This window comes from Schistocerca gregaria, chromosome 4, assembly GCF_023897955.1.
Source record: "Schistocerca gregaria isolate iqSchGreg1 chromosome 4, iqSchGreg1.2, whole genome shotgun sequence".
In the NCBI taxonomy this organism is placed as follows: Eukaryota; Metazoa; Arthropoda; class Insecta; order Orthoptera; family Acrididae; genus Schistocerca; species Schistocerca gregaria.
In genome coordinates this window covers 615,714,230-616,002,587 of record NC_064923.1, presented here as the reverse complement: position 1 = coordinate 616,002,587, position 288,358 = coordinate 615,714,230, and the positions used below count along the sequence as shown (strand labels likewise).

Sequence of the window (288,358 nt, the reverse complement as noted above, 5' to 3'; positions counted from 1 at the left end):
CAGTGGAGTGTGCGCTGATATCAAACTTCATGGCAGATTAAAACTGTGTGCCCGACCAAGACTCGAACTCGGGACCTTTGCCTTTCGCGGGCAAGTGCTCTACCAACTGAGCTACCGAAGCACGACTCACGACCGGTACTCACAGCTTTACTTCTGCCAGTATCCGTCTCCTACATTCCAAACTTTACAGAAGCTCTTCTGTGAAACATGCAGACCTAGCACCCCTGAAAGAAAGGATACTGTGGAGACATGTCTTAGCCACAGCCTGGAGGATGTTTCCAGAATGAGATTTTCACTCTGCAGCGGAGTGTACGCTGATATGAAACTTCATGGCAGATTAAAACTGTGTGCCTGACCAGGACTCGAACTGGGGACCTTTGCCTTTTGCGGGCAAGTGCTCTACCAACTGAGATACTGAAGCACGACTCACGACCGGTACTCACAGCTTTACTTCTGCCAGTAACCGTCTCCTACCTTCCAAACTTTACAGAAGCTCTTCCGCGAAACATGCAGAACTAGCACTCCTGAAAGAAAAGGTACTGTGGAGACATGGCTTAGCCACAGCCTGGGGGATGTTTCCAGAATGAAATTTTCACTCTGCAGCGGAGTGTGCGCTTATATGAAACTTCCTGGCAGATTAAACCGTGTCCCCGACCGAGACTCGAACTCGGGACCTTTGCCTTACGCGAACATGTGCTCCACAAACTGAGCTACCGAAGCACGACTCACGACCGGTACTCACAGCTTTACTTCTGCCAGTATCCGTCTCCTACCTTCCAAACTTTACAGAAGCTCTTCTATGAAACATGCAGACCTAGAACTCCTGAAAGAAAGGATACTGTGGAGACATGGCTTAGCCACAGACTGGAGGATGTTTCCAGAATGAGATTTTCACTCTGCAGCGGAGTGTGCGCTGATATGAAATATTCATGGCAGATTAAAACTGTGTGCCTGACCAGGACTCGAACTCGGGACCTTTGCCTTTCGCGGGCAAGTGCTCTACCAACGGAGCTACCGAAGCACGACTCACAACCGGTACTCACAGCTTTACTTCTGCCAGTATCCGTCTCCTACCTTCCAAACTTTACAAAAGCACTTCTGCAAAACATGTAGAACTAGCACTACTGAAAGAAAGGATACTGTGGAGACATGGCTTAGCCACAGCCTGGGGGATGTTCCCAGAATGAGATTTTCACTCTGCAGCGGAGTGTGCGCTGATATGAAACTTCATGGCAGATCAAAACTCTGTGCCCGACCAAGACTCGAACTCGGGACCTTTGCCTTTCGCGGGCAAGTGCTCTACCAACTGAGCTACCGAAGCACGACTCACGACCGGTACTCACAGCTTTACTTCTGCCAATATCTGTCTCCTACCTTCCAAACTTTACAGAAGCTCTTCTGCGAAACATGGAGAACTAGCAATCCTGAAAGAAAGGATACTGTGGAGACATGGCTTAGCCACAGCCTGGGGGATGTTTCCAGAATGAGATTTTCACTCTGCAGCGGAGTGTGCGCTGATATCAAACTTCATGGCAGATTTAAACTGTGTGCCCGACCAAGACTCGAACTCGGGACCTTTGCCTTTCGCGGGCAAGTCCTCTACCAACTGAGCTACCGAAGCACGACTCACAACCGGTACTCACAGCTTTACTTCTGCCAGTATCCGTCTCCTACCTTCCAAACTTTACAGAAGCTCTTCTGCGAAACATGGAGAACTAGCACTCCTGAAAGAAAGGATACTGTGGAGACATGGCTTAGCCACAGCCTGGGGGATGTTTCCAGAATGAGATTTTCACTCTGCAGTGGAGTGTGCGCTGATATCAAACTTCATGGCAGATTAAAACTGTGTGCCCGACCAAGACTCGAACTCGGGACCTTTGCCTTTCGCGGGCAAGTGCTCTACCAACTGAGCTACCGAAGCACGACTCACGACCGGTACTCACAGCTTTACTTCTGCCAGTATCCGTCTCCTACATTCCAAACTTTACAGAAGCTCTTCTGTGAAACATGCAGACCTAGCACTCCTGAAAGAAAGGATACTGTGGAGACATGTCTTAGCCACAGCCTGGAGGATGTTTCCAGAATGAGATTTTCACTCTGCAGCGGTGTGTACGCTGATATGAAACTTCATGGCAGATTAAAACTGTGTGCCTGACCAGGACTCGAACTGGGGACCTTTGCCTTTTGTGGGCAAGTGCTCTACCAACTGAGATACTGAAGCACGACTCACGACCGGTACTCACAGCTTTACTTCTGCCAGTAACCGTCTCCTACCTTCCAAACTTTACAGAAGCTCTTCCGCGAAACATGCAGAACTAGCACTCCTGAAAGAAAAGGTACTGTGGAGACATGGCTTAGCCACAGCCTGGGGGATGTTTCCAGAATGAAATTTTCACTCTGCAGCGGAGTGTGCGCTTATATGAAACTTCCTGGCAGATTAAACCGTGTCCCCGACCGAGACTCGAACTCGGGACCTTTGCCTTACGCGGACATGTGCTCCACAAACTGAGCTACCGAAGCACGACTCACGACCGGTACTCACAGCTTTACTTCTGCCAGTATCCGTCTCCTACCTTCCAAACTTTACAGAAGCTCTTCTATGAAACATGCAGACCTAGCACTCCTGAAAGAAAGGGTACTGTGGAGACATGTCTTAGCCACAGCCTGGAGGATGTTTCCAGAATGAGATTTTTACTCTGCAGCGGAGTGTGCGCTGATATGAAATATTCATGGCAGATTAAAACTGTGTGCCTGACCAGGACTCGAACTCGGGACCTTTGCCTTTCGCGGGCAAGTGCTCTACCAACGGAGCTACCGAATCACGACTCACAACCGGTACTCACAGCTTTACTTCTGCCAGTATCCGTCTCCTACCTTCCAAACTTTACAGAAGCACTTCTGCAAAACATGTAGAACTAGCACTACTGAAAGAAAGGATACTGTGGAGACATGGCTTAGCCACAGCCTGGGGGATGTTCCCAGAATGAGATTTTCACTCTGCAGCGGAGTGTGCGCTGATATGAAACTTCATGGCAGATCAAAACTCTGTGCCCGACCAAGACTCGAACTCGGGACCTTTGCCTTTCGCGGGCAAGTGCTCTACCAACTGAGCTACCGAAGCACGACTCACGACCGGTACTCACAGCTTTACTTCTGCCAATATCTGTCTCCTACCTTCCAAACTTTACAGAAGCCCTTCTGTGAAACATGCAGAACTAGCACTCCTGAAAAAAGGATACTGTTGAGACATGGCTTAGCCACAGCCTGGGGGATGTTTCCTGAATAAGATTTTCAAGCTGCAGCGGAGTTTACGCTGATATGAAACTACATGGCAGATTAAAACTGTGTGCCCGACCAAGACTCGAACTCGGGACCTTTGCCTTTTGCGGGCAAGTGCTCTACAAACTGAGCTACTGAAGCACGACTCACGACCGGTACTCACAGCTTTACTTCTGCCAGTATCCATCTCCTACCTTCCAAACTTTTACAGAAGCTCTTCTGCAAAACATGCAGTACTAGCTCTCCTGAAAGAAAGGATACTGTGGAGACATGTCTTATCCACAGCCTGGGGGATGTTTCCAGAATGAGATTTTCTCTCTGCAGCGGAGTTTACGCTGATATGAAACTTCATGGCAGATTAAAACTGTGTGCCCGACCAAGACTCGAACTCGGGCCTTTGCCTTTTGCGGGCAAGTGCTCTACCAACTGAGATACTGAAGCACGACTCACGACTGGTACTCACAGCTTTACTTCTGCCAGTAACCGTCTCCTACCTTCCAAACTTTACAGAAGCTCTTCTGCGAAACATGCAGAACTAGCACTCCTGAAAGAAAAGGTACTGTGGAGACATGGCTTAGCCACAGCCTGGTGGATGTTTCCAGAATGAGATTTTCACTCTGCAGCGGAGTGTGCGCTTACATGAAACTTCCTGGCAGATTAAACCGTGTCCCCGACCGAGACTCGAACTCGGGACCTTTGCCATTCGCGGACATGTGCTCTACAAACTGAGCTACCAAAGCACGACTCACGACCGGTACTCACAGCTTTACTTCTGCCAGTATCCGTCTCCTACCTTCCAAACTTTACAGAAGCTCTTCTGTGAAACATGCAGACCTAGCACTCCTGAAAGAAAGGATACTGTGGAGACATGTCTTAGCCACAGCCTGGAGGATGTTTCCAGAATGAGATTTTCACTCTGCAGCGGAGTGTGCGCTGATATGAAATATTCATGGCAGATTAAAACTGTGTGCCCAACCAGGACTCGAACTCGGGACCTTTGCCTTTTGCGGGCAAGTGCTCTACAAACTGAGCTACTGAAGCACGACTCACGACCGGTACTCACAGCTTTACTTCTGCCAGTATCCATCTCCTACCTTCCAAACTTTACAGAAGCTCTTCTGCAAAACATGCAGTACTAGCACTCCTGAAAGAAAGGATACTGTGGAGACATGTCTTAGCCACAGCCTGGGGGATGTTTCCAGAATGAGATTTTCTCTCTGCAGCGGAGTTTACGCTGATATGAAACTTCATGGCAGATTAAAACTGTGTGCCCGACCAAGACTCGAACTCGGGACCTTTGCCTTTTGCGGGCAAGTGCTCTACCAACTGAGATACTGAAGCACGACTCACAACTGGTACTCACAGCTTTACTTCTGCCAGTAACCGTCTCCTACCTTCCAAACTTTACAGAAGCTCTTCCGCGAAACATGCAGAACTAGCACTCCTGAAAGAAAAGGTACTGTGGAGACATGGCTTAGCCACAGCCTGGTGGATGTTTCCAGTATGAGATTTTCACTCTGCAGCGGAGTGTGCGCTGATATGAAACTTCCTGGCAGATTAAAACAGTATGCCCGACCGAGACTCGAACTCGGGACCTTTGCCTTTCGCAGACAAGTGCTCTACAAACTGAGCTACCGAAGCACGACTCACGACCGGTACTCACAGCTTTACTTCTGCCAGTATCCGTCTCCTACCTTCCAAACTTTACAGAAGCTCTTCTGTGAAACATGCAGACCTAGCACTCCTGAAAGAAAGGATACTGTGGAGACATGGCTTAGCCACAGCCTGGGGGATGTTTCCAGAATGAGATTTTCACTCTGCAGCGGAGTGTACGCTGATATGAAACTTCATGGCAGATTAAAACTGTGTGCCCGACCAAGACTCGAACTCGGGACCTTTGCCTTTTGCGGGCAAGTGCTCTACCAACTGAGATACTGAAGCACGACTCACGACCGGTACTCACAGCTTTACTTCTGCCAGTATCCATCTCCTACCTTCCAAACTTTACAGAAGCTCTTCTGCGAAACATGCAGAACTAGCACTCCTGAAAGAAAGGATACTGTGGAGACATGGCTTACCCACAGCCTGGGGGATGTTTCCAGAGTGAGATTTTCACTCTGCAGCGGAGAGTGCGCTGATATGAAACTTCCTTGCAGATTAAAACTGTGTGCCCGACCAAGACTCGAACTCGGGACCTTTCCCTTTCGTGGGCAAGTGCTCTACCAACTGAGCTATCGAAGCACGACTCACGACCGGTACTCACAGCTTTACTTCTGCAAGTATCCGTCTCCTACCTTCCAAACTTTACAGAAGATCTTCTGCGAAACATGTAGAACTAGCACTCCTGAAAGAAAGGATACTGTGGGGACATGTCTTAGCCACAGACTGGGGGATGTTTCCAGAATGAGATTTTCACTCTGCAGCGGAGAGTGCGCTGATATGAAACTTCCTGCCAGATTAAAATTGTGTGCGCGACCAAGACTCGAACTCGGGAACTTTGCCTTTCGCGGGCAAGTGCTCTACCAACTGAGCTACCGAAGCACGACTCACGACCGGTTCTCACAGCTTTACTTCTGCCAGTATCAGTCTCCTACCTTCCAAACTTTACAGAAGCTCTTCTGTGAAACATGCAGAACTAGCACTCCTGAAAGAAAGGATACTGTGGAGACGTGGCGTAGCTACATCCTGGGGGATGTTTCCAGAATGAGATTTGCACTCTGCAGCGGAGTGTGCGCTGATATGAAACTTCATGGCAGATTGAAACTGTGTGCCCGTCCGAGACTCGAACTCGGGACCTTTGCCTTTCGCGGGCAAGTGCTCTACCAACTAAGCTACCGGAGCACGACTCAGGACCTTTACTCACAGCTTTACTTCTGCCAGTAACCGTCTCCTACTTTCCAAACTTTACAGAAGCTCTTCTGCGGAACAGAAATCTCGGTCGGGCACACAGTTTTAATCTACCAGGAAGTTTCATATCAGGGCACATTCCGCTGCAGAGTGAAAATCTCATTCTGGAAACATCCCCCAGGCTGTGGCTAAGCCATGTCTCCACAGTATCCTTTCTTTCAGGAGTGCTAGTTCTGCATGTTTCGCAGAAGAGCTTCTGTAAAGTCAGGAAGGTAGGAGACGGATACTGGCAGAAGTAAAGCTGTGAGTACCAATCGTGAGTCGTGCTTCGGTAGCTCAGTTGGTAGAGCAATTGCCCGCGAAAGGCAAAGGTCCCGAGTTCGAATCTCGGTCAGGTACACAGTTTTAATCTGCCATGAAGTTTCAGATGTAAATTTGTTATTCTGAAATGTAATGTTATTAAATTATTGCACAAACTTTTTCGATTGTTAGGATGTATTATACTGTGTACGAATATTAAATGTATTAGATTTAATAAAAAAAATTATAAAATCTCTCATAAAGACTGTTTAAGGTATACAAATAGACCACTTGCTTTGTGGATGACACCTGTGATCCTTGTGAATGACTATGCCTCAAATTTTCCATGCGAGTAACATAGGGGTTGAGCACTGTTCACAATGCAGTCGAAGGAAATGGCCTTTGTTGAAAATTCATTAAAAACCGCAGTATGCCAAGATGGCAGATATCCAAGCTTGGCAAGAGTTGAAAGTAAGACGCCAAATCGTGAACTGTCCTATGGCTTCCAAAATAACCAGGTTGGCGTCACACAATGAAGAATTTATGACACTGGTGTTATAACTAAACATAATGTCAGTTTCATGACACTCGATGAGACAATTTCCCAGTTCTCACTGGGAAATGTTTTTCTTAATAGTGAAACTGAAGCATGCGACAACGAAACTTCCTCAGTCTATTTGCAAACTTCGTCGCGAATGCAGGAGCTGGAAATGGTTCAAAAAAGCAATGTAATTGCTAGTGACACAATTTGACACAACCCATGCAACTAATAACACAACAGCTTACAAAACAACAGGACTTTCAGGAAAATATAGGACAACTGTTTGCACAGCAACATCGGGCATTTAACGATTTCAAGAATAGTATTAGTCAGCAATTCATAGAGGTGAGCAAAACTATACGCACTGAATTATATGACGAATTATCCGGTAAGTTTACAGAGCTCGGTAAAAAATTAAAACAAGAAATAATTACCGACATGTCCCGCAGTATAAATACATTAATAGAAAAAGTAACATCCATAGACTATAAACAGGAACAACCTGCAGGTGAGCTATAAATTCTTTGTGAAGATTCAGGAGACGCAATCTCAAGTGGATGCGTCGGAAAAAAGTCACAAACGCAGTCAGCAAGCTGCAATACGTATGTAAAAACCTACCTACAGAAACACAAGTTGAGTCTAAGAGTAGACCTGTTAAACTGAGAGTCAGAATTTGCAAAAAGACAGAAAAATAAGTTATGTACAGATGTAAAGCAAATTACTGAAAAACCTGAAGCTCGGATGCTGGATAAGGGCAGCACCCTTGCTGAAAAGGTAGTGTCAGAATGCAGAATTTATGTAGATACTGTAGAAGCAGCTCTAAAAGAGAAGGAATGTCAACTTCTAGCTAAAATAGACTCGGGTTTAGAGGAAAGGTTACGATTCAGTGTTGCCAAAACTGCTGACTTTCCAAAGCAACATGTGACAGAAAACAAACGTACACCTTTAGAGAAGTTAGATGTCTTCACAGGTTACCCACAACACGGGGTTAGCCCGTCGAAGGAAAATAGCGAATGCCCCACAATGCACCAACACTTGCCCGCAGTTGCACCTGTCGATCAAGCACAGTTGCCATGCGCTATCACTCGAGCGAACATAAACACGCCTAACACTGACAGTGCAGTGTGTTTCTCAACATTACTTGCAGATGAAGAATTACTAAGGCGTCGACAATTTCCGATATTTACTTCTCAAGGAAAAGAACACACCCTGTGGTCTTTACCAGAGAATTTCGAAATGTTTTACCTCGTACCTGGACTGAAGCCCAGAAAATTATGTTTGTTGTTAAATACACACAGGGCGACGTTCTGCTATGGGCTATGGACTTGGCAGAACGCTGCACTATTACGAACAGTTTGAGAGAGCGATTCTGGATAAGTATTGCTCTGAGGCGGTACAACAGAGGCTCAGACGTGAAGCATTCAACCCAGCTCCGTTCAATAGCAAGTAGGGAAGCTTAAGGGCTATCTTAGAAAATATTTGAATAAAACCAGATACTGGACGAACCCAGTAGCTCAAGTAGATGTGCTGAAAATTTTAAAGAGCCGTCTTCCTGACCACATTAGGGAAAAACTCGTTACCTTCCTGGAACAGGACACCGAATACTTTCTATCTATACTGGACTCAGTAGATTTAATATACAAAGAGAGACCAGTACAACCAAAGCCCATTAATATGCCGATAGCGATAGATGGATTTGCGAACCAATAAGTAAACAACACTTTCTTAATACACATCTTACCCCACAAAGACCTATGGTAATGGTAATCACAACAGCAATGGAGAAAGCCGTAAATACAAAGATGGATATAAAAGAAATGGACAAAGATTTAGCAAAAACAATTACAATGGATGAGTAGCATATGCCCAGCCTGTACAATATGAGCAGATACAAGCTACTGGTAATAATCAGTTGATCGCTTGGCAAACGCCAAACAGTAACAGGCAACAAAATAATCCACAGACAGCGGAATTTGGCCAGGAAAGTAACATATATATGACGAATAACGCGCAGAGAGCAAAGAGAATTTCAGCCGAGGGCCTCCCGTGAAACTAATTGATGTAACCAACCACCAATGGTCAACATAGTGAAAGTTACGCCTAATCCAGAGATCAATCCCACCGAGACGCCAGAACACTTGAACCAGTCACGGTAGGCCCCCATCCTGTGAATTTGGAGGGGAGTGGGGGCATGAGCTAGATCGACACATGCTTTATTAGATATGATCAAGGTATGTTTACCCCATAAGTTGTACATATGTATAATAATACTAGATTTAGGGTGCTGGAAAATCACATTCCAGAATTTATGTTGTTAGCTGGCAAGGAAAATTTTTATTTTCTTTTTTCCCTGTATGTGAAATGTGTAAACGATTAGGTGAGTGGATCTAACAAGGAAAAATTTTACTTTACGTATCTAGAGATGACGATATTTTGAACACAACACTTCGCCTTGCACTAACCCAGCTGTAAATGAATAAACGAACTTGTGAAATGCACGGTAGCGCGCACTGCAATACACAACTCGCCGCGAAGTTAGTGGTTACCACATGTTAGACTGTGGTGGTAACAGAGACTAGACTCTAGCGACAGCGAAACACGGGAAGTGACGTAATTCATAGAAGTTACCATATCCAGTTGAAGGAGTTGCGATTATTATCTTTGAAGACGAAATTTTTGGCGAGCAGAAATATCTGTGTTTGTTATTGTTTTCGTCAAGGTGGTAGATGCCGCGTGGAACTTTTGTAGTAACTAAAGCTGGGTTCACACACACAACGAAAGTATCGCCACAAGTCAAGTCATTCTGAAGTTGCGCTGTGAGCTACCGTACACACAGGATGCCACAAATTCTTCGTAATTGTGCAGTTTGCAAAATAGCGTCACCTGTATCAGCTGTTAAACGGCTGTACATATTACTGAATAAGATGTTTTGGAAACATAATAAATGTAAAATATTACTTACGTGTTTCTCGTCTCGACTACATGTTTTAAGAACCGGTCTTCAGCTTCAAACCAGGCAAGGCTGGGTTTATAAATACTGTCTGTAGACGCACCACTTTTAAGTGATTTCAGTACTTTTTTATGTTCATTCATGTAAGCATTTCGAATGCTTCGAACTTTTAACTTTGTTGTAGCTACATCAATTCCAGGTACATATTCATGCGTACTGTTTACTATTTCAATTAATGCAGCATCTCTCAAATTTCTGTCTTTGTATGTTTCGCTTTTGTGGTTCCAAAGCCATTCTCGTTCTTGATACACCTCCAAGAATCTCATAATTATCGCTGTTGACCTCTTTTTCGACATATTAATAGCAAACGCACAAACAAAGGCACTATCTGCGAACGAATACGCACCAAAAAGGTTTGAATCCAGCCGCGAGGTAGCAATCGAATGACGTTATTCGATTGTGGAGAAGGCAAAATGGCGCAACAAAGTAGAACCAAGTTCAACTTTTTGTGGGGGTAGCATTCATCTCTCGCTAGGTGAGGAGAACCCTACGTCATAGCGACGTAGCACTACGTCATAGTGACGTAAATAAACTAAATCGACTACATGAGTGCGAATATCGAACTTTGCATTTTTACCGATAACTTCAACGCTAAATGTAAATACATGTGTACAAACGAAGTGACAGGAGTTATCTGTTATGCACATCTCAGTTGAATTAATTTTTTAATCAGATGAAGCGTGCATAAATCGTGTGGATAGAAACGTGAAATAATTAATTATTAAGCTGCAATCCAAAGAATGTGGGATGTTACTGTTTGTTTCATGAACATAACAAATATCTGAATGAAGCAATCATAACCATAACGAAAGTGTCTTGTTATTTTTCTAGCCTGAAATGAATGCCACCCCCATTTTTTAAAATAAAAATCCGATGAATCGTGTGTAAATCCTGTGGATAGAAACATGAAATAATTAATTATCAAACTGCAATCCAAAGAATGTGGGATGCTATTGTGTGTTTCATGAACATTACGAATATCTCAAAGAAGAAATCATAACTACACTCCTGGAAACGGAAAAAAGAACACATTGACACCGGTGTGTCAGACCCACCATACTTGCTCCGAACGCTGCGAGAGTGCTGTACAAGCAATGATCACACGCACGGCACAGCGGACACACCACGAACCGCGGTGTTGGCCGTCGAATGGCGCTAGCTGCGCAGCATTTGTGCACCGCCGCCGTCAGTGTCAGCCAGTTTGCCGTGGCATACGGAGCTCCATCGCAGTCTTTAACACTGGTAGCATGCCGCGACAGCGTGGACGTGAACCGTATGTGCAGTTGACGGACTTTGAGCGAGAGCGTATAGTGGGCATGCGGGAGGCCGGGTGGACGTACCGCCGAATTGCTCAACACGTGGGGCGTGAGGTCTCCACAGTACATCGATGTTGTCGCCAGTGGTCGGCGGAAGGTGCACGTGCCCGTCGACCTGGGACCGGACCGCAGCGACGCACGGATGCACGCCAAGACCGTAGGATCCTACGCAGTGCCGTAGGGGACCGCACCGCCACTTCCCAACAAATTAGGGACACTGTTGCTCCTGGGGTATTGGCGAGGACCATTCGCAACCGTCTCCATGAAGCTGGGCTATGGTCCCGCACACCGTTAGGCCATCTTCCGCTCACGCCCCAACATTGTGCAGCCCGCCTCCAGTGGTGTCGCGACAGGCGTGAATGGAGGGACGAATAGAGACGTGTCGTCTTCAGCGATGAGAGTCACTTCTGCCTTGGTGCCAATGATGGTCGTATGCGTGTTTGGCACCGTGCAGGTGAGCGCCACAATCACGACTGCATACGACCGAGGCACACAGGGCCAACACCCGGCATCATGGTGTGGGGAGCGATCTCCTACACTGGCCGTACACCTCTGGTGGTCGTTGAGGATACACTGAATAGTGCACGGTACATCCAAACCGTCATCAAACCCATCGTTCTACCATTCCTAGACCGGCAAGGGAACTTGCTGTTCCAACAGGACAATGCACGTCCGCATGTATCCCGTGCCACCCAACATGCTCTAGAAGGTGTAAGTCAACTACCCTGGCCAGCAAGATCTCTGGATCTGTCCCCCATTGAGCATGTTTGGGACTGGATGAAGCGTCGTCTCACGCGGTCTGCATGTCCAGCACGAATGCTGGTCCAACTGAGGCGGCAGGTGGAAATGGCATGGCAAGCCGTTCCACAGGACTACATCCAGCATCTCTACGATCGTCTTCATGGGAGAATAGCAGCTTGCATTGCTGCGAAAGGTGGATATACACTGTACTAGTGCCGACATTGTGCATGCTCTGTTGCCTGTGTCTATGTGCCTGTGGTTCTGTCAGTGTGATCAAGTGATGTATCTGACCCCAGGAATGTGTCAATAAAGTTTCCCCTTCCTGGGACAATGAATTCACGGTGTTCTTATTTCAATTTCCAGGAGTGTATAACGAAAGTGTCTAGGCATTTTAGTCCGATTAATCGTGCATAAATCATGTGGATAAAAACGTGAAATAGGGAGAAATTAAAGTCTTTCGTATTTTTATAAAAGCCAATGCATTGTACATAACTCATGTGGGCACAAACGTTAAACTGAGAAACTGAAATTGGAAGTAATTCCGAATGTTGCTGGAAATATTAAACCATCTAGTTCCATTTAATTTTGCCTTCATCTAAGAACAAAGAACAGTGCAGACTCAAGACGCACACAACAGTCGATGTATACAGAATGAACTCAACAGTCGATAGGACAACTCGTGAAACTTATGATGATGCATGCCTACGTCACGTTGACGTAGGGCCTTCGACCATAGATGGTCGAAGCGTAGGGCTCTCCTCACCTAGCATGAAATGAATGCTACCCTTTTTGAGGCGCGACAAAAGTTGCGCTTCTTAAATGGCGCCACCGAAAACTAGGAGTTCACACATGCAACTACAAAGTACAAAGCAACTGCAGTCGCCATTCGTAGTGGCGATACTTTTGTTGCCTGTGTGAACCCGGCTTAAGGTAATAGGCTTTGTGGTATCGTGATTTCTAAGAGACGAAAAGCGGAACGCAAAATTCTTGGACAGGAAACGTAATATACATTCGCATTATGGGAGACAGACAGGCTGATCGGTTAAAATGATTGTGGTTAGAATATCGTATTTTCCCACAAAATATAAATGTGTAGAAGTTATTTAATACAGAGATGTATGTACTCAAGCTGCACGCATAGTGTTGTGCTTATGAACGGTATAAACGGCATATTTAGCTGTATAGCTGTGGTATGAAACGTAGTACGTTTGTAGCGGCTGTTGGAAGACTTCTTCAAAGGTAACTCTCGTTTAAACATGTTGAGATATTCAGTAATGGAGTTGTTGAACTTTATTTTTAGTCGCAGAAGTATACAGCGATGAGCCTCCGCTTAAAACAGGAAGAGAAATGCAGCAAAACTGGAGATACTGTGGGAAATTCGCATTTGCGAAACAAGATGATGAAATAACCGGTAAGGATTCATATGAAAGTCTCGTTTAACATCCAGAAAATTCGCAAATCTTATCAGTGTGTAGTAAATTCACTCTTCATTACTAATCATAAGTACCACTAGGGAGTAAATGGTTTAGGATGTAAGTATTAGAATTTCAATGTTAGAGTGGACAGTTTTTAGATCTACCTGCGCTGCTTAGAAAGAAAATGCTGTAGGACAGATTAAATAAAAGAATTCTGTTTGTGTGCCAGTACAGTGATAACATCTCTTAAGTGCAAAGTAGGCAGTACTGGTGTTCTTGGGTTGAAGCAAAAACATGCAAACTCTGAGCAAATGTTCCAACAGTAATTTTCATTCTTGATAATTTAGGCCTGTTTTCTTGCCAATTGGCAGTCATTGCCTCATCACTATTTCCTACCTGAGGCTAACTTGAGGTTATTTGCACAAGGTCAGGTGCTGATGCTACACCCATCTGCTTTGACCCATAATGTCATGGTTAGCATTGATGTTTTTGAGTCTTTGTGTTTGTTGATTGTGTGTTGTAGTATTTGGTGGCTCTGTGTTGTGTTGTATGTTTGTTAGTGAGTAGTTTGACATGAATTGAATTTTTCATGTTGCTATTGAAAGAATTAGTGCTGGCCCTCTGGCGAGATACTTTGAATCTGCATATTTTGGCTGATGGATTCATTTTTTTTTGTCTGGAAATATTAGTGTGGTGTGTTTCTTGTCATCGGAGATTTAATATTTTCCTTTTTTCTGTGGTGAAGAAGATATAGATATTTATGAGTACCTCTTTGCTTGTTGCAATGAGTGAAGTTGTTTGCGTATATTGAGATTGGTGGTGGTGAAAGTTTTCATGAATTTTTGGGATTTCCTTGTCACTGTTTGGCAATTGTTTGAGTGTTATTGGTAGGTATCTTGGGTACTGATGTACCATTGTTGTTTACGATACATTTCTGATATTAGTCATGTGAACATGGTTTGGTTTGTTGTACTGAGAACTTTGGTTTAGATAGAGTAAGTGGAAGTATCTAGGGCTTTGCTTGAGCTTTGTGGGTGATGTGAAATTTGCAACACCATGTTTTAGAGTGGTTGGTTCCTGGTACTGAGGGCTTTGTTGGAGCTTTGTAGCTCAAGTGAAAATTGTGTTGAGTTTCTGAGTTCTGTATGGGTTACTGGTATCGAGGTCTTCATTTGACATATATAGGTCACGTGAAATTTAGAACACCAATAGTTTTCATTTTTGTAATTTTTTTTGTGAAGTTTTGAGTATTTTGTTTGCTTAATTTTTGGGTGGATATTTGTTTTGCAGTGATGTCATTATATTTGAAATAATGTACCCCATGTTGATTGCATTACTGGTCAGAACAGGCAGGTGTAATCATGACTTTACACCAATCACCTTTTGTAATTGAGAAGTAGATCACTTTATATAAACTGATTTTGTTCTTCGGATATAGTTTGTGTGTGTGTTTTGATTAGTTAAAAATAATGCTCTATTCCAACGACCATTGGTCTGTTTCTATAAAAATGGTGTAAAATAGTTTCAATTTACACTCTGTGTCTTTGTTTATGGCTACTTACTGCCTATTTACAGATTTCCAGCTTGCTTAATGGCTGAAAAGTAATGATAATGTACATATTGGTCTCTGTCACTGCTCATTACATTACAGAATGTTTACATCTACTTTTAACTAGCGCAAGCAATCATTATAGTCTTTTTATACCACGAGGTTTTTGTTAAATATCCATCTTTAGAGCAGAAGTTGTCAGAAGAAGCATTTTCAGTTCAGATTTAAAGTTTTGTAAAGGTTTACAGTAGCCAGTTGCCTTTGGTTTTATTCTTCAGTTTCTATTTACCATGACTGGTTTCAAATTAACAAACGATTTATCATCAGATGGTACATATTTATTGCATATCTGCGGCATTCTTGTGGCTTATGTAGTTGTGGCTAGAGAATGAAACACATACGCACCGAATGTGGTTAGAAGTATGTATAGTTCACACCCGGCCACAGCTGCACAACTCCAACAGAGGTGCAAACATGCAATAAATATGTACCATCTTGTGATAGTGATTCAAAAATAATACAAAATGTGACTGACAGTAATTTCTGGAAAGTTTTTTCTCCTTCCTCCCACCTCTCAGATTATATTTGTGGAACAGTAATATAAAGATTTTGCAGCTATTGTTGAACACTTGTGTGAACCTTTGGCAGGCTTAGTGATAAACAATTATTATGTTTTCTTCTAAATTTTGATTAAAATAACCTCTTGGTTGACAGACAGCTATGGTGGCGCAGGGTCATTCATTATATACATCATACCACATACTTAGAACAAGCAAGAGCTGCACATACAATTCAAATAGAGCAAAACGTACATTCAGATTACTTTTATTGTTGTCATTGCCAGCAGCAGTGGGAAGCACATCAGTGGGAATGGTGGATAGGGCAACAGTTGGCTCTCGGCATCCTGTGCATTGTACTACAGCTAAGTAAGCTGTGTGGTGCCTAAAAATTCAGTCATTGTAGCAGGCACATAGATGTCAAGAAAGAACGGCCGTTGGCTGGCTCTTAGTCACTGCCACAATCAGTTATTTTAATCAAGGCGTAGTGTGATTGTGAAAAAATCAGTTCAAGCTGAAATTTTATCTGTTCTATCAATAAAAGGCAGAAATATAACTTTTGTGTAAACTTTGCATCCTTATCTAGGATTTAACAATGTTATGTACTACGGTATGAAGATATTTGAGAAGCTCCCATCTAACATACAACAAGTAATAAGTTATCTCAGCAAATTCGAAGGAAAATTTAAAACATATCTCATTAGTAACTCCTTCTGCTGATTATCTTAGTGCCAGGATTTGATTCCTTCTTTAGATGCATGGGAGGTAATGTGTTTTAAACTGCCCTATGTAATTACTTATTTAGGTTACTGTTTTCTTTGAAAAAATACTTGATTAATGAAGTAAATATTAATTTTCTTTTAAGACATCCTGCAGCTACCTAATATAATTGTAGCATCAGTTTTCTTTCTAATTCACTATAACACATTTAACTGGCATAAACAGAACTAGCATTGAGCAGTTATGTGATAGTTTCTTGTTAATATAGTGTACATCTTAAGCAATGTTTGGTTGTCTTTTGTTAATGTTTATCTTCACTTGCTCCCTATTGGTTCACCTTCTTGGTGGTAGAGTAGAAGAAATTTCCATTCTTGTTCACCTTGGTGGGATGTACAAAATATGATGAATGAGTAGAATAAATTTCTATTCTTTTGAAATTGTGATGGTTTATTTATGTCAAGCCACGTTAGTAAATGTATATAATGTGAAGGTGCTATTAGAATGCTTAATGACCTGAACACACACCTACATAATGACTGTCTGTAAATCCATAGCATCACTATCTACAGCTGCCCAGTTGCAATGTGAATGCAATACATAATTAGATTAGCTGATTATATGTGCCACCATTTAACAACTTAATATGTGCTCAAATGTAGGAGCTTTTACTCCTAGGTACTTCATTTGAGATTGATTTGCACCTTATTGGTGACAGAGTGGGGTATTCTACATACAAAATTCATCTTACTGATCAGTACATACTTAATTCTTTTATTATTTAACAAGTAATTATGTTATTCTAATTTGACATCTAGTGATGTTACTCTGCTTATGTTTGTTCTTTCCATTACTGTTAGGCTCTATCAAAAAAATCCAATTATTCATTCAATATATCTTTGATTTATTTTCAGAAGCACATTGCAAATCCAGTACCACAACAGATTGACTACAGGATTGTGCTACCAAACGTTCTCTGCCACCACCCTATATTTTCTGGGATGGTTACCAGGGATAGGCAACAGCCAGTACCCAAGATCATTATTTTTATTTTACCACCTGTGCCAAATTAATGTGTTTGGTAATATATTAATGTTATGTCACTTTCTGTAGTAGTATCATAGATACACTTTAAGAAAATGAAATGGTTTACATTCCACTGTGAAAACCCACTGTCATAAAATGTTTATTGACGTGGATGACACTTGTATCTCTTGTGTTGGAGTTTCTGTTGCAATGAATGTGATTTTTTAGTATGACATGTTAAAAACAACTGCAGTAAAATAAATTTGTTTATTGCGAAAGGAGTTATGTCTTTTACATATCTTGCATTTTCCCATTTTATATGTGCGTTGTTCACAATCCCTGCTCCCATCCCCACCCAGAGAAAGTAATTACAGTCTCAAGAATCCTTGCATAATGTGTGCCGTGTGTGTCTTGGAAAAGCGGGAGGGGGGGGGGGGGGGGGGAAAGCATGCACTTTTGAGAAGAGTTCAATGGTCCATCCTTTAATGATTGTACGTCCAAGGATAATATTTTTTGGCAGAGTTGCTTACATTTAAACTGTGAAAAGTATGAAATTAAAATATTTTGTGATTGGTTCTGCACCGAATGTTGAATGTTTTGTTATAATGTATTCAATTATTCAAAATTTATTCGCTTACTGTGAACTATTAAGACATCAGCTGTATTATGTATATTAGCGACATCTGAAAATTTCTGCCAGACTGCAACTTGAGCCACATCAAAGATTCACTGTGTATATGTTTAGAATAAGGTATAATGAGCAAATTGTAGCACATTCAGCCAGTGATACACAGCTTCTTATTTGGCATGTGTTCAGTTCTTTATTATTATTATTATTATTATTATTATTATTATTTCCCCACATCACCTCTCCTCTGCTTGTAACTTCAGATTGATCAGTCTGTGAGAGTACATAATGGGCTATGAAAATGAACAATTATTTACAACAGTTTCTTCTAGATATGTACAGTTTGGTTTGGCCTTTTGGATGTGACATGATCTTGAAGAAATAAAAAAGCAGAAGTAGTAACAGTTATGACCAGTGCTTGATTTATAAAAAAGAGGAGGTACCAGTACTGTGACTTGTAAGAGGTTTCGGTATGGCATACCATCACAAAGTGAGCACTGGTTATAACAACAAAAGCAGTTGTTTGGTTTAAAATAGTGATGCTAGTAATTGTACCTGGATTGCCTTGTCTTCTCACAGCAATGAGAAATGAATATTTATGTTTGGCAGTATTACAAAAAGGATAGTTGCTACCCACCATATAGTGGAGTCACTGATTTGCAGAGAGCCACAACAAAAAGACTGTCAAACACAGCTTTTGGCTAAACAGGTCTTCATCAGATTTAGACAGCACACAACCCAACACACAAATGCAACATGCGCAGACTTGGCCACAGTCTCTGGCTGCCAAGGCAAGACTTTAAGCATCTTGCACCGCTGCTAACATTCTGGCCTTGGCAGCCAGAGACTGTGGTAAGGTATGTGTGTTTGAGTTGTGTTTACGCACACTGCCACTGACACTGCCACCCAAAGAAACTGATAAACAAAATTGGTCTTATGAATTTGTGCGTGTGTGTGTGTGGGCGGGGGGGGGGGGGGGGGGGGCTGTTGTTGTAGGCAGAGGGGAAGGTTTGCACTGCTCACATGGAAAAATCTATCTTAGTATGTGTTAATTAAGAAATCCCAACCTAATCATGGATGTGCCATCGTAGATTCATCATTGAGCCAACATAGCAGAATTAAAAAATAATTTGAAAATGATGAATGAAATCAAAATATTCTGTGATTGGCTCTGTATGGAATCTGAACCTTGTTGTAATATATTTGGTTACACTGATGCAAAACTTTGGAAAGAGTACACAAGATGGAAGCTCCATGAAAACAAGACTGATGGAAAAAAATTAGGTTAACTGTTTAGTTTTTCAAAAGTAATCACCATAGCTGTGAATACATTTATACCCCTGTGAGACAAGATGGTCAATGGCTTCATGGAAAAATGTTTGCAGTGTTCTAGAAAACCATGACTGTACCCATGTGTGCACCTCTTGGTGTGAACCAAATGAATGGCTAAGAATGTTTCTTTAGGGCTCCAGAAATATGGAAATCACATGAGGAGAGATTGGGATTGTATGGAGGTTGTGTGAAGCTTCCCAGACAAAACTCTGCAACATAGTTTAAGCAACCTGCCAATAAAACACCTGAAAAGGCTGTATAGAGTACGTTGTAGAAGTTTTGCTGAGAAACATATTTTCCATGAAGTCCCAATCTCTCCCCATGTAATTTCCATATTTTTAAAGTGCTGAAGAAAGACATTCATGGCTGTCCCTTTGCTTCAGATAAAGAAGTGTGTGCCTGGCAACATTTTTCCACGAAGGCCTTGACCATTTTAAGGCAATTACAGTGGAATAAATGTGTCAACAACTATGACAAGTACCTCAGTATTAATGAATAGTTTACTTATTTTTTTGCACCTTTTTCATATTAATTTGACTGCCCTTGTATGCCACTCTCTTAAGTTCGCTTTTCTAGATCTATGTACTATGCACACAAGTGCTCTATTATTACTTTAGAGCGGGTCTTTTTTTTTTTTTTTTTTTTTTTTTTTTTTTTTTTTTTTTTTTTTTTTAAATACCATCTTCCCCTCATAAACTTGCAGCTGTTTGCTGGGTTTAGATTTTCGTAATCCAGCTAGATTATCTGCAGTGCTAAAGCAATCAACAGTAGCTTCATAAACACTGACTGACATGCACCATTTTGGATTTGAGAAGTGTATACTCACTTTTTTAAGGTGGGGACAGTAGAATACATACTTCTATTGTACAGATGAGGAACTTGAAACTTAGCAACTTGGAGTAACTCCATTTTCTATAGGTCTACTCCTTAGATAACTTTCTTATTTCATTTTTATATTTTGCTGGTGGTAGATGTACCAAGTTTACATAAAGCACCAAAATTCCTAGTTAGGTGATGTTTCAGTAAAACTCATTATCTATCAGTTCAACTGAGTTCTGCTACTGCCAACACTGTATGTGTTCTTTTAAGAGAAATATGTAATTTACTTTATTCAGAAGCTATATGCTCAGGAACATATTGTGAGCTTGCAATTGTTTATTTCCAGAATGACAAAAATATTTGAAAGCCCTCATCAGTATACATTTTATTATTTGTGAAAAATCATTAACTAAAATGGTATTCATTGTTAAAGTTTCCATATCCAGAAAGTAATATTATTATATGGACCTTTAAGTATGTTTATAAAATCATAGGTGAGTTATAATTTTCTTGCTGTAATTTTTCTGAACTAGAAAATAGCTTTGATTATCAGAGTAATTTGACAATTAAGAAATGGAGACAACTACTATCCTGTTAAATTTGCAAGAGGCTTGGTAAATTCCCATGGCAGTGTGCATGATATATAAAATAATCCACCCAACTTTTTTATTTCCCAATCATCTATCACATAGATAAACCAAGTTATTAGTTGCCTCCCTATAATGTCATTGCCCCTAATTTCAAAACTGTTCTCTTTATATAGCAAATAGGAATTATCTCCTAGTAATTGTTAGCGTAACTTCTCCGCAGGAGAGTCATGATTAGATATTTTCATCTGAATATCTCAATGAAAAAAACCATACAGTTACCTCATCCATTCCACATTTCAATGTCAATGTAACTAATATGAGCAGATCTTACCGTTACAGTCACTCAGTATAATTATTTAACGAACTTGTTTGGAAAATATGTCTGTAGTCAACCACATAACTCCTCTGTGTTAAGGTGTTAGTAAAGCTTCAATGACTGAGTTCTTTCAAATGCTATTTTCTGAAGATTTACTTTTTTGTAGACTTGGATGATGATTTCGCCATGGCAAGAACCTGCAACTGTTTAAGAGTTTATCAAGTTTAGTAGCTGACTTGGTCTACTTGAACGATAAAAATAGTTATTGCAGAAGTTAATCTTCATCATTGTGTGATTTGGCACTAAGAAATGTGAAGTAATCTCAAGTTTAAATCAGTGATGTCATGTCCATCACTGACCTAGACTACATCTTCAGCCAATTTCAGAGAATGAGACTTCAAAAGTTTAACATTACAAAAGAATATCAGCAATATAACCAGGTCAGTAATGTTACATAGTGTGGTTAGCTTTTCACTGGGCAACTGTAGAATCCCTAATGATGATGAAAAGTTTCCTAATTATGCACTAAACATAAAATGTGGCTACCCATACAACTAAGTATGAGAGGAGTGCATATTAAAAAAAGCATTTTGTGAGCAACTTCCTTACCAACTGGAAAAACAGGTTGCCCAAAACTTCAATATTAAATGCTATACTGTACAGTGCACTCATTGACACTTGAAGTGTTTGTTTCTATTTTGTGAAGTAAACAAATCATATGAGGAATGAGTCCATTTTGTAAAGATTTATATTCTTCATACACAAGATATGCCTGTAAGAGTTACTGTTAAGTCAATTATAAGTTTATCAGGCAAATTTAGGGAAACTAAAATTACAAATGGGGGCTAGATACCTATACAAATGAAATTATGGAGTAGTCTACATACTAGTGCAATGAGTTTGTTGGGCAATGAATCCATAAACAATAAACACATTCAAAGTACAGGAAACCTTGGCTAAATAGTGTTATACTGCTGAAGGCTAGATAGAATAAATGAAAAAGTACATGAAACCTTTCATTGGATTTGCATAACTTTCTGGATTAAAATTATCTTTCACAGATGAATGATACTGAATTCAGTTTGTGTTAATCACCAAAATTTTAATTAATTCAGGGATAAGCATTATAACTCTTGGATTGAAAATAATTCCTTCCTTTTGACTAAATGGTAACATGTTCTAATAATAGTATTTCTTTGGGTTAGTACACACATTAACAGAACACTGCTGTTGTAAATGAGAGCAGTAACGCTTGCACCAGATCTATATCCACCAAGGTGCTATCCAGCATAAATATTTTGTGATATGTACCTAAGACAAAGAGCTACAGAAAAGGATTCTGGGTTAAGTAGGTATAATCTTGTGTATGAAGGACCTCATGTCAGGACATGATACAATTAAACACATAAAAAAGGTATTTACTTTCACAGTTACTTTTTGTTTTCCATGTACCATTAAGATTAATCAAATATGTGTAATAAGATACCTGATCACAGCACCATTACTAAAGACAAACACAAATTTATGAATAAACACAAGTGGTAGATCAGCCTGCCAACATGAGCAGTAACTGAAATTTATACAGGTATTGTAAGCAACATGGATTGTGAACTTCTCAGTACTTTATGGCATAGTCCAAAATAAAACAACTGTGATTGTACAATTGAGAGATAGCAGAATCCAAAAACTGAATCTTACAATTCTGCAAGTGGCATCAGTTGCACACCTATTGCAGTAAACTATACATTAAATCATGATCTCAGTTTCAGATATCACTATGAGTGATTGACACTTACAATGAAAATCAAATTATGTACATTTTATGTACTCATGTAGACTGACAAAAATTGTTTGCATAAACATTTTGAAATCCCACTTGTGAAATGTGAACAACAATATTTAGAGTCATTGGCGAATCTAGAAAATGGAAACTGAGCAGGTGTGTGTGTGTGTGTGTGTGTGTGTGTGTGTGTGTGAGAGAGAGAGTGAGAGAGAGAGAGAGAGAGAGAGAGAGACGGGGACATAGTAGAGAGAGGATAATGAGCTGCTAGTTGCAGCATCTGCAGGCTATGCTGGGGCTCTGGGGAAAGTAGAGAAGGTAAAAGGATTCTGCCAGGGTGCCAGGGTAGAAGATTGTTTAGTGCTGGGGTGGGAGCAGGGAAGGTTGAGATCAGGGTGGGGTGTGGGTGGAAAGTATCCAGTCAGTGAAGCAGTCATTGAATTCAAGCATATCATATTGGGTGTCATGCTCAGCAAATGGGTCATCCAGCTGTCTCTTGGCCAGTTTGGCACTGGCCATTCATGTGGAAACACAACTTGACAGTGGTCATGACCAAGTAACATGACAGAAAGTGGTTGCAGATAACTTGATAGATCACATGACTGCTTTCACATTTGGCCTTGCCCCTTTCATGGAATGGGAGATGCCAGGGACAGGACTGGAGCCTGTTGTAGTATGGGTCAGGTTTTACATCTATTACAGGATAGGCTCCATGGGACAACTGGTTTGGAGCAGGGGTGGAATGGGGCCAGACAAGGATATCGCATAAGTTGGATAGGCAGCGGAATACCTCTGTTGTGTGTTTGTAGGGGGGATATTTTTCATTTCAGGACTTGATAGGAGGTAGACGAAACCCTGCCATTCACTGAAGCATCAGTAATGAACCCTGATGATGACAGAACAATTGTTATGAACTATCATTAAGGCAGTGCAATTCATCCAATCTTAACATTTTAAGAAAACTAAATTGTGTGGTTGCCTTAGTCTTAAATCAGTATTTACATTTCCAAGAATATATACCCTTCCCTTAGACCATTTTACAAAAAATAAGTTAATTTTCTCCAAGGACTGCCCAAATGCTTTAGTACAGTTATGATTTTTGACATGGACTACAACAGTGCAGCTGCTTCCATTGAATTTTATAGGCTTGTATCATCCACACTAAGGACACTGTGTTACACGAGTACTGTAAGCCTACCAACCTGATTTATGTAGTCTCTTCTATTATGCCTCTTCAGTAGCACATCATTCTGAAGTCATAAAGTGGAAAATCTTTAATGAGTTCAGGATGGTGTTTCTGAAAAATGCACACACCACCACAATTTTGGTTTCACGTTTTCATATATTGTCTTCAAGGTCCCATTGTTGGGTGATGACCAATTTCTTAATGTCATATGACAAAATAACAAACCACTCAGGATAGACTATAATTATTAATAATAATTTGGTTAATAAAATGGGTAGTGATCTAGGACTTTGGAATAGTATATGGAATCATTTTACGCATCTGCATTGGCACTAATCTGTTTATGGGTACAAGTGCCATACTGAACATCATGGAAGATTACACAATTTTCACAACTAATGGCTCAATCAGTTAATGAAGTAAGCCACCATGTGCATAAAAATTGGAGCAACAGAAGTACAGCACTCAGAGGTGAAATCTAATAAGCACAGAGTCAAAATTTGCGATGTAAAATGTGTCTACATCTGAACTTTAATGATAATTATCTTGTAAGTTAATTTTTTCTACAAAATTTTAACTATGTTAATGAAAATTAGTGAGTGGTGTCGTCCTTACCAAATCTATTTATTAGCTCAAAATATTTTAACTGCTATTTAGTATAGCAAAATTTTTAATCAGACATAGCTTTTAATTAACATGGTTTTAAACAAAACTAGTCATATTTTTGCTGTTGGATACTGAGACTACAACTGTAACAATGAAACCTGAACTAAATAACAAATGGGCAGATTTATGCCTACATCACATACAAATATTACTGAAAATCAGAACCAAAAGACACTCAAAGACAGAAAAGAGAGAAAAAGTTATTGGTAGTAGTAGGAGTGTAATTAGAGCAGGTGATGGATGCCAGCTTGATATGCCACAGTATTCAAGGACCATCCGCCATGATATGTACAGTTGTAGTTTAGCTTCACTGAGCCAGTGTTTATTAACACATAATGTAGTCTTCTTGTTTATACCTATCAGAATACTAACAATACCAATTTCATTTTTTAATGACCTGACATTTATATATAAGGGTAATCATGAGTCATCACCACAAAGGGATAAAGATTGATTCTTAGGCAGCAGCACATCATTGTCTTCACTTTGTACACAGTCTTCTGTTATAAGGACAGTGAGTACATACAACAGCAGCTGGCTCCTTGATTGCATTTAATTCAGATGCTCCCAGCAAAGTTATTTGCTCAGAACCACCCATAAAAAAATCACTGTTCCTTTCTTGTTCTGGCAGACTCTCATACAATGACTTCTTTTTTTCATCGAAATTCTGTGTATTTGTTTTTTGCAATGTCCTACTACTATAATTGAACATTTGTAATACTGTCCTATGAAAGAAATGTAATTGATTCCTTTTTCATGGATTTGTCTATGCATTTGTAGCAGTAACAGTAAATATGAAAACATGGCCAAAGAATGTAATATTTAAATTTTTAGTCATTGCATGGAATATAAACAAACAGTAGTTAGATCTTCTCAACTATTTATCATGATATAAACTAGAACTATTTATTGTTTGTGGTTAAAAGACAGTATGACATTCCCCCATTGCTTTTTTTTTGTAGATTACATACAATGAATGTTCTTCACTCATGAGATACTTGTTTCTTATCCCGTATGTGCTTTCTGAATTTACCGTGCGGTTCATTTTTATAACAAAAAGTGCACTAAATATGGCATGAACATAGACATCATGCTGCTGTACAGATCAATATGTTACATCTAGCTCCAAATAGCTTGGCAGCCACACAGCCCCAGGTGTGTCTACCTTTTTGTTACGAAGGAGTGACCATCTTAGTATGCAGTAATCTGCTGGGCAGTGTCCTTAGTACACTATCAGCACTTGCATTAAGTGTTAATGGGGTGATTTTCTTATTATCCACTTCAGTCAGTTATATTATTAGTCATACTGGGATGAGCTGTCCTTATGATCTTTTGCATACTCACTAACTGTAGCTTAGGAGTTCTGCTTTTGAGTAAGACTCATTCATTGAACTGAATCCCCCCTACCAGATAGTGCTCACACACAATGAAACCCCCACTACTTCCACTGTACCCACCCATATAATACTATCTGCACAGGCATGGGGCAATACTTTACTCTTAACACTCTGCTTTCACATTCAACTTAGCCACAAGTAACGAAACTGTCACCCAGTAACCCTAACGTAATCCTCTGGTTGCATTACAGATCAGTCATCACAACAAAATGCCTATTCAGTCTTGTTATGTCAGTGTTCATTTAGGGTTATGAAATAGGTGTTTACACAACATGAAAATTAATTTGCATAAGAATAAAGCGTCTGTGATGTAGTGATACAGAAGAATGGTGAAGATTATATGGGTATACTGGATTATTAAATAAGTGGTACTGTACAAATTTGGTAAGAAGAAAAATTAATGGCACAACTAAAAAATGGGACTGACTGTTAGGACACATCCCAAGGCATCAAGGAATCATCAAGTCAATCTGGTACTGGAGGGAAGTGGGTGGGATATAAATTACAGAGGTGCACCTAGGTTTGACTACTGTAAGCAGGTTCAAATGGATGGAAGTTGTGCCTTATGACAAAAGGTAATGGAAGCTGTGCCTTATAACAAAATGTATGAAAGTTTCCTGAATAAATTAATTACAGTTACAGCCAATGCTTTTAAGTGTGATATCCTCACAGATTTGTGCTTCAGTACAAATTGTCAGGAATGCTTCTAAAGGGTATCAAATATACATTTGTATCATGATTATTTTCAATTAACTATTCTCAGTTCCAGTATTTACTATCAACAAACATTTGATATAATAGATAGTGGATGTAGACCCATTTATAACATGGTTCCAGCATGTTCAAGAAAGTATTAAAAAAAAGAAGCTGTGGATACAGAAGGGCATGTGGTCAGCACAAACTCTCCCAGTTGTCGTCAGCTTTTGTGACCAGTGTCGCTACTTCTCAGTCAAGCAGCTTCTCAGTAGGCCTCACAAGGGCTGAATGCACCTCGTTTGCCAACAGCACTTGACAAATCCGGATGGTGACCCATCCAAGTACTAGCTGAGCCCAACAGCTCTTAACATTGGTGATCTAACGGGAACTGTGGCAAGGCAACTGGTCAAGAAAAATATTGGTTTCATTTTTTATTGTGTTCTGACCAAAGGAAACTAGGTCCCAATTGTCTTCCATGCGTTCCTTGGTGTATTACATAACTCACAGACTTCAGAATCTTTACACAAAAAACATTAAATACAAAATAATCTTTAATCATTATGGTCTCCGAATATTTATGTTTTCTGTGTAGTATTATCATTCCTAGCAGATTTGTATGTTTGTGATATTTTTTATTTTAGTGTTACAAAATCACCTATTAAAAAATTGGCTATTTAGAAAACACTTTCCAACAAATAAAGAGTATTAGATATGTATTTCAACACAGTGAGCAAGCTGTACAGATTACTCCCTCAAGGCAAAATTCACATCCTTTGTCAGTGGTGTTACTAATGCAATATACCTTATGCCCTTGGTCCCTCCAAACCAAATTGAACCTGGAATATTAGACAATGAATGCCAGTGTAATAAAATCTCAGTCAACACTGTAATGTTTAAAATAATTATAATTCCACATTTTGCTCATCTTTACTCTCGGTACACTTCCTTTGCCACAACTGAATAATAAATCTGTAAAAATGTAATTGTAACAATCACATTACAGGGTGTAGATATGCTATCAATAGTGTACAAATTACAGTGAGTACTGTTGTTAGCAAACAAAAACAGACACTACAGTAACCATTGTTGATTAGCGAGTTTATGATTTTAATGTAGAATAGAAGCAAATTCTTTGGAAAATGAGGCATTAATACAAAGAAAAATCTTTATACACACATCAAAATAAGACTTTAAAACTGCATCAGAATGATGGCCACAAAGTATGAAACTCAAGAAACGTACCAAGAACTGTTCTTCACTTGTTGATAGGAAAAATAAACTACCATAAATGTGCACATTGTAAGCTATTCATTTTTACAAATATATTTTACTTACTATAGCATGATTGGAATACAGTAATTTTTTGAGCACTGCCGTAATGTACTCTTCCTGCCCATGTATCTTAAATAAACCAAAAATCTGCAGCCATTCTTAAAGCACTTAACAATGTCTTCTTCTGTGTTTTATGCACATTCCTCAAGCATGCTACATCAGTATTTGGGCATAGTCTGACTGCATTGAGACAATACTCAGTAGTTGAAGTGTATGGGGTAACTTCTGTGAATGATGTTACTTCCCATGTTTTGGTGTGAGAACAGTTTTTTGTTGATTTTATAAAGTTCTGTCTAATCTTATTTAAAATAAGACACATCTTTTAAATTACATATTTCTAGTTTGTTAATGAAGTTACTAAAGGTGAACATGGATTTGACATATTTACAACAAGAATCACATTCGTTGGCGTACTTCATTGGGAATCCTTTACAGTTTCATTGTGAGGAACATATGATCTGCTGAGTTGGAAGCAGCCTAGCCCCTACTGAAGGAGGCTTGCCACCTACTGATCAGCCCACCACTGGCGAGCACAAGCGGAATAGTGATTGGTGCAGGTCAGTGCACAAATGGATGTCACAACAGCCTCCCAAATTGAAGATCACTCTCAACAACACAAGAGACACTGACACCCCAGGGGACATCCACAATGATCACTCTGATGTGAAAGGCAAAAAGGTGATGTCCACCAACTGCACAACATAAATGATGGAGGCTACCTGAGAAGATACAGTCAGATCAACTTGAACAGCGAAGATTGACGAAACAGTGATAACTGATGAAGTAATGCACTACAAAGGGTAGCTGGCACAGCAGGAAGAACTGAATCATAACATTAGCAACTTCAAAGAAGATAAAAGATACCAAAGACTGAGTCATCTGTGAGACTCCATGGCAGACCATTTTGGCTACCATTCTGGAAAGGAAAAGATTAGTCCCAGCTAAGGCTGAAACCCGAGAAAAAAACCCCAAGGTGTAACATTATTTACTTGCCATTTTCTTATAATATTTTCTTTAGCTATACATGTACTACATACAAATTCATTGTTCTTGTCTTTTCTTTAGCTATATGTATTATTTGTGTGGCAATAAAAATAAAAGTTGTTAAAACCTGTGGCTGGAAAGGGTAGTTAGCAAGCTCTCCAACAGCTTGTTCCTCCCCCTGAATGGAGGAGACTGGGAGAGGGGGTAAGGACGATAATGTTCTTACCTTGAATTTTGGGGGGGGGGGGGGGGGCTTAGATAGCAATGGAGTGATTTGTGTTTGCTAATATCAATAATATACGATGCAGTCTTAAGCCATGTTGTTAATGACATACCATACCCATGGTTCTAAATTTGTGTTACTCAGGGAATATAGTTGATAGTTATTTATCTGTGTTATTTCTTTGAGATAACACTATTTTTTTTAAAAAACTTAAGAATAATCAATGGACAACCTGTAGCTTGATGCCTTTCTTATACCCCAGGCAAATTAAGAAAAATAGGGGTAATAATTTAGAAGCTTTTGAAACTTTAGGAAAATAGTCATACTGGATGTAGTAGTGAGAAACAGAAAAGTTCCCTCCCCTAATGGATGAGCGTCTACCTCTGCCACCACTTAATTCAATTTGTTTATCTTTATTTTTCTGTTTTTACGAAAAAAGTTCGTCTTTTGAAGACATCTATTATGACAAAAAATATTTGTAGTGAAATTCTGCTCAAAAGAAGTTCATATGTATGTTTTAACCAAGATAAACACGTTAGGATTACAGGAGACCACTCACTGCAAAACAGAAGCATTGAGTTGTTGATAGGCACAAACAAAAGAAAGAAAACTTGTTATCCTTTGATGAGCTAGTCTAACAAAAACAAATTATCTCCTCCCCCCCCCCCCCTCTCCATGCTGCCAGCTAGGCTGACAGTGTCAGTGCTATTTTGTGGCAGGTGGGCTAATTGTGGATGGAGATGAGCTGGTAATAGGTAGCTAGTGGCTCAGATGGAGATGGCCAGCTAGAAATGTGTGAGGGAGGGGTGGCAGGTATATGAGCTAGCACAACTGTAGTGGCCTGTGGGAAGGGGCACATGCTGAAAGCAATTTAACTTGGGAGGGATGACAGGATGGAGGGGACAGAAATTGTTGGGTGTAGGATGGGATAATTTCAGAAATAGAGAATATGTTGTAAGGATAGCTCTGGTCTGTGTGGTTCAGAAGAGCTAGTGGTGGAGGGGAGGATCTATATAATCTGGGTTGTGAACCAGCCATTAAAATCGATCATTGTATGTTCAGCTGCACGTTGTGCCACAAGTACAGTCTACTTTCCTTTCAGCCATAGTTTGGGGGTGGCCATTCATCCTGGTGGACAGCTGGTTGATAGTTATACAATACAGAAAGCTGTGCAGTGATTGCACCAGAGCTGGTATATGATGGCTGCTTTCATAGGTGGCCCAACCTCTGATGGGGTAGGATAAGCCAGTGACATGACAAGAGTAGTAGGTGCTGGGTGTGTGGATTAGGCGGATCTTGTACTACGGTCTGCCACATGTATCACGTATATGATCTCTGTAATAAGCAGATGAGAGTGGGAGTGGCACAGAGATTCACTAGGATGATGTGCAGGTTGAGTGGGCAATGGAACACCACTTTAGGATAAGTGCGAAGGATCTTGGGTAGGGTGTCCCTCTTTCAGGGCAAGAAGAGAGATAAAGCCCTGGTGACATTATGATTCACTTGTTCCAGTCCAGAGTGACATTGGATGATGAGGGGGTGCTCCTTTTAACTGATTCTTGGGGATGGTGAGAGGATTGGTGGTGTGAGGATACAGCTTTGGAAATTTGTTTGTGGGCTAGATTGGGGGAATGTTGCTGTCTGCAAAGGCCTTTGTGGGCCCTACGGCATACAGAGCAAGAGAGTTCTCCTCAGAGCAGATATGTCATCCACAGGTGGCTAAGCTATATGTGGGGGAGTTTTGTGTGTGTGTGGGGGGGGGGGGGGGTGGAAGGGATGGCAGCTGTCAAAATGTAGGTGCTGTTGGTGGTTAATGTGTTTGATGTTAAATAAGGTGTTGATGGAACCAATCAGAGAGGTGGAGATCAACTTCAAGGAAGGTGGCACATTATATAGAGGAGGAGCAGATAGGAGAAACAGTGTTGAGGTTCTGAATGTGGGTAGGTTACCTCGGCCCTGAGTTCAGATATATCATCAATGAACCTTAACCAAACTGGGAATTTTGGAGATGGATCATCGAATATTTGTGGAATGACTCCATAACTGTAATGTTCCGTCAAATTGTATTCTAAGCATTTGTAGAGTAATTTAATCTCAGTCTGCAACAAATCCTAAAGTGAAAATTGGGATTTCTCTGAAGAATCTAAAAAATTGCATACTTCTTGCAAAGTGACATCAAACTTGGTACCAAGAGTGTGGCCCCCGTTTCAAACAGTGGAGGGATTTGACACTAATTTCTCACAGCAGTCTTTATGATAACAGTCTTCTGCAGCTACTGATTGTTGATATGTCCAGCAACTTTTCTGGAAAAATCATAATTACATTTCTCTGCTTTCTCAGGCAGTGTGTGTTTCAATGTTAATTGTACCACTGCCATCAATATCTTAGTGAAACTCTTGTGAATGGGGTTCAGTGATCAGAAAAGTGCCTGACACCGGCAGCTAGATGCATGTCAAAAGACGTTGCTGAAGTCTCCCATCACAGCACTGCATAGCAGGAGAGCTATCAGGCATACATTGAAACCTTGTGGCTACATCATGTACACTGCAACAAATAAACAGTGGTGCTATCTTATTGTTTGGTCATGAGCCCACTCAGTTACAGGTATGAGATGACAGTGTAAACTCACATGAGACCCCCCCCCCCCCTTTTCACAAAAGTCTAGACATGGCACTCACCAGCCATACACCATGAAGTGAACTGCTAAAACCATCTCTCAATCATATCACTTACATTTACAATAGCCATGGCTTAAGTTACACAATCAATTCAGTGCCCCCAACTAGACATTTCCATTCCAATCACAGAAATTTTGTCATTAATATTACGTTGTTAAATACAAAGAAGCAGCGTCTCTATTAAGAAGTCATTTTTCCCAAACATGTGTGCAGAAATAAGTAAATTATTGCCCAGATCATACTAAAATGATGGATTTATTGCACCAGAAGACCTAAAATTCTCACAATCTTTGCTCCTGAAGCATAAACCATGTAAGTAACATAGCTGTATAATATGTTAAATTATTTTAAACTATATTCATCCAAGACAAAGAAGTGACTTCATTCTTGTAGGTTTATGTCCAAATCAGTTGATGGCCTCTGATAAAGAAATTACATTGTTGTACTATGCATCTGATAAACAAACAAATTCACAGTTTAAGCAACAACCCATCTCACTGTAATGTCACTGGAAACTTATTACCTATAGACGTACTGCCACTGAAGAAACAAATACAACATACCTGACTTTGCTTTTGCATAAATGTGCACAGGTACAGGTCATTGATGCGTGGAGAGCAGTTCTTATACCAAGGCTTCAGCTGATGGAAATTGCAATGATCTCTTCAATGACAAACTGTTGGTCACTAGAAAGTGGTGCATCAACATGGAGATCTGTCTTGACAGTTATTCACAGTGCAAGACACTCCACCAATTCTTGATTCTCTGCAAGCCTTCCTGCACTATGTTGCAGTCTTTCAGCTTCTCAGCATCCATACAGATAAATAACTAGTGAAGCTCCAGTTACGCAGTATTTCATTCTTTTGCAGTTACATGGAATTTCCATTTTTTACCTTGTTTGACTTAAGCAGTATATTTTCCACCTTCATTTGCATTGTAAGGAAATGAAAATCCATCATTCAGGCAGAAACGCTGTGCCACATATGGCAGCTGAAGAAAATGAGGAAAGGAAAGCAGATAAATGGAAATAAATAATACACATGAAATCAAACTTACTATACTTCAGTTGCCACTAAAATCTTTTTTATATATACATTTAGTTTGGGAATAATTCTCAAACATACTGATGAACACAAACTGTCATGAGTTTCAATTAAGAAGAAAACTTCTACTGCGAAAACACTTTGTGTAGTGTAAGCCAACTTTTTGTAAAAGAATCTGTCAATTTAATATCAGTTTTAAGTTTTTGCACTGAACAAATTTTCTCTCTGTTTGTTTTCTTTACTTATCATTATTTCAGTTTGACACAACATTCAGTTGGCTGATACTCAGCCACAGATCTGACACGAAAAGCCTTGAGAAAGATTGTGTCCATCTTGATGGAGACCACATAGTAAGAGATAAGCTCTGTCTGTTGGTAGAAACCTGATAGTATGTCCTTACTACTTTGGTCAGTGGTACATTAAACACTAATCTTCACACAATGGAAAATCCATTTGTAATAATGACAATGTTACGAAAAGGGTAGTTTCTACTCACCACATAGTGGAGATACTGAATATATGTTGTCTAATTGTGATGAATGCCTGTTTGGCTGAAAGATTTGTTTGACAATCTTTCTGTTGTGCCTAACTGTGAATCAGCATCTCCACTATATAATGAGTAGCACCTATCCCTTTTATAATATTGTCAAACAATTTTCCTTTTTTATTGCTGTGAGATGACAAAGCAATCCATGTACAGTCAGTGTGACTATTTTAAACCAGACAATTGCTTATGTTCTTATAACCAGTGCTTGATTTGTAATGGTATATCATACTGATTCCTCTGATACAAAACCATTAAAATAATGTTTTAAGCCAATAAAAAAACAGTCCATGGTAGGTCACAGTACTGGTACTACTACTTTTTTACAAATCAAGCACTGGTTGTAACGGTTGCTACTTCTCCTTGTTCTATTTCTTCAAGATCATGTCATATCCAAAATGACAAACCAAACAACATATGCAGAAGAACTAAGTGTTCATTTTCAGAGCCCATTATGTACTCTCACAGGCTGATCAATCTGAAGTTAGAGGAGAGGTGATGTGTGGAAAGAATCAGAGGAAAAGAACTGAAAACATGCCAAATAAGAAGCTGTATATCACTGGCTGAATGTGTTAAAATTGGCTCATTATACCTTATTCTAAACATATGCACAGTGAATCTTTGATGAGGTTTCTAGGACAGATGAATATTCAGTATTTCTTCATCCCATTCACATTGCTGGAAGTTATGCACTCAAAAGACTGGTTCAGTAACATCTGACTGCAAACCCAGAACTTCATGGAATATTTCCTCACAACAAGAGAGAAATGTAGTTTCAAGTCATAGTCTGGCATAAATTTTCATATCAGTAATAGGTATTACAATTGTGCCCAATACTGCTGCTGTCTAACAGTTCACAGTAAGCAAATAAATGTTGAGTAATTGAATATATTATAACAAAGTATTCAACATTCCATGTAGAGCCAATCACAAAATATTTTAATTTCATACTTTTCACAGCTTTACTTTCAAAGAAATGTAAGCAACTCAGTCAAAAATATTATCCTTGGACCTACAATCATTAGTGGATATCAATAAACTCTTCTCAAAAGTATGTGCACCCCCCCCTTCCAAGACACACACACACACACACACACACACACACACACACACACACACACACACACACACACAGACATGATGTAACATTATGCAATAATTCTATAATTACTTTCTATGGGTGCGGATGGGAGCAGGGATTGTGAACAACACACATACAAAATACATACGTAAATACATATGTAAAAGACATAACTCCTTTTGCAATAAACAAAATTATTTTATTGCAGTTGTTTTTCAGATGTCATCCAAAAAATCACATTCATTGCAACAGTAACTGCAACACAAGATATACAATCGTCATCCACTTTGATAAACATTATACACTCCTGGAAATTGAAATAAGAACACCGTTAATTCATTGTCCCAGGAAGGGGAAACTTTATTGACACATTCCTGGGGTCAGATACATCACATGATCACACTGACAGAACCACAGGCTCATAGACACAGGCAACAGAGCATGCACAATGTCGGCACTAGTACAGTGTATATCCACCTTTCGCAGCAATGCAGGCTGCTATTCTCCCATGGAGACGATCGTAGAGATGCTGGATGTAGTCCTGTGGAACGGCTTGCCATGCCATTTCCAACTGGCGCCTCAGTTGGACCAGCGTTCGTGCTGGATGTGCAAACCGCATGAGACGACGCTTCATCCAGTCCCAAACATGCTCAATGGGGGACAGATCCGGAGATCTTGCTGGCCAGCGTAGTTGACTTACACCTGCTAGAGCACGTTGGGTGGCACGGGATACATGCGGACGTGCATTGTCCTGTTGGAACAGCAAGTTCCCTTGCCGGTCTAGGAATGGTAGAACAATGGGTTCGAAGACGGTTTGGATGTACCGTGCACTATTCAGTGTCCCCTCGACGATCACCAGAGGTGTACGGCCAGTGTAGGAGATCGCTCCCCACACCATGATGCTGGGTGTTGGCCCTGTGTGCCTCGGTCGTATGCAGTCCTGATTGTGGCACTCACTTGCACGGCGCCAAACACGCATATGACCATCATTGGCACCAAGGCAGAAGCGCCTCTCATCGCTGAAGACAACACGTCTCCATTCGTTCCTCCATTCACACCTGTCGCGACACCACTGGAGGCGGGCTGCACGATGTTGGGGCGTGAGCGGAAGACGGCCTAACGGTGTGCGGGACCGTAGCCCAGCTTCATGGAGACAGTTGCGAATGGTCCTCGCCGGTACCCCAGGAGCAACAGTGTCCCTAATTTGCTGGGAAGTGGTGGTGCGGTCCCCTATGGCACTGTGTAGGATCCTACGGTCTTGGCGTGCATCCGTGCGTCGCTGCGGTCCGGTCCCAGGTCGACGGGCACGTGCACCTTCCGCCGACCACTGGCGACAACATCGATGTACTGTGGAGACCTCACGCCCCACGTGTTGAGCAATTCGGCGGTACGTCCACCCGGTCTCCCGCATGCCCACTATACGCCCTCGCTCAAAGTCCGTCAACTGCACATACGGTTCACGTCCACGCTGTCGCGGCATGCTACCAGTGTTAAAGACTGCAATGGAGCTCCATATGCCATGGCAAACTGGCTTACACTGACGGCGGCGGTGTACAAATGCTGCGCAGCTAGCGCCATTCGACGGCCAACACCGCGGTTCGTGGTGTGTCCGCTGTGCCGTGCGTGTGATCATTGCTTGTACAGCCCTCCCGCAGTGTCCGGAGCAAGTATGGTGGGTCTGACACACCGGTGTCAATGTGTTCTTTTTTCCATTACCAGGAGTGTATGACAGTGGGTTTTCACAGTGCAATGTAAACTGTTTGATTTTCTTAAAGTGTATCTGTGATACTACTATTGACAGTGCCACAACATTAATATATTAACAGAAACATTAATTTGGCACAGATGGTAAAATATAAAGTAACGATCTTCGGTATGCACCGTGGCCTATCCTCAGTAACCATCCCAAAAAATATAGGGTGGTGGCAGGAACATTTGGTTGTACAAACCTGTAGGTCTGACGTGGTACTGGATTTGTGATGTGTTTCTGAAAATAAATCAAAGGCATACTTAATGGATTATCAAATACTTTTTGATAGAACCTGGCAGCATAGAAAAAATCAAACATAAGTAGAATATCATCACTACATGTCAAATTAGGAAAGTATTAAGTATGTACTTATTAGTAACATGAATTGGGTCGATCAAAGTGTCCGATCCCACCCGTCGGCTTTGACCCGTGACATAAGGCTGTTAAGGTGTGTGACATCATGATGGTGCGGAATTTAGTTTTTGAGAGTGGTTTGTTTGTAGGTGTCGTTTTGATGCGATCGGTGGTGCTCTCTGGTGGTGTGTCAGGTGATGTTTTTGGTTTCATTTGCGAGTGCGGCGTCGTGTGTGAATTTTGGGACATTGATTTTCTTATTTCTTTGGTAGGTATAGATATGACTGACAGGGGGCAGTGCGTTGTCTCTAATAAAATTTCTTCAACTATTCATATTTTTTGATGAAGTCATGAACTGTTCAGTATGTCACGAAGAAATGAGGCTTACTTAAAGTTCCGGTGTCTCGGACCAGGGACAGCTGTATGTGGAAATGTCGTAAGGGAAAGAGGTCAAGGGAAGTGTTCGATCCCAATGTGTGGCTGCTTATAATGGTATCTGGAGATGGTTTTGAGCTATATAGGTCAAGGGAAGATGGGTAGATCACATAACTAATGAGGAGGTATTGAACAGAAATGGGGAGAAGAGGAGTTTGTGGCACAACTTGACAAGAAGAAGGGACTGGTTGGTAGGACATGTTCTGAGGTATCAAGGGATCACAAATTTAGCATTGGAGGGCACAGTGGAGGGTAAAAATAGTACAGGGAGACCAAGAGATGAATAGACTAAGCAGATTCAGAAGGATGTAGGTTGCAGTAAGTACTGGGAGATGAAGAAACTTGCACAGGATAGGGTAGCATGGAGAGCTGCATCAAACCAGTCTCAGTACTGAAGACCACAACAACAACAACAGATCAAGGGAAGTGTTAGGTCCTAATTTATAGGATCGGGAGCTGCCGTTGAGCTATATAGGTCAAGGGAAGTGTTCGATCCCAATTTATTGGATCATGAGCTGCTGTTGAGCTATATAGGTCAAGGGAAGTGTCCGGTTCCAGATGATATTGTGTTTAGTGGTATTTGGGGAGTTTTGTTACGTCGGTTTTTTTCGTCGTTTTGGGTGGTTTTGTATGGGGGTGAGTGTCTAAATTTGTTTATATTTGGTTTGTCCCCACCCAAAAACCTCCTATTTCCCACACTTGCCCCGTTAGTGTCATTAGGCTTTTTGTAGAATGTGTGTCTTTGGTTTTCGATGTATTTTCGAACTCATAATGTGTACGTAACGACTTTATATGCACCATATTGGAATCATGGTTTATGGTCATTTCCGCCATATTTGTGATATCATGGGTCAAAGCAGACGGGTGGGATCTGACGCTTCCGTACTTCCCATGAATTTTGTATGTAGAGTACACCACTGTCACCAATGAGATACAAATCAACATCCAATGAAGTACCAGTGAGTAAAATCTTCTACACCTGAACAAATATTAAGTTTTCAAATGCTGAAGCACATATCCAGCTAATCTGATCACATATTGCATCAAATTGTAAGTGAGAAGCTTGATATAGACACTAGTATTTAAAACTGTCATTTTGTGGGTGCATCTTCAAGACATTAAGCATTCACACAGCACCTTCTCAATATATAAATTTACTAATGTTGAATTATATAAATAAAGTTACAATTTAAAAGAATAGTGATTTCTTCAACTCACCAGCAATAATGATGTCCCTGCAAAACAAGTATTCACCTAAACATCAAGCACAAAAAAAAAGAAATTACAAAAATGAAAACTATTGGTGTTGTAATTTCACTTGACCTATATATGTCAAATGAAGACCTCAATACCAGTAACCCACACAGAATTCAATAACTCACCACAATTTTCACTTGAGCTACACAGCTCCAACAAAGCCCTCGATACCAAGAACCAACTACTCTAAAACATGGTGTTGCAAATTTCACTTCACCCACATAGCTCAAGCAAAGCTGTAGATACAACACTTTCACTTGCTCTAGCTAAACCAAAGTTCTCAGTACAACAAACCAAACCATGTTCACATGACTAATATCAGAAATGTATCCTAAACAACGATGGTACATCAGTACCCAAGAAACCTACCAATAACACTCCAACAATTGCCAAACACTAACAAGGAAATCCCGAAAATTCATGAAAACTTTCACCACCACCAATCTCAATATACACAAACTTGACCCATTGGAACAAGCAATGAGCTACTCACAAATAGCTATATCTTCTTCAACTAATAATAAAAAATAAAAATATTAGATCTCTGACCACAAGAAACACACCACACTAATATATATAGACATAAAAATGAATCCATCAGCCAAAATAGGCAAATTCAAAGTAGCTCACCAGAAATCCAGCACTAATTCTTTCAATACCAACATGAAACATTCAATTCATGTCAAACTACTTACTAAAAAACATATAGCACAACAGGAGCCACCAAATACTACAACACAAAGACTCAAAAACATCAATGCTAACCATGACATTATGGGTCAAAGCAGATGAGTGTAGCATCAACACCTGACCTTGTGCGAATAACAACAAGCTGGCCTCAGGTAGGAAATAGTGATGAGGTAATGACTGCCAATTGGCAAGAAAACAGGCCTAAATTATCAAGAATGAAACTTAATTACTGTTGGAACATTTGTTCAGAGTTTGCATCTTTTTGGTACAACCCAAAAAAGCCAGTACTGCCTGCTTGCACTTAGGAGATGTTTCTCATTGTACTGGCTCACAAATAGAATTCTTTTATTCAATCCGTCCTACAGTATTTTCTTTCTAAGCAATGCAGCTATATCTAAAAATTGTCCATTCTAACATTGAAATTTTAATACTTACATCCTAAACCATTTACTCACTAATGGTCCTGATGATTAATAATGAAGAGTGAATTACTAGACACTAATTTGATTTACGAATTTTCTGAATGTCAGGCGAGTCATGCATATGAACCCTTACCTGCTACTTCAGCATCTTATTTTGCAAATGCGAATTTCCCACAGTATCTCCAGTTTTGCTGCATTTCTCTTCCTGTTTTTGGCGAGTTTCATCTACTTCAGTGACTGAAAATAAAGTCCGACAATTCCATTAACATCTCAACATGTTTAAACGAGAGATACATTTGAAGAAGCCTTCCAACAGCCACCACAACAGTATAAGTTGCATGCAACACAGCTATGAAACTAAATCTGCAGTTTATAACGTTCATGAGTACAACACTACACGTGCAGCTTGAGTACATACGCCACAGTATTAAATAAATCCTATACATTTATATTCTATGGGAAAATACGATATTCTAACCACAATCATTTTAACCGATCAGCTTGTTTGCCTTCCAGAATCCGAATGTGTATTACATTTTGTTTTCTGTCCAACAATTTTGCATTTCGCTTTTCGTCTCTTAGAAATCACAATACCACAAAGCCAATTACATTAGTTATTACGAAAGTTCCACGCGGCATATACCACCTTGATGAAAACAATAACAAACACAGATCTTTCTGCCCGCCAAACAATTTCGTCTTCATAGATAATACTCGCAACTCCTTCAACTGGATATATTAACTTCTGTGAACTATGTCACTTCCCGTATTTCGCTGTTGCTAGAGTCTAGTGTAACAGAGCGACGCAGTGTATACTCACTGGGGAGAAAGTTAGTCAACAAACCGGAAACGCGTGCGTGCCAGTCAGACAGAGCTGAAAGTGGTGGAGCACCCAAAACAAACAAACCCTATGATCTACGGCCTGCACTAGCATTTTTAGATCCTACTGCATAAACTGAGGCATAGAAAATTAAGGGAGAGTCTATACTACAACTACGACTATCTATACAATACACTCAAACAAAAGTAAGCTTAGGGGTTATATACATCGAAAGGGATCCTAAACTAAAAGATATTTACTGAAGTTATGCTACTATGTACATTATATCTAAATATTTACAAATTTTAGTATTGAAAGTACACACATTAATTATAATGAAGGCTCCAGAAAACCCTTGCTGCAGGTAAACAAGCGAGTACAATATGAGTGGCGAACAGAAAAAGAGGTCACACAACACTGATAACACACTTTATCTTTTAGATTTACAAGGTAAGTATAAGCGCACACATGAAATTAAATGAGTTTGTGATAGCACGACTGCACATTGAAGTAAATGAATACATGGGTGAATATATGAAACAGGTATTAGTGACCATCGAGCCATTGTACATTTACCTATGAAGATTTAGTTTTAAATTAGTATTAATTTTTTTCTTCCAGGGAATGATGCATTGACATATCCTAAAGTGAAGAAAGATAAGTGCTTGAAGCGTGTTAGGTATCATATAAACATAAGGAAGGACCACACTGCAAGTGAATATAGCTGTAAGTTCATGATATGTTTGAATGTGATAGTGTGAAAATAATGTGTAGAAGAATACAGTTGCAGTGCCAGTACGTCACATATCGCGATGCTAAACTGAAGTTGAGCACTACAAAATAATCAAGGGGGTCGAAACATAACTACTGTGCCCGTCAACTACTCATGAAACCGTCAAACACCTGATTTACATTGAACTTTCTCTGCTCGTTTCTTACTTGTTGTTTGTTGATGTGGTCTTCAGTCCTGAGACTGGTTTGATGCAGCTCTCCATGCTACTCTATCCTGTGCAAGCACCTCATCTCCCAGTACCTAGTGCAACATACATCCTTCTGAATCTGCTTAGTATATTCATCTCTTGGTCCTCCTCTACGATTTTTACCCTCCACACTGCCCTCCAATACTAAATTGGTGATCCCTTGATGCCTCAGACCATGTCCTACCAACCGATCCCTTCTTCTGGTTAAGTTGTGCCACAAACTTCTCTTCTACCCAATCCTATTCAATACTTCCTCATTAGCTATGTGATCTACTCATCTAATCTTCAGCATTCTTCTGTAGCACCACATTTCGAAAGCTTCTATTCTCTTCTTGTCCAAACTATTTATCGTCCATGTTTCACTTCCATACATGGCTACACTCCATACAAATACTTTCAGAAATGACTTCCTGACACTTAAATCTATACTCGATGTTAACAAATTTCTCTTCTTCAGAAACGCTTTCCTTCCCATTGCCAGTCTACATTTTATATCCTCTCTACTTCGACCATCATCAGTTATTTTGCTCCCCAAATAGCAAAACTCCTTTACTACTTTAATTGTCTCATTTCCTAATCTAATTCCCTCAGCATCACCCGATTTAATTTGACTACATTCCATTAACCTCGTTTTGCTTTTGTTTATGTTCATCTTATATCCTCCTTTTAAGACACTGTCCATTCCATTCAACTGCTCTTCCAAGTCCTTTGCTGTCTCTGACAGAATTACAATGTCATCGGCGAACCTCAAAGTTTTTATTTCTTCTCCATGGATTTTAAAACCTACCCCGAATTTTTCTTTTGTTTCCTTTACTGCTTGCTCAATATACAGATTGAATAACATCGGGGAGAGGCTACAACCCTGTCTTACTCCCTTCCCAACCACTGCTTCCCTTTCATGTCCCTCGACTCTTATAACTGCCATCTGGTTTCTGTACAAATTGTAAATAGCCTTTCGCTCCCTGTATTTTACCTCTGCCACCTTTAGAATTTGAAAGAGAGTATTCCAGTCAACATTGTCAAAAGCTTTCTCTAAGTCTACAAATGCTAGAAACGTAGGTTTGCCTTTCTTTAATCTTTCTTCTAAGATAAGTCGTACGGTCAGTATTGCCTCACGTGTTCCAGTATTTCTACGGAATCCAAACTGATCTTCCCCGAGGTTGGCTTCTACTAGTTTTTCCATTCGTCTGTAAATAATTCATGTTAGTATTTTGCAGCTGTGGCTTATTAAACTGATTGTTCGGTAATTTTCACATCTGTCAACACCTGCTTTCTTTGGGATTGGAATTATTATATTCTTCTTGAAGTCTGCGGGTATTTCGCCTGTTTCATACATCTTGTTCACCAGATGGTGGAGTTTTGTCAGGACTGGCTCTCCCAACGCCGTCAGTAGTTCCAATGGAATGTTGTCTACTCCGGGGGCCTTGTTTCGACTCAGGTCTTTCAGTGCTCTGTCAAATTCTTCACGCAGTATCGTATCTCCCATTTCATCTTCATCTACATCTATCCGCACTCCTATTTTTCTATTCATTATTAAACATACTTCTGCATTAGCCCTATTTGATTTTGTATTTATAGCTCTGTATTTACCTGACCAGAAGTCTTGTTCCTCCTGCCACCAAACTTCACTAATTCCCACTATATCTAACTTAAACCTATCCATTTCCCTATTTAAATTTTCTAACCTACCTGCCCGATTAAGGGATCTGACATTCCACACTCCGATCCGTAGAACGCCAGTTTTGTTTCTCCTGATAACGACATCCTCTTGAGTAGTCCCCGCCCGGAGATCCGAATGGGGGACTATTTTACCTCCAGAATATTTTACCCAAGAGGACGCCATCATCATTTAATCATACAGTAAAGCTGCATGCTCTTGGGAAAAATTACGGCCGTAGCTTCCCCTTGCTTTCAGCCGTTCGCAGTACCAGCACAGCAAGGCCGTTTTGGTTATTGTTACAAGGCCAGATCAGTCAATCATCCAGACTGTTGCCCTTGCAACTACTGAAAAGGCTGCTGCACCTCTTCAGGAACCACACGTTTGTCTGGCCTCTCAACAGATACCCCTCCTTTGTGGTTGCACCTACGGTAGGGCTATCTGTATCGCTGAGGCACGCAAGCCTCCCCACCAACGGCAAGGTCCATGGTTCATGGGGGGAGGGTTACTTATATAAACACCATTTGAAGCTCACTGTACATGACATATAGTACTGACAATACAGCTCTGTGTACCTCAGCATATGAAATATCCTTTATACAATGAACTTACATAAATATTGAGGTATGTTGATAAACAACAAAACCATTTTTTTCTTGGGAACACAGTTAAGACCAGCAATGGGACATAACTAAGGACATAAATGCCTTTCCATGAAATTTCCTCAACTCTGTTGTGTGTAGATCCTTTCTGGAGAATGCTAGAGAGGCGTGGTCATGCGTAGTTAAGCATCGCATAGAATCCGTTGTAGTGACTATTGTTTACTTTTTTAATTCTTTAGACTTGATAAATATGCTCCTGCACGATGTCACTATAAATTGGAATGACATGTATGTCAATTGATGCCATACAGGAAAAAGGCATCTACTATTGTATGAATGTCATGTGAAGAATGTAAAACTAAACGAGAGTAAAAAGTGTACTCATATAATTGAAACTGAACGATACATGTCAGCAAATGAATAGGATAAGTTTTTTTTAGTTGTATTTTTATTTATTTTTGTCATGTGTGTAGTATGTGGAAAGGACACTACAGAAATTTTGTGTAATGCAACGGTATGAAAGACACTCAAAAACAAAGCACAAAAACATAGGAAACCTGCCTGCGAAGTGTTAAGTGTGCATGTGAGATATATGGGTGTGTGCGTGATGAACTAAAAAAATGACAATACTTCATGTAACATGAATTTTCTGTGCTCGACAACGTCGTAAAAACATGATTTTTCTGTGCTCGACAACGTCATAGAAGTAGCCCATAAACTAACCTTGTTGGCAGATGTTGGATTTACGACTGGTGTCCCCACTGAATAAGTGTGATAAACGAGTTGAAATATATTCCTTGGGCCGCTGGTATGGAAACCAGTTGTCACCGCATCGAAAATTTCACAAAGGATCACGCTGCTGAACACAAGGTTCACGAATTTGTGCAGTGAAGACTATGTGAACATACGTCATGGGCACTCTGGATTTGTGTTAGACTCATGAAAACTAGCAGGGTCAGTAACACACGTCGAGCTGCCCACGTGTGCCCTGCGCCTGCTACACGGACGTCTGAGTCACAGCTCTTGTACAAGATAAGTAATTTAAGTAGTAATAAACTGTTTTTTAACACTTTAAACTAATTTATTACGTTAATTATAGTGCTCTGCAAGCATACCATTAAAGGTTTTTGTCTTACTCGCGTATTTTCACAGTAATCACGTAAAGTTCATTTTGTTTACATATCGCGGCCAGGCCGAACTTTTGAGTTTTCAGATTAAACTTCATACCGCAATCTTAAGTGCATTTACTGATAGTTTAGTGTGCTAAATACGTTTGCTGCCCCTTTATATCTGTAGAGTATCGTCATCTCTTAAGTAATTTCCAGTAAAAAACTTCTGAACCACTGTTTACATAGTCGCGAGTAGGCCTAATTTTTCGTACACGTATTTTCATTGTTTTCCGGTAACTTAATTGTCTTTCTGTCACTAAAATAGATTTGTACCATGAGTGTAAAGTGCCTGACGTGCCGTAGGATCGTTAGCTCCGGGGTCTGGTGTGATGGATGTAGTAACTTTTTTCATTGGGGCGACTGTAGTGGCGTGGGAATTGGGAAAATGAGCGAGACTCATCAGTGGTTCTGTAGGCTATGCAGTAGAGATAGGAAGATTGTGGAACAGGAGGGGAAAATTGCTGCCCTTCAGGCTGAGTTAGATGAGGCTAGGCGAGAACTGGGCAGGTTAAGGGGGGAGAAGGGTAAACAGGGGTGGGAAGTGGCAACAGGCACGAGGAACAGGCCAAGAAATTCTTCTGACCGCTTTGTTATTAATGTACAAAATAGGTTTGACCTGTTGCCTCAGTCAGAAACTGATGAGCCTCTCACAGAAGTAGATGTACACAGGGCTCAACAAGCTTTCAGCAGCAAATTGATTAAGAATGTAGGGAAGTCTGCAAAGAGAAAGAAAGTCTTGTTGCTAGGTAGTTCGCATGCTAGGGGTGTGGGCCAACTTCTGCAGGATGAATTAGGGTTGGATTACCAGGTCACAAGTTTTTTCAAACCTAGTGCTGAACTTGGGCAGGTTACAGAGGATTTAGGTTCACTATGTAAAGGTTTTACTAAGGAAGACACCGTGGTTATTGTGGGTGGGCCGGGCAACAGTATTGACAGAGATCCGGGGTACAGCATAGAGTGTGACCTGGCAAAGACTGCATCGGCATCGAATCATACCAGTGTTGGGTTTGTGTCGGTTCTGGAACGCCACGACCGACCTCATTTGACCTCTTCTGTCAGGAGAGTTAATTTGGAGTTGGAACGGCTACTTGGATCTGGTGCGGGGTCACACATTGGTGTGGTTCGTGTTGATTCACTCTGTAGGTGGGACTATACTAGACATGGCCTACACCTCAACAGGAAAGGGAAGGGTAAACTGGCTGGGCTGATAGCAGGAAATTTAAAGGGGGGAGGAACTACATCTCATGGTGGAAACTCTTTTTTAGTGTAAGATCAGTGTCCAGTGGGAAACTCAGCCATGCAAGTACTAAAGATGTCAAAAAAGTTCAAGATAGTTGCAAAAGTAAAATGAAAAATGTTAGTATATTTCATCAAAATATTGGGGGATTGAACAATAAAATTGATGAGCTTCTGCTTTGTTTAGAAGATATAGAAACTGAGAATGTAATAGATGTACTATGCCTGTCTGAGCATCACATTGTCACTGATATGCAAAAGGTTAGCATCAATGGGTACAAATTAGCTGCACATGTAAGTAGAGATAATATGATGAGAGGAGGAGTTGCCATATATGTCAAAAGCTTCCACAGTGCAAAAAATTTAGAAACTAAAAAATTTTGTGTAGAGCAACATATGGAAGCATGTGCCACTGAACTTAAACTAAAGGATGGCACTTTCATAATTGTAACAGTGTATAGGTCCCCCTCAGGGAATTTCCAGCTATTTCTGGAAAACTTGGATGCTTTGTTGTGCTATCTGTCAGACAGGGGGAAGCAAATTATCATTTGTGGGGATTTCAATGTTGATTCCCTGAAAGAGTGTAATAGGAAGAATGACCTTTTAGTATTACTCAGTTCTTTCAATTTGAGCTCCGTCATTGATTTTCCTACTCGGATAACAAAGAACAGCAGTACATTGATAGATAACTTTTTTATAGACCAAGATAAGTTTAAGGACATAAATGCTTATCCTGTTGAGAATGGTCTTTCAGATCATAGTGCACAGCTTGTTACAGTACATGACATAGCTCCATGCAGTATAATAAATCAGACTTTCAAAGCAGTGCGTTCAATTAACAATATAAATGTTGCAAACTTTAGGGAAAGCCTACAGCAGCTAGACTGGGATGAAGTGTATAAGGAACCCGATGCAAACTTGAAATATAACTTATTTCACAATACATTTTTAAGGGTATTTGAAAATTGTTTTCCCAAGAAAATAGTTAAACATAATTCCAAGAAAACATATAATAAACCTTGGCTAACTAAAGGAATAAGAATATCTTGCAACCGCAAAAGAGAACTGTATCTAACAGCAAGATGGAGTACTGACCCCGAAATTGTTCAATATCATAAAAACTATTGTGCGGTACTAAGAAAAGTTATTAAAAAGTCCAGAAGCATGTGTATCATGTCTGAGATCAGTAACTCTGATAATAAAATTAAAGCAATTTGGAATATTATTGAAAGGGAAACAGGGCAACCAAGAGCACAGGAAGACTTTAGTGCAATAAAATTGAATGACAAGTGCACTAACAAACAATCAGAAATTGAAAATATTTTGAATAATCATTTTTTAAATGTTGTGGAGAAAATAGGATCTAGATCTTCACTAGAAGAGGCAAGGCTATTAATAGAAGAGGCGATACCTGCACAGTTTGAAACAGCTGTAATTCCACCAACCTCTCCCTCTGAAATCAGTAAAATAATAAACTCACTGAAAAGTAAAAGCTCTTACGGAATTGATGGCATTTCCAGCAAAGTACTTAAAGCTTGTTCCCCACAGATAAGTAGAATTCTCAGCCACGTATGTAATAGCTCTTTGGAGCAGGGTGTTTTCCCTGATAGACTGAAATATGCCATTGTAAAACCATTGCATAAAAATGGGGATATGTCGGATGTCAACAACTACCGCCCAATCTCTCTTCTGACAGCTCTATCAAAAATTTTTGAGAAAGTAATGTATTCAAGAGTAGCCTCCCATATTTGTAAAAATAAAGTACTAACAAAATGTCAGTTTGGTTTTCAGAAAGGCTTTTCAACAGAAAATGCTATATATGCTTTCACTGATCAAATATTAAATGCTCTGAATAACCGGACATCACCCATTGGTATTTTTTGTGATCTCTCAAAGGCCTTTGATTGTGTAAATCATGGAATTCTTTTAGATAAGCTAAATCATTATGGTTTGAGTGGGGCAGTGCACAAATGGTTTAATTCATACTTAACTGGAAGAATGCAGAAAGTTGAAATAAGTGGTTCGTGTAATGTTAAAACAGCTGATTCCTCAAACTGGGGTGCTATCAAGCACGGGGTCCCACAGGGTTCGGTCTTAGGTCCTTTACTGTTCTTGATATACATTAATGACTTACCATTCCACATTGATGAAGATGCAAAGTTAGTTCTTTTTGCTGATGATACAAGTATAGTAATAACATCCAAAAACCAAGAACTAAGTGATGTAATTGTAAATGATGTTTTTCACAAAATTATTAAGTGGTTCTCAGCAAACGGACTCTCTTTAAATTTTGATAAAACACAGTATATACAGTTCCGTACAGTAAATGGCAAAACTCCAGTAATAAATATAGAATTTGAACAGAAGTCTGTAGCTAAGGTAGAATTTTCAAAATTTTTAGGTGTGTCCATTGATGAGAGGTTAAACTGGAAGCAACACATTGATGGTCTGCTGAAACGTCTGAGTTCAGCTACGTATGCTATTAGGGTTATTGCAAATTTTGGTGATAAGAATCTCAGTAAATTAGCTTACTATGCCTACTTTCATTCACTGCTTTCGTATGGCATCATATTCTGGGGTAATTCATCGTTGAGTAGAAAAGTATTCATTGCACAAAAACGTGTAAACAGAATAATTGCTGGAGCCCACCCACGGTCATCCTGCAGACATCTATTTAAGGATCTAGGGATCCTCACAGTAACCTCACAGTATATATATTCCCTTATGAAATTTGTTGATAATAATCCAACCCAATTCAAAAGTAATAGCAGTGTGCATACCTATAACACCAGGAGAAAGGATGATCTTCACTATGCAGGGTTAAATCTGACTTTGGCACAGAAAGGGGTAAATTATGCTGCCACAAAAGTCTTTGGGCACCTACCAAACAGCATCAAAAGCCTGACAGATAGCCAACTAACATTTAAAAATAAATTAAAAGAATTTCTAGATGACAACTCCTTCTACTCATTGGCTGAATTTTTAGATATAAAGTAAAAAAAAAAAAAAAACTTAATCATTAGTGTCATGCAATATTTTGTGTAATGTAATTTCTTGTACAGACATCTTTTATTAACCTGACACGTTCCACATCATTACGAAGTGTCGTATTCATGATCTATGGAACAAGTATTAATCTAATCTAATCTAATCTAAACACTGGGCAGACAGTGTCTGACAGTAATTGGACTATGCGCTTAGCAAGCACTTTGTTATGAAGGAAAACTTATGTATGTATGTATGTGTTAAGGGAGCTGGCATGCCTATATAAATTTGTAATCATATAGGCTAACTCAAATGGGCGAAAAATAAAGGCTATTCCATACTGGCTAGAATTGTCAACCCATATAAAGGGAAATATGCCCAGACACTGTGCACCTCAGTACGACATCAGTGCACAGTCGCGGACAATTGTGAAGAATCATATTATTATTATTATTATTTTTCTTCGTCCTTTCACTCTTTCGTTTTTATTTGCATATATAAAATAATAAGATATTTTGTACCAGCGATAATATTGGGTCACAAACAAAACAAGTAGAGATACACTCAACTGATAAATTTGTATATATTAATCCGTTTGTCTCTATAAGTGATTGTGGGCAGGAGGACACACTTCAGCTCTGTCAAATTAATATTGTTAAAAAATCAGTCTGTCTCTAGAAGTGGTAGCAGGTGGACATATGACGAGTTCCACCAAGGTAATAGTGTTAAAAAATGAGTATTCCAAGTGTACATTAAAAGGTCTTACAGAAAGTTATCGAGATGGATAAATATATTTGTACATTCATAACGACCTACCTGTCTGTTCATCTCTCTCTGACGTGCCGAGAATCCTACATGAAGAGGATCGAACCAGACAAGAATAATTTGCGTGAGGAGAAGAGAGCGATCCGGAACAAGGATTGTCATACCAAGCTTTATGTACAATTGCAGTGACAAGAAAAAGATGTACATAAAGTTAAGTGCTGAATATATGAATTGAATATTGAGGACCTGTTGGTATTAATGCCAGTTAAAGTTCACTAAGGATACGTCTACCTTCCAAGTTCTTTAAATTATTCTTTCAGGATTTCTCTTTTATCTATTTAAGCAGCAATTTTTAATCAGTTTCCATTATATAATTCATTTTTATTGCCCCCGACACCATTCAATGGCGACCGTTCAAAGGACGAAGGCGAGCCACTCTTGAACATGACAGACTTTCTAGCGGATGTTAAATGAACATACGCAAAAATTTTGTTGTTATTGTGTAGAAGAAAAACTAGTTTTTGTCTGTTTTCTTATTGCATGAATATGAGTGCAACAAAAGCCATATAATATGAAAACGAGGAGCATAATATAAAAAAACGAGGATCCAATTAATCCATTAATTGGAGACGTAAGTGAGCAGAACGTAGGAAATTTGCATGATTACCCTTATTAGCCCCTCTCTTGTCATAGTTAGTTTACTTTCCTTTTCCCTCACTATTTCCCTAGTAGAAAATTTATCAATCGAAAGGACTCAAAAATCAAACCACACTTTGACTCATCATTACAGCATAAATTATTACGAAAATTTAAATCATTTGTGTCGTAGCATTTTTCGACAAATTGACAGGAATTTACCGAAACGCGATTTCACAGGAAATTGCAGGTTTCAGATGCACAATTTATTTGCATAAAATTTTTTTACTGAATTTTATTAATTTTTTGGTAATTGTTAGCACGATCAAAATGGTTGACCGAATATTACTCATTGTTGATCGTAATACAGTAGGTACAACCGGCCAAGATGGCGGCGAATTGCACGAAGAGATAAATGAAAACGATGCGCCAACCCTGTGTACAGCAGAAAGCAGACATAAATCAGAGATATGTATCACAGATGTAACAAATTACAGCACAGATACACAGGCAAACTATGACGATACTATGATGATTATCGACGAGACTGTTTCACGCATCTCCCGAAGCGATATATCGTTGCTGAACGAAACAGAGGAACATGAAACAGAAATGTATTTTGACAACATAGGAACATAGGACGGACACCAATTACCTGCTATCCAAATATTAACATGCAAAGCACAGCTCACAGAAACGATAATAGTACCACCGACGCAGCAATTACAGACAGGGGCGCCGACGTATAAAAAATAAAGGGGAGGGGCATATTGGGCGTCTTGACCAGGGAAATTTTCTAAATTTTAGATGAAAAATAGTTAATTTTTAAAGTTTTTAAGAATTTTGGAGTCATATGATCAAGATTAGAACCCTGAAAACTGGACTCTTGATAACTCGACACTCAGGGAAAGTCGACAAGTCCGACACATTTTTTGCTTTGAAAAAAGGAACGAAACATAAACATGCATGGCATTTTCGTCAAAAGCTAATGTAATTAACGGTAATAATCATGCTTATAGATTATTACAGAGCAGTGAATATATAGCTCTGAAAAGAGTGAAATTATATTTAAATAAATCTAAAATTACCATTAAAAGAATAAAACATACAACATTGCTAACGCACAGTAATAGCGCTTTGCTTAATAAGAGAAATAGCTCATTTAAGCTTACTGTGAATAAGGCTCAGGGTTCATTAAATAAAAACAATATTGGAAAGTTAATGCTGTAATACAGTTGATAAAGTTAATACTTTATGCATAATACTTTCAGTCAAACAGTATGTAAACAGCAAGTTTTAATTGGGTCTTATGCCCTAAAAATATTTAAGTATTTGAAAATAACTAACACAGTACTATAGTAATATAGTTACACAGTACTAAACTAGTACTAATATTTCTAAACTGAAAATTTAACATTATGAATATATTTAATTCTCTATTTTACAACGGTTTTTCATATTACCCTAAATTCCATTATTAGGGCTACAGTGTGTTAAGAATGGTGCAAATGTCGACCATCTGACTGGATTACTGTACATGAATTTGTTGATGACTGGCCGGATATCCAATACATCCAAAATATCTCGGTGGGTATGAAGAACAGCCAAGTTGTTCAATCGCTTCTTTTCTAATGTTGACTGGAGATATGACTCCAGACATCTAAGGACGATAATGACCATTCTGCTGTTGCTGTTGTGATTGTAACTGCTTGGATAAGCTTAATGCACTTCACTACTTCACTCAACATTTCTCCAACTGCAGGCTCTTGTGTAATGTACTTTCTTACATCACGCATGTTTTTTAAGACCAGTTGCTTTTTTTATTAGCGAAATAGGCTAACATATTTAAGTGTAAGCACAGTCTTTCAATGTCTAAGTCATTTTTGAAAAACTCAATTCATTTTTCCAAATTTGTTCCACCTCTCTTTACTAAAAGCAAGCACTCTTGTTCAACTGCAATGACCTGCATGAGTCCAGTTGAAGCAAACCACCCAGTAATCCAAGATTGCACCATTTCACGAACTTCAATGTAAATCGCTTCATTGTATTCCTTTGGTATTTTGAAAGTGTGCAGTGAGCTGGCTTCATTGTTTCCATATTTCTTTGGTGCAGTATACTTCAATTCCAAAGAAGCAAAGGATCATCAACATGTGAAGGATTTCCTTTTAAACACAATCCCCAAATGTGTTCAAAACTATCATGCCTTCCATTCAATGTACAAATCAAGCTCTCATATATTTTTCCAGATCAGCAACACTTAGATGAGGGCATTGAATTTTTTCATTGACATCCTCTATTGGGTCCATTGCATGGCAATAAAGATGTAAAAAGAAATAAATCTTTAATTGTAACATTGACTCAAGGTGTCCGCCTCGAAAGCTGAGTGATCAGCAAGACGGATTGTGATCCTATGGGCCCGGGTTCGATTCCCTGCTGGGTCGGGGATTTTCTCCACTTAGGGACTGGATGTTGTGTTCTCTTCATCATCATTTCATCACCATCCGACGTGTAGGTCCAACACCACCTAAAGTACAGGCCAGCATGCACACTTGTGACATCACATACTGATGGCCGGGTCTGTATCGGAACGCTGCTGTTAAGCACTCTGCAGCTATATGAAAGAGTTTTAGAGCTGAAACTGCATAGGGATTCTTGTGCTTTCCTATTCTACCTGGCCTTGTAGTGAAAGTACGAAAATTTACATCATTGCGTAAAGTAACTGAACAAAACTGCTCTATGTTATTTCAATATATAAAATTATTTTGACGATTTGCCTTCAATGCGCATTTGTAGGCTTGAATACAAACTGTAATATAGACTCTTATCTTTTGCCTCAGGAGCTACGTTTTTTTGCAGTAAAAATCGGCAGTATGCAACAACAAGCGGAAGTTTCCAGTTCTAAATAAAGCAGCTGGAGCTCCTACAGAATTTAAGAATTTGTTTCACTGGTTATTTTTGTAAATTTTCTTCTCCACTTCAAAATTTGCTCACCCCACACAAAACTTAAATCATTCGAAGAATAGGAGCACCTCCTGACATAATGTTTAATAAATCAAGAAACCCGAAAAAATATTTTATTTCCTTGTTTATTTAAGAAGACGAACTGCTCATCTGTGTCTGAATTAGTCAAACGTTCCTGCATTTGATCCCTCTTCAATAAACCTTTGTGAGGAGTCTTAACATTCAAAATTTTCCATCACAAAGAAATAATCCTGATCAACTCAGCTGTACATGTGTTCAGGTTATTACATGGACCCAATGTCTTTAATGCTTCCACAGTGCAGTCATTGAAAACTTGGACAACTAATTTCACATTTTGCTTTTCTAGGGAAGAAGGATAGAGTGCTTTCAGTGACAACCCATAACCATATTTCAATAATTTGTCAGATTCCAAACTGTACAGTTTTCATACATCTGAGAATGAAGCATCCAAAAGTGAACTTCCATCAAATGGAGGAAATTTGAAAGTATACCCATCGGTTTTCTGGTTAAGCCAGTTACACTCCTGGAAATGGAAAAAAGAACACATTGACACCGGTGTGTCAGACCCACCATACTTGCTCCGGACACTGTGAGAGGGCTGTACAAGCAATGATCACAAGCACGGCTCAGCGGACACACCACGAACCGCGGTGTTGGCCGTCGAATGGCGCTAGCTCCGCAGCATTTGTGCACCGACGCCGTCAGTGTCAGCCAGTTTGCCGTGGCATATGGAGCTCCACCACAGTCTTTAACACTAGTAGTATGCCGCGACAACGTGGACGTGAACCGTATGTGCAATTGACGGACTTTGAGCGAGGGCGTATAGTGGGCATGCGGGAGGCCGGGTGGATGTACCGCCGAATTGCTCAACACGTGGGGCATGAGGTCTCCACAGTACATCGATGTTGTCGCCAGTGGTCGGCGGAAAGTGCACGTGCCCGTCGACCTGGGACCGGACCGCAGCGACGCACGGATGCATGCCAAGATCGTAGGATCCTACACAGTGCCATAGGGGACCGCACCACCACTTCCCAGCAAATTAGGGACACTGTTGCTCCTGGGGTATCGGCGAGGACCATTCGCAACCGTCTCCATGAAGCTGGGCTATGGTCCCGCACACCGTTAGGCCGTCTTCCACTCACGCCCCAACATCGTGCAGCCCGCCTCCAGTGGTGTTGCGACAGGCGTGAATGGAGGGACGAATGGAGACGTGTCGTCTTCAGCGATGAGAGTCGCTTCTGCCTTGGTGCCAATGATGGTCGTATGCGTGTTTGGCACCGTGCAGGTGAGTGCCACAATCAGGACTGCATACGACCGAGGCACACAGGGCCAACACCCAGCATCATGGTGTGGGGAACGATCTCCTACACTGGCCGTACACCTCTGGTGATCGTCGAGGGGACACTGAATAGTGCACGCACATCCAAACCATCATCGAACCCATTGTTCTACCATTCCTAGACCAGCAAGGGAACTAGCTGTTCCAACAGGACAATGCACGTCCGCATGTATCCCGTGCCACCCAACGCACTCTAGAAGATGTAAGTCAACTACCCTGGCTAGCAAGATCTCCGGATCTGTCCCCCATTGAGCATGTTTGGGACTGGATGAAGCGTCGTCTCACGTGGTCTGCACGTCCAGCACGAACGCTGGTCCAACTGAGGCGCCAGGTGAAAATGGCATGGCAAGCCGTTCCACAGGACTACATCCAGCATCTCTACGATCGTCTCCATGGGAGAATAGCAGCCTGCATTGCTGCGAAAGGTGGATATACACTGTACTAGTGCCGACATTGTGCATGCTCTGTTGCCTGTGTCTATGTGCCTGTGGTTCTGTCAGTGTGATCATGTGATGTATCTGACCCCAGGAATGTGTCAATAAAGTTTCCCCTTCCTGGGACAATGAATTCACGGTGTTCTTATTTCAATTTCCAGGAGTGTATTTCTAGCACACTTCAATAAGTGCACAGGATCGATTACAAAAAAAAGAGGGGCCTTGTGCTGTCTGCAGGATGTGTTTGAGAAATTTGTCATAACCTTCCTGTTTACAGATTTATTATCACTTACTACTCCAAGCACTTTGAACCCTATGTGTTCCAAACCAAGAACTATCTTCTTCAAAACAGTGTGGAATGTTTCAGCAGTTATAGTCTGGACAGGCAAAATTTGTACAACATCTTTGACTGGAGATATAATACTACTTATCATAAATGTGTGTACACAAGTAGCTACTTCTTGGGAATCAAAAGCACTTCCAACAACATTACCACCTTTATAATCAAGATACTGCTTAATTTGAATCTAATCAACCATTAAAGTTACAATCATATCCTGACACTGCAAAAGAGGAACTTTACACTTTGTGTAAAATAAGAAATTTCTACCAAGTTTTTCTAATTCAGGATCAACATTAAGTGCAGAACAAAGTCTCCTTATCGTGCTTTGATGGGGCATTACCAGGTTTCCAGATTCCCTCATGAAACTATAGACAGCTAGAGAAATAATTTGTAGAAGAGAAAAGCAATAAGTCTTCTGCTTTGTATCTTTGTCTGTGCGTGCTACTCTCAAGTCGTAGTTGAGATTTCAAAAACTGAAAAAAAGCCTTTATCATCAGAGTGTACAATAAGCTGATCTAAAATACTTTGGATTATATTTAATAATGATCTTTATCTTCATACTCTAGAGATGCACTGTTTTCAACAGACTTCAGTATATTTTCAATATCAAATATCATGAAAATAATTTATTTTCATACGATACTGGTATCTGTTATGAGAGATATTCACTGATACTCCTTTATAAAAAACCTGAAACTTCCAACTATTCATTAATAACTACAGAGTAACATAAATTAGGGGAAATACGGAAGTGTCCGATCCCACCCATCTGCTTTGACCCATGACGTCACAAATATAGCGGAAACGACCATAAACCACAATTCCAATATGACACATATAAAGTCGTTATGTACTCATTGTGAGGACGAAAATAAATGGAAAAACAAAAACACACTCTTTCCACAAAGAGCCTAATGACACTAACAGGACAAGTGCAGGAAATGGGGTTTTTTTGGGTGGGGACAAACTAAATATAAGCAAATTTAGACACCCACCTCCATACAAAGCCACACAAAACGATGAAAAAAACGGACTTCACAAAACTTCCCAAATACCACTAAATACAATAGCATCTGGAATCGGACACTTCCCTTGACCTATATAGTTCTACAGCAGCTCACAATCCTGTAAATTGGGATCAAATACTTCCCCTGACCTGTATAGATCAACAGTGGCCATCGATCTCATAAATTAGGATCAAACACTTCCCTTGGCCTATATAGCTCAAAAACATCTCCCGATACCAATACCAACATACACCGCCACACATTGGGATCGAACACTTCCCTTGACCTATATAGCTTAACAGAAGATCCCAATCCCATAAATTAGGATTAAACACTTCCCTTGGCCTATATGGCTAAAAAACAACTCCCGATACCAATACCAACATTCACAGCCATACATTTCAATAAAATACTTCTCTAGACCCCAACACACAACACACACACTGAAAACAAAACAATAAAAACTTACCACAAAAAAGTTCCGGCACCACAAACTAGTTTGGCCACCACAATCACACACAGCCACAGGCACACGCACGCATGCACACACACGAGCGCGCGCGCGCGCGCGCACACACACACACACACACACACACACACAACACACACACACACACACACACACACACCAACGAAAAAATACTCAACCAAAAGAAAGAATCGACCCACCCACACCTCAAACCCCCTCCCCAACCTACCCAAACTCCCCCCTCTCTCCAAAATAAAAAACTCACATACAAAAACCAAATGCAACATTAAAATATCTCAATCACGCACTACAACTCAACAAAAACTTCAACAAAATAGATCCTCCACAACTAAAACACAAACCAACACACTCCCCTCCTCACAAACACTCTAACACGAAATAAACACACACCCCACCCTGAGCCGCAACCACGCACCCACCTACCCCAACCACCATAATCAACCACTTTCGGCCTATACATTTTACTGACAGCCCTTAAGAAAACCCTGAAAAACACAATAGCCCTCAGGGACACTCTTCCACCAACAGTGCTCATCTAAATGAGACTTAAGAGCACCCCACATCCCCTCTATTGTATTGTGCAAGCCCCGTCTCATAATTTTTGAACTCTAATCTATGGGTAACGACTAAATGATGGAATCCCCTCTCAACCAACCCCCTATACAAATAAAATGCATCTGAAACTGCTGTGGACCCCAGTTATATGTACTCCTCAATTAACCCCACTAATTCAGCCCTAGACCTCCCTTCCTCAACCCTAAAAACACGTTCAGAACACCCACCTCCTGGAACAACAGCCCCCCACACTGAGGGACCAACCACAGACTTACCCCTCCAAACTGCGAATCGTCCACCTCCACAACAACCCCATGCCCCCCCCCCCCCCCAACTTACTACTGTACTTAATGAACTCGGAACACACTTCATGGAAAAAAGAAAACCAATCAAGCACACTCCTCTCACTCACACCACTCTCATGCGCGCAAAAACTCTGTGGATATCTTCGATACCTATAACAAAAATAATAAGTCACAGTATAATCTCGCGCGTACCCAATCTAGACTTCTCGAACCAGGTACCACGCCGTATGGAACGCTAAATGTTGGTGTAGGGGAGCAGCCTACTCATGCAGTATAAAATTCACATCAGTCTTTCCACTGTGTGCCAGCCAGTCCACTGTAACTAGCTCTGACGTCATAGATGTTGCGCAATACTTCAAAAATCAAGTAAATAACCTGAAACGTTTCTAGTATGTCAGGAGTAATACTAAATCAGTATGTGTTGAATATCAGTTCAATAACTTTAAGCACTTTCGAAATTTGCACGTTTTTCTGTAAAAATCATTGGCGCAACAGAAAAGAGCTAGAAACTTAAAAATTTATATTTAGATTCCTTTTGCATAATAATTTAGTAGAAACAGTATTCTGGATCTCATAAATTAAAATTAATTAAAAGTTTAGTTAATTTTCTGGTTTTTGTCTTAGAAATTAAGGAAGCAAGAGAGATTAAGTAGGCGAATAAATAAAGCTAGGATGTTTAAATATAAGTAGAAGGGAGATCCGCTATAATCATAAGATGTGAGAAGTTTCAACAGAACAACTATAAAACTATAGTGATAGCGTATCTCCAAAGGGTAAGTTCAGAGCTCGTCCACTGCATATAGTGTAATTAAATTAATTCTCTCGCCCAAAATATTTGACTGAGCCCTTTCAGACTTTTATTATGATTACTTACTTGTGTGCTTATTGCACATTTAAATTGAGAGCTGCATTGGCCATCAGCAAAGGAAGCAATGATTTATTCGATAACTTAAAGTGGTGCATTACTAGCCCAGCGGCTAGTCAGGAGAGCGGATTTAATTAGGTGTTCCATTAGCTGTCCACACCGCTTTTATACTTCGACCACGGCCTATCAGCTCGGAAGTTTTAAGTGAAGACATCGAAAGTGAATTAAAGAAAATCACGGACGCGAATAATAGTATAAGACTAAATCAAAATCAAATGTGTAAAGAAAGTGACTGCTACTGTCAACAAGCTACACAAGGACAATGAAAGTGTACTACTGTTGGTAGAGGAGCTAACAGTAAGAGTAGAAAGCTTGGAATTAGAGTCTGAATGTGTCAAAAGAGAAAGAACTCAGACAGGGAAAAATTTAGACGATATAACCAAAAGAGCAGAAGCAGATATCTTAGATCAAAGTAGTACATTAGCGCAGAAAGTAGTATTTGAATGCAAAGAATATGTAGACATTGAAGAAGAGGCCATAAAAAAACGGGAAACTGAATCATCAAATGAAGGAGGTCAAGTTGCTAATATTCAACTACCTGTGCCCTAGACAGATGCATGTAATAGTTATCCACATAATGTCACAAGACCAATAACAAGCATAAGTGAATATTACAAAAATCATAATGTACCTACAGCAGTACTTACAACACATGTGCAGTTGCCACACAGTGCGCCGCACGCTGTTAACAACACACCAATGTCAGATAATGCCACATGTTTAAACATCCATCTTCGTTGATGAAGGAGATGAACCCAAAAGTTTTTAACTGTGCGTTCCACAATGTATTCCCATGTAACTCGACAGAGGCTCAGAAGATAAGATTTGTTGTTGGTTGCATCCAAGGTGAGTTTCCGTTGTGGGCCACTGAGATGGCAGAACGTTGTTACAGTTACGAGCAATTTGAAAGTGTTTTCTTAGACAAGTACTGGTCAGAAGGCGTTCAAGAGAGATTAAGACGTGAAGTCTTTAACCCAGCTCCATTTAATACTGAAACGTCCCCTTTGAAAAATCATACACGACTGTGATTAAACTGACACACAATATTTTTTAGCGCAATGCAATCTGACTTTCAAAAATCCCTACAAAAGAATGGCCCTGACTAAATTAATCTATACATTTCACAAATCACTCACTTCACAAAAATCTTCGTTACTCAAACTACTGCAATACAGAGAACGCCAATGTTCCTAGCTAAATAAAAGATTCAAACTACAGAAGGCACTAACTACTGATAGGTATAGTTACCAAATGAAAGATTTTAATACAGAATAAACAATGTATTTACCTTAGTAGTCATAATATATATATAGCAGTTCATGACATCCAGTCTTACAAATTTCAAAACTCCGCCATCTCTCTCCCCACATCCACCACTGCTGGCGGCTCACCTCCAACTGCGCAATACTACGCGCTGTAAACATCCAGCTGCCAAACACTACAATGGCAGACAACAATGCAAACTAGCCACAGACTGCACACAACACAGCCAGTGATTTTCATACAGAGCGCTACGTGGCGTTACCAATAAAAAACGTAAATAGCCTACTTACATAGCCCCCATGCTCCCCACAAAAAATTTTAGAAAATTGTTTTGGGCACTGGCCAATAATGATTTGATAAAATTTTTCATAATTACAATAACAAAGATATCAAATGCTCACACTTATTGATGCAATGTTGGTCAAAAGCTAAAATTTTCTCACAGTCCATAAAGACAGTCCTGATCGTTCATCACAGTAAAATTGCAGTTTTTCTCAAAGTCTGAGCAATAAAAGTAATTGCACTTGAAAGTAGTGGATTTCTAAGCAGTCTTGAAGAAGTAGTGTTGTCCTTCCAACGGAAAGACAGTGCTGACTCTTGGTATGCAGACAGGTAATGGGCCACAGCAGAGTCAGTCGACGTTGAAGACTATCGGTAGGTAGGTCATCACAGAGCAGATCCACTGTAGTCCTGGTAGATATTACTATTGGTGGGTCACCAGAGGTGTAGACCCACTGCAGTCCTTGTAGAAATAATGGTATTGGTGGGTCATCAAAGGTGCTGACCCACTGCAGTCCTTGTATAAACAATGGTATTGGTGGGTCATCAAAGGTGCAGACCCACTGTAGTCCTTGTAGAGACGGCCAGCAGCCATCTGTTGCAACTGTGCAGGTGTACAATCACCATTGAAGAGTCTTGCAGAAAATACAGCAAGTCCATAAACCACCACTTGCCCACTCACAAAGAATTTGTTTGAAATGTCCTTAGAACCAACAATGCTGTTATCCAGTCCCTTGCTGAATTATTAACACACATGCAAACACTATCAGTCCCTGCTTCTCACATATTGTCCATATACTATGGCCAACAGAAACGTGTGCATTGAAATGTAACTTACAAGTTACTTAATTTGATGAACTGGTGTCAATTACAATTTTATAACATAAGAATACAATAACAAAGGTACAAAATACATCATTAAAAACATAATAATACAGATAAAGTTTGTAGTAAAACAGGCTTTACAAAAGAATAGAAATAAACATGCACATCAGTGTTACAAAAATTATGACATAAGTAGATACATAAAAATCAGAATAAGTTTTGAAACATCAACTTGACATATGAGCAACAAAACAAAACAGATAAATAATGTCTAAACATGTTTACAAAGTAAATAACATATTATGAGAAAAATTCTACAATGTAACTCGTATCAGCTAAACACACAAAGACAGGAAAAAAAAACAAATTCACAAAGCTTAATAACACAAAATACGGGACCTCGTTTGTTTTCAGTGTGACATTTGGTACTGCAGTCCAACCCAAAATTTCATTCTGTAGATCTTTCGTCATCTCTCACATTTGTTTCCACCAAAAATATGCTATCCAATCATGCTTTCTCTATTTTGTCCACATCCTCTTTCAAAAATAGTTTTTCTCCACTGTACACTACTTTTTGGCCAAATCATTTTCTTATAACTTCTCAATGCATTTCTTTCCATTCCTCATAGCTAGTTTCTTATATAGTCTACCCCCTCTTGAGCTACCTTAAATCTACTGAGCTCAGATGCTAAACTAAGGGACGAGGCAATGCAGCAGCACAAAATAATTAACACAAACAGCAATGATAAAAAAATGGAAATTGGCAAAAAAGGCAGCAATATTACAACTAATATAAGGCAATGCGCAGCAAACAAGAAAAATAAATCAGTAATAAAATTGGCTTAACCTAGTAATACAAAGTGACATTCAGTAGCACTATGGATGGCAAACAGCAGCAGCAAATGCTATAACTTATATCTAAACATGACAAATCTCAAGCAGAAAAAATATTACAGTAAAGACAACAATGCTGATAAGGGAAATGTATATTCACATCTTAATGTCTATGTCATTAAAGTGGTGCACCACAAAACTAATTCTATGAAATAAATTACCAAGTACTTGAAAAGAAAATTATGTATGCAGTTACTGTTACTAGTACCTTCTTATTGTTCTTTCCTTTTTTTGAAGAATGTGGATCATAAAATTGTTATTTAAGTGATCTGTTTACAGAAAGTTTTCACATTAGCAAATGCATTTAATTTTATTTTATAAAACCAATACTGTAACACAGCTGGAAAACAGATACCAAATGAAATAAGCAATTATGCAAATTGAAGAATAAAAACATCATTCAATAGCTATGTGGCATTTCATAAGTCAGTAGAAGTGCTTTCAACTCTCGCAGAAAGACACTTGTCATAATCAGGTGCACAGATGTAAGAATGTTTCCAAATAACGAGCGTGTCGTATTTGCGGTGCTTTCTACAAAGGAATGTCAATAGCGAGGATAATGGCTTCTTTTTTTTTCTCCACCTGTGCCTCTGAAAGGCAGACACTAATGGCTAGTTTCCAGGTGGTTGTCGCCCAGCTGGGTGCCCACGACGCATTAGGTGCAGGTGGTCACTTAACTTTCTTACCGAAATATTTACGACACCAGCTTCTGCTACAGTGGCAGTCTCATATAAAAAATTCCACAGGCCAAGAATTTGCGTTATAAATCTGTAGAAACAAAATCCGATTGATATAACAGTGTCCAAAAAAGTTCTGTCGGCATTGTAATACATTCAAGCATTTACATACATTTCATAACTCTTAAAGTACGATTCTTGGTTTCCAACAGCCTTTTTCACAAACCAGAGTCTCTAAGCACTACTCATTATTCCTTGCTTTATTACACATATACATATTCGTAGACACTTCTTCAATATTTCATCATAATACATATGTAGCATAATCAAATTCCTCATATAGCATCAGCTTATTGACCATAAACATACCGCAACAGCATAATAAACATAGTCATCGTAATAATTACATCATAACACTTCAGTCAACTCTCAAAATCGTCGTAGCTTCCTCCAAAAATTTCAAAACCTAAAAAAAATATACTGGAGTTTTTCTCAAGGTTATCGCCTATGTTATTTTTCTCTGACCCAGCCGGCGCACGTGGCTGCCTGCGGTGCGAGTCATTGTCTGCTATCTCTTTGTTGTCGCACGTCGTTATTGGGATTTGGAGACCTAACTTCTACAAATTCACCTTGCCGAGAGGGCCCAGCTCTGTTGAATCCCAACAGTTCTGATGAAATTTCGGTCTGTAGTTATGATCATATCGTCTGTCGTCATGTCGGTAGATTCCATAGTTTCTGTCTTGTCGGTCACGTGGCGGTGAATTTCTCCCTGAATCGTAACTGCGCACTGGACCGTTGCGTCTAAAGTTATTCTGTCTCCCTTGATGATAATTATTTTGGTTCCCATATTGTCTGTTTCTCTGATTGTCTCTGTGATAGTCACTACTGCGGAGAGGTGATCTTTCCCTGTAATTATTACTACTCTGCCAACGGTTGTCATACGGTTGGTGTCTGTTTCGGTCACGATTTACGTTGTACGAATAGCCTTGTCGTGTCCATTTATTACTTCTGTCATCGTGGAATTGTGACAGGTGTGACTCGTAATTGTTGTGCTCCTGTTTTCGAGTTCCGCGATTGTCAGTGTCAATTTCCAATTCTTGTAACAGTCCCTGAAAAGCTTCAATGTCCTCTTTGCAACGACCTGCCAAAATAATATGTCGTAAATGTTCAGGCAATTTGATTAAGCAAATGTGGATGAGTTCTGAGGGGCTGTTTGGGTTTGAAAGATACTGATTCTTATGTAACATGTCTTCAAAAATTTCACAAGACTGGAAAATTCCGATTGTTCGAAATGTTTCATCATAATGATGCTATGTTTTACTCGGTCTTGTGTAGCTTGAGACCAATATGCAGAGAGGAAGGCATGATAAAATTCTCCTTCACTGTGACAATCGTGAATGACCGATCGCATTCTTACAGCTGGTTCATTCTCCAAGTAGCCACACATAAATTCTAATCTGTGCTCTAATGACCAGTTGGGAGGAAAACAATGAGAGAATTGATGGAGCCACGGTTGTGGATGAATGTCGTTGCCAGAATTCTTAAATGTTTTGAATTTACGTGTAGTAATGAACAGCTTATAGTCAAAATCATCGTGTCGGTGGGTGGCATATCAGTCATTGTTACGTCGTGTCGGCGGTTCCATCTCAAAATTCGGTGCACCTTGCCAATTTCTTTCATGATTTCCGAAATGCCCTGTGTTATTATTTTGTGGCTTTTTCGTATTTCTAAGTACGTCTTCCCGTATTGGAGCGCGAGTGTCCTCTGAAATATGTAATTTTTGTATTACCTGCGTCAACTGAACTTGTACTTCCCGAATTTCTCTTTTGTATTGCGTATTAATTTGATTCTGATTTTGTTTGAATTTCTTAATTTGTTCATACTCTTCTATGTCAGTGATGGCTACATGTCTTCTGTCATTCAGATCATCATCTACCTTTGCAGATAAATTAGTGAACTGATCCGACAGTTCGGCTACTTTCTCCGATAGTGAACACATTTCCTCAGTGTGTTTTTCTGAACCAAGTTCCAGAGTGTCCATTTGTGTTGAAATAGAATCTACTGTGCCCTTTAAGTTTTCCTGAGTTATTTAAGTTGCGTAACCGAATCGGTGGATGCAACTGAGTCAATTTTAGCTTGCAAGGTCTTATGATTTTCATGAACAGTAGTTTGCAGTTCTTTTATGGCTGCTTCGTGAATCTGTAATGCATTTTCATGCCGCCAAAAATTAGGTTGAGAATGCTGACAAACCTGTGTTTTTACGTCATTACAGACTTTTTGACATTTCGATTCAATGTTATGTAACTCAGTAGTTAAATCTTCACGTGTTTGTTCAAGTGTGGTGTCTAACTTTTGAAGCTTTTGCTGTGTTTGTCTCTGATTTTGTTCCATTTGTTGCATTAATTGCAATAATAATGTATTAGTGTCGGGAATCTGTTCCTCTATGCTTTTCAGCAGTGCATTTGCACCGGCAACATTCACATTTTGACAAGCAGAAAATGTGTCTTGACTTATTTGAGAAAACGGTGAAGACGCAAAACCTGAATGTACAGTATTTGCAAGATTGTGTCCTATCATTTCGAATTCCTGACGCGAGCTGTTGCCAACCGATTGATCGATAATGCTTCCCTGTTCACTAATTGTTTCACTGCCTACACCATTATTTGCAGCCCGCTCCATTTCCCTATGCACTATTACCAAATTACTACTTTGAACATTAGTTAATTCATTACATGGTGGCGCTAACACACTGCTTTCGTCTTCACTGTCATTTCTCAGTTTAATTTGGAGCCTAGTATTACGTTTTTCACACGCCATTATTGTCACAATATTTCACATGATAACACAGAAAAACACAATTTGAAGAGCAAAAATAAGAGAACACATTGACATACCAAATAATATCTAGTTAATTGCAAGCGCAGCTGCGAAATACTTGGTGCAACTCTACATGCATGCCACAACTGTTTTACTGTACAACAAGGAAAGACTACAACTACAAAGGAGATTCTCTCTACAATTATGAGCTAGCAATAAACAAAATCTACACTAATTACACAAACTACAAGAAAAAAATCAGAAGATTCCAGTGAAGTATCCTCGGCTAACGGTCGACATATGAAACGTCCCCTTAGAAAAATTATACAATTCTGTGCTTAAACTGACACACAATATTTTTTAGCGCAATGCAATCTGACTTTCAAAAATCCCTACAAAAGAATGGCCCTGACTAAATTAATCTATACATTTCACAAATCACTCACCTCACAAAAATCTTCGTTACTCAAACTACTGCAATACAGAGAACGCCAATGTTGCTAGCTAAATAAAAGATTCAAACTACAGAAGGCACTAACTACTGATAGGTATAGTTACCAAATGAAAGATTTTAATACAGAATAAACAATGTATTTACCTTAGTAGTCATAATATATATATAGCAGTTCATGACATCCAGTCTTACAAATTTCAAAACTCCGCCATCTCTCTCCCCACATCCACCACTGCTGGCGGCTCACCTCCAACTGCGCAATACTACGCGCTGTAAACATCCAGCTGCCAAACACTACAATGGCAGACAACAATGCAAACTAGCCACAGACTGCACACAGCACAGCCAGTGATTTTCATACAGAGCGCTACGTGGCGTTACCAATAAAAAACGTAAATAGCCTACTTACAATACCAAGCATGGAAGCTTGTGAGGTTATCTCGAAAAGTATTTAAATAAGACTAGATATTGGAATAATCCCATATCACATTGGATGTAGTGAAGATATTTTTGTCAGTTTTGCATTCAAATTACGTGATTTACGAAGAGACACCACGGCAAAATAAAACAGCAGATAAACAAACGCTTCAACCTATCCTTGGAAACTAACCTGTAAATAATAACGTCACTGCACAACAAGCATGACAACCATATCCGACACAATACATACAAAAAGGGGAATGGATATGGTAATGGAAATGGGAAAAACAAAAGATTTATGCGAGGTTATCATAACAACAGGAACAGTTACTAGGGACAAGTGAACTACCGTCCACCAGTACAAGGTTATCCCCTGTCCTTAAGTGATAACAGCCAGACGATGCAGTGGCAAGCGATCGACAACAATCAAATGCCGCATGCTGTGCTGCAACCAACCTTTGGACAACATAATAGCGACAATTATAATTTCGCAACTACCAACACGAACTCGCGCGAAGATAGGTCACACAACCTAACACAATACCCACTATACAGCTCACTGAAATTACTCCACTCACCAAAGTCAATTCTCCTGTACTGGCAGAAAACTCCAACCGGTAGCAGTGAGGCCCCATACTGCTAACTAGGTAGGGAGTGGGGTCAGTACACTTATAAACACATGTTTTGTGAGATACGATGGACAAGGTGACATAAAAAATGATTTATACTGACATGAGGAGGAAGTTCAGGAAGACTTGTATCAATAGCAGGTACAAGCAGTTACGAAGACAATGATATTTGACATTGAAGCACACTTAGTTGTAGACACAGGTGCAATGACTATCTTAATGTCAACTAAATTTTTCCAAAAGCTAAAGAAAAGAGGTGAAATTCCCACATTCACAGTGCAGAATTGTAGAATACAGGAGGCCACTGGAATTAAATCGCAAGTAATGATTACAAGCACTTATTCCATTGAAAACAGGACACTTCACTGTCAAATGTAATTTCCTCATCATCGACAAATTAACTGTAAATTCTTTGATTGGGATGGGCATGTTTAGAACTTATAAGACGCAAATTGACATAAGAAGTGGTAAATGCTACTTAAGTGTAAAAGAACAGGTTTTCTGTCGAATTAATAAAAACACCAGACTAAAGGTCAAGCACGAGGAGGTATCTGATGTGACAGTTCAATTTGTATTTCCTACTGTATTATTTGTAACCACTCACTATAATGAACAACTGTCCGAATCACATTTAAGCTACGAAATGGTTGACCAAAGGTTACGTGAAACCAACACCTTAAATGAACAGGAGCAACAGGAACTTAAAGATCTGTTATTTAAGTACTCAGGTGTATTTGGAAAACAAACTGTAATTATCAAGGATTATCAGTACAAGATGGACATTTAACCTCATGGAACTTTTTGTGTACCATCATATCCTATTCCTTGGGCGAAAAGAGAGGCAATATGAGAAGAAACCAATCGAATCGGTAAATGGGGGATCAGTCAACCTTCCTTTTCACCTTATTGTAGCCCCATATTACCTGTAAGTAAACTAGATGGATCAGCAAGATTGGTTCTGGATGCTCGAGGTATTAATAAGATACTAGTACCAGTTCGAATCAGGCTTGACAGCCTGGATAAACAACTGAGAAGTTCCATAATACCCAGTACTTTACCATATTGGACATCCGAGCCCCCTATTGGCAAATCAAACTCCATCCAGAAAGTAGAAAGTACACAGATTTTATATGCGGTAGTAGAAGCTTTGAATTCTGCATCCTAGCATTTGGCCCAAATATAATTGGAAGTATATTCATCGCAACATTAGATAAAGTATTAGGACCAGACCTACTCAGCAAGGTTACAGTGTACGTTGACAACTCGTTAATCGCTACCCCCCACTTGGTCAGAATATATTCAGCTGACTGAGAAAGTTTTACAAAGTTTTCTTATTAATACAGGGTGACAGCCAACTTAAAAAAAAAAAGTCTGACTCTGGCAGGGAGAAGATAAAATTTCTTTGTCACCTTATCTCTAACAAGGCATCCTCCCTGATCCTAAGAAACCCGATGCCATACGGAACTGTCCTGCACTTAGGAACAAGAAACAACTTAAAGCTTATTTGTGATTAGTGTCATTCTTCCGTAAGTTCATACCCAAACAACTGATGAACAGTGATGCCCTGCTTAATTTATTATGCAAAAATGAACCATAGGGATGACAACTGCCAAAAGGGTTTCAACAATATTAAAAAGGGATTGGTGAAGGTAAATATACTTCGTCATCCCAATATGGAAAAGGACTTGCGTCTGAGCACAGACGCCTCCTCATAGGGTCTGGGGGCATGTCTGTTCCAGATGAGTGAGGAAGACGTTAAGATATTGCCAAAGGGAATTAGTTTTTCTAACTGATCATTTACTGAGGCAGAAAGATCATTCCCTGTATCAGAATTAGAACGTTTGGCAGTAGTCTGGGCATTCAAAAAATCTGAGTACTTTTTATGGGATAAGAGTACAAAAGTATATTGTGATCACCAGTCCCTTTCATTTTAGTTGACATGCAGATTACTGTATAGGAGATTGGCAAGGTGGTGTCTACATCTGCAAGAATTTAACATCAAAATTATTTATGTCAAGGGCAGTCAGAACGTCACTGCCGATGCCCTATGAAGTTTATCTCAAGGCCTAGATGAATTTAGTGAATTTATGGAACAGGCTTCTGAGATAAGAACTTATCATACGCAAAGAAAAATACCACAATCTGACTACAGTAAGTTTTGTAAACAAATGAAAACCACAGGACCTGAGATGGAGTTCAAACAAAAACTAACACAAGGAGGCAACGAACAGGTAAAAATGTGGTGCAGAGAATATAAAGGTGTTTTATTCCATCATAAACATTCTGACTCAGAAAAATGGTGCGTTTGTCTTCCAGAGAAGTACATTGAAGAATTCATAGTGTACACTCATGAAGTGTGGGGACACTATGGCCAAAGGAAATGTACCAAAAGATAGGTAAACATGGCCGTATTCGGGCAAGGGCGATACCACCCCACATTCGATAGTTGCCAGATGTATCCAAGATGTCAGAGATGACGTCATCCAAGGTGGTGGCTTGTAGACTTGGCAACAGTGGTTGACATCATCCAATATGGCGGCCATGACCTCATTTCCTGGCGCATTTTAGTGGGAAGTTTGAATTTTGGTGGGAAGTTCAAATTCCATAATGGTAATGCAACACACTTAAGAAAAATGGCGGGAAAGAAAGGGCAGTTGGTCTACCTCCACTAACCCAAGTCATCCAACTGCCACCTCATCTTAGGAACTAGCAGGAAGTTTGAATTTTGGCGGAAAATTAGGTCAATTGGGCTACCATCACTAGACTAACACCCCTCCCTGGAAAATGGCGGGAAGTTCAAATTCCATCAGGATATTGCAATACACCACAGTTACCTCTACTAACCTCTGAAAATGGCGGGAAAATAGATCACTTTGACTACCTCCACTGACATAAGTCATCCGATCGCCACCTCGCCCTAGGGATTGGCGCAAAGTTCAAATTCCATCAGGATAATGCAATAAACGACAGTTATCTCTACTAATCTAAGAAAATGGCAAGAAAGAAAGGGCAATTCCTCTAACCTAAGTCACCTGACTGAAAACTTCTCCTATGGATTGGTGGGCATAGGACTCAACCTGTGCTTTACATAAGTCTTTCTTATTTTGCAAGCACCAGTCTTTATTTAAACAATTACAGGCAGTACCACCATCCAGTGTGTTCACCATGAGGTCCAGACTCCAACTGACCTAGTACACAGTACTGCTGCCAGATGATGCTGTCATCTCTCCTGTGACATAATCCAAGATGGTGGGGGGAAGTGGTGGGAAACAGTGTGGTTACCATGGGGTCCGGACTCCAACTGACCTAGTACACAGTACCACTGAAAGAGGGTGCTCTCATCCGTGATGTAATCCAAGATGGCCACCATGACATCAGCTGATGATGCAATTACCATTACCCAAGATGACAGGAAACAGTGTGTTCACCACGAGGTCCAGGTCTAGTACACAGTACCACCATCAGAGAGCGATGTCGTCCATTCTGTGACGTAATCCAAGATGACGGTCGAGGATGGGGGAAATTGTGGGAAAGGATGCTGTCTGTGCTGGACTTAAGTCTTTATGTTGCAGGCGGTGTCTCCACCTCGAGATCTAGAGTCCAACTGACCTACAGTACTGCCACCTGAGAGTGCTGTCATCCCTCCTGTGACATAATCCAAGATGGTGGTCTGGAGGGGGAAAATGGCGTGAAAATGACTCAGCCTATGCTGGGTTGCTGGAGAGAGTAAGGAGGGAGCGTACTTTATCTATTTTGGAACAATTTATTATGGATGGATTTTGAAAGAGTGTATATTTATCACACAGATACAAAACACACACTCTGACATGCTTGAGGTCACGTCACACAGCCCACAGAGCTGTAAACTACTCTTAAATAATGCTCTGCAGAGAGCTCCTAAATTACCGAAATAATTTCACTACAGACATGCAAACTCCTCCTAAATAATGCAGTACACTGATATGTAGACACTCTTAGAACTCGTAAACTGTCCAAACAATACATAGCATAGACTACAGACCTGCTCACAAAATAATGCAACAGACACGCGCAGACACCGCCCGCTGCCCCCTGTCCATTGGACTGCGAAGGAGACTACAGGCAGCAAAGTGAGGTGGCCATCATCTGTCAAACCACCACACATAGGTGCCCTCAAGCATGAGGTGCCGACGCCTCTTTCATACTTGACACCTGAGAAATTCCTCTCGAAATACTTGTTCACTTAAGTACTGTTGCTGACACACAGAAAACAATAGTAAACTTGTGTACCCCTTCGCACAAGAAGAAATGAGGCAAATAAATTTAAGACAGAAAAAGAACAAAAATCTCCAGAACAGGACGGGATCCCTGCCAAACTAATACAAGCCTTATCTGATCAGTTAGATGGTTGCTTGAGCAATCTGTACAATGAGTGTCTCTTGCAAGGAAGGGTACTTGCGCTATGGAAGAATGCTGAAGTGATAATAATTAGTAAAGGCAAGGTAAGGACCCAATAATGCCAAAATCCTACAGAATAATTTGCTTTTTGAACATTTTTGGCAAGATATTTGAAAAACTATTTTGTAAAAGATTACAAGATAGCGAACTGGTACATGAGAAGAGCCCTCACCAGTATGGGTTTGAAAGAGACAAGTCAACTGAAGATGCAATTAATAAGGTGAATTCGCTAGTGATAGGTATTCATTCTACATACGCTGCAGCGCTCATGACTGGTAGTGCTGGCGCTTTCGACAACCTTTGGTGGCCGTCTTTCTTTGGTCCCCTTAGGGATTAAGAGTGTACAGAAGCGCTGTATAATTGCGTGAGAGATTATTGCCATGGGCGACATGCTTCTTTAACATGACCAAGAAAGAAAATAACGAAGACAATAGCAAAACTCTGTATATAGGGATCAGTGTGCTCTCCAGAGCTTTGGAGCCCATACTACAGGATTTACAGGACAGCGATAACATAAGCGGAATGGTGGTATTTGTAGATGATGTGCTGTTCGTTGTAAGTGGTGACTCCAGAAGAATTACAGAAGACAAATGTAATGGGGACCTCCACAAACTGGAGGGCTGGTGTCGAAGTGTTTAATTGTTACTAGCATCGCACAAAACAACGTACCTCCTGCTGAAAGGGAACCAAATAACAAAATCTAAAATGAAATGAAAAGATTGAACGATAGGAGAAGCGCAGTAACGAGATATATAGAGGTATTTCTGGATGAATGTCGTAACTTTGCACGTCACTTAGAGGAAGCAGACAGAAAACGTACAAACGTGATGAATTAAATTGTAGTCATTGCAAATAGGCAAGTTTGGCTTCCCTTGAAGACAACTGGAGTATACCAACAACCTGTATTAGCATCAGTCGTAGGATATGGGGCGAACGTCTGGACTCACAGATTGCAGCTCGTGAAACCAGCCCCAGTAGTGAGAAGAGTTCAACAAGGCATGCTACCAAGATTAGCAGGCACGTACTGCACTACCCCAAATGATGCCTTGTTAGTAATTCAAGGAATATGACCACTGGACTTGGAAATTAGGAAAAGGGGAGCCTTTTGCTGTTTAAAGAAATACAATCAAATGGAACTACGAAGGTGCTTCGAACACAGGCCAATTCGAAAAAGGCAATAAAAGACCACATATTACAACTGTGGCAAAATGAATGGGACACTTCAGGCACTGTCAGGAGAACATACAAATTTCTCCCTAACATCACAGAGGGATTAAAAATGAGATTTCTTAACCCATCGAATAGATTGATATATTATTTGACTCGCCATGGTGCTTATGCCCCATATTTATACAATATCAGAAGACAGACGAATGATAGCTGCACCAGTGGCAATGTGAGCACATCAGAACACAGATTGTGGGACTGCACACTGTATGATAAAGCAGCAAGTGATGGAAGTCAGGTATCGAGGATATTGGATCCCAAAGTAACACAAAGGTTTGACTCGATCTGGCGTATCTTGGACGATACTACAACTGTAGTATACAGGAAGGCCAAGGAAGACTTCACCGTAAGTCATGACGTTGCCATCCAGGCTAGAGAACGTACTCTGCAGCTCGAGAGAAGAGAACTGAGGTTGGCGACCAGCAAATGAAATACTATCTCAAGAATCTACATTGCGTTAATGTAAGTGATCAAAGAAGTGTGGACTTCGATAAATAACAGTGATGGGTAGAATTACCTGCTACAATGGAAACGCTGTACTACATTTACGGGCTATTTTAGAACATCAACGAGAGGTTATGTCATGATCGCATGTGTAGAACGGACATAAGAAATTGATAGAATTACGGAAAAGTATATTTTGTTGGAAAACACACAGAAATGCGGGGAAATTGAGTAAGTAATTGCGTATCTTCTGCTTGGCGCAGAACAATTTTGTACATGGGAACAAGCATGCGACAGCAAGAGGTATCCAAGAAAATATCGACATGGAATCGAAGGGAACCAGGGAAACAGTCACATTTTTTCCGTCGAGGCCGCATTCTAGTGCATGTCTACTGAGGTATCAGTGATACACGCGAGTTTACTACTGTATTTGACGCTCTTCAGGGAGACAGAGAACCATCTGCCTCTAAATTTACTTGCATCTGCTTTAAAGAATACCATAAAGTGGATGGATTGGTCGGTTGAGATGGAGTTGTAACGAGGTACGATTTAATGGTAGACTGAAGATGCATTCTACAGAGAGAGAGAGAGAGAGAGAGAGAGAGAGAGAGAGAGAGAGAGAGAGAGAGGAAGTTGGTGCAGCTCATTTGACCATATTTTTCCTGATGTTCCATGAGGAAGCATCAGTTGTATGACATAGCCTGCATTCAACTCGTATACAACCGCTTGTTCTGTGTGGGTCTTAGAGCAGTATCTACTTGCGATGGTTAACAGAGGACTTCCATCTCACATGTGATGAATCGTGACACATTTCTCTAAACGAACGAAGATTTATGAAATGTACTCCATTTCCCAGTCGCATCTTAAGTGTAAAATCAATACCTCAATTTCATAACTAAGTTAGCGACAGGTGTTTGTAAGACACTGCACTACCCTGGGTATACATGTGCTTGACAGATGTGCTGTTTACAGAGTAAGTGGCTGCATGACTTCTAATTTCACTCGTCGAACGCCGCTGCTTTGCGTTTATCTGTTTCCTTGTAAGAGGTATTCTTGGTTACTAACTATCATTTTATATAGGACTGATATGGGCATAGCCGGCCGCAGTGGCCATGCGGTTAAAGGCGCTCCAGTCTGGAACCGCGAGACTGCTACGGTCGCAGGTTCGAATTCTGCCTCGGGCATGGATGTGTGTGATGTCCTTATATTAGTTAGGTTTAATTAGTTCTAAGTTCTAGGGGATTGATGACCTCAGATGTTACGTCCCATAGTGCTCAGAGCCATTTTAACCATTCTGATGTGGGCATAGTATAATTTCCGAATGGTGATCAGATGTGGACAGTCGACACTGTACATCTCCGGAAAGCTACACTGTATATGTATAACATAGAGCCACTGTTTTAAGGAAGAAGTTCTCTCGTTTTACGGTTCGATACCATAGTTCATCGTAGACAAACCTGCAAGGAGGATGTATGTCATGCGCTGGAAATATAGTTCTTACACTGGGACATTAACAGCGCTGCATTCCACACGACAGATAAGTCGGAAACTCAAGCGATCTAACATTACAGCTTCTTTTAAGTGTGGAACATTGCAGCCTTAGGAGTGCTTGTGTTTACTTTCTCTCTTACCAATACCTTCCAGGTACTGATCGTAGACTCTAGAAGAATACTTTAGAGTTGATAGCGCAGTTGATTAACGAAAATTCTTCGAACGCCATCCGTCTGGATCTCCATCATCATAAAAATCACCCATTTCTTGCTCGTCTTAACCGTCTGCTATCACATCACAACACTTTCAAATCTGTTACTATACACCGATAAGGGGTGCTAACCTCCTCGTCATGGGTGCATCTAGAGAAATCTTGTGTACTTGGAGGGCCGAGGACTCGGCTAGCTCCATTCATGCATGAGATGCGGAATGTAGTGGTCTACTTCTGGTCAGCTGCAGTTTAAATCGGTAACAGTGCTTCAAGGCAGGCTGGTCAAAGACAGTGCGTGGGGTGGGGGGGTGGGGGGGTGGGGGGGGGGTGCTGGGAGGGGGGGCATTTCAGTCTCTAATTTTGTGCTAGGACTGCGAGAATACTCTGTGACTCCCATCCACATACAGATAGATCGTAAATTGCTTGAGGTGCTAGAATCATGTAGAACACTGGTATATTTTGATGATGTATGTGTTCGACAATTAGCAATGAATGGGCATACTACACAGTCATCTATCTACATTCGCAATGATACTCGCAAAGTAGAGAGGGGGTGGTTTAACTATGATACTGAAATTGGGAAACATACTGTTGCATTAATGCTCAGTGTTGAAATTACTGTAAAATTGCTAAAATTGTTCGCACTATCAACTGTGATGCTCATTATTAGAGTACATCAATGGTGTATTTTCCATTCCATCTGTACACTGGCACGCTGTTGGTTACCACAAATAGTTGACTGACACCACTTTTTTGAGTTGGAGAAAGAGTTTTGGTGAAGGTACAACAACTTCTGGGAAGGATAGCACAGTGATCACGTACGTGACTGCAATATCAGGAATCAGTCGAAACACAGTCATAAGCTATTCCATCACTGTGACAGATGAGTTTAACTGTAGTGGTCGTCAGTCACTTTTGGACAGTAGTTTGGAAACCCTCCACAACGCCTCCAAACTCTTCCAGTTTCCTTATGTTGTATCTGTCTTTTATTTAAAATCATCTACTGTGAGTGGCGTGTTATGGTAGCCGCATTAAGAACATGACATACATCGTGCGACGTCTAGTTTTCTGTGAGAGGCAATGGATCAGAACTTGTTAACGTCAGTTTAGAACCTGACACAGACCTCGAAGCCGTGGTGGAGAAACAAAATGTATGGCAGTGTACAAAGTGTGTTACAGCAGAAAAAAAACACTGTTTCAAACAACGACACAGGGTCACAGTGAGCGTCTCTTGCGACTTACAGTATAGTCTATGGGATACGGTCTTCCTCCTACTACTGTAGGAGAAACCTTATACTGGTCTGTGCAGTCGCTCAATACATGTATATTTAATAGGACTGACACATGCTGGCACGCATGCGGTATTTGTTTTCGTTATGGGGAGAGACATATGCGGTAAAAATATTATCGATTCTCTATTGGAAGAAGTTAGTGGAGCTTCTATAGTTCGTAATTTTTCTCTGGTGGATGGTACAGAATAACGATGATAGAATGTTGGGATGATAGACGTGAATGGGCCCTGAGGTACCTGCTTGTAGTTTGGAAAAGCACCACAATGCAGTAGCAAAATCCACGTCCTTCCCCCAGTTCCCGTACTATCTTTTATACTACCTCATGTTGCAGGAACAGGCTTCATTCCTGTCTAATGGTCAAAACACAGTCCTGTCACTGTAACTCAGCTTAGCTTGTTTCTACATGGGTTGCAGAAGGTGGTAGATACTTCTCCAACTTCTACTTAGTTCCGACTTACATTGCAAAGATCACATGCACTATGCTGCAGGAATGGTAGCGCAAAGTCTGAGGAGCAGTTGCAAGATGCATAGGGACTACCTAAAACCACATTGGAATTTTACTGTAGCAGATAGGTTCGAGAAAGGTGGCTTGTTTCGAGATATGAGAGTGTCAGATATATTATTCACTAGTGGCTGTAATTATTAAAGGACTTCTTCGTAGGATCTAACGCAGGTATGTGGTTGAATGGAAAGACTTGATTCCAAATTCCAGATGGCATTTATACTGAAAGCGTAGCACTAGAGATCTGCAAAGCTAGTGTACATTTCTTACAACCTCAATCAGAACGCCATCTACTACTGTTTGTGATCCTTCTCAATCTTACATCGCCTATAACCCAGTCGCTACATGACTGAACCTCTGACATGGCATCGAGGCAGAATGCATTACAAATACTGGAGAAACGTCTAGCTGCTTCGGTGTGAAGGAGTTGCAAATACCGGTTTCATACCACACTCCTTAGCTGAATCACTTCCAAAATTCGGTAACTTTATTACAAGGTTGCACCATCGGCGACGTGTAACAGCACTGTTGGTCTGATATCATACACTCCAGCGATCACCGTCTATATTCAGTGTCCCAGTATTTTTCTAGAAAAAACACTTGATGCAGAGGTAATGCCATCTGTAGATTTATAAAGCCAGTATAGCTTTTAACATAGATACTTGTATGCACCTGTAGAACCAAGACCGGTTATGATGCTAATATGGTTGTGTACTTTTAACATCTGGTTGTTTGTAAGACGATTATACATCTCTTTCTAGGACACAGTAGTACCAATCGCAAGAAAAACTTATGAGACATGTCCACCCATCGTTGATTCTCCGTCAGTATTATTTCATATCACCGGCAATCATTTCTTGGCGAAGTATTATACTTAGTAGTAAGGGGTGCATGATAGGTTCGCCCAGAGCATCAGGCTTATAAAGTATGTGTATGTGTTCCAACATGTGCAAAGGAAATGACTATGTCCAGTCGTAAGAAAGTCATGGATTTGACGTGGAATACTCTGATAGCAAAGGGAAGAGTATGTCAGGTTATAAGAATGGTACAGATATTTCTATATCCAGAGCCACAGCCATCAGCAGGGTGTATTTCCAATACTTTGCTCATTGTCAAGTGTCATTCAATTGAGATCGCGATCGTAACATTTAACTGTAAGTATAGCGATCAAATATATATGTGCCCGATTTTCTATGGTAATTGTATCTAGGGGCGCTTGGTGTGCAGTGCAGGTGTTCTTTGGCGGTTATGATTCACGTTTCCCGTTAACGGCAGGAGCTGTCATAATGGAGAGGTCTGTTGGGAGTGTAGGAACGTACCTGACCAAACCATATCGTCCTCTAGACGGCCGAATAGCGAACTAATACTTAGTATGTGTTGGGTAGATTTCGAGATCGCGTGGAAATCTGAGAAGATTCAAATGGACATGTGTTTGCGTTGGGCCATTATTCCCTCCCATGTAAATTGTTCGGTTGACTGGTTCTTCACATTTGGCGTCTTTATTTAATTGAGAGAACATCGATTGTGATGTGTGCACCTAGCAGGTGAAAGACTGGTGGAAGACACGTTTGCTGGTTCTCTAGACATGAGAAACACCTTAGTTGACTTTGTAAATTATAGGGATGATTTGGAATCTGTTACATCACCAATATCGGTATTCGTGAGTGGAAATATCAGTTTCCTCTATTTTTTTCGAGTTCTCACGTAAAGGTCTTCGCAGATGGGATAAGTTTATAGTTAGTCAGTGGTTTACAGCATACTCTACCTCTCTAAAGTTTTGGGTTTGTAGAGAAATAATTTCCAGTCAATATTTTCGGAATTATGCTGCACAAGCGATGCTGCTGTGTGCTTGATATCGAGAAGTACCACGAAAATGGTATAACGTTATAGCAAACCATGAGAAAATACACGTGTTCTTGTAATCCTAGAGTCTGGAGATGGGTGTAGAAAAGCAAGCAAGCAAGCAGGTCCGGATCAGAAACAGTAACGCGTTTGTGACAAGGGGAACCGACCCAGCCTTTGTACAACAGTTCTGAGAGTGACTTCGGTCCGCTGAGAGCGCTCTGATCACGTGTCAAGAATGGATGAGTGTGATCTTCGGCTGCGGGGAAATATCTAGTGCTAAGAGGAGTATATACGGTGCTGTCTGTCTTCGCAGTATATGTACGAGTGTCTGGTGGTCGATAGCTATACGAATGATGGAAAAGGGACGATTTTTGTATGACACAGGTCACGAGTTGTATGTTTACTACATCGACACAGTGTGCGTTGATATATTGCTGGGCTGGAGATTGGTTTCATGCTCTATTATTCAATCTCCTGTCCTCAGTGGCAAAGCAGTTTAATTGAGTAAGAGTCTTTCCATATTTAACGATCTGTAGGCCGCTTTGCAAGGGTTAATTGTAGATGGAATATGGTGATATGTGCAAAACAGTTTTTTGACGCTGAAAGTCTCGTCTGCAGAAAGAGAAAAAGAAAGGCAAACAGTGCTTCCACACTGGCGGCATCAGTAATTCGGCAGGTAAATTCAATGAGAACCAATCATAAGGCCTCATTCATTTCACAAGACATCCTTTGTGCCGGTACATAGGAGCCTCAACATAGTGGTGAGAATGTTTCAGTTTCAGAGATGTTCGTTGAAAGCAAGCCTTAACGATTTTCAGGAAGGGTAACACGTGATGGATGGGGTACCACGTTAGAACCATCAGGAGGAATGCATTCGGCGTTATTCTGCACTATTTTCATAACCGCGTTCTGTTAGGACAAGAATTTCCATGCAGACAAGCTGAGACATCATAAAAGCTCCTACAAAAGTGACCTTTAACTACACTCCTGGAAATGGAAAAAAGAACACATTGACACCGGTGTGTCAGACCCACCATACTTGCTCCGGACACTGCGAGAGGGCTGTACAAGCAATGATCACACGCACGGCACAGCGGACACACCAAGAACCGCGGTGTTGGCCGTCGAATGGTGCTAGCTGCACAGCATTTGTGTACCGCCGCCGTCAGTGTCAGCCAGTTTGCCGTGGCATACGGAGCTCCATCGCAGTCTTTAACACTGGTAGCATGCCGCGACAGCGTGGACGTGAACCGTATGTGCAGTTGACGGACTTTGAGCGAGGGCGTATAGTGGGCATGCGGGAGGCCGGGTGGACGTACCGCCGAATTGCTCAACACGTGGGGCGTGAGGTCTCCACAGTACATCGATGTTGTCGCCAGTGGTCGGCGGAAGGTGCACGTGCCCGTCGACCTGGGATCGGACCGCACCGACGCACGGATGCACGCCAAGACCGTAGGATCCTACGCAGTGCCGTAGGGGACCGCACCGCCACTTCCCAGCAAATTAGGGACACTGTTGCTCCTGGGGTATCGGCGAGGACCATTCGCAACCGTCTCCATGAAGCTGGGCTACGGTCCCGCACACTGTTAGGCCGTCTTCCGCTCACGCCCCAACATCGTGCAGCCCGCCTCCAGTGGTGTCGCGACAGGCGTGAATGGAGGAACGAATGGAGACGTGTCGTCTTCAGCGATGAGAGTCGCTTCTGCCTTGTTGCCAATGATGGTCGTATACGTGTTTGGCGCCGTGCAGGTGAGCGCCACAATCAGGACTGCATACGACCGAGGCACACAGGGCCAACACCCGGCATCATGGTGTCGGGAGCGATCTCCTACACTGGCCGTACACCTCTGGTGGTCGTTGAGGATACACTGAATAGTGCACGGTACATCCAAACCGTCATCAAACCCATCGTTCTACCATTCCTAGACCGGCAAGGGAACTTGCTGTTCCAACAGGACAATGCACGTCCACATGTATCCCGTGCCACCCAACGTGCTCTAGAAGGTGTAAGTCAACTACCCTGGCCAGCAAGATCTCCGGATCTGTCCCCCATTGAGCATGTTTGGGACTGGATGAAGCGTCGTCTCACGTGGTCTGCACGTCCAGCACGAACGCTGGTCCAACTGAGGCGCCAGGTGGAAATGGCATGGCAAGTCGTTCCACAGGACTACATCCAGCATCTCTACGATCGTCTCCATGGGAGAATAGCAGCCTGCATTGCTGCGAAAGGTGGATATACACTGTACTAGTGCCGACATTGTGCATGCTCTGTTGCCTGTGTCTATGTGCCTGTGGTTCTGTCAGTGTGATCATATGATGTATCTGACCCCAGGAATGTGTCAATAAAGTTTCCCCTTCCTGGGACAATGAATTCACGCTGTTCTTATTTCAATTTCCAGGAGTGTATTTCTGGGACACTATACAATATCCGAGAGGTCGACTTGGCTCTTATTTTACATAGGCATGTGACATCAGTATAACATTGAGAACCTTTTAGATGGTGAGTCACCATGCGAACATTTTGCGGTGATACGTCAGCCATGCTGGGGAGGTAAGCATACGCGCACAGCTCGACACTGTTTGGGTGTCACATTAGAATCTATGCTACTCTGGAACAGATTTCTATAGCGAGAGCCGTCCGGAGTGGCCGAGCGGTTCTAGGCACGGTCGCAGGTTCGAATCCTGCCTTGGGCATGGATGTGTGTGATGTCCTTAGGTTAGTTAGGTTTAAGTAGTTCTAAGTTCTAGGGGACTGATGACCTCAGATGTTAAGTCACATAGTGCTCAGAGCCATTTGAACCATTTTTCTATAGCGCGATCTGTGACGTCAGTATCCATAGGTATCGCGCCAGCAACAGTAAACACATGTGCCCAGAGGTGTTACGCATACGGGTCTGGCGCGAGCACACCTTGGAGTTCTGTGACATCAGTATAACATTCGCAGAACTCCACTGTATACCCGAAAACAGATCCGACTTTTACCTGCTTGCTGTAGGCGGCAGCAACCTCAGAGAAATGGCTCATGCTGCAATGCATCTGGCAGTGGCTTGCGGTGGCGTCCACGCGCTTGCGACCTTGGAACCTTTGATATGTTGGCGATGGTTCGAAAGCATTTGTACATGCAATGAGTGTTTCTGCACTATATTATTTCCGGCTGTTTAAGTGTCGTGAGCGTGTTGGTAGAGCATTATATATGCATTATTTCAGTGATTTAAGAGTAGTCTGCAGATCTGTATGCTGTGTGCTACATAATTTTGACAATGTACGAATTGATTTTGTGTCTGCACATCAGTGTACTGCATTATTTACGAGCAGTTGGCATGTCAGTGTGCTGTGTAGTGCATTATTTTGGTAATTTAGGAGTTGTTTGTGTGTCTGCAGAGCGTTTAACATGCGTCATTTCGGTAATTTACGAGTTGTTTGCAGGTCTGTAGGCTGTGTGGCATGACCCCAAGCATGTTTTGTAACAGTGTAATAAATAAACTATGTGAAATCCGTCCCTAAATAAACTGCTCGAAAATAAATGAAGTATACTCCTTCCTTTCTCCAGCAGCCCAGCACAGGCTGTCATTTCCCTCCATTTTACTCTCCAGACCATCATCTTGGAATACAACACAGGAAGGATGACAGTGCCCTCTAGTGGCAGTACTGTGTACTAGGTCAGTTGGACTCTAGACCTCATGGCAGACACACTGAATGGAGGTACTGCCTTAGATTGTTTAAATAAAGACTTATGTCCAGCACAGGCTGAGTCCTTTTCCCACCATTTTCCCCCACCCCAGACCACCATGTTGGATTACATCACGGAAGGGATGACAACACCCTCTGGTGTTGGACTCCAGAAGTCGTGGTGAACACCTTTGATTGTGGTACTGCCTTTAATTGTTTAAGTAAAGACTGCATGCAAAATAAAGACTTATGTCCAACACAGGTTGAGTCCTTTTCCCACCAATTCCTAAAAAGAGGTGACAGTCAGATGACTTATATTAGTGGAGGTAGCCCAAGTGATGTATTTCCCCTCCATTTTCTTAGCTTAGTAGAGGTAGCCATGGTGTGTTGCATTTTCCTGATGGAATTTGAACTTCCCGCCATTTTCTGGGGATGGGGAGAGGATTAGGTTAGTGGAGATAGCCCAATTGACCTATCTTCCCGTTAAATTCAAACTTCGCGCCAAAAGCTGCTACCTTGGGTAACGGTACTTGCATCATCAGCTGACGATATGGCCGCTATCTTGTGTGACGTCATGCGTTGTTGCCAAGTCTACATGCCGCCATCTTGGATGACGTCATCGACGCCATCGTGGATAACGGTACTTGGGGCCACACAAACTTTGTACCACTACTGCCATAGTGCTCCAGGTCAGAGACTCACATAGTGCTAGTTGCCGCCATGTATGCGCACTTATCAATCGCGCTTGGTCTATGCTAGACTCGGTCCACGATAGAGAACTGTCCGACCATGGACGGTATCCAGGATGACTAGAGTGGTAGGTATTCAGATATTATCAATACATCCAGCACCAACACTTGTCAGTGATCGATATTGAATCTTCTCAAATATCCATGTAAAAATCGGAGAATACTCACAACACATGTGGTCATGAAGTCTGCCCAACACATTTTGAGTATTAATTCACTATCCACCATCCGAGAGGGCTTATAGGACCATAAAATCTCACTTCCTAAGACACCCTGGTATCACCTGCAAGAAAAAAAAGTGAGGCATGTCATCCATTGTGGACTTTCGCCACGAGCATTGAGTTATTAACAAAGTATTATACTTAGTAGCATATGTTTGATAGATTCATTGGCGCAAAGATTCAGGGCGCAAAGTTACTGTGATCAGTATTCTTACATGTGCAAAGAAAATGACTATGTCTGGTTGTAAGGGAGGTATGGATTTCACGTGGGACATTGTGAATTTCAGTGCTTTGGTAGACATAAGGAAATGAGAGATTTTACATGGAAAATTAAGACCAGTCATAGTGTGGATATAGATAATGATATTTCCAGAGCCACAATCGTCAGGTGGAGCTATTTCCAATAATTTGCTCATTGTCGAATATCACCAGATTGGCACTATGATCGTCATATTTAATTATAATTATACTGATAAATATGCGGCTGGTTTCCTAGAATGGCTCTGATTAGCATCAAGGTGAATGGAGGAGGCAGCTGCTAGCCAGAAAAAATGTGCGTTACTGACTTACGGTGCAAGCTTCTCAACTTGGCCAGTCAGCGTACAACGCTGTCCACCTCTCACCAGGTGGATAGCGAACTAACACTCAGTTTGTGTTGGGCAGCCTTCATGATTGCATGTGTTGCGAGTATCCTCCGATTTTTAGGTGGATATTTGAGAATATTCAGTATCGATCTCTGACATGTGTTGGCATTGGACGTATTGATAACATCTGAATTCCTACCACTCCAGGCATCCTGGATACCCTCCACAGCTGGGTGGTCCTTTCTGGAAGGGCAAGTCCCACTGCTGACCTGGTGCAATTGGTAAGGCATGCATACACATCGGCAGCTAATGCTACTTGAGTCTTTGGTCTGCAGTGATTAGGACATGCGGGCTTGGGATGAGCGAGTGTTTCAACTATCTCCATCATGTAACCTTGACAACTACTAGGTAATGGAACATGGCTTACGTGGGTGGTGTTTACTGATTCTCAGTACAGTGTAGTGGACTCTTCTCTGGTAGTGGTATTAGTTGTTATTATTATCCTATCATATGGTAGACCCTCCTTCCACCTCCTCCTCATTCTCCTCCTCCTCATTAATTGTCCTAAAGCAGATGAGAGAACAAACTTAGGGATGTATATGCTTGCAAAGCCCACTCACAGCATCAAATTCCCAATATATGAATTTATTGTTTCGAATAGTGCTACTAGAGGACACACACCAATCCAATCCCTCTACAGATTGCTTAAGGATGTAGCATGCAATTGAGTTGAAATCTGAAATTCTAAGCTACCACTAATGTGATGGACTTCCTGCAAAAAGGCCTAATTACGCCAGTATCCACCAATAGGAGTTAAGGGGGGAAATCGAGAAGGGTTTGGAAACTGACTGGGTGCAAGATCGAATCTCGCCAAGTACACCAGTCGTAGTATCTACCGATATGGTTATAGGAAAAACAGCCTGCACACAAAGGGTATCGATTTAATTAATTAGTCACCAATCTGATAGAGTGAGGGTATATTTGCAAGACATCCACAACCCTACATTTTTGGAAGGGCTGGAGATTTCCTAGGTATTTGCTACTGTCTTCAGGACAAAGGACAGGTTAGTGTGGCACACAACTGACACTAACTACTTCTTCTTGAATGTCTTTGTTCCATAACAGTGGAAGTGTTAGAACCAAGGGAAATACCGACTACCATTCTGTGTTGGGGGGCAGGAGAGGTCGATGGAAGAGTGTAGTGGCGGGTAGGACATCTTGATTTGCGTGTGTTTTCGTATATTGGTTCACACAAACAGCAAGTAATCACTTGAGACAGAGAGAGGGGGAGAGAGAGAGGCAGGGCGTGAGTTTGCATCAAATTTCGAGAGGATGCCACTATCTGATTATTTTTCGCGGAGGATTAGCGCAATTCTTCAGCTGTGGCAGTTCCTTACTAGTGACATATGCGTTGTAGAGCGATTCACCCATTAGTCAGAACGTGATTGGGAGTTTTTTCCGCCAGATATTTTTAGAGTGGTCTATGACAGTGTACTTACGTTTGATGAGTGTTTCATAACAGTATACTTTGTGCAATTGGAATAAAAAAAGCATTGCAATTGTTTAAATATTTCATACTGCCTTGTCACCCATAAACTGTTGAAAGAAGCAGTATTCTATATACTGCAGTCATTTTTTCGATAAATTCTTTAAGTCAATAAATAAACTCTATTCCAAACAATGCCTTTTACCCTACAAATAGTTTAAATAAACTATATTCCACATATTTCCTTGTCTACTAGAAATTATTTAAACAATATTCCATACACTGCTATCAATATCCCACCAAAGAGCCAGTCAATCAATATTTCCGGAAGGGGTGGCAATATCCACCAAAGAAAACTGTCCCACACTAAAGGTTATTGAAAATTAATTAATCACCGAACTGATAGTGTATGAGGGGGCTATCTGAATAAGTGGGGCCTGACCTGAAGCTGCTTGTGTTCAATGACAGAATACTGGAGGAGAACAGTGACATTAAACTGAACAGTAGGTTAAATAATGTAGACAGCACGTGAAATTCAAGAAGGGAGCTTGTGTTGGCGGTGGGAATAGGGTGGGGGGGGGGAGTGATGAGGAGTGGGGTTTCCCAGAGGGGAGGGTGACATGTAGTTGCTGGACAGGGTAATACTTGCACCTTCAACACCAGCAGCTCTGCACAGACTGGGCGCTTTCCCCACCACTTTTTTTCTGAGTGTGGAGAGGGAAGTGGGGGGAGTGATGGGGAAAGTTGGAGGGTCTCCCAGGAGGTAAAGGTGGTAATTAATTGATCAGTTTAATTAATTAGTCAATTAACTTGATATCAAAAGTGTGATTGCAATGGCAATGGGAAGGGGTGAGGGTTGGAGATTTCCCAGAGGGCTGTAGAAGTAGGAGGCGAAGAGTTGGTTGTTTCTCAGAAGGTTGAATAATCCGCAAGGAGCCATAAATCAACCCTCAGGGGATCATAAACCACTTAGCCAAACAATAGTTTAAGTGAAGGGGTAAGGGATCATAAATCAATCGAGTTTGCCTCTGACTTATGCAAGTCACACTAACAAAATGCGCCAGAACATAAATTATTCTACTAATAATAATTATGTCTCTATTTCCAGAAAGGATTGCAGCTTGACACATGTTCACCAAGTAATTAAAATTAAAATAAATTTCACGAGAGTTGGTTGCAGGTTTCACTTGAATGTTGGCGGTGGCCATTTATCAGCGGTAATCCTGGCCTCCTTGCATGTGATGTGGAAAAGGTGAGAAACTGCTTTCAAAAATTTAAGCATGGGTTGTTTTTCTACAATATGCATACTGTGCTTGTCACACTATAAAACCGTCACTAAAATTTCGAAAGCAGAAAAAGTTATTTCTCATTAACACAGCCCTTCATATTTCATTACCATACCAACACAAACGCACTTTATTTACTTTCGATAGAGGTAGTATCCTTGTGATCAAATTTAAATATTCAGTATAGTAAAATGCTTCTCCTCCTGGACGAAGTCTGAACATGTAATTTACTTTTGTGGTCTGGAGTTTTTGGCGACTGTGACAGGACAAATTACATCCTATCTGAATTTCTAAAAATAATTGGGCACTTTGCAGTCTGATAATAAAAATAGAATCTGTTATTTTTATTATTTGTCTCAAGTAAGAATTTTTAGAGTTTGTCATACTGCCTTGAGCTCCCTGTATGCGGCTGAATGCTATATCAAGAGCAGACAAAGACTTTGACTGTGTTTGTACTGAGAACTGATGAGGGACTTAAGTAACGTTGTTGGTGGTGGAGAAAGAAAGGTACTGTCTGGTGGAGGTTAACTTAGGACTGTTTTTTTCCTGAGAGAGAGACTACAGCAAGGAACTTTAGCGTAAGGTAAATTGTCTGTCGAAAAATAATAATTCTTTTTGCATGTGCGTGGATTTTGTGTATACTATATCATGGCAGTTTTAGGTGGGGAGTGTTTTGAACTATGTTTGCTTAGGATACTGGTAGAGGACGAGCTTGAACTACCACTGCCAAGTGCAGCAAGTAATTGCGCTGTTGCCACTACCACATGTTTGGTGTGCCCCAATTTGTTTTGTGTTGTGGATTGATTTTTTTTCTTAATTTGAAATGAATGAAGAGACTACTGCTGGTACACAGAGGGATTCGAACGCTATTCTCACCACAACAAAAGGAATCCGCAATCTTTATGACCATAACATCAGTTTGCTTCTGTGGAAGCATGGAACTCAGATGTAGGATGGCAGCCCTTTGACAGGGAGGTGGTTCTTTTCCCCACACCGCACCACTCCTCTTCCCTCGGGAAATCTAAGTTCTCATTTGTACATGCTTATGGCCAAGTGCCACGATGTACAGTTCACACAATACCAATCTTGGTTATGGCGTTTTGTTATGAAGAGTAAACATTATTGATGTGACTGTGAGTCTCTGGTAGCAACTAGTAATTTTTAGGTTCAGGAACCTTAATTTTTTTGAGGCACTGAAATTATCAACACAAAATTTGTATTTTTCAGGTAGTATGTCAGTAATATTAGGCCTATTGTTTGGAAGAATTTAAAATATTAATTTTACTTGAATAAACCATTTTCTGATCCGAAAACAAAATGTAACGATAAAAAGCTATTTTTTGCTCATTTCCTTAACAAATAATAATAACTTATTACGCTGAGATGACAAAAGTAATGAGTTAGCGATGTGCACATATACCGATGGCGGCAGCATCTTGTTCACAAGGTATATAAGGGAAGTTCATTGGCAGAGTTGTCACATGTACTCAAATGATTCATGTGAAAAGGTTTCTGATGTGATTGTGGCTACACGTAGGGAATTAACAGACTTTGTATCGTGATTTTTACATGAGCAGCCAGTACTGACACATGGGCAGTTGAATTAAAATACACACCTTGTCACTGTTGATAAATTTATTTCACAAAGCACACACATACAATGTACAGAATGGCACTACTGTCACAGTGTATTCTTCTCGCAAAGGTGTTTTTCCGCGCCCTACTAGAACTACACCAAAGAAACATTTGGCTTTCGAGTGCTCTGGAAACAATGCTGAATTAGAATGATGGTCACAACATTAAGTAAACCTAATTACAAAACTTTCCCTGGCTGGGCATATAAGAGAATAACTTATCAGTTTCACATTGCAAAAATACATTATTAAACACAAGCAAACAAACTGACAGAACTCAAGAGGCAAGTAGTCCAACATGAAATAGTACTTATTTTAATCCTAACATGTCTCTGAATGTCTCAGTTTTAATATCGCTAAGAAATTTCGTTAAAATATCCTCAGCATTGTCATCATGCTTGGTCTGTCGGTTGGCGGATTTGTGGAGGAGGACCAAACAGCAAGGTCATCGGTCCCATCAGATTAGTGATGGATAGGGAAGGAATTCGGCCATGCTCTTTCAAAGGTATCATCTCAGCATTTGTCTGAAGCAATTTAGGGAAATCATGGAAAAGCTAAATCAGGATGGCCAGACGCTGATTTGAACCACCGTCCTCCCAAATGCAAGTCAGTGACCCATACTTAAACTTAATAAAACCATCCAAGACAGCCTGCCTGACTTTATGATAGTCCACTCTGAAATGTTTGGTTCTTTTTGTTACACCTTTTGCTCAATGAGACCTGTGTTGTCACCATTGAGCTGCATGGGTAATCTAATGAGTTCAGACTGCTTGATCTCACGTAAAAATTTACAAACCATTCCACCTCCTTACATGTCTCGAATATTACGAGGTACTCAGCTTCTACTGTGGACGTGGCTACAATGGATTGCCTTTTGTTCTTCACGTTGGTTGCTGCTCCAGCTAACAAAATTGTGTACTCTATTACTGCCAGCTGGATCATTTGCCTGATGAGCATTATTGAATCTACCAGGATTGGAACAACTGACGTTAAAACATAAGGTGAAATATTTAGTTTGCTGCATATAACGAAATACACTTTTTAATCTGACCCAAAGAGAAACACTTACTTTAGAGTTGAACTGACTCAGTCTACCTGCAATCAGGTCGAGTACATGTGGAGATATACAGCAAATAGCCCACTGCCTTTTGGTACAATTTTTGTTCAAATGGCTTGTCATTCTCATCTTTACCAAAATGGTTATCATTATGCAATATAGCTATGCCCTTACAGTCATGAATTTTAAACTCTATCAAAGTCTCCTGAATGTAACTAGTTTGGTTTAATTTTACTTGTCCTGGAGACTGCTCAGTTTTAAGTCCTAAAATAAACAACATATCATCCATTTCTTTAATGATAATGTGAGAGTCAAAACATTCTTGAATTTTCAATCCTCTCTTTCTCACCTATTACAATAACATCATCAACATGAGCCCCAATGATCAAATGGTTAGAGCAGAACACACAATCTACATCTACACCTACATACATACTCCGCAATCCACTATACGGTGCGTGGCGGAGGGTACCTCATACAACAACTAGCATCTTCTCTCCCTGTTCCACTCCCAAACATAATGAGGGAAATGACTGCCTATATTCCTCTGTATGAGCCCTAATCTCTCTTATCTTATCTTTGTGGTCTTTCCGTGAAATATAAGTTGGCGGCAGTAAAATTGTACTGCACTCAGCCTCAAATGCTAGTTCTCTAAATTTCCTCAGTAGCGATTCACGAAAAGAACGCCTCCTTTCCTCCAGAGACTCCCACCCGAGTTTCTGAAGCATTTCCGTAACACTTGCATGATGATCAAACCTACCAGTGACAAATCTAGCAGCCTGCCTCAGAATTTCTTCTATGTTCTCCCTAAATCCGACCTGATTGGGATCCTTTTCAAACTGTTCCAAACCTAACTTTTTCATCAAAGAGCAAACAAAAATCATTCCAATCGTTACCTGTTTGGTGAAGCCTATACAAACTCTTATTCAAGAAACATACTTTATCCCCCACACTAAACAATGTTGGTTGCTCCGTAAAAACGCTGCCACTTATAGGGCTATTAACATAAGCAGTTTTTACATCAATTTGTTTTATTTTCCATCCCCTTAGCATAGCAAATGCTATTAGAGTCCTCAAGCTACACCGCCTCCTAACTGGGCTGTAATTTTCCCAATAATCTAATCCAAATATCTGGCTCTAGCCCAAAGCTACTAACCTTGCTTTACACTTAGTAATCCCACCTTTCTGTTTCTCTTTGTAGTAAACAACCACTCACTTCCTATAACGTGATCATCTTTTGACCTGTCAAGAAGTTTTCATGTATTGTAGCGTTTTAGGCTACTCACCTCTGACTCCGTGGCTGTACATCACTTGTCCCTGTGAACTGAGGTGAAAACCTCTTCTACTGATGTTGGGTCAAATGGATTCATTGCAGCAAACAGCAAACAATGAGAAACAAACCATACTTCTTCGGCTTCACCAGACATGAAGACCATCATAACCTTACTTCTCTATTTGCTCTAGAAATTTCACTTTCCAACATGCTATCACATTCCTCACACACATCACTATCTCCACTCCCGATAACTAGACTGCCTTCAGTGTCACACCCATCTTCTTCTGCAAACCTGGATTGGCTCCCATCTCCTCGAAGAGCTGCTAACTCAAGCATATTGTCTGCTACCAGTTCTGTATTCCTCGGTGGTGTGTTAACACCATCTGAAGATAGATCAGGAAGGCTCAATCGCACCATATTGGCAAAGTCTGCTGTCACCTCATTGCTGTGTGGATCAGCTGTTGATGTCTGCTTCGTGATTACTTCCTCTGGAAGACACAGTTCTTTGTCATCTTTGATGAGAGAGTATTCGGTCTGAAGGGAATACTCTCTCATCAAAGATGAAATATCTTCTCAAAAGGATTTAGCTTTGTCCAAGACTACAAAGACGACATCCTTTTGATGCTGCTTCTACTCCAAAATAAATAAAACAGATTCTTCTTCCCTTTCCTCAAGCTTGTTAGATATCTATGTTCTTGTCAAGGCCCTGCAGCCAAACACTTTGAACGTTTTCAAGTCTTCTTCAATAAGTTCTTTCTGTTTCCAGACTTCATATGCATTTTTTCCTCAAAGGGATCTTGTTAACCATCTATTTCGGATGTAGCGCACCAACATTAGAGCTTCTCACCAAGAGTTGTTGGACTAACCACCTTCGAATAGTAGGGACCTCACAATGGATGTAAGGGTTTTATCCAGGCACTCTGCTTCTCCACTGGAAGTGGGAAAGTAAATTGCGCTTTTGCAGTATAAAATGCCCCCTTTCTTCAACAGCTGTTCAAATTTTCTGTTGATGTACTCAGACCCAATGTCCTATTGGAAACTTTGCAGTTTTCTCAGTTTCACACTCTGCACGTTCCTTAAACTTCACAAATGAGTAAAATACATAACTTTTCCACCTCAGCACTTTCACTACCGAATACCTTGAGTGATCATCCAAGTAAGTAACTTAGTAATGTACTCCACCTAAGGATGTCTGTCTAATACAGCCCACATCACTATGCACCAATTTAGAGCATTTTCAGTAGTAGTCTGGCTTGGTTTGAAAGGTTGTCTTTCCATTTTTCCTTGCACACACACTTCACATTTTTCTTGTGACTCCATATGCCTTGGGTAAAGCTTCTCTGTGTCCAAGTCTTTGGTGTCACAAACTTTCTGCCCATCTGGCTGTTGATTCATTTTCCACTGGTTGATGTGTTTTGTCATTGTGGGCATCACTGTATTGTTATCCACTTTGTAATACTCATAGTGCACTAAATAGACATCACTGCCTGAGGTCTTCCTCTCAACACTTCCTTCTCACCAAGTTTTTTGCAAGTTCCCATCCAGTTCTTTCAATAGAGGCACATCTATTAGTTGGACTGATTTACCTCCATGTGATTTTTCTACTTTCATGACAACACTTCCCTTACCAGTCATCTTATTAACTTTCACATCAGCCAGTTTCACTTCTACAAGTCGCCCATCTCTAAGTCCTGTAGTAGCTCCAGCCATATGTTGTGATGCTCCTGAGTCCAGAACCCACACTTTTCCATCAGCAGCTCCTCCACTTTTGGTCACTGTCATAGCCACTATTTCATAATCTTCCGTACACTTGAGCCTCCACTGCGTGGATAATTCTCAGCACTGTTGAGCTTACACCCACTTGCCCTGTATGCTGATTTCTTGGGAGCATTCTGCTTGCTTGATGCACCCACTCCTCGTTTTCCATGGAAATGTGGGCGCTTCTTGGCAATTTGATCTGCTTCACCATAGGAGAAACATAGTCTAGCTGCGTTCTTCTCATCTTCTTGGTTTTCTTTTTGATTTTTATAGTAGTTCTGGCCAAACTTGTATTGTTTATGACTTCCACCTTGTGCTGCCTATGCTTTGGCTTCTTCTTGGCTCTTAGTGGACTTCAAATCTGGTTCCAGGCGCTTCTCTTCTAATGCTAGTCTGTTAATGACAAGGTCTGTAGTCAGTCTGTCTGGGTCTCTTTATAAACTTCTAAGTAGGTCTTTATACTTCTCCAGAGGCAGTCTTAGAAGGATGAATCCTGCAACTGTTTTGTCATCAAAGGTGTAACACCCTTCCTCCATTAGTCTATTAGCAGCCAGGATCTTCATTGTGTAGTCGTCCATTTCTTAATATTACTATGTCCCTCATCTTGGATATAGGTCTATGGTTGTTGCAGTGTATTGCTTCCAGTTTTTTCCACCCTTCCTTAGCTAGTTTTAGAGCACCAGTCGTCTCTAGGAATGGTCTTCAATTAGAATTAGAATGACGGACAAGGCCATGTAATTTTTCTTCTTTTTCTTCATGTCCAACTAGTCGTAACATGTTCTAAATTTGTGTTCTATGGCGTCCTATGCCTCACGACGTTGTATCAGTCAACGAACACCAACTGACCAGGCAAAATAGTTATTGCTGCATAGGCGATCAATCTTCATAGATGGTTCCGTCATTCGGAATTCTTTCCATCGTCGTCAGCTAAGGTAGAACGTCAGATAAGTCGTCTTCTTCAGTTCTTGTACCTTGTGTTCGTTTTTCGTCAAACTCAGACATGCTCACCACACCCGTTCATGATGTAATTTTTGCATCTGCAGCTGGTATTGACACATGGATGTGGGAGGGCAGTTCAATTAAAATACACACATCGTCACTGTTGTTAAATCTGTAACAGAAAACACACATACAATTAACGGAATGGCACTACCGAGACATTACATTTTTCTCACGTAGATGTTTTATCGTGCCCAACTCTAACTGCTCCAAAGAAACACATACAGAGAAGAGATGCATACCTACAAGCCTTTGGCTTCCGAGTGCTTTGGAAATGGCGCTGAGTTAGAATGATGATCACCGCATTAGGTAAACCTAATTACAACAGTTTGAATGCGAAATGGTAGTTGGAGCTATACGCATTGGACATTCAGTTTCGGAAATCTTCAAGGAATTCAGTATTCCAAGATCCACAGTGTCACGACTGTGCTGAGAATATCAGATTTCAGGCTTCCCTTTGACGACGGACAATTCAGTGGCCAACAGCCTTCACTTAATGACTAAGAGTAGTGGCGTTTGTGTAGAGTTGCCAGTGATAACAGACAAACAACACTGTGTGAAATAACCATGGAAATCAATGTAGGACATACGACGAACATCAGTTGGGACAGTGCAGGGAAGTCAGACGTTAGTTGGCTTTGGCAGCAGATGACGATGCTAGTGCCTTTACTAACAGCATGACATCACGTGCAGTGCCATTCCTAGGCTTGTGACTGTATCGATTGTACCATAATGACTGGAAAATGGTGACCTTATTAGATGAGTACCGATTTCAGTTGGTAGGAGCTGATGGTATGGTTCGAGAGTAGTGCACACCCCTTGTAGTCATGGACCCAAGTTTTCAACAAGCCACTGTGCAAGCTGGTAGTGGCTCCATAATGGTGTGGGCTGTGTTTATGTGGAATGGACTGGTTTCTCAGGTCCAACTGAATCGATCATTGGCTGAATCGATCATTGGTTATGTTCTGCTGCCTGGACACCATTTGCAGTCATTCATGGTCTTCATGTTCCCAAACAATGATGGAATTTTTATGGATGACAATGCGCCATGTCACAGTGCTACAGTTGTTCACAAATAGTTTGAAGAACATTCTGGACAATTTGAGTGAATGGTTTGGCCACTCAGATCACCCAACAAGAATCACATCAAATAATTGTGGCAAAGAACCGAGAGGTCAGTTCACATACAAAACCCTGCACCAGCAACACTTTCACAATTGTGGACAGCTGTAGAGGTAGCATGGCTCAATATATCTGCAGGGCATTGCCATCAGCTGGTTGAGTCCATGACACATCGAACTGCCACACTAAGCTGGCAAAAGGAGATCCATCACTGTATTAGCAGGCACATCATGACTTTTGCCACCTCACTGCATGTTATCTAAAAAGTAATTTGGCAAAACATAGGAAAAACGAAAAACAGGAGGATGAAGCAAAGAACAAATATACAGGTACAAGATGTAAGAAGGGAGGAAGAAAAGAAAATTGGCGGTTGGCGTAAAAATAAAAGCAGCTACGGGATTGCAGAAAGGTCAAGAAGAGTTTAAGCGAGATTTGCAAGATAATTGTACGGGAAAGATGGATAAAATCAATAATCAAGTCATGTGTTTGAATCAGGCTGTGTAATAACGAATAGTGGAAGAAAACAGAGAAAAGGAGAATTTGAAAAATTGGGACATGAGGCAGTGGAACATAAGACTGATAGTCATAGTATCCAAGGATGGTAGGAATTCTCAAACAAGAAACTGAATAACGATATTTCAGAGGTGCGGAATCGGATAGTAAAGAAGTTGAGAGATTGTGAATGTGGATAGCATACATGTGATAATTGTTTGCAGAGTTGGCAGAGTAGCAAAAGGAAGAAAGTTCGGTGTAGTGACGAGATAATCCCAACTTACAGTAGTGGGGCACGTGAGTACCTGTTAAAAGAGAATGAAACAACTAGGAATACATTCTGAACATTATATGGGACATCCAGAGGGAAATCAAGAAAGAGTAAATTTTAGAAGTAGTGCTCCTCATCAAGCAGGAGTGAGTGATAGCGTCAATCGATTTTGTGAAGAATTTAGGCTTTTAATGAGCAGTTGTGTAAATCACAAATTTCTAATCTTTGGCCGGCCGCGGTGGTCCGTGGTTCTAGGCGCGCAGTCCGGAACTGTGCGACTGCTACGCTCACAGGTTCGAATCATGCCTCGGGCATGGATGTGTGTGATGTCCTTAGGTTAGTTAGGTTTAAGTAGTTCTAAGTTCTAGGGGACTAATGACCACAGCAGTTGAGTCCCATAGTGCTCAGAGCCATTTGAACCATTTCTAATCTTTGACCCAGAGAAGAGAGAACTCACACAGTTATTTTTCTGAAATCATTTGATGGAATGTTACCTATTACTTGGGACTACAGAAGAAAAATACATTTTGTGAATGTAACAGATTTGTGTCTTACGAGACGTTTGAAAGAGAGCTGAAGTCAGAATTTTGGTTAGAGGGTGAACAGAGAGTGACTAAAGTTGCAGTTGCTGGGTCCAAGTGTATAGAAAGAGATGCGGAATGGTTATAGAAAAATCATGGGATAGCAGCTCAGTCAGGTAAAATATTTAGATTAAGGTACACTCCTGGAAATGGAAAAAAGAACACATTGACACCGGTGTGTCAGACCCACCATACTTGCTCCGGACACTGCGAGAGGGCTGTACAAGCAATGATCACACGCACGGCACAGCGGACACACCAGGAACCGCGGTGTTGGCCGTCGAATGGCGCTAACTGCGCAGCATTTGTGCACCGCCGCCGTCAGTGTCAGCCAGTTTGCCGTGGCATACGGAGGTCCATCGCAGTTTTTAACACTGGTAGCATGCCGCGACAGTGTGGACGTGAACCGTATGTGCAGTTGACGGACTTTGAGCGAGGGCGTATAGTGGGCATGCGGGAGGCCGGGTGGACGTACCGCCGAATTGCTCAACACGTGGGTCGTGAGGTCTCCACAGTACATCGATGTTGTCGCCAGTGGTCGGCGGAAGGTGCACGTACCCGTCGACCTGGGACCAGACCGCAGCGACGCACGGATGCACGCCAAGACCGTAGGATCCTACGCAGTGCCGTAGGGGACCGCACCGCCACTTCCCAGCAAATTAGGGACACTGTTGCTCCTGGGGTATCGGCGAGGACCATTCGCAACCGTCTCCATGAAGCTGGGCTATGGTCCCGCACACCGTTAGGCCGTCTTCCGCTCACGCCCCAACATCGTGCAGCCCGCCTCCAGTGGTGTAGCGACAGGCGTGAATGGAGGGACGAATGGAGACGTGTCGTCTTCAGCGACGAGAGTCACTTCTGCCTTGGTGCCAATGATGGTCGTATGCGTGTTTGGCGCCGTGCAGGTGAGCGCCACAATCAGGACTGCATACGACCGAGGCACACAGGGCCAACTCCCGGCATCATGGTGTGGGGAGCGATCTCCTACATTGGCCGTACACCTCTGGTGATCGTCGAGGGGACACTGAATAGTGCACGGTACATCCAAACCGTCATCGAACCCATCGTTCTACCATTCCTAGACCGGCAAGGGAACTTGCTGTTCCAACAGGACAATGCATGTCCGCATGTATCCCGTGCCACCCAACGTGCTCTAGAAGGTGTAAGTCAACTACCCTGGCCAGCAAGATCTCCGGATCTGTCCCCCATTGAGCATGTTTGGGACTGGATGAAGCGTCGTCTCACACGGTCTGCACGTCCAGCACGAACGCTGGTCCAACTGAGGCGCCAGGTGGAAATGGCATGGCAAGCCGTTCCACAGGACTACATCCAGCATCTCTACGATCGTCTCCATGGGAGAATAGCAGCCTGCATTGCTGTGAAAGGTGGATATACACTGTACTAGTGCCGACATTGTGCATGCTTTGTTGCCTGTGTCTATGTGCCTGTGGTTCTGTCAGTGTGATCATGTGATGTATCTGACCCCAGGAATGTGTCAATAAAGTTTCCCCTTCCTGGAACAATGAATTCACGGTGTTCTTATTTCAATTTCCAGGAGTGTATTTATGAGCCACTCCTGATTGAAGTGCTTATCAGAATGTTACCCATTGTAGCTATAGAAAAACATAGAAAGAACCTGGGCCAGTGCCCAGCAGTTGTTAGAATTTCTTGATAAACTTGATTATTTAAATTTATCAATGAATAGTTGTAATAATAAGGGTGAACAGTGGTCATAAAATGAATACTTGGTCAAAAATGGAGAACACTCAGGAGGGACATATCCATCAAGCCAGTAAGGGATGGACAGTACACAACCAGCAAAATATGAACAAGAGTAGGAAGAAAACAACAGGATTTTCCATAAAATAAGAGGGATACCAAAACCAGGACAGTAATAATGATCATAGTAATAGCAATAATCGGAGGTGGTATGGAAGAACCAGTCAACTACCCAGGAAATCAGTGAATACGTCAACTGCCAAGATATGCTAATATACCTTGGAGACAACCAGTTGCTACCAAAGATGTGAGAATTAGAGAGCGTCCACCTAAGCCAAGAACCAGTTCTATGGACAATGCAATACCCAATATAGTGGTATATAAGACAGTTATTATACAATGTCAAGATAGAGTAAAGCTAAAAGAATTATTTGAGGATCCACAGGTTTCAGGAGACAATTACAGTGAATAATTACTCGTTTCATATTATGTATGACACTTTTATTGGCGCTATAAATGTACACCCTAGAAGCAACCGAATGTGACAAAGTCATCAGACCGACTGCTGGTCAAAGAGTTTGCTGTGCAAAACACAGGTCAACCACCAGCAATGTTACTTCACAGAGCAGTGTCCCACAGAGTCCCCTCCCCAACCCATGTCAAGCATAGTGAGGAAGGCTGCCCAAAATTCTGAGGTGGAGCATGGAGATCAGAAGGCCTCCTGGGTGTGTTGTCATCTGGCAGCGACGTAAGCCAGATGGTGTACAGGTGGTAGTCGTGGAGATGGGTTGGAATGCGCTGGTGCAAGTGTTTTGTGGCATCCGGGACAGGCAGGTGTGACACCAGAGCTGGATGACAGCAGCTGTGATGTGAGGTACATAATAAATAAATGTGGTGCCATGACTGTGAGGATACCTTCAGCTGAAATGTGGGATGTGAGAGTGGCATTATTGATTATGTGCAGCAATTGGATGGTCTTGCAGAAGTGTCATGTGATTGAGCAGTCTGCAGTCTGGCAGTCGGCAGTCTGACATTCGATAAGGGCGTCGCTGTCTATGAGCTTAACTTGAAAGTCCTCAGGACGGAAGTCACAGACGTCCAGTCGTAATACAAAGATCAACGGTATGGTGTCGCTAGTGGGAGAGTCCACAACTGTCAGAGAGGGGGTGCATGGCAAGTTCTGACATCTACTGAGGCATCTTGAAGTGTCCATGTTGGTTTGAGTTGCTGGACGGACATGGTTGTAGGTTTTCACATTTATTAATATGTGGAAGGTTTGATCACCTCTATGGAGCACTTTGTGGGTGCCTGAGTACAGGTTCATACGTCAGGTTCTACAATGTCATCTCTTAATGTTATAGAGTTACAGTCTGTGAATGCTTTGTCAACAAAGGTTTTAGGCAACGAGCGTTTGGAGGGCACTGGCATATAGAGGTAGGCTATGTAACTCTTAACACACATAGCAAAGTCTTGTGTAGGTCTTTGGGTGTAGGTAACATTTCCTTTAGTATGAAGTCTGCTGGGAGGAATAGCATCTCATCATACAGAATTTCGTCCAGTGAGGATCTCATGTTGTGTTTTTGTGCTGTGCAAATTCCCAGGAGAACCCATAGAAGTGCCTCAGACCATAGTCCTCCCTGACGCAGGAGGGTCACTTTCAACACGTGATGCCACTATTTGATCAAACCATTGCTCTAACGATGGAATGCTGTGGTTACAAATCGATTAGTGCCTGTCATAGTGCGCAGTTCAAGGAAAAGTGCAGATCTGAACTACCTTCCCTGTCTGTTGTGATGGATGCTGGGAAGCTGTAGTGTGAGATACTTGTTTCAATAAATGCTTTGGTGATAGATTCACCCATTATCTCTTATAGTGGAATTGCTTTGACCCATTTTGTGACACAATCAGTAATGAAGTGGATACAGCGTCCTTTCGAGATTTGGGAACGCCCTATGAAAGGTCACACATGAGACGAGCCTTTGCTCTTTTGACATGGGATATACCTATGAGCCCAAAGTTCATAGTCTTTCTATATGTTAGGCCTCACGAACCTGTCCCTCACTAGTCAAGAGGTTGGGTGAATGCCTGGGTGTTTTAAATTCTGGAGCTTTTGGAATATGGTGCAGCAGAATCGTTGAGGTACTAGGAGATGTGTCTGACTGTGTGAGACGTTGCAGAGTACTGAGAGGGTCACATCTAGGATAAGTCAAGAAAGAACCAGTTGGTTTGTGTATGGGTTGTGAATGAGGTCTCACAGATGTTCATCACATTGTTGTGCCTTAGTGAATTGATCATAGTCAGAGGTAGATGACAAGGTCCTGATGAGTGAGAAATAGTCTACCACACCGTTATCTATGCTTTTGAGGTAGCAGACATCTGTGGTAGACTGTGCAACTAGTCTAAATGATGAAACCATTGGGGGATTCAGTGTTGGATGACGTAGTTATCATGTCATATGTGCAAGTTTGTGTTGGAGTAGAGGTGTTGAATGTGTTGAATATGACTGATGGCGTGGAGGCACTTCTGAAGAAGCCATTGACCGTCAGATGTGTCTGTAGAGAGTGGGGGCTGGCACAAGAAGGTGGCCATGCTGTTATGTTGGGATGTTGAAGGAGCATAGCTTACAGCATCTATGGTGGATCAGATGCTGGCTGTGTCAGTGAAACAGCACTTTTAGTCAGATCCACAATCAAGTAGAAGTGCCTGAGAATATCTTTGCCAATAAATGGTTCTGCTACATCCATGACAATAAATGTCAAAGTAAATTTTCATTGAGGCAGAGATCTAGTGTGCATACTTGTGAGCCATAGACTCAGACTATGGAGTTATTTGCTGTAAGGAGTTGAAGAAATGGATGGAGTGGTTTTGATCTGGAGAGGAGGGCAGTGAAGTTCTGACATCTGATTGTAGTCGACAAGGTATAATCTACAGCTGAAGTGGTCACTTACAAAATGTCTGTTATTGTGGACGCGACAGGGCAGATGTGGTCTGTTATTATTGTTGAGTGTATTAATATGACTTAAAAATCATGCATGCTCCAGTGCATCTATGGTGAACCATTAGTCTTGCTTGGAAAACTGCGTGGAGGATGGCAGTCATGAACAGGATCTTCATATGTTGCATGATGCCAACAAAAATGATTCTGTGCAGCTGCAGCATGATCACCGGCATTCTGTGAAGTCATGGATGTGATGCGATTGAACATGTACTGCACAGGCTTGGGTGTGGTACAGATAGTAGGAAGGCAGGGGTTTGTTAAGGCCAGTTGAAGGCCATCACTATGGCTGGGCATGATAATTTCAGTGCCAGCAGAACTCTGGTGGGGTCGGTTTGGCTCATAAATGATGGTTTGTCGCTTATACTGGCACTGAAGTTGCAAGTCATTCTTGCCACTCTTGTTGCCGGTATTATTGATGTTCTGTATGTGTTATGTGATGGAATATTTTCCATCAGCAAGCTTAAGGTGTACATCCAGAGGCCCTTGTTCATGGGTGACCACTGCCAGTTGCAACTGCATAGGGAGTTTCACAATCCACAGAATCCATTATGTGCAAACAGGTACAAGATGGATTTCAATCTGTGTGCATAGGTGATGTCATAGTTGTCATGGGTCTTCTCACTTAAAACCTCATCATAAATAATGTGATAGATTTACTCCTCTGGGGAATGGGTAAGGTGGTAGAGTAGGGAAGCTTCCAACATCTTATATTTGTTGTCTGCTGGGGTTGTGGAGGGGAGGCGAGCATGATATCACTTATTGTGTCCCCAAGTCGCTTAATAAAATAACGAATTTAGTGCCATCACTCATGACGTCACTTGATGTGAAAATATTGTCCATGGTGGTTAAACCACAAAGTAGGTTGGTCTGGCTGGAAAGGTGGTTGTTTGAGGTGTGTTCTGTCATCAAAAGATTATCGGGTAATGTTTGTAGTTGAAGACTAGTTGAGCAAGTATTGTCAATATATGGCATGACACGATGCATGGGAGACAGTGCAGGCAGTTGCATGTGCGCACATGGCAGGGTTCTCTCTTCAAATGTTATGAGGCATGGATTCAACCAGTTGGATTACCATGGATATATGTAGACTGATTTACAAAGAGAACAGGGCCCCATGCGGGATCACTAAGCATGTTAACCATTAACTTCCATAGTTAGGCAGCATTGCACATTAACAATGTAGCACTATCCAGGAAAGTGTCATTATCACTTTTTATCACACATTCTGTGTGTGTGGTCTTATCCATAAGGGCTGACGTTGTGTCTTGAGAAATGACTGGAAGCAAAACTCGTGTAGCATATAACAACATTTGTTTATTGTTCACTTAATTTTTTTATAATTTTTAGCTTTAAAAATTTTCTCAGATTGGTACTAAATTTTCTGAATATGTAAAGTATGTTGTACTGGAGATTGAAGTTCTTTGCATTGTATGTGAGTAATGTAAGTAAAATACTATGTAAATTGCTTATTGTGTTAAATAATGTTCTGATGACCATTCATATTTAAAAACATTTGCGCATATAAATTGTTCATAATAAATTAAATTTGACAATTTAAGAAATGGTCACTCTTAGCAACAATATAAGAAACAGATGTTATGTAAAAGCCAGTGTACTTTTGTTTAAAACGAAAGTGGATCTGGGGTTGTGGAAAAGTTGGCAAGGGCGAATCGACACGCTACCTAGAGCAAGCACAGGAAGTAAGACACACATTCTGTAGGCAGCACTGATTGTGGCAACACCTATTTGGAGTAGGAGAAGCTTTTACTGCAAATTCGCACAAAATATTTCGGATGGAGACTGAAAATGGCTTACGGCATAGCTGCGATTTGTTAGGCTACTGTATGTAGAACTGACCGACGCCAAGAAGAGAAATTGAGCGCATACAGCAAGAGACTTGCAAGCCGTAGGCCTACTGTGGGTAGTGTAGCTGCCATAATTGTTCATCACACCCAAGCCTATAGCTACCAGATAAGACTTTTATAGTAAATTTACTTTTTTACAGCGTGAATGATTAATTTGAACTGTGTTTTAATAGTCACTCTTGAACTTTAAAGAAAGTGGTTCATCCTGTTATTTCATCCTAATCATACACATATATAGGGTTCCTTCCTGTTGTTTGATGAATCCGAGTATCCTATTTTACGGACTTATGAAGTGCCACATTAATATAAAAAGCACCATTTAAATTGCTTTTGTGTTTTCTTCAAGACTGAAAAGCGTTATAGTAAAAGTTTGCTTTCATAAATTTCAATCAGAGTGTAGCCAAGTTACTAGAATTTGGTAAATGACTATATAGAGTTAATTCAAAGTATAATAGCTTTTGAAAGTAAATTCCAGTAAAAAAGAGGTTTTCTTGAAGTGAAATGATCAGAAGAAAATATGCTTTAGTATCTAAGTATTTTAGTATTTAAGTTTGTTTATTATAGGAAATGCTTTTCTATAGGTCCCCCCTGGTGAGTTTTTTTAGCTTCCTTGAAGTTATCTACCAGGCTTTTTCTCTTTTAAAGATGTAATGTGTAAGGGTGTAGCAGTCAAAAATAAATTCCAGTGTCTGTACCAACGTTGTTTACGTGGAGTAATATTAATTTGAAGAACCAAATTAAACAGTAGGAAAAAAAATGGCAAAATTTTTACTTCTGTTTTTCTAATACTTCACTGTTTCACTGCCTGGAGAGGCTGATGGCCATTAGTACTTGGAACTGAGTTGTCTTAGCTGCATTATTCATGCTGCGTTTCCATTTAACCACTGGGTAAAATCTTAGGAAAACAATTGAGTAGCCTGATTTACTTATCCATTATACACAGTACACGGTCAAATCCTGTGAAAAGGGTAATTCTATTGATTATCATTTCCTATTAACAGGACTATCTCCCATAGCGTACTTTGTTTGTCAACTAAGTTAAATTTTTGTATGAGAGTTATACATGGCTTTTCCTATAACAGGACTATTTGTTCCGTTGGGGTATAGTATGTGTGAGAGCATAAAGAAAGGTTTTTCTCTTATTTAGGTAAAAGCATACTAAATTACAATAGTAGTGGTAGGGTTATAACCACAGTGGCGGCATACTGACAGCACTGTTGTTGCACAATAATCTGGAATGGTGAAATTTGTTTGCGATTATGACGATTGGAAGTTACTAATCTGGATCCTCAGGGTATTGAAGAAAATTATGATGGATAATCACTCGATCCATATACTCTGTATAGCTCTTTTATCGACGATACAAATATACACTTATAGGCAACCGAACACAAAGTCATGAGACCGATAACTATTCAAAGAATTTCCTGCACAGTACTCATGTCGACCGCCAGAGATATTACTTCATGCAGCAGCATTACCACATATTATTAAAGAATGAATGGAGGAGTCAGACTTAATGAAACCAGTGCTAAGTGATTTTTTTCTGTGATACAGAGCTTACATTGATGATAACTAAGGAAGTAATGTATGCTTAACTGACAAAACATGCCAGGAAATGATTAAGAAACACGAGGAGGCAGTTGCTTTACAAGTAAAATACGATTTTACGTGGGCTGACTGGATGATGGTAAAACTGGAAACTAACATATAAAATGGATGAATTTCCAGCAAACAGTGTATGTAGCAGCAGGACTGAGAGTGAATATTTTGCTGAGAATGGACTGGCTTATGAAAATCGTAATTGATGTATTTATTGGGAACCATAAGGGAAGAGTTGTCAATAACGCTTGTGGAATGTAATAACCTAGAACAAGCACAGAGACTGCAGTTAGAAGAAGTATTATTTATTTATTTACTTACCAGATGAGTAGGCAGAATGAATTTTTATGTTATGGAGATGAAAGGGAAGAAATGGTTTATTAATAGTTTGAGGAGCCCAGAGGAGGTGATTTGTGTGGTGAAGTTGTTGAGGAATAATAAAGAGGCTGTTAAGTGTTTGGTTTTGAATAGAGGGAATTGAAGGATCAAAGGATAATGTTGAACACTGTTCTGTTAGGAAAAAGTTCGTTCAGGCTATGTCGAATGCGAATGGTAGTATGAATATAAATGTGATGGTTTTGAACAGAGAGAATTGAAGGATCACAGAATAATGTTGAATTCTGTTCTGTTAGGAAAAAGTTGGTTAATGCTATGCAAAATATGAATGGTAGTGTGAATATGAATGTTATGTGTCACATTCCCTCAATTAAAAGATTCTATCCCATGCCACGTCTTGCCAGTTGACATGAATTACATTAACTGGAAAAATTTCATTAATGACCATAAAAGTTCATAGCTGTGCGTTTGACAAGTGATTGGTACAAAAATGCTAACTGATGAAGGAAGTGTCTTCCAATGAGTTAACACTGTCCAAAATCGAGTACAGTATATATTTTCTAGTTTACTAAGAGCAATAATACATTTTACGCAAGAATAATCATCTTATTTTCTCCTACATTCACTCACCGGCGAACCCTTCGTATACACCACAGTGTCATAAGCAAACATTTGCATATTTCTGCTCTCCCTGTCTCTTGGCAGATAATGACCGTGAGCTTTACAACATTATGCCAAATAATACTGATACATTCATGTTGCTGAACATTCAGGGCTTATTGGATGAATTAGATGCATCACATGTTCAAGCCTTAGGGAATGACATAGAAGTTACTGGTCCAGCTCAGTGGTAGTCACCTTCGCCCCTACCGCCCACTAGTGAGCCTTCTAGCTTTCATGGTGGGTGGTAGAGGTTTTAAAAACATTTGCATTAACTTCTTATAAAATCTTGACATAAAATATGGTATTTGCTAAATAATTATTATTATATCCTTTAACTTGCTGCAACTCTGCTTTATAAATCATCATACTGTGGAACCTGTTACTAATAAAAAGAATACAAAAGTGGGTGGTAGGTAAGAAAGGTTAACTTCTCCTGATCTAGGTGAACACTGAATGAACTCTGATTGCATTAATGTTAGTAGTACGCCAAACTTTGAAGTATGCTTTTCCCTTTGTATCACTAAAAGCAGATGCCTCTGCCATTCTGATCAAGAAACATCTTGAATTTGAACCTTCATCTAGAACAGTTATTTAGCTGTAATTTTTGAATCAAGTGTTTGTTTCATTGAGATTTATCAAACAATATTTATCTGTATTTGCATAAAATGTGTATCAGTAAAAAAGAGAAATTTTTTTTGAGATGGTTAATACCTTGTAAAATGCATGGCTTGTAATGAAAGTTAACCTAGTTATAATGGTTGATATTAGAATTACCTTTAACTGAAGTACTTCTGATAACTTAAAATTAAATAGCTTAATTAAAAGTTATGAGATGAATACTACGCTGTAAAATGTAATTACTAGATCTGATATTTATTTATTTATCATGTCTGAGCTACATCTGTAATTAATTAATTAACTATATATACTAGGTTACAGTGCAACTAAATAATAATTATACATTCACATATATTCATGATCTTCACATATCGTAAGTCATCGTTACTGCTTATAGCAAGGCTCATACATCTCTCCAGTGTTCAGCACACTTCATGGCAGCGTCAGTGGCCAACCACAGGTCTTGGAAAGTGCATGGGGCCAGCAAGGATGGACAGGTCAACAGGTGTGTCATAGTTTGTTTTCCTCCACATTGGCAGGGCTCTTAATTGGCGTATCCCCACTTGCTAAGGTTAGACTTTGATCTTCCCATTTGACACCTAAATCTATTTAGGCTCTTACAGACTCTCCATTCCAATTGTGATCCAGCAGGAAGTTTGCCTTTAATGTTCCAATTTTTCAGGCTGCCTTTATCCAATTTCTGTTTCCACATTGATTCTCTGTCTGTAGATTGACTTCCGTTTAGTGGACATTCAACTTTTACGAAATCTTTCCTAGATTTAAGTCTTGCCACCACTGGCTGCTGTGCGTACAGGGGATGTCTTCTTATCTTTGCACTGCCTACTTCATTCAGCCATCGACAACGTTTGCCGCCTGATCTGAGGGGAGGGAGGGGGCTAGTACGGATCACATATAAAGGAGATCACGGTTTGTAGGCTTCAGGCACTCCGCAATTAATCGACATGAGTCATTCAGTGCTGCATCTAGCTTCTGGGCCTGTGTCGATCTTCTCCATATGGGACATATATTTTCAACTGGAGTAAAGCACAATTGAAGAGATGATGCAAGTAGAATTTCAGGATTTGCTGTGAGTTAGTAAGGTTGTGGATTATACCATTCCATGTGTTGACGTTTGCTCTAGTTTTTCCTACATGTTTCTTTCAAGGCAATGTTCGATCTAACGTGATGCCAAGATAAACTGGGTTTTAGCAGTGTACTAGGCCAGGTAATATAAATCTAGACCTATATGTACACGGCCACTCTGCAAATCACACTTTAGTTCTTGGCAGAAGGGTCATCAACTCACCTTCAGACACGTTCTGTACCCGAACAACCTCTGGTTTCTCTTATTTTATTAAGATTATGATTTCTCCCTACATAGATGGGCATCAAAAAATATTTTAGTAATGGGAGAAGAAAGTTGGTGATTGAAATTTCGTGAAAATGTCTCGCCACAACGAGAAACACTTTTGTTTTAATGATTGCCACCCTGTATTGCTTGTCTTATTCAAACTCTCTCCCCTATTTTGCTATAGTACAAAACGATATTCCCTCTTTCGAAAATTTTCTGTGTCCTTCCTGTGTCATATCAGATAAGGGACCAAAACTACTTAAGGGGGGGTACATATGTCCTATATCTACAGTATTAAATTTGCAATGTTGATGACCCATTATCTCAGAACCATTGAGAGACAGAGATCCGAAATTTTTAAGCAGTATAGTTTCACTCATTTTCTGATTCCTGAACCAGACAAATAATTAGTTAGTTATGATTTTGCAAAAATTATGTTCAATTTTTTTAGAAGTCCCCTGTTCCTTCACTAGGTAAAAACCGTTTCCAGTAGAGACGTTTTGGCGGTTCAGCAGGTGCAGTATACTAAGAGGCAACTTAGCGTAAAATAACACATATGTATCTGTAATAGTTCCTTACATAATGGGTCAAATATTTAAAAAAATGTCATTCTATACGCCGATAGCGACACAGAGATTTATGGACCAACAAGTAAACAACAGATTCATAGTACAACACGGATGGCAACCTTACCCCACACAGCTAATGGTAACTGTAATCACAATGGCAGTGGTGAAAGCCGTAAATACGAAGGTGGATATAAAAGGAATTGGCAAAAAATTTAGCAAAAACAATTACAATGCATATGGCCAGCCTGTACAATATGTACAGACACAAGCTACCGACAATAATCAGCTGATCACTTGGCAAATGTAAAACAATAACAGACAACCGATTAACCCACAGACAGCAGAATTCGGCCAGCAAAGTAACACACATATGCTGAATAACAAGCAGAGGCAAAGAGAATTTCGTTCGAGAGTCTCTCAGGACACTCATTGGTGTAACCAAACACCAATGGTCAACATAATGCATGTTACGCCTAACCTAGAGATTGATTCCACCGCGACGCCAGAAAATTTGAACCAGTCACAGCAGGTCCCTGTTCTCTGACCTTGGGGGGAATTGGGTACGAGCTTGATCGAGATTTGCTTTATCAAATAAGATCATGGTAATGATGTGACAGATGATCTGTCTGAAGATAATGAGGATAAGCAGAAAAACTTGACAGAGAGCAACGGACAAGCCACAATTAAAGTCAAAATACTTCACTTTGATGTGCCCATTGCTAATGACACAGGTGCTACAACTAATTTGATGTCACAGGGATTCTTTGAAGAACTGAAGAAACTTGGATATTTACCTTCACTGCCAGTGCAAAATTGCAAGGTACAAACCGCCACTTGTCATAATTCGAAAGGAGGCGATATACAAGCCTTAATTCCCATACAATTAGGAGAGTGTTCTGTACAATGCAACTTTTTCATAGTAGAGAAACTAATAGTTGGTTGTTTAATTGGTACGGATACATTTAGGCCATACCAAGTACAGATTGATAAGGAAAAGGCCAATGTCATTTCACTGTAAATTACCAATTATTTGTAATAGACCTAATCAGGGAAAGTACTAATAGACGTAAAACTGAAGTTAATCATTACTTTGAAATTCAATTGGTATATCTCATAGTTAGGTTTGTCAACACATACAATAACGAACAGTCATCAGCAGAAGAAATAAACGTCGGCACAATAAGCACGAAAGTAAGCGAATCAAAGTAGTTGTCTAAAAAATGGCAGATGGAAATTAGAGAACTGATACTTGCTTACATACATCTATTTGAAAAAATATGAGGTGTTATTAAGGATTTCGTGTACGAAATGGAAGTGTATCCGCACGAAACTTTTTGTTCTGCCTCATACCCTTTACCATGGACAAAGAGGGAAGCAGTAAGAAAAGAGATTAACAAGATACTTGAATGAGACATAATACAACCATTAATTTCCCCATATTGTAGTCCTATCTTGGCTGTGAGTAAGCCAGATGGCAAGGTGCGCTTGGTCCTCGACAAATGTAACATTAGTAAGATTATTCTACATGTCCAGACAATTTAAAGCAGCAGCTTATGAAATTCCATAATGCTAAATCACTTACTATAATCGCCCTCTGGTCTTCATATTGGCAAATAACACTATATGAAGAGAGTCGGAAGTATACCACCTACGTATGTGGGGGAGGTTAGATTAGATTAGATTAGATTAGATTAGATTAATACTAGTTCCATACATCATGAATACGATATTTCGTAATGATGTGGAACAAGTCAAATTTTCCAATACATGACATAATTAAGTTAATTTAACAACATACTTAAGTTAATATAACAACTTTTTTATTTTTTGAGTTTTTTATAATTTTTTTGTTTGTTTTTTTTTCTTAATTTATATCTAAAAATTACTCTATGGAGTAGAAGCAGTTGTCATTCATAAATTCTTTTAATTCCTTCTTAAATACTTGTTGGTTCTTAAATACTTGTTGGAGCTTCGAATTTCCAGTTTTACCATTTGGACTGAACGGAAGTGTAGGTGTATTTATCTGTGCAGTTGACAGAGTGCTAGGGCCCAAGCTTTTGAGTAAGTTAAAAGTATACATGGACGACCTTTTAGTAGCTACACCCACTTGGGTAGAACATTTAAGACTAATTGAAAAAGTATTAAGCCTTTTTTTCGAATATGGAGTAACAGCAAATCTCAAGAAATCCAATTTTGGACCATAAAAGGTAAAATTTTTAGGACACATAATCTCTTTGAAAGGCATACTGCCAGATCCTTAAAAACTTTATCTCATTAGGAACTGCCCTATTCCTTAAAACAAGAGACAATTAAAGGCCTAATGTCACTTTTCAAGAAATTCATCCATAACCAACTTATGAAGAGTGATACTCTACTCAATCTTCTCTGGAAAAATAGACCTTCGGTATGGGACAAGACCAATTTCGAAAACATCAAGAGAGCCCTATTAAATGGTTAGTTTTTATCTCAACCAGACATGAAGATTGATTTTTGTTTATGCACCGATGCGCCTTCTCACGTTCTGGGTACATGCCTTTTTTTAATGGTAGAAGAAGAGGGAAATATTATACCTCAAGTATTTAGCTTCTCCATTCGCAGCTTATCTGAAGCTGAACGTTCATATTCAGACACAGAATTAGAGGGTTTGGCTATAAATAGGTCCTTTAAAAAGTTTGAATATTTCCTTTGAGGAAAACACACAAAAGTGTACTGTCACCAACAGTCCCTAGCGTTTTAGTTAACTTGTAAATTGCTATACCGATGGATAGCCAGGTGGTGTATGTATCTTCAAAAATTCTATTTTGAAACCTTTGCAAAAAAGGAAATCAAAACATAATAGCTTATGCTCTTTCTCGACTACCACAAGGCTTAGAGGAATTCAACGATCTTTTAGTGCATTAAGATGAAATAAGAGCTATGTTGACGGAAGACAAAACACTGCAACCATACTATGTCCACATGTGCCAATATTTGGAGCAATTACACCAGGAAGACAGACGCTGGAGTAAGGTAAGAGTAAACGGCGCATTGTTGTTGTTGTGATCTTCAGTCCTGAGACTGGTTTGATGCAGCTCTCCATGCCACTCTATCCTGTGCAAGCCTCTTCATCACCCAGTACCTACTGCAACCAACATCCTTCTGAATCTGCTTAGTGTATTCATCTCTTGGTCTCACTCTACGATTTTTACCCTCCACGCTGCCCACCAATACTAAACTGGTGGAGCGAGGTGGCGCAGTGGTTAGCACACTGGACTCGCATTCGGGAGGACGACGGTTCAATCCCCCGCCCCGCCATCCTGATTTAGGTTTTCCGTGATTTCCCTAAATCTCTCCAGGCAAATGCCGGGATGGTTCCTTCGAAAGGGCATGGCCGACTTCCTTCCCCGTCCTTCCGTAATCCGCTGAGACCGATGACCTCGCAGTTTGGTCTCTTCCCCCAAACAACCAACCAACCAACTAAATTGGTGATCCCTTGATACCTCAGAACATCCCTTCTACTCGTCAAGTTGTGCCACAAACTTCTCTTCTCCCCAATCCTATTCAGCACCTCCTCATTAGTTATGTGATCTACCCATCTAATCTTCAGCATTCTTCTGTAGCACCACATTTCGAAAGCTTCTATTCTCTTCTTGTCCAAACTATTTATCGTCCATGTTTCACTTCCATACATGGCTACACTCCATACAAATACTTTCAGAAATGACTTCCTGACACTTAAATCTATACTCGATGTTAACAAATTTCTCTTCTTTGGAAACGCTTTTCTTGCCATTGCCAGTCTACATTTTATATCCTCTCTACTTCGACCATCATCAGTTATTTTGCTCCCCAAATAGCAAAACTCCTTTACTACTTTAAGTGTCTCATTTCCCAGTCTAATTCAATCAGCATCGCTCGACTTAATTCAACTACATTCCATTATCCTCGTTTTGCTTTTGTTGATGTTCATCTTATATCCTTCTTTCAAGACACTATCCATTCCGTTCAACTGCTCTTCCAAGTCCTTTGCTGTCTCTGACAGAATTACAATGTCATCGACGAACCTTAAAGTTTTTATTTCTTCTCCATGGATTTTAATACCTACTTCGAATTTTTCTTTTGTTTCCTTTACTGCTTGCTCAATATACAGATTAAATAACATCGGGGAGAGGCTACAACCCTGTTTTACTCCTTTCCCAACAACTACTTCCCTTTCATGTCCCTCGACTCTTATAACTGCCATCTGGTTTCTGTACAAATTGTAAATAGCCTTTCGCTCCCTGTATTTTACCTCTGCCACCTTCAGAATTTGAAAGAGAGTATTCCAGTCAACATTGTCAAAAGCTTTCTCTAAGTCTACAAATGCTAGAAATGTAGGTTTGCCCTTCCTTAATCTTTCTTCTAAGATAAGTCGTAGGGTCAGTATTGCCTCACGTGTTCCAACATTTCTACGGAATCCAAACTGATCTTCCCCGAGGTCGGCTTCTACTAGTTTTTCCATTCGTCTGTAAAGAATTCGTGTTAGTATTTTGCAGCTGTGACTTATTAAACTGATTGTTCGGTAATTTTCACATCTGTCAACACCTGCTTTCTTTGGGATTGGAATTATTATGTTCTTCTTGAAGTCTGAGGGTATTTCGCCTATTTCATACACCTTGCTCACCAGATGGTAGAGTTTTGTTAGGACTGGCTCTCCCAAGGCCATCAGTAGTTCCAATGGAATGTTGTCTACTCCAGGGGCCTTGTTTCGACTCAGGTCTTTCAATGTTCTGTCAAATTCTTCACACAGTACCGCATCTCCCATCTCATCCTCATCCACATCCCCCTCCATTTCCATAATATTGTCCTCAAGTACATCGCCTTTGTATAGGACCTCTATTTACTCCTTCCAACTTTCTGCTTTCCCTTCTTTGCTTAGAACTGGGTTTCCATCTGAGCTCTTGATGTTCATACAAGTGGTTCTCTTATCTCCAAAGGTCTCTTTAAATTTCCTGTAGGCAGTATCTATCTTACCCCTAGTAAGATAAGCCTCTAAATCCTTACATTTGTCCTCCAGGCATCCCTGCTTAGCCATTTTGCACTTCCTGTCGATCTCATTTCTGAGACGTTTATATTCCTTTTTGCGTTCTTCATATACTGCATTTTTATTTTTCTCCTTTCGTCAATTAAATTTAATATTTCTTCTGTTACCCAAGGATTTCTACTAGCCCTCATCTTTTTACCTACTTGATCCTCCGCTGCCTTCACCACTTCATCCCTCAAAGCTACCCATTCTTCTTCTACTGTATTTCTTTCCCCCATTACTGTCAATTGTTCCCTTATGCCCTCCCTGAAACTCTGTACAACCTCTGGTTCTTTCAGTTTATCCAGGTCCCATCTCCTTAAATTCCCACCTTTTTGCAGTTTCTTCAGTTTTAATCTACAGGTCACAACCAATAGATTGTGGTCAGAGTCCACATCTGCCCCTGGAAATGTCTTACAATTTAAAACTTGGTTCCTAAATCTCTGTCTTACCATTATATAATCTATCTGATACCTTCTAGTATCTCCAGGGTTCTTCCATGATTACAACCTTCTTTCATGATTCTTAAACAAAGTGTTAGCTATGATTAAGTTGTGTTCTGTGCAAAATTCTACCAGGCGGTTTCCCCTTTCATTTCTCTCCCCCAATCCATATTCACCTACTACGTTTCCTTGTCTCCCTTTTCCTACAACCGAATTCCAGTCACCCATGACTATTAAATTTTCGTCACCCTTCACTATCTACATAATTCCTTTTATTTCGTCATACATTTCTTCAATTTCTTCGTCATCTGCAGAGCTAGTTGGCATATAAACTTGTACTACTGTAGTAGGTGTGTGCTTCGCATCTATCTTGGCCACAATAATGCGTTCACTATGCTGTTTGTAGTAGCTTACCCGCATTCCTATTTTGCTATTCATTATTAAACCTACTCCTCCATTACCCCTATTTGCTTTTGTGTTTATAACCCTGTAGTCACCTGACCAGAGGTCTTGTTCCTCCTTCCACCGAACTTCACTAATTCCCACTATATCTAACTTTAACCTATCCATTTCCCTTTTTAATTTTTCTAACCTACCTGCCCAATTGAGTGATCTGACATTCCACGCTCCGATCCGTAGAACGCCAGTTTTCTTTCTGCTGATAACGACATCCTCTTGAGTAGTCCCCGCCTGGAGATCTGAATGGGGGACTATTTTACCTCCGGAATATTTTACCCAAGAGGACGCCATCATTATTTAATCATACAGTAAAGCTGCATGCCCTCGGGAAAAATTATGGCCGTAGTTTCCCCTTGCTTTCAGCCGTTCGCAGTACCAGCACAGCAAGGCCATTTTGGTTGTTGTTACAAGGCCAGGTCAGTCAATCATCCAGACTGTTGCCCTTGCAACTACTGAAAAGGCTTCTGCCCCTCTTCAGGAACCACACGTTTGTCTGGCCTCTCAACAGATAGCCCTCCGTTGTGGTTGCACCTACGGCACGGCTATTTGTATCGCTGAGGCACACAAGCCTCCCCACCAACAGCAATGTCCATGGTTCATGGGGGGGGGGGGGGCATTATGGCTATGAAAATTTAAAGAAGGTGTTTCACTATTCACAAAGGTGTTTTGTTCCATAGGAAACCTCCCAAACTAGAGAAATGGTGTGTGTGTTGGCCAGAGGAATATGTGGATGATTTTATCTTATACACATACAATACTTGGGGCCGTAATGGCATGGCAATACGCATTGATAAAATAGGTAAATATTGTTATTTCCCCAACCTTGGACGAAGAGTGCTACAGATGGTAAGGAAGTGCATTGTTTGGCAGAAAGCAAAACATTCTAATATCTCCAAAAAGATAGAACTGCATTCCATTGTGGCTAAGAAACTCCTAGAAAAAGAGTGACTGGGCCGTATCCCAGAGGTAAAGGGACCGTAAAATATATAGTTGGCCTGTACGATATTTTCACTAAATACATACAACTGTTTGCTGTACAGAAAGTTACAACCAGTTCAATTATAAGACGAATGAAAGAGGAGTATTTTCCAGGAGTAGGAAAACCAAAACTCATTTAACAGATAATGCCTCATATTTTGTGGGATATAAATGGAAAAATCGTTTGTAGATTAAAACCGAATCAAACACATTTTAGCATCCAAATTTCATCTTGAAGCGTCCCCCGTAGAAAGGCAGTATAAGGAATTCAACAGATTTGTGGGTGACCTATATACCTTGTGAACATTCCAAGTTAACTGAATATGTCACTCCTTTCTTACAAGATGTTAACAATCATCCCTATATATCAACTGGAATTACACCAAATGATCTGACAATCAATTGCAAACAGGTAGACGAAGGAGCAAAACCTTTGTCCAAGATACTGATACCGGAATTATCAATGGATGATAAAATATGACAAGCAGTAATCCACCTTGAAACCTGGGATAAATATAGGAAAGGAATTTACGACAGAAAGCTGAAGTGTACAACACAGTTTTACATGGGACAAAAGATGTTACTTAGAATCCCAAATCTACAAAAATTGGAAAACTGAACCGTAAGTGGTACTTACTATACACCACACCATAATTGATTAGCAAAATCCCCTACCCAGGAGCATACAGATTGACAGACGCAAACATGGGTAAACACAATGGCTGTGCAAATATATATAAAATTAAACAAATTACTTGTATAGTATTGGCATACTTATTTTTATGATTTTTTGTAGTGAATATTTTATATGTTCCTTTAATCCACAAATTTCGAAAATCATGAGCCAGTCATGTCATGAACTTACTTCTGGTGTCCTTGGTTATATTCATCTTCTTCCACCATGAATAATTGTCTCTTGAACCTGAGTTTAACATTAGTTCTTGATTGGGCTTGTTCTTATGACGCAGGCCGCTGACATTGAGATGATGCACAGAAGAAAGGAAAACTTTCATGGTTTTGCACAAATAATAATTGTTATTCAGGCAACACAAATGGTTGCCTCACACATCTTACTAAAATACGTCTTCTCCACTCGAGAACTAAAGACAGAGTCTCTCTAATGAGTGACAAAAAATTGACAGGCGTTTTTTTATCATTTGCTATTCACCTTCCGACATAGCAAAATATATCTTTATGGACACTTACAGTGGCCGTGCTAATAATCATTATCATTGGTTTTAAATTTTTGTCTTAGCTTGTTGGGGCTTTTCGTTATGTACTTCCATATTGCCTCTGCACTGCACAGTGACATGCAATGGAGGCGCACAGTGTTTTGTATACACTCATACAGCTTAAATTTAAGTTTGTACCGAAGGGGGTACAGTGACCTTTATTTGTCGGCGTATTTCTCTTTGTATTTTTGGGTTGGATATGTCAGCTTATTTTGATTATACATTATCTTATAGGAAAACACACAACTTACATATGGAATGCTGCAGATAAGCTAAGGGATTATACATGGAAAGGTATCCTAAACTACAAAATATTTACTGAAGTTACGCTACTATGTTCAGAGTATCTATATATTTACAAATTCATGTATTAAAAGTATGCAAGTAAACAAGCGAGTACAATATGAGTGGCAAACTGAATAAGAGGTCACATCATGCCTATAATACACCTTAGCTTTCAGATTTGTAAGGTGAGTAGAGACGCACACATGACATTAATTGAGTTTGTGATAGCACGACTGCTCACTGAAGTAAATGAATACATAGTTGATCATATGACAGAGGTATTAGTACCATCAAGTCACTGTACACTTATCTACATTTAGTTTTAAGTTATCAACAATTCCTAAAGTGAGGAAAGACAAATACTTGCCAAGTGTTAGGTCCCATATAAACATAAGAAAGGCTGCACGGCAAGTAAATATAGTTGTATGCTTATGATATGTATGAAAGTAATAGTGTGAAAACATTTGTAGAAGAATGAGTTGCAGCATGTCGCATATCACGATGCTGAACAAAAGTGGAGCACTACCAAATAATGAAGGGGTCAGAACCTAACTACTGTGAGCATTGACTACTCGTGAAAGGGTCGGACACCTGATTTATATTGAAATTTTTATATTACTTAGGTAAACATTGCTTTACGATCGTTGTATATAAAATATCGTATTGATGATTCGACTCTGTATACCTCAGCACATGAAATGGCTATTCTTTACACAATGAACATAACAAGTAAATACTGAGCTGTACTTTTCAACACTGAATAAGTATGTGATATGTTTGGTATTGCCAGATTTGAGCTGCGTTTAAAACAACAAACTATTTTGTTCTTGAGATCACAATGAAGTCTTGTAACGAGATGTATCTGAGCATATAAATGCCTTTCCGTGAAATTTCCTCAACCCAGTAGTGTGTAAATCCTTCCTGGAGAATGCTAGAGAGGCAAGCCCAATGCATAGTTATTTATGCAGCCAGTAGAATCTGTTGTAGTGACTATCGTTTGCTTCTTTAATTACTTGAAATTGATAAAATGCTCCAACAAGAAGTCACCGAAGAATTCGATTGAAATGTATGTTAATTCATGCCATAAAGGAAAAAGGAATCTACACTCCTGGAAATGGAAAAAAAGAACACATTGACACCGGTGTGTCAGACCCACCATACTTTCTCCGGACACTGCGAGAGGGCTGTACAAGCAATGATCACATGCACGGCACAGCGGACACACCAGGAACCGCGGTGTTGGCCGTCGAATGGCGCTAGCTGCGGTGCATTTGTGCACCGCCGCCGTCAGTGTCAGCCAGTTTGCCGTGGCATACGGAGCTCCATCGCAGTCTTTAACACTGGTAGCATTCCGCGACAGCGTGGACGTGAACCGTATATGCATTGACGGACTTTGAACGAGGGTGTATAGTGGGCATGCGGGAGACCGGGTGGAGGTACTGCCGAATTGCTCAACACGTGGAGCGTGAGGTCTCCACAGTACATCGATGTTGTCACCAGTGGTCGGCGGAAGGTGCACGTGCCCGTCGACCTGGGACCGGACCGCAGCGACGCATGGATGCACGCCAAGACCGTAGGATCCTACGCAGTGCCGTAGGGGACCGCACCGCCACTTCCCAGCAAATTAGGGACGCTGTTGCTCCTGGGATATCAGCGACGACCATTCGCAACCGTCTCCATGAAGCTGGGCTACGGTCCCGCACACCGTTAGGCCGTCTTCCGCTCACGCCCCAACATCGTGCAGCCCGCCTCCAGTGGTGTCGCGACAGGCGTGAATGGAGGGACGAATGGAGACGTGTCGTCTTCAGCGACGAGAGTCACTTCTGCCTTGGTGCCAATGATGGTCGTATGCGTGTTTGGCGCCGTGCAGGTGAGCGCCACAATCAGGACTGCATACGACCGAGGCACACAGGGCCAACACCCGGCATCATGGTGTGGGGAGCGATCTCCTACACTGGCCGTACACCTCTGGTGATCGTCTAGGGGACACTGAATAGTGCACGGTACATCCAAACCGTCATCGAACCCATCGTTCTACCATTCCTAGACCGGCAAGGGAACTTGCTGTTCCAACAGGACAATGCATGTCCGCATGTATCCTGTGCCACCCAACATGCTCTAGATGGTGTAAGTCAACTACCCTGGCTAGCAAGATCTCCGGATCTGTCCCCCATTGAGCATGTTTGGGACTGGATGAAGCGTCGTCTCACTCGGTCTGCACGTCCAGCACGAACGCTGGTCCAACTGAGGCGGCAGGTGGAAATGGCATGGCAAGCCGTTCCACAGGACTACATCCAGCATCTCTACGATCGTCTCCATGGGAGAATAGCAGCCTGCATTGCTGCGAAAGGTGGATATACACTGTACTAGTGCCGACATTGTGCATGCTCTGTTGCCTGTGTCTATGTGCCTGTGGTTCTGTCAGTGTGATCATGTGATGTATCTGACCCCAGGAATGTGTCAATAAAGTTTCCCCTTCCTGGGACAATGAATTCACGGTGTTCTTATTTCAATTTCCAGGAGTGTATTATTGTACGAGTGTTATGTAAAGAATTTATAACCAAACAAGAGCAAAAAGTGTACTCATATAATTGTAATTGAACAATGTAATGAGATTATGATTTAACAAAATGTACTAAACAAAATGGCCTACAGACTATAATGTATATAAGCAATGATAATGGCATGTCAACAAATGAATAGATTAAATTTATTTTTGTAGTGGTACTTATAGTGAAGTGTATAGCATGTGGAAAGGACACTAAAAGATTTTTTTGTAATGTAACGGTATGAAAGACGCTCAAAATCAAAGCACAAAAACATACGAAACATGGGCAAGAAACTTACCTTGTTGGTGGATGTAAGATGTATGACTGGTGGTGTCCCCGCTGAATAAGTGCGAGCGACAAGTTGGAATACATTCCTCGGGACCACTGATATGGAATCAGTTGCCGCCACATCGAAGATTTCACAAAGGATCACGACGCTGAACTAGGAGAACAAATGATATGGGCACTCTGACTTTGTATGAAACACATGAAAGTGAGCAGGGATAGTAACTGACGTCAAGCTGCGTGTGCATGCTTCACAAGCTAAACACTGGGCTGATACTGACTAACAATAATGGGACTATGTGCTTACAGCAATCGTTTTGTTCTGAAGGAAAATTTATGTATGTATGTGTTAAGGGAGCTGACATGCCTATATAAACTGGTAACCATATAGGATAACTCATATGGCCAAAAAATAAAGGCTATGCCCATAATGGCTAGAGTTATCAACCCAAAAAAGAGAAATAAGAGTCAGACAATGTGCACTTCCGTATGACGTCAATGCACAGTGGGGGGCAATTGCAATGTATCATAATATTTCTTTTTCTTTTCTCCCTCGTTCTATTGTTCAAAAATTTTTATTTTACTTGGACATTAAAGAATTGCTATAAACGCTATTTGGGAGACGAAGTTGATTAAAAAACCATCTGGTCATCATTTCGCCAGCGCTGAGAATCCTGCATCAAGAGGATCAAAGGAGACAAGAAGAATTTGTGTGAGCAGAGGGGGGGAGGCAATCTGGAACCATTACTGTCATATCAAGCTCTATGCACTACACTGGTAACAAGAGAAAGAATTACCTAAAGTTAAGTGCTAAATATAGGTATTGAATATTGAGGATCTGTTGGTATTAGTGACAGTTAAGGTCCACTCAGGATATGGATACAATCCAATTTTTCAATTATTCTTTCAAAATTGCTTTTTTAATTATTTAAGCAGCAATTATTAATCAGATTCGATTATATATTACATTTTATTCCCCCCTGCAAGTATTCAAAATATTACTGTTATCCTATGGCTTGTGAGACCTTCTTTCCATTTTTACATTCAAACTGTGACCTGCTATCAGATAGTATGGCTTTTGGTTTACCAAATTTCACAAACTAGTCCTTTTCTCTAACTTAGTCAGAATCACTTTGCGAGTTGCATTAAACAAACAACAGAGTCTTTTAAATTTAGATAATACTTCCGAAACTGGCCCTCTGACATTTGTCACACATTTTATATGGTTATTTATCCGACTTACAATGTTGTCAAAAAATACACACTCTCTTAGTTTTAGTATATACTTCTTAGTACCTACATGTGGAAAACCAAATTGATGTAATCGCTTATATTGTCTATGTATGCACTGTTCCATCACACCTTCCAGTCTTTCACAGTTTCATTACATCACCTAAACAATACACCTCTATGTTTCATTTGGTATTCAGACAGTTTATTGTAACAATCTCTTCCATCCCTCATCATGATTTGGTTACTTTCTCATGTATTTAAAAATTCTTCCTATTTTCTTCTTCTCCTTACCCCCTTTTATAAGAAATAGTTTTACATGATCCTCTTTTACATCTCGTCCAAAGTCACCATTCTCTTCCAGTGGTAGCCTGGATAATGCATCTGCTACTGTGTTTTGTACTTATTTCAAAGTAAAATTGTTGCATAAAGACTATCCTCTTCATCAACAATGAATGCATTAGTGTAAGTTTCTTCAAAAATATAAAGGCCCTGTGGCTAGTAAAATGATAATTTTGTTTCCTCACTGATAATCTCTGAACTTATTGAATACCAAAATTATCATTGGAGCTTCATTCTCTGTCACACTGTAATTTCTCTTGTACCTAGTCAATGATCTGCTTGCAGGGGCAGTTGTCCTGTGATCTTCCTCCTCACCATTCCCAAAATTTTGAAACCATTCTACTCTAGTGCCATATCTACTTGAATCAGTCCCTAGACAATAAGGTCGACTATGGTCAGGATGGTCTAAAATTCTGTCCTCGTTCAAAGACTCCTTAAGATGGATAAAAGCTTCCAGACATTACCTCTGATGACGTCACACTTGACAAAAGAATAGAAGATTTAAAAAAGCTAAGGTGCTAAAGACTTCCACAAGAGAAAAGAAGAATGAAATCACATACTGGTACCCAGAAGAAAACCTGATATCTGATGATTCATTCTGTGATGTCTCTGGAGAGTACAGCATGTCACCGGATAACATGTACCAAAAACTACGTTCTGACGAAACCTTAGACAGACTGTCAGATTTACAGTGTATGAAATGGATGTGCAGTCAGAAATAATGCAAACGTAAGGTACAATAGGCGAAGTTGACGACATCCTATTTCAAATGCCTTGAAAGAAAAAAACTGGTACAAATCAACGGCTAATGAATACAAATCCGTAATAAAACTGAAAACTGGAATCTTGTACAATCTCCAAAGAACGTAAAAACTTCAACTTGTCGCTAGATATTGTGTAGAAAGCAAGATGGACGTTACAAAACCAGACCACAAGCAAGATGTTTTGAGCAAAAGGAAGGATTTGACTATTCAGAAATATTTAAGAATGTTGCATATTACGAACCAATTAGAATGCTACTTAGTCTTGCAGGTATAAATAAAATGAGAATATTAACTTTTGACATAAAGAAAGCTTTTGTATGCATCGATCTGCAAGAGGAAATCTACATGAACCAACCTGACAGAATCAAAGATGGTACAAACAGAGTTTGTAAATTGAAGAAGAGTTTATATACTCTAAAACAAGCTCCAAAGAACAGAATAAGTATTTCTTAAATTATATGGTGACATTAGGCTTTATTATCAGTGACAACATTCTTTGTATTTACTATACTGAGTATATCTGAATCAAATGCCTCATCTTAGGAAGCAAATTAAAATAAGTGCTTAGGAAATTTTTGTAAATCAGTCTATGCATACAAAGTAGATCCTAAGACAGTCTAAGTTTGATAATTTGAATCCAGTAGCTACACCTTTGGAGTGTGGAATGGAGGCAGATGGAGAAAATCTTGTCAGTAATATGCCACTGCAAAGAACTGAAGCCTATAAAGAAGCTGTTGGGAGTCTACTGTACCTTGTGACGATATTTCGTTCAAGAATACATTCTGTGATCAAAAGTATCCGGATATCTGGCTGAAAATGACTTTCACGTTCGTGCCGCCCTTTATCTGTAATGCTGGAATTCAGTATGATGTTGGCCCATCTTTAGCCTTGATGACAGCTTCCACTCTCGCAGGCATACGTTTAATCAGGTGCTGGAAGGATTCTTTGGGAATGGCAGCCCATTCTCCATGGAGTGTTGCACTGAGGAAGAGGTATCGATGTCGGAGAGCGAGGCCTGGCACGAAGTCGGTGTTCCAAAACACCCCAAAGATGTTCTATAGGATTCAGGTCAAGAGCCTGTCCAGGCCAATCCATTACAGAATAGTTATTGTCGTGTAACCACTCCGCCACAGGCCGTGCATTATGAAAAAGTGCTCGGTCGTGTTGAAAGATGCAATCGCCATCCCCAAATTCCTCTTCAACAGTGGGAAGCAAGGAGGTGCTTAAAACATCAATGTACGCCTGTGCTGTGATAGTGTCATGCAAAACAACAAGGGGTGCAAGCCCCCTAAATGAGAAACACGACCATACCATAACACCACCGCTTCTGAATTTAACTGTTGCAACTACGCACACTGGCAGATGATGTTCGCTGGGCATTCGCCATACCCACAAACTGCCATCGGATCGTCACATTATGGACGGTGATTCGTCACTCCACACAACGTTTTTCAACTGTTCAGTCGTCCAATGTTTACTCTTCTTACACCAAGCAACTTGTCGTTTGGCATTTACTGGCGTCATGTGTGGCTTATAAGCAGCCACTCGACCATGAAATCCAAGTTTTCTCACCTCCCGCCTAACTGTCATAGTACTTGCAGTGTATCCTGATGCAGTTTGGAATTCCTGTGTGATGGTCTGGTTAGATGTCTGCCTATTACGCATTACGACGCTCTTCAACTGTCGGCAGTCTCTGTAAGTCAACAGAGAGGTCGGCCTGTACGCTTTTGTGCTGTATGTGTCGTTTCAAGTTTCCACTTCACTGTCACTTCGGAAACAGTGCACATAGGGATGTTTAGAAGTGTGGAAATCTTGTGTACAGGGGTATGACACAAGTGACACCCAATCACCTGATCATGTTCGAAGTCCGTGGGTTCCGTGGAGTGCCCCATTCTTGTCTCTCACAATGTCCAATGACTAAGGTGTCTGCGTACTTTTGATCACATAGTGTAACTTTTGCTGTTGAATACGCCAGTAGATTTAGTAATAAACCAGTGGTAGTCATCGGAAAATGGTGAAACATATTTTTCATCACCTAAAATGAACTATGACGTTTGCAATATTCTTTGATGGAGGCTCAACACTACTTACCTTTGCTGATTCTGATTATGGAGGGTTTGTTTCAAGTAGGCACTTCATCAGTCGAGTTCTTATCACGTGAGGAGGACACATTGTCTGGCACACTTGAAAGCAATGTCCTGTGGCAACTTCAACCACTGAAGCAGAATACCAAGCCACCATTTCTCTGAATGATGATATATCTTGGACAAGAACTTGGAAGTTCAGATTGGAACGAACTGGCAGAATGTGTACTGACACTCATGCTGCCATACATATTTTGAAGAATACCTATGAAGGCAAAATAACAAGAGTCAAGAAACATTGTGACATTCCACGAAAGTTCATCCAACAACGTATTGGTAAGAGTATAAAACTGAATCATGTGGAACGTTCAATTCATATTGCTAACATACTGCAAAAACACAGTTTTAAGAATTAAGAACGAAAATTATTAGGGAGGAGTGTGGAGAATTACTAATTTTTCTACGTCTTGTTGTATGTTGTTCAAGGTACTTTTATATATGTTCCATGTACCTTTTTTTTAATAATGCTGTATGCAGTTATTACTTTTTGCTCAGTCAGTTGTCTATTGTTTCTTGTTCAAGCATATTGTTGGAGAATAAGTTACTTTAGTGTGTACGCCTTTAAACATAACAAATAGTTACCTATCTTTAAAACAAGAGATAAAATGTTACACAATAGAAAAGGGCACTATTAATTTATAAGCAGGCATCGCTCCATTAATTTAAATTGTTATGGCATACATGCTTACCATTAAAGTAGCAACCAATATAAAAAGTTTCATTTCGTGTGGGAAAAATTCATAACGAATTAATTTACTAGCATAATACGCCATAAAAAGTAGCTTTCACTGGAAACTAGGTAACCTGCCTTTTCTGCATTTCTAAACAATCGTCTCGTCTTGAGGCTTCAACCATAACTTCAAGACCTACGACAGAAATGCTGATATTTTAACCCATTTTTGTATCAGATAGTCAACTGAAGAAGGTAGTTGTGTTATTAACAAATAGTAGAAAAAATTTGGTTGAAATTGACAACAGTTACAACAGATCACAATAAAAGGAAAAGCAAACTTATCATCTTTAAATGCTAAGCAGTTCTTGTCCTGTTTTGATTTTCAGGTGGTTTAAATAGTGCTTAAGGGATAATTTGGCTTTCATTACTTTTTGAGAAACTGTAAATTGGGCCCAAAGTGAAATCTCGAACCCCTACTTGAATCATCCACTCAGCGAGTGATTCATGTAGTCACTGTGATAATATAATTGGTAATACGTTTGAAAAATAGAAAATGAATTAATAAATAAATGTCGTGAACGGATAGCTGTGGAGAATTTAAAATATTATTCCACATTCCTTACGACTGTATGTGGTCGTATCGTAAGAACCAAGCTTTCTATCTTTTGTGGAAGCACTTTGTAACTGACTTCTCTGACCTTGAAATCTGCGTGTACAACTGTCTATTAACTGATATGCCTCTGGCAGAGCGTCTTTTAGTATCTCTGGGTGTTTATCTTTGGCGCAGATTTAGTATACGTATAATATTTATAAATTATTATGTTCTAAAGCGTTGCCTAATTCTTTAGAATGTTTAAACACAATTGTGCGTATCCTGACTGCAACTTTTCGTCCACCGTTACTCATCGATTTCCGAAGGATCCAGTAAGGTAAAACACAAATTATGGCTGCTGCGATCAAAGTGTAACATCGTAGGTAGTGACTCTTTCCAACGACTGTGCCGCACAAGTCGCATGTTTGTAATATATTATCTTGTATACAGAAGTCTGAGATTATTGAATAGATCGGCGCTAATTTTACAATGCTTGGAGATGATGATTGTAGTGATGAGGGATTGGAGAAGGATCTACTATACGACGAGAATGCCAAAAATTTCAACAGTTCAATGGAATTTTAGTGCTTCTTAAAATAACATGTCATGATGCCCTTTTTGACGTTTATGTTGTCAGAAAAAAATCGAATATAAAATCCCAAGAAGTTGTCTTACGTTTGGAGGCACAAGACGCATTGCACCATACAGCGCGGAAAAAGTTGAAGGCGACGTTCAGTTGGATTGTTGAAGTTCTAGTTACGTGGTGTTAGTATTAATGGTTGCTAAAATGAGAGTCGTATCATTTTGTTTCATTTATTTTTGTTTTGTTATGACATCACGCAAAAATCGTTAATTGTACATGCTGTTCAGTTGAAGGCTATCGACGATTGGTTCGTAGTTCGGTTTTATTCATAATGACGTAGTGGTCACTGCTTGTTATTCGGGATCTTTTAATGTTAATGTCATCTTAAACACTACACTGCCCCTGATTTGTGTAATTGCACCGTCTAAAAGATTTCTCTGTTAACGTACGTTTAACGTGCCCATCCAGACCTACTCGCTTAGGGTCTACTGTCAACAGTAGACCATTATTAGATGTTTTCCATATTTGCCATTCTAAGCTACTTTTTAAAATGACGGTTGCAAATATTTGGCTGTGGGACATGCATTTGTCACTTTGAACCATTATTGAAGTTTATTTAATTTTTATTATTTATGATAAATGTGCATATTATATCCCAAAATATTGATGCCAAGTGCGTGTTATGTTACGGGTTTTATCAAGGTACAAATTTTGCGTTTGATTCTTGTTACATTCGTCATGTTTTGAAAGTTTAAAATTCATTCTGCACAGAGGAGGATATTGAATTAGAAACTTGAAATTGTGATTATTTAGTCTATGGCAGCATGTATTAAAGTTGCAGTTGACCACCCAGAATAAGGTTCACCACTCCAGACAGACTGGCACCTCTATCTAACCAAAGTAGATGGCACTCTGTGGTTCTCATGTACGTGTAATAATGCCAGACATGGATCTGGTTCTCAGCCAAATTGTTAGAGCCATGAATGTTACAGAGGTCCGTATTAAGCAATTGCAAGCAAGTAAAAATTAATTGCTGGTTTCAGAGAAACACATTGATTTGTCTAGTGAATCGTTTAAAATTCTTTGGTTTCGGTAGGGTAACATGTCAAAATGAACTCCAAAACCTGCTAAACAAATCATGAAGCTCAGCTTAGCATGTTTTGCACTTTGTTGTATCTCATATGTTTTGTATGTGTAGACAAGTATGTTTTCTTATTTTGAATAGTTTCGCTAGTTATCTTGTTATTTCAGTTTTTGGACACTGCAGCATAGTAAACATTTTAAGAATGTTTGTTGAAGAAAACTGTCTTGCAGTGGTCTCTTGAAAAATATTGTAATTATTTACGCTCAATATCCGATACATTTACTTCTTACACTGTTCCTTATCAGTAATAGAAATCGGTTTCAGGTTAGCTGAAATTTACACACTGATGATAGTAATACCCAAAAAGAATTCCTTGGCTCTTCATCTAGCATTGAGAATGCAGTTATGTATTCTGAAGCAAAGATTCCACCTAGGCCTAGCTCCAAATACATGTAATTTGAGAAATTAGGAATCACCGTGAATTCAAAATAAAGTCAGAGCTGTGTCTGACTTCTCTGCCCTTGCTACAGATTGCTGCTTTGTAGGTTAAAGAATTGAAGATTTTTGTAGCAATGTTTACTGTGAATAGACCTTTTATTCTTATTACTGAATGGCACAAACTGAATCTTACCACACACAGTGCTCATAATAACAGGCTACACAGCAGACGGTTTGTACTAATCTTGCCAAGTGCAAAAGCGAGCAATTCAAACAAGCTGAAATAAATAGTAATGGCCATATGCAAAATGAAAGAGAGTGAAATTTCTAGTGGTCATTCTGATAAGTTCGGATAGTCTAAACACAAATAAGTTCAATTTTCACTGTGTTTATCTAAGGAGTATTTTTCACTCACCGTTGCCTGGGGTTGTGTGGATTATCTTCTGGAGCAGTCCACTTAAAGTAAATAAAATATATTTCTTCATAGTATTCTGGAGGAAACTTGAATCATTTAAAAATGGTTGCTGATTTGTTGTGAAGGGGAAACTCATAATGGCACAGTCTAGTAATCTAATTGAAGGAGATGGAAAGTGACAGTTGTTTCCTTATTAAACTGAAGAGGATAAAAAGTAACATATTTGAGAACATTGCAGATATATACAGTTTGACACTAAAGCAACAAATCAACAGAACAGGGAGAATTAAATAGTATTTATAGACTTCTGAAAAGCTTTTATCATAATCTTATCAGAAGGAAAATTCATGTGGGAAAACAAAAATTATGAAATAGAATTCCTGCATGGTAGTTACTTTCATGGCAGGACATTTTTAATGTTGCTGATGGACACACACAAAAGTGTCCAAGCTTCTAGTTTCTTCATTGAGGAGAAAAGAGGATTATTTTGGGAAAGGTTAGAAGGACCAGTCGTTGAGATACCAGGTGGACAAGAACCCATCCATTGTAAGAGTGATGGGGAGAAAAGGTGAAATGAAATGGGAGGTCTTGGAGATTCTGACACCTCCTGCTTAATCTTTTTCTTCCCTTATCCTTGTAACCCCTCAGGTGTATCTCATCCTGGGTGGGTACCAAGCAAGGTGGCATATGGAGTGATGGCAGTTTCAGTCCATGGCCAATCATTCAGATTATTATTTTCCATGGTTTCCCTAAACCACTCAAAGCAAGTAGTGGGATGCTTCTGTTGAAAGAACAAGGCCAATTTCTTTTCTCAGTCTGAGCTTCTGCTATGCCAATAATGACCTTATCATTGAAGGGACTTAAAATGCTCATTTTTTTCTATCCTGGGGTCTGAGTGGCCTGCCCTTCATCTTTAACTTTCCCAAGTCTATCCTTCTTCCTTTCCTGTGGAAGATACTAGTATTTTTGTAAGCTAAGATGATTTTGTATAGTTTTATGTGTGTCTTATCGACATCCCTAAAAATTTCACTGTCTGAAGATGAGTAATGGCCAGCAATTTTTTCTCGTAATTTTAAAGATTTATCATAATCTGTGAGCTAACGCCATGTTGGATGTAAAAAGGAAATGTAAAGAGCCATCTGATTGAAGTATATATGAATTGCTTTCCCAACATATTGATGATACTGAGCCAGGACCAACAAAACAAATGTAATTTATGAATAACAAAGAACTGAGTGATAGTTATTTTTTATTAGAACACTCCTTTTTTTTCATTGGTTGATAGCAATGGTTGGTTTGAAAACTGAATGAATTCTGTTTACTCTTTTATACAAAGAATAAAGAAAATTATTATTTTTTTTCAATGAACTACCAGTATACACGAATTATCCTAATTTGCTAAGATTATGGGCTCTCGGTAACTAAAAGTAACAAGTGTGTAATGCCCAGGTATGCTTCAATGTAATAAAACTCGCTATTCTTCCGTTCACATTCTTGAATGTGATCAGACAAATTGACACTATGGTAAAAGTCGACTTCTGGTGGTAAAGCACATGTAATAAAACTTGCTATTTTTTCTGTTGTCACTCTTGAATGTGATCAGGCAAATTGACACTATGTTAAAAGTCAGTACTTTCAGTGAATTCTGGTGGTAAAACGCAGGTCTTGAAACAAAGAGTAGCAGGTCAGTCGAACAATGGGAAATTTTTGCCTGTCTTTAACGTAGCCTTCACCTCAATTATGTAAGAATTTGCCAGGAACAACATTTTTGGATTCCACATTGAATTGTAGGTCCCCATTCCCTTGTAGGATTACTGAGGTAAGTTAGGAACACTAAAGTATGTTTTGGAAAATCAGTACCAGCTTTGTCCAGATATAGCAATGTCAGCTGTTTATTAACACCATTGACACAAACACATATATCATTCATTTTTTATGGTTTGGGCAATTGAAACTGGGGCGGTACTCTCGGATTTTCCTTGCTAAAGCAACATTTGGAAAGAAAGTTCATCATTTCTGTGTTACCTTTGTTGCCTTCAGATTCATTTCCTATGTCATCCATGAGTGTCTCATGAAAGTTGTATGTGGACAATTAACAGTACAGGCAGGAAGTGAATGGAAGCATTTGAAATGTGGTGGTATGGAAATATGTTGATGTGATAACAAATGAAGAGCTATGGATAGGCTTGGGAGTCATTCTAGGATAGTCTGTGCAGTTGTGATGACCACTGTCTCAGGATAGTGTAGTGGTCTGCACATCTGCCTGGTAAGCAGGAGAACCTAGTTCTGTTCTTGGCCTGGCACAAATTTTCAACATTCCCCATTGATTTAAATCAATGATGGTCATTTCTTTGTGTTTTGATTCATTATGGCTGTGAGATCTGAAAGAACAGACACCACATATATGAAGCAAGTAGGTGTTCAGTTTTTTCACTGAATTGTTTTTCTAATAGGTAGTTTATAAAAACACAAAAGAATTGGCCATATAAAATGTTGTATATTTTATTTTGTTAAATTAAGAAAAACACGTGAACACTTGCTCCCCTCTGATAATCATTGAAAAAATTAAAAAGGTATCTGCAAATATTAATGTTTCAACACAAACAAATCCTTTTTGTAAAATATGGGACAAAAAAAGTGGAGGCATCATCAATTTTGAGAGCATTTCCATTTGTCCATGAAAATCCCCACAGTATCATTGAGAAAAATATTGTTAAATATTCAAAAAACATCAACAACACAAATGAGATTAAAATATACAAATGGAACAAAAATGCAATTTAAAAAAACTACCAGCTATAAAATGTGCTCATATATTGCACAACTTCGTTACAGTGGTAACTTCTGTCTCATAACTAAATTAACTCATTCCAATGATTTCTATAGTTTTGCTTATATATTTAAACACATCAACACTACACAAAATGTTGACATAGCAATCTACATTCAAATTCTAGTCACGTGTGACTAGGTGCTTTAATGATTCACATTTAATTTTTATTATATGAGGACCACTTTGTTACCACCAACCTTGCAGACTCTTCCCAAAGTATCATTGATAAAAATATTAACTTGTAAAGAAAAATCAACAGCATAAGTAAGCTTAAAGTACAGAAATGCAACAAAAAATTGCAATATAAAACAAAACTACACACTATAAAAGGTTCTCATGAGTTACATATCACATGAACACTAATGTCATTACAATGGTAACTTCTGTGTCAACTGCAATGATATGTAGAGTTTTGTTTATAGCATTTAAACACTTTCTCAGAAGTCAATATTATGTCAACCCTATACAAAGTGCTGATGCAGCAATCTACATTCAAGTTCTAGTTACACATGACTAGATGTTTTAATAATTAAGTTTTTTTTAATTTTTTTTATGAGAACCACTTTTCTACAACCAACCTTGCAGATGGTTTTCTTTAATCATAAGAATAGCTATTTGCTTTGGTTATGTCACATTCATGTGGAATATGAGAGAATGGGAAGTTACAAACATTATCATCAGGCCAATAGAAGGGCAGAACTGGTTCATGAGGATGCATGGATCTTATTGTAACATCTCCTTCTTCACTGTTCTGTTTCTTAACAGTCCCAAATACCAAGGAGAATCATTTGAACTTGCAACATAGCAGTTGAGTTGCACAGAACATTCTGGCATTAGTGGCAAAAGTGCAGAGAAATCATGGGTGATATTGCTGAAATCAGTATTGCAGCTTAGCCTTTTTGCTCCAGTATTATTTGGTGATAGTGGTATAATGGGTTGCATAGATCGTATTCCAGGATCCGTTTTTGTGCTTTCAAAGTTTAGAAGAAGAAAATTTCCAACTTGTACCATTTTGTATCTTGAAGCAAAGAACTGAAATGCCCTGTAGGTTCTTCTGGGCCCTAGGCTAGTTAAGCCAGCATTGAGCATAGATTTTTCAGGAGTCTGTACCTTCACATTAGTGACATTTATATCATGTGATGCCAAGTTGTCACTTGCTTGTTGTTCATTAATAAGTTTGGGCCCATTTTTTTGCCAGACACAACGCCAAATCCTCTAATTTTGAAGTCATATTCCTTTTCTAAACTAACTTCACGCAGTCCAGATGAAGCATATCATTTGTGACACATGAATGGACACAGCAAATTTTCTTGTGTAGAGAGAATCTATGCAGGTACATTGTCTCTGTGTTTAACACCCAAACATGAATCAGATGCACAGAGTGAATGACTGTTGCTTCACCATAATGTAAGTTCTTGTTCTTCATCAATCGGTTCATTCAAACTTGCCAGGACGCTATCACTAAGAATGCTGTCCAACAAGATAACGCTGCCTGCTTGTGCCTTCCATATTGCTTGATGTATAAAACCACCATTTGTCATGAATAACCGAAAGTATTTTGGCGTAATGAAAAAGTGATTAAGTAATGACAAAACCATTTTCTTCTGTTGTTGCATTGCAAAGGTATCTCAGATTATTATTTTAATATTATTGTTACTTTTTACAGTAGATAATACTGTTGTTTTGGAAATGAATATTTGAAAAACTGTAACAATTAAATTCATGATCTGTTCAGTACAACTCAGAACTGCGTGCTCAGAAAACATGACTCAAAATGAAATGCATGATGCAATACATTTGGTGGTAATAAAACAGTGTTCTCACATAAAAATTTTCCCAGGGATATCCAACCTAGCTCCCCCACCCCTTCAACATTTTACTGGTGACATGGTAGTCGTAAATTACAACTTAAAAACCTCTTCAAATTGAGTTTTTTTCCGCACTTCCATCATTTTTACAAGCTGATTCTTTTTGTGTGACACAAAGAAGTATTTATAATAATATTGTAAACCTATGTATATAATATGTATATAATGTATATAATGTATATATGTATATAATATTGTAAACCTTTCAAAGGAATTTTGAGAAGGCAATACCATAAAAATTATTACATCCATGCATCATGTTTGTTTAAAAGTAATTATTTTTAACTTAAGACACAGATTATGGATATTCATTATAAGGAGCAAGCATTTAAATGCTTAAACCTTCCCTTTTAACTAAGAAGAAATGTCGAGCATCTACTACAAAAACTGTAGGACCTAGTGCATTTTAAAATGAAAAAGGAGATCATCTATGAAAGCCTGAGTTCCTGAATCCATATAACTTCTTTACATCATAACTGATAAAGTACTTGCCCTGCAACACTTAAATTGTGAGAATATTCATATATTTAGGTGAATTTTAATCACACAACATTTCAAGGTTTTGTGTGATGGTGGGTGACATTTCCTAATGTTCCTGGATGATTTGACTTCGAATGAGCCCTTAGTAACATATTCCATTTTGTCACATGCGTGGTCAAAAGTATGGTTCCTAGCATGACTTAATGTATCTAATTGCTACAGTACTTCTGCCATCTCAATTCTACAACTTCATTTAGCAGAGATAATCTTGGACATATCTTGCTGTCATATTTGGTAGGAATATCAAATTCGCGAGAACCAATAGCAACTGCTATAGGCACTGAGGAGAACTAATTTAAAAGAAAATGCAAAACTAAAATAGTCTGATTGGAAACAATAATGACAAGTTTGTGTCTAGTGTGTACATTTGTTTCAAATGGTTTTCTTTCGTTAGCTCAGGATTACTGTGTAAAAAGACAATAATCTCAGATATATACAGCACAGGAAAGGGTAATATTTTTTAGTTCTTGAATAGCGGCTGACAGGATGTTCTTGGGGAGGCAGCACATATTTTTCCAATGATTCTTTTTTGAAGTAGCAGGGTTTGTGATGTGGCTTGGATTTCCATCCCACGCTCCCCCCCCCCCCCCCCCCCCCCCCACACACACACACACACACACACACACACACACACACACACACACACAAACTGATCTATTTGTAGATTCAAAGTAACTGTGTTGTACCTCTTTCCTGATGTTTATCTGTTAAATCAGATAACATGTCCATTGCAAAGGCAAGGCTGTTCAATTTAGTAGCTAAATAATCTGTATGTACTTGCCAGCTTAAGTTTTTGTCCAAGTTTAGTTTCAAGAATTTGATGGTTTCAACTTTGTTCATAACATGATTTTTATGTACAATACTGATAAGTGTTTTTGATTGTTTGGTTTTAAATTGTTAAGACCATTTTATTGAAAACATTTATCTAGGTTGTTCACAGTGTATTATTATGGCATCTGGGATTTCCCTTGCATTTTTTTTAGGAGTACTGAAGTATCATTGGCAACATGACTGGTCTGGCACTGATATCGAGAAGTAGTAGTTGTTGTGGTCTTCAGTTCTGAGACTGGTTTGATGCAGCTCTCCATGATACTCTATCCTGTGCAAGCTACTTCATCTCCCAGTACCTACTGCAGCCTACATCATTCTGAATCTGCTTTGTGTATTCATCTCTTGGTGTCCCTCTACGATTTTTACCCTCCACGCTGCCCTCCAGTACTAAATTGGAGATCCCTCGATTCCTCAGAACATGTCCTACCAACCGATCCCTTCTTCTAGTCAAGTTGTGCCACAAACCTCTTCTCCCCAATCAATACTTCCTCATTAGTTATGTGATCTACCCATCTAATCTTCAACATTCTTCTGTAGCACCACATTTCGAAAGCTTCTATTCTCTTCTTGTCCAAACTATTTCTCATCCATGTTTCACTTCCATACATGGCTACACTCTATACAAATACTTTCAGAATTGACTTCCTGACACTTAAATCTATACTCGATGTTAACAAATCTCTCTTCCTCAGAAACCCTTTCCTTGCCATTGCCAGTCGACATTTTATATCCTCTCTACTTCGACCATCATGTATTATTCCCCCCCCCCCCCCCCCAAAAAAAAATAGCAAAACTCCTTTACTACTTTAAGTGTCTCATTTCCTAGTCTAATTCCCTCAGCATCACTCGACTTAATTCAACTACATTCCATTATCCTCGTTTTGCTTTTGTTGATGTTCATCTTATATCCTTCTTTCAAGACACTATCCATTCCATTCAACTGCTCTTCCAAGTCCTTTGCTGTCTCTGACAGAATTACAATGTCATCGGCGAACCTTAAAGTTTTTTTTTCTTCTCCATCGTTTTTAATACCTACTCCGAATTTTTCTTTTGTTTCCTTCACTGCTTGCTCAATATATAGATTGAATAACATCGGGGAGAGACTACAACCCTGTCTCACTCCCTTCCCAACCACTGCTTTCCTTTCATGTCCCTCGACCCTTATAACTGCCATCTGGTTTCTGTACAAATTGTAAATAGCCTTTCGCTCCCTGTATTTTACCCCTGCCACCTTCAGAATTTGAAAGAGAGTATTCCAGTCAACATTGTCAAAAGCTTTCTCTAAGTCTACAAATGCTAGAAACGTAGGTTTGCCCTTCCTTAATCTAGCTTCTAAGACAAGTTGTAGGGTCAGTATTGTCTCACGTGTTCCAACATTTCTGCGGAATCCAAACTGATCTTCCCCGAGGTTAACTTCTACTAGTTTTTCCATTCGTCTGTAAAGAATTCGCATTAGTATTTTGCAGTTGTGACTTATTAAACTGATAGTTAAGTAATTTTCACATCGGTCAACTGCTTTCTTTGGGATTGGAATTATTATATTCTTCTTGAAGTCTGAGGGTATTTTGCCTGTTTCATACATCTTGCTCACCAGGTGGTAGAGTTTTGTCAGGACTAGCACTCCCAAGGCCGTCAGTAGTTCTAATGGAATGTTGTCTACTCCGGGGGCCTTGTTTCGAGTCAGGTCTTTCAGTACTCTTCACGCAGTACCGTATCTCCCATTTCATCTTCATCTACATCCTCTTCCATTTCCATAATATTGTCCTCAAGTACACCGCCTTTGTATAGACCCTCTATATACTCCCTCCACCTTTCTGCTTTCCCTTCTTTGCTTAGAACTGGGTTTCCATATGAGCTCTTGATGTTCATACAAGTGGTTCTCTTATCTCCAACGGTCTCTTTAATTTTCCTGTAGGCTGTATCTATCTTACCACTAGTGAGATAACCCTCTACATCCTTACATTTGTCCTCTAGCCATCTCTGCTTAGCCATTTTGCATTTCCTGTCGATCTCATTTTTGAGACGTCTGTATACCTTTTTGCGTGCTTCATTTATTGCATTTTTATATTTTCTCCTTTCATCAATTGAATTCAATATTTCTTCCGTTACCCAAGGATTTCTACTAACCCTCGTCTTTTTACCTACTTGATCCTCTGCTGCCTTCATTACTTCATCTCTCAGATCTACCCATTGTTCTTCTACTGTACTTCTTTCCCCCATTCCTGTCAGTTGCTCCCTTTATGCTCTCCCTGAAACTCTGTACAACCTCTAGTTTAGTCAGTTTATCCAGGTCCCATCTCCTTAAATTCACACCTTTTTGCAGTTTCTTCAGTTTTAATCTACAGGTCGTAACCAATAGATTGTGGTCAGAGTCACATCTGCCACTGGAAATGTCTTATAATTTAAAACCTGGTTCCTACATCTCTGTCTTACCATTATATAATCCATCTGAAACCTGTCAGTATCTCAAGGCTTCTTCCATGTATACAGCCTTCTTTTACGATTCTTGAACCATGTGTTAGCTATGATTAAGCTGTGCTCTGTGCAAAATTCAACCAGGCGGCTTCCTCTTTAATTTATTACCCCCAATCCATATTCACCTACTACGTTTCCTTCTCTCCCTTTTCCTACTACCAAATTCCAGTCACCCATGACTATTAAATTTTCGTCACCCTTCACTATCTGAATAACTTCTTTTATTTCATCATGCATTTCTTCAATTTCTTCGTCATCTGCAGAGCTAGTTGGCATATAAACTTGTACTACTGTAGTAGGTGTGTGCTTCGCATCTATCTTGGCCACAATAATGCATTCACTATGCTGTTTGTAGTAGCTTACCCGCATTCCTATTTTCCTATTCATTATTAAACCTACTCCTCCATCACACCTATTTGATTTTGTGTTTATAACCCTGTAGTCACCTGACCAGAAGTCTTGTTCCTTCTGGCACCAAACTTCACTAATTCCCACTATATCTAACTTTACCCTATCCATTTCACTTTTTAAATTTTCTAATCTACCTGCCCAATTAAGGGATCTGACATTCCACGCTCCGATCCGTAGAACGCCAGTTTTCTTTCTCCTGATAACGACATCCTCTTGAGTAGTCCCCACCCGGAGATCTGAATGGGGGACTGTTTTACCTCTGGAATATTTTACCCAAGAGGACGCCATCAACATTTAATCTTACAGTAAAGCTGCATGCACTCACGAAAAATTATGGTCGTAGTTTCCTCTTGCTTTCAGCTGTTCGCAGTACCAGCACAGCATGGCCGTTTTCGCAGTACCAGCACAGCATGGCCATTTTGGTTATTGTTACAAGGCCAGATCAGTCAATAATCCAGACTATTGCCCCTGCAGCTACTGAAAAGGCTGCTGCCCCTCTTCAGGAACCATATGTTTGTCTGGCCTCTCAACAGGTACCCCTCCGTTGTGGTTGCACCTACGGTACGGCCATCTGTATCGCTGAGGCATGCAAGCCTCACCATCAACGGCAAGGTCCATGGGGGGGAGGATCGAGAAGTAAATCATTTATATATAAGAGAAAAAGGATTAGCCCTTGGATGGAGCCTTGTGCAACTTGTGAAATTGTATCCCATAGAGATGGATAACTGTAATTAAGTTGTGTGTGGCAGTTACTGCTGTAGTAGTGCCTTGTTTCTAGAAGGATTTTTGCATTAAAGTCGTCTCAGAATCCTTGAACCAGATGTGAAATTACAATTCGTACCTATTGCTCTTCTCTCTAATTCCATTCACATGTAAATATTCCATTGTGCTATATCCACTCCTGGATCCATTATGTTCCTTTGCTGCATTAAAAAAATACTGCGTGATTTGTGATAATTTTAGCGAATATCTTTACACTGCACACTGTTTTGAGCATATTTAAGATAAATAAATGTGTGAAATTATATGCTGACTGTATTCTCTCAAACTTTTTAACTGATCCACATTTTCCATTTTTCTTTTGTCTCTAAAGAAGTAAAATCTGGGCTCAGCGAGCAGGTAGATGGGACCTTCTTGACAAGGATGCCACTTATTTGAGTAATAACTGCAGGCTCTGTACCTTCCATTTTCATGATCGAATGTATACATCTACTGAGAGGAAGAGGCTTGTACAGATTGCAGTTCCAGAGATCTTTGTTCTGCCAACAGGTAGGTACACAACCTTTTGTCTCATTGGGCTAAAAACTGTGGTGTTACATTGAAGACAGGGTTGTTAATGTTTGTAGAAGAAGAGATTCTGTTTTAAGTTACTCATTATGTGTTGGTGCTTTTGACGAGTAATTATCTTCCCATAGTGATGGCTTTTATTCACCATGAATGCCTAACACTTGCTAACATTAAGTGGCTGCAGACTCCAATGTTAAACCATACACAAGACGCCTTTTATCAGATGCCATTTTTGTTAGGCAAAGCTTCTTTCTATTAGACAGGGGCATTCCTCTGCAAACCAGATTTCATGTTTTCATTTGCTTCATTTTGTGCTAGCTGTTAGGTGAGGTAGCTAAATAACAAATCCTGAAATCCTGTCTGCTTAACTGCTTACTCAGTCATGGAGGTGAAATTTACTGTTTTATTTTTATTTTTTTTTAAACGTGATTACACAGAATATAGGCCTGCCATTCATGTGAAGGTGTGTGATTGGCTGTCCTCTCTCATTCGTTACTTTGTTGTTTCCACCATGAACTTGCCACTGTTATCATTTTGTGAACTGCTTAATTAGTTACACTGAGATAACTTTACACTTGAAACAGTTAATTATTTGTACATTCATGTGTCAAAATCAACATTGAAACGCAGAACTATTTTTCTCATATGCATATAGCTACAGACATTTGATTTTAATGTTTCTCATATTTATATTTATATAAAAACTATTATAATGATTAATTCTGTACATTTAAGAATGATGGTTCAAAATATTTGCTGTGTGTGATTATCACTGAAAGGATTCTGAAAGATGAAAAATATTGACTTCTAGATTTCAGCTCAGTCTGTTAGAGAAAACCTTGAACTGCATGGTGAAAGAAATCATAACATTTGTGGGGCTCAGTTTATGTGCAAAATGTCTCTGTAAGCTGATTTTGTGTGCAATATTGATTGAATTTTACTGTCCAATTTATTAATTCAGCTATGACTTGTAATTTTATTTTCCAATAAAAATGGTATATGCGCGCGCGCATATACCTATCCTTTTTTCCCCCTAAGGTAAGTCTTTCCGCTCCCGGGATTGGAATGACTCCTTACCCTCTCCCTTAAAACCCACATCCTTTCATCTTTCCTTCTCCTTCCCTCTTTCCTAATGAAGCAACCGCCGGTTGCGAAAGCTCGAAATTTTGTGTGTTTGTTTGTGTGTTTTTTATTGTGCCTATCTACTGGCACTTTCTCGCTTGGTAAGTTTTGGAATCCCTGTTTTTAATATATTTTTCCCATGTGGAATATTTCTTTCTATTTTATTTACATAAATAAACAGCAAGATGCACATAAATTCTCACGCAAAAGAGGTAATAATGTGCCAAAATAATGGGTTGTTTTTATTGTTATTAAGAAGAAAATGCCATAATGCTAATGTACTGGAACTCTGAGCAGCAGACATAACAGGAATGCTACTGCTTAGGACTGCAATGAGTTACAATAGGCTTGTGTTTTTCTAAGCTGTATGCAGTCTGCTGATATGGAAACGAGGAATGACAGGAGAAAAACTAAAAGTTGGTTGCAATTGTTCAGTATTGGATTTTTTTGCTGCTAACTGTCAATGTTCTTACAGCCTGGTGAATTCACCATGATAGATGAAATGCTTCGCCCCTACTGAGACCACTGTAGATGGATTCAGTATATACCCAGCAAACCAGCTAAATATGGGACAAAAATGTTTGTTCTATGTGATGTAAAAAAACATTTTATTGCAGTAGTCTGGAGGATTATTGTGGAATGAAACCAAAGGAAAATATCAGATATCTAATTCTCCCAAGGACATACTGAAAAGATATGTGGTGTCTATAGAAAATTCTAACAGAGACCTTACAACTGACAACTGCTACACGAACTACTTCCTTTCTGAATATTTGTTGCAGAAGACTATCACTTGCATTGGTACAGTGACGAAGAACAGATGTGAAATTCTTCCAGAATTTCTCCCAAACCAAACAAAATAAATTGGGAGTGCAGTTTTTTGATATGAGTAGAATAAGACTTGAGTTTTGTATCTTCTATGTAAAACCTGTGCTATCATACTTTTGTCTGCTGTGCATGACATGGCAACAGTGGGTGAAGAAATATATAAGCTGAAATCATAATTGAGTACAACATGACAAAAGGTGGAGTTGACGTTGTTAAAATGTGTGCCTGACACTCCATTTCAAGAATTACAATGAGATGGCCAATGGCTAGTTTTTCATTTTTCTGAACATTGCCGGAATTAATTTGCAAACAAATAGTGTGTGAAAGGTGTTATGAAAGTGGGCATATGTCAGAAAAAAACTGGCTAAATTGTTATTTAAAGAACTAAAAGTGCAAAAGCTTTTGTTATAAATGTTGAATATGGTGAAATGAACTGCTTTCATCAATAAATTTATTAGTTTGTTTAAGACAAGTTTCTTTTTACTGACAAATGACCATGCTGTAAATTTTACAACGCACACCTGCTGTTGTGACAACAGTAGGCACGCCTGCCGGGGATTTAAGCTATATTTGGCTACATTTTCCCATGAAACCTTCAAAAATGTTCCTAAATAGTAACAAATTGCTATTTTAAGCTATTTGTATAGTAGTAGCCTCATTTTTTTCTACATATGAAGTAATATTTTTGATAAGGATTGCTCCATAGTTGTTAAATATTTAATACAGTCATGTAGATAACATGGACAGCTTCTAAGATGACTCACTTTATTTTTTCTACCAGTTTCAGCCATAAATATCCATCTCCAGGCACTTGAGTAACACAGAGACAAAATAGGCATAATACGAGGGTCAGTCAAAAAGTAATGCCTCCTATTTTTTTTTCTACGTTTAAGTGTCAGGAAATTTAAATGCAATTACATAGGTTGAAAACCACAACATTGAGGATCATTTTGTCATTTTTCAATGTAATCTCCGCCCATCTCTACAGTTTTGGTCCATCTTTGAACAAGGGCATGTATCCCAGCACGGTAAAAATCACAGCTCTGCTTCCTAAGCCATTGACGCACGGATGTTTTGACGGCCTCCTCATCTTCAAAATGAATCCCACGATGAGCTTCTTTTAGTGGCCCGAACAGATGGAAGTCTGATGGTGCCAGGTCAGGGCTGTATGGGGGATGAGGCAAAACTTCCCATCCAATTTTGACAATCTCGTCAGAGGTGTGACGACTGGTGTGTGGTCTTGCATTGTCATGCAAAAGAAGAACATCTGCCATTGATTTTGTTGGGCGAACTCGCTGAAGACGTGCTTTAAGTTTTTTGAGGGTTGTGACGTATTGAACAGAATTTATTGTGCATCCCTGCTCCAAAAAATCAACCAGAATCACACCCTCTGTATCCCAGAAAACTGTTGCCATAACTTTCCCTGCCGATCGCACAGTTTTGAATTTTTTCTTCCTCGGCGAGCTTGTGTGACGCCACTCCATTGACTGCCTCTTTGATTCGGGTTCAAAAAAATGCACCCATGTTTCGTCCCCGGTCACAATTTTTTTCAGAAACTCATCTCCCTCCAAACGGAAGTGCTGCAAGTGTTGGGAGGCTATTGTTTTCCTTGCCTCTTTATTCTGATCGGTTAACATTCTTGGAACCCACCGTGCACAAACTTTTGAGTACCCCAATTGTTTAATAATCGTGATCACACTGCCTTTACTAAGAGAAATAATGCGACACACTTCATCTGCAGTCACCCGACGGTCACCACGAATGATGTCATCAACTTGCTGAATGTTGTGTGGAGTCACTGCACTCACCGGCCTGCCGCTCCACTTTTCGTCAGTCAACGGTGTTTGCCCTTCAGCTTCCTTACAACGACGAACTCATCGTCTAACAGTGCTGACATCCACTGTCACAACACCATACACCTTCTTCAGTCTTTCATGAATGCGTATGGGCGTTTCACCTTCTGCATTCAAGAATTCAATCACACAACGTTGTCTCAAACGAACATCGATGTCGGCCATCTTACAAACTTCTGCTGTGCTGCCACCTGTTGACACAGAAAGTTACTACTGCAGTGGATTGCAGAAGAAGGTTTGAGGAATGGCGCCAAATTCAGATTTTTCACTTAACTTAATTTTTTTAAGTAGAAAAAAAATGGGAGGCATTACTTTTTGACCGACCCTCATAGTACACAAACAGCATAACAAACATATAAAGTTTCACTTGTGAAACATGCGATGTAGAAATGAAACAGACGTAACTATATATGAATAAGCACAAGCACAATGTGCTTCACATATAAAACATATTATTTTTGTTGTACTTAAAAGTTTCTTTTGTTTTGCATTGTTCAGGGCCCAGTGATGATTGTTTATTTTCAAAACTGGTTACAAAATAAAATGGTTCATCTTGACAAGTTTCGGTATTCTCAGTATGACTTTCTTTTCATCCAAAGATTTCCCACTGAATATCTTCTACCTTCTCATAAATGCATTCTCCCATGTTTTATTATTCTTTCAACACATAAAAACCCAACTGAGCTAATACAATATCATTGCTGGAATCGAAGCCCATTCTTGACCTCTCTTTACTCTCAGGATCTGCTCTTATCGCCCAGAAACTGCACACCTACTGGCTATACACCTTCTGTGGACCATGGTGTGGTAAGGAAGGTACAGTTTGGCTGCTGTAGCCTATGCACAAACACACATCTTGTGCTACTTATACGCCACAGCTAGTGAGTCTAAAAATGTAGCAACAGGTTATGTCAGTACAGTCAATAATTCAACATATATAGATGTTTGAAGTCAATAATTTCTCACTAAAGCATTGGAAAAAAGGAACAACCAGATCAAAATAAGTCTTACACTGCCAGAAGGAACTTATATAATACTAAATACTGGTAAAAGATACAGCATAGGAGACAGTGCCGGAACAACATTGAAAGTATAAAATAAAAAGCAGGCGTCACATGGAAATTATGTGTCAGTCCCTCGAGAACCTGTTCACTAATATTACCAAACTAATAAAATTTTCTTCTCCTTCTTCCACATCTTTTGGAAATATTAAAAGCTTGGGAAGTGCTGACAACTATGTTCTCATCCATTATTCTCTTTACTGTGCAATTGGAATAGCTAGCGGTCTCTGCAACCCACTCTAGTAAAATTTATAATCAGGTTTTTGTTTTCTTGTTTGCCCCCTTCCAACATAAATTTAATGGAATTACATATAATCAGATGTGTCTGATTAGGCATAACTTTCTCTGCGCCTAAAAGTGCATGATGACTCTGATGTGATGCTACATACTGAAAAGGTAGCAACAAGAACACTTGAAGTATACAGGTAGGAAGGCGACAGTCAACGAAGGTGACCATCCGTATGAAAGAATGGGCTGCACTCGCTCATTGCTCAGGACGAAAATGCATTTCTGTGCAGGTGCCCCCTTTATTATGTGACCTCTAACTTTGTGCAGGTGACTAAGCAAATTGAAACACCAATTTTCCTCTATGATCAGCTCCATCCTCTACCAGAAAATGTGATAACTTAAAAAAATCATGGTGGACTTCTTGAGAGACTCTGAGAATTTGTGTGCACCATACTATACCGCACATTGCCTGACAGTAGTTTAATGACCTGTAAGTCATTGAGTAACCCAGAAGTCTAAATTTGTTTTAAAAATCACATATAGCATTTACTTAATATGGTGCATGCTGAATGGTATATAAACCAAATGCCAATATTTTTATATATAAAAAAATAGTAATGAGCACCTAGAATATAAATCTATTCCAAATACAGGTATTGTTTATGGTTGAGGAGTACAGAAATATATGTAGTGGGCTGCTGGATAACCAGCATGGTCAGCCTACAGACTTTTTAGAGTTTTTGATATTGTAGTTCACCATTCTGTACTGTTCTTTTGTTTGCTGATAGTGTTTGAAATTTGGTACATTCTTTCTGGTCAACACATTTTTCCTTACATTTTGTTCAGTGCTTTTTCAAACTAATTTCTTTAACTATTTGATTGGTTTAACACAACTTGTTTCTTTCGCAGGTGAAATAAAAATTTACTGGGATAATGATGCAATGTTTTTAATTAAAGCACCTGATATAGCCTCTCAGTTGGAGGTGTTTGATGAGATACGGAAAGAACTTAATTTGGAAGAATATCTTACAACTGGCAACATGAAACCTGGAGTGTCTGTTACACAAGGTATGTGTATATAATTCAAATATGATATGTAGGTTCAGTTTAATCTCAGTTTCACATTGATAATGACAGCTAAATAAATTACTGTAGCTTCTTAAGCTGCAAGAACTGGGGAAAAGTAAGCAAGATCATCATTAACTCTGTGATCAGGTTCAAGGTACTGCTAAGAGTTTTGTCCTCTGTTGGTTCTTGTCTGCTACTCTCCGTTGCCAGTCATCTCTTTCATCAATTTGTCTCACATATTCCTTGGTTCCATCAGTCCAGTAACTTTAAAGCATGACACGAGGCATTTGTTTGGATGTCATGTCCTACCCAACTTCAAGGTATTTAATTAAGCACTATATCTGGTACTTTATGTAATTTTTCAAGTCATAACTGTGCCTGATTTCCCATGTATTATATTGTACATATCATCTGCATCAGCTCCTCCCTTTATCCGCACTTCAGTGTCACATTGTCGGCATATGCCAAATGTGTGATATTTTCACATACAGTTTCTATTCTGTGAAATTTCAGTGCTAGGTTTCTTGCATAATCTCATCAAGTTTGAAGATAAACATTACAAGTAATAGGATGACCTTCTTGCTGTAGCAATAGGGCGACCTTCTTGCCTTAGCTGTCAAGCTTCAATTCCCGTAGTGATAGTTTTTGACTGCCCTTGTTTCGTTATTCCCAGCACTTGGAATATCAGGCATGTTTTCCCCTTTAGCATATTTCATTTCAGAGAAATAATAGGTTCATTTCTAAAAGAAAATAGTGCATTTAGGCTGATCAGCAAACTGTCAAGTTATGGACTTAACGTGTAAAGAATTTTTATGCAAGCTTTGTCACAAAAATTTGGAAATTTCTGGTAAGATCTATGGGACGAAAGTGCTAAGATCATTGGTCCCAAGGCTTACACACTACTTACTCTAACTTAAATTAACTTATGCTAAGGACAAATCACACACCCATGCCCGAGGCAGGCATCGAATCTCTGACGGAGGGAGCCGCGCGAACCGTGGCAAGACGCCCTAGACTGTGTGGCAAATTTGTCATAATGTTAGTGGATAGTAAATAATGAATATTGCTTAAAATTTTAATTGTATGATACTCAGCAGCACTTTTTTATTTTTATTAAAGGCAATCAATTTCTGTAATGAATCTGTTTAAAGAAGAACAACCAAATAACGGAATATACAATTATAATACAAAGCACCTTGTGTGTAGGTACACTACATGCAGAGCGCCACTTATTATACAAGGTAATACAAAAAGATATTCAGCTGTGCATAGCACATATACAGTGTCCAGTGAAACTCTCAGAATGTTCCATTCCCGTATAAGTCATGTCGTATGAACAGGAAACACATGTGCCGACCCTATTCTATCACTTCTTTCACCTTGAACTTAATTGTCCAAAGACCTCACATTAAGAGAGGTGTACATAAGCCATAAAAATTGCATATTGCCAACAATATATCATGACAGTATTGTCCAACAACATTGAGCTACATGATGTGCACACACATGTAATACAACATTACTGGACACTATTGTCTGGCAGTGTTTATGGCAATGCTTTTTCAGACCAGAAGTATTTGCAAGGAACCACACAATTGCCACAAAATGGATAATGTGAGCAACTGGAAGTGAGTGTGGCTTTACTGCTTTTACATCACAGAAGGAATCACGGTGAAAATAAGAGAAATGGGGCTTTGTGGATGCATCCTTTTCTAAGTCAGTGGAAGCTACAGAAAATTTAAATCTAGTGAACTGATGCTGGATACATACCTGTTCCAGAATTTTACCAAGATGTCGAAGCATGATTTTCAAATGTCTCACTCAGGCAGTTGGTCTGAGAATTGCTTTAACCAATGTAAATGTGAGAGGGTGTATACCAATTACAACCCCCTTGGCGATCACCCTATGGTTTTCAGCTACGGGTGGTTCGCATAATATTGCAATGTACATATTTGAAGGTTACTATTTGTCAGTAAGCCTCATGGTACTAGACTTTTTCAGTGCTTTGGTAGAAGAAGTGAATTATTTCATTAAGGGTGGTTTGAAATGAGAGTACAGTTTTTGTATTATTTTTGTTCACCAACACAAACAACTGTTGATACTATCAATTCCAGCTTCAGGTACTTTTCAAGACAGTATGAAACTCATGGCATCAGATGCAAACCTTGTAGTGCATGAAGAGCAATCTGAACTTGTGCTCTTCCTAAGCTACTTTCTTACCTAGCATTTAGCATAGGTTTGAAGATTTGGGAATTTTTATATGCTTCATCAAGCGTGATTCCAAGCTTATTGACAATAGCTTGCCACCTGTTTCTTTTTCAAATTGCCATCTTCATATCATTACTTTCTATGTCCTATAGTTCTGGTAGTAGATGAATGGCAGTTATGAAATTCACAGTTCTCGTGTTTGTCCATGTCTCCATTGCTGCACACAACAATCTCAGGACAACCAACAATTTCAAGATGTATTGCTATTATGTACATGAACAAAAGCAAAAAACAGTGTTGTTTCCACTCAGACATTTGACTGCAGCTCTGTCAGTCAAAGAAGTAAGAAACAAAAGTGAGAGCAAGAGGGAAACTTTTACAGACAAGGACAGAGGTAGATGTTGTCATGGAATAAAAAATATTCTATGTGTACAAAACACTGGCAACCACTAGCCAATACATCGGCAATTCTTGCAACAGCCTACAGCATCATTAATATTGCCTAGCTATACTTCAAAATTGCTGTCTATTGTAGCCACATTGCAGAAATGTTGATAGCAGCACTCTTGCGACCAGGTATTGTCTAGAAAATGCCCATATAAACACACATTTACAGACTCATCTGTGCTGTACATAGTTGAGTACCTTTTTGTAAATATTGCCTTATAATACTAAGTGATACTCTGTATGTAATGTATTTACACATGGAGAATAATGTTTTATAAGACACTTTGTCGAATAACTGTATACACCTTTTATTTGCTTAATCTCCTTTGGTACAGGTGACTCGAGGATGGTCAGATTCATGACCGAAATCAATCATCTTCAATAAAAAAAAAGTGTTGTATGATGTAATTTTTAATCTCTATCAAAGTTGTTCAGCACTACCTACACAATATATTTCAAGTAATGAGTACTGTGAAACTATGCTCATTAATTAATGGTTCTTAATTCCCACATTATACTTTGTATTTGATTATGGTCACAGCATTATGTGAAGGCCTTATTTCAATAGTGGTACACCTTCAGTTTTGTTCATTTCAAGATGCTGATTCATAAACGTAATTGAGTGATAACAATAGACAGAAACGGTAATCCCCTGTAACAAGCGATGGACTGCAATATTTCAGGTATCTTAGTCAGAGGATTGTCATCACTCAGTTATGCTTAAGCCTCAGTATCTCAAAAAGAACAAAACTGGAGGTGTACCACTATCAAAATAAGGCCTTCATGTATATCTTCAGAAATATCATCCTACAAAATTTAAGAACTTTATGTAATCTTGGCAGGCTGCCATGTAGTCCTGCTGCCATTCATGGAGACAGTCGTAGAGATGCTGGTGTTATGCAATACGTGTGTGCATGAGCATTACCATGGCGAAAAAATAACATCTCTCTGACATTGTAGCAACAGCAAGAGATTGAACTGGATAATGTTATGGATGCATTGTGCACTATTCAGTGTTCACCCAAGTCCTCAGGGGCTTGGCATTTGTTTGCTTGATATAGGCTTGGTGAACCCAAAGCTCCTGAGCTGTGGACTTTTGAGCACCACCAGTTTTCTGTCCACTGTAACCTTTCGGCACGCTTCAGCGACCACTGTGTGGTGTGGCAGTGGAATGTTGTGTGTTACAGGGACCTGCTGCACCTAACTTGTATAAGGCTTACACAGTCAAGCAGGGCTCTGTCTCAGTGGATGTCTGGGAGTACTCACAGCCACTCATCCAAACATATGAGGGCAACTAGTCCTGCTAATCAAATTGCATTTAGTAACAGGGCTGAAGGAGTCATAAATCAGAATGTGTTTGTAATGATCAAGAGGATAGGAGAATTTTTAAAAAATGCCCCCCTCCTATATCCACAAAGGCTTAGAGGGGCTTGCTGGTATCCTAAAGTCCATTAAATGGTTCCTTATTGGTAGAGACTTAAGAGGGCAAAGCATGTGGAACTTCTTGGATAGTCAGAACAATTAAATGACCAAGGCATAATTGTTGAGTTGCATAACACGATTAACTAGCAAATGTGTGGTCACATTTCATGATATGGGAGTAGACATCTCAGAACTTAAACAAGAATGAGCATTACAGGGGATAGTAGATGTGGAGCAAAGGATAAGAAGGTGTAATTGAGAACCTGAGAAAATCGATACCCTCATTGCAGGCTTGGCAAGATTCTTTTTACGTAGTGCTTGACCTTACATACCTAGCTGTATGCAGTGCTACACATACTGGAAATTTGGCCATACAATGCTTAGTTGCAGAGGTGAAGTGACCCGTCCAAAATGTGGAAAGGTAGCCTGTGAATCTGGGACTGATTGCCTGTCTCTGGTAATATCCATGAACTGCTCTGGGAGCCAGTCACTCTGCAGCTGAGGCTGCCCTGTTTTTGCTGGGGAATGCAAAGTTCATGAAATAAAAGTGACGAAGTGGCTCCATGCAGAAGCCAAAGAAGAATATAAGGCAACAAAACCCCCTGTTGTGTTTGCCACTTCATATGCTTTGATGGTGCAGAAATCTGTTCCCAAGGTGGATGCTTTGATGCAGATGATGTCCGGTGCACCATTGCCCACCACCAGGATCTGTACATTCACCTGTATGTGCCATATCAAAGTGAGTAAAGACATAGCGAACCCTAAAACCAGAATCCCACTCAACCCCACCTTTCTCTCCATCATCTTCAAAGGGAAAGGGTAACAGTGTTTGAATCAAAAGCTGTCCTGGGCACCATCAGATGTCATTCTGTCACATCTGATTGATGAAGAGGACATCATGGATTTTTATGCCCCATCTCCGCACCCAGGCAGCCCCTCTATTCTCCATCACTCTACAGGTGCCTCACCACCCTTGTGCAAGGATAGGGGTAAATAAAAACTATAGCACTTAAATGGCTCCTTTACTCCTATAGAATATGAGTGGATACAGGACTCATCTGGAGGAATTGAGATTCCTCTTGCAGGACAGATCTCTCTGTCTCCAAGAGACACATTTTAAACAGACTGACATCACCTGTATTTGGAGGCTATCACCCCTGCAAAAAAAGACAGCCTTATTGGTGATAGGGCAAAAAGAGTGGTATTAGTGTTAGTGAAGTACGCACTTCACGCCTGACATGTATTCTTAACCACAACACTATAAGCTGTCTTTGAGATAGTGGCCCATGTTGCTGTCACAGTGTGCTCTGTGTACCTACTGCCCAAGAGCCCGTTGAGAGTGAGGTCCTCACACATCTTCTTCATGAACTTTCCCATCTCTTTCTGCTTTTTGGGGACTTTATTGCACACAGTGTGCTGTGAAATTCTAGCACCACTTGCACCGGGGGTTAGATATGTGAGGATATGACATGAACTACAGACATCATATTGAAGAATATGGATCAAGCTATGGCTTTTAGCACCACTATGGGTTCATCTACGGACATGCACCTTTCCTTCTCACCTGCCCTTGCTTGGTATAGAGTGAATGACAACCTTCATGGTAGTGACCACTACCCTCTCGGGAATCATCTGCCCGATGGAACAGACCAGAAAGCAAGCTGCCGAGATGGCTGTTCAGAAAGGCTAACTGGTTGTTTTGAGGCAGTTAGCTGTTTTCGATCAGTGTGACTGCATCCGGGACAGGATGTTACAGGCAGTTATCTGTTTTCAAACAGCATGACTGTGTCCAGGACTGGTTGGATCCCATTATAGCTGTGATCCATTAAGCTGCTGATGCATCCATCCCAAAGTCAACACGAACACCTAGGAGGCCACCTGCCCCTTGTGGAATGATGAGTGTTGTTCTGCAATGAGGGTCAGGAAAATGGTTATGTGAAGATTCAGTTGTTGCTCTAAAGATAAAAGTCTTGCAGCTCTTTGAATGGTGTGGGCAAAGGTGAGGAGAAAAATTTGGGAGAATAAGCAGAGGTCATGGCAAAAGTTCCTGAACTCCATCAATAGGTCCACATCCACAAGTGAAGTATGGTAAGCCATCAGGAGGGTCTCAAGGTGAAACTCACAACCACTAATAGCAGCTGTACAGGAACAAGGGTGTCTCCTAACATCACTGAGAGGCATTGCCCAGACAGTGGCTCAGTGGTATAAGACCATTATGGCCAATTCTAGCCAGGATTCCCATCATTATTGGGAGACACAGTAGACAGTTGGTTTTAATTTCCATTTCACAAACATCAAGGAATACAGCCAGCTGTTTCTCTGTGGGAGTTGGATAGTGCATTGTCAATAACTTGTGATATTACATCTGCTCTCAACCTGATAACATACAGCAAATTGAAACAGTTGAACCTGTGGTCAAAGGAGGTCCTCCTCCAGCTCATCAGTCAGTGCATGTATGCCCCGGGACAATTGGGAAATGCAGAAAAACCCTGAGAATTTTTTCATCTGAGAAAAAATGGGAAAAACCCAGGAATTTTTCATTGTTTTAGTTTTCAGTTAAATTTTTGTAATTTTGTCTGGTAAGAACTGATACTCTAATGAAGAATTTTACTTTATTCCATTACTGCAGAATAATAGTGCAGCAGTAGAACGGAAACAAGAGAATAACACCAAAATAAAACTTAAGTTGCAGATAAAATGTGCCATTTACAACAGAAAAACACAGTGCACCACAAGTGTCTGCTGACAGCAAAATGTGTCAAAGGCTGTAGGACAAAGACCAAACAATACTTCACAACAACAAACTGTGTTCAGTGACCATGGCATCACACCTGTTCACATTTCTGATAGGTTGTAGAATATTTCAATCAATAATCAAATGTAGAATTCAAATTGCGAATTTTGATTTAAGATGCGTTATTTTCAAACTAAATATGCTTTTACACAAGATGAAATACATTGCTTGTGAGAATGTGTGATAAATTTCTTAAATCAGGGAATGCTTGAATCTCATTCAAAACTTAACTCTTTGAGGACCAATCACTTAAAAATATTTTGGGCCAAGAAAACCAGCCATTTGTGCTATTATTTAAAATTTTACTTTTGCATTTGTGTTTGATATACTTAAAGGGTGGCACACTCTTAAAAAAAAAAAAGGCCAAGCTCAAGGTTTTTCATATCTATTTTACATCTTTCATAGATCACAAAGTATAAAGTAATGATGGCAAAAAGTATAATTATCCTTCAGAAAAAAATGCAAGATGAATTCTTAGCAATTTTTACACATAATTGGGCTTTCTATGGAAAAAGTCAAATTGCTCAACAGAAGATTAATTCAGCCAGGTAACCCATGAAATATTCTGTGCACAGCAGCGAAGTTTATTATTGTGCTTGTCAGAAATATTCATCTCCTGCAATTTAAGCTTTACTCTTAGAATCCTGATTAACCAAACCCCTTGGGGAGGGGAGGGGGGGGGGGGGACAACCCCAGCACAAAGATGTGATGAGCAATATTGTATGTAAAAGCTTAGAGTTTTGTATTAAATATACTGTATGTATATTAATTTAAACGATTAACTTTTACCTTTTGGGTACTAACATACTTTATTTTCTGTGTCTGGGCAAGAACATCTAAATTCCCATCTTCCAAAACTCTGCAACTTTAATGGCAGAGAGAAATTGTCATTTCACAAAAATAGATCGTCCGCTGTTCGAACAAACTCTGTTCATAGGCACATGAGCAAATGTTGAATCATCTGTGTTTCTCCACATTCACTCTGGTCATCTTAAGAGTAGCCCCACTTAACTATGTTTACCTTGCATTTTGCGACTCATGTTCTTAATCTATTCAGCACTCTCCACATACTATGCTGTAGTTGCTGCTCTTATATGATTTCGTCTTTGAGGTGCAGGTTTGTATTTTGCAAAGTGTCCAATCATAAAAAAATCATAAAGATAGCCAGTGGGTGTCAGGTTGGGCTTCTAACAGTACTGCCCATTGGATAAACCTCCTCCTTGACGTAAGATGTAGTTGGAAGTGTTTGGTGGTTATACATTAAGTACCATGGGTCGATTTGCAGCTTTTACCCCTCTATTTCACTGGCTACTTGTCTGGTATTTGAGTGTTCTGCTAATTCACAGCAATGTTGCTATTGGCTGATTACATCACATCCTACATTCTTGAATATGTGCTCTCATTGGCTGGGGATATCACGGTTGGCTTAAAAAAAAAGGCGCATGGGAATCTCAGTTTCAGTGCTTCAGAAGCTACTGTGCTGTATTTGATGTTTGTATTTATACATCTGTAATATGAAAATACGCAGTGTAGACATTGCTGTGTATCAAAGATCTTTCCAAAATGCGTTGCTTTTTGCTTGGTTTTATTTCCTAAAGTGATGGGATACTCTATGTCGATGCGTAAAATCTTTACTATTCAAAGTATTGATAAGTTTTGTAGCTCCAAGGGAGAATATATTGTCACTTTAATGGGAAAAAATGTATTTTCACCTGGGAAAAGTGTGTTTTGATCTGGAAAAAGTATATTTTTAACTGGAAAATCTGAGATTGTTTTTTTTGTTCTGCGTGTACACCACGTCAGTAAAATTTAGATGAGTGGACACTTCCCCAATTTGTGGAAAGAATCTGTTTGAACCTCAGTTTAAAACCAGGGAAGGATCGGACTAACTCCAGTAGTTATCATAGTGTTAATCTGACAAGCTGTGAAGAAAACACTGGAGTGTGTGGCCAGCCACCACATATTGTGGGTTCTCGAAACCAGATCCCTACTAAGTTGCTCCAATCATGGGTCCAAGAGGTATCACTCCACACTCGATAACATGATTCTTTGAAGCAGCAATTCAACAAGCTTTCTTCTGTAAGAAACACCTTATCAGTGTCTTCTTAGATTTGGGAAAGGCCTACAATACTTCATGGAGGCGTAATATTTTGTTGCAGCTGTAGCAATGGAGCTTCCTTGAAAGTCTACCCACTTTCATTCAGTCCTTCCTCTTGGACAGGTATTTTAGATAAAAGGCTGGTAATGTCCTGTGTGACCATATTAAGCAGGAAAATTGTGTCTTTCAAGGGAGTTTTAAGTGCCACAGAATTCACTATGGCAATCAATAGTATTATATCCACAATAGTGTACTGCACTGTGTTCCTTGTTTGTGGATGACCTCTACATCTTCTGTGCATCCTCCAACCTTGCATCTGCTAATGGGCAATTGCATTTTATGATCATGTGGCTAGAGAAGTAGTCTAACACCACGGGTTTTAAATTATCTTTGGAGAAAACTGTTTGTGTTGGTTTCAGTTGCATCCACTCTCTTTTTATTTTACCCATTTTAAAACTGGAGTTTACTGTTGTCGCTTTTAAGGAAAAGGTGAAATATCTAGGCCACACTTTTGATGAGAAACTTCTGCATCTTAAGGACCTAAAACTGAGATGTCTCAAGGCTTCAAACGTCCTAAAATATATCAATCATTGGTCTTGAGGAGCCTACAGGCCATGTCTAATCCAACTTTATAGGGCTTTTTTGTGACCCCAGCTTGAATACAGACGATAGGTTTATGGATCAGCAAGACCATTGTACCTCAGAATGCTATATGTGGTTCACCACAAGCGTATTAGGCGGTCAGCAGGGATTTACCAGACGAGTCCAGCTGCTAGCCCGTGTGCAGAGGCTGGTGAGTGTCCACTGTCTATTAGACATCTTCTCCTTGTGGAATGCCAAGCATACAGGGTTGTGTGCAATCCAGAATTGCTGGCATCCATCTCCATTGCACAGCCATGATGGGAATGGCTGTTCCGTCACCGTCCATGGGCCATGAGGTTGTTCGGGATCCATGTGATGGAGAGCCTTGATTACTACAGTTGGGGGGCATTAAGGTCCAAAGCCAAGTTGGAGTAGGTGATCCCTCTGTCTACTAAAGAGGCCCAGGTTACTTTTCAGATTGACTGCTTATAGGTAGAATTGTACACCAGACTACATTTTTAAAATTAAATTTAAGAGATTTTATTACTGTTTACATGGATTGTTCTAAGCAAGGGGATTTTGTCAGCTGCTGTATTATGTTCCCTGACTTGTCTTCAGGATAGGGCTTCCAAAGCATTTTTCAGTTTATTACACTGAATTGTTTGGTATCATGAGGGCTCTGTAGCAGATGAGGCAACGCCATGGCAAGAAATTCTTCATCTGTTGAGATCCTCACAGTGTCCTCCTTGCTGTTGGTCAGATGTATCCAACAGATCACATGGTGCAAGAAGTGCAGGCTGCTGTCCTCTTGCAAAGGCAGGACAAGGGAATAATTTTCTGTTGGATTGTAGCACATATGGGGATCTGGGGAAATGAATTTGCTGATGGCGCTGACTAGGAGGCTTGCTCTGTTCCAACTCCTGCTCCCTGTTTGGTCCCCCTGCAGACTGTTACCTCATTTGTGACCAAGAAGAATATTTTGTTGGTGGGAGGCTCAGTGGTTGGAAGTGAGGAGTAATAAGCTGTGTTACATAAAACCTTCAGTGTGACCATGGTTTACCTCCTCCTTACCACAACTAGACATTACTGTTTATGCATGGCTTCCTCTTACATCGTGAGGAGCCACCAGTGTGTCACAGATGTGGGGCACAGCTGTAATGATGCATGTGCGCTTCATGTTTCGAGGTATTGTGTGATGTCCTAAATTCTTCCCAAAATATTGGGTGTGAGATTCTAGTGTGTCACTGAGTGGCTCAGTCACCCACTATTTCTAAGTAATCATCCATCGTCAGTCATATGTCTCATTTTTAATTGTGTCTGTACTGATATTTTGTCCTTGATTTTATATTGTTATTCTGCCGTGTTTCATCCTGACTCTTATTGAGGGCTTTTCTGATGCTCACCTTATCGGGGTTGTCTTCTCAATTCTGGCATATGAATGCAACTTGGTTTACCAATTTATTATTATTGTGTAATAGATTTTTCCACACTTATCTGTATATCATTCACGCAAGGGCACTAATGACTTTGCTGTTTAGTTGCTGTTTCAGTTGTGTTTACACCACATCATCTGTGGTAAAGATGTTCAAGAGAAGTCCTTATGAGAGGCACTGTTTCTCATAGCCCATCATCCAACAAAAAAATACCTTATGATATTATTTGAAACAATAGATGCATTAATGCTCTCAGTTTATGCTGTGCTCATTGTGCAATCAGTGGTGGCTGATACTTTCATGTGGTGGTCCACATGATAATCCATAAACTGCTGCCATCCAAGCCCAAGACAAGCATCTGCACCTTCCTTGGACCACCATCACCAATATGGTACTCATCTGATATCTGTTGTAAAATGTCCCAGACGATTATTCAGAACAGTCATCTTTGCGATATCTACAGTCTTTACTATTGCACCAGCAGCAAGTCAGATATTATGAGAGTAGGCCAAGCATATTCATGGTCAGTGTTTAGTTACTACCCTGCCCCAATTATAGTGTTTTGAATAATTACTTTCACTGCCCCCTATCAGTGGGCCATGTAGTAATGGCATTTATACCTCAGGTCTCGAAGCATTCAGTTGTTGTTTTCCACAGGTGTATTTTGGAATTAATTTTTTTTAAAGTTATTATTTATGAGGGAAGCAGTTTCTACATAATTTTTAATCTAGTTGCAGTGCTGTAGTAGATCTGGTGAGCAACTGGGGAATTAGAATGGAAAGTTGACATGACTTTGCCGTTTCTCCAGCTTTCCTGTTGAAAGCCACTGGTAACTCTGCACAGATGATCAAAATTAACATGATATGTGTCACTAACCCAACCACATTTCTTTTATCAGCATTTGAATTTTTCTTTTCCTCTTATACCGTTGTCATAAACTGCTGTAGCACTTTGTACTTGCGACTTGGCTCAGCACCTGTTTGGCAGTTTCACTCAGCAGGAGATTTGTAGTATGTAAATGTTTAAATCTTACTCTTAGTTCCAGCTTCCGGAAAATATGTTACATATGTAAATTATTTCAAACAAGTAATTTTTCAAGTGACAGTAGTTTCAGGCCACTTGGACTCTTTTACTAAATATATACCACCTTCTGTAAAGTTTTTGTGGTATAATACTTATTCCTGTGTTACAATGTGCCATATTCAAAACAATTATTTGTATAAGACCTTTGGTAACTGTCATTCTCTTTGGAAATGTTTATAGTACTGCTTCTACCGTAAAAATTTAGAATTTAAATTTTTGACAGACAAATATTTTTGAATGTTAATAATAAAAAAAATCGATAACTACAGCAAAATCACTTGTATGCACATTTGCAAATTGATGCAATAATTGTACAATAAAAAATATGCAACAAAACATCTTGAACTATTTCATAGATGAAATATTTATATTTTATTTGCTTGTCTCACCATTGTTTTTAGTGGCCTGTATATCAGGTTAGGAATTTTTTCAGTCAAAACTGAAAATATACAAGTTTCTTACTTTGTTATGAATTTTAACACATGTACAATTCAGTAATATCTGAGATTATGAGCTTAAGATTTTTTTTCTTTGCCTGTCTAAATTTTTGCGGACAATACCATAAGAACTACGTTATATCTGTACTGACTGGATTCTCTCTCCAAAGGTGCAGTCATTCCCATATTCATATTACCATTTAAAAGAATATAAAATTTTCTCAACTTTAGTGACTGTATGCATTTAAGTGTGGAAGATAATTTAAAATGTTAAGCATGTCTGTTAAACACAATTGTGTAATTCAGATAACTGGAGTGCTCGGAAATTTAACATACCCAATCCTCACTCAGTTAGCAGACATAAAATGAGCACTTCAGCTGTCCTTGAAACTTGCTCAAATGTTAAAGTACTGAATACAACAGAAAAATTGACTTCATGCACTTAGTTTTCTGGTTCACACAAGCACATACCTTTATTGATGGCAGTTAGTGTTTCTGTATCACACTTTATTATATCTAGTTCCCCAACAGTCATAGGCTGCCTGTATCAATCTGGCAGGAGCCAGTTTCATGAAACTACACAGGTGCATATTGTCTGCAACATTACAGTGTCTTTCAAATAACTGTTTTGATTGTGTAGTGTCAGAGTAGCTGCATTCATCACGTATTTGCCTATATTACTTGTAATTGCAAATATCTAGTAATGCCATTCCGAATTGTGTTTATTCTTCGATATACAGATGTTTATTGGGGTGGGTGGGGAGGGGGGTGAATGTATTGTCTACCAGGAATTTTATGATAAAACGCTTTGACTGTGGATAGAGAGTGATTGCTGAGTAAGAACAGCAACCAATAGCTTTCAGTAACATTTATTCGTACTTTACCAGTCTCGGGCAACATAGCTTATGTTCGGATAATGTGCATTCTTCATTATGCAGTTTAATTTGTTTGCTGGAGCATGTCAAAACTGAATCTGATCTACCAGTAGTATTGTAATGCAGGAGATGCAAAATAATTTACAATATATTTTTTGCTGTTGGTGTTAAATGGAAACATAACACAGCAGCAAAGTATAGGTAGGCTATTAATATGGGTAGTGTATGCTGTGTGCAGTGTATTTGTTAATTGACTGTGCCATATTGTACAATAACTGTCACTTCACAAACCAGATGTTTTGACCTTCCTCTGGATCTAGTGGTTTGCTGTGTTGTTGAGGGATCTCATATGTATCACTGTCAGAATTAAAAAAAAACTGATGACATGGGTTTGCACTAGTGGAAGGAGTGAGCAATTTGATTAAATTGTCTTCTTGTCTTCATGTAGTGGAATGAGTGGGGATCTGCCATTTTCTGCCGTCCCATTTAGTATGGGTCATGATTGGAAGCTATCAGCAGATGGTGTCTGTATTCACATATTCCTCATTTTCCACATCAGGCTCTGATGGTTGACAGCCAAGAAGGTGCAAGACTGTAGTCATCTTCTCTATTCATATTGTTCAGTTGTTTTTAATGACCTTGCTGCTCTTGTGCTTCACCAACCCTGGCTGTTTGAAACGCAAGCAAGTGTTGCGGAAACACAAGCAAGTGTTGCGGAATTTTATTTTCGTCCCATAGTGTTTGCAGTTTTCAGCCACTGCAGCTTGTGTTGCTCAAGTTGAATGTAGTGCTCACACTCCTGAATGAGAGTTGGTGCTAGCCTGCCATTTTCACCAATTTATGCATCTCCACACTCACAGTCCACCTTGTACATACCCACAGTGTGCAGAACATATGTCAAGATAGTTTGCTATTAATAGGGTCATAAGAAAATGTAGATGGACCTCAATGACACACCACACCAGTTGACCCATAAGAATGGCACTGCAACTGTGGCCAAAATGCCGATTTTGTTCAATGCAGTTATGTTACAGTATGACATGGTGGCATACCCAACAAACATGTTAAGAGACTCTGACCATGGTGATCTACTACACATTTAAATGTTAAAGTGTATTGGATAATGTAAGATAATATATATATATATATATATATATATATATATATATATATATATAGACATGATGTCTGCTTGTGTCTGTGTATGTGCGGATGGATATGTGTGTGTGTGTGCGCGAGTGTACACCTGTCCTTTTTTTCCCCTAAGGGAAGTCTTTCCGCTCCCGGGACTGGAATGACTCCTTACCCTCTCCCTTAAAACCCACATCCTTTCATTTTTCCCTCTCCTTCCCTCTTTCCTGACGAAGCAACTGCCAGTTGCGAAAGCTCGTAATTCTGTGTGTGTGTTTGTGTGTTTTGTTCATGTGCCTGTCTGCCGGCGCTTTCCCGCTTGGTAAGTCTTGGAATCTTTGTTTTTAATATATTTTTCCCATGTGGAAGTTTCTTTCTGTTTTATTTATATATATATATATATATAGTATTTTGATAACATACTAATAAGTTAACCAAGTTTACTATAATCCTATAAATTCAACAGCTGTACAACGTATTGTGGATTTTTGCATGAGAAGTTGTGTGAATGTGTAATGAAATATTGTGTTGTTACCATCGGTTCTGTGTGGATGTCCTCTTCATATTAAATTGTATAATGAAGAACATATGCCATATGAAAATGAGCTTCGCTGCTCGAAACAGGTACTGTCATGAATAAATGATATTGAAAGTGGCTGGTTGTAGCTGATGCTGAACAGTCATTAAATATGTTTATTATGTGGTACTTCATTTAGCCAATAATCGGAGCACTTTGACATATTTTCTGTTCTCTTTTGTCATATTACTCTAAATGTTTATTATGTCAACTTTGCATAATTTAGATACATTTCATAAATATAGCTGTATAAGTTCTGCATCCTTAAATCTTCTCACAGTAGTCTCTGTAGCATATTTTTTAAGAAATAGTTCCGAACATGTTTCTCTTCTAAATGTGTGTGTTTCTTCTAACTAGTACATTATTTATAGGAAAAGTTGAAGAAGATGAAGAAATAAATATAAACTATAAAGAAGAAATAAAGGCATGGAATAGAACCTTACAAGAGTTAAGTGAAATGGCTAGTAGGTACTGCAGATTGTGTGCACAGGCATCTGACAATTTAGTTCCTGTATTCAGTGAGCGAGGGCTTGAACTTAAACTGGAAGAGAAAATTCACACACACCTTCCAATTATGGTAAAGCAGAACTTAATATCTTCAATGTACAATTAGTTGCCTTTTAACGCAGATTTTATGTAATATTACTGTACATTTTTGGTGATGTTTAAAATTGAACATTATTTTCCTTCTAATGGTTAAGTTTCATAGAAGCATTTAAATTAATGTCTGTGGCCTCGTTAGATATAGCGTGAACCATGATCTTTCGTATGTCGTCTTTTTTTTTTTTTTAGTACCTATGTTTTTGCCTTTGCTTGTGTCATGTAAATAACTATTCCTTGCAGTACTGAGTGCATTAAATTGTGTGAGTTCTTTTTCACATGAAGTGTTCTAATAAAGTGTTAAGTAATATGCCTATCAGTGTTCTCAGGAAAACTAAATAGCAGCGGAATCATGTGACAGAACTCTACAGGTACCTAGAGAATCACTGTTACAAATATCAGGAACAGTCTGTTGGTAACTGAAGTCCAGAACACTCTGATGTTCAAAAGAACTGTTGTACTCAGTAAATATGGCAGTGAATTATTTGATTGATGTGCCCAAAGTTGGAAGAATGAGAGAACTGAGCCAATTGGGCATTTGCTATCGAGATTGTGTTATTCTTGAATGAGTAGAAAAATTTGTATCAGAAGTAGTTAAAACAGAAGATGCCAAGGCCAAATGAAAGTATTTTTTGCTATTGATCCATCTTTATATGTGGACGTGAAAGAAGCAGAAATCATAGTGCACTTAAGACAGAAATTGAAATCATTTTTTGATGACTCTGCTTTTGCAAGAAAAGTAAAATAATTGAGAACATTATTTCAAAGTGTCTAAGAAAACATGATTCAATAATAAACATGATTCAGTGATAAGCTATGTATACCAAGTAGTAGGCAATTGACAAAAATTGTGTGTAACTGGTGTCGCAGGTGTGTGTGTGTGGGGGGGGGGGAACATGGAGTCTGCATCTTCTGCTGGGGAGGATTCAAATCCTGCACCTTCATCCCCACCGTCTGGTGGTGTTGTGGAGAGCAGGATGTGATGCGTAAATGCTTTTCTAGTACTACTTTCATGCCTTACATGTGTTAACTAATGCAGGCATATGTTTCCTACTCTAAATGTTAATAAGGTAAGCACTCCCTCATAGCTTGCTGCATTGTGACATACTTTGTCTCCCTGGATATTCTATATTTTTTAATGCTGTGCTGGAAAGCTCTACTCACATGGCCATGCTTTAATGGGACAGTATTCTTTTAACGGACTTTAAAATGCTATAATATAGTCGGGGTATGGGGTGTCGTTTTTATGATCTCGCCTGAATTTTTATTTTTGCTCTTTCTTGGTCTGATAGTATATATGGCCACTCGTGGTTTTAGAAGGAAGATAACATTTATTTACTTAGTCAAAGTCCATGGAAAATTCTGATTGGTGGAGATTTTAACTGCGTATTCTCCCCTGTATATCAGACTCCCATTTGTAACTATTGTCGTGAACTTAATGATATGGTAGTTTCTCTGAGTTTACTGGGTGCTTGGATCTGCAGATATCCCACATTAGTGCAGTTCACATATTTTACAACTACTTCTAGTAGCAAACTGAACTGTTTTTATTTGCCTATTTCCCTATGTGGACAGCTTTTGTCAGTTGATGTTATTCCTGCCAGCTTTAAGACACTGAACTGTTTCAGTGACTTTTTCTTGCCCTATTTCAAAGCTAATTTTTTATTTGGCAGACCCCTCTCTAGATGATATCATCACTGCTGTGTGGGGCCAGGTAAGCCGTTCCCCTAGTGTGTTATCACTAAGTTGCCATTCCCAGACCTCAGCTTTGCACTGCACTCATGCATTTTAGTGCTGGTAAAGGGACTGAAATGAGGAGGACTTGGAGATTTTATTGTGCTGTCCATCATGATCTTAATGATGGTGCTCAAGGCATACCATTGAGAGACAGGATGTTCACCACGTGAATACAAAAATACCTGCAACTCGAAAGACTGCAATTAGATGGTCTTTGTTTGTATTCCCATCCATGTTCGTTTCTCCAAGATGAATTGACATCCCTTTATTATCTAATTCAGCATTGAATGTGATTTTAAAGGATGTGTTTCATGACCATTTGTTCTATTGATGGAAGTGAATGGTCATCCTAAACTGATATAGAGTGCGAACTTTCCCGATATTTTTCCAATCTTTACACTGCAGTGGAATCAGACGGTATACTTTCTGCTGATTTTACTTCCTTCATTGATAGTGTTGTTACACCAGCTCTTCGTGAGGAGTTTCTGGCAGCTTTTCACTGTGAGGAGGTATCTGACAATGTAGTTTATTCTACTTTCCACAAATCGCTGAATTTGGATGGTTTGGTTTCCACATCTAATTGGAGATAACATTAATATCTATGGTGAATGAAGTGGTGGAAGGGATACACTTTCCACCATCCTGTAAGGATGAAAAAATTGTTTTAATTCCCAAAAAGACAGGACATCTGTCTTTGGATCAGGTCCGACCAACAATGCTACTCAGTTTTGATTGTGAAATCATACCACACATGACAAATAGCTGTTTGTCGGTTTTGCTTCCTGGCATTGATGCCTATTATCAAAGTTGTATCCCAGGTCGTACTCCCCTGACTCCTGTTTCTGAATGTTGTGATCTCATTGCAGTTGCTTCCACTGTGTCGGGAGCTTTACTTTTTATTGTTTGTAATCATGCATTTGACTCAGTTAGTCACAATCTTCTGTTGCGAGTGTTAACGGTTGTTAGTTTTAATGATACTGCACAATGGATGTTCATCTCTGCAATAACTGGTACTCAAGTGTCTATTGACCTGAATGGTCACCTTACTCCCCTCATAAAAATGTTTTGAGGTGTCCTACAGGGGAGTCTCCTGTCTGTGTCATTATTCATGCTATTTCTGGACCCCTTATTGTGGTTTATAGCTGCTTGGTGGAGTGACTGGTCATTATTGGGAGAAAGGTTAGGTTTATCGTCTGCACATACGCTGATGACATTATCCTACTTCTTCTTACTCTTGAGAACATACTGGTACTCAATCACGTTTTGGATGCACATTGTCGTTGAGAACATACTGGTACTCAATCACGTTTTGGATGCACATTGTCGTTTTATGGGAGCATGGATTAACAACCACAAATGTCGGTTACTCAGTTTGTGGGGATTTGACATGGTTAGATTTTGTAGGCTATGGCAGTCGCCCACCATCAGTCATCAGCTGTTGTTATTGTTGAATGAAGGTGGCTCCGTTAAATTGGAAGTCTGTCACAGGTAGGATTCAAGAACAATCCTCGTACACGATCCTTCTCATTACTTCATAAGGTTTGGATGCTGGAAACTTGTGTATTGAGTAAAGCCTATTTTGTTGCACAAATTTTTCTCCTTCCTGCAATGATGTCCTGAAGTAAACTTATTGGGCATGTTTATCTGTCGCAACCCCCCCCCCCCCCCCTCCCCCTGTGACGTTACGGCGAGATCCTGCTGATGGGAGATTTGAGCCTCCTTGATGTGTTTGGCCCAAGGTTTCTGCTTTATTTCTTCGACAGACAATTTCAACGTGGTAGTGCCCCCAGTCACATACAGCTCGCTTTCTTGCCTGTCACCAGTCTGCAAGCTTCATTCACCCCTGCAGTAGATGTTGGTGGGATAAAGAACAAATTAAGGCACATTTGGGAATTTTTATTGATGTCAATTATTTGGGGGTTGATATTCTTTTCCAGTTGCACCTTTATGTTACAGTTACATCACTGTACGTTTCCAATTTGTGTTGCCTATGTGAAGGCAGTATCGCGGGAGACAGATTGGAAGGTTGTTTGGTACAGTGTCTGCCTACCTATTTTTCCTATGGTATCAAGTCATTCATAACCTTTTCCCCACTAACGTTCTGTTTTTTCGCTGTGGCCTTAGTGAGACAGATCAGTGCAGTCAGTGTGTTGATATGGATGGATTATTTAGCTGGTTGGTTGTCATCGGTTATGAGATGGCTGCACTGTCAGTTGACCTTTCTTGCCAGGACAATGGAAGTGGCAATCTCTGATGAGATTCTTCTGCATCCCAATTCAATCTTCATTCCCAGCAAGGAGAACAATATAGTTATGATGTTTTGTCAGGCATTATGTTCATTACATGGTGGGGAGCAGTTATAACCTGTACCCTCATGCCTTTTAACACTACATGGTTATGGCCCATTGGACTTGGCAAAGGATGCCAAGTTATTTGTGCACTTTTTGCGAGGAGTTGGATGATGCATAGAATCAATTTTCTATTCAGATGTTTCATTTCTGTTACCTTGCTTTTCATTAAAAGGAAAAAAAAAACAACAACATAGGAATAGACTTATGGGATATCATGCATGCATGCATCCACCATGGAGATAGGGTTAGAATCCTCATCAGTTCCTGTTTTATGTTTTAGTCATCTGTTCCCTATTTCTCATCGTTTATAAGCACTACATCATTTTGTCATGTGACAGTAGCCTATCACATGACAGTGGGTTCCATTAAATTGCATTGACATGTCTAGCAATGGTGCAGTGCATGATCATAACTGGTCCTGTCAAGTTCATGTAGTGGGACTTCCCAATGAAGTACACAAGCGCTGAATACGTTGATATGCTTTTGGTATTGGGTGCATTTGATAACTAAGTTGTTGCTGCTGTTCTTGTGTATGCTGCACATTATCCTCAAATGTGACATCCCTATAAGAATATTTTTGTTGCCTAGAGCAATGCCTTCGTAAAACCAGTAATCTTCGTCCACAAGAAGTGGACAGATGTTGTCCAAAGACTAGATTACTCCACAAACAGAGGACATGATTCTTAAAACTGTTTCCCAGTCACTTTGGCAAAGTACATGTGATATTGCAAGGAAGTGCCGTATATCTTATTAAAGACTGTTTGATGTTGTGTTGCATGATGAACAACTCCATCTGTATCATTAGACGTTAACTCAACACCAGCAGCCAGAAGACCTCATTCGACAAGTACAATTTTGTGAATGGCTTTTGCACCAAGTGGAAGGTGAAAAACATTTTATGAATAACGTAATATGGACTGGTTGCATCTGTGGTCTAGGAGTAGCTTCTTTTTTATGTGAGAATATGGGCTTACCATTAGGAATGAAGAGGAGAAAGACTAATTGACTTCAGCATCAAATTTCAGCTAGTAATAGCGAATACTCTAATCAAGAATCACAACACATGGAGATATACTTGGAAAAGGCCAGGAGGTAAGGGAAACCTGCTACCACTTTGGATTTTGAATGAAAATCGTCAGCAGTGGCGGCTTAAGACTTCTGGCATAAGAACTCACTCTCATTCTGCCAACGGCTTTGTCAAAGAGGGCGGAGGAGCGCACAGAGGTTCAGAGCTCTCTCTTTCTCTTGGGGTGGGAAACTACCCCTGAAGGCAGCAGAATCAGCCATGATCAACGGCATGAGGATGCAGACGGCAATGTAAACCACTGCATTAAAGACACGTATTGTGTATCCACAGGACATCTGGTCTGTAATGGAAAAAGTGTCGTGATGATCTCTTCATTGGCAAAAGACTCTGGACTAGTCCCCCATTCAGATCTCCAGGAAGGGACTCCCCAGGGGGAAGTGATGATGAGAAAAAGATTGAATAACCAATGAAAGGATACCATTCTATGAGTTGGGGTGTGGAATGTTAGAAGTTTGAACATAGATGTAGGAAAACTAGAAAAATTGAAAAGGGGAATGCAGAGGCTCAGTGTAGATATAACGAGGTCAGTGATTTCTCATTGGATGAGTATATGGTAATATCAGCTGCAGTAGAAATGGTATAATGAGAGTAGGATTCATTATTAGTAGCAAGGTGGGGGGAGAGTGAGTTGCTGTTAATAGTTCAGTGGTAGGGTTGTTCTCATAAGAACTGGCAACAAACCAACACTTACAACAATAGTTCAACTATATATCCCAACATTGCAAGCTGAAGATGAAGAGGCAGAGAAAGTATATGAGGATATTGAACAGGTAATTCAGTATGTAAATGGTGAAGAAAATGTAATAGTCACAGAGGATGGGAATGCAGTTGTAGGGGCAAGAGTAAAAGAAAGGGTTATGGGAGAACATGGGTTTAGCACTAGGAATGAAAGAGGAGAAAGACTGATTGAGTTCAGCAACAAATTTCAGATAGTAATAGCAAATACTCTATTCAAGAATCACAAGACGAGGAGAGATACTTGGAAAGGCCAGGAGGTAAGGGAAAACTCTCAGTTAGATTACACCATCGTCAGGCGGAGAGTCTGAAATCAGGTACTGGATTTTAAGACTTACCCAGGAGCACATATAGACTCAGATCACAATTTGGCAATGATGAAGAGTCGACTGAAGTTTAAGAGAGTAGCCGGGGGGGGGGGGGGGGGGGGGGAGCGGGGGGAGAGACAATGCTCTAATAAGTGGGATACGGGTGTTCTAAGTAATGAGGAGATATGCTTTATGTTCTCTGAGGCCACAGATACTGTGATAAGGAGTAGCTCAGTATGCAGTTCACTTGAAGAGGAATGGACGTCTCTAAAAAGAGCACTCACCAAAGCTGGAAAGAAAAACTTAAGTAAAAAAGAAGGTAACTGTGAGGAAACCATAGGTAACAGAAGAAATACTTTATATGATTGATGAAAGAAGAAAGTGCAAAACTTTTTGTTGAAATTCAGGAATACAGAAATGCAAGTCACTTAGGAATGAAATAAATAAGAAGTACAGGGAAGCTAAGGCAAAATGGCTGCAGGAAAAATATGAAGGAATCGAAAAAGACATGATTGTCAGAGGGACTTCTTCAACATACAGAAATTAAAAACAAAGGTGGTAACATTAAGAGTGCAATGGAAGTTCCATTGTTAAATGAAGAGGAGAGAGCAGATAGGTGGAAAGAGGATGTTGAAGGCCTCTATGAGAGGGAAGACTTGTCTGATTACGTGATAGGAGAAGAAACAGGAACCGATTTAAAAATGGTGTAAGACATGGGTGTAGTCATTTGCCCTCTAAACATTCCTCTGGTTGGTAATAACGAAATGCTGTGTTTGCATTGTGTGATCGATTCCACTTCCATGTTCTATTACTCATCAAGGGTTTGGACTTCAGAAGAATAGCTGCCATCAATGTTCTTAAAATATTCCAGTGAGGTATGAAGGGGACCTCTGTCTTACAATAGACAACAACTATTCCCTGTACTAGTATTTATTGGAATCACTTTTGCACATGTTGGGTCATTACAATGCACTAGAGCAATCTCAGGTATCGCCTGTTCAGACAAGGGGATCCTGGCATTAAATTTCTCAAATAACATAAAATAAAAAATATCAGTAACATTACAAAATTCAGGATAGTTAATTACTTTTACTGAGAGGAAGACTGACTGGTGGAAGACCAGCCCCCTTGGTAACACTTTATCATCCACAAGAATGGTAAGTTACATCCTCACGCACCGCTCATGTGATATACCGTTCTTCTCCAGTTCTCTGCCATGCTAGTTGCACTTGCACTTGCACTTGCACTTGCACTTGCACTTGACCTTGACTAGGCTACGGCTCTGTATGCCATTGCGTCACAGTGTGGGTAACTGAAACTGGCTTCCCCTCCAGTGATTCTTTCACTCAGTTTCTACTTAACTTAAAGATGGAAGCTTACATAAGGGGGTTATTCTCATCACTGTCCATGCCACACTTATTAAATCTCAAACAAGTGAAATATACACACAAAACCCAACCCATGTTGCACAACCAGTGTGTTGCAACACTATAAATGACACACAAAACTGGGACACTCAACATGTAAGGTGTCCCCCCATAAGTCTCGACGCCTTACAGCCCACACTGTTCAATCTGTACATCAAAGAAGCAATTATGGAAACAAAAGAAAGCTTCAAGAGCGGGATTGATATTCAAGGTGAAAGGATATCAAAGATAAGATTCACTGAGTACATTGGTATCACGGTGAAAGTGAAGAAAAATCACAGGACCTGAATGGGACGAACTGTCGAATGGGACGGACTGTCGAATGAGTACAGAATATGGGTTGAGAGTAAATCGAAGAAAGATTAAAGTAATGAGAAGTAGCAGAAATGAGAACAGCGAGAAACTTAACATTGTAATTGGTGGTCACGAAGCAGATGAAGTTAAGGAGTTCTGCTGCCTGGGCAGCAGATGATAGAAAAAGCAAAGAGGTTATAGAAAGCAGGCTAGCACTGACAAAACAACATTCCTAGCTAAGAGAAGTGTACTAGTACATATATGGGTCTTAATTTGAGGAAGAAATTTCTGAGAATATATGTTTGAAGCACAGCATTTTATGGTAATGAAGCATGGACTGTGAGACAACCGGACAAGAAGAGAATCAAAGCATTTGGGATGTGGTATTACAGAAGAATGTTGACAATTAGACTGACTAATGAGGTAAGAATTGAAGTGGTTCTTTGGTGGATCGGCAAGGAAATGGGTATGTGAGAAACACTGACAAGAAGAGGGGACAGGGGGTAAGAGTTCTGTTAAGACACAGTGAATAACCTGAGGGAGGGAGCTGTAGAGGGTAAAACCTGTAGAGGAAAACAGAGATTGGAATACACCCTGTAAATAATTCAGGATGTAGATTCCAAATACTACTCTGAGATAAAGAGATTAGCACACAAGAGGAATTTGTGGCAGGCCGCATCAAACCAGTCAGAAGACTGATGACAAAAACGCCACAACCCACATGTCACCCATGTAAATGGCTTTCAAGTATCTTTGGTATTAACCTGTGGACTAGAATTTTGGGAGGAATACTTATGGGCCATTACCTGTTGCTGGGCAGATTGAATGAACCCCTGTATTAAATGTTTCTTTGCCTGACACATTAGGAAACATGCCACTTGGTGTTCAGCAATAGCTATGGTGTCAGGATGACGGTGCACTGCTACACTTATGAATGAATGTGTGTAGCTAATTAAATGAAGCTCTTCCAGTGAAATGGGTTGATCTTGGAGGTTCAGTGGCCTGAGTCCAAGTTCCGTGGACCTTAATCCAGCTTAGTATGATCCAGAGAATGCTGAAGTGCTTGCAAGTGTGGGGTGGTTGCTTTGGACATCTTCTCTAAAGTGTACATTGCTGGTACATGTATGTAGTGCCTCTCCCTCCATGAATTACTCTCCTGTGCTGACCTTTTCATCTCAGAGTAGCACTTGCAACCTGCATCCTCATTTATTTTCTGGAGGTTTCACAATATCTGTCTCTGTCTTCCTCTAGCACCATAGATGTTATTCCAGATGTCTTACCAGATGTGCTATGATACTGTCCCTTCTCCTTGACAGTGTTTTCCGTATATTCCTTTCCTCGCAGATTCTACAGAGAACCTCCTCATTCCTTATCTGATTCGTCCACTTAATTTTCAACAGTCTTCCAAAACACTGCACCTCAGATGCTTCTATTCTCTTCTGTTCTGGTTTTCCCACAGTCCACATTTCACTGCCATACTATGTTGTGCTCCAAATATACATTCTCAGAAGTTTCTTCCTCAAATTAAGACTCGTGTTTGATACTAGGAGACCTCTATTTGCCGGGAATTCCCCATTGAGCACCCCTAGTCTCCTTTATATGTCCTTACTCTGTCCGTCATGGGTTATTTTGCTGCCCAGGTAGCAGAATTCCTGAACATATACTTTGTGATCACCATTTATGATGTTAAGTTTCTTACTGTTCTCATTTCTACTACTTGTCATTACTTTCATCTTCCTTTGATTTACTCTCAGTTCTTAATCTCAGGGTGTATACGACCCAGGACAACCGGGAGATCCGGTAAAGACCCGAGAATGTTTTCATCTGGGAGAAAACTGGGAAAAACACAGGCATTTTTTAGAATTCTGGGAATTTTTCATTGTTTTAGTTTTCAGTTAAATTTTTGTAACTTTGTCTGGTAAGAACCAATACTCTAACAAAGAATATTGCTGTATCACGCTATTGCAGAATAATACTGCAGCAATAAAATACGAACGAGAGAAAAAAAAAAACGAAATTAAAACTTAAGTTGCAAAGGACAACAACAAAACACAGTGCTCATACAAGTGTCTGCCAACAGTAAAATGTGTCAAAGGCTTTAGGCATACTATGCAATGTTCCATAACAACAAATTGCCTCCAATGAGCGTGACGTCACAACTGTTTACATTAGATTTGTTTGAGGGGTTGCGAGCGAGCTTATGCGCATGTGCAGTTGAGTCACATATGAGTAGTACCTTCTCCCGCTTCTGGTTACAGAAGTGTGGCAGTTAGCTGTACAAGCAATAGCAGCAAGATTCTATCCGGAAAAATTTTACTGGTGCTCCTAAGCTGCCAGATTCACGTATGCGCAGCAGGCCCAGAACTAGGGGGCGGGGGCAAACTAAGGTATCTGCCCCTCGTGGCAGTTTCAGGGTACGGGGAAGGGGGGGGGGGGGGAGGCAAGTTCATGTTATTGGGGAAAAAGACCTTGTTTCACAAAGTGCCTAGCATCCAGCACATGTTGGTCTATTGATTACTCATATGATTTTGAACGGATCTCTGTTGGTTTTTGATCAAATTCTAAGTTGATTTCTGAATGAAACGTAAGTAGATTTTTGAATGTGTGCATAGTGTATGTGATGTCTCTGCCAGGGGAATCCCAGTCGCATCTAGCAATAAACTTTACTGCAGACAAAAGGGACGGGGCTATAAAAGTTGAGCAAGTAAAGCCGAATGGGTGAATGCCAATCACTGTATGGTTGACTGGGTTTGCAAAAGATCAACGTTGTTATAATTACTAGCGAATTCCATAGATTCAGACTAGCAGAGTGGAAATAAACGACTAACAGGAATAACAGGCAACGAAGATTATGTATTGTCTTCTCCGTGTATCCAAGAAAATGAAATTTTGACAGAAAAGTTTTGGCCAGACCGCCAATTATATAGTCCCTGGCTAGCAGCCGCTAAAGTTCTTTTCTGGGAGTCATGTGGAAAATGCATTGTACGAACACGTAATAAAGCCTAACTTAAGAATAAATGCGGGTAACTAAACCGGTGATTGTGGCAGGGTTAGTGAAGTTAACCAGAGAATAAGTTTTGACACTGGCAGGAATAGTTACAGAATTAGTGATGACAAGATTGGTTGTTAGAACGAGGAAGGAGAAGAAACAGGGACTGGCACAAATTATGGAAGAATATGACAATTCCAGATTTATATAAAAATTTCGTACTACTACTTTTTGATCTCGTGCTTTAGAAGCTAGAGTGTATGAATGAAATGTGAAACTATTTCATAACATTAAACTTTTTGCTTGTGGTAGGCCTAATAGGCATTCGATATTGGTACTTCGTGAATTATATTTGGTCGTGTTATAAAAATGACCATTTATGCCAAAACAGTCTCTTTTATTTGGTGTGCGTAACAATTGCAATATTAGCCAGGCCTATTTCATTTTATCTAGCAGACAGTGACAAAATACACGTAATCAGATCGAGTAACCACACCATTCTTTGGTACTATTTGTTTTAACAGCTTTTTCAGTATTAGACAACGGCATTTCATTTTTCCATGTAGTAAAACATTGACAAACTTTGATGAGGTAATAGATTCTTTCCCAGAAAGGAAAATGCAGCATATGAAGCTGAAGAGCTGTGGCAAGATTAGAGGAAAAAAAGCTAGGACTGAAGGATTGAAGAACTGTGTACTGTCTTGCTTGTCTCTTGTCTTTACTCATTTTGTGTATGCTATATTTAATTTTATGTCACACAAAACAGTTATTAGCTAATAGGCAGTAAAGAGTGCAAATTTTCTGAAGAGCTCTTGTTTTGCCAGTTACAAATAATCCCCTCCAGTATTAATTGTGTGATTTTTTTAAAGAGGATCAGGAAGTCAAATTGGCCAACTGGGGGCAGGAGAGGTACCGCAGGACATTTTAATTTCCACTGGCCTGAATATAGTTTGATGGCACCCATTACAAAATATTACACGTTTGAATTCCACAGAGTGAAATACAGAGACATGCGATGGAAGAATGCTGTGTGAAGAGGCGTGGCACTGCACTTTGGCACACTTAAGACCAAATAACATATCTTACGTTTCCACAAACATATATGTTTTATGGATCAGACTCTTCAGAAAGATGTGCACTAAAAATGAAGATATCTTTGAAAAGCCAATTTTTAAAATTTTTGACATCCTACCTCAAACACTCGAGGGAGGGGGAGCGCCCATCTAATATTGCCCGTTTTGGAAATATTGTAGATCTGGACCCGATGCGCAGAGCAGTCTGAGTTGTATTGGGGAGATGGTAGTCTCCGTATGACCCGTGTTTATGTTAAGTAATTTTGCTATCATTTATTGCTCTCACGTCAAATGAAAACAAAATGGATTTCTGTGGCTGGGAGCTATCAAGTGAATTAAAATACATTCACATAATTACGGAAGGCTAAAATATGTTATTAGTTTCAGATTTTATTTTGTTTCCACCTTTCTGACAGTCGAGCATTAATCACCTTGCAGAACAATGAAGTTAATTTTGTCGGTTGGTGAAAGAAATTTGACTTTTATTACTCTTTTCGGGCAGTCAATTTATTTGAATCAAAGTGTTTAATTCAACACTATTAGCCAGTTTCGATGTCGAACTATGCATTTTAGTATGGTTCACAAAATTCCCATGCTCTTGGTGTATCCTCTAATGTCTTGTTTCTTTTATGACATAATGTAAGATCTTTTAATGTTTTACATGTTCAAATGTACGGGCTTCCTGCATCATCATAGCTGCACAAGTGCGGTGATGCCTGTTATCTGGCGCTCTCTAGCAACTGCGGAAACGAATCTATTTCTAACAGATTGTGGGAAAATATTCCGAATGGTTGTTTGAAAAGCGCTACTTTCAAAGTAAATTTCCTTTTTCACAAGATGAACTCTGTGCGTGAATGTCCAATGAATTTCTTAAATCACAGAGTGGCTGATTCTCATTCAAAAATAAAATCTTTGAGGACGACCATATAGAAAATTTTCGAGCCCAGAAGTGCAGACATTTATGTAGTTGTTAAACATTTTATTAGCATGTTTGTGCAATGTATCTTGAAGTGTAACACATGCAAAAAAGATCATCTTTATGTGTGACAGCTTAGCTTCTCTTGCAGCTTATTAATCTTAGAGACCAACTTTATACGTGAAAGCTTTTTTTTTTTCTTTTATTTTCTTGTAGCAACACTATATTAATTTAAACCATTACCTTTTCTTATTTTTGTGGTATCTCTTGTTAATAGTGATGTTGCTGTTGGTTGACTACATCAGGTGTCCTATGCTCTGAACACCAGCTGTCATTGGCTGATGATCACTTGACATGAGCTACGATTGGCTTACAAAAGTGCATCGCAATCTCAATTTCAATCCTTTAGAAAGTAACAAGTGGTGTTTGGTGGAATTTGAATTTATACTTTTGGAATACGAAAATATGCAGTGTACATGTTACTGAACATCGGACATCTTTCCAAAACGTGTTTTTTCCCCCGAGTTTCATTTTCTAAGGTGCCGGGAAATTCTACGCCAGTGTATAAAACCACAACCATTGAAAGGATTGATAAGTTTTACAGTTCTGAGGAAAAGTATACTGTTACTTAACATGAAAAAAGTGTATTTTCATCTGACAGAAAGAGTATTTTTACCCAGAAATCCGGGAAATATCTGAGAATTTTTTTTCCTGATCCACGTATACACCCTGAATCTGTATTCATTAGACTTTCCATTCCATTTGACAGTTCCTGAAATTCTTCTTCACTTTCACTGAGGAAAGCAATGCCATCAGCAAATCTTAACACTGATATCCTTTCACCTAGGAGTTTAATCCCACTCATGTTCCTTTCTTTTATTTCCAGCATTTCTTCTTTGACATAAATTGAACTGTAGAGAGAAAATACTACATTCCTCTCTGACACCCTTTTTGATCTGTGCTCTTCCTTCTTGGTCTTCCACTCTTATTGCTCTCTTGTGGTTCTTGTATATATTGTATATTACCCATCTTTCCCTATAGCTTACCCCTATTTTTCTCAGAGTTTTGAACATCTCGCACCATTTTACATTGTCGAACGCTTTTTCCAGCTCCACAAATTATATGAATATGTCTTGATTTTTCTTCAGTCTTGCTTCCATTATCAACCGCAACTTGAGAACTGGCTCTGTGGTGCCCTTACCTTTCCTAAAGTCAACCTGATCGTCATCTAACTGATCCTCAGTTTTCTTTTTCATTCTTCTTTATATTATTATTACCAGTAGCTTGGATTCGTGAGATGTTAAGCTGTTTGTGTGCTAATTCTCGCACTTGTCAACTCTTGCAATCTTGGGAGTTGTGTGGATGATATTTTTTCCGAAAGTCACGTGTTATATTGCTGGTCTCACATTCTACACACCAACATGAGTAATCATTTTGTTGCCGCTTCTGCAATGATTTTAGAAATTCTATCCCTTCTGCCTTATTTTATTTTAAGACTTCCGAATTCTGCTTCTAATACTGAATTTAGAAGAGCTTTTGAAGACTTAAAATAAAATAAGGCAGCATAATGTGCAATATAGCATACTGTACCTGTCGTGTTTTTTGTACTTAATTGGTAACAGGTGAAGAAGTTACTGTATCGACTACTTTTTTTATTAGCTTTGTGTCATGGATGAAAAAGAATTATTGTTTACATCTGTAAGAAGTTCATGTTATGTCTCAATGTTTCTTCCAGGAGTGCTAGTTCTGCAAGGTTTGCAGGAGAGCTTCTGTGAAGTTTGGAAAGTAGGAGATGAGGTACTGGCGAAATTAAAGCTGTGAGGACAGGGCGTGAGTCGTGCTTGGGTAGAGTACTTGTCCGCAAAAGGCAAAGGTCCCGAGTTCAAGTCTCGGTCCAGCACACAGTTTTAATCTATGAGGAAGTTTCATATCAGCGCACACTCTGCTGCAGAGTGCAAACCTCATTCTGGAAAAATCCCCCAGGCTGTGGCTAAGCCATGTCTCCGCAATATCCTTTCTTCCAGGAGTGCTAGTTCTGCAAGGTTCGCAGTAGAGCTTCTGTGAAGTTTGGAAAGTAGGAGACGAGGTACTGATGGAAGTAAAGCTGTGAGAATGGGGTGTGAGTCGTGCTTGGGTAGCTCAGTTGGTAGAGCACTTGCCTGCAAAAGGCAAAAGTCCCAAGTTCGAGTCTTGGTCCGGCACACAGTTTTAATCTGCCAGGAAGTTCCATATCAGTGCACACTCCGTTGCAGAGTGGAAATCTCATTGTGTCTACACTTAATTTGGTACATCCAGTTCTGTTTGACATGTCTAACCTAGCTTTCTTCTAGTTTGTGATGCCAGGCTACCATCTAGTTTTTAATGAACTGCTTTAATATTTCTTTTTATATTTACATACAATAACCACTTCTGACTGCCACATTTCTTTCCATAAAGACCTGCATTCATAGTGGTTGTTATTGAAAGATAATGCACTTGTTGATGATACATAATTTCAATACTTTTGCTGCATTTTGCATGCATAATATTATGCTAAGAGTGTTGGTAATCTATTCAATCATTGATGGAGAGGATAGAGTTGTTAAACAGGAATAATTTGAAGTAGTTTTTAAAACAGTCATTACGTGACAGCACTTGTAATTCACAAGGGAAATGGTTAAATATTTTTATGACTGCTTGCTGTATGTGAGGTAATACACAAATAACTGAATGCAGTCCAGTACTTCAGACTATACTTGGAGTTAAAAACATAACTGCAAGTTAGTAACACTAAAAAGTAAAAACAAAACACAAAATCATAATAGCACAACCCAGATCAATTGTATACTATTCCATTAAACTTATAAATTTAGGCATACTGTAGTAGAGTCACATTGTACACTAAAAAGTACAAGAACTGTTAAAACAAATTAGATTTTAAGTAGTAATCAACAGAGTAAAAAAGTGTGTGTAAGAAAGAAATCTTTTATTTTATTCCTAAATGCATTTCTGTTTTCCCTGACTGATAAAGGGTAATTTATTGTAAAGCACACTGTCCATATTTCTTATACCAAATAAACTTTTGGTATGTCTGTGACTACTAAGGTGAGAGTGTCTGCACTAGGACAAGTATTACGATTATAAATAGGCTCATTTGGTCACAAACAAGTGCAGATTCCTTTTAAAAAATGTCACAGAGTCTGAGATATAAATGCAGGGAACCGGCAGTATTTTTAATTCCTTGAAAATAGGCTTAGTGGAGGTAGATGGAGCCACCTGTTTCATTATCTTTAAGAGCTTTTTTTGAATCACAAAAATTTAACCAAACACTCACCGCTAAAATTGATTCCACAAGAGAGAACTGAGTGCACTAAAGGAAAATAAACCGTTTTTAAAATTGAGATAGCAAAGGACTGATTAATAATCTGAAAAGCATGGCAGAGAGTCTTCAATAGCAGCTTTTCTCTGTGAATATTCCATTGGAAGTTATTGTTTAGCCACACCCCAAGAAATTTGATCTCATTGTTTTGCTCTATTGTTTCATCTTCAGTTAGTAGGGACTCCATGTAGATAGGGTGATTCTTGGGCACACTGAAAATCATATGAGCAGTTTTGCTTTTGTTTGATAATAATTTGTTTTTGTATGTCCAGAAAATTAGCCTGTTGTAAGAATCTGTTCTTATACCCTTTACAACTTGAAAAGAAGGAGTTCGGAAAAGAAAGTTTGCATTGTCTGCAAACAATACAGATAAGGCTTTAGGCAGATTCAGACGTAAGGTCATTGATAAATAAGAGGAAAAGTAAGGACCCTAGAACTAAATCTTGAGTGTGACCATAACAGATCGTAATTTCATTGGATAGAACTTTAGTACCATCTTTGTTTGAAAATTCAGCCTCCTGCCTCTTATTAGTGAGGTAGGAATGAAACCATATATTTCAAGTACCTCTAATGCCAAGCAACTCTAGTTTTTGAAGCAACAGAGAGAGATTATGTCAAAGGCTTTAGTCAGACCTATGAATAGACCAGAGAAAGAATGTTTAACATAAAAGCCATAAGAACGTGATTAGTAAAAGAAAATAAAGCTTCATTTATGGTCCTGTTTTTGTGAAAACCCAACTGATATTTTGTGAGCAGACAATATTTATGAAGGGATGAAATTACATGGCAATTCATTACTTTTTCTATAATCTTCAATATCATTGAAAGAAAACAGATTGGTTGATAATTGTTACATAGTTTGTCTCCTTTTTTGAACAGAGGAATAACTTTGCTTGGTTTGAAAACATTGGGGAAACAGATTGTAATTAATTACGTCACCTGCATTTAAATTACATCACTAAGTGTATTTATAATTTCTAGAGCAATATTTTGTAATAAAAATCAGACACACCATCAGCACTAGATGAATATAAGTTGTTATTTCCACTGATAATTTTCAGCACTTGTTCTTGAGTTACTGGTGCAGGAAACAATGATATGCCTGATTTTATAAACCCAATGGTGCAAGACAATGTGTGTGATGTAATCTGTGATGAAAGATTACCGACAATACCCAAAAAGCGCTCGGTAAAAACTTCACTTGTCTGCTTTTCATATGATATTTGTGTATCATATGACCTACACACTTTAAATACCTCTGGCTCCAAGGATGCTTCTAACAGCATCCCAAATTGTTGTACATTTTTAGAACTCCTTTTATAGAAGTTGTATTTGTGATGTTTGTAGCCTTTCTTAATTCTTGCCTGAGTATCTTTTTGCATTTTTAAAACAGTATGAAAACTGGGATCATTTCATGCTTTACTTTCTGCACATAGTTTTCTTTTTATATCATTGCATTTGTAATCCACCATTTATAAACAGGTTTATTTGTGTTGTGAGTTACTGGTTCCAGTCCTTTAAGGGGAAAGGCAATGTTAAAATAATGGCCCATGGGGTCAAGTAATATCTTTGCTTTCTTATTATTACTATCCTCATTGAACACATCTTTCCAGAATTTGTTATACAACTTAAATCTAAATAATTCTAAATGACGTACAGTATCAAATTGTCTCTTATACAATGTTTGTTAAATTAAAAAGATATCTTTCTTATCCACTGTTCTACCAGTATTTCTTATGCCCAGTGATGTTTGTCTGTTTCACTTTATTGGTCCAAGGAACCCTATACATTATCAGCTAGTATTGCACACACAAATAAGGAAACAACAAAAAATTAGAGACAGAAACTGCTTGGTAACTTATTGTCCCAGTTTCCCCAGTCAGAGCACATGCTATGCTTGCCCTTTCATTCCTAAAGTCTCTTGCTACTTCTATGCCTTGTGCACATGCACGTCTTTCATACAAAGTGCACAACCTTAAATATTAGGATTTTTACAGTATAAAATTTGATACATTTCTTTCAGAGATTGTCACAGTTAAATGTATGATTTGTCATTTTTCACTTGTACAAAGTTTTATTTGAGATGTAACATTGCATTTAGTCTCAGGAAATAATATGTGACTGATTAGAGACTTTAACCTTTACTGACTTGACCAACAGTGCAAAAAGTCATAGTCTGAGAAGAACCTGCATGAAAAAGAACTCATTTTGACATGGCCAAGACTGTCTTTTAAAGTGCTTTATTAAATGTGTACACCGAGACAAATAAAAATGTTTTGAGAATTTGGTATTAGATAAACTTTTAAACGAAGCACATATATTTTGACATCTTTGAGTAAGTGTTAGCTAATGGACATTATCTAAGAATATTTATGTGAAGTGCTAGAATCTGTTTTCTTGCAGGGTTTAAACTTGAAGATATTTTTGGGATACATATAGCAACATTCTGTAATTTTTATGCAAGCATTTTATGTTCTGATGTAATATTGAAATCTGAAATTTATATGATGAGTAGTATTGTTTTCATAGATATCAAAACATAAATTTATAATAGTCATGGTGGTTGTTGTAAGTTCTGTGAACAGTGGCAGTTTTGCTTCATGATAAAATATGATGTGCATAGTGAATTCATATCAGTCTTAATTCTTCTATTTCTTCCACCAGGTGACGCCAGATGACTTGATGCCTATTAGTTTATGTCTGTCATGTATTTCAAAACTGGAAGTTTGCCATCAGTTGGTTAATTGCTGTTTGGAAGCAGATAGCAACCTAAGGACAATGTTGAAGTTCTCCGAAATATTTGAAGATGAGGTAAAGTCAAGAGGGTGATGCAGAGGTTGTGCATTGACTTACATATTTTATGAATCTATGGGTTATGGTAATTTAAGTGGCATAATTTTTTTGCACAGGTAGATTACACTTTTCCATAACTTAAAGAGAAAATATATTTCTAATAAAGAAGTTATGTTAGAAATGCTATGTGACTTCTGCACTATCCTGTGTTAATAGTTCCATCAGATGTACACATGTATGACTATAGTAAAAGTAATTTGTATATATGGCTATAAGTACAGACAGAAAATGAGACTGACTCTTTCTTTTGAGAATATATGAAGGTGGCATATATCTATGTAATGTCACCAATTTTGTATGTTTGTCGTGTCCCACACTGTCATAATGGGATTGAGATGCGGTAATTGCTTACTCTGCTAGCAGTCGCTGTTTAGTATATTAACAGGCTGGGCCTGCCCTTAGATGCCAAATCTATAATCATTTATTTAGCAAGTAATTTTCTATGGAAAAATCACTTGTCATCTGTACTGACTCTATGTCCAGCAATTTGCATGATTAATATTATGCGGCACTGTAGATACAGCGATCTTTCCTTCAAAAACATATTGAAATGGCCAAACAGCATTTCTGCTGTTATCTAGCATCACTATGCTTTTTGTTATTTCCCAACAGTGTCAGTCAAGTTATTAAGCTAACTGTAATAAAAATTTCCTCATAATAATGCAGTTGCAAATTTAGTAGGCAAAGTATGTAGATGACACAAAAATGTGTTGAAAATGCAGTTGTTTCCGTTTCATAATTTTCAAAACACTGTATGATAGCTATTTGTTCACACATTATTTAAAATGTCCACTATGTTTGTTGAGGCATTTGGCTGCATATAAGATTATGGTAGGTCAATGATTAATTTCAAGCTAACAACAAATACAAGTAGCTGATATGATGTCTTCTGTGTAAAAGCAGTATTCTAACCAAAATAAGAACTGTAACACAGTATTTCAAGAGACACTTAATTCATTTATGCAAGGTGTGGAACGTTCACTTCTGTGGGCTGCAGATGTTGCTTAGAATACAATGTTTGTGTCAATAAAAGACAATAACCCAAATTTTACTCTCAAAGGACACCATAGTCATATCTAAAATTTTCTTGTAGCTCAGATCAGTAGCATCAATAAATGATTTGAAAGAGGTCATTTCCATTTATGACTTTCACTTTATTCAAAATATATTGCTATTGGTCAATTTCAACATCAGCTTTATTATTATGCAGGCTTGCAGAACCTGTCCTTTGATCTGGTGGTTGCTGTCAAATGAAATAGAGCAGTGGATCAAAGCTTGATGTTTACCATTTTTTTTAATGTTAAGATTGACCGTGATAGATTTAGTGAAAATCTGTTTAAAGTGTAAAAAAGTTTTATGTGCCGTATTTACCTAACTATAAAACAAATATATTAAAAACAAAGATCCCAAGACTTACCAAGCAGGAAAGCGCCGGAAGACAGGCACAATAAAAAAACACACACACAAAATTTCGAGCTTTCGCAACCCGCGGTTGCTTCGTCAGGAAAGAGGGAAGGAGAAGGAAAGATGAAAGGATGTGGGTTTGAAGGGAGAGGGTAAGGAGTCATTCCAATCCCGGGAGCGGAAAGACTTACCTTAGGGGGGGAAATTATAGGTATATACTCGCGCGCGCCCACACACACACACACACACACACACACACACACACACACACACACACACACACACACACACATATCCATCCATACATATACAGACATGTCTGCTTCAGGTGCCACCAAATACAGAGAAACCCCCAGTTTTCATTTTTTTTTTTTTTAGTTCAGGCTTAAAAAACACAAAATAAGGAAAATGCAGATTCGAGGAAAACGTTAAAACCCCCAAAATACAAGCAAAAACATATGTAATTGGCAGATATGATTAAAAATCATAATCCTCTCCAATACATTTTATAAAATTTGTGAAAGTGAAGGAAATTAAGTGAACAATACAATGTTTATACAATAAGTTGTGGTAATGAATTTCATCAGTTCTTAAAAAATATCACAGATGTGTAACAGCCAGGTAAAAACTTGTCAAAAATGGAAATTGGTGTCTGGGTACGTGTTAACTGAGCTAATTTCCTGCATGTTACGATGACAGATTATACCTGAAAACATATATTTTTGAGAGATTTTTCCATTACTCTCACCCAGAAAAAAGCAAAAATTAATGAACGCGATGAATTAGACCGAAAACAGTGAAGTACGGTGCAAGACAGTGGAATATAACATGTGGGGGTGTCTGTTTTCCTTCTGTAGCCAATGTCAGTGCATCATACTCTGGTGATGCAAGTGCAGTGACCTCAAGAGTGTTGCTTGCAAACTTTTATCTGTATATTGTACTGAGTTGTCGAAATGGAGTACTGTGCCAACGCATGCTACTTGCACTTCAAACTTGTACTTGCTGTAGTGCAAACACAGCAGGTTTCGTGAAAGCACAAATATACGCACAAGTTTTCCTTCACATGTGGTACTTACTTATACCAATAAATGTGAGAAAAAGTTGTCTCCTGTGATTTCAGTGTTTCTCTGTCCCAGCAGTCAGTTACATTTATAACAACCTGTCTGCTATCATAAACATCACTGAAGCCTACAACAAAGATGAAAAAGCTATTGCACAGCTGTTCACTGGACATGTCCTGTTCACTTCAGTACCACACATAGCAAATGGAGTAGTCTACATTGGCTACAGTTGGTAGAAACACAATAGGTTCAGGAGTCTGTCGACAGGCTCCGAGCAGAACTACTGTAAGTAAAATAAATGCACAGTAGTGAAGGGTGTACGAGGTATAACAATATAAATTAAACCTAAGTGGAAGGTGCAGTCACTCCATTTGCTATGGACCGAAAACATAAGATGTACCATGGAACGTCCCGCCAAGTAAGCCTGCTGTTTCTCACCATAGTCTAACATAATATTTGCAATACCCACTGGTGTGAAAGTTCTTACTGTTTGACACTTGCAGCAACACAAGCACTCCAAGCAGGGAGAAAAAAGACAGTTATGTGCATCATAATGACAGTGTTTATTTTTAATTATTTTTCTACTTAGCTAATAAAATAGTTTTAATGTTTTGCATTCCTCACATTAGTAAATTACCAAGAGAGATCAATTAATGTGAAGTAAATGTAAAAACAGCAAAGTCTCATGATTCACTGAAGTGAACTACAGTTTACTCGCGAAGAAAGACTTCAAAATATCTGTATAATTGCAGCACCCTCCATTGAAGGGAAGAGAATATGAACACACATTTCATGCATAAGCAGTGTATATTTCTGTTGTTGCCTGCTCTTATTATGAAGATGACTTTCATACACACACCACACACACACACACACACACACACACACACACACACACACAATTTTTACAGAGTCTGTTGCCTATTCTTACACTTCACCTGATTTTCTAGTACACAAATATATTTGTAAATGTAATTACTTTTGCTTCAAAAACAAATATGTTGAAGATTCTTGCCATTTGTGGTTAAAATGTAACAGTTAGTGTGGGGTTGGTTTCGTCTGTGTTGGGAAACAGTTCTATTCCCCTTGACGTTTTATAATAACTTGTGTGGTTTTCCATTCAGCTGCGGGTATGGTGGTTTACTTTGTACGTTAAATAATGTAGGTGTTGCATTCTGCACAAGTTTTGTACATTCCATATTCACCGATTTGGATGTAAGTAGTAAACAAAACTTCACCTTGTTGAGTAGATATATGCTGTCTTTCTGCAAAAGTCAGGTCTTCTGGTGTCTACAAGCAATTTTTTGCTATTGAAGGAGAATGACATTCTTCAGAAAATATCTGTATATTACAAGACAATCAGAAATAAATAATCCTGTAAAGTGCTGTTTCATATCTCCTAGAGTCCTTAGGAAACTGAAGAGTGACAAATGTGCTGTCATTTTTATTTATTATCAATTTTATTGCACTGCATATGTTCCCTATTGTATAAACTATGTTACAAATAAATAGTAATTATAGTATTCGCACTCACATGATATTGCACTCAAAAGTGTCACTTGCTGGTCACTTGGTGCACTGCTATCGCTGTGGGTAACAAGAAATAAATGAATTGTCGCGACTGTTATGTTAGACTGTGTTATCAGTATATGCTAGAAGTCAGTGCATTAGTGCGACGTCACCATGCTATGCAGCTATTGGCTGTGGATGGAAAACAAACATCCAAGATATTGTAATTCGGCAGTTTTCACGGTATTTCACATTTTTCAGTTTATTTCTCCATGTAGGCTATAAATTTTTGCTATTTTCCAAGTGAACATAAAATGAAAGAACGCTCAAAACTTCATGTTTTAAGGTGTAATTCGTGGCAGTATTGTGTTGGGAAATGGCTCAATTACCTTATATATATCATTAGCAGAGTGACAGTCTTTTCAGTTATGTACCCTACAGTATTGCTACTGGCCAAACCCACTCTTTTTCCTAGTAGGATCATTATATGATGAAGAATTTTGAAAGTTCTTTCTTGTTTGTGTATGGATTTGCGATTTGGTTATATCAGTTGACATTGAGTATTGGTTAAATTGCTATCTAGGTGGAGGAAAATTAAACACTCACACCGACACTGATTTGTAGCTTCTTGTGCCTGTTTATACTTTATAATCCAGTACTTTACGAATTTCAAATGCTTTGTAGGCTAAGGTCTGTAAACTTATCACACGATGAGCTAAACAAAGTGTGGTGTGGTGGCTATGCTGCCTGTAACTAAGTCGCCAACCAATAAGAGCGTACTAGTTGGAAATGGCTGACGTTGCCTTGATTCTGACAGAGCATATTCTTAGAGATTTAGTGTTTGAATTTAAAATGTTGACTATCGATATTGTTGCTGAATACAGTGCGTGAAAAATTCATGCAAAAATATGAGACAGTTATAAGTAGCACAAGAAAAGGTGGCGGCTGAAATTATTCTCTCGCGTCTCCTCTCTCCGCCACAGCCTAAAATACTCCCTTAACTCCATCATTACACACTCCGAACCATCTCTCTCTTATGCCCCTTATAACTCGTTCAGTTACATCAAATGTCAATAGGAAGAAAAAGGGACGAAGTCAAGTGAGACGTCGATTAAGAAGAGGAGAACATAGGACCGTTGCTATTCACAATATACATAAATGACATGGTGGATGACATCGGAAGTTCACTGAGGCTTTTTGCAGATGATGCTGTGGTGTATCGAGAGGTTGCAACAATGGAAAATTGTACTGAAATGCAGGAGGATCTGCAGCGAATTGACGCATGGTGCACGGAATGGCAATTGAATCTCAATGTAGACAAGTGTAATGTGATGCGAATACATAGAAAGATAGGTCCCTTATCATTTAGCTACAAAATAGCAGGTCAGCAACTGGAAGTAGTTAATTCCATAAATTATCTGGGAGTACTCATTAGGAGTGATTTAAAATGGAATGATCATATAAAGTTGATCGTCGGTAAAGCAGATGCCAGACTGAGATTCATTGGAAGAATCTTAAGGAAATGCAATCCGACAACAAAGGAAGTAGGTTACAGTACGCTTGTTCGCCCAATGCTTGAATACTGCTCAGCAGTGTGGGATCCGCACCAGGTAGGGTTGATAGAAGAGATAGAGAAGATCCAACGGAGAGCAGCGCGCTTCGTTACAGGATCATTTAGTAATTGCGAAAGCGTTACGGAGATGATAGATAAACTCCAGTGGAAGACTCTGCAGGAGAGTCGCTCAGTAGCTCGGTACGGGCTTTTGTTAAAGTTTCGAGAACATACCTTCACCGAAGAGTCAAGCAGTATATTGCTCCCTCCTACGTATATCTCGCGAAGAGACCATGAGGATAAAATCAGAGAGATTAGAGCCCACACAGAAGCATACCGACAATCCTTCTTTCCACGTACAATACGAGACTGGAATAGAAGGGAGAACCGATAGAGGTACTCAGGGTACCCTCCGCCACACACCGTCAGGTGGCTTGCGGAGTATGGATGTAGATGTAGATGTAGAAAATCAAAGTACCGGTGTAATTATGGGAACATAAATGTGTGGCAGTCAGTTGTGGGAGAGGTCATTGGTTGGTCACACACATGTCAAACAAACACGTGGTGGGAGCGTAGGGCAAGCAGCCACAGCATCCACTTGGATAGCATGATACGGAAGTGCTTCCATGTTGTGCTGTCCAGGCAGTTACTATGGTTACTGGTCCTATGTTCCCACATTTTTATTTGACATGGGTGTCAACTGGCCTGACTGCCACACATTTTTACTGTCATAATTATATGGTAGCACCTGAAGATGTAGCTTTATGCTTCAAAGTAAGTTGTACAAGAAATTAAGAAATTACTAGCAACTGAAGCGGATTTTTTATTCTATAAATATGTTCATCACTTCTGGATAGTCACATGACCAAATATTTTGCACTACTACTGAGGTCAGTGTTTTTACTTTGTATAATAGATTAATCGTCAAGCAGGCATGCCTGTGTATAAAGTGTGCCAATGACAAATAACATTGTCTTTTATCATTCCATTGTTGTTTTACAGTTGCAAGCCTGTATCTATTCCCTCATTATTGCTTGAGCTGACGCTGTGATAAGTTGTTGTTGTCATACATCTGAAAGGACAGCGGTAATATAAAATAAACAGTGACGTAGGTGAGAACAAATTGATGAGCTGTGCAAGAAAATGACCCAGATTTCAAGCTAACAGCACATGCCCACAATTAAGAAGTTGTTTACCAGATATTTGGCAGTCAAATAAGTAGTTGTCAGGGATCCAATACAAGTGTGCTGTTTAATGCTTCGAGTTGGTCATAACTGTGAGGTTACATTTGGCAACAAAGTGGTAGAATGCAAGTTTATTTTGTTATTGTTTAACTAAATGGCTCATGTAATGTAAGTTTATTTTATTGTTGCTGAATTTTACTATGTTTAAACTGTGATATTGCTCACACATGTTCACCTTGGTAACATGAAGACAGCTACTCTCGCCATGTGTACTTGTCTGCTCAAAGGTTAATATAGGGGTTTGTGATACATTTATAGATGAGGCTGTGACAATTGATATCATGAAAAGGTTTATTCTGAAGAATTGGGAAGAGTTGTGTAGTCAAATTACCTGCCATTAAGAAAGTGAAATGTGCTCCATGATTGTGATATAACATTCAAAATGGTAAAGAAAACAATCAGTTGTCATTTTCTTTCCACCTTTATTAGAGCAGATCCAGATTTTGGCTAGTAACTAGCCATTATCGGTGCAGTATTTGAAGTTGTCATAGGTGCACTAGTACATCTTCATCTGTTGTTAAGGCGACAAGAGCCTGAACAATAGGAGTAGATGTACTAGGGCATGTATAATAACTTCAAAAAACTGCTAGTTACTGGTCAAAATCTGAATCTGCTGTTATAAACCTAGAACAGAAATGGCTGATTCCTGCAGTTTACTGTTTCGAAAGATGTGTAGTGTCACAAAATTGCTGACGCTAGTTTTTTTGCTCTAATGGACTATCATTTGATATATTTAATTCTTCCTTTCGCAAAGATTTGCATTTTATTTATTTAACTTAGTGTGAGACGGGTGAGCGCTGCAGTCTACTGTTATTCATCCACTACGTAAAATGGATTGGCTGCTGTTGCGACTGCTTCGTGCATGCCAAAGATATTGAGAGGATGAGCTCCCTTATGCTGCTTCAAGGAAGTTAAAATCTATTCTAACTTCCTTGTGCTGCATAGACACTGTTCTTTTTTTAACAAGAATTTATTGTTAATTATTATTCTGGATTGATTGCAGAAAGTTATCACAGAGGTAGTAATAATTGTTAACTAGCTCTTTTGAGCAAAATGTCACACAAATTTTAGCAAAATATATTATTTACCTGAAGGGAAAAAAAACCACCTTGACTACAGTATTTTTGTAGTAAATATGAAACAGAGATTGCAACTAAATCTCTTTCTGAGTTTGCTGACTTTTCATTTGTAGTCAGAATTTAATTGGACAAATACTCAACAATTGCATACATTTTTGCAAGAAATGGTAAAAGTCTAGATAGGGGCCAGTGGTGAATTTACATGTTTCATGCAGCAGTGTTGTCAACACTCTCCGTGCTGCTATGATGGGAACAAAATGGCATTTCAGCTGCTGGTTTTACACAACCAGTGAGAGAGCCTTGGAAAGACTGCATGTTTGAAAGCAAGAGGCGATGGAAAATATCATCAGTTCTCATATCACTATATATGCAAAACCCACAACATATTTGGAAAAAAACAGCTTTGTTCTCAGGTCCCACCATAATCATAACATCGGAAATTGCAACATGTTCAGAAGAAACCGTGAAATATTTGTGACAACTGAGATTATAAATTTCATTGCTACTTGTTTCACTGCCAGAAATTTCAGTTGTGCTGTGAGGTTCTACCCTAATCATCATGTTAGAAATCATGACATATTCAAAAAAACAGCCAAATATTTATGATGACCATGATTATAAATTTCACTGCAGCTTGTATGTAGCAGTAGACTGCCCCTTTTCTCCCCTCACATTGGTTGGGTGAAACTGTCATCCCAGGTAACAATACTAGTGATGACGATTATGAAGACAATTACGGATAGTTACACCACCGGCAACTGACTCAGATAGTAAGCAAAGGTGATGGTTTGCATTAATTTTTATCTACACCATTTTTTGTTTGTTTTATTTCTCTTTGTATTGTCAAAATGTAGGTTATAAATAAATCAGATAGTTTAAAATAGGTATCATGTTAACCTTTTAAGTCAGATACTTCATATCAGTAAAACAGTTTGTAATTTTGATTAGTCATAAAATGTAAAAATAAAATTTTCTCAGCGAACTTGGGAAGGGGTGGTGGGGCGGCAATCTTATTTCCGAGTTGTCGTATACTTGGGGTAAATATGGGATTACAAAAGACAAAACACAGATATGTGCAAAGTATAAAAAAAAGTTAATGTTGTGGGGAACATACTTATCAGCTCGTAGTACTAGAGCATAGTACTTGATCATGATGAAATCTTTAAGGGACATAAATTCACAAGATTCAGACTGATTATGAGAACTATGTATATAATGTTGGATGCACACACAAATACATGCTGGGACATGTTAACTGGAACTGTGGCCAGTCTGACTGATGTGAACTGTTTCTCTTATGGCCATTTTGTTTTTGTAAAATATCAACATTTTGAAATCTTTATTTCATTTCAACAAATATTGCACATTGTAGAAATTACAGATCATTAGCTATAGTCATTGCTTTTATGTCTCTCTACATACCTGGTGTCATAGCAGTGGAAATTTTGAATGCTCAATGGTTCTTTACTTACTTATCTCAAATGATAGTACTGTAAATGTTCAGTTGTATTGCACATGGTTGTGATGTGATACTTTTATTATTCTGAAGCTTCTGAGCTTATTATTGTGTATTACTATACCTTGAGTACTTTTGTAAACATTGTGATACAAATATTGAAATTGGCTTTAAGCTGTCAGACATGAACATAGTAGAATATTTAGGAAATATGCAGCAAGTATCAGAGCAAGAGTTGAAGGTAATGAAATTGAAAGACAAGTAGAAACTGATCGTGATAATTACATTGCAGACTACTGAATTATGTGAAATAGTTGTGATGTGGCAAGAGAAGTTACAGCAGTGACAAAGACACAAAGACAAGCTCTTTTGTCAAACCAGCATTTCTTTCTGGGGTGAATGAAGAAGACAGGGAGGGGGAAGGTAGATATTGGCTACCTTTGCAATTTGTTGAGGAATACTCGAAATCCAGAAAAGAATGAACAGATGGGTAGTTTTGAATCACATCTTCAGTGCATCTGGAAGAATACAAAGGAAAAGTGTTTTTTGCCAGACAGCATGACCAGTGCCACTTCCAAAGAGAAACATCATAACTCACAGTGCTTTTGGCTTTCATTCGCCTCAAGAGCATCAAAATTGTTAGATTGTGGTCCAAACACTGAGGACCAATATTCTATCATGTTATGTCAATAAATAGATTTAGAGACTATGAAATTTTAAAAATATGGTATAAGGGAACAAAGTAAGTAGACTCAAAACAGGAGAGTTTGTTTTGGTGTAAAATTAGATATAGTTTAAGTGAAAAAGCCTTACAGCTTGTGACAAAAAATTACAATTGATAGAAAGCTCTTTTGCATTAAGCAAGAAAAGAGAGATAGTGATATCAGTAAGACATGTATTGAAACTATTGTGATGAAGCATGGAGACATACCGTTGACCGTTTTATCACGGCAAGAGGAATAATAAGTTTTGTCACCAGTATGCTTCATCAAGGATAGAAATTGGAAATGATTCAGAATGTCTTCCAGAACTATATAATCCAATAAATAAAACAGAATATGCAGTGGAATTACTTCACCAGATGACTAGATAATATTGGATGAAAGTAGGAGTCCAAGAGATGACCAGTGCAAATGTTCTGCAATATATTGGACTTCACCAGAATAGATGCATGGATTCTGTATAGAGCAGTTACATGGAAATGTATCAGGTGTAAGCAGTTTCTGCATTATCTTGCCAAAATAGTAAGACATTAACACACAAAAAATGAAGTATTTCTGTGGTCCGCAATGAGAGATAATGAAGACTAATCAGCTGGGAGTGTAAAGTGTCAGAATGCAGGAACAATGGAAAATCCAGGTTGGACTATCAACAGTATTAGGAAACGGATAGATTACTACTTGCTACAGAGATGAACCATTGAGTTGCAGACAGAACGAAAAGCCTGTTAGACATTACAGATTTTAGCTAAAGCTGTCTTCTTTGCTGAAGAAGGCTTTGGCCGGAAGCTGTAGTGTGTAACAGTCTTTTTGTTGTGCCTGTCTACTACTCAGTGGGTCATCTTTACAGTGAGTAACAATCTCTCCTTTTCCTAATGTTGTTAAACACAGGTACAAGTTGTTTGATAGATATGACACCTGCAGGGAACCTGTGTGTGGAACATGTTTGAAAGTGATGTGAAGTACAACCGAATTCGAACTATAAGCAATATGCATTGACCACAATGAGACATGGAATGAAATTATAGATACACAAATTTAGTTTGTGGGTGAAAACACATTGATACGGTATTAAAAAGCAAAACACTTCCCAATGTTTTACAAAACATTTTGCAGTACATTACGAAGTGTTTTCCTTTTTAATATTGCTATGACTTCTTGCCAAGCATTGATGGAAATTTGAGTTAATGTCCATATGGTGCAAAGTGGTGCAATAAATGTATGAGAAGAATATTTACAGTTTGGTATCAGCACAAAATGACCATATATCTTACGTTTATACATACAGAATCATAGCAACTAATCTAAAGAGTTGTTATAAAGTACTGTAAATATCCACACCAGAAATAATTGGTTAACCAGCTTTTATCTCATCTTGCTTTTTAACATTCATTTCCACATCGCCACCTATATGCTGTGAATCACTAGTAAATGCATGGCAGATGGTCTTCTTTGTATCACGTTTTAATGATTCTTCCCAGTCTATTCATGGATGGAGTGTAGTGAGTGCTTGTTCGCCTCTGTGGCTGGCTGCTTTTTATTTAATTTTATCTGTCCAATATCCACAGAATAGGTGCTGAAGAACACTGATGGCTTCTACCATGACAGGTGATTCTTAAAAGTTTAGTGAAATGGGTTCTCATGAAATGTGTGAGTCTTTCATGAAATATCTGGCAGATTAGATTTGGGAACATTTCTGTTACACTCTTTTGCTACTCAAAGCAAGCCAGTGGAAAATCCACACTGCTCTTTTTTGTGTGTGCTCAGGGTCCCCTTTTACATCTGCTTTTACATGGGTCTTGTACACTTGAGCGTATTTGAGAATGCTCACAGGCTGTACAAGTGTTCTGTATTCAGCCCCTTTTTTTTTATATACAGACCGCAGTTTCTCAATTTTCTACCAAGGTATTGTATCCTACCATTGTTGTCTTTCCACTTCATATCTCTAGATGTTACTCTCAAATGTTTATATGACATGACTGACTAGTTGTGACTCGGTTGTCCTTTGACCAAAGGATGCCATCCTTTTACATTAGACAAAGTGTTCATTTTTGTATTTCTCTACATGAAGAGATATTTGCTAGACTTTTCACAGAGTTAATATTTTCTCAGCACTTACTAGACGTCACTGCAACATATGTGGAAGGCTTGAGATTGCAAATAATACTGTCCACTAAGTTGTTTATATGTAACATGAACTCCCAGGAATAGATAAGATATTACTTTACCTATAGATGACTCTTCATCCATGGTAACTAGCCATTGCAAATTTTCGAACCAGGAACATATTTTCTTTAGAAGATATTGATGTGTAACTGAATTGAAGGCTTTTTGAAAGTCTACAGACATTTTAATCAACCTGTTTTCCTCTACATGGAACCAAGGTTTACTCTGTGAAGAGAATGACTTGAGTTTTCCACGGTCATTGTTTTCTAAATTAGTGCTGACTTTCATGGAGGAGGTTAATTTTTCCCACATAAGTTCTAATATTTAAACTGAGAATATATTCTATGATTTTGCTATAAATAGGTGTGAGTGATATATTGGTAGTCCTGTGAATGTGTTCTACTTCCTTTCTGTTGATGGGTGTGATGTATGCTCTCTCCCAATCACAGAGAATATCTCTACTCACTGGATGTATAGCAAATTGTCATCATGTTTGGAGCTAATTTACTAGAAAATACTGTGTAAAACTTGACAGGGACTTCATCGTACTCGGAGGCTTCGTAATCTGGTTTCAACACAATTGGTACCATTACTAGGCCACTCATCTTATCAGCAGATTTAGATATTAATGATGGCAACATTCCGGTATTATTTTTTGAAGGTACATATTCACAAAAAACTTATCAGGATGGTACTGCACACCCTCTGGCCTGCATACATATCTGGTTCAATTGTGAAGGGTGCCATGAAGCTGTTGTACCTCATCCTGAGGAAATATGGCACAAAACTGCTGTAACTAGTTCTTGATATACTTGCACTGGAACAGAGTTGATGTCCAACTTGCTACTATACATATTCTACCATGGAAAGATCTAGGGATCTTGCTGGGCATTTGAGTAATTTAACATCACACACAAACTTCATAGGTTTTGAGCATTGTCCTGTTGAAAAATGGCACCACAATACTGTCTGCCCATGACAGCGTTGCACCATCAGGGTTCCCTCAATCACTACCACCTGAAGTTGTGCTCAGTGGTCCTATATGCCGTGAGACTGGGAGTAACACTCTGTACTTCTCCAAAACATGGGGAGAAGGTGATCTCTCCCCTGGTGGCCACCCAGCTGACAATGATCACCTGTTCATGTTCTGGTTTTAACAGCAGACTACACAAGCGACTGGAATTCCCGATTTTGTTGCTGCAAGTCTCCGATAAATGGTCTAGGATGACTCAGAAACACAGAATGTTGTAGGGAGTCCATTATTTGTTTTGGATGACAGGCGCAGGTATGAAGGGGTTACGATGTGCTTCCTGCCCAAATACAGCAATCTTCCCTTATGGTAGTCATACATGGTTGACCAGAATATTGGTGATAAGTATGTCTGTCCTCATATTCCTATGCAGTCAAACATCAGATCTTCATTGTATCCGAATTCCTCACATATCCAAGGTGGTCTGTTTCAAACACTGTCAGGTGCTGATAATGCTATCTCACTGTGCCCTTTACAGTGTTTCCTCAACATCTGCCGCTGTTAATGCCCATTGTATACCCCACCGGGCATGGTAAAAACACTAACCACAAACAACACTAATACATTTGGCGGTTGTTCTACCTGTCGCAGAAAATTGCAACTCTAACCATTTACAAACTCACCGATGACATCACCACCATTGGTGCTATAGTAGCAGGTCCTTTGCCTCTCCATTTTCTGCGATCCATTGCTTCCTTCTTAAGGTCTCTTCTTAACATTACTTTGGCTGCATATGAAATGAGGCGATAGTCCTGTGCTCAGTGCATTTCTTGGTTCCTTGTTTTTTTGGTAATGGAATCATTACTGTTGTCAGATTGTCCTCAGGCCATTCACCACTGTCATATATTTTATTACATAACCTCAATATTTCTCTTATTTCATCTTGGTTGAAGCATTTTAATATTTCTCCCAGTATCGTATCTGTACCTACCGCTTTGTCATTTTTGATTGCAGCTATGTCAGACTTTACTTCTTCCATTATGATGGTTGGTCCTTTCTCATCCTTACTGTCACTGTTGAGTGATTCAAGTTCCAGAATTTCTGGTGTGCAATCTGTGTCGTATAGCTCTTGTAGATATTCTTCCCATCTCTGGAGGATATCGCCACGATTTTTGTACACTGCTTCGTCACCTTTACTCAAAATTTCCATAGTAGTACTTCCTGCTCTGTTTTTGATACGATGTCATAGTCTTTGCTCTGTTGTGTAGTAAGTCGTATCTTCCCTTCCTGTCCAGTCCTTCAGTTGCATCGCATTCCTCTTTTAGCCGTTTTTTCCTAGCCTGCTCTGCTTCTCTTCACAATTCATATTTAACCTTCAGTACATCTTTCTTGTATTTTCAGTGTTCTTGTTTTTAAATTTTCTTCGCTACTCCATCTTAGAAATAATTTCTTGTGTGATCCATGGGTTTTTTCCCCTTTTCCATTTTACATATCCTATATTTTACTGTCCTGTCCTAATGATTCCTTTTTTCAACATATTCCAGTACTCGTTGACATTATCCGGTGGTTCTTTGTTTTGTAATATGTTTAGAAACTCAAGTGACAGCGTTTCTGTAATTTGTTATTTGTTGGATCTTCTCTAGATCCTACTTCTTCACCATGGTCGCCTTTTTCAGTATTTTCGTTCTTATTTCTTTTTCAGCCATAAGTAAGTTGTGGTCGCTATTAATATCTGCACCTGGTAATGTGTGCATCTTGTTGATTCCATTCCTATATCTTTCTTCTACCAGTATAAAATTGATTTGATTTCTGTATTTATCCACTGATTATTTCCAAGTGTAGGGCCGCCTCTTGTGGTTCTTGAACCATGTATTTGCCACTATCAGCTGCCTTTCCCTGCAGAAGTCAATTAGCCATTCATCTGTATCATTTCTCATTCCAAGACCATGACTGCCTACAAGTTTCTCTCTATCCCTTTTCCTACAATTGCATTCCATTACTATTTCACAGATTTTTTCCCCCCTCCATTATTCTCTCTATTACATTGTATGTTTCCTCTACAATTTGGTCATCTTGTTCTGAAGGTGGCATATACACCTGGACAATCATTAAATTTTTTTGTGCTCATTTCAGCCTTATACCAAAAACCTGGTCATTTGCATAGTCCTCGTATTCCACACATTTAGCCAATGCCTTTATCATAATCATTCCTACTCCATTCATTCCTTTTACTTCTCCTCCTGAGTAGTACAATACATATTCATCTGATTGTAACTCTCCACATCCATTCCATCTTAACCTCAGCAACTTCTACGAGGTCCATATGATTCTTTTCCATCTCTCTTGCAAGGGTCTCTAGTTTTCCTGCTTGCAGCAGAGTTTTTAACATACCATGTACCAATTCTCGTTTTGATTTTTTGCCCCCGTTCAAGTCCCTCACCCCACCCCCAGAGGTACGATTGTGGGACTATTTTACTTCCGCGTACTGATTTAACACGAGGGGAAGCCATTTTTGTGCATAAAATGGAGACTGCATTATGTAGGGAAGATAATCTGCAGTGGTAGTCCGTTGCCTTCCACAGTTCTGGAGGCCACCCCTAACATGGGATACAGGGTACTTCAGTTTTTTTGTCAGACAGTGTATTTTTTCCTTTACGTATTCACAAACTGAATCGAATGTTTCTGTATAGAATGACTGTGGTGTGACAAATGGGCGTGTAAAACATAATGAGATAAATAATTATTACTGAGAATAAATGCAACTATATTAATATACAAGGATTGCTAGTATTCAAAAGGTAGAAAGATATTATCAGATTTATTACAGTTAGGGATTGACTGAAATGTGTAAATAACATATGAAGGATAGAACATGGCTATAAAGCTGAACTGTTCAGTATTCCTTATGCCTGTATTGCCTATAGCTGATATAATATGAGACCCCACTTTTTATCAATTTGTCAAATGATTTTAGCAGATTTTAATTTATCAGTGATGTGAAGGATGGGAAGAGACTTTGGGGCAGCATAAAATGATGTTTTAGACACTGTTTGTATCACCTGAGGATGGCTTGGTACCTGTCATTGTTTTAATAAATAAAAAAAAAAACTTTGTACACAGCCCGAGCAGTGTTTTTTGCCTTCTTAAAAGATATGTGTTCATTTGACTGTAGTTGTCCTCAGTTCAGTATAATATGTTTATTATTTGCTCACCATGTGTTACACTTATCATTAGTGTAGCAACCCAAGAGGTGCAGAACTGGGTATGTTGTGTCCTTTTAAAATTGTCGGTGGGACCATTCACAGAAAACCAGTCAGTGATACTTTACAGAACATTGTTCACCATTCCTTCTATTTCTGTATGTATGCTTGGATTCATTACAATACTAGTATCATCTGCAAAAAGAACTAATTGTGCTAGTATGCCAGACTGAAGATTGTTTACATACATGAGGAACAGTAGTGGACTCAGGGCTGAGCCTTGAGGAGCACCCACAGAATAATGTCCGCGGACTGCAAATTACTAAGTACAACTTCATGCATTCTTTTTGTTAGATATGACATTCTCCGTTGGTTGGCTACACCATCAGTTCCAATAAAACTTGGATTCATCTAGGAGAGTACTATGATTTACATAGTCAAATGCCTTATATAGATTACAGAAAATACCAACCAATGCCATTTTATTATTCAGTGATTGCAAAATTAGGCAACTGTACATATAAATGGCATTCTCAGTAGAGTACCTCTTCAGAAAAAACAAAATGCGATTTGCTGAGGATGTTACTGTAGCTCGTCACCTTCTGAAAAAGTGTAGAAAATGATGTCGGCAGTGAAACAGGTCGGTAGTTATTGGCGTTTCCCGTATCACCTTCCTGAAAGAGGGGTTTAACAATGGTATATTTCAGTCTCTCTGAAAAAATACTATGAGTAAGTGATGCATTACATATTTCAGATAAGACAGGGCTTATTATGTGGGAACAAATCTGTGGCACTCTATTGGAAACACCATCAACACTACATGAGTTTTTATTTTTGGGAGAATATAATTTTCATAATTTCAAATGGAGAAGTTGGTGATACATTCATATGATTGAATTTTATGAGACTTGCATTTTCAACATACTTCTGTGATTTTTCCCTTGAACTGTTTGTCACTATATTTATGACTATATTCAAGAAATTATTGTATTTGCTACCTATGACTCATCGTTTATAGCCATTCCATTCAGTTCACTAGTGTTGTTATCCTGTTCTGTGACTGAGTGTCCTGTCTCTGGTTTCGTTACATTCCATATAGCCTTTGTTGTTGGAATTATTGATTTCTGACATGATGTCAATGTCTTAATGTTTTAATAACTTTTATTAATAATTTTTGGTAGTTTTTGTAGTGTGCAACTGCTTCAGGACCTCTACTTGTTCTTGTAAAGGGGATCTGGAACGATCCATCTCCTCCATGTTAATTTTAGCAAATAGGAGGAACATTTTTTCTAAAATCATTAAACATATTGCTCTGAAATTTGGACTACATGTTCAGTGAATATTTCTCCACAAAGTTATAATGCCACATGTAGAAATATTTATTGGTTTTTGTTTTACATTTTTTTAAAACATCCTTATTTTTCTCTAAAATATTGCACTTTTTTCTATAACTCTTGAATTATACAATATTTTTTTTACAATTTGTTATAAAAATGAATGAAAAGAAGTAAATGATATTGTGTATAAATTTCATTGATATACTGTTAGCAGTGTTTGAGAAAATGTTCCCCAAAGATGAAAATTTTAAAGTTACAGGAAATGGCTTCCAAGGTTTTTTTAATACATTCCTGTCCCATATGATGGATTATCAGCATACTCTTCTTTTTCCAGTGTTAGTTTCCTTTTGCTGCATGTTGTAGGCTTTTGTCTCTTCTTCCTGCAACTCTTAGTCTTTCTTCATCAATTGGATGCATTGTGGAAATGGTGTTGTGTCCTGGTTGGAAACCTAAACGTTTCAGCACATCACATGTGATAATGTTTCCTTCATTGTATGTTGCCACTGCATCATACACTCCAAAGTGCAATGTTTTTATCTGTACAAATACTCATTTGGGAATCCTAATCCAAATTAAATTATTTACACTTTCATTTGGATTTTGTGTTTTCCCGTGTAAATACTTTTCCAATAAACTTGGCTGTGATAAATCTCTGAATGTGGTCTTATTACATCAATTACAGCATTTGGCAAACTGTTTTTATGGGCATATTCCTTTCCTGATTGGTACTTAGACCATGAGTCATCACCTGTGGGGCACAGTGCATGTTGTGGGTGCTCATTTGTTGATGCAGTATGAAAAAATAATGCCCATACTGCTCTTCTCATATGCTCAATTCTTCTTGTATTTTGCCTAATTGCACACCCATAATACCTCAGCCATCTATCAATTGCTTCATCTATCAATCTTCTTCTTCCTTCGAGGGTCTTACCATCACTAAGCTTCTGGGATCCTAATGTCTGCTTTAGTTTGCGCAAGCGAGCCCCCATGCGCTTCTGCACATGTCCAATGCACTCCTGTTTTCTAATATGAATTTCATTGCCATAAGGTTTGAGTTCCTCTACAGCTTTATATCCCTTAGAATCATCATCTCGTAGGTAGTTAGTGTATCATACATTATACCGCTCCTGTGATCTGGAAAAATTGCTTTCACTCCCTCTACTTCCAATGCTCCACTCGTGCCATGAAAATTTGCTTCACAACTTTCACTATGTTCGTCCTTGGTATTGCCCTTACATCCACAATGTTTCGAGAGAATAGCAACATTAGTTACTTTGCAACTGTCTCTTCTGGTAGCTGTCACAACTCCATTTGGAGATTTATGACCTCTACGTTGCCATAATCCATCTAAAGCAACAGTTAAATATCTACAATCCCCATTATCTGTCACAGCTTCTTCAACTACTTTCCTCATTGTTACTTGAGCAATATCTTCAGCAGAAGATCCCACCAATTCATTATAAAATCCAAACATGGTTGGTGGTTTTGTCAAGTTCATAATTCCACGTAACATTGTCCCTGCAGCACTACCCTTGCCAATGCAACGCAAACCGTACACTAGCCTAACATCTATATCATACACCTTCTTTCCACTATTACCACTATGAGGAATACTGTTAGAATTAGAAACTGAAACTTCTGCAGCACATTTGTTACACTTCAGTAACATGAAGTTATTTTCAATTCCAGTCCTCTTTCTTTGCAAACTTGGCATAATACGTTATGTTTCAAAATATTAGAGAGCAAGGAAATGTTAATTATTTCATTCACATCATTACTGTCACTTTCATAGTTTTCAAGTATTTCTTTGCAGTCACAAAGTTTCTTACTGGAAGAAGTTCTGTCACATTCATTTGGGGTAGTCGGTGAAGCAGTCTGAGCAGCATCTGCCTTTGAAACAACAGAAGATTTCTTCTTACACTCATTGTGCCATTTCTTAAGCACTCAATTGCTGAAACGGGGCATATTGATATCCACAAACCAAATAAGTAAAACAGGTATGAGCAATATCCGTCAAATACACAAAATTGAACAGCTAAACAACACAAAGCAAACTCCACAAGTTAACACACATTGTATAGCATTTATGTTTACCGGTATGAACAGTCAATTGTCACAGAGATAGAGCCATACAATGTTGGAAAACAAAACACTCTCTAATTTCGCCAAGATACCCTGCTTGCAACCAGCAACCAGCGAGCAGCACCGTCAGAGGTGACACACCAAGTTGCTACTACCGTTTATGTGGCGCGTGATCTTTGCAGTGATAAAAAACCACACTTAGAATTCACTTATAAGGGTGAAACTTGATGTGTTTTATTCAGAAAACTCCAAATAATTTTATAATAAAGGAAAAAAAAAACAAACAAACAAAATGTTAATTTTGTCATTTTCATCGTTCCGGCTCCCCTTAACAGATACATTTCCCTTTTCCTTTCACAAGCTACTTCAATCCCTTGACTAATCCATGGTTTTTGCATGGCTGTTCAGTGTCCTTTTTGATTGGTTTTTGTGAAAAGCTACATTTAATAAAGTTTTGGATTTATCTTGTAATAGATTAAATTTTATGTTAGCATTTGGGTCACTGTATATTTCATCCCATGTCATCTCTTGTAAACTGTTCTTAAAAAATTGGTCCTGGAGTTGTTAATTATTATAATACATTTCCACAGAGGAGTATCCACACCGTAAGGCACTATCTTATCTATCCTAACTAACTGTGCATCACAATCAGAGAGAGCATTTGTTACTAAGTAAAATGCATTTTCTTGCTTTAAGCTTCACCAAAGAAATCATTTTCAGCTACTGTGTTTCTGTATAATAATTGCTATGCTTTTATTACAATCCTCAGTAAAAGTGATGAAGAATTACAGATCTGTTGAGTGGAATGAACATTCTTATGAGTACAGAATATGGATTGAGTGTAAACAGCAAAATGACCAAAGTAATGGGAAGTAGCAGGAATGATAACAGTGAGAAACTTAACATCAAAATTGATGATCACAAAGTAGACAAAGTTAAGGAATTCTCCTACTTTGCAAGCAAAATAGCCAATGACAGATGTAGCAAGGAGTGCATAAAAAAGCTGACTAGCACAGAAAAAGATGGCATACGTGGCCAAGAGAAGTCTACTGATATCAAACAAAAGCCCTAAATCAAGGAAAACATTTCTAAGAGCATTTTATAGTAGTGAATCGTGCAGAACAAAAGGGAATCAAAGCACTGTAGACATGGCGCTACAGAAGGATGTTGAAAATTGTGTGGCCTGATAAGACAAGAAATGAGGAGGTTCTCTGCAGAATCAATGAAGAAAGGAACATATCGAAAACACTTGCAGGAAGAAGGGACAAGATGATACAACTTGTGTTAAGACATCAGGGAGTAACCTCCATGGTATTAGATGAAGCTGTAGAGGGTAAAAACTGCTGAGGAAAATGCAGATTGGAGTACTTCCAACATATACTTGAGGACATTGGGTGCAAGTGCTAGTCTGGGATGAAGAGGTTCGTACTGGAGAGGGGGTCATGGCGGGCCATATCAAACCAGTTAGAAGACTGATAATTTAAAAAAGAGGCTGTATATATTAATTTAAGACATTGGTCAGGGTGCAGCGGTTTATATTTACTTCCCATACATATATTATATAATCTTAAATGTAGTGTACCTTCACTTCACCAATGTACTCCTGAAGATGGCTCTGTGCTGAAATATCATAGCAGGAAGCCGGAGCTAACTATTCAAAATTAATTCAGTGAGTAAAATGTTTGATGGCTCAATGGTATGTATTTGTGTGCGCATCATTATGCTGATTAATCTCTCAGGCTGCCTTACTTAGTGTTATTCATAATATTTAACATGTTCAACATTTTATGAGGAAGTAGTATTCTCTAACACATAGGCCATATAAATGTGCCTCATACAACTTGCATTTTTTTTCCTACTTTCGACAGTACTCTGTTTCGCCTTTCACTATACTTACACCTGTCTGTGTAGTTTGCTCCTTTAATGTACATGGTGATATCCCCATCAGAGAAGGTCCCCACCTCCAATTCATTAAATAATCAACTCCCATGTATAAAACAGCTTCAAATGCCAGATTGCTTTACAGATTATGTTTAAAGTCTATTAGAAGTAGCCAAGTGCCTTTATTATCAAACACTGGATGAGTATAGTCCGGGTAATTTGCACCCCATTTTAAGCGAAGCTAGTTTTTCATGCCTGTCAGTGTTTATGTAAACTCCTGAACTGCCATATTTTATGGACTATGAGATGCTATGAACTATAAGGTGCACCTTAATTTTTAAGCAGTGTTTAAAAAATAACATTTTTAGTATTATTATTGTTAGACTGTGAAGCCAGACCAAAACAAAACAAAAAATCCGTAATTTATAAAACCAAGCAGACCTTTAAAATTCCTGAAAATCGTCATCTGAACCTTATTCTTCTTCATCATCATCATCATCATCATTGTTCCTGCATATGTAAGATGGTCTTCACTGCCATCGAGAGCGTTACTTATGCTGCACTTCTTGAAAGATTTCACAGTAATATTTTCTCTCACTCTGGACTAAGACTGTTTCATCCACTGACTCACTTGTTTGATTGTATGCCATTTAAAGCCCCCTTTGGTGTGAATTCATGTTGGGTTTCATCCATCACCCATTTGTTCCCTTCCTCTCTCATATATACTTTAAATGATTTATTTATTGAGACATCAAGAGGTTACGGTGAAGTAAGTCCCCCATAATAACAGCAGGCTCTGTATTTCTCTGTCTCATTCCTCTTTCACAGAATTTTTCAGATGACTGCTAAACCGATCTACCATCTTTCCTTCTCTCCCACACTTTGTTAATCTATAATTTTATACGAGTCTCATCCATCCAACACTTGTCATGTATGTGAACAACACCTGGTAGTATTTCAGAAGGTTTTGGCACTGCTTTGCCCTTGAAAATGATTATTGGATAAAGTTTAGCACCATCAGCACAACATGAAAGAGCAACAGTGTAGTGCATTTTTTCATGTCCACTTGTTTTTATACATGGAGTTTTAGCATGGCAACAATTCTGTTAGTTGGCACATAAAATGTCTGAGGAGTTTCATTCATATTCACTATTTGGCTTAGTTCCATGCTAATTTTTTTTATGCTGAATAATAAAATGATGGAAATATAATATTTTCTTTTCTTACTCTTGTGGAATTTTCTGAGATATTTTGGCTTTTCTTCACATTCTAAGTCCATGATGCTCCATAAACCTGTAACACCAACCAATTCAACCCTTAAAATCTGTTATGTTAGTGTAAGAGTGTGTATTTGAATCACTTTTGTATTAATTCCAGTGCCATTCTGGCAGTGTTCTTGAATCCATTTCAATTCGTCATTCTCTAATTTTGGCCATTTTTCACTGTCCTCTATTTGCACATTTAGTCTTTCTCATTTTTTTTCAGTTCTTCTTTAATAGACCGCCAACAGCAAATGGTTTTTTTCTGTTGATGGAGGGTGGAAATGTCGCTCACTCTATTTCCATGTTCTTCTGCATATGCTGTTACTTGTAATTTAAGCCTGCATCATATGAATACTTTTTACCATTATGAAACTAGCTATGAACAAAAATGTTGTACTGTAACCAATAACACATATCACTGTCAATTCAAGTTCACTGGCACTGTAGACTGCAATGATGCATCATAGGCTAGACAGTATTCTGGATTGGTGGTGGTAGGGTGGGAGGAGAGTGTGTTAGCAAGCTTGTGAATCCCCACAAATCATGTTTGTTGCATCGGTGCACTGGTGCTGTCAGTTGACTCCAATGTTGCCAAATAGAGATAGGTCTCCCACAGCATCAAATATATGGACATTTTTAAGATTGTAGGAATTTTAAATCAAACACTGGACATTTTTATAATTTCAAGTATAAGATGCAACTGAATTTTGGAAGCATTCTCAAAGAAAAAAGTGTGTCTTATAGTCCATAAAAACAGATTGTCAAAATTATATGATTTTGCACGTACTTTCAATGGTATTTGTGAACAATGTCTGCAAAATGTGTTGTGAGTAGAATTGGTAGGAAGCTTGATGTTGCAAACTTACTCCATGAACTGCAAAAACCTAGTAAACTATATTTTTTTCCGTTTCATTATTCTGGTGGGGTGCTTAAGAAAAAGTTTGAGAAGGGTTTGAAATGATGTGTAAAGTTTGTTGTCAGTCACTAAGTGCTTTCATTCCCAAATACTGGACGATTATAATATGGGTAATTTGCTTGCTTTGTGTTACACTGCCTCGAGACACACAAACTGTTTCTAACTTTAATATTTGTGTTGTTGTGTTAAATCTCTAATGTAATATTATTCCTTTTAATGAGTAGATTACAACAGTATTTTAAATTTTTAAATTTAATCAATTATTACGTGAAACATAGAAAATCAATTAAATTAACTGTAAAACAGCCAAGATTCCAAACAAACATTTATTACAAGATGACTGCTTTTGATCATCGCATTGTCAGACCTTCGAAACCATATTGAGGGACAATGGCTCTTCATGGAGCATGAATGATTGTCATTAGTCAGCAATTTCTGCTCCTTGTACGGCCATTGTCCATCAATATAGTTTTGAAGGTTTGAAGATGATCATGTGATGATCTAATCCAGTCACCTTGTATTAACATGACTTTGCAATCGAAACTGTTATATATTTAATTTCAAATCTTCTATTTTGATTGCTGACTTTCTGCAGCAGTGTTTTTGAAAATAACAGAGTGTCAAAATTTTGTTTCTCGAGGAGGCTATTACATAGGCAGCCAGCAGTTGGGACTGGGCAACTGAGTGATGATTTTAGCCATTTACTAATTTATACTTAGAAAGGCGTGGGACCAATAAGTACTGTAGACACAACAACATTCAGATTATTGTATACATTGCAAAAATGTCCCATTTTGGCCGATCGATAAACAACTAAAATGAGCAACTACAGTTATTAAGAGATAGATTCTAGAGTTGTTGAGAGACAGATCTTAGGTATCATCTTCATTGTACACAGTCACAATCTTGAGACCTTGAGGTCAGTTCCATGTACACTGTGTGTGTGTGTGTGTGTGTGTGTGTGTGTGTGTGTGTGTGTGTGTACACTTAAGCGCCAAAGAAACTGGTGTAGGCAGGCATATTGAAATACAGAGATATGTAAACAGACATAATACAGTGATGCGGTCGGCAACACCTTGTACTGCTGCTGCAATGGCAAATTTTGAAGATTTAAGTGAGTTTGAACGTGGTGTTATAGTCGGTGCACGAGCATCTCCGAGATAGCAATAAAGGGGGATTTTCCCATACCACCATTTCATGAGTGTACTGTGAATATCAGGAATCCGTTAAAACATCATATCTCTGACATTGCTGCAGCCAGAAAAAGATCCTGCAAGAGCAGGACCAACAGCGACTGAAGAGAATCGTTCAGTGTGACAGAAGTGCAACCCTTCCACAAATTGCTGCAGATTTCAATGATGGGCCATCAACAAGTGTCAGCGTGACCATTTAATAAAACATCTGACTGCATGCCACAAAGCTTTACTCCTTACCTGGGTCCATCAACACCGACACTAGACTATTGACAACTGGAAACATGTTGCCTGGTTGGATGAGTCTTGTTTCGAATTGTATTGAGCGGATGGACGTGTACAGGTATGGAGACAACCTCAGGAATCCACGGACCCTGCATCTCAGCAGGGGACTGTTCAAGCTGGTGGAGGCTCTGTAATGGTGTGGGACACGTGCAGTTGGAGTGATATGGCACTCATGTTAATCTAGATACAACTCTGACAGTTGACATGTACATAAGCATCCTGTCTGATCACCTGCATCTAGTCATGTCCATTTTGCATTCCGACAGACTTGTGCAATTCCAGCAGGACAATGTGACACCCCACATATCCAGAATTGCTACAGAGTGGCTCCAGGAACACTCTTCTGAGTTTAAATACTTCCACTGGCTACCAAACTTCCCAGATGTGAACATTATTGAGCATATCTGGGATGCCTTGCAATGGGCTGTTCAGAAGAGATCACCACCCCTCATATTGTTACACAGTTATGAACAGCCTTGCAGTATTGAAGGTGTCCGTTCCCTCCAGTATTACTTCAAGCATTAGTTGAGTACATGCCACATCATGTTGTGGCACTTCTGTGTGCCCACGGGGGCCCTACATGATATTAGGCAAGTGTACCAGTTTCTTTGGCTCTTCAGTGTATAAAAGTTAATAAACCATGGAATACATATCTGTAATTTAATTGCAACATTTGCACCTTTCTGTTTCGCAGTCTCAAGATTATGATGAAAATGGCCATGGTGGCGGTCTTCAAGTGGACGATCAAACTCCCAGTGAAAATGCGGATATTGAAATGGAAAATCAAGATAGTGATAGTCAGAATCCCGATCACAATTCGAATGTGGCATATGAAGATGGAGAACATTATGGTGCTCATGTTGTATCTCAGTCACCAAGTGATGACCAAATGGATTCTGCTAGTTGTAATGATCCATCAGTGTGCAAAATGGAAGTTATTGAAACAGATATTGCTAACCAGGCACATCATGGTGAAGTAATAGAACAAATTATTGAAGAAAATGATGGTTCCGATGGAAATGAGGACCTGACAGGCGATAAAGAAGAATATATGGAGCAGGGTGAACAAGAGGAAAATAAGGTGAGTCTTCATTTTTATTGTGTCCTCCCTTCCTAATGGTGTACTTCCGGGTGTTCAACCGAATTAATGTTTCCATTTTGTGCACAATGTTTCGACAACCAACCCAGTCATCTTCTTCAGGTGCTGCGAGTTGTGCTGTTATGTGTACTCACTGCCTGGACTACAGGAGCCAGACTGTGAACTAATGTTGGTCTCATGCCACTGTTTATAGGTGAGTTTGAATCCCAATGCTCACTATGCCCTTTAATGATCTTTAGTGTTTCAGAGCCCACATTGATATTCTGTGAAACATATATTCTCTCGGCACTTCCATATCTAGTGGATATGATGGTCAGTGAGGCCATAAATTAATTTAGTGCCAGACCCCACGCGTTGTTTAAATTGAAATGTTTGCCCTTGTTTATTAGGTTTTCCATATTTATTTTGATGCACTTCTTAATCAAGCTGTCTCAGAAACTTGGTGTGTGCACCATGATACTGGTCTCATCACATATCATTTCATGGTTATGTTCAAGGCAGTGCTCAGTGAAGGCTGATTAGTATAGTTGTAGAGTTGGGTGTGTCACCTATGTTCCTTGCATCTTTGCTTGACTGTTCTGACAGTCTCCTTTCCATAAGGCATACTACATTTGCACGAAAAGCAGTACACAACCAGCATTTGCAGATGTATATTTCTCTAGCACCTGAAGACGACAACTGGGTCAGTTGTTGAAATACATTGCATAAAATGAAAACAACTTAGCTGAACACCTGGAAGCACACCATAAATCAGTGTCCACTTCCTGTTTGCTTTTGTTTTATATTTCATGCTTAAAATTTATATAACATCTGATTTGAGTAGATCTTGTTTGCTGCAAGTGACTACTGACAAACTGCACAAATAATTGTAAAGGGGCTGGCAAAGTTAACTGCTATGTGTACGAAAGTGCTTATATCACAGGTGTTTCTTATTTGATGATTGGATTTTCAAGTTTGTGTACTAAAATATGACAGATTGATTCAATAGTTGACCAGCAGAAAAATGTTCCTAATCGGAGCACGAAAAAAGGTGAATATGCTCCTGTTTAAAAGACTGACTGTAAAGTGGGCTACTAGCTGTCTACCTTCCTCAGCACCTTTTTAAATTTTTCCAAAAATATATTGTGCTCTTTCTAACATGCAAATCAACTCTCACTTCTACAAGTTTCTCTAACTGCAACTCGCTCACACTCACTACACCCAACTCAAGTCGCCCACACCCATTCGCTCTCACTTCTGCATACACACTCACTCATGCAGACCATCTCATTCTCATTATCTCTTTGTGTCACTTTGTTACTGTCTCACAGCTACAGTGTCCTTCGTTCTGTCCTACTATTCCTATCTCCTCTGTTGCAGTCTCCCTCTTGCTGTCTCATATATTACTACTACCTCATTCAGTCCTTCCCACTGCACTTTCTTCTCACTGTCACCACCTGTCTCTTCCTCATTGTCATCATCACTCTCTCCCATTATCAAAGGATCTCATCCACTTCCACTTTCTCCATCTCTTCATTCCTCTCTCACTTACACTGTTTCCTTCACTCTTTTCTTAGCACTGTTCTGTCAAAGTCAAATATGATATACTGCCACTCTGTCCTGCTCTTTCTCTCATACTACCATTCTTTCCTCCGCTCTTTCTATACCACAACAACTGTCTACTATCGTCCAGTATTTTTTACTGCTGGCCTTGTGGCCGAGCGGTTCTAGGTGCTTCAGTCTGGAACCGCGAGACCACTACGGTTGCAGGTTCGAATCCTGCCTCGGGCATGGATGTGTGTGATGTCCTTAGGTTAGTTAGGTTTAAGTAGTTCTAAGTTCTAGGGGACTGATGACCTCAGATGTTACGTCCCATAGGGCTCAGAGCCATTTTATATTTTTTACTTTTTCATCTCTTCCCCACTGCCACTGTCTCCTCCTCTCTCAGCATAAAAACGTGTTAATATGTTCGCATGCCAAAATCTTTGGGAACATTTTTAGAGATGGTGAGGAAGGTAGAATGAGACAGATGGTATCCCAATTTTCAGTCAGTCTTTCAAACAGTAGCATATTTGCCTTTTTTGTTCTTCAGTAGAACTGTTTTTCGGCTGGTTCCATTCTTTTCCTTGCTGCAGCAGGGCATATCACTTAAATGTGAGAAGAAGGTTATAGGTCAGTAAAATTTTGAAAGTTTATGTATGTGAAATTGAAGTAACATGAAAGTAATTTTACATTTGAGCTGGGTTTTATGTGCACAAAAACTTTGCATGTGCTTCAGTACTGCAACATGAGGTTCCCAGAACCCTTGTGATGGTAAAAGAGACACTTTACAGCTTATTTTCCTGTGCTACATCACTTTATAAACTACATTTTCATCTCGCACTGGTTTTTTATAGGCATTTTACATGAAAAAATAGAGTAACATCCAACCTCTATCTCTCATATAAAATAAAATTTTCAAGTTTGTTCGTGATTGGGATCTAGGAATGTATCTTAAAAATTACAACCTGTTGCTGTGTACAGCTTCTTTGGAATCCACTGCTCAGTTGTGGTACCAAAAAGCCATGATTTGGTGGTGTTTGTTGTTAACCGATAAAGGTGTTTGAAAACACAAAGACAGCAGTTCTAAATAAATGCCTACAAAATATACCATTAAAGTCTGAGCAATTTTCTGTGGTTACTTATTTAGAAATGTGGTGTTGACAGTGAGAAAAAGGTGAAAGCGGCTTTTTTTCACAGGAACCATCCATGAACTAAATGGTGCCTCCATAAACCCCTGAAGGTGCACCACAGACCACATCTAATGCAAAAAGAACCAACTGATTTGATCCATTTCTCTAAGCCCAAGGAAGTGTAGCTGTCTAAGCCTAAGGAAGTGTAACAATATTGTAAAAAGGAGAGTTGCTATTCACCATAAAGCAGAGATACTGAGTCGCAGATAGGGACAACAAAAAGACTGTCACAAATAAAGTTTTCGGCCAGTAAGGCCTTTGTCAACAATAGACACACGCACAGGCCTGAGACTGCAGTCGAGAGTGTGTGTGTGTGTGTGTGTGTGTGTGTGTGTGTGTGTGGTGACAGTCTTTTTGTTGTGCCTAACTGCAACTCAGCATCTCTGCTATATAGTGAGTATCACTTCTCTCAATATTGTTACATTCCATCCTGGATTTCCAAAGGCATTGTGTAATATACAATCTTTGACCATGTACTGCAGGATAGTTACAGTAAGACGATCCTTCTCTTTGGTATACAAATGGTCCTTGGCCCAAGGGCTATCCAAAATTGTCGATGTCACCTTTCTATCACCAACAGAGCCCTGGAAAAATTCTGTTTTTGTGTGTGATGTTGCTTGCATACCAAGAATCATATCTTTGAAAAAGAAAAGGAAATGAACTTCACATTTGATTTGATGGCTGCTCTCAAATGGCACTGGGCAGTAGTGAGCTGAAACTCTGCCCCTATCTGTCATTTTAAATATTGAGAATGGTTAGGAAATTTCAAAACAATACACACAGTGCTGCAGAGTGAAAGGTTAGTTCTGGAAACAATCCATAGGCCGTGGCATTTAGGGAGCTAATCCAGTTTCAGAGGCACATTTCTCTTCTTTCTCTTTTCCAAAAAAGTTAAAGACAAGTCTCGATTTAACATCCAATTTAATGAAATTAATCACTCAAGTTATGTAATCATGTACTAATTCACCTTGAGATAAAAGGGCCCTAACAACTGTATGGAAAAATTGAAAACAAAACTCTACAACCAATACACTCATTCATTTTTTGAATCAGCTGAACCCATGGATACTGGATGTCAGCTTCATGCTGTAACATAATGATAATGTAGTGTGTGACATCATGTGTGTGCAGACAGCTCAAGGGCGCTCTCTCTCTCTCTCTCTCTCTCTCTCTCTCACACACACACACACACACACACACACACACACACACACACACACACACACACAAGCACATGGCCGCTGTGCTTGTGCTCTTGATATGAGAAGCAATCTGTTGGTGATGGGTGTAAGAAGAGGCAGGGGTGGGGGCAGGGTAGGTGTTGGGGAAGGTGTAGTGCTGCATTTGGGAGCATGCAGGGAGGTGTTAGGGTCTGGATAGGGCAGTCAGGCAGTTTGGAGTTTGGGGGGGGGGGGGGGGAGTGGAAAAGGAGAGAAGTAGAGGTGGGGACAAAGATAAATAGGTGTGTTCGTGGAATAGGAGACTATGCAGCACTGGAGTGGGAGCAGGGAAGGGGATAGGTGGGTGAAGGCCTGGGACTAACAAAGGTTGAGGCATGGGCTTATAGGAACGTACAGTATCTTGTAGAAGTAGCTCCCACCAGTGTAATTCAGAGAAGTTGGTATTGGTAAGGACCAAGGTGAAGAACAATGGGAAGCAATCATTGAAGTAAAGCATGTGGTTTTGGGTAGCATGTTCAGTAACCGAGTGGTCCAGCTATGTCTTGGCCCCTGTTTGTTGGTGGTCTTACCCCCACTGCCCAAAGATTGCTTCTCCCATAAGGCACAGTTGCTGTGCGTAGTTTGGCCTCAGAGTCCAGAAAGATTGGTCAGGCATGTGCGAGTTATGCTTTTGTGTGTTTGTGTTGTGTTGTGTGTGTGTGCATGCTACTTTAGAAGAAGGCATTTTGGACGAAAGTTCTAATGTATAGCAGTCTTTCTGTTATGCCTGTCTGCGAGTCAGCATCTCCTCTGTATGATGAGTAGCAATCTACCCTTTTCAAATATCATCACTATTTCATACTGGATGTTGCTTTGTTAGAAAAGCACTTATTAGGCATAGAGCTGAATTTGAAAAATGGCTCCTTCATTTATTAAATAACATAGATCTTATGTTATAACCTAAGAGAGCTATGTTTAATCATTGGTTGTCAAAGACGGTACAGTGCAGAGGTGCTGCCATGCTGTATTTTCAGGCTGGCTTTCTGCTGTATTTTGTTTAATAGCCTCCCATGTAGCCTTCCTGTTCAGATGTATGATAAAACAAGAAAATTATTTTCTTATTGATTTTTATTAAATGTGCATTGGATATTGGTTTCCATGAACCATTCAGACATTGCTGGGCAAAATATTAATCACTCCTAAAAGAACACACTGGTTACTATGGATTGCTGTAGGTAGTGCAGAAATGACACCAGGTGGTCAGTGACCCCCACCATCTATCTAAGTTACTCAAGGCAGTAACATAAGTCAATGTTGACATATGATAGAATGTCAAAGGGATGTGCTTAGACCAAACCACATATGAAGTTGCATGTTTAATTGGTGTATCAACAACAACTGTGCTGTGTCCACTAGAGTGGGAAGTATTTATGTAGATGTTATAATAACACTGTTACTGAGTGGTACCTATAAAGCAAATAATACATTCAACACTTAATCCTATTGAATTTTTTAACAGGGTAGAATTCAACCATAGAAAAGTGAGTTTCCACCATTCACTTCAGTTTTGGAAAGCAAAAAGTCAATGTATCAGTTTTTATTACAATGTATTTCTTCTTGATGTTAAAATTTCAATACTTTTGAGCTAATTGATGCCATTTGTGCCTTGTCACTCTAATGGGCAGCAGGAAAATTCCATTGCCCAACCTGTTACGCACTGATAGCTCACAAGGACACTGTTCACATACCTGCAACATCTTTGTCCCTTTGGAATGTTACATCACAGCTGTTCAGTATGGTAGATGTGACTCTTTAGTAGCTTGTCAGCATTAATCATGGCTGGAATATATGTTCTTTCAATAGCTGTTAAAAGGCATGGATTATTGAATGCAGATGCATTCCGTTGTACAAGCAATGTCTCTGTTGCATTGCAGAAGCTGTGATAGGTTTACAGCTCCAAATGTGTTGTGCATTCTTCATAACGGTTCTACTCCCATATTACACAAATTTAATAAACTATACAAAAATTAAGTATAGGAATTTTACATTGAATTTTATCTGAAGTCGGTTGTGATCATCATCTATGAACAAAGTAGTTCCATGTTGTCAGAATATTATTTGCACACTTGCAACATCTTCATCCCTTCAGAATGTTGCATTGCAGCTGTTTTTCTGTAAGATATGAAAGTAAGTGAAGTGTGTAGTGCAATATTTGTAGTCAGACGTTATGATTCAAAATGACTGTGAGGAATCTATTATGAAATGTGCAGTCACAGCTGTGTAACGTAGTACCATCATTTTTAGACACCCGTGTACCTGTGGTGAAGCAAACACTTTAAACTGTAACAATAGACCCCTTTCAGTATTTGCATGCTTTTTGTACTCTTGTTTCATGATTTACAGGTTTCAGCATGCTTTACATTCTGTGTGGAACTATTAATGAATTACAGGAACCTATTACTTTGATGGTAGGGGATCAATGTAACCTGTTTGTCATAATTAATCCTCATTTCTTGTATCTAAAAGGAATGTTATACCACTCTCAGCCATGTAACACTATGTAAGAACAGTGGTCGTAAAAAGATAATAACTGACAGGAACTGGAAATGAGTGTCACAGCTTGTCAGTGACAGTTGGTTTCAAACCCGACCGGAATTGCTGTTGGTCCATACTGACTGATTTGTGAACATTGCCAATGGAGCTGCATCCAGTATTCATTTGGAGCAAAATACTTGCAGAAGGGCATAGCTTACAATGTTACATAAAGCTGCACATATTCAGTGGGTCCAATAACTCCAGAAACTGGACAGTAACTGACTGGAAGTTTGTAGTGTAGTCTGATGAGTTACAAATTTGACCCTCTTCAAATGCCTCAGAACATCAAATGAATCGAGGGCTCTATGAAGCATTTAATTTTAAGCATGTGGAGGGTGTAGTTGAGATCAGACATGGTTCAGTGGTGTTTAGGGAGTGTTTTTTGTGTCATAACTTGGACCCACTCATTCAGGTTACTGTGAACATGAGCAAATGAGGACATTTATTTCAACAATCTCAATGGCCAAGTACTACCTTCCTTTTACATCTTCATTATGAGAATCCTGTAGACACTCCAATCTTCCAAGGTGACAAGATCTGTGTTTGATAAACTCCGTGCATGTGTTCCTGTTTCGATGAACCTGCACACGGGCTCTCTCTCTCTCTCTCTCTCTCTCTCTCTCTCTCTCTCTCTCTCTCTCTCTCTCTACAGTACCTCGAAAAATCATGCAAACTTACAAGTGCAGGCCACAATGTTTGGATCATGGATTCACTTCAGACTTTGCGCACTTTTAATAGTCCATTAGAACAACATAATGTGTAAGTAGTAAGCTGTACTACTTAAGCGCTTTCAAGAAAATTGCAAGAGAAATTTTACACGTTATTGATGTACTAGGACCTCTCAACCTGGACCGATGCCGGTGGTCATGTTGTTGGTGTTCAAGCTCTGTAACCTGTGGATCATTGTATCCAGTCCTACTCATTTCCGCCCCCCCCCCCACCCCCCCTCCCCAGCACTAGTCATATTATTTCGAATACAGTACATTTGCAAGGTAATATGAAGAAACGAAATGTGAATTTTTAGTGCATTTCCAATTTTATTTGGTTGTTTGCTAAGCATTTCCAATTTTATTTGGTTGTTTGCTAATATTTATCATCACAACAAATATTATATTTACAAATATCGAAAAGTAAATGACCAAACACGTAAAGTTTTCTTGGAAATGTGTGCCTGTTGTGATTTCTGAAATCCCTTATACCTGCAATTGAGTAAGGTACCAAGAATTGCTTGCACCTGGTTGCTTCGGCCTGTAGGCACAGGTTTCACGGATGAGGGGCAGTCTTGGAAAGTCCAAGTCAGATATCAATAAATAAAAATGTGGATAACTCCATTGAATAATACAGTGAGTTATATGAAGATAATGCATGATTAATCATCGTATGTGTTTTCAACTTAACAAATTGCAGGATGATATTTTTTGTACAGACACCAAAAACAGAAATTAAAATGACATCTTCTACTTCGAATGAGTGAATGCATAAGGAGTCTTCAGAATTTCTAAGGAAAACTAAACCTCATTGACATTTCGAAAAATTTCTCTTCCTTCCAACAGTTTAGATCCAGGCCGTATGTAATAAATTTTCATAAATATTGGTGCTGCAAATTGGAGAGGTACGGTGAAATGTGTTTTCATGGCATCTTCACGGGAAGCAGTTTCTTGTTCATTGTCAGTCAGATATGAACAAATTTGAAGATGCTTCAAAATTTTGTAACTTGTCTGTAGAAATAGAAGTCAAGTAATATTTATTGTTATATATGTTTGACACTTCATCAGTTTGAGGACCTTCTGAAAGTTAGACTATCCTTGAAGGATCAAGTTATCCTAGGTCACTAGCAGTTACTGTGACCGGTTTCATCAGATCTACGTTGTCATAATCGGATCTTGTAATATTATTGACACACCATTCCTATGTGACTTTCAGTATTGTAATAAGCATGTTCAACTAATAATCCGATGATGACAGCATAGATCTTTCGAAACCGGTAATAGTGATAAACAGAATTGCTAGCTATCTGGGTTAACTTGATTCTTCAAGAATAATGTAATTTCTCTTGTAATAATAAAAATTAGTACACAGCCAAATAACATTGGAAATTCAATAAAAGGTCATGCTGATATAAATGCCTTTGCATTACATAACCATTCATATGTAATATATATGAAATAATATTACTAACACTGAAAAAGATATACATTAAAGTAAAAGAAGATACGCAGGATTGAACCCAGCGAGCCGCGCAGTACAAAATATGAATCCTAACCACTAGACCGCTGCTATCCCACGCTCAGGTTTGTAACGCACCAGTACATCATTGAAGCGTAAAACATCTTTTGTGGTAGTCCCGAAATCACCTAAGTAGTACACCTTACTACTTGCATATTTTGTTGTCCTAATGAACTATTCATAGTGCACAATATTTGAAATAAATCTGTGATCCAAATCTCGTGGCCTCCCCTTGTTAATCCTGTAGAAAATGTGTGTGAATATTCGGAACGGGGAATGAAATGTAGCAGTCTCTATTCCTTGAATTTGGTAACTCTGCAAGATGTAATCATTGATGTGTGGCTTCAGCTCAATATGGTGAACGTCAAGAAACTTATGGATTTCCTGACTGGTTTGAGGCTGTATTCCACAATATTTGTATGCTGTCTCCTGCGGGCATGACAAATGTTTTGTGTGGTTTATTAACATTTTCTGTGGTAGGGTGCAAAATAGTCTCAACCACTATTACTGTAGCCAGCCATTTATTTGAGTCTTGGAAAAGTGAAGATCACTATAGGAATCAAAGTGATCCAGTCATGATTTTTGATTTTCTTTGCACCAGGGTGACAATTTCATGTTTTATTTGCCAGAAAACTATTAGTATGCTTTCATATGAAGGCAATGTAACCTACCAAATGATTCAGTACACTTGTGTGTTGCAGCCTTAGTGTGACATTCTGAACCACGGACGCTGAGTCTCAGCTGCAAGTCTTCTTCCCTTATTCCATGGGCATTATTTTATTATAATTGATTGGCTAAATTGGCATTCCTCGTGATATGTAGCAGAGTGGAAAGAAAAGTCTGGTAATCTTCACCGTATTTTCCATGAATGTTCGAGCTACAGGGTGTTTCAGATAGACATCTGATTTCGCTAGACTACATCTTCTGTTTGAATGAAGATGAAAACTTGAGGTGAATTGTATCTCTTACCCAGGGGTTATATATTAAAAGCAAAGATTCCATGACTTACAAAACGGGAAAGCGCTGGTAGACAGACACAATAAAAAAAACACACACACAAAATTTCAAGCTTTCGCAACCAACAGTTGCTTCATCAGGAAAGAGGGAAGGAGAGGGTAAGACGAAAGGATGTGGGTTTTAAGGGAGAGGGTAAGGTGTCATTCCAATCCCTGGAGCGGAAAGACTTACCTTAGGGTGTGGATGGATATGTGTGTGTGTGCGAGTGTATACCTTTCCTTTTTTCCCCCTATCTACAAGCGCTTTCCCGTTTGGTAAGTCATAGAATCTTTGTTTTTAATATATTTTTCCCATGTGGAATGTTTCTTTATATACAAAAGTGTATATATTTTGCACGCATGCATATGGTTCGCTGGGGTACTTTTTACTATTATGTTTAGGATCAAAGTTTTCATCTGTCCTTCATAAATGTTCAATTAGCCTTCCACAGGACACTCAGTAAACATTTAGATGATAGTGAAACTCATTCCATTCCTTTGTGATCATGTGTGGAATCACAGCATACTGTCACTGCAGTTCACATTGTTATGTTGAAATGGGAGACACATTGACAATCTTTTACAAATGAATTGTATCCTCATAATTGAAAACTAAATATGAAAGGAAATTGTTACCTTCCATTTCCACACCCAGATGAATTCACAAAACTCTACACATTATTGTTTATCATCGTTTTCATGGTCATGACAGACTTGGAGGAATTGAGTCGTGCATATTTTCAAACACAAGTATCAATGCAAAACACACCAGGCAGACAGATGCTGAATGTGCTCTCTGTCTCGAATGCGCTCAGGGGAACAACCTGTATCTTGAAACTGCTGGTGTCACAAGAGATAATGTGTAGTGCCCTCCTCTCAGTGAAAATCATGTGGCACAGTTTAAACTCATACAAGGGTGAATCAAATATAAATTGGAATTTTCATTTTGCATGCATTATTGTAAACAGATAGCATCATGATTGCTGCTCGTAGTGGCTTTTGTTTCCAGTGATTGTTCTCCATGGGTAGAACATTGTTGTACCGTTTCTTTAGTCAGAATCACAATATCATAGCAAGACATACCGTCATCTGTTGTGCAACATATTGCAATAAAGTTTCTCGGAACAGAGGGCGTAAAACCATCTGAAATTATGAAATGCCTTGCAGCACAGTTGAGGAAAAACACCCTGAGAAAGACTCAAGTGTACACATGGCACAAACAGTTTTTATGAGAATGAGGAAGAGTTGAGATGAAGCTCACACACATCGCCGGGGTATCAGCATGAATGAGGAGAATATTCATGTTGTTAGTCAGCTTATTGAAAACGATTACTGGATAACAGGTGCTGAAATTGCTACTGAGTTTGGCATAAGCTACAGTAGTGCTCAGATGATCGCTATCGACAACTTTGGATTACTGAAAGTGTCCGCAACGTGTGCCTACACTAGACCCCACACAGCTGCCTGAACTCAACAAAAAATTCAGGAATTGTTCTGGACCACACTAGAACGTCCTCGCTGAAGTATGGACTTATCACTCAGTGATTTTGATTAGTTTGGACCACTAAAGGAGACAGTTGGAGGACATAGAATTGATGATGGTGGCGCTTTCGGAGTGCTCATGCGCAGCTGGTCATGTTCATTTTACAAAAATGGGTTCAGGAAACTGCTGATCTGCTTGGGAAAAAGTGTTTGCCATTCAGGAAACTAGATAGAAAAATAAGTTTGTTTTTATGAATTTTTATGAAGCTTAAACAATGTTACCAAAAAAATTGGTTATATTTGATTCACACTTGTAACACCTGTTGAACTGGAAAGCATATAACACTTCTTATTGCCATTTCGATTTGATGCACATTGTATAATGAACAAGAGAGCAAGTAAGGTAGCTGCGCCAGAAAGACCCCTTCTGTCAACTACATGTGAACTGGCAACTTAACAACTGCTGACGAGGTAATCTTTTAGGTTTGATACATAATATAAAGTTCATCCCTATTTTCTATTTTCATTCATGTGGAAAATATAATGTCGCTAAATTGGATGAATATGTTTGAAACACAATGTGCCGTGTTAGTTACAGAAGTAGACAAGTCATTTCAGCTACAGCACCATCAGTCAGAGGAACAGCATTCAGATTTCCAATCAGTATATCATTTCACAGTTTAGCTTGTAGTGGAGTAATGAAAAGTAGAAAGCACAACATACGTCTGTGCATAAAACCAATACTACATTAAACCTCTAGTTTGGTTCATAGCTGGTGTAGCTGGTAGTCCAGAATGACTATGTGCATAGCTTAATGCATTATTCTGTACACCATTGGTGGCTTGTAGAAAGTGATGATGTAAAACATGTTTGCAACATTGTGGAGGAAAATGCAGCAGTTTTGCAGAGAGAGGGCTTGCATATTATTACATTTATTTCCTGAACTACCTTGCGGTCTTTTCTTCTGTAACTTAATGTATCTTTACAATGAGCAAAACACTGTACTGTGCCTAAAGTAGTTTTGTGACTAATAAACTGGGGTAAGAGAAAGCAATGAAAATGTATGCACCTTTTGTTGCTGCAAGAGGGTGCATTAACGAAATCCATGGTGAATTTCTGTACCCATTGTTACTCAGCTGACCTACTTTTTTCCTCCTTACAATCTCAGTGCTGAAAGAACATTGGAATCCCAACTTTTATTCCTTTCTTCGAATATCTACTTCATCTCCAAATATGAGTTACATACTTCTGATTTTAGTCATATATGATGCAAATGAAGAAATTGTATCAAAAGAAAACTATAAAATTACAATGAGACAAAATGGCTAACATTTGAAAGTCAAAATTCTAAATACTGCCAATGGACAAGATACTTCAAACAACTTTTTAGCTTTCAGAACTGTTAGTTCCTTTCCTGAGGAGGAAAGAGGCATAGGTTTGGAAGGGTTGGAACAAAGAGGCAGATCACTTAGACCCCCGGGAGGAGAGGCACTTGCCTGTTGTGAGGACAAGGGGGAATTTTGCAACATGAAGGAATCTATGGGACAGCCATTCAGTCTTCTTTCAGTGTAGAGAAGCTTAGAAAGTGCTCTGTTCCTGCAAGTATTCAGTCTGTGATAGAGCAGGTGGACATACAGATGTAAGAAAGTGTTGAAACTTGATAGAACCCATCAAAATATTCTCATCTACATCCAATCTTTTTGACATTATGAAATTGCCAGAGATTAATTTTTCATATCGTTCAGAAGAGTATGTACTACAATGAGAAATTTTGTCACTTGGAAACTGTGTGTTGAACATGTGAACATGATTTTCATAGGCAGAGATCTTCTAATTAATGTTACTCTTTAATACACAGCTTTAACTTGTCACAAATTTTAAATCTGAAGACCAGCTTTTAGAATTAGGGTTGCTTTTGAAGACATAATTACTCTTAGTAGTGTATATCAAGAATTTTGTACTGCACTTGTGGTTTGTCAGAGCTTTGACATGATTCCTATCATTGTTTTGAATAGTAGAAATACTTGTGGCTGGAATGTCTGTGTCCATCATTGGACAACAAAGCTACTTAGTGAGGCATTTCAGTCCTTTCATTAGTTGGAACAATCAATCACCATAGATGGGAATGTTCACTGGTGAGAAATATATTGCTATTATTATATTGTGTATTCACTGCACTATAAGTAATTTATCTGGATAGAGAACGTTTAATGTTTTCAACGGTTTTGGAAGAAAGCTGCATTCTTTGAAATTACCTTGGACTGAAAATTTCTACCAGATGAAATTGAATGAAATCTCTTTGGGAATTATTGCATCATTTTGAAATTAAAAACCACTATTAAAACTGATTTTTGATTGTCTATGCAGTGGTCCTCTTCAGGATTGTAAATTGGTGTTTTTGGGGTGGTATTCTCTATATATCATCCTATATCATGTTCTGTGATGGGTGATGTCAGTTTGGACAATTGAAATTCAGTATGCCTGTGCAGAAGTGGCTTTACTTGTCCATTGATGTAGAGGAAAGTAACAGTGGGTATCACATGACAAGCGAAACAGGGCCATATATTGGTAAGACTATACCCAGAACCCATCAGTTTAATTGCCCAAAAGAGAATTGCAGCAAACACATTCTAAATGTCAATTTTAATTGTAATTTTAGTATCAAAATAATGCAACTTAATGCTGAAAAGAATTTGATTAAAATTTATACTTGCTATAGGAAGTCTTGGTATTTATATCAGAGCTGAGAGCTACTGCAGCAAAACAAATCACCATTTCTGCCCTTGGACAATAAGATACCAGTGTCATTTTGATTTATCCGAGCATGGGCATGGGGAGTAGCATAGTGTGACTTTCAGAATACCATAAACATTGTTGTATAAATACTTATGGGTTCTCATAATTAGTATATTAGTTGTGCATGTCCATCTGTTGCTGGCAGTTTCTCATTTTGAACCGTTTGTGAAAATGAATAGATTAAAATAACCATTAGGCCTTAGGATTCAAAGAATTAAACCACATGTGAATGTGAAGTTGACTGTTACATAGACAAGTATGCACAACTGCTGCCTCCTTAACTAACTGAACTGTTGGTCAGATAAGGTGAATCAATCTTTGTTGTAGATTGCTCCGAACGTTGGCCTACCTATTGCATCAAAAGAGAATATTATATTTAAAGTGAAGCTGTTTGTCCTAAACTGACTGAGCTAGTTGGCATAATGATGAGATACGGCACTTGTATTCAGGAGGAAGGCAGTTCAAACTTATGTCTGGCAATTTATTAGGTCTACAACTTTGTGCTTCCACCATTTTGCAGTAGACAGCATTAGTGGAAAGTAGTGATGCAAGTCATAGGACGTATGTGTCACAGTAAGCTTAGGCATTTGAGAACATAACTCTGTCAAAATATTAGTCGATTTTTGATTGCATCTTAAAGTTATTCTCAGCTGAATATGTCAACTTACGAGCCCAGTTCTCGTCATCTGCGGGTGGTTTTAACTTTCTGCTTTGATATGAAGAAACCTGCAGCTGAGGCTCATAAAAAGCTTGGTAAGACCTATGATGAGACACGTGTTAGTAACAGAACTTTGCAGAAAATGGTTCCCAAACTTCAAGAACTGTGATTTTGTCGTTAAAGACCGATTGTTGTGAAAGAGAGAAAGCTTTCGATGCTACTGCAACCGACGGGAACAATCACAGGAGATCATTATCAAAAGCAGTTGATTTGTTTGAGCTGATCACTGAAACACTAATGGCAACAATACAGCGATAGACATGAAAAGGTGATTTTGCTGCATGACAGTGCTCGACCCCATGTCGCAAAACCCACCAAAACATAGCTGGAAACATTGAAATGGGAAGTCCTACCCCACCCACCGTATTCTCCAGACATTGTTCCCTTTGATTACCAACTTTTTAGTTCAATGGCACACGACCTGGATGCCTAGCTCTTCCTGTCATATGAACAATTGCAAAATTGGATCGATGCATGGATCTTCTCGAAAGATGCCCAGTTCTTTCACTGCGGGATTCGTATGCTACCTGAAAGGTGGGAGAAAGTAGTGGCCAGTGATGGCCAGTACTTTGAAACGTAAATTTCTTGTAAGATGCTCACATAAAGCCTCAAACTTTGAGAAAAGTTGTAGCCCTGGTATATTTCGGATTTCGGTGATTTTTTGAATTCTCTAAGGTAAGAGCATGACTGATTTCCTTCCAATCCAGGCTTGTGCTCAATCTATAATGACCTTGTCATCAACAATACATTAATCTGTAATTGGTTTTCCTTTACTGTAGTCCAAGACTGCATTCTAGTGGTCATATCTGTTTTGTAAGTTCTCTGCTGACTCCCCTTATCAGTAAATGTGATTGCTGATTTCTCTAAACAGTGAATATTTTCCCATTTCTGAAGTGTAATTTCAGGTTTTCATGGGTTGCTAAAGCATTCTTTCATAGTCTCTCAGTTGTGGAACTACTTCAAAATGAATAGTGATTTCTAATTTTTTTGGCTTCACTAGATACAATAAAGATGAAGGCAGCCATACCAACAGTGTGTGGAGAGGAAAAAAAACTGTTTAATGGATCTTCTTTACCAAAGCTTAGATGATTTTTCTTTACTGCTTAAACATTTCTCAGAGTTATTCTATCGCTTTTTCAATATAGTTCCAGTTGTATTTTGTCTGTAGGCGAAGTTCATATGATTGTATATTTGTTCATTATCAGTAGAGAACATAATATTTTATGTAAAGCGAGGGTTCCATGTTCTGCTTAAGAAATGCTTCCTAAAACTGCCTTGATTTTTGCAGCATTGATTTCCTTTTACAAGGGAAAAGTTTGTAGAATTTTTGTTTACATTTACTTTCAACAGGGTTGGCTTATACTGTTTTCCAGTCATTTGGAAATGTTAGCTGCATGAGACATTAATTACAAAATTAAGCTGCAGTGTACTCTGAGTAAAACATAATGGAATTGCATTAGGAATTGGTATTTTATCACCTTTTAGAAGTTTATTTCTCAGTACCAAGTGTGCTTATTCGTATTGTCACCCTTTTGAGAGATTGTGTAACTGACACGTTAGTATTGTAATAAAGTCTTCCTGATTAAATAAACTGTGTTTAGCTTTGGCTTTGGGCTTATTGTCATGTAATTTAATAAAAACTTTTTAAGCAGTTTATACTTTTGGGCCATAATTTTTTTGGCTTTCTCCGAGAGATCTTCTACCAAGGCGTGACTGTAGTAGTAGTTGCCGCTGTTGTAGGTCTTACACACAACTTTTGTTATAGGTTATGAGCTGCCATTAATGTTTGTCTGCATTCAATTTTAAACTGAGCATGCAATAGTCTTTGTTTTCTCGTCATTTTCTGAATGTTGCTGTAAAGAGAAGTTGGGTCTTAGACACCCTTAATCACCTTGCTTTGTACATATTTATCCTGGATACAGTGGCCGATAAGTATAAAACTGGATCAGAACTTCTCTACGCTTGACATCTCCAAGCTGAAAGGAGAAGTGACGCTGCCTGTTAGCAAGGCTCTTAATCTGTTTGGAGATGAAAATTTCAAGGTAAGATACACTTTGGACATAGGTAATAGAGAACCAGATCAAATAGATTAAGTGAAAAATGAAATACAAACATTGTCAAAGAAAATGGCTGCATATGTGACACTAGGAAATTATCTTGCTTTCTTAAAATGAATGAAAACGGACACGTTTAATAAAATGACGATCCACTCATCTGGAGCCATCAGTGGTCTCCTAGCATATCTCTCTCCTGATGTGGAATGATGTATATTTCTGTTCAGCATGTATACATTTCTCCTATATTTTTGCCATTTGCTTATTGTCTGTTTCTTCCTTATTAGCATTACCTGTATATCACTTCAGGCCGGGTACCTTCATAATCTCGGATGTTGTTGAATCTAGCATATGTTAAAATTCAGGAGTAAGTTTTGTTTTCTCCAAATATTCCTGCCCCAAGATACGGGCCTTCAAAGATGACACTGCAACACCATTTTGAAGATGCGAATTTCAGAAAATATTTTAAAATACTGTATCCCTTTAACAGTTACAGATATTTTGTTAGAGTTTTTTTTATTTTTATTTGAAATATAATTGCTTTGTGATTGCAATAGTATCCTCCATTTGGACATATCTGCCAAAGTTCTTTTACTGTCGCCTTTTGTTTCTTTTTTTTTTTTAATTTAGAGATTTTTTTTTTTTTTTTTTTTTTTTTCAAAAATGACAATCCAGTAAAGATATATTTGATTCTGTTGATTAGTACCATGTAGTACCATATTCTCAGTAAAGGAGAGCTTCCATTTTTAAATTGGACAGGTTTTATTTTTAAAAAATCCTTTTTTTTTTAAAAAAAAAAAAAGGGGGGTATTGTATGTCTTCACTGAAGTTGTTTTTTACTAATTTCTTTGTTACAATGTTTATTTCTGTTGTCTTTGTTGCAGTTATTTCTTATCATTTTCTTTGTTGCAGTTATTTCTTATCACTTTCTTTGTTGCAGTTATTTCTTTTCACTTTCATTGTTCCAGATATTTCTTACACTTTGTTGTAGTTCCTTGTCAGTTACTTTGTCATGGTTGTTCATTGCAGATTTCTGTATTTAGTTGTTCAGTGCTAATTTGTTTACTGAAGAGGTTTCTTTCTATCTTGGACCATCCAGTGAGTACTGTGTTTTTGTGAGAAGTTTGCCAGTTGTCACAGTTGTAGTGTGTTTTGTGAAAAGGACTGTTTGAAATGTCTTCTGAATGGGTCCACAGGAGAGTGAAGCATGCTGATTATTGCATATCCATAAAAGAGTGATATATAAGACAAAAAAACTGACTTTGTTCAGGTTGGGAATAAGTTTTCACATTTGAAGACTCTGTTTCTAAGTGAAGATGTTCCCAGTGATGACTATTTGTGTTCTAAATGTTTTGACAGAATAACACCAGTGATAGTATCTGAACTAGATGAAGCCTCCTACAGTGCAGATGATTCAGATTTTGCATCAGTAGAGGAAGAATTAAATACCCTGAATCAGTCAACTACAGAGGTAGGTGTTAGTCCTGTTAAGAAACCGTGGTCTGTGAAGTCGAGTCATAAGATCTGTGCATCAAGATAGAGCAGAGACATTACTAAAGCTATGGATGAATACACTACAGCAAAACTGACCACAATCTTCAAAGTAGAAATTCCTTTTTCAGAAGAATATGAACCAAATCACTCTTGCACCTCTTGTCAGGAATTTTTCACAAATATTAATTCAGCTGTTGAATATTGTGCATCCTACAGTGTAAAGGTGCTAGTTTTAACTATTATTCCAGAGACATTTTCAAAGAAAACAATTTTGAACCATGTTCTATCAGTATCAAAGTGTATGGTAAACAAATCAAGAAATGTGAGGTCTTTAAAAGGAGTCTTTGGAAGACCAGATCTCTATTATGGTCATCCTATAGAAGCAGTTAAAGTTCAAGTAGTGCAGTCACTTTATCTGGAAGATAAATGGGAATGTTCTCACCAGAGTGCCAACAAAAAAAGACAGTATAACTGTAACAGTTGAAAGTCATAAAATTGTGAAAGCGAAGAGGTACATGACTTGCAGTATTAAAGAAACTTTTGCAGTTTATGAGAGCAACCACACAACTTCACATACTGGAAGATCCAAATTTTGTGCACTACTATGTAAGTGGGTCGTTCCATACCAACCTAGAGCTGTGTGTTTATGTGTGTACTGCACAAATTTTGAAGTTTGTGTGGTAACTTTGAAGAACTTTATGGAGCATGTGACATATGACATCTTGGTTGGTCGTGTGAAGTTATTAGTAGTCTGTGACATAGGGCGAGAGACCTGTTTGTTGTTTCAAGAATGTGGTGACTGCCCTGAAAAGGGAGAACTGTCTTTACAGACACTTGGCCGGGAAGACGTAACAGATAACTCTGCATATGCGGCATGAGAGGAAAATAAACTAATTAAGAAAACTGTTGCCTTTGACAGTTTCATTGATGAACTTGGTAAATGGTCAGTGACAGCAGTAACATCCGAGCATCTGAAGAAATTGCAATAACAACACATTGCAGAAGTAAAACGGTGTGTACAGGCTGAAGAACTATGTTTAGTGCTTCACTGTGATTTTGCTGAGAACTGGTCTGTAAACCTCCCACAAGAAGTGCAAGGGTATCATTGGAGTAATGACCAGGTTTCAGTTTTTACAGGAGTGAAATATTTTCAAAACAAGACCACAAGTGTTGCATTTATAAGTTATTACACAGGACATAACTCGGCACATGCTTTGCTAGAAATGCGCAAAATTCTTCAATTGTAAATGGGCAAAGAAGATCATCAAAAATCGTTACCAGCTGTTTGAATTGAGTAAGTCGCTTGTGCTAACTGACTGGGTACACAGTGCTACTGGTCATGGAAAGGGGCCTTGTGATGGTGTAGGAGGCCTGCTGAAGCACCATGCTACAAAACATAATATTTCCAGACCAAATACAGCTGCGATTCAGAATCCTGAGGATTTTATGAGAGTTGTGAAATCTTATACATCCACAGCCCTTATTCTTTTGTCCAAATAGGAAATCGAAGAATTTTGTGAGCAGAAAAAAGAAGAATGGTCCAAAGTGATGGGCAAACTCATATTGCGAGCACTTTAAAGAGCAAGAAAGAAGAAGTTGCATTTGTTGGACCAACACCTCAGAAACAGTAGGATAATATTCAGATTCAAAACCTGGGGAGGGGGATGTTTGTTGCATATGTGTATGATTGTGACTGGTGAATTGCAGAGATTATAGACACCAATTATGAGTTAAACGAAATTGTAGTGAACTTTATGCTGCCACATGGACCAACTGCTGGATATAGGTTTCCAGCTGAAGGACAGCAACAATGTCATTAGTGCTTACTTCCTGTTCACAATGTTTTGAAGATTGTAAGTCCTCCATTTCCTATTGGTTCAGCAGGAAGGTATCTCACTATATCAAAGGAAGATACTGAAGCAGTGGAACACATTTTTAGTTCATTGACTGGCTAGTTTCAGTGCAAAACAGAGTGCACAGTAGTTGCATAAATTGAGACCTTTAAATCTTTGGACCTTTCACATTTATTTTGGAACCATTTCAAGTGCTTGAAAAATAAGTGTCTTACTCATCTTTCAAAACTGATATTATGTTAAATAAGGCTGGGTTTTGATTTTTATGAGCCTGTTATGTGATAATGTGGTAATAAAACAGGTTTCATATATGACAAAAATTTCATTTGTTTATAAAACCTGTTCAGCCTAAAAGTGGAAGCTCTCCTTTCCAGGGAATGTAGAACTATATGGTACTGATCAACAGAATAAAATCAACATTTTATGAATTTGCATTTTTGGGAATTTTTTTTTCCATAAATTATTAAAAAAGTTCAGAACGCTGTAGTAACTTAACTTCGACGGATAAGTCCAAATGGAAGATTTCTTTGTAATTATAAAGCAATAATCTTCAAAAAAAAAAAAGGAAGAAGAAGAAGAAGAAGAAGAAGAAGAAGAAACAACAAAATATCTAGAACTGTTCCAGAGATACAGCATTTTAAAAAGTTTTCCAAAATTCACATCTTCAAAGCGGTTTGCGCAGTGTCACCTTTGGAGGACTGTATCTCAGAACAGAATTTTTTTTAGAGAAAGCAAAAAAATACATGTTCCTTAATTAGTCTTTCATTTTACCATATGCTAAATTCAATAATATACGAGATTATGAAGGTAAGACTTTTTATTAGCCTGCATTAATTGATATGGACTATGCCTATTATATTAAAAGTACCAACAACTACACATCCAAAATAATTCATTTTCTTTAATTTTTAGTTTCTATTTGTCATCCCAGCTGTTTATTTTTCAACAGTTGGTTGATTTACACATGTGCCACAAGATGTATGTAATGCTGTACACTATTAGTTTGTTAGAGACAGACAGACAGACAGACAGAAAGGTATAATATAGTTTTTGGCTTGTTTCTTCTTGGTCCACTAGAATTTGCCTCACTTTTTCATAATTTAAGGATTTACATTAGAATACAAGATATCTTTTCAGCTTCACCGAGACATTTAGAACACAAACACAGAAGCACACACATACATAATGAGTTTTGCATGCATTCACACCAGAGGCAGTTATAACTTGTGTCTCCACAAGCAATGCTTGGTAGTCGTAAGTCAGTTAACTCTTGCCAAGTGAATCAAGAAACAGAAGACGGCAGAATACACAACTCGCTTTTACAGAGCTCCACCACTTGAATAACTTAAAAGTAAAGTGTACTTGTGAATTAGCAATATGTTGAACAGATAACACTTTGAACTAGCTTCCTCATTGACAGTCATTTGATCTATTTTAAGGCAGTTAGGGTGTAACTTGTGTGCATTCAGACTGGTCAAAAATGTTCCAGAAAGGCATAATGAAGCCATTATGGATAAGGGTTACTTTTTTCCTGTAAATTTGCAAAAAATCAAAACAGGTTTGTTGTGATTATTATAGCAGTTGCTCAAATATTATTTTGCAAGTGTTTCACTGTATTTGTGTGTTAATGCAAGGTGCTATTTTTTCATCAACAGATTTTTATTTTGTATTATGTGTGCTTTATTTCATTAACATTTTCCATCATATGTTATTCGTTGTGGTTGTAGATGCCAGTGTCCATTAACATTGAAAATAATTGCCTGTGATGAGACAGGATGCAACACAGGAAAATTACAAGCTGTGCACGATTCTGTGGTACGAGAATCCATTTATTTCATTGCAGTCTATCATAAAAGAAACCATTCACCATGCTGTGGTGACATTGAGGGTTTTCATTATGACAGACAACATAATAGGCAGGAAAGGAATGTAGAGGCAAAAAGCAGACACTTCAACATTATTTAGCACTACATTTGTGCAAAATTCATATCCATGTATGGTATACAGCACAATATGAAGTGCTTATGCTTCTAAATCATAAATATTGTACAAAACTAGAACTGTTCCATGTGATTACTCATCATCCATGCAAATCATCATGAATTGCTAGAACACTAAGAGCAGTAAAGAAACATTTTTCTGCAATTAAAATATTTGTCAGGTAGTAGCAGAGAGAAAAAAAATCATCTTAAATGTTTCCATCACTATTTTTACTTTAAAAGTATACTTCCTGGGCAAATTTTAGCAACTATTCCTCTTCATTTTTCCAAAACTTTATGTTGCTGCTGCCGCTGCTGTTGTTGTTTTTATCTTTAGTCCAATGATTGATTTGATGTAGCTCTCCAGTCTATTCTCCACATGCATCTTCATCTCCAAATAACTGCTGCAACCTAAATCCTTCCAAATCTGATTATTGTATTCGTCTCTTGATCTCCCTCTACAATTTTTTACACTCCACACTTCCCTCTAGTACTAAACTGGTGATATCTTGATGTTTCAGAATGTGTACTATCAATGGATCCTTTCTTTTAGTAAAGTTGTGCCACAGTTTTCTTTCCTCACAACTTGTATTTAGTACCTCATTAGTTACTTAATCTACCTATCAGATCTTCAGCATTCTTCTGGAACACCACATTGTAAAAGCTTCTGTTTTCTTCTTGTCTAAACTGTTAATCGTCCATAGATCACTTCCATACATGGCTACACTCCAGGCAAATGCACTGAAGAACCAAAGAAACTGGTACACCTGCCTAATATCGTGTAGGGCCTCTGTGAGCATGCAGAAGTGCTGCAACATGATGTGGCATGGACTCAACTAGCATCTGAAGTAGTGCTGGAGGGAATTGACACCACAACTCCATAAATCTGTAAGAGTACTAGGGTGTGGTGATTTCTTCTGAACAGCATATTGCAAGGCATCCCAGATATGCTCATAATGTCCATGTCTGGGGAGTTTGGCAGCCAGTGGAAGTGTTTAAACTCAGAAGAATGTTACAGGAGCCACTCCGTAGGAATTCAGGACATGTGGGGTGTCACATTGTCCTGCTAGAATTGCCCAAGCCCATCAGAATGCACAATGGACATGAACAGACGCAGGTGATCAGACACTATACTTACATATGTGTCACCTGTCAGAGTCATATGTAGATGTACCGTAGGTCCCATATCACTCCAACTGTATGTACCCCACACTATTACAGAGCCTCCACCAGCTTCAACAGTCCCTGCTGACTTGCAGGGTCCAAGGATTCATGAGGTTGTCTCCATACCTGTACACATCCATCTGCTCGATACAACTTCAAATGAGACTTGTTCGACCAGGCAACATGTTTCCAGTCATCAACAGTCCAGTGTCATTGTTGACGGATCCAGGCTAGGTGTAAAGCTTTGTGCCGTGCTGTCACTGAGGGTACACGAGTGGGTCTTCGGCTCCAAAAGCCCATATCAATGAAGTTTTGTTGAGTGGCTCGCATGCTGACACTTGTTGATGCCCCAGCATTGAAATCTGCAGCAGGTTGCAGAAGGGTTGTGCTTCTGTCACATCGAAGAACTCTTCAGTCGTCGTTGGCCCCATTGTTGCAGGATCTTTTTCCGGCCACGGCAATGTCGGAGATTTGATGCTTTACCAGATTCCTGATATTCACAGTACACTTGTGAAATGGTCATATGGGAAAATCCCCACTTCATCGGAGATGCTGTGTCCCATCACCCCTGCACCGACTCTTACACCATGTTCAAACTCGCTTAAATCTTGATAACCTGCCACTGCAGAAGCAGTAACCAAACTTAACAACTGCGCCAGACACTTGTTGTCTTATACAGGATTTGCCGACCATGGCGCTGTATTCTGCCTGTTCACATATCTCTGTATTTGAATATACATGCCTATACCAGTTTTTTGACACTTCAATATACCTTTAGAAAAGACTTCTTAACATTTAATGTACACTCCCACAAGCAGCAGTTCACCTTCTCCCACCCCTACCATGCTGTCCCTCCCCATCCCCACCCCAGCCTCCTCCCTAACCCCACCACCTGGTTGCCTCTCCCATCATGTGCTGCTGCTCGCAGTCTGGCTTCAGCTGGCAGAGACTGTGGTCATGAGTGTGCAAGCTGTATTTGTGTGTGTGTGTGTGTGTGTGTGTGTGTGTGTGTGTGTGTGTGTGTGTGGAGGGGAGGGGGGAGATTGAACAAAGGCCTTGTTGGCTGAAAGCTCACTTTCTGACACACTTTTTGTTGTGCCTGTCTACAACTCATCGTCTCCACTGTATGGCAAGTAGCAGGTATACTTTTCATAATATTGTTACATTCCATCCTGCATTTTCCATTATTTGATTTAACACTTGAATCTGTATTCCATGTTAATCAATTTCTCTTCTCAGAAACAGTTTTCTTGCCATTGGTAGTCTAAATTTTATATGCTCTCTGCATCAGCTTCAGCAATTTTGCTGCCTAGCCCTTTGCTACCTCTGACAGAATTACAATGTCATCAGAAGTCGTAATTTCTTCTCCCTGAACTTTAATTTCTTTTCCAAATTTTTCTTTGTTTCCTTTACTGCTTGTGCTATGTACAGAGTAAATAAAAGCAGGGATAGGCTACAGCCCAGTCACACTTCTTCCTCACTACTGTTTCCCTTTTGTGCCCCCTCTACCTCTGTAACTGCCATCTGGTTTCTGTACAATTTGAAAATAGCCTTGTGTTCCACATATTTTACTGTAGAATTTCAAAGAGAGTATTCCGTTCAATGTTGTCAGAAGCTTTGTAAGTCTACAAATACTGTAAATGTAAGTTTGCCTTTCCTTAACCTATCTTCTAGAGATATTGCAGCGTCAAAATTTGTTTTCATGTAGCTTCATATCTCCAGAATCCAAACTGATCTTCCCCGAGGTCGGCTTATACCAGTTATTCCTTTCTTATGTGAAAAATTTATGTTAGTATTTGGCAGCTTGTATGTAGTTATACAGAAAGAAAATTTGTGGATAGGTAGTTACATATCAGCAGTTAAATAAGAGTACATCCTGAGAAACTAGAATAATTTTGGAGAGTTAGTGTTATTCATCAGATCATACAGTGCAAAATTTAAGAAATGCCTAACAGCAGCAGACAGACAACTTTCTTCTGGTACAGAAGCAGATTTTCTTAAAGAGTCTAATTGAAAGACTTCACTTTAAAGCCATCCTTTTTGTTCATAAATACTCAATTTTGCAACAGACATTGATACTTCAGTTAAAGAAGAAGAAAGAGGTTTTCATCAAATATATCAGGTTCTTTGTAATTAGTATGCAGATGCAGTGATCATAAAATACATGGTATTCAGGAGAAACATCTTGGAAAGACTTTATTCATAAATACGTAGCAAAATATTGTGAAATACGTGGCAGAGGGTACTTAGCACTATACAACTTGTTAGGGTTTCTTCGTGTTCCAATTTTGTATGAAACGCAGGAACAGTGACTGTTTCAAAGCCTCTGCTGCCCTTCTTTGTTTACGTTCAGTATAACTTGTTAGTCCTATTTGGTTTAGGTTCCACACACTTGAACAGTATTCTGAGTCGGGACAGACAAGTGTTTTTTTAATTGAAATTTAGTCATCTTATCAAATTAGTACACTAGTCTTCATTAACATGTAATAAAGGGTGTATTTGATCTAACTGAACCTTTTAATTTGTAAATTACTGAGTTGGGGGTCACTGACACTGTATGTGTACTGTAAACAGTTAGAAGTAGTCTGTCAGTGAGGGTCATAGAATGGACAAAGATTGCTGATTCTTTAAGTGTTTGCACCTGATACACATGCATTATTTGTAACCAAGCCAAGATTCTTATGAGAAGAACACTGTATATATGCCAAGAATATAAACCAGAAAGTCAGTGTCCGAAGCAAGGCCAAGATCCCAGGAGCAGCAGCTAGGGAAGATTTAACTGAGCTATGTGACATTTAAGAAGAGTGGCTCACAGCTACTCAGTTAAATCCAAACTGCCATCAGTCTCTCCCATGTAACCCTGTGATTGTGACCACTAGCAAAGCTAACTGTAGTGCCACCGATCTGTATCAATAGTATCCACTGGTGAGGATACTCCTCATCCACCTCTGAAGTCATAGTGCCGAAGATGTCCATTCTGGTAATGGTGGACGTGAGTGGATGGAGAGACAGTGCTCTCACCCAATGGATCTAGGACCATAGGTTTGAGCCTGACCCTGTCAGGAGGCCTGGTCAAGATCTGTGAAGATGACAGCGCACCCAAGGCAGTACACTTTTCTGGCACCACCAGGATGAGGGAAGATTGTGACAGAGGGAGCGGTTCCATTTCCACAGGCTCCCAAGCTGTAGCCCACTTACCCACCCATCGATAGTATTGGGTGCAGTTGCAGAGGTCATACCAAGGTGCAGGAGGTACGAGGAAAGGGCAGTAGAGCCAGCTGGTGGCGACCCTGATGTCTGGTCGGGGGTTGGAGTTGGAGAGAAGGTCTGGGTTGCAAATTGCAACTGCAGTTGTGGCCAGAGCAAGTTTCAGTGGTGTGTTAGATGGGCATGCTCGACTGTGACGTCATGCAGGTTGCACCCGCCTTGTCGTGTGACAATCACTTCGGTCTAATCTAGACACCAGCCAAATGTGCCTGCCCAGGCACAAGCACTCTTTGTGTAGGCAGGCATGTATGCTTAATGAGCGCACTACATGGGACACAGGAAGCCTAACAGAGTACAGTGCTTGCGTCCATGCAGGATTTCGGTCGTTCTGACTTTGTTGTCAGGGATATTCATATACATCACGAGGAAGCTGTGCAAGGCATCCTCGGTCAACAATATCTTCAAGGCCTCGCACATCTGTGTCTTGAAGGCGTTGACCATCCGCACAGGCCCCTTGTGTGAAGAATCAAGGTGAAAAGGGTCAGATTATTAGTACAGTTGCAGCAACAGAAGGCTTTCAACTGAGTCAACGTAAATTAGGCCCATTGTCTGACACCAGGGTGCACAGTGCTCCGTCTGTGGTGAAACCCCTCTAAAGGATACATACAGTAGCAGTGGTAGTGGTGATTGATCAGATGTGCATAACAAACAAAAAGTTTGAGAGGGTGCACATCACCAGAAACTATATAGCACCCTTAAATGGTCCCTCTAAATTAACATGGACCTTCTCTCAGGGGCTGATGGAGTGGGGCTACAGCAAAGACATTGAGCTGGGGATACTTGACTAAGGGAGCATACACAGAAGGAGTGGTACGTGCTATCAGTATTAGTATTGGCCTTGGTGCCATACCAGTAAATGTGCCACCTTACCAGTGCCTTCATGTGTGTCATCCCTCAGTGTGATGCATAAAGAAGCTGGAGGAGGCAGGATGGGAGCAGGGGCGGTATGATGACCTGGCAGTCAGAGACCTCTGATGCAGTGTTAATGATGCCCTGCATAGCATTGAGCCAGTAGCATGGCACTAAATAAATCTGCATCTACATGAGTACTCAGTAATTCACAATTTAGGGCCTGGCACCACCTCCCAGCTATTTCGCTACTGTTCTACTCTTGAACAGCACACGGGAAAAATGATCACTGAAGTTTTTTCTGCAAGGGCTCTGAATTCTCTTATTTTATCATGATGATCATTTCTCCGTATGTAGGTGGGCACCAACAAAATATTTTTGCATTCAGAGGAGAAAATTGGTGATTGAAATTTCGTGAGATGTGGCTACAACAAAAAACACATTTGTTTTAATAATTGCCATCACAATTCCCATATTATGTCTGTGGTACTCTCCCCCTGTTTCTTGATAATACAAAATGAGCTGCACTTCTCTGAACTTTTTTGATATCTTTTGGCAGCCCATCTGATGTGGATCCCACATCGCACAAGCAGTATTCTAGAAGAGGGCAGAGAAATGTGTTGTAAGCAGTCTTTGTAATAGACCTGTTGCACTCCCTAAGTGTTCTGCCAATAAATCTCAATCTTTGGTTTGCTTTACTCACAACGTTATCTACAGGGTGTTTCACAGTTCGTGTTACACACTTCTAGAGGTTGTAGAGGGGATTTAGTACATCGAAGTTTTACATAGGAACCCATGTCCAGAAACGTCATCCAACGATGCTACAGAGCGTCAAAGTTATAGGTGCTGGTGCCTGTAGATGTATGTAAATACAGGGTGGTTCCATGATGATGTCACAAACTTTCAGGGATGATGGAGGGGGTTAAATGTATCAGTTTAAGGTAGGAGTCGCTGGTTCGGAAATTAACAAGTTACAAGTGAAAATCATGCTGATATCTCTGACAGTGGAATACATGTACCAGTGCTGTTGTTGCTAAGGTTGTGGTGTATGCAATTTGCAGAGATAGTAGCATGTACCAAGACAAAAAAAAAAATCTAATAAACGCGGGCTCTAAAATACATACCTGAGGAGCTATGGGCACTTGTTCATCTTCGTTAGCATAGAACACATTTCCTCTATTTAACAATTTCTCATGGCTCTTAATGTGTGTTTTAGAGCCGATATTTACTAGACTTTTTTCCTTGTTTTGGTCCATACTACCATCTCTGAAAGTTGCCTACACCACAGTCTTAGCAACAACAATACTGATACATGTACTCCACAGTCAGAGGTATCAGAATAGTTTTCACCTATAACCTTCGAAGTGTTGTTTCTGGTGCAGGGAACCTTACCTCAACTTGATAGATTTATCTATCTCCATCATCTTTGAAAGTTTGTAACATCATCACAGAATAACCCTGTATATACATACATTTGCAGGGGCCGGGACCTATAACTTTGACACTCTGTAGCATTGTTGGATGATGTTTCAGGACTTGAGTTGCTATGTAAAACTTGATCTAGTCCCCTCTGAAACCTCTAGAGGTGTGTAACATGAGGTGTGAAACACTCTGTATGTAATCATTCCAATTTAAGTTAATTGTAATCGCTAAGTATTCAGTTGAATTTACAGCCTTTAGAGTTGTGTGATTTATTGTGTAACCAAAACTTAGTGGATTTCTTTTGGTACTCATGTGGATGACTTCACACTTTTCATTGTTTAGAGTTGATTGCTACTTTTTGCACCATATGTATATCTTGTTTAAATCATTTTGGAATTGATTTTGATTATATGATGTCTTTACAAGATAGTAAATGACTGCATCATTGGGAAACCCAGGTCAGCCTGGCATAAATGTGCTCTGGCCATCCTTTGTGGACTGCCGACATAAACCTTGCGTAGGACTGTGTTGTGGGATGATACTGATGCAACATAGCACGCTGTCAGCAGGAATTCTTCCTATGTTGTTTGCAGCTGTTTATCCAGGGCAAAACAAACAGTTTCCTGATGATTAAGTTCTCTGTTGGGGCCAAGAGTGAGGTGAGACAAGGGCATCTGCATTGATTGTTTTAGGGAGTGGGGCAGAAATGGACTCCATAATGGTAATTGCTCAAAAACAACTTTCAGCACTGCAGACACTGTGCCACCTTATCCAGGAGCTTAGACTGAGGCCTGAATGAGGAAATACAGGGTTTGTGCTCTCTCAGCTGATGAAATGTGCTGCCATACAAATATACACGAAACATATGTATCCCATAAATGTACACTAAAGCTTTCTCCTCAGTTTGAGAATAGTTAAGCTGTGCATCATCGAACATTTTGGAGGTGAAAGCAGTTGGGCACTCCGAATCATCCGACAACTTATGTGACTAAAGCACTGAAATGCCATACAGGGAAGCATTCATCAGCAGTGCCAGAAGAAGACCAGTTGTGCAAGGTATCAGACAGGGAACTGCCTTGAGACTGTTCATAAAGTGTTGAAAGGGCTGTTGATGTGTGTCTGACCGTATGAATGTGACACCCTTCTTCTGCAGCTGATTGAGAGGGTGCACAATCTGCACCACTTAGGGAATAAGCATGGTGTAAACCATATTTTCCCCAGAAACAATTTGTACTGTTTAATGTTGGTTGGTGCCGCGTATGACTGCTATACCGTATGACCAAGAATGTGCCCCAGGAAGTTGACGATGAGGGCTAAAAAACTACACTTTTCCAAATGACAATGTAAAGCATGCTTAAAAAGGTATTCAAGATTCTTGTGATGTTACATGCACATTCCTGCATTGATTCAAAACTCTCCATGTATGACATGGGCAGTGTGACAGGATCAGAGAAAGGCACTGTTGACACTGAATTAACTTGGTTCTGTATTGGTAACCTAAAACGGTTAAAGGTGTGTAAGCTGAAATGTTGTTGTTGTTGGTGGTGGTGGTGGTGGTGGTGGTAGCAGTAGTAGTAGTAGTAGGGGCATATGCAACTGAGAATGCATTCAGCATTGTTGTACTTCAGAATTGTTGTACTTAGCTCCTAATGACAGCTCTCTGAGGAGAGGAATGTACCTGTGCCAGTAAGACAGGACATGGCACTGGGCCTGTCCAAACTGAGGCGAAACGAGCCAGTGATGTGTCATTGATTAGTCATGGCCACATAATTATCCAGCTGGAACCTTAAGGACTGGCCGAACCTTATCAATACCAAAGTGAGCTTCCATGGCGCAAAGAAACTGGGGGTTGTGCAGCCTTGACTGCTGCTGGGAAGCACAAGGCGAGTGGACCATTGGTGACATACAACGGCCAGGTGACCACGCTTGCCACATGCCCAGCAGTTTGCTGTATGATGTGGGCATCAGCTTCTGTTATGCTCACTACAGCTTTCCAGACAATACTGATGCTTTTTTGAGAAGCATGGTGTACTGTGTGATGCCACAGAGGGAAGACATTTCTGACCTGCTTGAACATTACAAAAAACGTCATGTGACATTGGATAGGGAGCTGAATCATCAATGTACTTAAGTTTCTCACAGTGTGCCAGCAATAGAATCCCCGTGACTGGGCTGGGATTTAGGGACAGAAGGTGACTGACAAATTGCAAAATCTGAGTATTCCTTGTGAAAACTTAATGAGATTTTGAAGCAGCATAAAAGAATTTTAAGTACTTCATCCTTACTAAGACCAGATTTAGCTAAAGCTTTTGAGGTGTGGAATGTCGTTCTGAGAATGAGATGTCCCACATCCCTGCTCTCCACTGGCCAAGAAAAGATATTCATGAGTTAAGGTAGTTAGTAAGTAGGAAGTACCCTACTTTCCAGAGGTTTTATGGTTTTTCCAGATTGCAGCTGTACCAATGCTGTGCTATTGGCAATGTGGCCCACAGATGGGCCCTTCTACCTGCTGGGTGGAGTCATTTGCTTTGAGGTGCCATGGGTAAATGGCATGGAGAGAATGTGACCTTTATGATATCAAAGAAAAAGCTCGCCAGAGAACAAATGATGTTGAAATATATTGGTACAAATTGTTATTATCTAGATGGCCGCTGATAGACATACATTTTATCTAGATGGTCACCGATAGACATACATTGTCTTGTCTGCGTGGAATACATACACTCTGTCATCATCTAGAATTGTATATAATAGCCAGTACATCGATTTCCAACTATTTTGATGTGTTATTCCAATAGATACATTGACCAACAGAAATATCTTTCAACGCCTTTCAACACATAAGTAGTAGTCTACTGAGAAGAGCTGTGATCCACAGTTAAAGGGGCACTTATCTGCAGGACGCCTTCATCACAATAAAAACAGTGACCTATAAATATATTGCAAGTACCTTGGAAGAATTAACGTATGAAAATTCTACAGATCCGTTAATGAACTTTTCTACCTATCAATACCTTATCACCAAAAGAGGAAAAGTAGGAAGAAACATTTCTGTTGACAATCTCAGTGAAGATGCAGAAGAAAAGAGGCTTGAAGAAAGGGCAAAAAAGAAGAGTAAAATAATTTTTAGCAAAATTAAGTAAGAAGATACATTGTTTCCCAGGGCAATCGGAGTTAACAGTCGAAAGTCTACATGCTGTGTGGTTGGATTCAAATCAGTAAAATATTAGAGAAGGATACATCTGTGTTGGTTGTAACGAGGGGGGGGGGGGGGGGGGGGGGGACTGTGTGAATAATGGGAAGACACAAATTGTGGTTGTCCAGAGGAACATAGTCAGCCATTACAACATTTTTTTGTGTTTATGGAACAGTAGACACGAGTCATGTACACACATTTGGAGGTATAACATGGAATAGTTATGTAGAGTTCAAAGAAGAAGAGTGCTGTCTTTGTAGCAGTGGACAGACCCCATGGCAGCAGTTTAACTCGGCATGCGATCTATGGAGCCATTCAGTTACCTGTTGCCTGCTACATCACAGCAGTTTCAGCGTCAGTCCACTATAGTTGATCTTCACGACACATCTGCAGTGTCTCAGCAGATCCACAGTAGTTCACTGCAGCACAAAGTTAAGACATTGGGTGAGATGTTCTAGTCAAAATTTGTGATAAATATTATGGTTTGTTCATAGTGAACATTATTAAGAACTGACATTATAAATTGTGTGTAGAGTGAGAATTCAGTGCCAGATGTTGTGATTTCATGATCGTGGTTTTGCTAACAATCTGTCAGTCACTATACGTAAAATGCCAACTGAAGCACAGGGAGTTGATATGACAGCTTTACTTGTAAAACTTGGGAGATGCTCAAAGCACAACGGGACAGTAATAATAATAAAAATTAGAAGAAACTGTTAAAGCATAAGAGCAAATAATAAGTAATAAAGTAGAGGAAGCAGTAAGTAATAAACTAGAGGGAACAATAAATATGATTAAGATACAAGGAACAAGGATTACTACTTTAGAAAATGTCATAAGTAATAGACTAAGGATTCTCAAACTGAAGCAATGGGCAGAGAGACTTAGTATGTAAGAAACAGAGTATCATGTTAACAAAATTTGAAAGATTTAAAAATAATTTATAGAGAAATCTCAGATACTAAGTAAAGAGTAGACGTATTAGTACAAGGCAAGGCATTTAATGAAATTTCAAGTCCATATACTACATTGCTTAGTTTGGAAGAGTAATTGCAGGAATTTGTAGAACAAAAAGTACTTGAGAGGATTGATTCCTCTATTCTTACATCCAGTTCTACAGGTGAGTCTACTATTAGTGAGCAAGAGTTACATAGATGATGGAAAGATGTAGAAAAAACACAGCAAGCCTTAAAGTGGGGAAAAAAACCTAATGTAACTAGTGAAAGTAGTTCAGGCAAATGGTTGGGTGAACAACAGTTATGGACATGAATGAACTCGGAACAATTTCTCAAGTTTATACCAGATGGGGTGTTATCAAGATCTTTGCCTAAAAACTGGGAAGACCATTACTTGATTGAAGATGCACTTGGATGGGGAGTAGCCCATTCTGAAGATTTTATGTCTTGGGAATACTTTACAGAAAAGTTTAATAGTCAACAACGAAACAGGAAGAGCTGTTTGCACTGTTGTCAGGTTTCCAGCTAGGTGCAATCATTCTCGTAACACAGTATTTCAGCAATATACCCTGCTGTCATCTTCAGGTGCTACATGTAGAATGAGCATCTTTGCTACATCCCACCTCCTTTATACTCCTTATCATTCCCCACCCCTTGCTCCACTGCCTGTCATACACTGCAACAGATGGAATGGTGGGGGATAGTGCTGTTGGATGCTGGGCACTAACTTTGATCCCTCAATACTCCAGTGGCATGCATCAGGCACAGAAGTCGCTCCTGGTGGATAGTATGCTGGGAGTGAACCCAGTGTCTGTGTCGATCAGCCATTCGTATTTCAATAAGCTCCTTCACAACACAGTTCCAGAATAACAAGGATGTCTTAGCACTTGTTTCCTCATGCTTCATGAAGCCCCCTACAGCCATGAAGTGCTCTGAAGCCACAGATTCTGTTGGTTGGTGAAGTTCAGGGTGTCTTCTGTAGTCATTGCATCTTTCTTCAATTGTCTGTACAGTCTCCTTGATATATTTTGTACCACATTTACATGGAATATGGTAAACACTTGGTTTATGGAGCCCAAAGTCATCTTTCACAATACCTAAAAGGGGACATGTTTTAAGAGATGGATGGAAAATGCATTTAATGTTACATTGAGCCAGGATTCTCCCAATTTTGTTCAATACTTTGTCTGCCTATGGCAGATATGCATTGTCTTCTCTTCGTTGTAATTTTCTATCTGCTGGGCTTGTAATTTCTGCCTGAAAGCATGTTTTTCTTGGAAATGTGCTTGAGGTGGTTAAGCTCCATTGGTAGGCTTTCTTGTTTTGATATTTCGTGGCCCCTGTGCATCATTGTACATAGCACACCTTCACACTTTGAAGGACAATAGCAACATGGTGGTACACATCTCTGCAGTGGCTTTCCCGTGCACATTGTGTCCTATAGTGCCATCCATTCTGCACTTGATGAAGACATCCAAGAAGGTGAGTTCACCATTTTCTTTCATCTCCATGGTGAATTTGATACTAGGGTGCAGCGAGTTCAGATGTTGGAGAAACTCGTGAAATCTCTCTCTCCCACGTGGCCACATCACAAACATATCATCGGCATATCTGAAAAAGCATGTTGGCTTCAGTGCCACTGTTTCCAGGGCTTTCTCTGCAGAATTCTCCATAAAAAGTATTGCCACAGATGGTGACACAGGCACCCCGTGTACAGAATTCTTGACAGTTATCAATGCAGGGGCTTAATACTGCTGTTAGATGTTTGGCCAGCCTGTATGTTGGTACACCTATGTTACGTACTATAGGATATAGAGGTACATCCTATTTGTGAATCTTTGGTAAACCATATCTTTGGCCATGAGATGTTGCTCCACCAAGGCTTGTAGCTGGCTTGATAGCTCGGCGTGTTTGGTCAGAGGACTGGCTGCCCTCTATAATAAAAAAACCAAATGAATAGATCAAGGATTAACTTGAATGAGTGTCATGTGATACGCTCCCTGACCAAATGCAACAAACAATAATGAACGGAGCATTAAAAATTGTTTATGGCTTACCAAAGATTCACAAATGGGATGTAGCTCTATGTCCTGTAGTGTGCAACATAGGCACACCAACATACCAGCTCTCCAAACATCTAACAGCAGTATTAAGCCCGTATGTCGATAAACTCAGGAACTTCGCACATTTCATTCAGCAGGTGCAAGAACTACACCTCTGTGACTAGGATCTTACAGTTAGCTTTGATGTGGCATCACTCTTTACCAGAATGTCGCTTTCTGATTCCCGCAAGTTGATCAGGGAGAAATTCAACCTGACAATGACAAATCTTTTTGAATTTGTCCCCATATCAACATTCTTTCTCTTTAGTGGCGACTTTTATGAACAAATGGGGATGGCACCACTGTGGGGTGCCCTCTGTCACCCATTGTGGCAAACGTGTTTACGGAGGATTTTGAAGAGAAAGCTGCACTGAAGCCAACATGCTTTCTTCATATATGTTGGTGACATGTTTGTGGTATAGCCACACGGGAGTGAAAGACTTCAGGAGTTCCTCCAACATCTGAACTCTCTGCATCCTAGTATCAAATTCACCATGGAGATAAAAGAGAATACCAGACTCACATTTTTGGATGTCTTCGTCAAGTGCAGAATGGGTGGCATTAAAGGACACAGTGTGTACAGGAAAATTACCCACACTGATTTGTACCCCCATGGTGTCAGCTGCCATCATCCTTCACAGCTTAAGGGTGGGCTACATACATTGGTACAAAGGGCCTGCACAATATTGTACGAAAAAAGCCTACAGAGGGAGCTTAACATCCTTCAGCATGTTTTCAATAAGATCAGATATGATGAGACATAAATCTGACATGCCTTCAGGCAGAATGTACAAGCCCAGCCAACTAGAAATGACAAAAAAGAGAAGACAATGGTGTATCTGTCTTACACAAGCAAAGTGTGAAACAAAATCGGCATAATCCTGGCTAGATGTAGCATTAAATGCATTTTCTGTCCATCTCCCTAAGCAGGTGCCCTATTACATATAGTGAAAGATGACTTGGGGCAACATAAACCAAGTTTTTACCGTATTCCGTATAAGTTCAGTAAGGCAAATATCTGGGAGACTTTACGGACAATCAAAGAAAGATGCAAGGAACACTGCATGGCTACAGGGGACTCTAAGAAATATAGGAAAAGGAAGTGCTAAGACAGACCTCATCATTTTGGGACTGTGTTCTGAAGAAGGCTATTGATATATGAGTGGCTGATGGGTTGATCAACAGACACTCAGTTCATTCCTAGCAAAACTTGGGACCTAGCAGTCAGCCAACTAAAATCACAGTGTTGGCCGGGAGCAACTACCTGCAGGTGACAGGAGTACTGAGAGTCTAGGCTTCACACTCAGTATCTGGGAGCATTGTCCCCCTATCCCCCACTCCACCCATCGCGGAATGCGACCAGCAGTGAAGGAAGGCTGGGGGTTGGTACAAGTATGAAGGAGGCAAGATACAGAAAAGACACTCATTCTACAAATAACACCTGAAGATGAAGATGACACTAAGATACACAGTTGAAATATCATGTTAAGAAGATGACTGCACACAGCTGGATGCCCGACAACAGTACAAACAGTTGATTCACAGGAAAAGCCTAATATCACACAGCAAGAGCTAACATTACAGCTTTTAGGTCCCAACTATTATAATAGTTCCTGGGGGGACTATAGGAAGTACATTGCATGCCATTCAGCCTGATCAAAATATTTAGAGAATCCACTGGATGAAAACATTCAAGTGAAAGGATTAATTCGGCAACTTTCTTATTGTGTATATATGGGCTGGACAAATATTGATCAACTTTTAACTGTTGCTGGAGGACTAGATAGGTTGAACAAGGAGGGAAATGAGTACACCTGTGGAAGCAACATTTTAAATAATAATAGTGAAGATAATAAATACCTAAACAGAAATGTAAGGACGTAAGAAGGTAACTAATGCCTCATAAGTATAAGTAAACAAAATAGTAACAATAATGCATGGCACCCAGGACCACAACAAATGAGAATACAAGTGTTTACTCCCAGCACTGCTATTTACATAAACAGCAGCAAGAATCAAAGTGTGACATACTCCAATCAAAGCTTAGGGAAGGCTGATTACCCTATTGTAGTGATGGGAAACGGGGAACATCCTGTAACAAGGTCCACTGTCTAAGATGTAACGTTTTTGCAATAGGCTCATATGCGTAAAACCTTATTGTTTTATGCAAACTATGTCAATGAAAGAGTGGTTATTGAATAAACAACAATTACCAGAAGAGGAACCGATTGAACCGGTAGTAATAAGAACTGTGGGACTTAGACAGGTAGACTTTTATATAGATTCAGGGAGTGAAATGTCTTTGGTGTTGCAAGAACTAATAGACTCCATTAAAAGTAAATGAGATGAACACTATGTATAAATAATTTTAGGTTTATGCAAACTCTATTTGTAGCACCTAATGTACTTTCACCTATGTTGTTAGAGATTGATTGGGTAATAACCTATAAAGGAAAATTATTGTTCAATAACGAACTATTATATTGGTGTATGAACAATGTCATGAAGTACCATTAAGATGAATTATTCACTTAATATAGAAAATGAAACTATTAATGTTTATTTAATAGCGAAAACAGAAATTATTATCAAGGAAGAAAATGCAGCAGAATGAGAGATAAGGGACAATCTCTTGCAACGCAGAGCTTACAAATCCAATGTATTAACCAAATAGCAGAAGGAGGAGCTATGTAATAGTTTTGAATCTTTTTGTGATGTATTTTCTGATAAACTGGGAGTGATCGGGAACTACGTATGTCATTTCAAAATTAAGAATAGAGAGTTGTTCTTTTATAAACCTTGTCCAACCCCATTAGTTTCAAGAATGGCAGTTCAAGACGAACTAGATAAAATGGTCAAAAATAAAATTATAGAAAGGAGTCTTCGCATTTACAACACTCCATTACTAATTGTAATAAAACTTACAAAGAGGGGTACACCTTGTGTTACACACACATATACTAAACAAACACAAGGGACAAAAGGCGAATGAGTTGTATGTATTGATGATTTCTCAGCAAAATTTGAGCATTGAAGATATTTTGGTTCAATGGATTTAACTGAAGATATTTTGGTTCAGTGGATTCAACTGAACTTGGTGTATGTGAAGAATTTAAAAAATACACAGCATTTCTATATGATAGTAAATTGTAAATTTCGACTTTTATCTTTTGGATTGAACATCTCAGTTTTGGCTTTTATAAGGCACTCTATGAAGCACTAAGGAAGGAATTGCTACAGGAGTTAATAGTATTTGTTAACATTTTGATAGTATCTTAAATGTGGGATGAGCATTGTAGAAGACTATTCCAAGAAAAAGATGTTGTTATGAAATTACTGAAATCTCACTTTGGAAAGGAAGAATTCGAATTCCCGGGACACCTAGTGGATGTGCATGGGATACAACCTGGTCCGGAACAGATCAAATAATTGAGGAGTGAATGAGATTTTCACTCTGCAGCGGAGTGTGCGTTGATATGAAACTTCCTGGCAGATTAAAACTACGTGCCAGACCAACACTCGAACTCGGGACTTTTGCCTTTTGCGGGCAAGTGCTCTACCGACTGAGCTACCCAAGCACGACTCACACCCCGTGGAAGGTAGGGGACAAGGTACTGGCGGAATTAAAGCTATGAGCACGGGGTGTGAGTCGTGCTTGGGTAGCTCAGTCAGTAGAGCACTTGCCCGCAAAAGGCAAATGTCCCGAGTTCGAGTCTCAGTCCGGCACACAGTTTTAGTCTGCCAGAAACTTTCAGTTGAGGAGTGTTTGAAGGCACAGAATATAAAGAACTTTTGTTCATTTCTGTGATTAGCAGTCTTTTTTTGCAGATAAATAAAAGGACAAGCCGTGAAGGATCAAAGATTGTTATACTTATTGAAACAGAAATCAATGTGGATACTGCATGAGGGTACGTCAAGAAGAATTTCAAAACATTAAGTTATCCTTGATGAATGCATCCATGTCGAAACATCCAAGATTAAATTAACCCTTCAGACTAGCAACTGACAAATCAGAATACAGAATAGCATGTGAATTGTTTCAAGAGGAATGGCACTCTTAATATAAGAGAACATAATAAAGTAGCTTTTGCAAGCCACAGCTTAAGTAAACACAAGCTAAACTACACAGCAATAGGAAAAGATTTACATGCAGTTATGTGGAGTATTCAGACACTTCATACATCAGGTTTGGATCTAAAATATTCATTTATTTGGGCCATCAAGCACTAATATTCTTGGTGAAGAGCTGATTGTTGTTTAGAATATCATATAGAAGTCATCGAGATCGAAGGGTCACAAATTGTCATCCCGGATCACAACCTAGACTGTCTGTAGGTATGAATTACATGGAGTGAACTAGTGGACCACGATGATTTTCACTATAAATTTTCTGTGGTTAAGTTGCACTAATGATGAAGTAAGAAAACTGGCAATAGGAATTTAAAAAGGTGTTGAAATGAATAGTTAGTTTAGTCATAAAATAAGCAATCCTAAACTGACACTAAAAGCAACAGAGGTCAAACCACTGTGGTTGTGGAACGAGGATACATTGTTCTGGAGAGCAAAAGAAGGTAAGTCATCCTGGAGGTTGTGTATTCTACAAACAGTAGAGAATGATTTTGTATGGTATATTCACAGAGGCTGCGGACATTATGGTGTAAGAAAATGTGTATAGCATATGAATAAGTTTGGTGTAAAATATTCAAGGATAATTAATAATTTTAGTGCTATCAAAGCATGGAAATACTAAGGGACATAACCAGTAATAAAACACCTGAGGAAGGTGGAAAAATGCAGATAGTAATAAACCAGAAAGCGTAAATGATAATGGAGTGTAACTTCTTCCAAAAGTAGTGTTAATACTAAGGGACATAAACAGTAATAAAAGACCTGAGGAAGGTGGAAAAATGCAGATAGTAATTAGACCAGAAAGCGTAAATTATAATGGAGTGTAACTTCTTCCAAAAGTGATGTTAATGACTAAGGTGAAATACTTTGTACAGAAATGGAAAAGTTGTGGTTCAGTGTACCTAATACAACATAGATATTTTGGGGTAAGTGGATCCAAAGAAGAGAAGGTGGTCTTATGGCCAGGTCAGATGTATTCATGGGTGAAATGACCTGTACCACCTTTTATTTAGAAATAATGGATAAGGTGACATATGAAACAATTAACTTACACCACAGGTTGGGTGCATCCAAAAGAGGAATGACCTATACCACTGTAGTGAAGGGACAGTGGTAAAAGGAACACGTTGTATATCAAATGGAAGGGTAAGTGTTAAGTATCCACCTGTAGAATGATGCGTATACAAATCTGCATAAGGAATGTGTTCACATTGAAGCAACGTTCTCCCAAACAGATTAATGTGATATGGAACCGATTGATTGTATTTGCACAATTTAAGTATGTTTATAGCTTGATATAATGATGCGAGCATCTTACATTGGGTATAGTTAAACATATTGTTGATTCCAATGTCAGAAATAGTTCCTCAGGCATATAAATGAAGTAGATGAAATAGTTTACGTACTAAGTCGGCACAAAACACAGGTACATCTGCCGAGACATACACCAAATGAAGTACGATAGTAAATGTCTGCCAGCTGTGGGGCTAAACTGAAATAAAATATTTGGTTAAATCCATTATTTATTTATACATCAAGTTCCCTAGGACCAAATTGAGGAGCAACTCTTAAAGGTCATGAAATGTGTCAGTACATGAAATTAGACATAAAAGTAATAACAGATAAAAATAAAATGTTTATGAACCCAAAAAAGTCAGGCCATAACTTTACTTAAACACAATCAACAATACAACAAGAATCAGCTGAATTTTTCAAGGAACTCCTCGACAGAATAGGAGGAGTGATCCATTAGTTCAGTTCCGATTTGAAAGCGCATAGATTAGTGCTAAGGTTTTTGAATTCTTGTGGTAGCTTATTGAAAATGGATGCAGCGGTATACGGCACACCTTTCTGCACAAAAGTTAAGAGTCCAATCCAAATGCAGGTTGGATTTCTGCCGAGTGTTAACTGAGTGAAAGCTGCTGCTTTTTCTTGGGAATAAGTTAATATTGTTAACAGGTAGAGGTTCGTGAACATATACAACTTATTGCCTGAACCGCCCATTTCTGAGCCAAAAATATCCTCTTAGAATGGGAAGAGTTACCCCAAAATATAATACAATATGACATAAGCCAATGGAAATAAGCAAAGTAGTCTACTTCAGATACCGTTCTAATAGTAAAAGTCTTTGAACAAGATCCTGAACGTGGGTTTTCCATGACAGTTTGCTATATCCTCTGAACACCTAGAAATTTGAACTGTTCAGTGTTACTAATCATATACCCATTCTGTGAAATTAAAATGTCGGGTTTTGTTGAATTGTGTATTAGAAACTGTGAAAACTGAGTGTTCCTGTGATTTAGCATTAGTTTATTTTTTACAAGCCACGAACTTATGTCATGACTGCACTATTTGAGACCGAGCCAATGTTGCACACAACATCCCTTACCACCAAGATAATGTCATCAGCAAACAGAAGTATTTTAGAGTTACCCATAATACTAGAGGGCATTTCATTTATATAAATATGGAACAGGAGTTGCCCCAAAACTAATCCCTGGGGCACCCCCAATTTGACTGTACCCCACTCAGACCTCACATCACAGCCAGTCTCAACACTGTGAATAATGACCTTTTGCTGTCTGTTGCTAAAGTAAGAGGTGAACCAAATGTGAGCTACTCCCCGTATTCCGTAATGGTCCAAGTTCTGGAGCAATCTTGGAGGAAATAAGGAAACTCAGCGAAAATGGAGATAAATGATGAAATACAATAATGTCTAACTAAGGAGCAAAGTCCAAATAATTTTAAATTGTATAAAGGGACAGTAAATTTGAAATAGAATGGTATAATTGTTAAATATAAGAAATATAAACGTAAACAGTATTAGTTAATTTCAATTGCTCTTGCCTCAAAGCTAAGTCTCAGATGCACACTTCACTTCTTAAAGAAATCACAAAAGTAAATACTAAATGAATTTAAAGGAATCTTTATGCAGGTCCCTAAATGACATAACTTGACTTAATAAAACATAAAATATTTAAAAATTTTCTAAAGAATTATTGTATTGTGAATGTGGTAAGAATTTTTAAAATTAAGTGTAGAAGCACATCTTTCATCTCAGTGGGAGGATATGAAGTGTGACATGTTATGCTGGGAATTTGTCGTCCCACTCCCCTGCTCTCCTTTGGCTGACAAAAGATGCTCATTAGTTAAGTGAGAAGCATCACACTTGTGGGAGGTGTTTTATAGTCTGTGCAGATCAGAGCTGTACAAATCCTGTGCCACTATCGGCCAGTCACAAATGGACACTTCTGGGATCGAGTCGTCTGCTCTGTGGTACTGTGGGTGAATGGCATGAAGAGACTGTAACCTCCATGACATCAAAGAAATGTTCATCAGAGAAGGAAATTTGATTTTGAAATATATAGGTACAAATTGTTACTGTCTTGGTGGACTCTAATAGACATACATTCTCTGTCTGACTGGGATACATGCAAATGTAGTTGATCTGTTATCGTCTCGACTTGTATACCATACGCAATAGAGTTCTGACTGTCTTGGTTTGTTATTCTAGTAGATACATAGAACAGCAGAAATATCTTTCAGCATCTGTTGACACAAAATGAGTAGTAGTCCACTGAGAAGAGCTGATCCATGGTTCAAGGGGCACTGGTTGGAATGACCCTTTTGGCACAAAAAATATGACAGCCCATAAATATATTGCAAATACTTTGAAGAATTAACCCGCAAAAATTCTACAGAACAACTAATGCATTTTTTTGCCAGTCAACACTTATCACCAAGATAGAAAAAGTAGGAAGAAACATTTCACTTTAGTGGTGACCTCCCTGTCAGGGATAACGTGCCTGGTCACATCTGCTACTGATGCTGCTGCAGTGACAGCTATTGCTGCCAGAGTTCCATAAACTTAGGGTCCATAGCACATTAACTGGAGGTGAACATGTCGCCATGAACATGGTAGGGTAAGAACTCATTGCCCCCAAAATGTCTGCACTTGATACGAATGCGTAGTTGATGAACAAAGCCCAGGTTGCTGTGAGCAGAGCACTGTAAACACCAAGAATGTAAGCCAGGAAGTCATGTCCAGAGGAGGGTGGATATTCGAATAGTAGCTGGGCAAGATTTTACTGAGCTCGTTGTTGTTGTTGTTGTTGTTGTTGTTGTTGTTGTTGTTGTTGTTGTTGTCTTCAGTCCTGAGACTGGTTTGATGCAGCTCTCCATGCTACTCTATCCTGTGCAAGCTTCTTCATCTCCCAGTACCTACTGCAACCTACATCCTTCTGAATCTGTTTAGTGTATTCATCTCTTGGTCTCCCTCTACGATTTTTACCCTCCCCGCTGCCCTCCAATACTAAATTGGTGATCCCTCGATGTCTCAGAGCATGTCCTACCAACCGATCCCTTCTTCTAGTCAAGTTGTGCCACAAGCTCCTCTTCTCCCCAATTCTACTCAATACCTCCTCATTAGTTATGTGATCAACCCATCTAATCTTCAGCATTCTTCTGTAGCACCACATTTCGAAAGCTTCTATTCTCTTCTTTTCTAAGCTATTTATCGTCCACGTTCACTTCCATACATGGCTACACTCCATACAAATACTTTCAGAAACGACTTCCTGACACTTAAATCTATACTCGATGTTAACAAATTTCTCTTCTTCAGAAATGCTATCCTTGCCATTACCAGTCGACATTTTATATCCTCTCTACTTCGACCATCATCAATTATTTTGCCCCCCAAATAGCAAAACTCCTTTACTACTTTAAGTGTCTCATTTCCTAATCTGATTCCCTCAGCATCACCCGACTTAATTCCATTATCCTTGTTTTGCTTTTGTTGATGTTCATCTTATATCCTTCTTTCAAGACACTGTCCATTCCGTTCAACTGCTCTTCCAAGTCCTTTGCTGTCTCTGACAGAATTACAATACAGCATGCTAAACAAGACGTGGCCGTGGCTGCTCTCTTAGATCCGAGCTGCTATCAACCTTGCCTAAATGAGCCTGTGATCATGGCTGTGTTGGTGGCTGACAGAAGACAGCTGTAATGCCCCTAACCTGCTGTCAGTTGCATCTGCTGGGGGAGGGATTTAAAGTCCTCATAACTGTGATGGAGAACATATAATTCACATAAATAGGATAGTGATTTCTCAACTGTGAGAATATTAATTCCATTGTTCAAAAATGATTTGCTTCTAGGTCAGGAGCTGGTTTTGCAACAGTTACCACTGATTTAGTAGGAGAAAGTTGACAGTTAATCAAAAGTTATTAAGAGAAAACGAAGAAACATAAAAAATGATTTCAAGAACCCAGTCATATATTTCACTGGGATTTACTTGCACCATTTTACAATGAAAGAATTGCATTCATGTCCAATGCATTATTAATATTCAAGTTTCAAGATAAATTTTGTGGTTAGCTCAATGATATTAACTTGGAAAATTCAAAAAATTTCCCATAATTAGATTAATCCTAAATTCCCACAAAACACTGTTCAGTGGTTAATAAGCTTCTTATTGTAACGTGTAAGATTAGCACCTGCTAAATTTTTCTTCATATAAAGAAGAATAGCATTAACAGAGAGGAAATTGACATCACAAAACTCAGTACAAAGCAGAATTGTACTCTCTTATTAAATGTGACAAGGTAATGTTTGAAAAGTTCAACATTGATGGAAATCAAATTCGAGCATAGACATTCATATCTTAGATTACCACCTTATTATTCCTATTTCAACGCTTTCAACTTTTGTGGGTTATACCAAAATAATATTTATGAAAGAAGAATGATACATCCGCACTTGATAGCACATTGAAAATTGTGGATGCACAGTTTCATCCAGTGGTTAAAATAGGAGTAGGCTTCACATCATAGTCACATTTGTTAATGTGAAGATTACCTGTCTGCTGAACAAATGTTGATGACAGAACAATTTTTCAGGTAAACAATAGTACTGACAATGATAGTGGTAGTGGCAATGACAGAATTGACACATTTAATGCACAACCTAGCAGTCATTTAAATTGAGACTGATGTGAACTGAATCTGGCTTCTATATTCTTACCATGTGAATTATAACATTCGTCTACCTCTTTGGCATTGCAGTCCTTGATTGGCCTTGGCCTGCTCAACAATCTTTGTCCATAAACTCTGTTCTTAGCCTTTTCCTCCAGCTTCTGATTTCCATTTTAATACAGTTACCCTACTCATTGGTCCTCCAATTTGCTCTTGGTCACTCCTTCTTTCTGGTGGAATACAAGCTTCCTTTTGTTATTATTTAGAGCGTCCTGCCATTTGTCATCCTCATTTTTTATACAGACAATAGCAAGGGCATGCACCATTCCTTCCACACAAAAGGCTACTGACTACTGGTGGCTTGGATTTCTTTCCACATCTGACTGACTATATTTACAGTCATTAAGTCATTAAATTTGTGTCACAATTTATATATCTGCTTTTTAAGTATCATTATGATCATAATGCCGGAATTATACAATTTACTTTCATTGGTTATTTTCTGCCAGCACCAAGGAAGTAGTGTATATGTATGTTGTTGTTATTTTTAGTTCTCATTTTTTGTTGTAAGTCAGTTTGGATACAGATAACAGAAATGTTTGAAAGATATTTTCAATTTCTTGGGCCAGTGGTACATGTCAGTCAAGCACCCAATTGAACAGTGAACCAAAAATGTAAATGCTAAATTAAAAGCTAAGAACCCTTAAGGATATGAAATAAATAGTGGTGGTTATGATCTCAGATTTGCAAACAAACTGCCATACCACCTGGTTACACTTTAACAGCAGATGGAGAGAGAGGTGCATATGTGTTAATATTCCTTGAAAATTAAACATTTTTTCTAGGATAAGAAGCAAGATAAATTGCAGTTATTCCATTAGTATTTATTAAGAATCAGTGTTTGACTTATTAAGCTCACGTTAGGTGTCAATCTGAAATGGTTCTACCAAGGGACAGTGGAAGAATGCATTAAAATAAAATTGAATTATTTTACTAGAATAGAAATTTATTACATTATATTACATATTTTCACAACTTTTATGTGATGTTACGTTTTACTAATTTTATTTTAGGTTTCAAATAAACCAAAGTATAAGGTGGTGGTTGTCAAATTAAAAACATCACCAGATGTATCCCAGGATCTACAGATATCTAAAGCATTGCAGTTGCTGAAGACTGATGGGAATGAAGCTGAAGCAACAGAGAATGCTGAGGGTGTGCAAGAGTAAGTTTGTTGCAGAATAATATCTTCCTTTTTTTGCAGTTGCCTACATGCTACCTGTGTTTAATTTATGTCATTAGACCGAACCTTAACTTTTTTTTTTTTCCTCATTTTGAAGCTGATGGCAACCATCAGACTGATAGTACATCAGATTAATTTTGTACTCTGTACTTGAAGAAGAATGAGGACTGAATTATTTACTGCCATCTATTCTTGCTACTATCGTACACAATTATACACAGTATATAACAGTCACAATAGTTCCAAGAAAGTAAAATACAAAATTCATTAATGTAAGATGAATTTCAGATGCTCCCTACTTGTGTTGCTTTTTTAGACTGTGACTCACACTATCATTTGACTCCACTTTTTCATCTTATTAATAGAGTTTGTTCTGGTGTAAAATTTACTCTGGCAGTAGAAATAAATAACTCATAAGCTGTATTCCTTGCACATCTTAGTTGATTATAAATCAGACAGGGTGTAAAATTTACTCTGGCAGTAGAAATAAATAACTCATACGCTGTATTCCTTGCACATCTTAGTTGATTATAAATCAGACAGCTACTTTGGCTAAAAACAGACAAAAAGGAATACAAACTTCTCAAAAATGAGTTTGACAGGAAGTGCAAAATGGCAAGCAGGCATGGCTAGAGGACAAATGTAAGGATGTGGAGGCTTATCTCACTAGGGGTAAGACAGATACAGCCTACAGGAAAATTAAAGAGACCTTTGGAGAAAAGAGAACCACTTGTATGAATATCAAGAGGTCAGATGGAAACCCAGTTCTAAGCAAAGAGGGGAAAGCAGAAAGGTGGAAGGAGTATATAGAGGGTCTATACAAAGGTGATGTACTTGAGGACAATATTATGGAAATGGAAGAGGATATAGATGAAGATGAAATGGGAGATACGATACTGCGTGAAGAGTTTGACAGAGCACTGAAAGACCTTAGTCAAAACAAGGCCCCGGGAGTAGACAACATTCCATTAAAACTACTGACGGCCATGGGAGAGTCAGTTGTGACAAAACTCGTCCATCTGGTGAGCAAGATGTAAGAGACAGGCGAAATACCCCCAGACTTCAAGAAGAATATAATAATTACAATCCCAAAGAAAGCAGGTGTTGACAGATGTGAAAATTACTGAACAATCAGTTTAATAAGTCACAGCTGCAAAATACTAACACAAATTATTTACAGACGAATGGAAAAACTGATAGAAGCCGACCTCGGGGGAGATCAGTTTGGATTCCGTAGAAATGTTGGAACACGTGAGGCAATACTGACCTTAGAAGAAAGATTAAGGAAATGCAAACCTACGTTTATAGCATTTGTAGACTTAAAGAAAGCTTTTGACAATGTTGACTGGAATACTCTCTTTCAAATTCTAAGGGTGGCAGGGGTAAAATACAGGGGGCAAAAGGCTATTTACAATTTTTACAGAAACCAGAAGGCAGTTATAAGAGTCAAGGGGCATGAAAGGGAAGCAGTGGTTGGGAAGGGAGTGAGACAGGGTTATAGCCTCTCCCCGATGTTATTCAATTTGTATATTGAGCAAGCACTAAAGGAAATAAAAGAAAAATTCGGAGTAGGTATTAAAATCCAGGGAGAAGAAATAAAAACTTTGAGGTTCGCCGATGACATTGTAAATCTGTCGGAGACAGCAAAGGACTTGGAAGAACAGTTGAATGGAATGGACAGTGTCTTGAAAGGAGGATATAAGATGAACATCAACAAAAGCAAAACAAGGATAATGGAATTAAGTCAGGTGATGCTGAGGGAATCAGATTAGGAAATGAGACACTTAAAGTAGTAAAGGAGTTTTGCTATTTGGGGGAAAAATAATTGATGATGGTTGAAGTAGAGAGGATATAAAATGTCGACTGGTAATGGCAAGGATAGCGTTTCTGAAGAAGAGAAATTCGTTGACATCGAGTATAGATTTAAGCGTCAGGAAGTCGTTTCTGAAAGTATTTGTATGGAGTGTAGCCATGTATGGAAGTGAAGCATGGACATTAAATAGTTTGGACAAGAAGAGAATAGAAGCTTTTGAAATGTGGTGCTACAGAAGAATGTTGAAGATTAGGTGGACAGATCACGTAACTAATGAGGAGGTATTGAATAGGATTGGGAGAAGAGAAGTTTGTGGCACAACTTGACTAGAAGAAGGGATCGGCTGGTAGGACATGTCATAAGGCATCAAGGGATCACAAATTTAGCATTGGAGGGCAGTGTGGAGGGTAAAAATCTTAGAGGGAGACCAAGAGATGAAACGCACTAAGCAAATTCAGATGGATATAAGTTGCAGTAGATACTGGGAGATGAAGGAGCTTGCACATGATAGATTAGCATGGAGAGCTGCATCAAACCAGTCTCAGGACTGAAGACCGCAACAGCAACAACAACAACAACAACAACCACCTTGGCTATGCTCTTTATAAAATCTGCATTGATACACAGGCCTAAGAGTGTCTGTAGACTGAACTATGTTCAGGGAGAACAAGTATAAGATTTTGTTTAGTTATCAGCTGTTGTGTGTATCATGAAGAATAAATCAATCGTAGCCCTACCACTCTGTAGCAGTGTGTACAGACAAACAGCCTCTGATCAGTCTGATATGTAGGTTTTGTCCAGAAAATTAATGATTTTCGCAATGAGGAAGAGTCATGGGCTATATGTCCCCATTCTTTATAATTTGCCCCATGAGTTACACAAATCCATGGAACAGAATGTTCGGTTGTCAGAAAACACTCAACCAAGTGTGCATCCTACTTCAAAAAAAAAGTTAAGCACAAAATTCAATTTCTTTTCTGGTTGTGTTTTCTGAAATCATTCCTTGTTAATGCTGGTAATGCTTCCAACTAGTACGTCTTGTCTATTATTAAATTTTGTAAAATTTTTAAACTGCTTGAAATTTTGTGACTTATTAAAACCCTGTGCCAGACCTATCCTGAAATTGGGGCCTTTGCTTTTTGCTGGCAAGTGCTCTACTGACTAAGCCATCCAAACAGGACTCACAACCAATCCTGAAAATCTTGTTTCCACCAGTATCTCTTTGACCTTCCAAATTTCACATAAGTTCTCTTTCGTATCTTGCAGGTTAACACTCCTGGAAGAATGGATATTATGGAGAAATGGCTTACCACAGCTTAGGGGATTGTTTGCCCAGTAATTCACTCTATAGTGAAAGCTGTGGCTAAGCTAGGAGAAGAGGTTGATTTGATTTGATTTTGACAGGGAAGCTAAAACAGTTTAGGTCTAACCCGCCACTGCTTGCACCGAAACAGAGTTTGTTGTGCGGTATCACTCCCTGTATATCTAGTAAAGCCAACCAGTGCCCTTAAATAGTGCAAGGAGTCCCTTTACCAGTTTTTTGTTAGACACAATTGCTTCGGGTCTAGTCGTCTTGAAGATTCTGTATCTTTTGCTCTCCAATGCCATGCATTTGAAGATTAGGTGTGATGCAGTTTCTTCAGCCTCATCACAGATCCTACATTTAGGGTCTTCTTCCATTATACCCATTTTTTTTTTTTTAATTCCCATGGCTTGTCATCAGTTCAGTCATGAGTTTGATATCTTTCCTGTTCAATCCCAGGATTACAGAGCTTCTCTTAAAACATGGCTTGGGCGTCATTGCCTCACTATTTTTTTTTTTTTTTATGGACCTTGGTCCAATATTCTACATGCTGTTTCCTAAGCCAGTTACATAGTTCTAGTTTGATGATAGCCTTGGTGATTGTCCGACTATATATAATCTTAGATCTCGTTGCAGGAGCTGCCAGTGATTTTAGGGCTACCTGAATAGATGGAGATGCTATGGTCCTTGTAGCACGTACACATATTCTCCTCCAGACATTCCCTGATTGCAGTAATTTCAGCTTGGAATACCAAGGCCAGTTTTCCTAGAGAGATGATGCTCTTCAGTCTTGGCTGAACCCCGTTCACCCCTGCCCCAATGCCTTGGTCTGATTTCAGCCCATTGGTGAACCAAACAGTGTCCCACATATGGCGTTGAACTGTTTTTTTCCCACTGCTCCCTGCTTGCAATTATTATATTGTAAGGCTTGTTGAAGCAGTTGGGAGTTGTTATATAGTCGGCCGGCATTTCCCCAGCCATTCCCATATTTACTTCACTCATCATCTTAGTGTGTGATTTGCATATACCGATGAGATCCAGTTTTTACCAGTTTTAAGTCTGTATGCCCCAGCTGCTGCCTACATCTTAACCCAAAGGTGTAGTGGAGGCATGTCCAGCATGGCTTCATCCCAGCGGTTGGTGTGCTGCCATCTCTGCCTGTTATGGCTAAGCAGGCCAGTCTTTGCACCTTCGCAAGCTCCTTAGCTGCAACCTGCTGTTCCACCTTCTTCCACCACACTACGGCCCCGTAGGAAATCCTGTGTCTAACCGCTGTGGTGAATTTCAAGTGCATACCTGTGGCTGGGGCTTAGGCCCCAGTTTTTACCACAAGCCTTTCTGGTACTCACTAGAGTACTTTTCACCTTGGAGCAGATGCTCTTAATGTGATGGTTCTACGTTAGTTTCTCATCTAAGGTTGCCCCTAGGTATTTCACTATCCCCTTCACAGATAGTGTTTCATCGAAGAGCTTTAGATTCCAACTTGAGTGTTGGTTATGCCTCTTCGTGAATGGCACCACAACAGTCTTCTTAGGATTAACCCTTAGGTCCTGTTTAATGCACCAGTATTGCACAGTGCCCAATCCTCCTTGTGGCATATTTCTAACTGTGTCAGTTAATTTGCCAAATATTACTATGACAATGGTCATCTGCGTATCTTTGGCAAAAGCATTGTCTGGAATTTAGTTCCTGAATGAGTTCGTTAACCACTAGATTCCACAGTAAAGGGGACAGAACAACTCCTTGTGGGCAACCTGTAGTGGTGTTAATTACCATCTTTTCATTCATCATGTAGTCTATACCTTTCTTCCACTAAGCATGGCCCTGGCCCACCTGCATATAGTGGTCCATAGGTCATGTATCTCTGCTGCCCTTACCCTGAAATCAAAGGTCATGTTACTGAAGACCCCTTTGATATCCAGGAAGATGCAGAGGGCTATTTCTTGGAAGTGAAGTGCTTTCTCCACCCTCCCAACAAGGAGAAGAGGTACTGGCAGAAAAAAAATTGAGAGTGCAGCTTGGATGTTCAGCTGGTAAAACAGTTGGCCACGAAATGCATACTTCTCTATTTCAAATCCTGGTCTTGCACAAAGTTTTAATCTGCCAGGAAGTTTGAAATCAGCACACACTACCCTACAAAGTAAAAATTCATTTTGTGAACAGTCCCTTAGGACAGCAGTCAGCAACTGGTGGACTGTGATCCAGGCCCAGATCAGAGGAGGTCAAAAACTGGCCTGCCAAAATATTTTAAAAGTATAAATTACTTTACTCAATTATTGTAAAAAATATTTTTTTTCTATAGATAACAGTTCGTTTGAGTGTCACCCTTATAAATTTTTTTATAGTGTACAATTAACTGCTGAATAATTATAATTATTAAAGGGTAGTTATAGGTAGATTAAATACGTAGCTGCTATGCTATGCAGCGCAGGAAGGTCCATGGCAGAGCAGGGGTGGAAGGGGGCATGCTTGCCGGCTAGCACAGTATGTTACGTCGATCCACATAAAAGCTCTGTGCACATGAACGCAACACATGTATTTATTTAATGGACGAGGAAATTTTATAAATCGATTTCCGACTCTGGCAACCACTGAAAACTTTATCAAATTGGAGATGGCATATTCATTTACACACCATTTTTGTGCTTGTAACTTGAACAATAGCTTAATGCTACTTTATGAAACTTCGGGCAAGTTTACTCAGTTGCAGAGATCTTTGACAATGAAGCACCTCCTTCGCTATGCAGTTCTTTTGGGGTGCAGCTGGATACGCCGTGACACTGAAGTAATTCCTTTGTGGTGCAACAGTGCCTGCTGTGTGATGGGCGCTGGTATTTTTATAAAGAGCGCAACTAAATATAGTACACAAATATTATCGCCACTTAGTCAGTAGTTGTTGCAATCTCGTACAAAGCGTTTTGTTGTAATTGAGGCTTATAATGTTTCTTTTGCATCGATGTGAACCTAAAAAAGTGTAAAGTTGATAGTGAAAATAGGAAGTTTTCGACTGGGGAGAATGAACAATAATGTTTTATGCTACCTGATAGGCCTGGAGCTATTGCAGTATGCATCATATTCAACAGAATTGTCACTACAAAAGTCCCAATTTAAAGCAATGCTATGAAAGAACTCATCAGAAGTTCCTTAAAAAATTTTCTCTGGGATGTGAAGCTCATCAAGGAAACCACCAGACATATCTAGCCTCTTACAGAAAAAGCACAGCCTTTCTAATTCACTCTATGAGCAAGCAAGAAATATCTGTAGAAGCAGCAATGCATGAGTGTTGGATGCTTAACAAACACCAGAAGCTGTCGTCAGACTCTGAGTTGGGGGGGGGGGGGGGAATTGGAAGTAGCAGTGGCACTTATTGAAGAGAAAAAGAGGTTGTTGATGCAATTCAGGGTATTCCAATTGTTGACAAGAAGTAATACAGGAAGAACTGAAACTTTGGCTTCTGAAAATAAAAGTAGTTTACTCGAACTTCTGCAGAAGACATTTTGTTATACCATAACACTAGATGAATCATGCAACATTGTTGATGAACAACAAATATGCATTTTCATGTGATTTTTGGATGTTGAATGTAAAGAATTTAGGGAAGAATTGCTAACAGTATTGCCATTGAAAGGCAAGGCTCATGGAGAAGATTTCTCCAAGATTTTAGATTACTTGTGACAAAATCAAACTGTTAGTTATGATAAAATGGTCTCTCTTTCAACTGATGGGGTCCCAGTGATGATCTACAAAGAAAAAGGGCTACCAAATGGAATCTTATATGATAATGCCGTGTGACTATATTACCAGTGCATAGTTCACCAGGCAGCCCTTTGTGGAAAACTTAGTGTAACTCTGAAAGAAGTAACAGACAGGTTGATCAAGGTGATTAATTTTTAGAGGCCTCATTCTACTCTGCAGAAAAAACAGTTCAAAGAGTTTCTTTCTGAGTGTGATTTGACGCATTCTGACTTTCTGCGGTACAATAATGTAAATGCTATGTAAAGGTCAAGTGACTGAACATTTTTGGCAAATAAAAGAAGTAGTAACATCCTTCTTAAAGAATTTGGATTGACAAGAAGCAAGAACCATTTGGAGTTTCTAGCAAATGAACACAGTAAGTTAGCTGTGACTTTCTTGAAATACATGCTGAAATGTTTTAATGCACTCAATACCGAACTACAAGGAAAAGAGGAAATTAATATGTCATCTGATACAAAGTCTGTCTACCTTCAGCCGCAAGCTGTGTATCTTTGAAAAAGACACTGCAAGTCAAGATTTTTTCACTTTCCAACAATTTTTAATACAAAAATAATTCTGAATGAGGGATTTCAGTATTCACAAATTTTATGTCAGATCTTAAGAAGGAACTTAACAGCAAGATTCTAAGACTTTTCAGAGATGGAAAAGCTGTCGCCAATCTTAAAATCACCTTTTGATATCTCAATCAATAAAGCACTTGCCCATGGGGGGAACGGCCCTATATTAGTTACCTGTTCAACACATTCCTTTAATCTATCAGGAAGTTTGAAATTAAGTGCACACTCTACGACAGTATGAAAATGTAGTCATTGAACTCCTTGTTTACTACTACTACTACTACTACTACTACTACTCTCCTTATAGTCGTTTTCATTATTTTTCATCCTGACAGTTCATTGTTGTTTATTTTATTATTATATGATACACTTTTTCGTATGGCATTGTGGCATTGACATAACATCCAACAACCTACCATTGGCATTCATGTGATTCAAGTGCTAGGTATAGCAAAGTAGAGCTCCAACATTAAATTAGAGGGTCCCCACAAAGGCGGTTGGGATGTAGAAATGACACCTACTTCTTTCAGTCAAAAACGTGATAACTTCTCCGATAAATAAATAAAGTTTGGTTATTTCCAACATTACACTTACATAATGTGAGTCCCCATTTGCTAGGAAAACAGCACTGATACTCCAGAATCAAAACTGCTGACATAAAAGATAAAATAGATGATGAAAGGCAACACATCCAACAAACAAGCAAAAAAGTAACTCCTGTGTCACCCCCCCCCCCCCTTTCTCTCTCTCTCTCTCTCTCTCTCTCTCTCTCTCTCTCTCTCTCTCAATGACACACACACACACACACACACACACACACACACACACACACACACACACACACAACAAAAGAGATCTGCCCTGTAGAACTGAATGCTTCCTCTTGACTTTCTGTGCTGTGACAATAAGTTTTATTTGTACAATACTTTCAGTTGTTTTTGTTTGTAGCCAGTATTTGCTCCAAAATTTTACCTTGTAGTTACAAAGATTGTAATTAATATCAAAAATTTTAGGTATAATATCAACATTTCTTGCAACTATCCAGGTCCCAAATTGTATATTTAATAATTGTTACCTTACCAATAACATTTTTGTTGTTTCCACTTTTAGTAATTAAAAAAAAATTATTTTTTATTTTTACACTTGGTGTATTATTTCCAAGTATGTGGTTAAAATTGTTCTTCATCTGCCTTGAGTGTCTTTTTGTTTCTCACTAATTGGAAATTTTAACAATATAAGGAAAATATAGGATTTCCACTGACTGTATAGATGACGAGTTGAGTTACAGACAGGCACTCTGAATAGACACGTACGTATTAGCTTTCAGTCAAAGCCTTCTTCAGAAAAGAACACACACAGACATTCATTCACACAAGCAAACACGTCTCACACATATAAACTTGCTTGTGTGAATGATTGTGTATGTTTCCTTTTCTTAAGAAGGCTTTGACTGAAAGCTAATGTATAAGTGTCTTTTCATTGTGTCTGTCTGTAACTCATTGTATCATCTTTATGGTGAGTAGCTATCTATTGTTTCCTTGTACTGTTGATATTCCAACCTGGAGTTTCCACTGTTTGATTTTAATTGGAAATTTTGCATGTTGTTGCATAATGCATTTTCATGACTTCATGTGTTACAGGTTTCGTTTAGCAGAACAAGAGAGATCTCAGTCCGAACAATTCCCCTTTGAATGTTCTACTTGTGGAAAAACATTCCAGAAGATAGGAGAGATGGCACAACATTCTGCCATTCATGAAAATGTACGTCAACATAAATGTCAGTTGTGCGGCAAAAGGTTCAATCGGCGAGGGAATATGCTTGTGCATCTAAGAAGACACCAGACAGCCAATAACTTCACATGTAAAATATGCATGGAGACATTTGATACTTTTGGTGAGATGCTGTCTCACCGTAAAACACATAGCAAAGAAGAGATAGAGCGTGCTGCTATCCTGAGAACAACCACAGGACAAGCAAGTGAAATAAAGTGTGAAATATGTGGCAAGGTAAGAATATGCATTGTTATGTGGATACATTTTGTTTGTCTCAGTAGGGCAGTCTCAGATAGAAAATTCTAAGGTAAACTTTATGGGCAACAGATATATTTATAAACTGCTTATCATTCATATGATATCCAAAAATTGCATAGAAAAGATATATATCTGCATCTGTGTGTTCTAGTTTCCTGCCTGCCTGAAAACATTACTCACAAATTAACTGTTGCATTGCATATGTTATTAGATCACTTCCCTTGCTCATATTTATTGAGAATCTCTTCTGCAGTGAAGTGTCCTCCATGATCAGAAAAGAATACAGATCATTTCTGTTTGCAAAAATATTAGAAGCACAGGAGCACATAATGCGAGGGTTGTTGAACAAATAATGCCCCATTTTTTTATATGTATATGTAGCCAAGAACACATAAAAAAACTGTTAATTGATTGTGATGCCAGTGGGGACAATATGGTGTGGGGAAAGCATCAAAACAAATGGCAGAGGTGAGCACATTCTTGATTGTTTGCTCAAGAGTAACCTGTAGATCCTGAATAGGAGCAGGGAACCTACCTTTGGTAACACAGGGAGGAGACAAGTTATGTCAGTAACTTTTGGATCCATCTTAATAGAGAGTTATGTCAACTAATGGCATGTGACATTGGAACCTTCCTTATCTGATGACAATATCAAGTTTGAGGTTGAAATGTTTGTTAAACAGACCATGGCCAATAGAAATCCTTGGAAAACAGACTGGGACTCCTATAGAAAAGACCTAAACTCACACCTATCTGAAGGCAGAACTTCAATAAGGAATCCAGTAGATCTTGAGGAAATGGCAGACAAAGTGACAACAAACTGAAATTACAAAGGTGGCATGCAAGAAAACTGCTTAACACTGGAAGGAGGGAAGGACAATGGGGAAAACATTGGGAGGCCATTGCCAAACACAACCTTGGTACTAAGCAAGTGAAACTATCAGCCTGGAAGAGATTCTGTGAGGATGTGGAAGGCAAGGGTGTACCCAGGATCTGAACTTGGAGGGGGGGGGGGGGGGGGTCATAGTCATACTAGTCTCAGGAAACAAGGACTCGAGGCAACATACAGAACTTCTTATTAAATAAAACAGTAGACCAGTGAAAAACTGCTTTTAATAAACATTTTAAATACAAGAATGCACTTGTACATTTCTTATTAAATAAAACAGTAAACTAGTGAAAAAACTGCGAATATCTTCCGGGGGGGGGGCAGCTGCAGCTGGCTGCCCCCCCCCCCTCGCTGGGTATGCCCATGGTGGAAGGTATAGCTACATGAGCCAGATCTCATAAAACCCTCAGTAGAATATCAGTCACTCCAGGAGGGTGGTGAATATACAAGAGCCGTGTGAAATGTTGGATGTGCTCCTCAAGGCTCTTCTGGCAGTGCATTCTGGCAGATGACATATACCAAGATTCAGACCCTGGGAGGAACTAATTTAATGTTTCAGCCATTAAAAGTCGGCAGGCTTGATGGAATCTGTCTGGCTCTTCTGCAACAAGGAGGAGAGGGTTTAATTAGATTCCTATGTACCCTGTTTAGGGTCAGCCTAGCAGCAGGAATCAGTCCTAATGCTCAGAAGACAGTGAATGTTGTTTTCATTCTGAAGCAGAGAGACGTGATCACACCAAGGCTAAGGATATTAGACAAACAGATTGTCCTCCTTTCTCCTGAAGACACTAGAAAAACTGGTTAATGTGCATGTTAGAGAAGGGAGGTTAACTGAGGTTCCTCTGCAGGTAAAGCAACAGGCATATCAACCAAGCAAATCATGTGAAACATGACTTTTTTAGCAATATGACCTTTGAATCCATTATTAGAGCTGCAGAAGAGTATGACATTGAGATCTTAAATGTCCTATGCAGGTGGGTTAAGACCATGCTGAGTAAACGAAAGGTAGAAGCCACTATATGGAATGAAGACATGGTGATCAACACCACCAGAGGCTGTCCTCAAGGGGGGATTATGTCCCCACTACTCTGGAACCATTATACCTTTGGATTACAATGGAGGCAGCAGCAGTGGTGTACAGGTAGAAAACTGGAAATCTTCAGAAAATCAAGACTCTCACACCAATGTTGTGAAAGTACTAAGTGGGAATGATTGAGAACATGCTGGCTGACTACATGACAGCTTCCAGCTCATTCAAGGTAATAGTTAGAAGCAGGGTGTACTGAAAGAACTAACCTCGATGTTGCCCATGAGACGTAGTCTGGTTTACAGGTGTGTAGAAAAGAGACGATAATCCTGGGGTCAAGATATACTGGGTGTTTGTAAATTAATATCATGGTTTTAATGCTTTATAATATTTTTTATATTAAACTTACAGTTATAAATGGTGTGACAAATTAAAGAGCAACTCGAACAGTTTTACCAAGAACCTTATAAATGTTCAATGTGAGCACCATTTGTAACACAGCATGCATCAAGTCTATAGCTGAGTTCTTACCAAACATTGATAAGTGTGTCTTCAGTGATTGTAGCAACAGCTGCTTCAATCCAGTTTCTTAACTCAGGGAGGTCTGTTGGCAGCGGAGGCATGTACACATGATCCCTGATGAAGCCCCAAAAGAAAAAATTGCATGACGTTAGGTCGGATGAAAGTGGGGGCCATGCAAAGCAAGTCCTGTCATTGGGCCCCTTGCGGCACTTGGGTACAGTGGAGTTCAACCAATCACATACTTCACTGTGCCAGTGAGGTGGTGCACCATCTTGCTGGAAAATTTTCTCTGGCTTCTTCAAACTGAAGGAAGAGCCATTGCTCTAGTGTATCATGGTAACACGTGCCAGTTACAGTAGGTTCACAAAAAAAGAAAGACCCATAAACTTTCTGCCAGGATAAGGCACAAAAAAACTCTTGATGTGTGCCCTGTGACAAATGGTGCTCACATTGAACTTTTATAAGGTTCTTGGTAAAACAGTTTGAGTTGCTCTTTCATTTGACCATTTATAACAGTAAGTTTAATGTAATAAATATTATAAAGTGTTAAAACTCCTATATTCATTTATAAACAACCTGTATGCAGTGCAGCCAAGACTAGAGAAAGAAATCTCTCTAGCGAAGCTGGCGGCTTTTCAGGTGGAAATACCTCATTTCAGAATGTGTGAGGAGGAGAATTTGCATAGGTGCAATGAGGATCATGGCATCTAAATTCATTCATTCAGCCAAGTAGCTCTGTAATCTCTGTCAGCCTTTGCAATGAGATCAGGCATATTCCAGAATGTCATGAAACCCTTATGAGCATAGGGGAAAGCAACATGACAAAACCTGCTGTGGGTCCGTGGTCCCTCAGGAACCAGTAGCAGTGAACAAGCTGGTAGGCTGGCCAGGACAGGTGTGACGACTCAGTGTGTTGGTCCAGGACCTGTCCTTTACCATCATCAAAGTGATGGCAAGAACAAAACTACATAGCTGGATTAGGAGGCAGCAGTCAAAACATTGGGCTGAGAGCCAAAAACAGAAACATGGCAAGCCATGTTCTATAATCCTGGCCTTCAGCAGGTGCCATATTAAACTCATGGTAGGACCGATGACTGGCCTTGAGAACTTTAAAAAAACATCTGCACATGATGAGTACAGAGAAAGAATTTCCAAGTGCAGAGAATGTGTGGAGCAGGATGAAACCACACCACGTTTAATGTTCCAAAGGCCAGAAGACACAGAATATTCGAGTCAATAATTCCAGAAGAAAATGTGTCTAATACAGAACTAGTAAAAGGCCTCCTATTGCTCTTTAAAGGTACCATCTGGCTTTATTAGAATTACAATGAGAGAAGCCACACAATAGACTCAGTTTCGGTGTCGGCATCAGTGGACAAAGACCACTGTTTGGTATTCCTGCGTAAATGTTTCAAATAATTCCAACATAGGGAAGAGTTGTAATTGAATTCTTGTTTGCAGAAAAAGAAATTGTGGCAAACATTCATCAACATTTGTGCAGAGTATGGTTATAATGTAGTTAAGAGGAGTATTATTGGGTGGTGGCTAAAGAGAGTTAAAAGTGTCAGAGTGCAGAAACTGGGTTCTATGATCAACCACATTCGGGACGTTCTGTCATTGTTACTGTTTCCGACATGGGGAATTGCTCAGACGCCATTATTCATACAGATTGGAAACATCACAACCGTTGGCTCTACAGCTATCAATGAGCTTTAGAAGTCTTTTACAATGATTGAGACTCTCAGATATTCAAAATTGTGTGCAAGGTGGGTTCATCAAATGCTCATAATAGACCACAAGATTCAAAGAAAAGCCATTTCACATGAACTGTTGGTGCAGTTTGAGTCCAGTAGAGAGTCCTTTCTGTCCTGGATTATTGTTTGTAATGAAACCTGTTTGCATTACTTTAAACTGGAAACAAAATCCCCATAATCAGCAAAACTGAAGACATTCAAAGCAATTCCTTCTGCTGGGAAAGTCATGATTACAGTCTTTGGGGGAGCAATGGTGTCATTCCTGTGGGTGTGTAGCCAAAAGGTGAAAAATAGCTTGCTTTATTCATTCACAATACCTTGCAAAGAGTAAATGGAGATGGATAGGTAGATTTTGTCTTCCATCTTTCCAAAAGGTGTTGACATTATATTACATCATCGCACATCAGCTAACAAAGATTCACATGGAGTATCTTCATAGATATGGCTTTAGCATGATGAATGAGCAATAGACTCAAATATGTTATAGCGGGCAGCAATCGTCTTTTATAGTATTGAAACAGCAGCACTGTCCTAAGGAAATGTAGGAAGACACATGGAAATTGTTTCCACTTGATGTAATGAATGACAGCTCACTGTTAAATGTGGACAAATTCAAGATAATGCCAATAACTTATAGGAGGAGTTGTAGTATCTTTTTACAAGACTAGTCCAGAACATCTTGAGCATGTCACATCGTGTAGGCATTTAGGGGTTAATACCAAGATGTATTATAAAATTGGATGATCACCTAAAATCAGTATGTGTGAGTGAATGGACTTTGTGGAAGGGTTCTGGAAAAGTGCAGTGCAGTTGTCAAGAAAATTGCATACAAGACACTAGTATGATCAATCCTAGACTATCATTCCAGCATTTGGAGTCTTTGTCAAGTAGGAATCACAACACACATTGAACAGATTCAAATACACTCTGCTAGGCTCACAACATTTTGATGTAACCCATCGAGAAGTGTAAGAGAAATGCCCGACGAACTTACATGAAACTCTTTGAGTGAAAGGTAATGCAGTTCTTGTAATACTCTACATCTACATCCATACTCCGCAAGCCACCTGACGGTGTGTGGCGGAGGGTACCCTGAGTACCTCTATTGGTTCTCCCTTCTATTCCAGTCTCGTATTGTTCGTGGAAAGAAGGATTGTCTGTGTGCTTCTGTGTGGGCTCTAATCTCTCTGATTTTATCCTCATGGTCTCTTAAGTTGCCAACTCTGTTGGGTAAACAGAGAAAAATTGTATTTTAACAGGACTGTGTGACTTTTCTGTTGCCACCATCTGATATCTTGCATACGAATTTCAAAAATAAGATGAGCTCATAAAGCCAGATGTCATCATTTTCCTTGCTCCATTCATGAATGGGGTAGAACAAAAAATTGCTAATAATGATACAAAGTACATTCTACCATGCATTCTACTGCAGCTTGTGGAGTATAAATGTAGATGTTAGTGCACATGCATGTGTGTGGGTGTGCGTGTAATTTTCCAAATTACTGAAGCTATTTACATACAAGTATGCCATGCTTCTGTTAACTGAGCAGTTGTAGCCGTACCTTTCAAACGATGTTTGTTGAATTTCAATGCAAGAAAAATATTTTGTTCCTGTACTTGTTATATGTTATTGTAACCTTGTTACTTTTAGAATTTTTGGAGAAAAGTGCAGTTACTTAAGCTGGTAACATCACAGCATGTTGGTGAGAAGTTGTCTGGTTTCTAGCTGGGTGGCAGTTGCAGTGGCATTGGCAACACTGCAATATTTCACCAAGTGTCATACTTACCATCTTCTGGCAAAGTCTCAAGATATGCAGATACTGTTATGTTTATACTAGTGTATAGCCCCTCCTCCACCTGGCAATGGCTGGTTGTGTGCTGTCCAGCAGGGAGGGGCTTGAGTGAGGCTGCAGTGGAGGGACTAGCAGGTGCTCTCCGTTTGCGTCTCTTGTGTGGGCATTCCAGCTGCTAATTTCAGAAGGAAGTATTCTGCAAAAATGAGTACAGTGAAGTCTGTTTAGTAGGGCATTCAAGAGGAGATATGCTGGAAACCTGGATGTTGAACAAGAACATAAGAGACTCACTTTCCTTCTGTACCTGGAATTGATTTCAGCTAAAATTGCAAGTTTACTCAGAAAATCCAATGTGAAAACCATCTTCCAACCACCACCAAAGACGAAAGAGGTTCTTGCGAATGTGGCCAACAGTACATTGGGCAAACGCAGCACTGTATTTTGAAATTCTGCAAGGAGCACATAAGGAATGTGTGACTGGGAGGGAGAGAAAAATAAGCGATAGCAGAGCCTAACATCAAGGAAGACCACACATTTGACTTTCAAAACACCAAGGTGCTTTGCCGAGCAACTGGGTATCGGGAGAGCTTCATAAAGGAAGCCATTGAAATGTCGGTTTATGACATTTTTGTCAACAGAGACAGAGGATACTAAGTAAGTCTGGAATTGTATTCTGCATTACTACCAGTACGACGAGAGCACAATCAGCACTTTCCAACTGTCAAGATGTGTTCGGTATGCCCACACAATCTTTAAAGGTACCAAATAACATACAGTGAAATTAACTATTGCTGACTACACATGGCAATAGCAGTATGTGGCACTCTTGGCAAAACTACATTACCTGTTTTGCAGTAACACCATTATATTAAATTCTCCAGAATCAAGATTCAAGAATATTGTGTGGCATAGCTATAGTTTCCCAGAAACCAATTCTGAGAAAAATTAACTTTGGGGATATTATTAAAAAAATGTTCATTTAATGCTTGTTTATGAAGTTAGACTGCTTTCCAAAAGTGCATTTCAGCTTACTGTCATAAACAATATAACTTACGTCATACTTAATTGCAGTTCTTTTAAAAGTACTATCTTCAGGAAATTCATGCAAAACAAGTGTACCTGACCAATAGTTAACTTTGCAAGACATTTAATGTATGGATTGTGAACAGAGTGATTGTAAAACTGAATGGCAGTGCAGCTGTGTGTGTGAAGTGGGTTAAGCAGCAGATGTAAGCACCAATAACTTGTTGAAAGGTTGGCAGTTAGTCTTCAGGGTTGGATTGTCAGCAGAAAATTCAATTTATTCTTTTCTGTGTTCGATACTTGCAGGACCAGATGAGAAGTAGAAAACAATAAATATTTTCTTTCATTCATCAAAAGTGTTTTATTATGTGGTATCTGTCAGATATCATGGAAGTGAAGAAAAGTTTTTTAGCGGTTTCTTTTGTAGACAGATAACAGGAAGAAGAAAGTTATTTTCCCTTGTCAGCAACTAGAATCAATTTGAATTAAACTGTAGTTGGTGTAAAAGCTAATGTGCCGCATGATTCTGTTTTCCTACGTATTTATCCAGTGATTTGTTACTAAGTTTAGCATATAGGCTATTAAGTGACAGGAGCATCACACTTGTAGAAACAAGATTTTGCTCTATGAAATTGTGTGGTATTGTATTTTGTGATATTGTGTTTTCACAAAGTATGTCGATAGTCCAAAAAATGCATTTTAGAACCAGTGAATTAAAAATTCAAAAAGGAGATAAAAATAAAAGCAATACTGTCATCAGTTAAAAATAAATCAGAGAATTGTTTTAAATGATAACATAAACTGCTTTTAGAAAGAGTTATAGAATTTGTTTATTTTTAACAAAACCCAAAAAGTTTCAAGCCTTTTAATTATGTTGTCTGAACTCTGTCAGTCAACGCTTAGTGATAGGAGAAGACAGGCTCGCTACACAGTCAAAAAATGTAGTTCTGCATGTATCTCAGTTGATGGGAAATGATGTAAAGGTTTTAATGTTCTCCGTAGGAAAAGGTTTAGAAATAATTGGTTTTTTATTACTAAATTTTTCTTGCAGGTGCTGTCAACAAAAATATCATTGCGTTACCACATGATGACACATTCAGGCGAAAAGCCCTATGAATGCGATTTCTGCCATAAGAAGTTCACTATGAAGACAACTTTGGCTTATCACCGACGCACTCACACTGGTGAGAAACCATATCAGTGCCGTTTCTGTGATGATGCATTCCAGTCGAAGCAAGGACTTGTTATTCACGAGCGGCTGCACACTGGAGAGAAGCCATTCCCTTGTGAACATTGTCCAATGGCTTTCCGTTCCCGAGTTAATCTTAATCAGCACCTGGTTGTCCATTCAGAAGAAAGGCCCTTTACTTGCCCATATTGCAACAGAGGTTTTCGTCGCCGTGACACCCTTGATGTTCATGTGCGCACACACACAGGGGAACGACCTTATGGTTGTCAAGTGTGTGGCAGGCGTTTTAAGCAGAAGGGTGACTGCAATAAGCATCAGAAATCACATTTTAAGGTAAGAATCAGTGTCCAATTTGACTACAGTATACTGAGCGAAGGTCAAAAATATATTGATATTTTTCTAACACATTCCACAGAACATATCAAATGATGATGATCTGCACCGAAGAAGAAATGATGATTTAAAAATTTAGTCATCTGACTCATATTTTACATGTGTTTTTTAGACTCATTGCTTACATTATCTATAAAATAATTGGTTGCTTGGGGCAGTGAAAAAGGCTTAAGATTAAAATGGGTGACTAGCAGTAAGGTTAAGGTGGAAGAATAGTTGTATAAGCCTCTACCCAACAGTCTTGTCACTTTCTCCCAGTTCATTCTTCCATGTCATTGTCATCACGTGCAACAAGAGCTTATTATGTTAAAACAAAGTATTGGTGGTGTTAGTTTATTTCAGCATTGTAGGGAAAAAATTGTGTGTTCGGGCATATGTCCCATATGCTTAGATTTTGGACAATGTTTTTCATTTTACAATATCAAAACATTACCACAAATTTTTTGTTGATGAGTGGGCTACTGTTATTTGCACATGATTTTTTTCACTATGAAAAATAAGTAAACTCATTGCTTTCTATAAAAGTCTGCATTTTGTGGTCATAAAGTCTGGCCCCAACGAGACGGTCAGGAGCAAGGAGAAATATAGGAATTCTGAAACTTATATTAAATGACTACCCAATTATTAATTTATTGAAAGAATTATTATGCGCCAGTGACAACTGTGTGGCGAAACATTGTGTGTCACAGGTAACAGGGATTGTAGTTTAACTGCCAGAGTTGTGAAGGATATACAAACCTCTATAGGGGCAAAGAAGGGAGGGGGAAACCTCATCATGTACCACAGAGAGATTTCTTCAAGGTTTGAAGAGGAATGCATGTATAAATTCAGATACTGCTGTGTATTGATCTGAAATTATGAACTTGCTTCTCTTAAAGTTTATATCCCCCTCGACAACCATTCCGTGGAGCACAGCATGCCTCCAAGGCAGGGTTGTAGCTGCATGGAGTAACCTGTGAACCAGTAGGTGCCGAAAAGTGTGACTGAACTCCCAGCATTGCCTCGGCTTGCAAAATCACTGTGTCCTTCCTCACTCAATTATGAGGACTATTCAGAAAGTAGGGAACGTTTTGGCATTTAAAAAAAGCTAAGTAAAAGAAATACATTTTATTATATACATTTGAAAGAGCGACTGACATACTACTTTTACACACAGTCACCAAACACATTGAGGCACTTATCATAGCGATGGACAAGCTTTGAAAGACCTTCGTCGTAAAATTCTGCCGCCTGAGACTTCAGCCAGTGAGTCACGCATGCCTGGAGCTTTGCGTCATCATCAAAGCGCTGCGTTGCAAGCCAGTTCTTCATCTTGGGAAACAAGTGGAAGTCGCATGGTGGAAGATTGGGGCTATGTGGCGGATGAGGGGAAAATTTCCCATTTAAATGAATTAAAGAGTTCTTTAGTGCGGTTTGCTGTGTGAGGTCGAGCAATGTCGTGCAAAAACAAAATTTTGGATGTCAGCTTTCATCGGTGTTTGTTTGGAACTGCTCTTCTAAGGCTGTGCAAAGTTTGACAGTACCAGACAGAATTTATGGTTGCTCCATGTTCGAGAAAATCAATAAGAAGCACACCTTGTCTATCCGAAAACACTGTCGCCATCAACTTCTTTGCTGACAAGGTTTGCAAACATTGTCTTGGTTTTTGGGGAGACCTTGTGAGCCCCCACTCCATGGACTGTATTTTTGTCTCGCAATTAATGTGTTTCACCCAAGTCTCATCACCGGTTACGATTTGATCCAGTAATGAATCACCAGTTTGTGGTAGGCCTCCAGAAATGTCAACGTTGCCTCCCATTTGCTGTTCTTAATGGTGCTCTGTAAGTATTTTGGGCACCCATCGTGCACAAAATTTGTGGTAGTCTAGCTTTTAAATGACAATTTCAAACAAAAAAGTCCATGAAACTTGTGGAAAAGAAAGTGAAAGCTCCGTTAAGACCGAAGCAGTGGTTTTCACGAACCATTTCATCAACTTTAGTGACAAGATTGTCAGTCACAATGCTCAGGTGTGCACTCATCTCTTCATCATGAACATTGGTTCCACCATTTTTAAACCGAATGCACCATTACTGGATGGAACATAACACTCTTTATGTTGTTTCCGTACATTTCGCACAGTTAACGATAAATTTCTATAGTTTTAGGTTTTTGCCAAAAAACCTTACCACAGACTGCACCTCACAACTGGCAGGATTTTAGATTGCAGCGCACATTTCAAATTCGAATATTAAAAAAAACAGATGTGCAGAGATGTTCCTGCTGTCACGGATGGATACAGACTGAGCTCCCGAACATGCACATACCAAAATACACTGGATGGGCATGTGCCTAGCAGCATCAGATGGAAAGGTTCCCTACTTTCTGAATAGCTCTGCACAGAAAATATGAAATCTCCACACAATATGTGTGACCAAACTCCTTAAACCAACTAATGAAAATTAATTGAATGTTTGGTGATCATCATTTGGCAATACTAAAAACATGTGTAACACATCGCTTTGCCGAAGTGGTATGTTACACACCATTATATACTGATAGGGTGGATTGAAGTCACCGAGAGACAAGATGATGTACACATGTTTGGTCTCAACTGTATTAGGCTTGCTTGTGTATGCTAGGCTCTGAGTCAACTTTTATTCCTTATCATCTCATGGAAACAAAATAAAAAATTATTATTTCTACAGAAAAAGAATCTCCATAGCATCATATGTGTGAGAAATTGTGCTTAAACAAGAAAGACATATATGGTCAACCACTGCCTTGTCTGGATCTTAGTATTAAAATAACTCCTTAGTTGCCTTTAGTCTGGATTTGAGATATGTCATTACACTATTGATAATCTGACTATGCTGGTGGCAGCTTTATACTAGGCTGTCTTGTGCAAGAACCACTTCTTGTGTATTTTTTTGCAAATTGAATGGGCATACAATTTTAGATAAAAGTGTAAAATCTTGGACAGTGCAATGTGTGGGACTTCCCGGGATGTCTTCATGTTTTTATGTGACCCTCTCTTTCCCTGTATTGTTTTAAATATCGAGTCAGTGACATAAAATTAGGTCATTGTATACAAGAGAATGGTGTCCTTGGTAGTAGCTGCTTACAGTGCATCATCCATGATTTTCTGCTCTTCTTCCAGCCTTGTTGTTGTTGTCCATCTGTTTGAACCTGCTTACTGTAGTCTTCTTCTTGGTCTCCTCCTACAATTATTATCCCCCACACTTCCCTCCAGTACTAAATTGATGATTCCTTGATGTCTCCGATTATGTCCTATCAACCAGTCCCTTCTTTTAATCAAGTTATGACACAAATTTCTTTTCTCCCCAAGCCAGTTCAGTATGTCCTCATTAATAGGCTCAAAATTCTTGACTGAGAAGTCTATGTATTATTCTTAATCATTTGTGTCATGAGTTCAACCTTCCAGAAATTACAATCAGGAGACACAGTTTTAAATTGTAAAGAATCTCTGAGATACACACATTTTGGTTGGTGAACTTAAGCCGATTGCCACACTTGAGGGATCTCACAGCTTGGGCACTATAAATGGAAGACAGTTTAAAGTGAGTGAGTTACAAGATAAGGGGAGCAGACCAAATTTCTACATCTACATATATACTCCGCTAGCCACCAGGTGGTGTGTGGCGGAGGGCACAATTTGCGCCAAAGTCATATTTCTCCCACTCGCGGACCGTGCGAATGAAAAACGACTGTCCGAACGCCTCAGTACAAGCTCTAATTTCCCTTATCTTTGAATGGTGATCATTGCGCGATTTGAAAGTTGGTGGTAATAATATATGCTCTACATCCTCGGTGAAGATTGGATTTCGGAATTTAGTGAGCAGCCCTTTCCATTTAGCGTGCCGTCTATCTGCAAGTGTGTCCCACTTCAAACTTTCTATGAGATTTGTAACGCTCTCACGATGGCTAAATGTACCAGTCACTAATCTTGCCACTCTTCTTTGGACCTTCTCAATCTCTTGATTCCGACGCAACTGATAAGGGTCCCATACAGACAAACAATACTCTAAGACTGGACGAACTAACGTATTGTAAGCTATTTCCTTTCTTGAAGGTTTGCATCGCTTCAGGATTTCCGTACCCGTTACTTGTGTAATCTGATAATTCCATTTGAGATCATTTCGAATAGTCACACCCAGATTCTTGACAGATGTTACTGCTTCCAAAGACTGGGCATTTATTTTGTACTCGTACATTAATGGGGATTTTCGCCTTGTTATACGCAGTAGGTTACACTTTCTAATATTGAGAGATAACTGCCAGTCATTACAACACGCATTAATTTTCTGCAAATCCTCATTGATTTGTTCACATCTTTCGTGTGATACTACTTTCCTGTAGACTACAGCAATTGGAAAACAGTCTAATGCCGCTGTCAGTACCATCAACCCGATCGTTTATGTAAATCGTAAAAAGCATCCGACCTATTATGCTGCCCTGGGGCACACCTGACACTTGTTTCTGTTGAAGTCACCCCATTCAGGACGACATACTGCTCCCATCTGTTAGAAAATTTTCTATCCATGCGGATATGTCATTGGATAGACTGTTTATCATCATCAGTTACATTATCCAAACTGTCAGCAAGAGGAGGTATTGAATTATTAATAGTGTTCATAGATTTTATGTATGACCAAAATTTTTGGGGGCTATTTTTAGAATCTGCAGATAAAATATTGCTTTCAAATTCGTTAACAGAATCTCTCATTGGCCTTCTGACATCTGCTTTCATTTCACATAATTTCTGTTTCGAGGCAGTGTCTACATTTAAAACGACTGTGCAAAATTCTCTGCTTTCTCAGCAACTTCCTAATGTGTTTATTGTACCAAGGTGGATCTTTTCCCTTCCCTATATTTTTGCTAGACACATACTTCTCCAGCACATGGTGGACAATACCTTTAAATTTCCCTAAAAGATGCTCAATATCTTTGTGTCCCACGGTGAATGCTTGGAGCTGACTATGAAGATATTCATTAATGACACTTTTATTTGCATTCCCAAACAAGAAAACTCTACGCTGTTTCTTCTTCTTCTTCTTCATCTACTCTTTTTTTTTTTTTTTTTTTTTTTTCAACTTCCACTGACATAGAAGCCACAACAACATTATGGTTGTTAATACCTTCATCTAGATTAACTTCTTCAAAAAGATCAGGTCTGTTTGTCACCAAGATATTAAATATGTTCCCATCTCGAGTTGGTTTTTATAACCAATTGCACTTCTAGAATAACTTTACACCAATCTTTGCTTCTGCCCCCTGTGATAAACGTGTAATTTTCCCAGTCAATGGGTGCTATATTAAAGTCTCTACCTATAACTAATGGATAATTTGGATACTTACTTCCTATGTACTCAAGCCTTTCCCTGAGCCATTCTGCGATGTTTGTTGCGGATACTGGTGGTCTACAAAAACGTCCTAATACAATGGTCAATCCTTGCCTGATTGTCAGCTTTATACAGACAATTTCACAGTCTTGACCCAGTATCGATCTCAACTGCATTTAAACAGTTTTTAACTGCAATGAACACACCACCTCCCATAGCATCAGTCCTATCCTTCCTAAATATTGTTCCATCAGAGTTCAATTATGTCTGGTTTCAATCAGCTTTCAGTACCTAATACAATATTGGCATTGCTACTGTTTATTTCAGAGAGTAACTCAGGGATCTTGCTACAGACACTTCAACAATTTACAACAATTTTTACAGTTGGGACACCCACATCAATGACATGAACTGGTAATTTTTCAGGCCAACGATATTTTTCTCGTGGGGAGGAACCTAATCTATATAAAAAAAAAAAAACCATGTGCACGCCACAAGTACTGTGTGCTTCTTGTGTGTAGTGCACCCCTGATATATCGAGGGGCATCCTACAACCTTCCACCCCATACCGTATGTTGAGGAATCTACAACCATTTCGCCACAGAGTCGACATAGCCTCTGGTTTAGATCCTCCACTTGACTCCAAACCAGAGGACCCCAGTCCACCCTGGGTAAGATGCTGCAAATCGTCAGCTTGGCTTCGACTCCTTGAGAGATGGAGGCCGCCTTCACCAATTTAGCCTGCCGTCAAAAGGACCCAAGGATTTCCTCAGAACCCTGACTACAGGCATAGTTGGTGCCGACGTATGCAACGATATGCAGCTGGCTGCACCCTGCATGCTCCATAGCTGCTGGAAGAACCTCTTCCACATCCCGGACAAGGCCCCCCGGCAAGGACACCAAGTGAACGTTGGACTTCTTCCCCGCCCTAATTGCTATGTTCCTGAGGGACTCCATGACCCACCTAACATTGGAGCTCCCAATAACTAACAAACCCCTACCCCCACGCACCTGTCTGGACTTAGCTGAAGGAGCGGCCACTATTGTGGCAGAAGTTGCATTCTGATCTGGCTCAGTGATAGACGATAAATTATCAAGTAGAGCAGAAGTGATATCTGGCGTTCTGCAAGGTTGTGTCATAGGCCCTCTGCTGTTCCTGATTTACATAAATTATCTAGGTAATAATCGGAGCAGCCCCCTTAGATTGTTTGCAGATGACACTGTAATTTACCATCTAGTAAAGTCATCAGATGATCAATTCCAATTACAAAACGATGTAGAGAGAATTTCTGTATGGTGTAAAAAGTGGCAATTGGCACTAAACAAAGAAAAGTGTAAGATCATCCACATGGGTACTAAAAGAAATACGATAAATTTTGGGTGTACGATAAATTGCCCAAATCTAATACCTAGGCATTACAATTATGAGCAACTTAAATTAGAAAGACGACATAGATAATATTGTGTGGGAGGCGAAACAGACTGCTGTATGTTGGCAGAACACTTAGAAGATGCAACAAACCCACTAATGAGAGAGCCTACGTTAAACTTGTCCATCCTCTGCTGGAATATTGCTGCGCGGTGTGGGATCCTTATCAGGTAGGAATGACGGAGGACATCGAAAAAGTGCAAAGAAGGGCATCCTGTTTCGTGTTACTGCACAATAAAGGTCAGAGTGTCATACGCGAGTTGGGGTGGCAGTCACTGAAACAAAAGGCGATTTTCTTTGCAGTGAGATCTATTTATGGACTTTTGATCACCAACTTTCTTTTCCGAATGCGAAAATATTTTGTTGACACCCACCTACATAGGTAGAAATGATCATCATAATAAAATAAGAGAAATCAGAGCTCGAACTGAAAGATTTAGGTGTTCCTTTTTCCCACACAACGTTCGAGAGTGGAATGATAGAGAACTAGTATGAAAATAGTTCGATGAACCCTCTGCCAGGCATTTAAATGTGAATTGCAGAGTAACCATGTAAGTGTAGACATAGACGTAAAGTTCCAGTCAGCTATATCTTAGCACCACAAAGGAGATCACTGTATTGTGCACTGAGCCCTTCATAATACTTTCAAACCTATACCTGCCTTCCAAAACAAGTAATACACTCCCTGCAACATTCTGTATCATACCTTACCACTGCTCAGAGAGTAGCAGTAGCCAGACTAGGGAATTAATGTCCCATGCGTAGGCTGCTGTTAACACCACTTCACAAACAGGCGCATCTGGAGTGTGGTGCCATGATTCACAGACTGTTCAGTGTGGTGGCAACCTGGGGAGAGGTCCATTTTTCCAGTGTTTTGGAGAGTCACAGTGATATTACTCCGGGCATCAAGATGAGGAGAGGCATTGTGTATGACTTCAGGTCACATATAGTACTGACTGAAGGGAACTCTTACTGCTTAGTGGTATGACACAATCCTGCATTGTTCTCATGTGTAACCTACCTCTGCAACAGTATCGTGGTGCCATTTTTTCAACAGGACAGTGTTTGGTCCACACATTGCAGGTCTCCCTATGAAATTTCCTTTCTCCTTTGCAGGGTAAAAATTCATTCTGGAAATAATGCCTTTAGATGTGATTAAACTCAAACTATATCGTGTATTAAAGGAGTGCTGCTCCAGCAAGGTTTGTAGGATACCTTCTGTTAATTCTGGAAAGTCAGCGAGAGATACTGGTGGAAGCAAATGTGGGAGAGCAGATTGTTAGTCGTGCCTATATAGCTCAGTTGGTAAGAGCATTGGCCATTGAAGTGGACATTTTGGGTTTGAGTCCCAGCTCAGCACACATTTTAACCCGCCAGAAAGTTTCAAAAACATTGCACAGTCCATTGCAGAGTGAAAATTCATTCTGGTCTTATGTTTGTATTTGATGTTAACACATTTCTCTTTTTTAGGAAAGCTTTTCTTGTTGTTGACAATATGCATTTTATATCCTCATTAACCCTGACGACATATGTTGCTGCCCAAATAGCAAAGCTCATGTGCTACTTTTAGCATCTCATTTCATAATGTAATTCTCTCAGCATCACATGACTTAATTTAACTTCACTCATTACCCTTGTTTTACTTTATTTATGTCCATCTTATAATCTGTTTTCAAGGCTTTATCCATTCCATTCAATTGCTATTCCAAGAATTGTGCCATCTCTGATAATTAATGCTTCATTGAAAACCTTAAATTTCAGGAAGAAAAATAAAAACTTTAACATGCTATCTAATTTTCCGTAGTTTTGTTTATTGCCGCTCAGTGTATGGATTTAATAATATGATGGATAGGCTACCCTACTCAAATACTACCTGCTTTGTCGAGTAGTAGGTAACCTATCACTTCCTGTATTGTATCTGTGATACTGAGAGAAATTCAATGAGTGTATGCTAGTCAACATTGTCAGCAGATTGTATTTAATGTGTCGATGTTATTGTCATTCTCAGTCTGAAGATTGGTTTGATGCAGCTGTCCACAGTAGACTATCCTGTGCATGTTTTTCATATCTACATAACTACTGTTACAGCATCAACAAATATTTATATCCTTTCACATTTGCAGTAGGCTCTCCTCTTCCTCTTACTTTTAACGACATTGAAAACAGTCTTTCTGTCATGTTGACACTTTCTTCTGATTTCTCACAGCTTTGTACATTATTGTTAGTGACCTTTCCTTCCCCTTTTCTCCCCTCAGTTCTATCCTGCTCATCCTCCCTATTGGAACACCCTTGTTAAGTCTCGTTTTCCTTCCTCTACAGTAAAAAACCATCACTTCAAGTTATTGCTATCAGCTACCCCGCAGTCTTGAAAGTGATGTCCCTTCCACTTCCAATCTTTTTAAACAAATTGCATTATTTGAAAGCCAGTCAGCTCTTTAAGTTATGCACTATGTGTCTTTTTTCATCATTTCTGATGTCTCTGTAATAAACATTTTGCCCTACCTCTCATAACAACTCTACTCCGAGGAAGGGAAGGGGGGCTCTCCTGTTATGCCACTCACATTGTCTAAGGCATAAAGACATTTTGTAGTGACATTTATAGATGCTCATGGAAAGAAATTGATAATTACTTGGTCAACTTTACTATTACAGGACTCTGACGTTCCAATAGATGTGCCAGTGAAAAGTGGGAGAGGAGCTCACAGTAGTCGTGCAGATCAAGCAAAAATGATAATTCCAGGTGCAGCTGCAAGTACTGTTTCTCAGCAATCTATACAAGAGGATACAGCACCAGCTGAAAGCTATGCTTGTGCTTTATGTGGAGTAGTCTTTGATAACAAGTTTGAAACAGAACAGCACTTTGAATCATTCCATTCTGTTGGGGAGGGAGCACCAGAAACAATTATCATTAGCACAGACAATATTGTAGCCCCCGAAAATGGGATTGTGTTGTCATTGTAGCCCCCGAAAATGGGATTGTGTTGTCAGAAATAGCCATAGTTGGAAATGAACAGGATAACATTATACTCCCTGACTATGCCACTGAAGCAGATAACAACAGTCAGTAGTAACAAGCTGTCCAGTAAGTTATTAGTTTGTGAGTGTGCAGTGTTATGTACACTATTACTCCGTCATTGTCCCAGTATTTTGTCAATCAAAATGGATTATTTTAAAGATGCAATTTTAGATTTATGTAGTTTTTGTGTGTTCTGTTATTAATCAGAATAGATTTTAAGTTGCAATGAGTACAATAGTAATTTTTCAGCAATTCCTGTTTTAAGGAATTATGTACAATTGTAAATACAATGCATTGTTTTTAATGGAGTTCTAGAAAACTGTGCACAAACTGTCGAGTATATTTTGGCCCGAGGCAATGGACCTGAATGACCACTTACTACATTTTTTGTTTATTATACAGTTGATTTGTAAAAAGATACAATTTAATGTTTATATACTGAATACCTTGATGTCATAGTACAATCAAAACCGTTCAACTTTGTGATGTGACAGATTTTAATTGTATGTAGTTTATAGAAACAGGAATGGATGTCAAGTCTTAGGCTTGGCAAGCATATCAGAAATATCTCTTTCTGTTTCAAAAGAAGAAAGCTCTGGTCATTGATGTGTCATGCAAGAGAGTAAATGGATGAAAGAGCATATTTTTGGATTATAAAAGTTCTCCTTGATTTGTGCAGAATTCAGTGGTTGCCTTAAGCACTCTTCACTTTCTTACTCTGTATGAATATATATGTACATATTTTATATCATTGTTCAACATTTTGTCAGGAAAAAATTAATAAACAAAGTTCACTTAATTAATTTTCCAGTGGAAAGACCACAATTTTTTTTATTGTATTATAATATTGGACAATTTTTTCATGATTTATAGTTGTGTACATTTGTTTTTCTACCTAATGAAGATTTACATCATATGGCACTATTTTCATCCCTCATTAAATAGTTTACTACTTTAAAAACTTTGGGCTGTAGTAGATGCATCCATGGTAACATACCCAGTGTTTCACAAAACTTCTGTAATAAGCTTTCATGTTTTTGGCATAATCTGGAAAAGCTACCGTATTTACTCAAATCTGAGACGCACTTTTTTTTCTGGTTTTTGTAATCCAAAAAACTGCCTGCGGCTTAGAATCGAGTGCAAAGCAAATGGAAGTTATGAAAAATATTGGTAGGTGCTGCCACAACTAACTTTTGCCGTCGAATATATGCACCACTACACAGGCACGCTTTACAGGCACAAAGATAAATACTGGTGCCAAAACCTCTGCATCAGTAAATAAATTAAAAGAAAAGGTAGAAGAATGTAAACATTATGCCATATATTCTTTCATGTTTGCTGCTATCTCATTTAAATCCTGTCTGCCTAATAAACTACAAAACTAGAGTGAGACAACAGCAAACGCGGAAAAATATATGTATCGTGTCATGTTTATATTTGTATTATTCTTATGCTCAATAGTGATACAGTCAGAAATGAAGCACAGCAACTGCCTAGATTTTTAAATCTAAAATGACTAATTTCTGTGCAGAATATAATGTACTAAAGAGGCATCTGCAAAGATTTTCAAATGGAGAAAAATTCTCGCTAAACTCTCGTTCAGAAACCATCTATCATACACAGTCTATTATTTGCTTCTTGTTGATCATTATCAAACAAAGCAGCAGTGTAAGTACCAACAAATAGCAGTCTCTTACCATTGTTTCACTAATGAGACAATTCCTCTCCTTTTTAATTGTAAGTGGTGGTAGCATGCACAAAAGCAAGCCATGCTGCAAGCAGTGACAGGTCGTAAACACTCATTATCAGAATGCGACAAACAATGCACATGAAAAAGGAAGGGTACCCGTATCCATACAGACGGAGCGCCTGACACATAGCAATGTTAAGATTACCACTCGAACCAAACTACTGTAGCTGTATCTTCATCCATTCGACTGAAATTGTGTCTCATGTTACAATGGACCAACCTTGTTTTGACTAGGAGGTGCAGTCTAAAACTTCTCTCTCCCCTTGAATTTCAAGTCTCAAATTTCAGGTGCAGCTTAAATTTTTTTTTCCCTTTATTTCGAGTTTCATTTTTCAGGTGCGGCTTAGATTCGAGTAAATGCGGTACCTGCAAAAGGAAGTCAGTCAGATTGCTCTCAGTGCAACATACGAGGAGGAGGTAAATTATGGTTTAACTCAATTTAACAAAGAAGCCAAGGTAATATAGGAAGGGTGTGGAGGATGTATGCAATGATGGATCATCCAGGATGGACTGTAATATGCATACGAGGATAGGTCACTAAGTGGTGATACAGCACATAGAAAAGTGCTTAGCTTTCAGACAGAATCATCCTCGCAGTTTAACAAAAACAAATCCCCCCCCCCCCCCCCCCCCCAATATCTCTCTCTCTCTCTCTCTCTCTCTCTCTCTCTCTCTCTCTCCATCCCCCCTCCCTCCCACTCCCTCCCTCCCTCCCTCCCTCCCCACCCCTTCAAACCACTGTGAGGTGCTTGGCAGAGGGTGCGCTCCACTGTACCAGTTATTAGGGTTTCTTCCTGTCCCACTCATGTATGGAGCATACTAAGAATGATTGTTTAAATACCTCCGCGCATACAGCAATTATTCCGGTCTTATCCTCATGATTCCTATGTGAGCGATATGTAGTATATCTCTAGAGTAATTATTTAAAGCTGGTTCTTGAAACTTTGTGTTAACAGACTTGCTAGGAATAGCTTACGTCTGTGTTCAAGAGCCTCCCAATTCAGTTCCTTCAGTCTGTTGCTGCTGTTTCTGCCAGTTGTTGCTGTGCATAGTTTTCAGAACCAATACTTTGTCCGTGGCCCCTACACTGTGTGACTAAGTGTGCTGCACTAGATCGCGTGTTCAGGTTTAATTACTTCAAACATTGCTGCTAGATGTCATTATCGATACTGCTTCGAATCTGGGGCTTTCCCTGCCCTTATGTTGTCAGGCCCGGTCCTCAGACAGAAAACACAGTGTGAGTGTCTTCAATACTGTGCTCGGGTGTTGTTTAGAGTTTTCTGTCAAGTTTCCATTCAATGGTATACAAGAAGGATCAACGAGTGTTTCTTTTATTGAACTATGCGAAAACCGAATCATATATGGTAGGTCATCTTGAATTCATACGAAAATTTCCTGGTGAGCATGTTCCCAATGTTTTGACGTTACACAGACTAGTGAAGAAATTTCAAGAGGCTAGATCTGTGCTACACAAACTGAGGCGTGGAGAACCAAGAAATTTAACCGAAAATAAATTAGACTAGGAAAGGGAAAGAAGTCTGAGGAAAACTCTGTGCTGCTTGGCACTTCACACTGGTGTGTCAAGAACGTCTGCTCATAGAGCTGTGCACAAAGTGAAATTGAAACTGTACAAAATAACAGGAGTGCATCAACTGAGGAATTCAGATACTGTTGTTCGACATTGTTATTGCAACTGGCTGTTACAGTGTGTGCACGATGGTGAAGTTGATCCTGAGATGACTTTTTTTCTGATGAAAGCAATGCCGCGTTTGTCAGAGCATGTAAATTCTCAGAGCAATCTGTGTTGGAACTCTGAGAATACTCATGCATTACAACCACCTCTGCATAATGTGAAAACAGAAGTGTGGGTGGCAATTAGTGCAAGACGAATTATTGGACCAATCTTTTTCCATGAAACAATACATTCTGACAGGTAAGTGAACAATATACTGCATCTTATACATCAATGTACTACATCCTTTTTTTCTTGAGAACCAACACTAACAAAAAGATGTACCGTTATTTCATGCAGGACAAGGCCAGACCACACATCACCAATGCTTCTATGACAGCAGTACAAAGTGATGGTAGAATAGTTGACTGGCCTACTCATTCTCCACATCTAAATCTGCATGACTTTTATCTTTGGGGAATATTAAAAGACAAGGTGTATGCAACCAATCCCCACATAATCAAAGAGTTGGAAGACAGGGTTTGGCTAGTCATTTTCCAGATCTCGGCAGCCGAAATTTGTCGAGTGTTTGCTAATGTGTTCACGAGATGCTAGGCTGCTTTTACCACAAATGGGCACCATTTTGAGCACCTACTGTAAATAAAGTTAATGAAATGGCAGCATTGTTTATTCTTAATTCGGGGAAGTGCATGCGCAACCAACTACTGGCAGATTAGTGTACAATAGTCAGGTGTGGCGGTGGCTGGCAGATGCAGCAGTGGCGGGTGATGGCCTTGCCGCATGACCTGTGGGCCACTCCTGTGTGTCTTTCGTGAGACTTCCTCTACAACGTGAATGGCAGTGGTCCCCAACACACTTCCCTGGGGCACACCAAAAGTTGCTTCTACATTGGACCATTGCATCCAAGATAACATGCTGTGTCCTCCTTACCAAAAAGTCCTCAGTCCTGTCAAAAATTTCAATTGATAACCCATATTACCTTACTTTTGACAATAAATGTAGGTGTGATACTGAGTCAAATGCTTTACGGAAATCAAGGAATACTGCATCTATCTGGGTGCCGTGATACAAAGGTTTCAGTATGTTGTGTGAGAAAAATGTGAGTTGGCTTTCACATGAATGATGTTTTCCAAATCCATTCTGGCTGGGCGTTGAGGAGGTCATTCTGTTCAAGATACCTCATAATGTTTGAGATCAGAATATGTTTGTAAGATTCTACAGCATATCAATATCAAGGATAATTGGACGGTAGTTTTGTGGATCACTTCAATTACTGATTATGTAGAAGGGACCTGTGCGTTTTTCCAAGAAACTGGGCACGGTTTTTTGTTCAGGGAATCTATGATGGATTATAGTTAACAGAGGGGGCAAACTCTGACAGGGATTCCACCAGGACTTGTAGCTTTGTTCAATTTTAACGATTTCAGCTGTTTCTCAACACCACTAACAATAATACTTAATTCAGTCATCTTTTTCAGTGGTACGAGGATTAAATTGAGGCAATTCTCCAGGGTTTTACTTTGTAAAGGAACATTTGAAAATGGAGTTAAGCATTTCAGCTTGTACTTTGCTATCCTCATTCGCAAAGGGAATGGACACTAACTCTGATGCCACTGACAGCCTTTATGTCTGACCAGAATTTCTTTGGGTTCTGTGAAAGACCACTTGATATGCTGCTACAGTAGTCATTGAAGGCATCATGCATTGCTTTCTTGACAGCCAAATCAATTCATCCAGCATCTCTGTATCCATAGCAATTTGCTTACTTTTACATCTATTATGCAGTAAAGTCTGCTTCTTTAGAAGTTTCTTTGCAGGGACTGTATACTGTGGAGGTTCCCTCCCATTTTGAACTGTTCTACTGGTTACATATCTATCCAGTGCATGGTCCACTTTTCCTTTAAACCTGAGCCAGAGTTCCTGTACATGCTCCTGACCTGTCCTGAAAGTTTCAAGTTCCTCATTGAGATATGACACTACTGATTTTTTGTCTACTTTACCAAACATATATCTTTGAACTTGTTTTAGTTGTCCTTTGTACTTTGGTAATCACTGTTGCCATGGTCACTGATACCAGTTTCAATTTGGACATCCTCAAAGACATTAGATCTATTTGTTGCCATTAGATCCAATATATTTCCATCATGATAGGTGTTTCTAGCTATTTGTTCTAGGTAGTTTTCGAAGAAGGTATTTAGTAAAGTTCCACAGGCTATCTTATAATGCCCACCACTAATGAAACTGTAATTTTCCCAATTAATTGTTCAATAATTAAAGTCTCTGCTGATGATTACATGTGATTGGGGAACTTATATACATGTGAACTTAAGTTTTCCCTAAAGTTTTCGGTAACATCAGGAGATGAGTTTGGTGGGCAATAGAAGTATCCCATTATTTTTTCCCCATCCCTGATACTGAATCTTGCCCAATCTCATATGTAGCTTCAGTTTTTGTCTTGGTGTGATTGAGTTTCTTATCTACTGCAACAAATACGCCACTTCCATTTCACGTTTGCCTATCCCTTCAATAAACACTTAAATTTTCCCCAAAAATTCACTGCTATCAATTTGTTTTCAACCAACTTTCTGTACCTAGTGTTACATGAGCTTCACTGGTCTTCATGAGCACTTCAAACTCTGGCACTTTCGTTGTGAATGCCTTGGCAGTGTACTATTAGGACTTTAATACTCTCACGCGCAGGAGGTATTTCTTTTGATGTTATGCTGATACGTCTGGGTTTCATACAGCTATCATTATCTCTATTGGATGGAGAGTCACCTAAACTAAAAAAATCCTTGTGTGCACTACACATCACAGGCTGCTACTTACAAGTAGCAGCCTGTGATGTGTAGTGCACACTGACCTATTTAGGGAGGTGACACTACAGATCTAAATCCTATGGCACAAGTTCAGGAATTCGCAGCTCAGCTTGTCACAGAACTTTCGAACTCTCTGGTTCAGACTTTCCACTCGACTCAGAACCAAAGGGTCACAATCATTTCTGGGGACAATGCTGCAAATTGTGAGGTTTGTTGGAACTCTAAGTGCCAGTCTGGTCTTCTTGACGTTCTCTGCTAGTCGCTGGAATGACACAAGAATGACCTCAGAGCCCAGACAACAGGCATAATTTGTTTCAATTTGTGCCACAATCTGCAGTTGGTTGCACCCTGCTCCCTCAGTGGCTGCCGGAGTAGCCTCTTCAAATGTTGAATGAGGCCCCCAGGCATGCACACTGAGGGCGCCTGGTGTCCTTTCCTGTCCCTTGCTGCAATTTTCTTATGGGGTACCACCATTCACTGTATGTTTGAACTCCCGATGATTAATAGACGCGTATACTTTTGCTTTTGCCTCCTGTTGCTCTGGACAGAACAGTTTCCCCCAGAACAGTTGAACTGAGTCCCACTAGCTCAGTTTCAGTGAAAGACGGCACCTCAGACTTGTTGGTTAGGGGGATTGATACAACACCCTGCACCCTGAGTCCTCCCTGGTGCCTGTCCACCATGTGCAAGATGCGTAGACACCACTCGGAGTCAAGTGGACGGATAATAACGGATCCTGTACTTTCTGCAGAGGAGACAGGATCCACAGGAGAGGTAGCACTCTGAGGTACCTCTGGTACAGATATCACAAATACATGACTCTCAGGGGCTCTTCCAACACACCGATTCGCAGCAGCTGCCCATCATATATAGCCACAGTCAGGATGGTTTCCAGCCATCTCATCCCATATTCGAGAAATGCATTCACAGCGGATGTGCATTTTGGCTGATGCAGCGAGCAATGAACTAAATTAAACCTGCTGCTTATCTTTTAATCTGTTGAGCTAAAATGCTGCTAATTTCCTGTAAGAATTGAAACATATACACAAAACGAGATTACTATTAAGACAACATAAGAACATGTGGGAAGAATTACTTTTTTTCTAATATGTTTTGATGTTAATTATAGTTGTTAGCAAACTCGTAAACAGAGTTAATTTACAATAAATGCAGATAATGTGTAGAGCTACTCCTCTTTAAGTGAGAACTAGATGTAACACAGTATGTTAAAAAACCTGCTACAGTAACTAAATCACAAATACTGATTTGTTCCAAATTCCTTGTAGATTCTAACAAAGAACAACGGTAGCTTCCAAGAATACTAAGAAACTCATGTTTATTTCTGTTGATGTACAAATATACAAGGAAATGTTCTCTCTCTCTCTCTCTCTCTCTCTCTCTCTCTCTCTCTCTCTCTCTCTCTCTCTCTCTCTCTTCTCTCTCTCTCTCTCTCTCTCTCCCCCCCCTCTCTCCCTCTCCCCTCTCTCTCTCTCTCTCTCTCTCTCTCTCTCTCTCTCTCTCTCTCTCTCTCTCTCTCTCTCTCTCTCTGTGTGTGTGGTGGGGGGGGCTACACATGTGTACATGTATCAGCTCAGAAGACTGAAAAAGAACACTAGAAATATTATCAGCTTTTAGACAAAGTCCTTCTTCAAAAGTAAAACTCTCACACAACAACAAATGTAAATATATAATTTTCAATGCGATAGGGTCCGTAGCTGTGACGAATTTTTTGGAAGATTTCTTGAAGCCTTCAGCTGCCATTCTCTTTATTTCCTGTATGATTGTACAATTTCGGCCTTAGGCCATTTTCAAGTATTTTATGGATGATTTTTTAATAGCAGGTTATGTCATATACGTCATTACTCCTATGACGACATGTTATGACCTGTCTCTTTTGGCTGGATGATTTGATTAACTAGTAGTTGATCCAGTTCAGTGGAGGTTTTTGGTTGTGAGAAATATGAACCAGTTTGAGTATCACAGGATACTAGGGAAATGGCTGACAGCACAAAGCAGCAGATATCAGACCTGAGGTTGACAACAGTTTGTTGGGCCTTTATGAGAATAGGTTCATGTACAGCAAGGAAACTGGACTGTATGAAAACACGGAAATGTCTAACTTTAAAACTGGATGGCCCATTACATTGTTAATGAATAATGCAATATTTATTTTAAAATAAGATTTTTGTGCATCTTTTTATATCTGTAAATAAAAACAAACATTTTTCTCTTCAGGGGCGTTAACAAAAAAACGGTTTGACTGTTTTGTTTTGAAAACATGTTTCATAATTTTGTAGTGTCTGGCCTGTTTATCAAACTAGTTGTGCAGGTTAAAGCTAATGTTTGCATTATGAATTGTTCCTACCTGTACAATCACCCTTCAGTTGTTTCAGTGTGTGCAAATTTGTCTGCAGAGTCACATGACTACTTGAGAACAGCCAATCACATTGTACCTTCTCTGATTTTGGCTACTGAAACACCTAATCCTTCATAATTATAAATTCTCAAAACCACCATCACATTGGTGTTATGGGTGCTGTACACTTTCTGAAAGTGAACAGAGGAGAGGAATTATACCAGATACGGGCAGATATTTCAGTTACTTAAGCTGCCAGACACTACCAATCATTTTCTAAGATAACCAGGCAAAATAATAGTCACTCCCTTAGAAGAGCACACTGGTCGCTCAGAAGTACTAGATAGGCTTTAGAACTTATAAGAGGTGGTCATGAGATCGTATCCTACTGAGCTACGTCATGGCAGTGAAATGTTGTGTACATGACAGTAAGTTAATACAGTTGGCACCTTGAGATGAGACAGAGTGACGAAAAGAAGTTATCGTTGTTTGGCATGCCCACGACCCCACAAAGAATGAAACATCCTGATATAATGGTGTATCAGTGTGAACTCTCCAATGTGTCTACAAATAATGGTATATCACTTGCAGGCATTTAACACAGCACAAGAACAGTTGTCACAAAGAGATCCTAACCAACAGGGAATGGGAAAGGAATTGCTGCTGTCAGTGAATGTAGATCCATCTGATGCTGTTTCCGAGTGAACTTATGGGATCCAATTATCCAGTAATATAACAACAAAGTATATTCTGTTTATTCTTTGACAATTAAAGCCTTTTATCTTGATGACTTAAACAGACCTTTTAGCCCTATATATTTGTGTATAAAACTAATTAATAATCTCTGCAAACCAGAAAGAAAAAGCATCAATTACTGAAAAAGTAATCTTTACCCCTTCATGCAATTACAACCACTAATGTTCTTCTTCTACTACTACTAGTACTATCACTATACTAGTTTTCTCTTTAGTTTGCTCACAAAGCACCCAGTTTCCTCTTGAAACTAATCTATTTAAAGAAAGGGC

General features: G+C 39.3%; 1 protein-coding gene and 1 long non-coding RNA gene across 7 annotated transcripts; one reads left to right on the top strand and one right to left on the bottom strand.

Annotated features, from left to right (window-relative positions):
• Positions 1-32,242: 32,242 nt before the first annotated feature.
• On the bottom strand, positions 32,243-40,195 carry LOC126268002 (uncharacterized). 2 transcript variants are annotated; one of them, XR_007549066.1, is made up of 4 exons: positions 39,635-40,195; positions 36,543-36,580; positions 32,489-32,915; positions 32,243-32,378 (listed from the first exon to the last, which is right to left on the bottom strand). It is a non-coding gene; the product is annotated as an uncharacterized LOC126268002 (long non-coding RNA). The 2 variants fall into 2 exon arrangements; XR_007549065.1 differs by lacking the exons at positions 32,243-32,378; positions 32,489-32,915 and having other exon boundaries at positions 34,770-36,580.
• An 84,254-nt stretch (positions 40,196-124,449) lies between these two features.
• Positions 124,450-279,518, top strand: LOC126365961 (zinc finger protein ZFP2-like). 5 transcript variants are annotated; one of them, XM_050008752.1, is made up of 11 exons: positions 124,456-124,698; positions 136,933-137,108; positions 143,128-143,286; positions 158,745-158,950; positions 177,913-178,059; positions 204,112-204,498; positions 221,122-221,241; positions 250,712-250,863; positions 259,951-260,317; positions 268,401-268,871; positions 278,352-279,518. In XM_050008752.1, the coding sequence occupies exons 1-11, from the start codon at positions 124,619-124,621 to the stop codon at positions 278,658-278,660; spliced, it is 2,574 nt and encodes an 857-aa protein (XP_049864709.1). In that variant the 5' UTR covers positions 124,456-124,618; the 3' UTR covers positions 278,661-279,518. The 5 variants fall into 5 exon arrangements, with proteins under 5 accessions (XP_049864710.1, XP_049864709.1, XP_049864713.1 ...); XM_050008754.1 differs by lacking the exon at positions 124,456-124,698 and adding an exon at positions 124,747-124,784; XM_050008755.1 differs by lacking the exon at positions 124,456-124,698 and adding an exon at positions 124,793-125,126.
• The last annotated feature ends 8,840 nt before the right edge of the window (positions 279,519-288,358 follow it).

What these genes read in the sequence shown, in the direction of transcription:
- LOC126365961 (XM_050008752.1), top strand. Translation starts at nt 124,619, where the DNA reads ATGTTTAAACACAATTGTGCGTATCCTGACTGCAACTTTTCGTCCACC. An exon ending in GTGAACAAGAGGAAAATAAG is followed by an intron (nt 204,499 to 221,121) that starts GTGAGTCTTCAT and finishes TCCTGGATACAG; the next exon opens with TGGCCGATAAGTATAAAACT. An exon ending in ATCAGAAATCACATTTTAAG is followed by an intron (nt 268,872 to 278,351) that starts GTAAGAATCAGT and finishes TTACTATTACAG; the next exon opens with GACTCTGACGTTCCAATAGA.